The 284868-nt window shown below is 43.7% G+C and overlaps 9 protein-coding genes, 1 long non-coding RNA gene, 1 other non-coding gene and 2 pseudogenes across 30 annotated transcripts; 9 read left to right on the forward strand and 4 right to left on the reverse strand.

Annotated features, from left to right (window-relative positions):
- Positions 1 to 1403: 1403 nt before the first annotated feature.
- On the forward strand, positions 1404 to 2123 carry LOC136322816 (POU domain, class 5, transcription factor 1 pseudogene; annotated as a pseudogene).
- A 1182-nt stretch (positions 2124 to 3305) lies between these two features.
- On the reverse strand, positions 3306 to 34095 carry LOC136322818 (uncharacterized). Of its 2 annotated transcripts, none has more exons than XR_010728864.1 (3): positions 33986 to 34095; positions 33482 to 33569; positions 3306 to 3495 (listed from the first exon to the last, which is right to left on the reverse strand). It is a non-coding gene; the product is annotated as an uncharacterized lncRNA (long non-coding RNA). The 2 variants fall into 2 exon arrangements; XR_010728865.1 differs by lacking the exon at positions 3306 to 3495 and adding an exon at positions 28274 to 28384.
- LOC136322817 (NADH dehydrogenase [ubiquinone] 1 beta subcomplex subunit 8, mitochondrial pseudogene) lies at positions 19491 to 20166 on the forward strand (annotated as a pseudogene).
- Positions 34096 to 34245: 150 nt separating the features above from the next.
- On the forward strand, positions 34246 to 46835 carry ATOSB (atos homolog B). 6 transcript variants are annotated; one of them, XM_066256842.1, is made up of 9 exons: positions 34246 to 34264; positions 41840 to 41983; positions 42821 to 43790; positions 44288 to 44346; positions 44540 to 44645; positions 44765 to 44923; positions 45142 to 45210; positions 45294 to 45469; positions 45586 to 46835. In XM_066256842.1, the coding sequence occupies exons 3-9, from the start codon at positions 42897 to 42899 to the stop codon at positions 45737 to 45739; spliced, it is 1617 nt and encodes a 538-aa protein (XP_066112939.1). In that variant the 5' UTR covers positions 34246 to 34264; positions 41840 to 41983; positions 42821 to 42896; the 3' UTR covers positions 45740 to 46835. The 6 variants fall into 6 exon arrangements, with proteins under 6 accessions (XP_066112939.1, XP_066112936.1, XP_066112938.1 ...); XM_066256839.1 differs by lacking the exon at positions 34246 to 34264 and adding an exon at positions 34598 to 34710; XM_066256841.1 differs by lacking the exon at positions 34246 to 34264 and adding an exon at positions 34650 to 34683.
- A 949-nt stretch (positions 46836 to 47784) lies between these two features.
- STOML2 (stomatin like 2) lies at positions 47785 to 51144 on the forward strand. Its single transcript, XM_066256846.1, has 10 exons — positions 47785 to 47919; positions 48175 to 48312; positions 48778 to 48877; positions 49018 to 49076; positions 49168 to 49269; positions 49424 to 49558; positions 49692 to 49836; positions 49959 to 50038; positions 50280 to 50408; positions 50824 to 51144. The coding sequence occupies exons 1-10, from the start codon at positions 47875 to 47877 to the stop codon at positions 50959 to 50961; spliced, it is 1071 nt and encodes a 356-aa protein (XP_066112943.1). The 5' UTR covers positions 47785 to 47874; the 3' UTR covers positions 50962 to 51144.
- Positions 51145 to 54758: 3614 nt separating this feature from the next.
- PIGO (phosphatidylinositol glycan anchor biosynthesis class O) lies at positions 54759 to 62617 on the forward strand. Of its 2 annotated transcripts, none has more exons than XM_066256845.1 (11): positions 54759 to 54870; positions 55620 to 56160; positions 56701 to 56844; positions 57032 to 57155; positions 57424 to 57583; positions 57791 to 57970; positions 58227 to 59754; positions 60759 to 60965; positions 61182 to 61396; positions 62001 to 62071; positions 62226 to 62617. In XM_066256845.1, exons 2-11 carry the CDS (start codon positions 55650 to 55652, stop codon positions 62353 to 62355), a joined length of 3270 nt encoding a protein of 1089 aa, XP_066112942.1. In that variant the 5' UTR covers positions 54759 to 54870; positions 55620 to 55649; the 3' UTR covers positions 62356 to 62617. The 2 variants fall into 2 exon arrangements, with proteins under 2 accessions (XP_066112942.1, XP_066112941.1); XM_066256844.1 differs by having other exon boundaries at positions 54818 to 55482.
- Positions 62618 to 72404: 9787 nt separating this feature from the next.
- Positions 72405 to 79905, forward strand: FANCG (FA complementation group G). Of its 5 annotated transcripts, none has more exons than XR_010729061.1 (15): positions 72405 to 72726; positions 72847 to 72967; positions 73172 to 73262; positions 73669 to 73800; positions 74042 to 74244; positions 74962 to 75097; positions 75948 to 76078; positions 76183 to 76329; positions 76458 to 76609; positions 77364 to 77430; positions 77696 to 77979; positions 78132 to 78178; positions 78373 to 78528; positions 79434 to 79525; positions 79677 to 79905. XR_010729061.1 is itself a non-coding variant. In XM_066256849.1 (15 exons), the coding sequence occupies exons 2-15, from the start codon at positions 72872 to 72874 to the stop codon at positions 79783 to 79785; spliced, it is 1875 nt and encodes a 624-aa protein (XP_066112946.1). In that variant the 5' UTR covers positions 72405 to 72761; positions 72847 to 72871; the 3' UTR covers positions 79786 to 79905. The 5 variants fall into 5 exon arrangements, 4 of the variants coding, with proteins under 4 accessions (XP_066112946.1, XP_066112945.1, XP_066112947.1 ...); XM_066256849.1 differs by having other exon boundaries at positions 72405 to 72761; positions 79402 to 79525; XM_066256848.1 differs by having other exon boundaries at positions 79402 to 79525.
- A 1502-nt stretch (positions 79906 to 81407) lies between these two features.
- VCP (valosin containing protein) lies at positions 81408 to 98131 on the forward strand. The gene is made up of 17 exons (XM_066256847.1): positions 81408 to 81706; positions 86441 to 86552; positions 86724 to 86896; positions 88318 to 88460; positions 89037 to 89167; positions 89682 to 89813; positions 90856 to 90958; positions 91790 to 91923; positions 92003 to 92138; positions 92493 to 92605; positions 93015 to 93179; positions 93271 to 93393; positions 93657 to 93869; positions 94603 to 94911; positions 95237 to 95392; positions 97149 to 97303; positions 97459 to 98131. The coding sequence occupies exons 1-17, from the start codon at positions 81690 to 81692 to the stop codon at positions 97562 to 97564; spliced, it is 2421 nt and encodes an 806-aa protein (XP_066112944.1). The 5' UTR covers positions 81408 to 81689; the 3' UTR covers positions 97565 to 98131.
- Positions 98132 to 107948: 9817 nt separating this feature from the next.
- Positions 107949 to 111716, reverse strand: SPATA31G1 (SPATA31 subfamily G member 1). Its single transcript, XM_066254343.1, has 3 exons — positions 111486 to 111716; positions 110420 to 111116; positions 107949 to 109972 (listed from the first exon to the last, which is right to left on the reverse strand). Exons 1-3 carry the CDS (start codon positions 111714 to 111716, stop codon positions 107949 to 107951), a joined length of 2952 nt encoding a protein of 983 aa, XP_066110440.1.
- Positions 111717 to 133370: 21654 nt separating this feature from the next.
- Positions 133371 to 140999, reverse strand: DNAJB5 (DnaJ heat shock protein family (Hsp40) member B5). 7 transcript variants are annotated; one of them, XM_066256853.1, is made up of 6 exons: positions 140874 to 140986; positions 140099 to 140290; positions 139898 to 140025; positions 137260 to 137504; positions 133824 to 134425; positions 133371 to 133690 (listed from the first exon to the last, which is right to left on the reverse strand). In XM_066256853.1, the coding sequence occupies exons 3-6, from the start codon at positions 139963 to 139965 to the stop codon at positions 133457 to 133459; spliced, it is 1149 nt and encodes a 382-aa protein (XP_066112950.1). In that variant the 5' UTR covers positions 139966 to 140025; positions 140099 to 140290; positions 140874 to 140986; the 3' UTR covers positions 133371 to 133456. The 7 variants fall into 7 exon arrangements, with proteins under 7 accessions (XP_066112950.1, XP_066112956.1, XP_066112954.1 ...); XM_066256859.1 differs by lacking the exon at positions 139898 to 140025; XM_066256857.1 differs by lacking the exon at positions 140099 to 140290 and having other exon boundaries at positions 140874 to 140983.
- A 5347-nt stretch (positions 141000 to 146346) lies between these two features.
- LOC136327942 (U6 spliceosomal RNA) lies at positions 146347 to 146457 on the forward strand. The gene has a single exon (XR_010729995.1). It is a non-coding gene; the product is annotated as a U6 spliceosomal RNA (small nuclear RNA).
- Positions 146458 to 148576: 2119 nt separating this feature from the next.
- Positions 148577 to 173125, reverse strand: PHF24 (PHD finger protein 24). Of its 3 annotated transcripts, none has more exons than XM_066256861.1 (8): positions 173003 to 173125; positions 157817 to 158192; positions 156974 to 157159; positions 154786 to 154864; positions 154277 to 154482; positions 153773 to 153933; positions 153370 to 153462; positions 148577 to 153036 (listed from the first exon to the last, which is right to left on the reverse strand). In XM_066256861.1, exons 2-8 carry the CDS (start codon positions 158186 to 158188, stop codon positions 152940 to 152942), a joined length of 1194 nt encoding a protein of 397 aa, XP_066112958.1. In that variant the 5' UTR covers positions 158189 to 158192; positions 173003 to 173125; the 3' UTR covers positions 148577 to 152939. The 3 variants fall into 3 exon arrangements, with proteins under 3 accessions (XP_066112958.1, XP_066112959.1, XP_066112957.1); XM_066256862.1 differs by lacking the exon at positions 173003 to 173125 and adding an exon at positions 172885 to 172906; XM_066256860.1 differs by lacking the exon at positions 173003 to 173125 and adding an exon at positions 172355 to 172507.
- Positions 173126 to 267597: 94472 nt separating this feature from the next.
- Positions 267598 to 275872, forward strand: SPATA31F3 (SPATA31 subfamily F member 3). Its single transcript, XM_066256863.1, has 5 exons — positions 267598 to 267741; positions 268249 to 268294; positions 269120 to 269180; positions 270857 to 271344; positions 275047 to 275872. The coding sequence occupies exons 1-5, from the start codon at positions 267598 to 267600 to the stop codon at positions 275292 to 275294; spliced, it is 987 nt and encodes a 328-aa protein (XP_066112960.1). The 3' UTR covers positions 275295 to 275872.
- Positions 275873 to 284868: the final 8996 nt, after the last annotated feature.

The raw sequence follows: 284868 nt of genomic DNA on the forward strand, positions 1-284868 counted from the left end.
CAATCTACCAGAGTTCAAAACACTGGTTATAAGGTTGCTCAAGGAACTTAGAACTTCAACAGAGAAATATACGCACTAAAAAATGACATAGATCAGCGGTAGAGCGTCAGCCTAGCGTGCGGAGGACCCGGGTTCGATTCCCGGCCAGGGCACACAGGAGAAGCGCCCATTTGCTTCTCCACCCCTCCACCGCACCTTCCTCTCTGTCTCTCTCTTCCCCTCCCGCAGCCAAGGCTCCATTGGAGCAAAGATGGCCCGGGCGCTGGGGATGGCTCCTTGGCCTCTGCCTCAGGCGCTAGAGTGGCTCTGGTCGCAACATGGCGACGCCCAGGATGGGCAGAGCATCGCCCCCTGGTGGGCAGAGCGTCACCCCTGGTGGGCGTGCCAGGTGGATCCTGGTCGGGCGCATGCGGGAGTCTGTCTGACTGTCTCTCCCTGTTTCCAGCTTCAGAAAAATGCAAAAAAAAAAAATATATATATATATATATAAAAAAAAAAAAAGACATAGAAACCATAAAAAAGAACCAGTCATACATAAAGGATACACTAACTGAAATAAAGAATAATTTACAGGGAATTGCCTGACCAGGAAGTGGTGCAGTGGGTAAAGCATCGAACTGGGACGCAGAGGACCCAGGTTTGAAACCCAGAGGTGGCTGGCTTGAGCACAAGCTCATCTGGCTTGAAGCCGGGTTGCTGGCTTGAGCATGGGATCATAGACATGACCCATGGTTGCTGGCTTGAGCCCAAAGGTCACTGGCTTGAAGCCCAAGGTCAATGGCTTGAGCAAGGGGTCACTCACTCTGCTATAGCCCCTGGTCAAGACACATATGAGAAAGCAATCAATGAACAACTAAGGTGTCACAACAAAGAATTGATGCTTCTCGTCTGTCCCTATCCCTATCTGTCCCCCTCTCTGTCTCTCTTTCTGTCTCTGTCACAAAAAAATTAAAAATTAAATAAAATAAAAGAATAATTTACAGGGAACTGGCAGTAGAGTAGATCAAGCCAGGAATCAAGTCAGCAATTTGGAATATGAGGAAGCAAAAAACAATCAGAATAGCAAAAAAATAAAAAAAATTTAAAATCCAAAAATATGAAAATAGTATAAGGAGCCTCTAGGACAACTTCAGACATACCAACAGTCACATCATGAGAGTGACAGAAAGAGAAGAGTGAGATCAAGTAATTGAAAACTTACTTGAAAAAATAATGACAGTAGACATGTTTTCTTTGAATATATGTACCCTGATTTATTAATGTCATCCCATTACCATTAATAAAAATTTATTAAAAAAAAAAAAAAAGAAAAAATAATGACAGAAAATTTCCTAACTTGGTGAAGGAAATAGACATACAAGTCCAGGAAGCACAGAGACCCACACCAAGATACATCATAATTAGAATGCAAAAGGTTAAAGGTAAAGAATCTTAAAAGCAGCAAGAGTGGGCCCTGGCCAGGTGGTTCAGTGGGTAAAGCATCATCCTGGTGCCTGAGGTCATGGGTTCAATCCCTGCTCACGGCTCCTGAAGCAGAAGTGGATCACTCTGGGTATTCCCAGGCCAATGTGGGGCTCACCTTGAGGGTTCTTTTTGGGACAATGTTCAGCCAAATGACCATCTGCTGCTTTGAGGCTCTGCAGCTCAGTTTGAAGAACATGTATAAGATGTAGTCCCTGCTGCAAAAGTGAGTGGAGGAAGCTGACAACACGGAGAATCTCCAGGAGATATGCAAAGCAGAGACCTGTGTGCAGCCCCGAAAGAAAAAGTGAACAAGTATCAAGAACTGAGTAAGAGACAACTTGGAGAACATGTTTCTGCAGTGCCTGAAGCCCACCCTGCAGCAAATGAGTCCTTTTGCCCAGCAGCTCAAGGTGGAAAAGGACATGGTCTAAGTGTGGTCACCAAAAGGGCAAACTATCAAGCAGTGACTATTCTCAACAAGAAGATTTTGAGGCTTCTGGGACTTCTTCCTTAGGGAGACTATTATCCCTTCCTCTGGCATCAGGGACCCATTTTTGTACCCCAAGTTATACAGTCCCTCACTTTGCTGCGTTATACTCCTTGGTCCCTTTCCCTCTGAGTCTGTCACCACTCTGAGCTCTCCCATGTATTCAAACTGAGGTTCCTGCCCTTCCCAGAAAATGGGATAGCTGGGGAAAGAACCTTGAGAATTGGTCAGGGCTTTGGGATTAAGTTCTTCCTTCAATACAAAATTGGGAACACAAATGGTATGGTGTGTGGGCACAGAGTTTGGGGAACTGGTTGGAGGGAAAGTGAAGTTCAATGATGCTCTTGATTTTAATCCCCACACCACCTATCACTTTGATCTTAAAGAAGCCGGGGAGGGGCACAAAGAAAACCAGATAGAAGGGGACAGAAGACAATTTGACTTTGGGTGATGGGTATGCAACATAATCAAATGTCAAAATAACCTGCAGATGTTTTCTTTGAACATATGTACCCCGATTTATCAATGCCACCCCATTAAAATAATGATTTTTTTAAAAAAAAAAGAAGCCTTGGACACAGAAATAAATTCTATTAGATTTTACTCTTGATACTTGTTCAAAAATTGTAATAAAACTCTATCACTGCTAAGCCATCATATTGCTATGTGGTAGGGCAAATCAAGATATCCAGCTTACATTTCTGACAAAAACAAAATAAAACATGGAACTGATGATGGTTAGGTTTATGAGAATGGATAAAGTTAATTGTTGGCATTATTAGTTTAATAACACATGATAAATTCAAATATTTTCTGCAATCAATAAACATGGACTTTTAACACATTACATTTTCACAGGCCTTGTAAGTTTGTTGAACTAAGCCTTTTCTCTGTTCCACATATTTTTACCACCATCAGTTGTAACACATCCTAGCAGATTCCACTTCAGGTTGTACTGAATTAGCATTTTCTCCACTTCCTTGAAAACATTCTTACCCGTAATTGTTTCATGCAGACTATTCATAGAGGCTAATTCTTCAGTCACTTCAAATTCAGCATTGACTTGACAAATAAACAATAACTGAACAATATTTGTAAAATGGACTCACCAAGAGCTAAGAAAAACCTCTTGAAAGCATTTGTTTTGTTTTTTAATTGGCTACTGCATCACTCTTTTTTTTTTTATTCTTTTATTTATTTATTTTTTACAGAGACAGAGAGTGAGTCAGAGAGAGGGATAGACAGGGATAGACAGAGAGGAACGGAGAGAGATGAGAAGCATCAATCATTAGTTTTTCATTGCGCATTGCAACACCTTAGTTGTTCATTGATTGCTTTCTCATACGTGCCTTGACCACGGGCCTTCAGCAGACTGAGTAACCCCTTGCTGGAGCCAGCAACCTTGGGTCCAAGCTGGTGGGATTTTGTTCAAACCAGATGAGCCCGCGCTCAAGCTGGCGACCTCGGGGTCTCGAACCTGGGTCCTCTGCATCCCAGTCCGACACTCTATCCACTGCACCACCGCCTGGTCAGGCTGCATCACCCTTGTTAGGGAAATAAAAACAAAATAAAAACAATCCTGCCGGCAAAACGGCCCCTCCCTGCCAATATAGAAGAGCTTAAAAAAATGCTTTATTATTAAGTAAGCACTAACAGATTATATGCATGTAGAGGGAGACTAAAAATGTCTGCAAAACTAGGACAAAATCTGACATAATTTATGGCAAAGTAGAAGACAACAATATCTTCTCTTATTTACATGTCTAGAGGTCATTTTGTCCACAACCTTGGAAATATCTCTATATTATAAAAACTGGAGACTGTGCTTAATCCTCAGAGAAATTTATCTTTATTCCAAAGGTTAGCACCAGATTTACTATGTCTCCAGGAAAATTCTCTAAGAAAAGGAGAGAAGATAAGTGGTCTCTTTGTCGTTTATATATAGAGAAAATCAATTTTCATTTACTCTTTTTTTTAATAAAATTTTATTAATTGATTTTAGAGAGAGAAAAGAAAGAGAAAGGCGGGGGGGTGCATTAACCCATAATAGTTGCTTCTAGTATGTGTTTTGACCAGGCAAGCCCAGTAATTTGGACTGGTGACCTCAGCATTCCAAGTTAACACTCTATCCTCTGCACCACCACAGGTCAGGCTCGTTTACTTTTCTTTTTTTCTTTCTCTTTTTTCCATTTCTTTTTTTTTTTTAATTATTTTTTATTTTTTAATTTTTATTTTTTACAGGGAAAGAGAGAGAATCAGAGAGAGGAATAGTTAGGGACAGACAGACAGGAATGGAGAGAGATGAGAAGCATCAATCATCAGTCTTTCATTGCGACACCTTAGTTGTTCACTGATTGCTTTCTCATATGTGCCTTGACCAGGGGCCTTCAGCAGACCGAATAACTCCTTGCTGGAGCCAGCGACCTGGGGTCCAAGCCGGCGAGATTTTTGCTCAAGCCAGATGAGCCTGCACTCAAGCTGGCGACCTCGGGGTCTCGAACCTGGGTCCTTCCGCATCCCAGTCCAACGCTCCATCCACTGTGCCACCGCCTGGTCAGGCCCATTTCTTTTTTTTAAAGGGAGGCAGAGAGAGAGAGAGAGAGAGAGACTGGAACATCGAGCTGCTCCTGTATGTGCACTAACCAAGGAATCGAACCAGCAACCTCCACACTTTGGGAAAACACTTTAACCAACCGAGCTATCTGGCCAGGATTTAGGCTGTTCATTTACATTTCAAATTCCAATGTCCTCAACTCTCCAAGCAAGAATTATCACCAAAAGGTGAATAGTCTTATGCAAGTTTATTTTCTTTGGACATATTTCTTCAGCTGCTACAATTAAACATTTCTTTGCAGCTGAGTGTACCAGGAAACTCTGAGGAAATCTTTTTTAATAGTTTTTTTAAAATTATAACATTATATTAGTTTCAGATATACAACATAGTGAGTATACATTTATATAACTTACAAAGTGATTACCCTAGTAAGTCTAGTATCATCTAACACCATACATAGTTATTAAATATTAACTATATTCCCTATGCTCTACTTTACAACCCCCCTGGCTGTTTTTTATAACTGGCAATTTCTATGTCTTAATCCATTCCCCTTTTTCACCCATCCTTCCTATCTGGCAACCATCAAAATGTTCTCTGTATCTACAGGTTTGTTTCTGTTTCGTTTGTTCATTTATTTTCTCTTTCAGATTCCACAAAAAGTGAAATCATATACTATTTGTCTTTCTCTACTGACTTATTTCACTTAGTATAATTCTTTTTAGGTCAATCTCTGTTGTCATAAATGTCAAGATTTCATTCTTTTTTATGCCTAAGTAATATTCCATTGTATATCTATACCACTATTTTTATCCATTTATCTATCAATGGATACTTCTATATCTCAGCTATTGTAAATAATGCTGAAATGAACATAGGGGTGCATATGCCTTTTCAAATTAGTGACTTGGATTTCTTCATGTAAATATCCAGAAGTGAAATTGCTGGGTCACATGGTAGTTCTATTTTTAAGTTTCTGAGGAACCTCCATACTGTTTCCCATAGTGGCTGCATCAATTTACAATCCCTCCAACAGTGATGAGGGTTCCTTTTTCTCCACATTGTTGCCAACACTTCTTGTTTGTTGATTTATTTATGATAGCCATTCTGACAGGTGTGAGGTTACATCTCATTGTGGTTTTAATTTTCATTTCCCTGATGATTAGTAATATTGAGTATTTTTTTCATGTCTATTGACAGAGAAATGCCAGTTCAGGACTTCTTCCCATTTTATTTATTTATTTATTTATTTATTTATTTATTTATTTATTTATATTTGTGTGTGTGTGTGTGTGTGTGTGACACAGACAGAGACAGAGAGAGGAACAGATTGAGACAGATAGACAGGAAGGGAGAGAGATAAGATGCATCAGTTCTTTGTTGCAGCACCTTAGTGCTGCATTGATTGCTTTCTCATATGTAACTTTACTGGAAGGCTACAGCAGAGCAAGTGTTCCCTTGCTCAAGCCAGTGACCTTGGGCTCAAGCCAGCGACCTTGGGCTTCAAGTCAGCGACCTTTGGGCTCAAGCCAGCGACCATGGGGTCATTCTTATGATCTCACGCTCAAGCCAGTGATCCCGCGCCCACGTTGGTGAGACACATGCTCAAGCCAGGTGAGCCTGCACTTAAGTTGGCGACCTCGGGGTTTCAAACCTGAGTCCTCTGTGTCCCAGTCTGATGCTCTATCAATTGCACCACTGCCTGGTCAGGCTAAATTGAATTGTTAGTTTTTGGGGTTTGTTTGGTTTTTTTGGTGTTAAGTTGCATGAGTTCCTTATATATTCTGGATATGTGCCCTGACTAAGGAATCGAACCAGCAACCTCTACACTGAATATCTTCTTCCAGTTAGTAGGTTGTCTTTTGGGTTTTTTCTTTTATGGGTTCCTTCACTGTGCAGAAAGTCTTTAGTTTTTGTTTTGTTTTGTTCATCTGTTTTTATTTTATTTACTTTAGAGAGAAAAAAGAGAAAATGGGGGAGGAGCAGGAAGCGTCAACTCCCATATGTACTTTGATCAGGCAAGCCCAGGGTCTTGAAGCAGCAACTTCAGCATTCCAGGTCAATGCTTTATCCACTGAACCACCACAGGTCAGACCTTTAGTTTTATTTAGGCCCATTTGTTTATTGTTCTTTTGTTTCCCTAGCCTGAGGAAACATCACCACCCAAAATTACTAAGAGTGATATCAAAGAGTTTACTGCCTATGTTTTCTTCTCAGAGCTTTACGGTTTGAGTCTTACATTTAATACTCCATTAGGCTCTGGCCGGTAGCTAAGAGGATATAACCTTGGACTGCCATATGGGCATCCTGGATTCAATTCCCTGTCAGAGTACATGAGAAGTGACCAATTGCTTCTTTCTCCCTCCCTATCCCCATTCTCTCCATCTTCTCCTCTCATAGCCAGTAGCTTGATTTGGTTCAGCATTGGCCCAGTTGCTGAGGATGGCTCAGTTGGTCCGAGTGCATCAGCCCCAGGCACTAAATATAAATCAGTTGATTTGAGCATTGGCCCCAGATAGGGGTTTACAGGTGGATCCTGGTCGGGGTGCATGTGGGAGTCTGTCTCACTATTTCCCAGACTCTTACTTAAAAAAAAAATAAGACTCCATTTATCCATTTTGAATTTATTCTTGTATATGGTATAAGAAATTGATCCAGTTTCATTCTTTTGCATGTGTTTATCCAGTTATCCCAACACCATTTATTGAATGTCTTTACTCCATTATATATTCTTGCCTTCTTTGTCATAGATTAGTTGATTATATAGGTGTGGTTTTATTTCTGGGCTATTTTGTTCCATTGGTCTATATATCTGTTTCTATGCCAGTATATGTAATGCTTTTTGGTTACTATAGCCTCATAGTATAGTTTGTTATTAGGTAGTCATCTCTAACTTTGTTCTTCTTTCTCAAGATTATTGTGGCTGTTTGGGGCCTTTTGTGGTTCCATATAAATTTTTGGATTATTTATTCTAGTTCTGTGAAAAATGCCAATGGTATTTTTATTAGGATTGCATTGAATCTATAGATTGTTTTGGGTAGTATGGACATTCTTAGGATGTTAATTTTTCCTATGCATGAGTACTGTGTATCCTTTCATTTATTTATACCTTCTTCAATTTTTTTTTCTGTTTGAGTATGTCTTCTACATTTAGGAGAGTAGATGATAAATAGGCTATTTTTTTATTAAAAAATAGGGAAAAAGATTAGTGAAATTATATATACATAACACAGCATTATAGAGAGCAGGATAGAAAATCCTGGAGGGAAGGGGGAAGCTGTTGGGGGGAGAGGGGCAAGGGAGATGTTGAGGGGAACACGGGGGTTGGGGGCTATATTTGGGGAGACACTTGAATCTATGTAAACACAATAAATTAAAATCAATAAAAATTTTTAAAAAGAATATATATTCTGCTGCTTTGAAGTAAAGTATTCTAAAAATATTATTAAATTCATTTGCTCTAATTTGACATTCATAGCTGCTGTTTCCTTTGTTATTTTTGGTCTGAATGATCTGTGAGAAATTTTTTGAACTTCCTAATCCATTCTATGTCTTAAATTAGTGTTTCCTGAGGTTTGAAGGCAAATGACCTCTAAAAGAAAATGCCTGCAGCCTGGTCCTTGCAAGCAAGTAGCCTATAATTCCAAATCAGAGGAGTGAGCAGCATGGCAAATGTCAGGTATTCTCATGCCATTTGTAATCTCTCCTGAGGCAAAATTGAGGTCTCCTTAGTTACATACACTTATAATTCTCCCACTTCGTTTGAGACACTATTCTTTAACAGAAAGGTAAAAAGTAAGTCAGCATTATCTCAAAACAAAAGACTTTAAACAATTGATTTGTAAATATAAAATGTCCTTTTTCATTATTGTAATATACAGCTTATCTTCTGGGAAATGGGCACACAGATTTTCTTTTTTTAAGATTTTATTTATTGATTTTAGAGAGAGGCAAGAGAGAGAAAGCAGGGGGGAGGGAGGAACAGAAAGCATCAGCTTGCAGTTGCTTCTCATATGCGCCTTGACTGGGCAAGCCCAGGGTCTCAAACTCACCAACCTCAGCATTCCAGATCTATACCTCATCTACTGTGCCATCACAGGTCATGTTAGTCACACAGATTTTAATGTAAATTGTTTTAAAATCATAATACTCCAGTCATCTCCTAATTTACTTCCCTTACAAAAAAAGAGAACACATCTTTTTGGGGTCAGAGGACCCAGGACCCATAAAGAGGTTTTCTTTAAGGATTTTGTCCTCTACAACAATGAGCCTTTTGATATGCAGATATAATCTCCTAGAGGAGATGGACATGGAGAAATTGCTTGGCTTGATAAAGTATTAGAAATAGATGTGGGTGGGTATCATGAGAGAAGGTAAAAAAATCGTGTGTGAGCCTGACCAGATGGTGGCACAGTAAATATAGCGTTAGATTGGAGGACCCAGAGGATGCAAGTTTAAAACCCCGAGGTCACTGGCTTGAGCACAGGCACATCCGGTTTAAGCATGGGCTCACCAGCATGAGCATGGGGTCACTCGCTTGAGTGTATGATCATAGACATGACTCCATGGTCACTGGCTTGAGCCCAAGGTCACTGGCTTGAGCAAGGGTCACTCACTCTGCTGTAGCTTATCCCCCCCTACCCCCCCACCCCCGGTCAAGGCATATATGAGAAAGCAATCAATGAACAACCAAGAAGCTGAAGTGACATCAGAGAAATGGCAGCATGAGAGATAATCCTGATCTCTCCCCTTGAAATTTCAACTAATTCTATAACTATATGCAGAGAAAAAAAAAACCAGATAAACCTGAAATGTACACACACCAGATGGACAAAGGTATGACGGCGTAAGAAGGCAGGCCAAAGCATGGAAGAAAAATAAAATACTGGAGGACTGAGTCTTTCTCACAGACCTGAGGAAGGGAGGCATTGTTGCTGCAGGCTTTGTCTCAGACCTGGAGCTGGGAAAAAAGACTGTCTGGGGGAAGGAGCTGAGATAGGGGTGGCGACCAAGAACGGAGAGTGGGCTGTCTCCCGGTGTCTGCCTCACCCGTGACTGCAGGGCTGGGCGATTGCGGGTACTGGGCAAACACAAAGCTGGTGGCACACTCCCAAGAACTGCCAGTGAATAGCTTGTGGAGATATACCCATGGGGCACTGGGGCATGCATGATCTGGCAGCTGTTCAGCCTTGTGATGCCAGATACCCCTGATCTGGGAGCTCTACCACAACTGCTGCTGAAGCTTGGACATTGGCTTGTGGTGCGCAGCCCCTGCCCTGCCCAGGGCTGTGCTTTGAGTGCTTAGAGTGGTATTGGAGGAGGGACTGGACTGTGTCACCCCAGTCTCCTAGTCCCTCATTGCTTCCCTTGCTGTGAGAACAGCAGTGGTAGCAGACCCCCCTCCACTAGGTCTCTGGGCTGCTCTCTCCTGTGAGAGGTGGGGGCACCCAGACTTGATTCTCTGCTCTTTTGGGACATGGGGGAGGGCCCTGGAGGACTCCTGATCTGCCATTCCTAGAGCCATAGAATTGCAAAGCCTTAACAACGAGCCCCTCCTACCAACACAACAGCCCTGCCTGCATCACTATGAAGGCAAGGTGACAGCAGAACACAAAGAATCTCACAGAGGCAAATCTTATACTACAGTGCCCCCTGCCAAAAAAAAAAAGGAATAATTGTCTCTTGTTGGGATTATTAACAATACCACTTGCAAATGCCATCAAAGAAAAAAAAAATCAAATATGGATATACAAGACAGAGATGTAGCTCAGATAGATGATGAAAAATCTCCAGGAAAAATTCTCAATTACATGGAAACTTTGGAGCTTAATGACAGAAAATTCAAAATTGAAACTCTAAAAATACTCAATAAAATACAAGAAAACACTGAAAGGCAATTTAGTGAGCTCAAAAAACAACTTAATGAACAAAAAGAGTACTTCACTAAGGAAATTGAAACTATAAAAAAGAACCAAACAGAGATGAGAAACTCAATACACAAACTGAAAAATGAGGTAACAAGCTTAGCCAATAGAACAGGCCAGATAAAGGAGAGAATCAGTGACATTGAATACAGGCAACTAGAGATACTACAGAGAGAATAAGAGTGAGACTCATGAATTTAAAAAAATGAGAAAGCCCTACAAGAATTGTCTGACTCCATCAGGAAGAGCAATATAAGAATAATGGATATATTAGAAGAGGAGAGGGAAAAGGGAATGGAGAACATATTGAAACAATCGATGAGAACTTCCCAAGCCTGTGGAAAGAGAGCCTCGAATCCAAGAAGCAAACAGAATGCTGAGTTACCTCAACCCAAACAGACCTACTCCAAGGCACATCATAATGAAATTATCACAAATCAGTGACAAAGAAAGAACCCTCAAGGCAGCTAGAGAGAAAAAGAATATAACATATAAAGGAAGGCCCATTAGGCTATCATCAGATTTTTCAGCAGAAACTCTACAAACCAGAAGAAACTGGACCCCAACATTTAAAGTACCAAAAGAGAGGAACTTCCAGCCAAGAATATTATATCCATCAAAGCAATCCTTCAAATATGAAGGGGAAATGAAAACATTTACAAACATAAATAAGCTGAGGGAATTTATCACCAGGAAACCCCCACTACAGGAAATACTAACGGGCATTATCGAACCAGATACAAAGAACAAAACAAAACAAAATTACAGTAAAAATTTTTGACAAAACCACAATAAAAATAAAGATAATCTGTGACAACAATAACATAAAAGGGGAGTGGATAAAGATCAGCAGTAACAAAGGAGGATGGAGTGCAGAAGCACTCATGAGATAATGGACTCTAATAAATATGATAATTTTTATTTTAATAACCTAATGGTAACCACCCCTGAAAATGTCACTGTTGAAACACATAGCTTAAAAAAAGAAGAAACAGAAAATAGAAGTATGAAATACCACCAAACAAAAACAAATGACAGAAAAACAAAAAAGATGAACCAAACAAGATACAAAGCTATCAGAAAGCAGTATATAAAATGGCAATAGGAAATCCTCAAGTGTCAATAATTACACTAAATGTAAATGGACTGAACTCACCAATAAAGAGGCACAGAGTAGCAGATTGGATCAAGAAGTAAAACCCAACAGTATGCTGCCTTCAAGAGACACATCTAAGCTACAAGGACAAAAACAGATTCAAAGTAAAAGATTAGAAAACGATTCTCCAAGCAAATAATATCCAAAGAAAAGCAGAAGTAGCTATATTCATATCTGACAATGCTGACTACAGGACAACAAAGGTAATCAGAGACAAGGATGGAGACTTCATAATGGCAAAGGGGACACTTAATATATATGCACCAAACCAGGAAGCACCAAAATATATAAGACAACTACTAACTGATCTAAAAGTACAAACTGAAGAAAATATAACCATACTTGGAGACCTCAATACACCATTAATGGCTTTATTTTTTATTTATTATTTTTTTTTTTTCATTTTTCTGAAGCTGGAAACAGGGAGAGATAGTCAGACAGACTCCCGCATGCGCCCAACCGGGATCCACCCGGCACGCCCACCATGGGGCGACGCTCTGCCCACCAGGGGGCGATGCTCTGCCCATCCTGGGTGTCGCCATGTTGCGACCAGAGCCACTCTAGCGCCTGAGGCAGAGGCCACAGAGCCATCCCCAGTGCCCGGGCCATCTTTGCTCCAATGGAGCCTTGGCTGCGGGAGGGGAAGAGAGAGACAGAGAGGAAAGCGCGGCAGAGGGGTGGAGAAGCAAATGGGCGCTTCTCCTATGTGCCCTGGCCGGGAATCGAACCCGGGTCCTCCGCACGCTAGGCCGACGCTCTACCGCTGAGCCAACCGGCCAGGGCCATTAATGGCTTTAAATTGTTCATCCAAACAGAAAATCAATAAAGAAATATTGGCCTTAAATTAAACACTTGAACAAATGGACATAATAGACATCTACAAGACATTTCATCCCAAAATGTCAGTGTATACATTTTTCTCCAGTGTACACGAAACATTCTCAAGAATAGACCATATGGTGGGCCAAAAAACTAACACCACTTGGCCCTGGCCTATTGGCTCAGTGGTAGAGCGTCGCCCTGGTGTGCGGGAGTCCCAGGTTCGATTCCCAGCCAGGGCACACAGGAGAAGCGCCCATCTGCTTCTGCACTCCTCCCCCTCTCCTTCCTTTCTGTCTCTCTCTTCCCCTCCCGCAGCCAAGGCTCCATTGGAGCAAAGTTTGCCCGGGTGCTGAGGATGGCCCGGTAGCCTCTGCCTCAGGCGCTAGAATAGCTCTGATTGCAGCAGAGCAAAGCCCCAGATGGGCGGAGCATCGCCCCCTGGTGGGCATGCCGGGTAGATCCTGGTCGGGCACATGTGAGAGTTTGTCTGACTGCCTTCCCGTTTCCAACTTCAGAAAAATACAAAAAAAAAAAAACAAAAAAAAACAACAACAAAAAACAAAACTAACACCAAAAATTCAGAAAGACTTAAATTATACCAAACATATTTTCTGACCATAAGGCTTTGAAATTAGAATTCAACTGCAAAAAAAAGTAAACACACCCACAAATATGTGGAAATTAAACAACATACTTCTAAAAAATAAATCAGTCAAATAAGAAATAAAAGAAGAGATCAAAAGATATATAGAGACAAATGAAAATGACAGTATGACATATCAGAATCTCTGGGATGCAACAAAAATAGTAATAAGAGGGAAGTTCATATCATTACAGAAAAAACAAGAGAGAGCCCAAGTAAACAACCTAACATCACATCTTAAGGAACTAGAAAAAGAAGAACAAAGGCAACCCAAAACCAGCAGAAGTAAGGAAATAATAAAAATTAGAGCAACCTAATATAGGAGCACCTAAATATATAAAGCAGACTTTGATAGACTTAAAGGGCGAGATCAACAGCAATACTATAATAGTAGGAGATTTCAATACCCCATTAACATCATTAGATAGGTCCTCAAGAAAGAAAATTAACAAAGAAACAGCAGACTTAAAGGACATATTAGATGAACTCGATTTAATAGATATCTTCAGAACCTTTCACCCTAAAAGAGCAGAATATACATTCTTTTCAAGCGCTCATGGGACATTCTCTAGAATAGACCACATGTTAGGGCACAAAAGCGGGCTCAACAAATTTAAGAAGATTGAAATCATATCGAACACTTTCTCTGATCACAATGGCATTAAACTAGAAATCAACCACAATAGAAAAATTGAAAAACATTCAAACACTTGGAAACTAAATAGCGCGTTATTAAACAATGAATGGGTTAACATTGAGATCAAAGAAGAAATTAAAAAATTCCTAGAAACAAACGATAATGAGCATACATCAACTCAAAATTTATGGGACACAGCAAAAGCAGTCCTGAGAGGGAAGTATATAGCATTACAGGCATACCTCAAGAAGCTAGAAAAAGCTCAAATTAACAACTTAACCCTGCATCTAAAAGAACTAGAAAAAGAACAGCAAGTAAAGCCCAGAGCTAGTAGAAGGAAGGAAATAATAAAGATCAGAGCAGAAATAAGTGACATAGAGGCTAAAGAAACAATACAGAGGATCAATGAAACCAGGAGCTGGTTCTTTGAAAAGGTAAACAAGATCGATGAACCTTTAACAAGACTCACCAAGAAAAAAAGAGAGAGGACTCAAATAAATAAAATTAGAAAAGAGAGTGGAGAAATAACAACTGACACAACAGAAATACAAAATATTGTAAGAAAATACTATGAAGAACTGTACGCCAAAAAACTAGACAACCTAGATGAAATGGACAAATTCCTTGAATCATATAATCTTCCAAAAATCAATCTGGAAGAATCAGAAAACCTAAACAGACCAATTACAACAAATGAGATTGAAACAGCTATCAAAAAACTCCCAAAAAAGAAAAGTCCTGGGCCTGATGGCTTCACAAGTGAATTCTACCAAATATTCAAAGAAGAACTAACTCCTATCCTTCTCAAGCTATTTCAAAAAATTCAAGAGGAAGGAAGACTTCCAAACTCCTTTTATGAGGCGAGCATAATTCTGATTCCAAAACCAGGCAAAGACAACACAAAAAAAGAAAATTATAGGCCAATATCCCTGATGAACTTAGATGCAAAAATCCTCAATAAAATATTAGCGAACCGGATCCAGCAATATATGGAAAAAATCATACACCATGATCAAGTAGGATTTATTCTTGGGAGGCAAGGCTGGTACAATATTCGCAAATCAATCAATGTGATTCATCACATAAACAAAAGAAAGGAGAAAAACCACATGATAATTTCAATAGATGCAGAAAAAGCATTTGATAAAGTCCAGCACCCATTCATGATCAAAACTCTCAGCAAAGTGGGAATACAGGGAACATACCTCAACATGATAAAGGCCATCTATGACAAACCCATAGCCAACATAATACTCAATGGGCAAAAATTAAAAGCTATCCCCTTAAGATCAGGAACAAGGCAGGGTTGCCCCCTTTCACCACTCTTATTCAACATAGTTCTGGAAGTCCTCGCCACAGCAATCAGACAAGAAAAAGAAATAAAAGGCATCCAAATTGGAAAAGAAGAAGTAAAACTATCATTATTTGCAGATGACATGATATTGTATATAGAAAACCCTAAAGTTTCAGTCAAAAAACTACTAGACCTGATAAAAGAATTTGGCAAGGTGGCAGGATATAAAATCAATACTCAGAAATCAGAGGCATTTTTATACACTAATAATGAACTCTCAGAAAGAGAAATCAGGGAATCAATCCCCTTTACCATTGCAACCAAAAAAATAAAGTACCTAGGAATAAATCTAACCAAGGAGATTAAAGACTTGTACTCAGAAAATTATAAAACATTGATAAAAGAAATCAGGGAAGATACGAATAAGTGGAGGCATATACCGTGCTCATGGTTAGGAAGAATAAACATCATTAAAATGTCTATATTACCCAAAGCAATTTATAAATTCAATGCAATACCAATGAAAATACCAATGACTTACTTCAAAGACATAGAACACATATTCCAAAAATTTATATGGAACCAAAAAAGAACACGAATAGCCTCAGCAATACTGAAAAGGAAGAAAAAAGCGGGAGGTATCACACTTCCAGATATCAAGTTATATTATAAGGCCATTGTACTCAAAACAGCATGGTACTGGCATAAGAACAGGCACATAGATCAATGGAACAGAACAGAGAACTCAGAAATAAACCCACAGCTCTATGGACAACTGATATTTGACAAAGGAGGTAAGACAATACAATGGAGTAAAGACAGCATCTTCAACAAATGGTGTTGGGAAAACTGGACAGCTACCTGCAAAAAAATGAAACTAGACCACCAACTTACACCACTCACAAAAATAAACTCAAAATGGATAAAAGACTTGAATGTAAGCCATGAAACCATAAGCATTTTAGAAGAAAACATAGGCAGTAAGCTCTCTGACATCTCTCGCAGCAATATATTTGCTGATTTGTCTCCACAGGCAAGTGAAATAAAAGACAGGATAAACAAATGGGACTTTATCAAACTAAAAAGCTTCTGCACAGCTAAAGACAATAAGAACAGAATAAAAAGACAAACTACACAATGGGAGAATATATTTGACATAGCGTCTGATAAGGGGTTAATAACCAAAATTTATAAAGAACTTGTAAAACTTAATACCAGGAAGACAAACAATCCAATCCAAAAATGGGCAAAAGAAATGAATAGACATTTCTCCAAAGAGGACACACAGATGGCCAATAGGCATATGAAAAAATGTTCAACATCATTAATGATTAGAGAAATGCAAATTAAAACCACAATGAGATATCACCTCACACCAGTCAGAATGGCTCTCATCAATAAAACAACACAGAATAAGTGCTGGCGAGGATGTGGAGAAAAGGGAACCCTCCTGCACTGCTGGTGGGAATGCAGACTGGTGCAGCCACTGTGGAAAACAGTATGGAGATACCTCAAGAAATTAAAAATCGAACTGCCTTTTGACCCAGCTATACCACTGTTAGGAATATACCCCAAGAACACCATAGCACTGTTTGAAAAGAAGAAATGCACCCCCATGTTTATGGCAGCATTGTTCACAATAGCAAAGATTTGGAAACAGCCCAAGTGTCCATCAGAGGATGAGTGGATTAAAAAGCTTTGGTATATATATACTATGGAATACTACTCAGCCATAAGAAATGATGACATAGGATCTTTTACAACAACATGGATGGGCCTTGATAACATTATACTGAGTGAAAGAAGTAAATCAGAAAAAACTAAGAACTATATGTTTCCACACATAGGTGGGACATAAAGATGAGACTCAGAGACATGAACAACAGTGTTGGGGTTACAGGGTGGGGGGAGGAGAGGGAGGGGGTTGGGGGAGGGGTGGGGCACAAAGATCATGGCTTTTCAGCATTGGCCATATTCCCCCCTTAATCTATAGACAGACAGCAAATATTTACGTATGGTGTTCCCACTATGAAGACTGCTATCTTAGGGACAAATGCTGACAAACTATTTCAGCAGTTCCTCCTTCTTCAAAGACTTATATGTAAACATAGAGCTCCATGTTTCATAGGACATACTCAAGCTCACTCCATGCTTCCTGGTGCTTTAGCACAAGGGAATGCCCCCCCCCCTTTTTTTTTTTTTTTTTTTTTTTTTGTATTTTTTCTTTTATTTATTTATTTTTTGTATATTTCTGAGGATGGGGATGGGGAGGCAAGCAGACAGACTCCTGCATGCGCCTGACTGGGATCCACCTGGCATGCCTACCGGGGGGAATGCTCTGCCCATCTGGGATGTTGCTCTGTTACGACCGGAGTCATTCTAGCAACTGGGGCGGAGGCCATGGGGCCATCCTTAGTGCCCAGGGTGGATTTGCTCCGGTGGAGCCTTGGCTGTGGGCGGGAGGAGAGGGACCAGGAGGGGGGAGAGGGGGAGGTGTGGAGAGGTAGATGGGCGCTTCTCCTGTGTGCTCTGGCTGGGAATCGAACCCGGAATCCTGCACACCAGGCCAATGACTCCAATGGGTCTACCATATCATGCTTTTTACTTAAAAAAAAAAAAATTTACATTTCTTTTGAAAGCTGATGAACAGGAGACACCAAATCTACCTTCTTTATTAGATCTAGCTAATAACACTGTTCTGTCTTTTTTCCAAATAGCTCCAGATATATGGAAAAGATTTATATAGGCGGATGGGGATCCTCAAACCCCTCAGCGAGATCTTCTGAGAATGGCTTTTAAGATACCTAGAGGCAGAAAAAGCCCAATAGAGATCAGGGGGAACTACCAGCTTTTAGGATACACCCTTAAAGGCTCCAGCACCACAAAGGGGTCTCATAGGATGCCATCTGGGTCCTGCTTCAATAGTGGAAAGGAAGGTCATTGAGCTAAAGCCTGCCAGGCTTACACACCTCTACTGTGAGGAAACAGGGACACTGGAAGGTGGGCTTCCCCCTCACTCCTCTAAGGGAGGGTTCAGTCTCTTCCAGGCCTGCTCCAGCCACCTATGACCTAACCTTGCCCAGAATGCTGGGGTTTGCCACTGAAGGCTGAAGGTGCCCAGGGCCGTCGACCCCATCTACGACACTGTGGACGAGCCTAGGGTATTTCTTCCAAGAAGCAGGTAAACTGATCTCATTTGCACAAGGGCCACTTAACTATGTTTTGCCTGAATAGTCAGGTTCTTTATTCTTCCCTCAAAGATCTCTGTTGTGGGTGTTGATAGTCCTATTTTCTGCTGCTTTGCTTAATATATAGTGTTTCCTTTATTCCTCCTACCTCAACGCCCCACTCATATTTCAGGCTGGGACCTACTCTTAATTTAGAGCTCTCTTTCCTCCTTTTGCCAACTTGTATTATGAATTTACCTTTGCCACCCAGCTTAGTGTATCCCAAGGTTCTCTTTACCAGGCCACAGTCACAGAGCTCCAGGGAAAAGCAACCTGGTCTCAACTCTCCAGGCAGAGGAGAACAGAAGCTCCATATCCACGCATGCTGCAAATGGCTTTTTCCAGTCTACCTGAATCATTACCAGCTAGAAGCAGCGGTCATTGGGACTTGGACATGAGCTGCAAAGTATAGAATGGTGACAACAATTCCAGTGCCATACGGACTTTTCCTGTGGGGAACGTTCCTGGACTCCTGCTCCCTGTGACAGCTCCTAACAGACTGAACTGTGGTTGGGTTGCATTTTTCAGGGATCTGGCATGGTGAGGGGGCCAACTTGGACTTGGGGAACATGTTAAGGACACTACTCATTTATGGATTCTTGCTGTATTGGCCAAGAGTTTGCTTAAAGGCTTTTAATCACTGTAAAAAAAATAGAGGACTAGATGAAGAAGATGGGGCACATATACACCATGGTATATTATTCAGCTAGGAGAAATGGTGACATTGGATCACTTATAGCGGAATGGTGGAGTCTTGGTAGCATTGTGCGGAGTGAAATAAGCGAATCAGAAAAAAACAGGAACTGCAGGATTCCATACATTAGTGGGACATAAAAGCGAGACTGAGAGGCATGAACAGGAGTGTGGTGGCTATGGGGGGTGGGGGGAGGGAAGGAGGGAGAGGGGGAGGGGAGGGGGAGGGGTACAGAGAGAACTGGATGGAGGGTGGCAGAGGACGATCTCTCTTTGGGTGATGGGTATGCAACATAACTAAATGACAAGATAACCTGGAAATGTTTTCTTTGAATGTATGTACCCTGATTTATTGATGTCACCCCATTAAAATAAAAATTTATTTATAAAAAAAAAAAAAAAAAAAAAAAAAAAATTAGAGCAGAAATAAATGAAATAGAGAACAGAAAAACTATAGAAAAAATTAGTACAACAAAGAGCTGGTTCTTTAAAAAGATCAATAAAATCAACAAACCTCTGGAAAGACTCACTAAGGAAAAAAGAAAGGACTCATACAAACAAAATCGAAAATGAAAGAGGGGAGAAAAAAAAAGGTCAAGATGGCGGCGGCCGGGGCAGGGGTCCAGGGAGTCCGAATGCTGCAAAGGGCAGCCCGGAACATGGTGCCGCTGGGTGCACGGGCAGCCTCCCACATTACCAAGGACATGCTCCCGGGGCCCTATCCCAGGTCCCCAGAAGAAAGGGCTGCTGCCGCCAAGAAGTATAATATGCGAGTGGAAGACTACGAGCCGTACCCGGATGATGGCATGGGGTATGGTGACTACCCAAAGCTCCCTGACCGCTCACAGCATGAGAGGGATCCATGGTATGACTGGGACCACCCAGACCTGAGATTAAACTTTGGTGAACTGATTCACTGGGACCTAGATATGTATATCAGGAACCGTGTGGACACATCCCCCACGCCTGTTTCTTGGACTGTCATGTGTAAGCACCTCTTCGGCTTCGTGGCCTTCATGGTGTTCATGTTTTGGGTAGGGGAGACTTATCCCTCCTACCAGCCCGTGGGGCCAAAGCAGTATCCTTATAATGATCTCTACCTGGAACGAGGCGGTGATCCGTCCAAAGAACCTGAGCCTGTGGTTCACTATGAAATCTGAGGCTTCGTGGGCTCTGTGCCCCCTAACTGACTCCCTCATTCCTAGAGACTTAACCTTAAAGAAATCCCTAATAAAACTTAGTGCTGTGGTAAAAAAAAAAAAAAAAAGAAAAAAGAAAATGAAAGAGGAGAAATTACCACAGATATCAAGATATACAAAGGAGCCTGACCTGTGGTGGCGCAGTGGATAAAGCGTTGACCTGGAAATGCTGAGGTCGCCGGTTCAAAACCCTGGGCTTGCCTGGCCAAGGCACATATGGGAGTTGATGCTTCCTGCTCCTCCCTTCTCTCTCTCTCTCTCATTCTCTCTCTCTCTCTCTCCTGTCTAAAATGAATAAATAAAGTCTTTTAAAAAAAAGATATACAAAGGATTATTGCAGAATACTTGAAAAATTTATGCCACCAAATTAAACAATCTAGAAGAAATGGATAAATTCCTAGAATACAATCTGCCTAGGCTGAATCACAAAGAACTAGAAAGCCTAAATAGACTGATAAGCAGGAAGAAATAGAAACTATCAAAAACTTCCCCCAAAATAAAAGTCTGGGGCCAGATGGCTATACTAGTGACTTCTACCAAATATTCAAAGAAGAGTTGGTTCCTGTCCTTCTCAAAGTCTTCCAAAAAATTGAAGAAGAAGCAATACTTCCAAACACATTTTATGAGGCCAACATAACTCTCATACCAAAACTTGGTAAGAACAACACAGAAAAAGAAAACACAGACCAGTATCTCTAATGAACACAGATGCAAAAATCCTAAACAAAATACTAGCAAATCAAATACAACAACACATCAAAAAAATAATTCATCATGATCAAGTGGGATTAATCCCAGAAACACTAGGATGGTTCAACATACATAAAACAATTAACGTAATACACCATATCAGCAAAACAAAGAACAAAAAACATATGATCCTATCAATAGATGCAGAAAAAGCACTCGATAAAATACAACATTCTTTTATGTTTAAAACACTCAACAAAATGGGTAAAGAAGTAAAATACTTCAATATGATAAAGGCCATTTATGACAAACCATCAGCTAACATCATACTAAATGGTAAAAAACTGAAAACTTTCCCTCTAAAATCAGGAACAAGACAAGGTTGCCCACTCTCTCCACTCTTATTCAACATAGTGCTGAAAGTTTTTGCCAGAGCAATCAGACAAGAGAAAGAAATAAAAGGCATTCATATTGGGAAAGAAGTAGTAATGGTTTCACTTTTTGCAGATGATATGATCCTGTATATAGAAAACCCAAAAGACTCCACAGAAAGGCTATTAGAAACAATAAACCGCCAGACCAGGCGGTGGCGCAGTGGATAGAGCGTCGGACTGGGATGTGGAAGGACCCAGGTTCGAGATCCTGGGTTTGCCAGCTTAAGCACGGGCTCATCTGGCTTGAGCAAAAAGCTCACTAGGATGGACCCAAGGTCACTGGCTCAAGCGGGGGTTACTCAGTCTGCTGAAGGCCCACGGTCATGGCACATATGAGAAAGCAATCAATGAACAACTACAGTGTCGCAACGAAAAACTGATGATTGATGCTTCTCATCTCTGTTCCTGTCTGTCTGTCCCTATCTATCCCTCTATCTGACTCTCTCTCTGTCCCTGTAAAAAAAAAAAAAAAGAAAGAAAAAAAGAAAGAAAGAAAGAAACAATAAACCAATACAGTAAGGTCACAGGATACAAAATTAATATACAGAAATCTATTGCTTTCTTATATGCCAACAACCTCAGAAAAAGAACTAAACCTCCCCCCCAAAAAAAACCCTTTTACAGTTGCAATGAAAAAAAAAAATACCTAGGAATAAATATAACAAAGATTGTAAAGGACCTATATACTAAAAACCACAAGCATTATTAAAGGAAATTGAAAAAGACACAATGAAATGGAAAAATATTCATTCCTTGTTAGTGGATAGGAAGAATAAATATAGTTAAAATGGCCATATTACCCAAAGCAATATACAATTTAATGCAATTCCCGTCAAAATTCCAATGTCATTTTTTAAAGAAATGGAACAAAAAAATCATCAGTTTTATATGGAACCACATAAAACCTCGAATAACCAAAGTAATCCTAAGGAAAAAAATGAAGCTGGAGGCATTACAATATCTGACTTCAACTATACTACACAGCCATGATAATCAAAACAGCATGGTATGGAAATGCTGAGGTCGCCGGTTCGAAACCCTGGGCTTGCCTGGTCAAGACACATATAGGAGTTGATGCTTCCAGCTCCTCCCCCCTTCTCTCTCTCTGTCTCTCTCCCCCTCTCTGTCTCTCTCTCCTCTCTAAAAATGAATAAATAAAGAAAAGGAAAAAAAAACACCTAAAACAGCATGGTACTGGCAGAAAAATAGGCAAACAAACCAATGGAATAGAATAGAGAGCTCAGAAATAAAACCACATATATATGGTCAAATCATCTTTGATAAAGGAGCAAAAAACACAAAATGGAGAAAAGAAAGCCTCTTCAATAAACGGTGCTGGGAAAATTGGAAAGCCACATGCAAAAGAATGAAACTTGACTACACTTTATCTACTTGCACAAAAATTAATTCAAAATAGATCAAAGACCTAAATATAAGATCTGAAACAATAAATTACATAGAAGAAAACATTGGTACTAAACTCATGGACCTTGGCCATAAAGAACATTTTATGAATTTGATCCCAAAGGAAAGGGAAATAAAGGCAAAGATAAATGAATGGGACCACACCAAACTAAGAAGCTTCTGCACAGCAAAAGAAACTATCAACAAAATAAATAGACAGCCAACTAAATGGGAGATGATATTTTCAAACAACAGCTCAGATAAGGGGCTAACATACAAAATATATAAAGAATTCACAAAACTCAGCAATAAACAACCAAACAAACAATCCAATAACAAAATGGGAAAAGGACATGAACAGACACTTCTCCCAAGAAGAAATATAAATGGCCAACAGATATATGAAAAATGCTCATCTTCACTAGCTATTTGAGAAATGCAAATAAAAACTGCAATGAGATACCACCTCATTCCTGTTAAATTAGCTATTATCAACAAGACAGGTAATAACAAGTGCTGGAGAGGCTGTGGAGAAAAAGGAACCCTCATTCAATGTTGGTGGAAATGTAAATTAGTATAACCATTATGGAAGAAAGTATGGTGGTTCCTCAAAAAATTAAGAATACAATTACCGGCCCTGGCTGGTTGGCTCAGCTGTAGAGCGTCAGCCTGGCGTGCGGGGGACCCGGGTTCAATTCCCGGCCAGGGTACATAGGAGAAGCGCCCATTTGCTTCTCTACCCCCCCTCCTTCTTCTCTGTCTCTCTCTTCCCTTCCCGCAGCAGAGGCTCCATTGGAGCAGGGATAGCCCGGGCGCTGGGGATGGCTCCTTGGCCTCTGCCCCGGGCGCTAGAGTGGCTCTGGTCGGACGCCCCGGAGGGGCAGAGCATCGCCTCCTGGTGGGCAGAGCGTCGCCCCTGGTGGGCGTGCCGGGTCGGGCGCATGCGGGAGTCTGTCTGTCTCTCCCCGTTTCCAGCTTCAGAAAAATACAAAAAAAAAAAAAAAGGAATACAATTACCATATGACCCAGCAATCCCTCTACTAGGTATAAACCCCCAAAACTTGAAAACATGGGTATGTAAAGACATGTGTACCCCCATTTTCATCACAGCATTGTTCATGGGGGCCAAGACATGGAAGCAGCCAAAATGTCCTTCAATAGAGGATTGGATAAAGAAGATGTGATATTTATATATATTTATAATGGAATACTACTCAGCAATAAGAAATGATGACATAGTACCATTTACAACATTGATAGACCTTAATAACATTATACTGAGTGAAATAAGTAAATCAGAAAAAGCTAAGAACTGTATGATTCCATACATAGGTGGGACACAAAATTGAGACTAATGGACATAGATAAAAGTGCAGTGGTTACCAGAGAAAGGGAAGGCTGGAGAGAGAGGGGGTTGAGGGAAAGTGGAGGGGCTTAAAGAGGCAAAATATAGGGTGACAGAAGATGATTTGACTTTGGGTGATGGGTATACAGCATAATCGATTGTCCAAATGATGTGGATATGTTATCTCTAAATCTATGTACTCCAGTTGACAAATGTTACCCTGATAAATTTAATTGTCTAAATAAAAATAAATAAATAGCCCTAACCCTAACCAAAACAAGTAACACTATCCCTAACCCTAACCCTAATCTGAAACCTAAATGTAACCCGAATCTGAACCCTAACACTAACCCTAACCTGAAACAAACCCTAACCGTAACGCTAAAATCTAACCCTACCCCAAACCCTAACCCTAACCTCTAACCCTAACCCTAACCCTAATCCAAACACTAAACCTAATGGAACCCATAACCCTAACCCTAGCACGAATACTAATATTAACACCTAACCCTATCCCTAACCCAACTCTAACCCTAACTCCTAACCCTAACCCTAACCTTAACCCCTAAAACTACTATAACCCTAACCATAACCCTAATGCCTAACCCTAACCCTAACTCTAACCCCTAACCCTAACCATAACCCTAACACCTAACCCAAACGCTAACTCTAGCAAAACCCTAACCCTAAACCAACCCTAACCCTAACCCTAACCCTCACAATAACCCTAAACCCAAATCCTAACCCTAACCCTAACCATAACCATAACCCCTAAACCTAACCCAAACCCAAACCTAACCCCTAACCCTAATGCTAACCCTAATGCTAACCCAGATATTAACCCTAACACTAAATTCTAACCCTAACCCTAATCCTAACACTAAATCTAAACCTAACCCCTAAGCCTAACCCTAACCCTAACCTTAACCCCTAATACTACCCCTAACCCAATCTTAACCCTAAACCTAACCCTAACCCTAAACCCTAACCCCTTACACTAACACTAACCCTAACCCTAACACTAACCCTAATCCAAAACCTTAACCTTAATCCGAACAGTAACCCTAAAACCTAACCCTATCCTTAACCCTAACCCTAACCCCAACCCTAGCCCTAACCCTAAAATCTAACTCTAACCCTAACCCTTACCCTAACTCTAAACCTAAAACAAAAACAAACAAAATACCAAAAACAAACAACTAAGGAGACTAAGGAGCTGCAACGAAAAATGCTTCTCATCTCTCTCCCTTCCTGCCTGTCTGTCCCTGTCTTTCCCTCTGTCTGTCAAAAACAAAACAAAACAAAACAAAAAAATAGTGTGTGATAGTTGAAAATTTTCAGAATATTTAAGGAAATGTCCAAATATTCAATTTTAAGATGTTTGTGTACATAGATCCATACCCTTTACCCCCAGAGCTTCAGTAAAACCTGTCACTTATAAATGTCTCCCATGAAAAGTTTTAAGGGAAAATAAAGAATTTCATGTCTAGGTTTGAAAAAAATCTAGCAGGGAGGTTGGTTGGGATGGAGGGGTATGGGGACAGGGCGTGGTAGGGAGAAGGAACTCAGGACAGATATAGCCCTTCCTAGAGGTCAAGTCACCAGGAGGAGCTCTCTGGCACACACCAAACCCTGCCTTCACCCCCAACACACATACATACAAGAACTGGGGCCCCCTTCCTCCTTAATCAACTTCAGGTTCATTTTCCTCCTCAAATTACTTACCATAGATGTGAAGTAGAGCCCCAAGTTTCTGTATACCTCTTTTTTTCTTCCTTTACAAACTCTAAACCTTGCCCACAGATACATGCTATCCATGTATATCAATAGTTTTCAAATCTATAGCTTTAGTTCAGACTGTCTTTTCATCTGCAGACCCATATATCCAATAACCTGCTCATTTTTTTCCCCCTGAATATTTCTCTGGTAACTCAAACTCATTATGTAAAAAGTTAAAACTGTTACCAGATGGAGACCAGGTCTGAGTGGGTCTGCCTCAGGCTGGCTGGTGGTATGTAAGGTACTAGAAAGATTTCACAACATAAGACCGGGTGATTTTGAAAGTCTAGTTATTAAACCTGGGGGCAGTGAAACAAAAAAGGGTTTAGGATAGAAGAAGCAACGAGAGAGAGCATATGTAGGGTTGCTTTGGTTCTCTAGAAATGTTATTGAAAAGATACAAGCTAAGGTGGAGGTGCTGTTGGCTCACTAAAAGGACAGAGAGAAGGGACCTTGCATACAGGTTCAGGGATTTTGCTGCCCATTGTCTTCTAGTTACAAGACCTATGCCCCGCCCTCAGAGTTTAAAAAATAGTATGAGCCTCCGAGAAGGGTATGGGAGCTCTCCAAGGAGATTGCAGCCCCATCCTCTGAGGGTTTTTATCTGTCTTCTGCAGGTAGGAATCTTAGAAGAGGTTTCCGGACAGGGTCTCAGTAGAATCTTCATCAACTTTCCAGGTGAGTTCCTTAATACGTTGATGTACCAAAATGAATGCATAGAGGGACTGGGGTCATTTTCTGGTCAGTTTTACCTTCAAAGAATGTTACTAAAGAAGAACTGAGGCCCTGGCCGGTTGGCTCAGTGGTAGAGCGTCGGCCTGGCGTGCAGAAGTCCCGGGTTCAATTCCCAGCCAGGGCACACAGGAGAAGCGCCCATCTGCTTCTCCACCACTCCCTCTCCTTCCTCTCTGTCTCTCTCTTCCCCTCCCGCAGCGAGGCTCCATTGGAGCAAAGATGGCCCGGGCGCTGGGGATGGCTCCTTGGCCTCTGCCCCAGGCACTAGAGTGGCTCTGGTCACAACAGAGCGATGCCCCAGAGGGGCAAAGCATCGCCCCCTGGTGAGCAGAGCGTCCCCCCTGGTGGGCGTGCCGGGTGGATCCTGGTCGGGCGCATGCGGGAGTCTGTCTGACTGTCTCTTCCGGTTTCCAGCTTCAGAAAAAAAAAAAAAAAAAAAAAAAAAGAACTGGCCCTGGTTGGGTAGCTCAGTTGCTTAGTTTGTAGGTTTAGCTTGCCAGCTACAAATTTTGGGATGTCAGCTTCCATAATCCTGTGAGCCAATCCTGCTTATAATAAAATCTCTCGTCTGATCTGCAGTGGCACAGTGGATAAAGCATCAGCCTGGAATGCTGAGGTCACAGTTCAAAACCCTGAGCTTGACCAGTCAAGGCACATATGAGAAGTATCTGCTATGAGTTGATGCTTCCCACTACCCACACCTTGCACCTTTCTTTCTTTCTCTCAAATAAATAAATAAATAAATAAATAAATTTTTTAAAAAAATAAAGAAAAAGAAAAATATTTCTCTCTTTGTACCTATATATATCCCCAAACTCTAACTAATATAATATCTAATTTCCCAAATGTTCATTGAACATGCTTTTTACCATCCTGCTTATTCCTCTTTTAATTAAAGAAATCTTTGACATGAGTTCATTTTATATTCTTATAACAATCTTGCTTTTTAACATTTTTGAAATTGTACTTTGACAGTGTTTTCAATAAAAGGTGCTGGAACAGGGCCTGACCTGTGGCGGCGCAGTGGATAAAGCGTCAACCTGGAACACTGAGGTCACCAGTTCAAAACCCTAGTCAAGGCACATATGGGAGTTGATGCTTCCTGTTCCTCTCCCCTTTCTCACTCTCTTGCTCTCTTTCACTCTCTCTCTCCTCTCTAAAATGAATTTAAAAAAAATTTTTTTTTAAAGGTGCTGGAACAGTTGAGTAACTATATTGGGGGGGGATGAATATTGACTCCTTCCTCACACCATACACAAAATATATTCCAGATGGTTACTGAAAGATAAAATAGTAAAGCTTATAGACAATAGCATGAGGATACACTTATTATCTTGATGTAGGCAAAAACGTTTTTTGTGACAAAGACAGAGAGAGACAGAGAGGGACAGATAGGGACAGACAGACAGGAAGGGAGAGAGATGAGAGGCATCAATTCTTTGTTGCAGCACTTTAGTTGTTCATTGATTGCTTTCTCATATGTGCCTTGATTGGGGGGCTACAGCAGATCGAGTGACCCCTTGCTCAAGCCAGTGACCATGGGCTCAAGCTGGTGAACCTTGCTCAAACCAGATGAGCCCGCACTCAAGCCGGAGACCTCAGGGTTTCGAGTCTGGGGTTCTCCGCGTCCCAGTCCGATGCTCTATTCACTGTGCCACTGCCGGGTCAGGCAGCAAAAACTTCTTTTTTAAAAATATTTTTGTTGATTGATTTTACAGAGTAGGTAGGGAGCAAGAAGTATCAAGTCATAGTTGCTTCACTCTATTTGTTTATTACTTGCCTGTTGCTTGTAGTATGTGCCTTCACCAGGCAAGCTCAGTGTTTGGAACTGGTGACCGCAGTATTCCAGGTTGATGCTCTACCCACTGTGCCACTACAGGCCAGGTGGCCAAAATTTCTTAAACAGAGCATAAAATACATTAATCATTAACTGAAACTGAATAAAGGAAACCTCATTTAAAATGGAGTGCACGGCCAGGGCACACAGGAGAAGCGCCCATCTGCTTCTCCACCCCTCCCCCTTTCCTTCCTCTCTCTCTCTTCCCCTCCCGCAGCCAAGGCTCCATTGGAGCAAAGTTGGCCCTGGCACTGGGGATGGCTCTATGGCCTCTGCCTCAGGCGCTAGAATGGCTCTGGTTGCAACAGAGCAACGCCCCAGATGAGCAGAGCATCGCCCCCTGGTGGGCGTGCCTGGTGGACCCTGGTCAGGTGCATGCAGGAGTCTGTCTGACTGCCTCCCAATTTCCAACTTCAGAAAAATACAAATAAAAAAAATTTTTTTTTTAAAGTTCTTTAAAATGGAGTGCAGGGGCTAGAAGGTAGATCTCTTGCATACTACCACTTGATGTCAATTATACACCCCAGAAGGAAGAGAGCCAATGAAAAGCCATTACCACCCTGAACTCTGCCTTTATCCACTGGACTTTCTTTCAAAGCACCTCCTCCCAACTTCCTTCTTTTCCTCTATAAAGTCATGTTCCTCTCCTTTGTTTGCTTGGACTTACCTATATATTTTGCTATAGCATGCTTTATCTAAATTACAATTCTCTGCTATTCCTGAATAAACCTATTTTTTGCTGGTAAAAACAATTGGATGGCCCTGGCCAGTTGACTTAGTGGTAGAGCGTCAGCAGGGCATGTGGAAGTCCTGGGTTCAATTCCTGGTAAGGGCACACAGGAGAAGCGTCCATCTGCTTCTCCATTCATCTCCCTCCTCTTTCTCTCTCTCTTCCCTTCCCACAACCATGGCTCAAATGGTTCGAGCAAGTTGGCCCCAGGCACTGAGAATGGCTCAATGGCCTCACCTCAGGCACTAAAATAGCTTAGTTGTTGAGCAATGGAGCAGCAGCCCCAGGTGGGCAGAGCATCACCCTGTAGGGAGCTTGCCAGATGGATCCCCATATGCATGTGGGAGTCTGTCTCTCTGCCTTCCTGCCTCTCAATACAAAAAACAAAACAAGCCTGACCAGGCAGTGGCACAGTGGATAGAGTGTCCGACTGGGATGCAGAGGACCCAGATTCGAGATCCCAAGGTAGCCAACTTGAGCGTGGGCTCATCTGGTTTGAGCAAAAGCTCACCAGCTTCAACCCAAGGTCGCTGGCTTGAGCAAGGGGTTACTCAGTCTGCTGAAGACCCACGGTCAAGGCACACATGAGAAAGCAATCAATGAACAACTAAGGTGTTGCAATGTACAACGAAAAACTAATGATTGATGCTTCTCATCTCTCCGTTCCTGTCTGTCCCTGTCTATCCCTCTCTCTGACTCTCTCTCTGTCTCTGTAAAGAAAGAAAGAAAGAAAGAAAGAAAGAAAGAAAGAAAGAAAGAAAGAAAGAAAGAAAGAAAGAAAGAAAGAACCAACAACAAAAAAAACTGGATTTTTATTTTTTAAGGACATTACAAAAAGAAATTGGATTATATTAAAGTTAAGAACTTTTGTTTACTGAAAGACACCATTAAGAGAATAAAAGGGCAAGCTACACAGGGGGAAAAGTATTTACATTAGATTTCTTTTTAAAAAATATTTTATAAGACTTTATTCATTTTAGAGAGGAGAGAGAGAGAAGGGGAGACAAGCAGGAAGCATCAACTCCCATATGTGCCTTGACCAGGCAAGCCCAGGGTTTCAAACCAGGGACCTCAGCATTCCAGGCGGATGCTCTATACACTGCACCACCACAGGTCTTGCTACGTTGGATTTCTTTAACAAAAGAATCATAACCAGAATATACAAAGAACTACAGATAGCAAAAAGCCAGATAACTATATGAAAAGATGGGACAATGACTTCATCAGGCAGGCAGGTCACAAAAGAAGGTAACCAATAGATATATAAAAAAGTACCTGGGGCCCTGGCCAGTTGGCTCAGTGGTAGGGTGTCAGCCCAGCTTGTGGATGTCCCTGGTTCGATTCCCAGTCAGGGCACACAGGAGAGGCGCCCATCTGCTTCTCCACACCTCCTCCTTTCACTTCTCTCTCTCTCTCTCTTCACCTCCTACAGCCAAGATTGATTGGAGCAAGCTGGCCCCAGGGCACTGAGAATGGCTCCATGGTCTCCACCTCAAGTGCTAAGAAAGACTCCGTGCTGAGTAATGGAGCAACACCTTATCACCCCTAGGGGGCTTGCTGGGAGGATCCTGGTCAGGGCACATGTGGGAGTCTGTCTCTGCCACCCCACTTCTCACCGAAAATAAATAAATAAATAAATAAATAAATAAATAAATAAATAAATAAATGTACCTGGACTTTCCTAGCTATCAGGAAAATGCAAATTAAAGCCACAATGAGATATCACTACCTATATACAAGAACAGCTGAAATTAAAAAGGGTGACAACATCAAGTGTTGCCAAGGAAGTGGAGAAACTAGATCTCTCATATATTGTTGTGGGAACGGGAACTGCTACAATCCCTTTGGAAAATATACTGGGAACATGTATCTACTAAGGCTGAACAAATACATGTCCCATGACTCAGCAATTCTGCTGCTAAGTATCTACCCAATAGAAATACATGTACATCAGTCACTAAATTTATTTTTTAAATGCAAAGAAAAGAGCCTGACCAGGCGGTGGCACAGTGGATAGAGCATCAGACTGAAACACAGAGCACCCAGGTTGGAAACCCTGAGGTCGCTGACTTGAACATGTTCATCCAGCTTGACAAGGGTCTCACCAGCTTGAGCGCAGGTCGCTGGCTTGAGCCCAAAAGTTGCTGGCTTGAAGCCCAAAGTTGCTGGCTTGAGCCCAAAGGTCACTGACTTAAAACCTAAGGTTGCTGGCTTGAGCCCAAGGTTGCTGGCTTGAGTAAGGGTTCACTTGATCTGCTGTAGCTCCCCCTACCTCAGTCAAGGCACATATGAGAAAGCAATCAATGAACAACTAAGGTGTTGCAACGAAAAATTAATGATTGATGCTCCTCATCTCTCCCCCTTCCTGTCTATCTGTCCCTATCTGTCCCTTTCTCTGTCTCTCTCTCTGTCTCTGTCACACACACAAAAATAATGCAAAGGAAAGATAACCAGTTCAGGATAGTGGTTAGTTCTGGGGAGAGAAAGTAAAGAAAGAGGGAGAGAAGGGAATGAGATTAAGGAGTATATAAAAGTTTCAACTTAATCTGAAATACTGATTTCCTTAAAAGAGAATTTGAAGTAAATGTAAAACATTAAGATTTGATAAAGCTGTAGGAGAATAATGGGATGTTTGTTATAGTATTCTTTATAACTTTGTATGTGCTGAAAATTTTTCATGAAGAAAAAATTTAAATCTTATAGAAGAGTAAAGACTCAGAATGTTTAGGAGCCATTGATTTTTAAAAAAGATTATAATACAGATATACAGTATAATGGCAATATTGTGTATGTAAACATACCACATATACATATACAGAGATTGATATGATGGGATACTCTGGCACTTGATCTCTGTGGTATTCCATTCCAAAATGCATAACCACAGTTTAATCATGAGAAAAACACTAGACAAATACCAACTGAATTGCGTTCTACAAAATACCTGACCAATGCTCCACAAAACTATCAAAATCATTAAACACAAGGAAGTCTGAAAAACTGTTACAGCCAGAGGAGCTTAAGGAGACATGACAACTAAATGTAATACGTAACCCGAGATAGGATCCTGGAATAGAAAAAGGACATAAGATAAAAAAAAAATCTAAGGAAATATGAGCCTGACCAAGCAATGGTGCAGTGGATAGAGCATCAGACTGGGTTCAAAACATCCCAGGTTCAAAACCCCGAGGTCACCGGCTTCAGTGCGGGTTCAACTGGCTTGAGCGCGGGCTCGCTGGCTTGACCATGGGGTAGCTGGCTTGAGCGCGGGATCATAGATATGACCCTATGGTTGCTGGCTTGAAGCCCAAGGTCACTGGCTTGAGCAAGGGGTCACTCACTCTGCTGTAGCCCCCTGGCCAAGGCACATATGAGAAAGTAATCAATGAACAACTAAAGTGCAGCAATGAAGAACTGATGCTTCTCATCTTTCTCCCTTCCTGTCTGTCCGTCCCTATCTGTCCCTCTCTCTGACTCTTTGTCTATCTTTGTAAAAAAAAAAAAAAAAGAATAAAGTATAGGCTTTAGTTAATATATTAATATTGGTCCATTAATTGTAACAAATGAGCCATACTAATGTAAGATGTTAATAATAAGGGAAATTGGGCCTGACCTGTGGTAGTGTAGTGGATAAAGCACTGATCTGGAACACTGAGGTTGCTGGTTCAAAACCTGGGGCTTACCTGTTCCAGGCACATACAGGAGTTGATTCTTCCTGCTCCTGCCCTCCCTCCCCTCAAAAATGGATAAATAAAAAACCGTTTATTTTTTTTAATTTTTTTATTTTATTTATTCATTTTAGAGAGGAGAGAGAGGGGGAGAGAGAGAGAGAGAGACAGAGAGAGAGGAGAGAGACAGGGGGGAGGAGCTGGAAGCATCAACTCCCATATGTGCCTTGACCAGGCAAGCCCAGGGTTTCGAACTGGCGACCTCAGCATTTCCAGGTCGACGCTTTATCCACTGCGCCACCACAGGTCAGGCAAATAAAAAACCTTTTAAAAAAAAGTTTACATATATTATAAAAAGGAAAATTGCATATGGGGTATATGGAAACTGCACTATCTTCACAAATTTTCTACAATCTAAAAGTGTTTTAAAATTAAAAGTTTATTTCTAAAAAAATCAAGTAATTTACCCAAACTCATACATCTAGTAACTGCCCAATACCCAAAGTTCAAGACCAACCCAAATTACTTCAAATTTGGGTTTTTCCAATCCACTACACAATGCCCTTTCAACTTTATTCGCTTTGGGATTACATAGGTATTTGTATGACTATCTAAAACAAGTTTCTTAAGGACAGAGGAAAAAACAATTCCCGTATACACCATTAGTGTCCAGTAAACTATCATAAGTTAACTAACTACTCATCGAAAGTCACAGAGACCTAAAGTTTACAATCAGAGATTTGATCAGGTCCGACCTACCACAAAGCCATCGGTTCACTCAATTCCGCAAGAGTCCTTTGCTGCCATCTACCGGTAGCTAATACGCGTCGACCTCCTCTGCTTTTACCTCGGGAACCAGGGGAATTAGGGGAGTTGGGAGAGAAGATTCAAAGCTAATTAAATTACAGAACATATGTGTTTCCAAGTTCACTCAATAACTGTTCCAGGCAAAGGCTCTATTTTTCTTCAGAGATTTTTCTGCTATCTCCGTTTTAAAACATAGGCTTCTAAAATTCACAGACTTCCTCTCTGACTCACCTCCCCATCTCCGAGAACTCAGAATCTGCCGCACCATGTTGGCTGCAGAAACCCGTCAACCTCACAAACTTGAGACACCACCTCCCAGATTTCCCCATTTTCACCATCCCTGAGACTCCTTGCATACTACTTCGCAAACAACACAGACCTCCTCCATTAGGGCAAATGCGCTTGCTACCCCAGACTGCTCCACAAAGAGGTTCAAATTCCTCCTGCAGCTCATACCAACGCCAAAGCCTGGGGAGAGCCCAGGTCAGGTTCGGAGCTCTCAGGCTAGCGCTCTGGCTCTAGTTCTTGCTCGTACCCCCGCCAGGATCGGGTCAGCCTAGATCCACAGCCAGCAGTGTGAGGCCCCGCCCCTCTAGACCTGTCATCACAGAAGCCGCACGTGGCCGGGGTGGGACCTCAGGCGACCTGCAGCAATCACTTTGTCTCCCAGCCATCCATTGCGGCCGCTACCGCCAATCAGAGCCAGCGGACCCAGGCTGGAGCGCGAATGCTTGGGTGATGCGAGCAGGAGAAGGGGTGGGGGGAGGAGAGGTTCTGACAAGGGAGGGGGCTAGATTTGGAAGGCGAGCTGGCACTGGTTCTGCCAGGCTGGAATTCTAGGGGGCGGATCCTCGTGAAAGGCGGAGAGACCAAAAGTGGGCAGGGCCAGGGACACGCGGAGGATCCTGCAGAGACGTAGAGCAGACGAGGAGGGGCGGAGCCTGAGAGGGGCGTGGTTTGGGTTACAGGGGTGGACCCCGAGGAATTAAAGAAACTAGGGAAGGGGACGAACCCCGGGAAGGTGGGAGGTGGGACAAGGGAGAGGGTGGGTCCGGGAGTTGCGGGGGCGGGGCTCTGACCTAAGGGGCGAGGTTTGCAGGCCGAGGCTGCAGCTAGGGCCGCTTGGTAACTACACCAGTCCACTACCTTCTCAGGTGCAACGGAATTTCACGGAACTACAGGTGTGGGGCAGGGTGTCGGTGGAAGAACGGACAAGGACGGGGGTGCGCTTGCGCATACATGAGGAGGTGGGGGACAAGTTAGGGGAAAAGTGGATCTGGGAGGAGGAAGACAGTTGGGAGACGAATTTGGGGCTCAATGTGTGGGCAAGGAGATGCACTGTTCAGGATCTCTTGTGGGGTGGGGACGGGAGTACTTTGTGGGGGTGGAAGATACTATGTGAAGGGGAGAGGTCTGTCTGAAGTGGAGGTTTGAGGCGATACTTGAGGGGGTGGGGATCCGAAGGTTCTTTGGTGGAACAGGATGCTGTGTGGTTATGGGCTGATGGTCAGAGTGTGGGAACGACAGGGACTGGAAAAAGAAGGTATAGGGCTCTGGGAACTGTATGAGGGGAAGGGGTTGTAGGCCCCAATTGGTGGGGGAGAACCTTTAGTGTTTTGAGAAAGTAATAGTCTGGGGCGTTGTAGAGACTCTAGGAATATGTGTACTGTGAATGAGGGTGATGGAATTAGAGGGGTGAGAAATACAGTCTCTATTGCTCCTGACTCCTCAGCTCCTAACTCCACCTTCTGGCCTGAGCAGTCTTTGAGAGGACCCAGGCCCTGCTTGCTACCAGGGCTTGTGTGACTCTCCTCAGTCTGTTTTGGTTCTGTATGGCTGAGACTGGGGTTTCTTTCCCTAGCTGGTGCCCTTAGAGACCCTTCCCCCATTCGGTTCCTGTTAACCCCCCCATTCTAGTTCCTGTTCCTCCCAGGAGCTTGCCTTGGTCCCTGTCTTTCCCCTCCCCCCCCCCCACCCCTTGCCCTGCCCTTATGCTCTGGGTGTGCTCATTTCCCACTTCCTTCCTCACCCTGGGGCCTGGCCTGCTCCTTGCCCGTGTAGGAGCTGTGCCCTGCATCAGACTTTGTACTCAATGGCCAGAGACCCTAATAACCAGCAGCAAAGCCTAAACCCCATTCATCAATACTATCAAAGTCTCTCTCAACAGCCCCCCCCCCCCCCAATGACTGGTAGCCATATTTTTACCACTTGCCACAAACTGATTTTCTCCACCTTTTCCCTTCTCCTGGGTGAGAAGCCCTAGGGCCCTCAAAAATTTGAGGAAGAACATAGTGAGGAGTATTGAAGGTATTTGACCTGTTTTGAGAGGTGGGCCACAATTGTAGGCTGAACTAGGAATGGGATGTGAGATTGCAGCTTCAACTGGGTGAGAAAGAGGGAATGGCTTCCCACACTCCTGGCTTGGGAGCTGACTGTCAGAACTGAGACTAGAGCCTAGCCCTCTTGGGGGCTCCTCTAGTTTCCTGAGGGGACTTGATGTAGTGCCAGAGTTCTTTTTACCTCTGAGCTACTAGGAGACGGTGGGAAAGGCCTGCCTTCCACACAGTGGCTGAATGAGTGTGACAGTGTTGTTGAAAGGGGCCCCAAGCCAGCCTCTGCTAGCTGAGAGACTGGCTGGGGAGAGAGGGGGTGCTGAGGCCAGACAAAGCCGTAGGGTAGGGTGGGGTAAAAAAGGGCAGGCTGATGCCTTTTGAGGAGGAGCTGATTGCTATGGCAACACAGCTTTCTAGACTGTCTGTCAGAGAGGCGGGCCTAGGGCAGACTCACTCCAGCTTCCTCAGGATTGAGGCATTTGTGTGAGTGGGTGGGGCATGAAGAGAAAGGGCATTTGGTTTTCTGTGCTGAGACTGTAGTATATAGCCTTTCTGCTTCTGTACAAGCAGCAGGGCATTCAGCTGCTCAGACCCATCTTCTGAAAATGGATATAAGTGAACAATAGCCGTTGGAATTATAACAGTATAAAGCTAGACTTGTAGAGGTCTTCAGTGGTCATCAATTATGCAGATCTCTCTTTTTACAGATTTGGAAATTTACCATCAAAGAGAATGATTTTCTCGGGTTTCAAAGTAAAAGGAGCAGGAGTTAGGACCCAGATCTCCTGATTTCTGTTCACTCAGTCCAGGGCTTATTGCTTCCGTCAGCTGATGTTTATTGAGCACCTATTATATGCCAGGTACTGATGTTGATTCTGGGAATACCAGCATGAACAAAACAAAGTTACTGCTCTCAATGGAGGTTCCATTATAGTAGGAGGAAAAAGTGTGTGTGTGTGTGTGAGAGAGAGAGAGAGAGAGAGAGAGAGAGAGAGAGGTCAGCTGTTTATAATGACTATGAAGAAAATAAAGCAGGGAAATAGGGCAGCTAGGTAAGGCTTCTTAATTGTACCATGCTGCTTTTCCCGGGCACACTGAGGCTTAGAACATCTTTGATCTTTTCCTCTGAATTACTGAGGCCCGACCTTTGCAGGTTACCAGGCCTAGGCCTATGGTAGCGGTACTAAGAGAGAACAAGGAAGGGTCACCAAGGGAATAATTTTTTAATACAGCACTTTGTGTCTACTAGCAAGCTTTTACTAAGGCAAGAAGAGTCTTACATTGGTACTCTGCAATTTTGTCCAGGGCGCTGAAAATTTATTTACTCTTGTTTCTTACTAATAGGGAACCAGCAAGGAAGTCATTCCATGGCAACTGGGTTCTTTGTCAGTTACTTGCTTGTCCTTCATAAGTCTAGGGCACCAGGAGGAAGTAGGGAGAGGGAACATCTTTTTACTATCCAGTGACAACTTCAGGGCCCTTGGAGCCCACAGCACAGGCATGGTAGAAACAAGGACCTTGGGCCTTTTGTGGCCTCTGAACTAGAGAACAGACTCCCCCACTTCTGGAGGCACAACCAGGGAGCTTCTCTGACTGATGTTAATTCTCCAGGGCCTTAGTTTGGGTTTTGCCTCCTGCTTCTGTGGAAGACTTGGAGAAAAAGCCTCCTGAATTTCCAACTGTTTGATTTGCTGACAAGTGCAGACAGGAAGGTAGACAGCGCTATTTTTTTAGCTTTCTCCTAGCACAGCCCCTCTGAAAAGTTTCTTATAATGTCTAATCTTTAGAGAGGTTTCCATCCTGGTCATTTAAAGAATAGAAGGACAAGAATTAGGAATGCTGTTTCTGTTGCCACTTAATTCAGCTGGGTCTGGGCTAGGCCTGGGGCCCAGTGACTCAGGGGCAGGGTGGGGAGTTTCAAAGGAGCTGTGAGTCATAGGGGTGAGCTTCATCACAAGAGTTGGGTATATTTCCCCCACTCTGCCCACTCTGGACAGAATCCTTCCTATCCCACTTCCCATGGATGTCCTGCCTCCTTGAGCAGGAGCCTCTGAATAGAAAGAGTACTAGCAGAAGGGATGAAGAAGACTAATCTCAGAATGGGAGTTCAGAGACACAAAGAATGATGTTTAGATCTCTGAATTAAAATGTAACCCTTTCTGCCTGACCAGGCAGTGGCGCAGTGGATAGAGCATCGGACTCGGATGTGGAGGACCCAGGTTCGAGACCCCGAGGTCGCCAGCTTGAGCACGGACTCATCTGGCTTGAGCAAGAAAAGCTCACCAGCTTGGACCCAAGGTCACTGGCTTGAGGAAGGGGTTACTTGGTCTGCTGAAGGCCCGCGGTCAGGGCACATATGGGAGAGCAATCAATGGACAACTAAGGTGTCGTAACAAAAAGCTGATGATAGATGCTTCTCATCTCTCTCCGTCCCTGTCTGTCTGTCCCTGTCTATCCCTCTCTCTGACTCTCTCTCTGTCTCTGTAAAAAAAAAAAAAAAAAAAAAGGTAAAATGTAACCCTTTCTCAGGAGTTCTTGAGGTCCCTCTAATGAAGGCAGAAGAACATCAATATAGAGTAAGAGAAGAAAGAATACCATTTCTCAATGTTAGGATAGTACCTCACTTCAGGACTTTTTCATCTGCTCTGGCATGAAGGAAACTTCCAGGCTCCAACAGTTTTCTGGTCTCTGGAGCTCTGGTTTGCAACGTGGGGAAAGATAAATGGGAGTGAAGATATTGGGGTCTGGTGTGGGAAAAGCAGACGGATTTTGGAGGTTGTCCAGTTGTGTCTAGGAAAGCCCTGGGGCATCTTATTAACTAGTCTCTGAAGAGGAAGGGCAAGGGTGGGAGGGAAGGTCTATGCCTTTGAAAGGGTTAAATGGCTGGGCAGAGAGATGGTTTGGACTCCAGCAGATGAGGGGTTAAGGAGGTGGGCGGGGCGACCCTGGTAGGCCTGCCCCTATGTGGACCAATAGGCGTGCACCTCTTGAAGGGGGCGTGCTTCACACTTGAGGTCGTGGGAGGCTGGCCTCCTATGGGCCAATGTGCATGGTCGCTGCCATGGAAGGCGTGGTTTAAGGGGGGCGTGGCGGCCGCTGCAGCTGCGGTGGGGGTGTTGGGACGCTGGGCGGGGCGGGGAGCCCCATCAGCTGGTAGGAAATGGCCTGTGAGTCAGAGGGGCAGCAGAGTAGGCAGTGCGGAGCCCGGGCGGCCACGGGGAGGGACAGTCGCGGGGAGGGGCGCAGCAGCGGCTGGGGGGCTGCGGGCGCCAGGGCCCGCTAGTGTTGTACACGAAGCTGAACAGAAAAGAGCCTAGCAGAGCAAGGCTCAGCCTGAGCCACCCTTTGTCTGGGTTGGGGGCCCGTGTCGGGGATTACTGGGGATTCGAGGGGAGGGACGGGACGAAGGGGCCCGGAGCAGCGACCGCCGTGGCGGAGCCAATTTGGGAGCGGGGTGAGTGTGTACTAGGGGGAAAGAGCAAATCTACGAAGCTCCAGCAGGGAATGGGGCCTGTCCCAGGCTGTGGGGAGAAAGGGGTAAGAAAGGACCTGGGAGGCTAAGCAGGGGTTGGGGGTGGGAGGATCTTACAGAATAAGGAGTCCAGGAACAGGGGTGAGTTTGCCAGGTTCAGTTTGGAGGAGGTGCTGAGATCTGCTCCCTCTCCACTGAAGGTTAAGGGTTCTAGGCCATTGGCCAAAAGGGTGGTGAGAGAGCAGTGGTTGACCTTCCTACCCACAGTGATGGTGTATAGAAAAAAGCCCCCTAGTTTGTGTGCATGTGTCTAAGGACTAAATGTAGAGCAGCTGACAGCAGTTTTCTGAACAGGAGGAGGGTGGTAAACACATGGAGAGGAATTCTCCTTCCTCTCCCTTTTGTTCAGAGTAGAAATGGATATTTTTAATACTGAAGGGAAGGGGAGAGTGAGCCTGGGAGCTTGTGCCTATACCAACACCCACCTACCCCCACCTCCCAGGCCTAGCAGGTGTCTTAAGGGTACAGACCCCATGGTATTCTGGGACTTGTTGTTTTTGCTGGCCTTGCTCCCATGGCATGTTGGGAGCTGTAGTCTTTGCCAGCCAAAGCCCGACACAACTGTTTGACGCCAGCTGCTGCCCACCCCCTACACAGAAAGGAGGTTTGGCCTACCCTACCCCTGCAGTCCTGCCCCATGAGTCAGCTTGAAGCCATGGTAGAGCCAGACTGGCTGAGTGGCAGTGAAGTGAGTCTCAGAGTTTCTCATTGAAAAGACAGGAACTGAGAAGGCTCTGGGGTAATAAGTAGGTGCCAGGCATGCTGGGGTCAAGTAGGGCATCATGTCATCACCTAGCTTCCTGAGGGCAAGGGCTGAAGAAGCTGACTGGGATGATCTGGAGGTAGAAGTACTAAGGAAAAGGCCCTCCCTGATTCTGTATGGCTTGGGTAGAGAGAGTACAGGTTATACCATCTGACAACACAGCCATTGGCATTCTGCCCTTTCTTGCCATCCCACTCACCACAGGGAACTAGAATTTTCTAAGAGATCCCAGTTCTAATGAGAACTTGATGATCTAGGATAGTGTGGGGTAGAATGATGGGAACTTAGTGTAAGAGAGCTTATCAGTCCCTGGGTACAAATCTCCTCTTTCTCTCAGTCCACCACCCTCACCTCTGTTCTTGCTGATTCTCCTTCTCCCTGTACAATTAAGCTCTGCTTCTCTCATCCTGGAAGTTTTTCTGTGCATTGTCAGGACTGCTGCCCAGATCTCTGGGGCTTGCATACCATTTTTTTTGAGCCCTGCTATGTGCTTAGCCCTGTGCTTGGAGTTGGACAGAGTAGAGCAGCATAGACCTATCCTCAAGAACCCTACGGACTCTAGAAGGTGTCTTACCCACAGAGTAAGCAGAACTGTCACTGGATTATAGGACATAGTGACCCTGCCATAGGTGAGGTCTCAGAGGAGAGATAGGGATCCGTGATCTGGTGTGGCAGAGTAGGCTTTCTGGAGGGGATGACATTTGGCCAAGCCGAAGAGGAAAGGTAGGTCTTGAGTAGACAAACAGGAGGCATTTTTTGAAGTGGAAAGGGCATTTTGGATATCAGACAGCAAAGGCTAGTGCCCACAAAAGAAGTATTTCCTTCTATAAAGGAAAATGATCTTCATTTTGACATTTCCCTCACCCAGTATGGCTTCCTTAGGGTGGACTAATTGATGAAAACCATCTTGTGTTCTGGCAGAAAAGCAGTGGTTTGGGTTTTTGGGTATTGCATATGTGTTGGATGTGTTGGAGAGGAGTAGAAAGGTAGTTGTTTCCAGCTGTCTGACTGCCACGGTCTTATCTCTAGTTTGCAGGGCCCAGGGGGAGGAGTAGTGCCTCTGGCAGTATCACCCCTCCCCCCCATACTTGTTTATGGTGTGATTTGTTGCCTCCTGTTAAAGGGACAGACTGTTGGGGTCCACTGGTAGTTTTAAGTCTGAAGGGCCCACTTTGAGCTGACCTGAGGTTTGTACCTTGGAGGAGTGCTGATGGGGGGAGAGTTTCTGTAAGATCTCTGCTCTTAGGGCTCTGGGGTGGCACTTGTCTCTTTGGAGATAGACATGTGGGAAGGAGTTGTGCAACTTGTCTAGGAGAGTTAAATTCTTGTCCTAGCCACCTCTCAGCTGGCATAGTCTCTTGGATCTTGGGGTATCTTATCCCTCCTCCCACCCCACCCCCATACAGGGCATGCGTCCCCAAGGTGTTAGCCTTGACAAGTGGTCATCCCGCCTCAATTTATCAGATTCTTATTATATTAAGCCAAGACCTACCTCTCTGTGATTCCTTAGGTAGCCCAGCTTACCCTCGGGGGCCTGAATCCCAAGACTGCCCCCTCTGTTTTTGAAGAGCTCCTCATAAGGGGGAGGATGTCCTGGGGTATACTCTATTAACCCATAATTGGAGAAGAGTCTTACCACTGACTGTAGGCATCCTGGCTTATGTATGTTTTTCTCTCTTCAGGGTCCAGCTGAGCCCAGGAGCTGCACGGAATGGTGGCAGTCACCTTGCCAGTGCAGCAGGCATGGACCAGACTGCAAGCTAGGAGAACAAGGCATCAGTCAGGAAGAGGGAACACTCAGCTAGGCTTAAGGCCTCTTCATCGGGGTGAGTGCCAGGGAGAGGGAGGGCAAGCAAGCCCAGTAAGAAATCTGAGCTAGCGTGTTCTTCCTCTTGGGAACATGCCTGTGCCTTTTCCATCCCCATTTTCTTCCCCCCAGACTGCATTACCTTTACCTTTCTCTCTCCTAAGCTCCAAGGGCTCTTCTTTTGCCTCTGTAACTTTCTTTTTTTTTTTTTAGAGATTTTTTTTTACATTTATTTAAAAACATTTAGAGATTTTATTTTTTCATTTTTCCGAAGCTGGAAACGGGGAGGCAGTCAGACAGACTCCCACATGCACCCAACCGGGATCCACCTGGCACGCCCACCAGGGGGCGATGCTCTGCCCCTCTGGGGCGTCGTTCTGTTGCATCCAGAGCCATTCTAGCGCCTGAGGCAGAGGCCACAGAGCCATCCTCAGCGCCCAGGCCATCTTTGCTCCAATGGAGCCTCAGCTGCGGGAGGGGAAGAGAGAGACAGAGAGGAAGGAAGGGGGAGGGGTGAAGAAGCAGATAGGTGCTTCTCCTGTGTGCCCTGGCCGGGAATTGAACCGGGACTCCTGCACGCCAGGCCGATGCTCTACCGCTGAGCCAGCCGGCCAGGGCCCATGCCTCTTTAACTTTCTAAATAAACTTTCTCTTATAAAAAAGGAAGGGAGGGAGGAGGGAAGGAAGGAAGGAAGGACCCTGAATATTCTGTTAATACATCTGGGCATAAAGACAGTATATTCCCATGAACCCTGCAAGATTACCTCTTCAGGCCAGGGAAGGATCTGAAACTCAGCAGAGAGGGAGAAAACAAATTGATTCCTCTGACCACCTCTTCTTCTCTTCTTTTGCACAGATGTCCCCAGGCCCCCCAGCCCAGGCCCAGCATAAAGGCTGTGAGGGGGGCCCCCCCTGATCCAAGGGGGGACTTCATGCGCCACGTGCAGGCGGAGCCATCTCCATCCTCAGAGCCAGAGGCTGGCCCTTCGCAGCCTGCAGTCAGGCAGGGGGCCCTCCAGGGTGGCCTGCTCATGGGCTACAGCCCAGCAGGAGGGGCGACATCCCCCGGGGTCTACCAGGTATCCATCTTTTCCTCTCCAGCTGGTGCCTCCGAGCCTCATAGGGCCCTGAAACGGCCATCCCCACTTACTGAGGGTCCCCGGGAGCTGAAAAGAGGCCCTGGCCTGGGGGCCAGAGAGGGACAACCCCCTGAAGAACCATCTACTGTGGGACTGTTAGGCCCAGAGGGGCTGGGGCTGGGGCTGGGTGTGGCCAGCCAGCATTTCTGCCATCATGGCCTGTGTGTTGTAGAACAGGGAGGTAGCTCCACCTCACCTTGGACTTCAGGGGCCCAGAGTTCCCCCTGGCTCTCATCAAATGCTTCCTGCAATACTTTGCACACCAGAGACTGGGCTTCCCAAGATCCAGGGGGACAGGGGTCCCTGGGGGAGTCCCCAGGGCAAGCCCCTCCAGGCCAGCTGTACACACTTGACACTGATTTGCACAGTCTTGCACAAATAGGGGGTAAGAGCCCAGTGGCTGGGGTGGGTAATGGGGGCAGCCCCTGGCCTAGGGAGTCCCCTGGCACTGCCAATGGGCACAGTCCCGAGCACACTCCCCCTGGCCCTGGACCTCCAGGCCCCTGCCACACCAAGCGAAGGCTGCTTCCTGCTGGAGAAGCCCTGGATGTCAGCTCTGAAGATGAGGGGCCAGCCCCTCAGAGGCGCCGGGGAACCCTGGGTCACCTTCCTGCTGCCAACAGTTCTGATGCCAAAGCCACACCCTTCTGGCGCCACCTGCTGCCTGGGCCTAAGGAGCCTGTACTGGTAAGCCAGGAGAAGAGGTGGTCTGCTGTTTTTTAAAATTATAATTGAAAAAAATAAAAATAAATAAAATTATAATTGACAGGGGGATGCAATCAGGGCAACACTAGGATCTATGTAGACAATAAATTAAATAAAAATAAATTATAATTGACATGCAATATTATATTAGCTTTAGGTGTACAACATAGTGATTCAATGTTTATATATCTTAGAAAGTAATCACCATAATAAGTCTAGTAATCATCTGTCACTGTATTAAAGTTACAGTATTATATTATTGACTCTATTGTCAATGCTGTACCTTATATTCTGTAATTTATTTTATAACTGGAAGTTTGTATTTTGTAATACCCCTCCCATTTTGTGCCCAACCCCTCCTTTATGGGAAAAGGTGAAGGCTTGGGAGGATGGTCCTACAAGAGCTTGTAATGAACCCCTGCATCCCCCAAAATTCCTGGCCTTTACCCAATTTTCCCCCCAATCTTTTCTCTACATAGGACCCCACAGATTGCAGTCCTATGGGGCGGAGGCTGAAAGGTGCCCGTCGCCTGAAGCTGTAAGTGACTAGCTTCTTCCTCTGCCCTGTCCCTGGAAAATGGGGAGAGAAGTCTGTAATCCTCTTTCTCACCCCAGGGTAGGGGACCCCAGGGCAGGAGCCCTGGGTAATGGAAAAGGGTGGAGTCTGCAGACATGAGTAGGCATTTCAGAAAACCTCAAGCCAACCCACTGTATGTCCCCTGCCCCACCAGGAGCTCCTTTCGAAGCCTCCGGAAGGGCCCAGGCCTGCTGAGCCCCCCCAGTGCCTCCCCTGTTCCTACCCCTGCCATCAGCCGTACCCTGTTGGGCAACTTTGAGGTAGTTACCCTTGGATTCCATGACTGGGAATTCTTGGGGGAAGTGGGATAGTGGATTGTGGCTTGGATGGATAAGGAAAAGAGCTGGTATCTCTTTCATAGTGTGTTTTCCCACCCTAGGAATCATTGCTTCGAGGACGCTTTGCAGCATCTGGCCACATTGAGGGCTTCACCGCAGAGATTGGAGCTAGTGGATCCTACTGTCCCCAGCATGTCACCCTGCCTGTCACTGTCACCTTCTTTGATGTTTCTGAGCAAAATGCCCCGGCCCCCTTTCTGGTATGATCTAATGTCAACCCAAAATCAGCTCCTGGAAAGGATGAGGATTGGGGGCAGGAGATATTCTTTAGGTGTTCCTCACCTAGAAGAGAATCAGAGCGGGGGAGGGGGGAGAGAACTCTAGTGGGGGCCAGGGCCCAGGTCACAGAGTAGAGATAGATGAGTATTCAGGGCTCTTCCAGTGCCCTCCTTGGCTGATGGCTTCATGGCCTTCCCAGGGCGTCGTGGACCTGAACCCCCTGGGGAGGAAGGGTTACAGCGTGCCCAAGGTGGGCACCATCCAAGTGGTGAGTTTTCTCTGAGGGAGAGTGGGAGACGGGAGAGGAAAACAGCCCCTACACCTTACCAACCTTTCCTGTCCTGCCCCCAGACCTTATTTAACCCCAACCAGACTGTGGTGAAAATGTTCCTTGTGACCTTTGACTTCTCGGACATACCTGCTGCCCACATGACTTTCTTGCGCCATCGTCTCTTTTTGGTGCCTGTGGGTGAGGAGGGAAATGCTAGCCCCACCCGCCGCCTCCTCTGCTACTTGCTGCACCTCAGGTGAGGACAGGGCCCAGAGACAGCTGGGGAAGCCCAGGTATCCTTTCCCCAACCCAGGATCTCTCTTTGCTTCTCTACTGTCTGGATCTTTATTTTGATCATCCTCTCCTCCTCAGGTTCCGGAGTTCCCGCTCAGGCCGCTTAAGCCTGCATGGAGACATCCGCCTGCTTTTTTCCCGCCGGAGCCTGGAACTGGACACAGGGCTCCCCTACAAACTGCAGGCTGTGACTGAGGCCCCTCACAATCCACGTTATTCACCTTTGCCCTAATTGCCAGTGCCCTGAACCCATGTGGGCCAAAGACCAGCCCATCCTGCTTCATTCTGGACAAAGCAAACACATGGAGAGTTGGCGAGAGACCTTTCAGGCTTGAATTAAAACCCTCGCCATGCTTATGCCCAAATTGATTATTTGGGTATTTAAAGCTTCTGATCCTTACCATAATCTGTCCTACTCTGGGTTCTCCACGTGCCTGCCCCCTTCCTTAAAATTCCCAGGCCAGCTTAGGTAGTGGGGAGGAACTGGAGTTATCCTGATGTTGCCCCAAGTTCCCAGGCAAGTCATGCCAGCGTTGCCTCCCTGTCCTGGGCAGGGGCCACTTATTATTTTATTTATTTTTAATTTATAATTTATTCAGATTGGATGCCTTGGTAACCTCCCAAACCTGATAATTGGCATTGCTCTTCCTCCTTTCCCACTTCAGATATTGCTCCAACTTCAGGAGTTCAAGATGTTGATGAAGAAACTGAGGGAGAACTGAGGCAGAGAGGTTATCCCAGAAGGACTGAGTCACTAGCCAAACACTCAACTTCTCTTGTCCTTCCCTATTTTTTTCACTTCCCCTACTCTCTGACGCCTCTCTGAAAGCCAACTTATATATATATGTGAGTGGATGTATACAAGCTTGTGTGTGTGGTATGTGTGTGAGAAAGAGAGCGTGCATGCATGTGCACATACATGGGGGTTAACCACCCCTCATCTAGGGCTCCAGACTCCAGTTTCCCTCTTCTGCTTGTGTCTCCTTGCTTTGGGGTCCTGACTGAGAAAGGTGTTCAGGGTGCAGCGTCAGGGCCAAGGACTGGGGTGCTTCCTCTCACCTGGCCAGATTCTGACCCACCTACCTCAGTTGGGGTGAGGGGCACCCCTCAAACTATATCATGTGGTTCCCAACTTCCCCATGTTCCACTCTAGACTCTGACCCAGCCTTAGACGTGACTCCTGGGGCTGGGCTGAGGGGAACAAGCATTTGCTGAAACTTGAAAAAAGAAAAAAACACAGGAAAAAAAAATTGTACCTGGTACTTTTTTTTTTTAGAAAAAAAAAATGAAAATGAAAAGAAAGAAAATAAATTCTTGTTTGGAAATGAGCTAAGCCCTACTTTTTCTGTTGGGGAGAGCCTGGGAATAGAGATGGAGGGCCTAATTGGAGCTGGGACTCTGCCATTTCTTTCAAAAAGGAGGCCTGAGGCCATGAGGTCTTAGGCGAAGTCCTGCTGAGTCTCAGAGTCTGGGTTTTCCTCTTTTCAGATAATGGGGTTGGTGGTGGGGAAGGTTCAACCATAAAAGCTGAACACCCTGTGGACATGAATTCTTATACTAGTTCTGTTGTTAATGAGTTTAGTCCCACTGAGCTTCAATGCCCTAATATGGAAAATGAGGGTGAATATATAAGTCTTTTATTAAAGGATTTGCCAGAGCATCAGGGATGTGTGAAGGGTGACACCCTCCAAAGCTGACCTTTGGGACTGTCGGACTCGGCAAGGGTACCAGACCTGATAGGCCCTGACTGGGAAGAGATAGAGAAAGCTATGCTGTCTTGGGAAAATGGGGAGGGGGCAATCTCAGTCCCATCACAGGACAATATTAGTTAGGCTCAGTCACCATGGCAACGGGAATGGGGTCAGTCCCCAGTAGGAGGATTGGGTATAACAGCAGGACTGCCAGAGAATGTCACTATGGCAACCGTGGCTCTGAATCAGCTCCAATCCCCTGGTCGCTATGGTGATAGATGGGTGCGGTTATAGGCTCAGTAAACTGAGTCTCTCGTGTGGGGCAAAGAACTCAGTGGGGGGTATTTCTAGGCGATCTGTACACGGAAAACAGCCTCCATTTTGTCACCATGTCCAGGATCTTGAGCTTGATCAGCGAGCTCCGAAACAAACTCTACCGTTGGGCCCTCTCTAGAAGGTCTGCGTTTCTCAGGGAACAATTTGATGCTCGCTTCTGACAAGTAACGCTGATTGGCTGAGTGTGAAATGAGTGGAGCGAGAGAAGAGACAGCCGGAAGCATCGTACATCCGGGGGGAGTGGAAATATAGGAGGAAAAACAAGTTCAGGTCCAGACCGCTAGAGCGACCGCTCTGCTCCGCGTCTCGTTGGTTCCGGAGGTCACTGCGGCTGTGGGAAATGCTGGCGCGCGCGGCGCGGGGCACTGGGGCCCTTTTGCTGAGGGTAAGAGCAAGGCAGACTTTTCCAAGGGTCGGGCCAGACATCAGTTTGGTCCTCGGCTTGGAAGGAGAAGGATTCTAAGTTTTGGTAGAGAACTAGGGTCAGAGACCGTGCTACCCACGTGAGCACCTCTCCGTGGACTTTTTAGGGGGAGATATAGGAAGGTGCCTCTGGGACATGCTCCTGTCCCAGAGGCACCTTAGAGGGGCGGGGTGCCCCGCCGGCTGGGATCTCTGCTAACCCTCGTTTTCCCTTCAGAGCTCCGTGCAGGCTTCTGGCCAGGCTCCGCGCCGCGCCTCCTCAGGATTGCCCCGAAACACGGTGGTACTCTTTGTGCCGCAGCAGGAGGCCTGGGTGGTGGAGCGCATGGGCCGATTTCACCGGATCCTGGAGCCTGTGAGAACCTCTTCTGCTCACCCGAGGCCAGCCTGAGCCCCAATTTCTTCACGACATGGGGTTGGAAGGGAGTATGAGGGTATCTCTCTGGGGCCTGCCCTCACCTTTGGCTTGCAATTGCCTAGGCCAGACCCGCAGGGCCCAGGCCATGTTCTCATACCCATGTCCTCACCTTTTCCTGTTGCCCTAGCATCCCACATGCCCCATTCTTCCCTACCCACTCTCAGGTCCACCTGTCTTCATGGAGAAAGACACTCTGTTGGCTCCCATTCGCCTGATTCTTCCCTCCATTCAGAGGCCCAGCCTCACATTCCTATTTTCTTGGGTTTCTTTACCATTGATAGCCCCAGCCTTCTGCTTTTCTGGGCATGTTTCATATGTTGATTTTCTACCCACTCCAGGCCTAGCTTGGATACCAACCTTATAGCCCCCATCCTTCTGAAGACCAATGACTCTTCTTCCCAGGGCTTGAATATTCTCATCCCTGTGTTAGACCGGATCCGATACGTGCAGAGTCTCAAGGAAATTGTCATCAACGTGCCTGAGCAATCAGCTGTGACTCTCGGTGAGAGGTACAGGGTGATTTGGGTGCTCCGAGGCCATTAGGATGTGGTTGCTGGAGATCCAGAACTTAGGAGGAGAAAGAGCTGATTGGGACCTGGAGATCTGACCTTCCTCCTTTTCTCTTCTGCTTCTGCATTGCAGACAATGTAACTCTGCAAATTGATGGAGTTCTTTACCTGCGCATCATGGATCCTTACAAGGTATCTGTCTTCTGCTTTTTTCAGATCCTGAGTTGCTCTCCTCACTGAAGTCCTGCACCCAATTTTCCTATACTAACCATGCTCCTTTCAGGCAAGCTATGGTGTGGAGGACCCTGAATATGCTGTCACCCAGCTAGCTCAGACAACCATGAGATCAGAGCTCGGCAAACTCTCTCTGGACAAAGTCTTCCGGGTAAGGGGCTCTGAGCCAGGGTTAGGGTTTGCAGACACAGGCTTGGCACTCTAGTCCTTTCTGGGGGTCAAGATCAGTCGTAGGTCCTTCTCAGTTTAGACCTTTGATGAGATGGTTGGAGCTTAACACCTGTTTTACATCTCTCTTCCTCCAGGAGCGAGAGTCCCTGAATGCTAGCATTGTGGATGCCATCAACCAGGCTGCCGACTGCTGGGGCATCCGCTGCCTCCGTTATGAGATCAAGGATATCCATGTGCCGCCCCGTGTGAAAGAGTCTATGCAGATGCAGGTGGGGGCTAGGGAGGACTTCCAATGCTCTAGTTGCATGGGAACTTGGACTCTCTTACTGTGATGGGTACAGTTGCAGGTCTGTATAAGAGTTTACTCTGATTTCTTGTTGACTGGGGTTGCTGGGCTTCCAGGTGGAGGCAGAGCGGCGGAAACGGGCCACAGTTTTAGAGTCTGAGGGGACCCGTGAGTCAGCTATCAACGTGGCAGAAGGGAAGAAACAGGCACAGATCCTGGCCTCTGAGGCAGAAAAGGCTGAACAAATAAATCAGGCAGCAGGTCAGCAGCAGAGAGTAGAGCCTGAGGGAGGAGCAGGGCATGAGTCTTTGAGGGTTGGTGCTGGGATATGAGCTTGGTGGTAGCCTGACCTCATGGGTCATGTTCTGTCTCCTTTCTTCCAGGGGAAGCCAGTGCAGTTCTGGCCAAAGCCAAGGCTAAAGCTGAAGCTATTCGCATCCTGGCTGCAGCTCTGACACAACACGTGAGAGGCCTCTGGGTGGGAGTGGGGGACAGAAATTGGCAGTGGAAGAGGTTCTATTATCTACCCTTGGGAGAAGTTCCTACCTTTGTGGGTTCCACTGAGGCAGATTACATGATCTCCTGTATTGTGATCTGTATATCCTCTTTCTGGGAACCTAACTTTTCCTCTCTAATCCCCCAGCCCACCCCAACCACTTCTCTTAAGTCTGTGATCTCTGATTTTATTCCTTTTTTGGTCACAGAATGGAGATGCAGCAGCCTCACTGACTGTGGCTGAGCAGTATGTCAGCGCGTTCTCCAAACTGGCCAAGGATTCCAACACTATCCTGTTGCCCTCCAACCCCGGTGATGTCACCAGTATGGTGGCTCAGGTTAGAGTGCCCTGAGGATCTAGCACAAAGCACCAGTGCCAGAGACTAAGACCCTACCAGCACCAGCACCACTTATACACCATAGAGGCTTTCAGAATGAGATCTAGACCTCCCTTCATTCCTGGTAAAGCATGAATCTGTAAGGACAAGACACCCACATACATTCCCTAGAGATAGGGAAGCTTTTGAGACTTTTTTTTTTTTTGTAGATACCTGTATTCTGAGAATGGCTCTGCTTTGTCAGTTTGTAAGATTCCTCGAACTTGACTCCAAAGCTTATAAGACTGACGTTTGTTTGAGAGAGAGAGAAAGGAAAAACAAGTTGACTGACTGCAGCCCCACCTTCTTTTTGCCACTGGGGGACTGTACTACATCTGCCATATATCCTCATGGCTCCCTCTGTTCCTCTCCTCAGGCCATGGGTGTGTATGGGGCCCTCACCAAAGCCCCAGTGCCAGGGGCCCAGGACTCAGTCTCCAGTGGGAACAGCAGAGATGTCCAGGGCACAGATGCAAGTCTTAATGAGGAACTTGATCGAGTCAAGCTGAGCTGATGGAGCTGGGCTTGGCCAGAGAGGCTGGGGCCAGAGAAGCAGCACTCCTAAACTCTGGCTCTAGCCTCCCTGCTGAGATTTTGGTTATTATTTTTTTATTTGACTTTTAATCATGTAATAAACTTGCCAGTGGCAAACCAGAAACTGTCCTCTCTGATTGGGAAATGAAGTTGAGAAAATCATTGTTTTCCCGGGATGTTCATTTCCACCCCCTAGTCCTCTCAGGTCTTGGGAGCTAATCTTCTGTAAGAATGAAGCTTATGTAGTATAAAATCATCCTTTTGTTTTCAGGAGAAGCTGTGGAATGGGATGGAAGGATTAAGCCACATGTCCACTGAACTGCCAGCTGGGTAGGGTAGTACCTTCCTGCTAAGTGTTGGGCTGTGAATTTGAGCAGGTGTTTGGCTCTTTTGGCAAAGAAGTGTGCCTTGGCAGGGTAGTACTGCTGAATGCTTAAAGTGTCTTCAGGGAGACTGACACTCATTCATTTATTCAAAAACATTTATTTAATGGTGTTTCTCATGTGCCAAGCTCAAACTGGGTTACAAAAACAACTGAGACTCAGTAGTCCCTGCTTTCACAGAATACTAAGTCAGGGAGGGGAGACAAACAAGAAAGCTGACGGAGATAGAAAGTGATGAGTGCTGTGAGGGAGGAAAATTCTGGCCGAGGGATACTGGAAGGAGAAGCATATCAGCTTGGGGCAGCACTCAGTCATTGAGCTCAGGCTGAAAAAAATGCATTTGCCAAGCTAGGGTTTGAGGCTAGAATATATAGAGGCCAACAGCTCTAGAGAAATTGGAACATCCAGAGCTATTTGCCATGGCTGAATGGTGGGGTATTAAGGGGGTGTGGCTATATGGCAGGGGCCAAATCACAGAGTCCTGAAGAGTTTGTCCTTAAGGTAGGGAGGGGGAAATCTCTGAAGGTTTTTCTTGCCATGAGGATTTTAAGATTAAGGTAACTACATTAGTGATCTAGATACAGCTGTTCTGCTGCAATGTGGACGGGGTTTGAAGGAGAAATGGGAGACTGGAAGGACAGAAAGGCTGCTTCAGTGATCCCTGAGAAAGTAATGAGGCCTAAAGTAAGCTAAGGGGCCATTGGGATGGAGGTGGAGGAATAATTCAACATATTTCTGAATTAGTTTATTCATTTATCCATTTGATTAACTATTGAACCCCAACTATATACCAGACACCAAAGATATAACAAAGAAAAATTTCCTGCTCTCCATGAGTTTACATTCTATTTGGAAGGGACAAACCATTAATAAGATGCACAGTAGTTCAGGGGCTGATAATCGTGCTAAGGAAAGGAAGGAAGATGGGCAATTGGTGGTGGTGGTGGGGGTCTATTCAAGTAGAGGGTTCCAAGAAGCCTCGCTGATGTTAGATACGGAGATGAGGGGAATCTGGGAGTAAATTAGGAGTAAATTTGGGCATCTGGGAGTAAAGCTGATAGAAGAGATTGCAAATGCAAAGGCCCTGAGGCAGAGCATGTCTGTCATAACTGGAAGAGCAAAGGCGCTGTTGTGAATAGAACAGAATTAAGAAAGCAAAGAAGTGGCAGATGAGTTAGGGAAGTGGGCAGCTGGTACACAGACCTGTAAGGCTATGAAGGGCCACTACCAGAACTTAGACTTGACTCTAGTATGAAAAAAACGGGGAGGAGCTGTTTTGTTTTGTTTTTTTTTTTGTTTTTGTTTTTTTTTTTTTTTCTTAAGCTGGAAACAGGGAGAGACAGACAGACTCCCGCATGCGCCCGACCGGGATCCACCCGGCACGCCCACCAGGGGCGACGCTCTGCCCACCAGGGGGCGATGCTCTGCCCATCCTGGGCGTCGCCATGTTGCGACCAGAGCCACTCTAGCGCCTGGGGCAGAGGCCAAGGAGCCATCCCCAGCACCCGGGCCATCTTTGCTCCAATGGAGCCTTGGCTGCGGGAGGGGAAGAGAGAGACAGAGAGGAAAGTGCGGCGGAGGGGTGGAGAAGCAAATGGGCGCTTCTCCTGTGTGCCCTGGCCGGGAATCAAACCCGGGTCCTCCGCACGCCAGGCCGACGCTCTACCGCTGAGCCAACCGGCCAGGGCTGGGGAGCTGTTTTTTAACAGCTTGACTGAGAAGTAATTCACATACAATATAATTTACCCACTCAAAGTATAAATTCAGTCATTTGCAGTATATTCAGAGTTGTGCAACCATCACAATTTTAAAACATTTTCATCATTGCCTCCCACTCTGCCACAAAAACCTTGTACCCATTAGCAGTCACTCCCTTCTCCCCTAGCCCTAGGCAACCACTAAGTCACTTTCTGTCTTTTTAGATTTATGTATTCATATAAATGGAATAATATGTGCTATTTTGTGATTGGCTTCTTTCAGCATAATGTTTTATAAATTTTTTATTTATTCATTTTAGAGAGGAGAGGGAGAGACAGAGAGAGAGAAGGGGGGAGGAGCTGGAAGCATCAACTTCCATATGTGCCTTGACCAGGCAAGCCCAGGGTTTCAAACCGGCGACCTCGGCATTTCCAGGTCAACGCTTTATCCACTACGCCACCACAGGTCAGGCTCAGCATAATGTTTTTTTTTTGGTTTTTTTTTCTTTTTTCATTTTTTCTGAAGCTGGAAACAGGGAGAGATAGTCAGACGGACTCCCGCATGCGCCCGACCGCGATCCACCTGGCACGCCCACCAGGGGCGAAGCTCTGCCCACCAGGGGGCGATGCTCTGCCCATCCTGGGCATCGCCATATTGCGACCAGAGCCACTCTAGCGCCTGAGGCAGAGGCCAAGGAGCCATCCCCAGCGCCCGGGCCATCCTTGCTCCAGTGGAGCCCTGACTGTGGGAGGGGAAGAGAGAGACAGAGAGGAAGGAGAGGGGGAGGGGTGGAGAAGCAAATGGGCGCTTCTCCTGTGTGCCCTGGCCGGGAATCGAACCCGGGTCCTCCGCACGCTAGGCCAACGCTCTACCGCTGAGCCAACCGGCCAGGGCCTCAGCATAATGTTTTAAAGATTCATCCACATAGTGGCGTTCCTTTTTATGGCTGAACAATATTCCATTGTATAGATACACCATATTTTGTTTATCCATTCATCAGTAAAGGCCATATGGATATGTTCCACCTTTTGTTTATTATGGATAATGCTACTGTTCTCTTAGGTATATACCTAGCAGTGGAACTGCTAGATCACATGATAACTCTACGTTTAACCTTCTGAAGAAATGCCAGACTGTTTTCCAAAACTGCTGCACCATTTTACAGTCCCAACAACAGTATATGAAGGTTCAAATTTTGCCACATCCACGCCAATACTTGTTATTCGTCTTTTTTATTATAAGCATCCTAGTGGGTTTGAAATAGTATCTCCAGTACTTCCCTGATGGCTAATGTTGAACATCTTTCATGTGTTTGGTCATTTATATATCTTTGGAGAAATGTGTATTCAGATCCTTTGTCCATTTTTAGATTGGATTATTTTTGCCTTTTATTATTGAGTTGTAAGATTAAGTGAGAGACTTGGAGTGGAGGAATAATAAAACCTATCAGTTGGAATCAGCTAAGGGAAAAGGGGAAAACAAATTTTATCCTTATTTTACAGATGAGGTAATACCCAATAATGGCAGTGAGTGGCGGGTCTAGGATTCAAGCGGTTTGATTCCAGAGACCTAGCTCTTAGTCCTAACCAAGAATGGACAGTAGTTCCCTTAATTTGTCTCCTAACTTTGCCTCTCAATTCTCCTAAATTACTAGAATCTGTTCAACTACCTCTCGCCAGCCCTGCGCTCCTTGCCGAACTTCCTGGGAGGTGCCGACAGGTGGCGATGTGACCCCGGCGTGCTGTTCTTTTCGGCGCGCGCACGTCTGTGATGTCAGGCCGTCGATGCACTTCCGGGCGCCGTTCAAGGTGAGCTAGGGTCTCAGAAAAACCCTCGTAAAACTCCTCTCCTTTAAGTAAGGGAACTTCTCCGCGTCAGCTCGCAGCCTACATGTCCAGCACTGGGGTTAGGGTGGCCGGGCGGAGGCCGAATAGCCACCAGACGGGGCAGAGCCGTTCGGACGATTGGATTCTGGCGAGGCCCAACTGGCTGCAGACCCCTATACCTCTGCCCTGCTGCGCAGAGGAGGTCGTGTCTCGAGTCTCCTGGTGATCCAAGCCCTCTGGAAGCACTGTGACTGCTCTTCTTTGTCCCCTCGGTCCTCGCCAGGCGGCGCGTCAGCCCGCCCCGCAGGGTTGCCCTAGGGCTGCGAGCCCTGGCCACTCCTGGGGTGTTGAGATTGGCACGGAGAGGTGAAGAAACGGGCCGTCAGAGAGCAGTCTACCACTTGGAATAAGTTTCCCTCGTGGACTGTGTCTTTCGTCATTATGATCACCTGGAGTACATCTGTGAATTCCTTTGCTCCACTCCCAAAGAAACTTATTCAGTAGATGTGGAGTGGGGCCTGGAAAACAGCATTTTAAATAACTACTCCAGGTTGCTGCCTACGTAGTCTACGGATCTCACCTTCAGAAACACTGGTATAACTGGTGGGGAGGAACATTGCATTGGGTTGGCTATGAAACTGTTTATCTTCAGGAAGGTTTCCAAGAGGAAATGATTCTAGGTGGGCTTGGTATTGAAGCACCAGAATACCCACTGGTTCTTTGCCCCACAGTGATGAATTCTCTACCCGGCCCCCACCAGGATGCAGAAGATTTCAGTGCTGCTCCTCCTAGTCTGGGTCTGCTTCCTGTTCTACGCTGGCATTGCCCTCTTCACTAGTGGTTTCCTGCTCACCCGTTTGGAGCTCACCAACCATAGCAGTTGCCAAGAGCCCCCAGGCCCTGGGCCCCTGCCATGGAGAAGCCAAGGGGAGCCTGGGGCCTGCTGGATGGCTTCTCGATTTTCCCGGGTTGTACTGGTGCTGATAGATGCTCTGCGATTTGACTTTGCCCAGCCGCAGCGCTCACACATTCCTGAGGAGCCTTCTGACTCCCTGCCCTTCCTGGGCAAATTGGGTTCCTTGCAGAAGATCTTGGAGATTCAACCCCACCATGCCAGGCTCTACCAATCTAAAGCTGATCCTCCCACCACCACGATGCAGCGCCTCAAGGCCCTCACCACTGGCTCTCTGCCTACCTTTATCGATGTTGGCAGTAACTTCGCTAGCTATGCCATAGTGGAAGACAATCTCATTAAGCAGTTTGCCAGTGCAGGTTAGTCTGTGCCTCTACTGGAGACTTAAAGTACTTGGGCAAGTTTCTTCTTTAGGAAACTTTGGGGTGTCCAGCTGCATGCTTGACTATGCTGTGGGAAGACAGGAGGAGAAAGAGACCAGGTCTTTGCATCCTGGGAGCACATGTCCAGCTTTGTCCTAGAGTTTCTAATCTGCAAGGGGTGTTATTTTTACTTTTGGGACACTCAGTAAAAGAAGGAGAGAGACAAAGAGAAGAAGATGTAGGTCTAGATACCATCACAAGTGTCAGAGAGCAGAGGGTCAGGACCTGTCCACTCATTGACTTGAAAAAAAGCAAGATGCACCCAGGAAAAACAGCAGCTTAGATAGCCAGAGACTGAGAACTGGCAGAGCCTTTTGTAGGAACAAAGAAGGAGAGGTCTGGGATGGGTATGGTTATTAGGAAAAGCTTCCTGGCAGAAAATTTGGGATTTCCAGTGTATCTTTCAAGGGCCTCCTCTCCTCTTTTCTGCTGCTCTGACTCTTGCTCAGGCTATAACCCATTCTCATGTCCCTCTAGGAAGGCGTGTGGTCTTCATGGGAGATGATACCTGGAAAGGACTTTTTCCTGAAGCCTTCTCCCAAGCTTTCTTCTTCCCTTCCTTCAATGTCAGAGACCTGCACACAGTGGACAATGGCATCCTGGAACACCTCTACCCAACCAGTGAGCATGGGGCCAGAGGCAAGCCTAACTAAGACTGGGGGATGGGAGGGCTGCTTCAGTCCATAAATTCTGATCCTCCAGTGAGTCAATGGCCGGGGCTTGCATCCCAGGACAGAGGAGCATCAGAGTGTGGCTGTGTTTGAGGAATGGGCCTTAGTCACTGTGCTCAGTGTTCTCCCCTTCACAGTGGACAGTGGTGAATGGGATGTGCTGATTGCTCACTTCCTGGGTGTGGATCACTGTGGTCACAAGCATGGCCCTCATCACCCTGAAATGGCCAAGAAACTTAGTCAGATGGACCAGATGATCCAGTGAGTGTGGGATATTGGCTGGGGGATTGGGTTTGGGTCTAAGAATCTCAGAATATATGGTCCCAAGAGAAAAAGTCCTTGCCTTGGAGCCTCTTCCCTGTCTCCAGAGTCCAAGTTCAGTGTATGGCTTTGGGCAGTAGGGTTATTACTGACGCAGTATCTCTCTGCCAAAGGCCTGGGCCCTAAAAATGGAAGTTATGGCTGAGGATGATGGGCCTCTGAGAAAACTTTATCCATCCTCACCCCTTGACACATTCTTGGCCCCCAGGGGAGTTATTGAACGTCTGGAGAATGACACACTGCTGGTGGTGATTGGGGACCATGGGATGACCAAGAATGGGGACCATGGAGGGGACAGTGAGCTGGAGGTCTCAGCTGCACTTTTTCTGTACAGCCCCACAGCCCTCTTCTCCAGGGCCCCACCAGAGGTGAGGCCTGCGGTGTGCTTTGGTTCCCAAGTATTCAGCCCATATCATGATCTCAGCATCCTGTGGATCCCTTTATATTAGGCCCTCAAGTTCATGACCTCTGGGCATCCCCCATTCTCATTTTCTACCTATCCCCCTACGTTTGCCATCCCAATCACTGACTTCAGCTTTTTGGTGAACCTATTGACCCCTGTCCTTGTCCTCTAGGAGCCAGAGGTAGTTCCTCAAATCAGCCTTGTTCCTACGCTGGCCCTGCTGTTGGGCCTGCCCATCCCATTTGGGAACATCGGGGAGGTAATGGCTGAGCTATTCTCAGAGGTTGAAGACTCCCAGCCTCACTCTTCTGCCTTGGCCCAAGCTTCAGCTCTCTATCTCAATGCCCAGCAGGTAGGTAATGGGCTGGACTTTCAGGTGGAAAAGTTAGGGTGGACAAGGGAGAAGCATAATGACTCACTCTGTTGTCCTTTGTTCAATCTTAATCTCACCTTCCATGGCCATGTCCTCCTTTCATTATCTCTCCCTTCCCCGCTGTCCTGGACAGAGTTTGTGTCCCTGATTTCCAGATACCCCCTTTGGTAATCTTATCCTTGCCTCCGTCCCAGTGTCTGACCTGTTCCCCCTGCTCTCTAACATTTTCTGCCAGGTGTCCCGATTTCTTCACACCTACTCAGCTGCTGCTCAGGACCTCCAATTTAAGGAGCTTCATCGGCTGCATAACCTCTTCTCCAAGGCCTCTGCTGACTACCATCGACTTCTGCAGAGCCCCCAGGGGGCCGAGGCAGCACTACAAACAGTGATTACTGAGCTGCAGCAGTTCCTGCGGGGAGTTCGGGCCATGTGCATTGAGTCTTGGGCTCATTTCTCTTTAGTGCGCATGGCAGGAGGTGCTGCTCTCTTGGCTGCTGCGTGCTTTCTCTGCCTGCTGATATCCCAATGGGCAACATCCCCAGACTTTTGCCTCCGCCCTCTCCTCCTAATACCTGTGGCTTGGGGCCTGGCTGGGGTTGTAGGGTGTGCTGGCCTCCTGGCAACTACTGGGCTGAAACTGGATCCTGTGGTTCTAGGGGCTGTGGCTGCCTCAGGTTCAATTCTGCATTTTCTGTGGAAAGCCTGGGCTGGTTGGGGGTCCAAGAGGCCCCTGGCAGCCCTGCTTTCCATCCCTAGGCCTGTCCTAATACTCCTACTTATACGCTTTGCTGCTTTCTTCTCTGATAGCTTTGTTGTAGCTGAGGCCAGGGCCACCCGCTTCCTTTTGGGCTCACTCATCTTGCTCCTGATTGCTCAGCTTCACTGGGAGGGCAAGCTGCTGCCACCTAAGCTACTTGCAATGCCCCGTCTTAGCTTTTCCGCCCCAGTGGGCCCCACACGGCACAAGGGAACACATGCCCTGGGGCTTGGAGTTGGGTTGCTTTTATGTATAAGGCTAGCTGGACTTTTTCATCGCTGTCCTGAAGAGACACCTGCTTGCCACTCCTCTCCCTGGTTGAGTCCCCTGGCGTCAATGGTGGGTGGTCGAGCCAAGAATTTGTGGTATGGAGCTTGTGTGGGGGCCCTGGTGACCTTGTTAGCTGCTGTGCGCCTATGGCTTAGCCGCTACGGTAATCTCAAGAGTCCTGAGCCCCCTGTGCTCTTTGTACGCTGGGGGCTACCCCTAATGGTACTGAGCACTGCTGCCTACTGGGCATTGGCATCAGGGGCAGATGAAGCACCCCCACGTCTCCGGGCCCTGGTCGCTGGTGCATCAGTTGTGCTGCCTAGGGCTGTGGTAGGGTTGGCTGCTTCAGGGCTCTTGCTGTTGCTCTGGAGGCCTGTGACAGTGCTGGCAAAGACTACAATGGGTGCTTCAAGGACCAGGACAGTTCTCACTCCCTTCTCAGGGCCCCCCACTTCTCAGGCTGACCTGGATTATGTGGTTCCTCAAATCTACCGACATATGCAGGAGGAGTTCCGGGGCCGGATGGAGAGAACCAAATCTCAGGGTCCCCTCATCGTGGCTGCCTCTCAGTTGGGGAGTGTCTACTCAGCTGCTATAGTCGTGGCCATCACCCTCTTGGCCTTCCCACTTCTGCTGTTGCACACAGAGCGCGTTAGCCTTGTGTTCCTGCTTCTGTTTCTGCAGAGCTTCCTTCTCCTGCACCTGCTTGCAGCTGGAGTACCCATCAGCACCTCTGGTAAATATATACAGTTCGATGCCCTGATTTCTCCAAGGACAGCAGGGATGCGTGTTCAGTCTTTTTTTCAGGATGGTGTTGCTCCTCAGGTTCTTTAGCGTGACACAGGGTCTCATGCTCCATATCGCTGGGACAGTATTTGTGATATCCTCTCTTTTTTTTTTTTTTTTTTTTTTTTTTTTTTTTTTCATTTTTCTGAAGTTGGAAACAGGGAGAGACAGTCAGACAGACTCCCGCATGCGCCCGACCGGGATCCACCCGGCACGCCCACCATGGGGCGACGCTCTGCCCACCAGGGGGCGACGCTCTGCCCACCCTGGGCGTCGCCATATTGCGGCCAGAGCCACTCTAGCGCCTGAGGCAGAGGCCACAGAGCCATCCCCAGCGCCCGGGCCATCTTTGCTCCAATGGAGCCTTGGCTGCGGGAGGGGAAGAGAGAGACAGAGAGGAAAGCGCGGCGGAGGGGTGGAGAAGCAAATGGGCGCTTCTCCTATGTGCCCTGGCCGGGAATCGAACCCGGGTCCTCTGCACGCTAGGCCGACGCTCTACCGCTGAGCCAACCAGCCAGGGCTGTGATATCCTCTCTTATCTGCTATAGCCAAACTAATCGATCCCTCCCATTGGCTCTCAAGGCCAGCAGGGTTCATGAAGGAGGGAGACAAGGAATACTCCAAGACTCCTTCTTAAGGAAATGCTGCATGCTCATGAGTGCATTTTCTGATTTTCCAATCATGGAAGTGGTGAATTATCAGTATATAATGTCAGTGAACTATGTGTATATGTGAGGAAGAGATTGATCACAGTGGGGTTCAGATTAAAGTAATGGGGCTTTGTGCCTTAGAGGGAATTAGAATAACAGAGTATTGACTGTTGGAGGTTGGGGAAATGGGTATATTGTGTATATGAGAATTAGCATTGAAGTAGTAGAGTATATGATAATGGGGCATTTGGCTAAGGATGAGGGAGTGGGATATGACTGGAAAGAGGAATGATTTTTTCCCTAGGTCCTTTTACTGTGCCCTGGCAGGCTGTCTCTGCTTGGGCCCTCATGGCCACACAGACCTTCTACTCCACGGGTCACCAGCCTGTTTTTCCAACCATCCATTGGCATGCAGCCTTCGTGGGATTCCCAGAGGGTCATGGCTCCTCCACCTGGCTGCCTGCTTTGCTGGTGGGAGCCAACACCTTTGCCTCCCACCTCCTCTTTGCAGGTACCTCCTCATTCCTCCTTTGCTTTCATTTTTACTCTGGTTTTGTAGAAGGAAAGGAACTCCCTGGATTTGAGTGGGGAGATAAAATTTTGTTGGATCTCTGTCATCCCTTGGCTTCTGTTAATTGAAGGCTAAGCAAGGTAGGGTGGTTGAGGGCCGAGCTGGCCTGGACCCTGGGTCCTCCACTGATTCTAGCCCTGCCTTCCTTTGAGGCAGTAGGTTGCCCATTGCTTCTACTCTGGCCCTTCTTGTGTGAGAGTCTGGGGTCCCAGAAGAGGCAGCAGCCCCCAGGGAAAGAAGCTGAGGCCAGAGTCAGGCCTGAGGAAGAGGAGGAACCACTGATGGAGATGCGGCTCCGGGATGCACCTCACCACTTCAATGTAGCACTCCTGCAGCTGGGCCTCAAGTACCTCTTTGTCCTTGGTATTCAGGTGGGTGCGGGGGAGAGATCATGGAGTTAGTGACCTCTTCTCATGTGTATACAGCACATTCTTTCTTTCATACTTTGCCAAAACCCTGAGAGAGATCCTTGACTAAGGTACAAAAAGCTAACTGGTGGCCTCAAATGGCAGTATTGAATCAACTTGAACCTGTATCTTGATCCTAGACTTAGATTGTTTCCTCTCTACAAGCTAGATTTGGCCCCTGTTGGTTGCATTTGGGGATTACTCCATTGGTTTTCAGCCTGGAAAAGCTGAAGTAATAGCCAGGATTCTTTCCCAAACTGTGGTCATGGATCCTCCTCAATTCATTCAGAGGCAGAGGGTATGACTATGACATCTTCCTCCACCCTGGGAGAGCCTGAGTGTTAGCAGCACAAATGGATAGTGCTTGCACAAGATCACTCAGTGTGTCATGGTGAGGCCAGGAAAAAAATTAGGTCTCTTAAGTGTTTACCCAAGCCCAGGGTTTTTTCCATTGACACACACTACTTTCCTACTATTTTCATTCTTCACAAAGCCTACAGCAACTCTCTCTCTGACCGTCTTCCTCCTCCCCTTCCAAAGTAACTTTACTCCTTCTCTCCTCCCTTAGATTCTGGCCTGTGCTTTGGCAGCCTCCATCCTCCGCAGGCATCTCATGGTCTGGAAAGTATTCGCCCCCAAGTGAGTGGATTTTGCTTGAGAAGTAGAGGTGTCGGGGAGGGTGAAGCTGGGAACAAAGAATGAACATCCAGGGGGGACAAGGTTTTGCCTCAGCAGGGAAAAAGCTCTAGACCTACTCTGAGTGTCCTCTGATATTCTCCACCTTTCTTTACAGGTTCATTTTTGAAGCCATGGGCTTCATTGTGAGCAGCGTGGGACTTTTCCTGGGCCTAGCTTTGGTGATGCGAGTGGATGTTGCTGTGAGCTCCTGGTTCCAGCAGCTAGTTCTGGCCCAGAAGAGGTAGCCTAGGATGTGAGTTTTGGCTCCTGGCCACAGGAAGAACTGGTGAACAGTCTAGTCTGTCCTGTACGGGTGCTGGATATCTGCAAAAGAGGCTCAGCCATACCTTTTACCACCATGCAGCCAGGAGCTATTGACATCTGGGACTTTATTTAATTTTATTATTAAGAATCCAGATGGGGCCTGATACTTAACTCCTACTTTGGATGCATCTGAGGGACTGGGAGGGGTGGTCTCCAAAATGTAATAAAATAATAATGTAAATATGTGCGTCTGAGATGTGGGGAAACCCCCACTGTCCTATAGGGGCTAGCGGGAGGGTCATTCTCCCTTTTCACCAGGCACTGATGGGATCAGTTCTGCAGAACTGCTGTGCCTCAGAACATTTGGGAAATGGTTGGAGTAGTGTGAATTGACTTTCCCCAATACTTTCCAAATTACTCCTACTATCCCACCAGCTCTTTTCCTTTGCCATGCAGCTTATTTCATTACCACATTTCCCCATGTATAAGATGCACCTTAATTTTGGGGCACGAAATTTGAAAAAGTTATTGAACTCAAGTTTTATTCATCATAGAATTCATACAGTTCCTCATCACTGTCACAATTCCCATCCATTAGTTTGTCCTCACCTGTGTCTGATGACAAATCACTGTCTTCATTTGTTGCCTCGTCCTCAGTTCCATCTATGGCATTTGAAATGCCACAACCACTGTATAAGACGCACCCAGTTTTTAGACCCCAAATTTTTTGAAAAAGGATCAAAAGACCCTGACTTGATGCCAAAACTGTATGAATCTAATGCTCCTCATGCATGTCTCCTGTGTCCTCTGTCCACCTTACTACTTCTGTGTCATGTGGAAGTGCTGATATTTAATCCCTGTGGAAATGGCCATCAAAGAGTGGGGAATAGCCTCCAAAGAGAAGAGTCAGGGTGGGGGGGTTGGGGTTTGAATGCCCAGGGCAAGAAGAAATGTGACCACTAAAAGAAAAGAATACATGTTAGAATTATGGGATAGCACCTACCTTTCCTTGGCAGGGTAAGAAGAGAAGCTGAGTAACAGTGATTGTGCAGTATAAGCATTCACTGCTGTGGTAGCTAAAGGAAGAATTATAATTATTAATGACATAGTGCTATAGAGGTCCAATAGGAAGATGATTAAAAGTGCATACTGTTTCAGGCAATTAAAGGATAGAACATTGGATTCTGGCAGGGATAGGTTTAATATTACAAAGAGAGAAGTTAGGCCCCAGATAGCCTGTAAAATGAATTAGAAAAAAAATGCCTTCCCCTCCCTTAATCTGGTGGACATAATTCCCCAGCATCATTTAGTGAGCAGACCATGCCTTTGTGAAAAGAAATGAAGACCTTTTCTCCATCCCTAGGAATCAGACCATTCCCATTACCTCACTTTGTCCTCAGGAACCCTTCCCTGCTCCTTCCTGCTTTTTCTTTGCAAGGAGCTCCTTTCCTCGGAGCCGAAGGATAGTCTGATCTGTAACCTACTGTTCCCTTTTCTCCTGACCTAGCTACAAGATTCTTTTAGAAAAAGATATGTTAGCACATTGATTTACACTATTAATAATTCTTATTTCTGCCTTTTTTTTTTTTTTTTTTTGTATTTTTCTGAAGCTGGAAACGGGGAGAAACGGTCAGACAGACTCCCGCATGCGCCCGACCGGGATCCACCCGGCACGCCCACCAGGGGGCGACGCTCTGCCCACCAGGGGGTATGCTCTGCCCCTCCAGGGGCGTCGCTCTGTCACGACCAGAGCCACTCCAGCGCCTGGGGCAGCGGCCAAGGAGCCATCCCCAGCGCCCAGGCCATCTTTGCTCCAATGGAGCCTCGCTGAGGGAGGGGAAGAGAGAGACAGAGAGGAAGGAGAGGGGGAGGGGTGGAGAGGCAGATGGGCGCCTCTCCTGTGTGCCCTGGCGGGGAATTGAACCCGGGACTTCTGCACGCCAGGCCAACGCTCTACCACTGAGCCAACTGGCCAGGGCCTTATTTCTGCCTTTTACTTGACATCAAAAAGTCTACTTCACACTAACTCATTGTTTCTTTTATATTTATTTTTTAATTGAGAATTTTTTTTAAAGATTTTATTTTATTCATTTTAGAGAGGGGAAAGAGAGAGAGAAGGGGGAGGAGGAGGAAGCATCATCTCCCATACATGCCTTGACCAGGCAAGCCCGGGGTTTTGAACCAATGACCTCAGTGTTCCAGGTTGATGCTTTATCCTCTGCACCACCATAGGTCAGGCTCATTGTTTCTTTTTTAAAAAAGAGCTTTATTGAGGTACAGTGTACTATAAAATTTACCCATTTAAAGTACACAATTTAATGATTTTTAGTATATTTACAGAGTTGTATAGCCATCACCACAATTAATCACAGAACATTTCATCAACCCACACAGGAACTCTTTCCTATCATCCTCCATTTTTCCCTATCTGCGCTCCTATTCCTAGGCAACCACTGTTCTGGACATTTAAAAGAAATGGGATTGGCCTGACCTGTGGTGGCGCAGTGGATAAAGCATCGACCTGGAAATGCTGAGGTCGCTGGTTCGAAACCCTGGGCTTGCCTGGTCAAGGCACATATGGGAGTTGATGCTTCCGGCTCCTCCCCCCCTTCTCTCTCTCTGTCTTTCTCTCCTCTCTCTCGGTCTCTCTCTCTTCTCTCTAAAAATGAATAAATAAAAAAAAAATGAAAAAAATTAAAAACAAACAAACAAACAATAAAAGAAATGGGATCATATAAGATGTGGCCCTTGGTGAATGGCTTCTTTCACTCAGCATAATGTTTTCAAGGTTCATCCATATAGTAGCATGTATCAGTTTATTTTCTCTTTTTAAATTGAGGTAAAATTTATATAACATAAAATTAACTATTTAAAAGTGTACAATTCAGTGGCCCTCAGTACATTTACAATGTGCTACCATCCTTACTATTTCCAGAACATTTCCATCACCCCCAAAAGAGGTCACATGCATTAGCATTCATTTCCAATCTCCTATGTTCCCAGCCTCTGACAACCACTAATTTGTTTACTGGTTTTTTTTGTTTGGTTGGTTTTTATTTTTCATAAGTGAGAAGCAGGGAGGCGGAGAGACAGACTCCTGCATGTACTCTGACCAGAATCCACTCTGCAAGCCCCCTATGGGGCAATTCTCTGCCCACCGTGGGTCGTTGCTCCATTGCTCAGCAACTAAGCTATTTTAGTGCCTGGGGTGAGGCCATGGAGCCATCCTCAGTGCCTGGGGTCAACTTGTGCCAGTGGAGCCATGGCTGCAGGAGGGGAAGAGAGTGATAGAGAGGAGAGGGGGAGGGGTGGAGAAGCAGATAGTTGCTTCTCCTGTGTGCCCTGACTGGGAATTGAACCCAGGACATCCACACAGCAGGCCAGTGCTCTACCACTGAGCAAACCAGCCAGGGCCTGTTTTCTGGGTTTTTTTTTTTTTTTTTTTGGATTTGCCTATTCTGGATATTTCATATGTGGCCCTTTCTGTCAGACTTCTTTCAGTCAGCCTAATGTTTTCAAGGTTCATGTTGCAGAATATATCAGTACTTTGTTTCTTTTTATGGCCAAATAATATTCCACTGTATGGATATATCACGTTTTGTTCATTTATTCATCTGTTAATGGACATTTGGGTTGTTCACACCTTTTGGTTATTAATACTGCTATGAATATTCAGACACAAGTTTTTGTTTGGACATTAAAATACACGTCAGTTCTTAAATATTTATTTATTCATTCATTTTAGAGGGGAGGGAGAGAGGGAGAGAGAGAGAGAGAGAGAGAGAGAGAGAGAGACAAGTGGGGAAGTGGGGAGGAGCAGAAAGCATCAACTCCCATATGTGCCTTGACCAGGCAAACCCAGGGTTTCAAACCGGTGACCTCAGCAGTCCAGGTCGACGCTTTATCCACTGCGCCACCACAGGTCAGGCTACACGTCAGTTCTTTGGGGCTATATACCTACCTAATGGTATATTGTGAAATTGCTAGGTCACATGGTAATTATGGTTAACTTTTTGAGGAGTTGTCACCTGACTGTGGTGGCACAGTGGATTGAGCATCTACCTGGAATGCTGAGGTCACCAGTTTGAAAACTCAGGCTTGCCAGGTCAAGGCACATACAAGAAACAACTACAATGAGTTGATGCTTTCCACTACCCCCCTTCTCTCTTTATATTCTGTCTCTAAAATCAATAAATATAATCTTTAAAAGAAAAGTTAAAAGTTGTTTTAAAATGTTAAACTGTACATTTAATTTTTTTTTAAGATTTTATTTATTCATTATAGAGGGGGAGAGAGAGAGAGAGAGAGAAGGGAGGAGGAGCAGGAAGCATCAACTCCCATATGTGCCTTGACCAGGCAAGCCCAGGGTTTTGAACCAGCAACCTCAGCATTTCCAGGCTGACGCTTTATCCACTGCACCACCACAAGTCGGGCACATTTAACTTTTTGAAAAGCTACCATTGTTTTCCAAAGCTGCTCCACCATTTTATATTCCCACCAGCAGTGTATGCGAGTACCAATTTCTACACATCTATGCCAATACTTATTTTTTTTATCCATCTTGTTTCTAACCATCCTGGTGGGTGTGAAGTGGTATCTCATTATGAGTTTTTTTTGGTTTGTTTTTTACAAAAGAGACAGACATGAAGGGAGAGAGATGAGAGGCATCAACTTGTAGTTGTAGCACTTTTAGTTGTTCATTTATTGCTTCTCTTATGTGCCTTGGCCGGGGGGGGGGGGGCTCCAGCTGAACCAGTGACCCCTTGCTGAAGCCAGTGACCTGAGGCTCAAGCTGTGTTCAGTTGGATGAGCCCATGTTCAAGCCGGTGACCTCGAGGTTTTGAACCTGGATCCTCCCAGGTCAACGATCTATCCACTGTGCCATTACCTGGTCAGGCTCATTGTGGTTTTAGTTTACATATCCTTGATGATTAATGATGTTGAGTATTTTTTTGTGCTTATTGTAGAACTGTCCATTCAAATCCTTTGTTTTTTAAATGGGTTATCTTTTTATAGAGTTATTAGCATTGTTTATGTATTCTACATACAAGTCCCTTATTACGTAGTATTTGATTTAAAAATAATCCTTGCCTGCCTGACCTGTGGTGGCGCAGTGGATAAAGCATGTATCTAGAAAGCTGAGGTTGCCGGTTCAACACCCTGGGCTTGCCTGACCAGGCGGTGGCGCAGTGGATAGAGCGTCGGACTGGGATGCGGAAGTACCCAGGTTCGAGACTCCGAGGTCGCGCGCGGGCTCATCTGGCTTGAGCAAAGAGCTCGCCAGCTTGGACCCAAGGTCGCTGGCTCCAGCAAGGGGTTACTCGGTCTGCTGAAGGCCCACGGTCAAGGCACATGTGAGAAAGCAATCAATGAACAACTAAGAAGTCGCAGTGCGCAACGAGAAACTGATAATTGATGCTTCTCATCTCTCTCTGTTCCTGTCTGTCTGTCCCTGTCTATCTCTGCCTCTGTAAAAAAAAAAAAAAAAAAACCAAAAAACCCTGGGCTTGCCGGGTCAAGGCACATATGGGATTTGATGCTTCCTGTTCCTTCCCCCTTCTGTCTTCTCTCTCTCTCTCTCTCTCTCTCCCCTGTCTCAAATGAATAAATAAAATCTTAAAAAAAAAAAAATCCTTGCCTGACCCGTGGTGGTGCAGTGGATAAAGCATTGACCCACAATGCTGTTGGCTTGAGTGGGGGATCATCCACATGATCCCAGTGCTCATCAGCTTGAGCCCAAGAGTCACTGGCATGGAAAGTCCGAGGTCACTGTCTTGAGCAGGGATACACTGGCACAGCCCCGGTCAAGGCACTCAAGGGAAGTTCAATGTATAACTGGAGTGAGGACTACTACAGGTTGATGGTTCTCATCTCTCACTCTCGGAAGCAATCAATGCACAGCTAGAGTGAAGGCAGCTGTGGGTTGATGCTTCTAACCCTCTATCTCCCTTCCTGTCTCTCTCAATCAATAAATAAATAAATAAAATATAAAAATCTATCCATTCAGCCTGACCAGGCAGTGGCACAGTGGATAGAGCATCTGACTGGGACGCGGAGGATCCAGGTTCAAAACCCCGAGGTCACTGGTTTGAGCATGGGCTCACCAGCTTGAGTGCAGGGTCACTGGCTTAAGCATGGGATCATAGACATGACCCCATGGTTGCTGGCTTGAAGCCCAAGATCGCTGGCTTGAGCAAGGGGTCGTTCAGTCTGCTGTAGCTCCTGCCCACGCCCCACTCTCATCAAGTCTCATAGAAAGCAATCGATGAACAACTAAGGTGCCTCAACAAAGAATTGATGCTTCTCAACTCTCCCTTCCCAACTGTCCTTATTTGTCCCTCTCTCTGTCTCTGTCAAAAACAAAACAAAACTATCCATTCTGTGTGTTATCTTTTCATTTTCTTGACAGTATCTTTTGAAGCACAAAAATTTTGTGGGTTTTTTTTTGTTTGTTTGAAGGAGACTGGCAGCATTAATATTTACTTATACTGCTAATTAACCTTCAATTATTTTATTTATTTTTTGAGAGAGAGAGGGTGAGAAGCATCAACTCGTAGTTAGTTGCTTTAGTTGTACTTTGACTGCTTCTCAGATGTGCCTTGACCAGGGTGAGCCTGTGTCTCCTTGCTCAAGCTAGAAACCTTGGGCTTTTCCATGCCAGCGACCTTTTGGGCTCAAGTGGGCAAGCTTTGGGATCATGTGGACAATCCCCTGACCAAGCCAGTGACCCTGTACTGATGAGCCTTTGCTCAGAGCCAGCGACCTCAGCATTCCGGGTAGAAGCTTTACCACTGTGCCACCACTGGTCAGGTAATGTTCAACTATTTGTATAGCACATAACAAAATTTTTTTTTCTTTTTTTTTTTTTTTCATTTTTCTGAAGCTGGAAACAGGGAGAGACAGTCAGACAGACTCCTGCATGCACCCGACCGGGATCCACCCGGCACGCCCACCAGGGGCGATGCTCTGCCCACCAGGGGGCGATGCCTTGCCCATCCTGGGTGTCGCCATGTTGCGACCAGAGCCACTCTAGCGCCTGAGGCAGAGGCCACAGAGCCATCCCCAGCGCCCGGGCCATCTTTGCTCCAATGGAGCCTTGGCTGCGGGAGGGGAAGAGAGAGACAGAGAGGAAAGCGCAGCGGAGGGGTGGAGAAGCAAATGGGCGCTTCTCCTGTGTGCCCTGGCCGGGAATCGAACCCGGGTCCTCTGCACGCTAGGCTGACACTCTACCGCTGAGCCAACCGGCCAGGGCTCATAACAAAATTTTTAAGATGAAATTCATCCTATTTTTCTTTTGCCGTTTGTTCTTTTTATAGAATGCGTAAGAAACTGTTAGCAAGTGCAACAACTTAGTTTTAGAAAATTTTCAGGCACTGGCTGGTGGTTCAGTGGATAGAGTGTTGGCCCCGAATATGGACATCCCAGGTTTGATTCCCGGTCAGGGCACACAGGAGAAGTGACCATCTGCTTCTCCCCACCTTCACCTCCCCCCTTCTCTCCCTATTCCCCTTCCATAGCCAGTGGTTCAGTTGGTTCGAGTGTGGCCTGGAGCATTGAGGATAGCTCCATTGGAGCGCATCAGCCTCAGGTGCTAAAAATAGCTCGGTACTCAAGCATCAGTCTCAGAAGGGGTTGCCATGGTCAGGGCACATGCAGGAGTCTGCCTTACTATTTACCCTCCTCTCACCTAAAATAAAGAAAAAATTTTCATCACTCCCATAAATTTCCTGTACTTTATTTACAGTCAATTCCCAGCCTCAACCCAGGCCACTGATCATTTTTTGTCTCTTTTTTTCTCTCTCTACTGATTTGAGAGAGAAGAGAGGAGAAGCGTTAACTTATAGTTGCTTCACTTTAGTTGTTCATTGATTGCTTCCTGCATGTGCTAGACTAGGGGGCCCAAGCCCAGCCAGTGACCCCTGGCTCAATCTAGCAACCTTGGAATCATGTCGATAATTCCATGCTCAAGCAAGTGACCCCATGCTCAAGCTGGCAACCCTGAGCTCAATGTAGCAAACCCATGCTCAAGCTGACAAGCCTGCATTCAAGCCAGTGACCTTGGGGTTTCAAACTGACGACCTCAACCTCAGTGTTCCAAGTCAACACTCTATCCACTTTGCCATCACTGGTCAGCCTTTTTTTTTTTTTTTTTGTCTTTATAATTTATCTTTTATGGACACTTCATATTTCTAGAATCATGCAATATGTGGCTCCTTTTTTTTTTTTTTTTTTCTGAAGCTGGAAATGGGGATAGACAGTCAGACAGACTCCCGCATGTGCCCGACCGGGATCCACCCGGCATGCCCACCAGGGAGCGACGCTTTGCCCCTCCGGGGCATCGCTCTGTCGTGACCAGAGCCACTCTAGCGCCTGGGGCAGAGGCCAAGGAGCCATCCCCAGCGCCCAGGCCATCTTTGCTCAATGGAGCCTTGGCTGCGGGAGGGGAAGAGAGAGACAGAGAGGAAAGAGAGGGGGAGGGGTGGAGAAGCAGATGGGCGCTTCTCCTGTGTGCCCTGGCCGGGGAATCGAACCCGGGACTTCTGCACGCCAGGCCAACGCTCTACCACTGAGCCAACCGGCCAGGGCAATATGTGGCTCCTTTGACTTAGAATAAGGTTTGTGAGATTCCTCCATGTTGGTGCATGTATCATTTTTGCCCCCCTTTTTTTAAAATTTTTTTATTTATTCATTTTAGAAAGGAGAGAGAGAGACAGAGAAGGGGGGAGGAGCAGGAAGCATCAACTCCCATATGTGCCTTGACCAGGCAAGCCCAGGGTTTTAAACCGGCGACCTCAGCATTTCCAGGTCGACGCTTTATCCACTGCGCCACCACAGGTCAGGCTAAACAATTAAAAAAAATTTTTTTTTCATTTTAGAGAGGAGAGGGAGAGACGGGGGGGGGGGGGGGGAAGAGGAGCTGGAAGCATCAACTCCCATATGTGCCTTGACCAGGCAAGCCCAGGGTTTCGAACCAGCAACCTCAGAATTTCCAGGTCGACGCTTTATCCACTGAGCCACCACAGGTCAGGCTTTTGCCCCTTTTTATTGCTTAGTCATTCATATATTCCAATCCAAAGCATGGTTATGATCAACTTGATGGACATTTGGATTATTTCCAGTTTTCAGCTATTGTGAATATATGTATTTTTTCACTGCTATGGGCATTTGCATACAAGACTTGGTGTAAACATATGTTTTCATTTCTCTTGGGAGAATTCCTTGGAGTGAAATTCCTGGATCATATGAAAATTTTTGATTAACTTTTAAAGAAACTGCCAAACTTTTCCAAAGTAATGGTAGCATTTTGTATTCCTGCCAATAATGTATGAAGTTTCCAGTATCTCCACATCCTCACCAGGAGTTGGCATTATCTGTATTTTTTTTTATTGTGACCATTCTATGTGTGTATGTGCATAGTAGTATCTTATGGTTGCAATTTGTATTTCCCTAATGGTCAGTGATGTTGAGCATCTTTTTGTGTGGCTATTCTTTTGTGTGGCTGAGAATAGCCACACAAATGGCTAAGAATAGCTATTCATGTATCTTTTTGGTAAAAGTGTCTAATATTTTTTCTACCTGCCTTAAAATGGTTCAAATAAGTCTGTATTATTGAGCTTTGAGAGTTACGTTATGAATACAAGTCCATTAAATTTTCTTGATGGTGTCTTTGTAGCATAAGAGTTCATAGTCCCCCCCCCCTCCCCTTTTGTTTTTGCATACGAATATCGAATTCCCCTAGCTCCATTTGCTGAAAGGATTGGGCAGGTACCAGGGAGCAGTGCAGGCGGCACAAACACAGGGCTATGCTACCAGCAGTCAGTCCGTATGCAGTTGAGCGGACTGCGGGTGAGCTGCTGATGCTCCACGGTGAGCAAAGGAAGGATGGCCCAATTATGATACTAAGGACTTTGGTCTATCCGTTCCTTTCGGAGATTCTTCCGGGCCGGACTTTTCAAGCTGCTCTAACCCGTACTACAACTCCCAGCATGCATCGCACGGGCTAGCCCTCCGAGGAAGGGAAATTCAGCAAACCTGCAAGGGAAGGGCTGAGCCACGGGCTCTGGTTTCTATGTTGATTTCTCAAGGCCACGGCGAGGGCTGAGCAGGTGGAACGGCGAGTGGTAACGACCTTCTCCATCAGACACACCTTCGGCCCCCCACGGCCTCGGCCTTCCTTGCTGGTCTGGCTGGACTCGTTTCTTTTTCGAGTTTCCCGCTGGGAAATACCTTGAAGACGACCAACCGCTGCCAAGAGTTTTGCTGGTTCCGCCAATCAGAGGCGAGGGTGAGAGAGCCCCGCCAGGCAGCGAGGAGAGAGTTCTTTTCTCCTGGGGAGTAGCAGAGGAGACGCGGTAGGACCCCGAGGGAGCGGAGGAGACGCGGCAGGGTGCGGAAGTGCTCGGGCCCTTCCCGCTCGGGTGGGGGCTTTGGCGGGGCGGGGAACAGGCTTACCCTTTCGCAACCCTCTTCAGGTGTCCCGGCCCAGGCTTGGCCACCATGTCCCACCAGACCCGTCTGGCCTCGTCAGTGCCACAAGCCAACTGCCTGGACTTGTGGAGGGAAAAGAATGACTGGCTAGTACGACAGGCCAAGGTAACGCGGCTGCTCGGACTCTGGCTTTGCAGCCCCAAAATACCAGTAAGAGGGTTTGCTGTGGATTTATCCCAGCGAATGGGGTGGGGCTGAGCTTGACCTCTCCGGAAAGCCAGTAATGACTGGAAAATGACTTTTCATGCCACTGCTGCAGGGGAGAGGAAAGGACTTATTCTCAGTGACACTATACTTCATGTTTGGCAGGTGGCTCAGGACTCCAGTCTTTCTCTGAGGCGACAACATTTGGCTCAAGATGTGCTAGAGGGGCTCAGGGGACTCCTCCATAGTCTGCAGGGTAAGCAGGGTCCTCCCCAGGATGGTCAGTCTTCCCTCCATCCCAGCACACCGCACCCCACCCCCTCCACAGCCAGAGACCAGTTCCTCTTTTCCACTTCTGAGATTAAGGCAGTTACTCAGGGGACAGGAAATCCTGTTTAAGGCACAGACAAGACTGGAGTGCATCGACTTTGTACAGGTGAATCTCCTTGTTATACACATATACCCACACGGAGCAGCATTTGAAGAAGTGGTTTTCAGAATGGTCTGATCTGGAGAACTTTCTGCTTTTTCCAAACTCTATCCAAAGGGTGTGTTCTTTATTGAAGCCATTTGGTTGAGGTGGGATGATATCTGGTTTGGGATCTTATTCAGGGAATCTTTCATGGGGGAGCAGACTGTGAGACTAGCCTTTGTTGCTTTAGGGCTCCCTGCAGCTGTTCTTCTTCTCCCCTTGGAATTGACTGTCATCTGCAACTTCACTACCCTGAGGGCCAGCCTGGCCCAGGGTTTCACTGAGGACCAGGCACAGGATATCCAACGGGGCCTAGAGAGAGGTGAGGGTCAGAGATTGTTTCTCATGTTTCCTGCCAGCCTCAGTCTGGGTTTAAGTCTTTGCATGGGGGGGAGGGGGATGGGACAGGGAGGGGGACATAATCTCACCTTTGAAGAGAAAGATGCCCTTCTCTGATCCTCCATGTGCTCCTCAGACCAGGAGTACTTTTGTGGTCTTTGGGCTCCTGCAAAAAAGAAAAGCTAGAGTTGAGGTTCTGTCTCAGCTGTGTGTATACTCTACAGTGATGGAGACCCAGAAGCAGCTGGGGCCCAGGCTGGAACATGGGTGCAGGGGGCTGTGGAACTCGGTCCTTCGAGCTTCCTCCCTTCCGCCAGAGCTGCTCCCTGCCCTTCACCACCTGGCTGGCCTGCAGGCTGCCCTCTGGCTGAGCACGGACCATCTTGGGGACCTGACCTTCCTGCTGCAGACCCTGAATGGCAGCCAGGTAATTTGAGAAGTAACTTGTATCTAAGGGTCTTTTCCCTCCTCCCATCCCTTCCAGCTGCAGTAGCATCATTGTGTGCTGGAAAGGCTGCTGGGTTGGTGGTCAGAAGACCTGGATTCTCTCAAGGAACCTTAGGTAGCCTTGCTGTGGTTGGTCCCTCCTTTGAGGGTTCTCTTGGGAGCATTTTTAAAATAGCTTAAACATTTGGGGTGAGGTTAGAACTGTCATGACCTTGCTGGAGTCACTTCCCAGTCTCATTCTTTTCATCAGTAACTCAAACATGGTCCTTGCCCTGTGTCCTCATGGATTTATCCTCAGTGAGGAAGTACACTAGAATAGCTTATCATTGTCCCAAGTTTTTCTTTCTTTTAATTTAAAATTTTTATTTTTAGAGAGAGAGGAAGGGAGGGGGAGAGAAACATCAATTTGTTGTTTTACTTATTTATGTATTCATTGATTGATTCCTGTATGTACCCTGACTGGAGATCGAACCTGCAACTTTGGTATATGGGGATGATGCTCTAACCAACTGAGCTACTCAGCCAGGGTCTGTCCCAGGTTTTTCTTCCTCCCTTTATCCTTTCCCCACAGCTATCTATCCCTTAGTATTGGGGGAGCAGGAATCAGGAGGACCTGAATTCAAGGTCTAGCCAGGGTGGACAGATAGGAGAAGAAATAGCTACCAGCTTGGATCCTCTGATGTCCTTCTCTCCCCAGAGTGGGGCCTCTGAGGATCTGCTTCTCCTTCTAAAAACTTGGAGCCCCCCAGCTAAGGCGTCAGATGACCCGTTGACCCTACAGGATGCCCAGGGCTTGAAGGATGTCCTTCTTACAGCATTGGCCTGTCGCCAAGGTCAGTTAGCAGTCTGATTCATTCCTTCTTCCTCATTCCCCATCTTAAGGAGCCTCTAGGCCAGGGGTCCCCAAACATTTTACACAGGGGGCCAGTTCACTGTCCCTTAGACTGTTGGAGGGCTGGACTATAAAAAAAACTATGAACAAATCCCTGTGCACACTGCACATATCTTATTTTAAAGTAAAAAAACAAAATGGGTCGGCCTAGCGTGTGGAGGACCCGGGTTCGATTCCCGGCCAGGGCACACAGGAGAAGCGCCCATTTGCTTCTCTACCCCTCCGCTGCGCTTTCCTCTCTGTCTCTCTCTTCCCCTCCCGCAGCCAAGGCTCCATTGGAGCAAAGATGGCCCGGCGCTGGGGATGGCTCTGTGGCCTCTGCCTCAGGCGCTAGAGTGGCTCTGGTCGCAACATGGCGACGCCCAGGATGGGCAGAGCATCGCCCCCTGGTGGGCAGAGCTTCGCCTCTGGTGGGCGTGCCGGGTGGATCCCGGTCGGGCGCATGCGGGAGTCTGTCTGACTGTCTCTCCCTGTTTCCAGCTTCAGAAAAATGAAAACAAACAAAAAAAAAATGGGAACAAATACAATATTTAAAATAAAGAACAAGTAAATTTAAATCAACAAACTGACCAGTATATCAATGGGAACTATGCTCCTCTCACTGACCACCAATGAAAGAGGTGCCCCTTCCAGAAGTGTGGCGGGGGCTGGATAAATGGCCTCAGAGGGCCACATGTGGCCTGCAGGCCATAGTTTGGGGACCCCTGCTCTAGGCTCATGACTTTCCTGTCATGTCTTATTTAATTTATGCCCTATGGGCCTCTTTAAGCTCATACCCTGATTGATCTCAGGTCTCCAGGAGCTGAACACAGGGAATCTTCCCAGGGCACTGAGCAACCTGCACGAAGCAGCCTCAGGTCTGTGCCCACGGCCTGTGTTGGTCCATGTGTACACAGCGTTGGGGACCTGTCTCCGGAAGATGGTAAAGACAGTGCCTGCATGGGTTGGAGAAACCATGAATGTTATGGACAGCTTTTTTCTTTGTGAGGGTAGCTACCTGAGGCCTGTGTCCTCTTACCCCTCTAGGGCAATCCACAGAGAGCTCTGCTCTACTTGGTTGCAGCCCTGCAAGGGGGATCAATCTGTGGTCCGCCGCTTCTGGAAGCCTCCAGGCTATATCAGCAACTAGGCAACACAGTGGCAGAGTTGGAGAGTCTGGAGCTTCTGGTTGAGGTAAGGAACTATGCCAGTGGAAGATTTGGGGATTGCTGAGGTGCTTGTGTTGAAGCATCTAGTCAAGGTATAAGCAGAAGGAAGTATGGCTCCCAAAGATTGTTATTTTCTTCTTTTGTCCTTTTTAGGCCTTAAGTGTTACTCCTAGCTCCGAAGTCCCCCATTTTCTTATTGAAGTAGAGTTGCTACTCCCACAACCTGACCCAGCCTCACCCCTTTGCTGTGGCACACTGAGCCAGATCAAACACCTGCTAGCAAGCCGATGCCTACAGACAGGAAGGTGAGGTTCTGCCTTGCTCACGTGAACTCCTCTTTTCACTTCTGATGCCTCCCCTGTGACTGTTCCTGTTCTTGTGAGTCAGGGGGGTAGACAAGTCAGTGGCAGGACATAGGTCTCAACTCCTTCTCCTGCCTTGCCACTAGACCTGAACTGAGAACTCTTCCTCCAGAGACTACCTTGTATCTCTTTAAAACTCTGAAGTCTCCTGCCTGACCAGGCGGTGGTGCAGTGGATAGAGTGTCGGACTGGGATGTGAAAGACCGAGGTTCGAAACCCCAATGTCTCTGGCTTGAGTGCGGGCTCATCCGGCTTGATAGTGGGCTCATCCAGCTTGAGCATGGGGTCACAGACATGACCCCATGGTCGCTGGCTTGAGCCCATAGGTTGCTGGCTTGAGCAAGGGGTCACTGGCTTAGCTGGAGCCCCCCCCCCCCCCATCAAGGCACATATGAGAAAGCAATCAATGAAAAACTAAGGTGCAGCAATGAAGAATTGATGCTTCTCATCTCTTTCCCTTCCTGCCAGCCTGTTCTTGTCTGTCCCCCCCCCCCTTTCTCTTTCATTAAAAAAACAAAACAAAAACTTTGACATCTCCTCCCAAATCCATTCTGTAAGTAGGGTATAGCCATACTGAGCCAAGATCAAAGCCCAAACACCCACTACCCAGGGCCCTTGAGCATCCCTCCCTTAGCTAAGAGCCCTTGGAAGGCACTGCAAGGATCTAATTTAAGGCTCATGGGCTATAACTCCTCAGGGCAGAAGACGCTGTAGAGCATTACTTGGACTTACTGGCCCTGTTGCTGGATGATTCAGAGCCAAAGGTGGGTATATCTTCAAGGTTTTTCGCAGTTGGGGTGGGAAAGGGTTGGAGTTTCCTTTGGAGCAGAGCTCATGCTGTTTTCTGGTTTTTCCTCTGCTCTTCTGTCTGGCCAATCTGACTAGGCAAGACCAGGAAGGCTTCCCAGAGCAAGGGGTTTAGGGATACAAGTAACAGGTGGTTTTTTTCCATAAGGTACCAGAGCCTTGTGAAGAGGTTAGGGATGGTGGCTTATGTTTGTTCAAGACTGCATCTTTTCCCCACCCCAGTTCTCCCCACCCCCCACAGGGCCCTGCATGCCTGAGGTGTTCTTGGAGGCAGCAGCAGCACTGATCCAGGCAGGCCGAGCTCAGGATGCTTTGACCGTATGTGAGGAGCTGCTGAGCCGCACAGCATCTCTGATCCCTAAGAAGCCCCGGCTGTTCACAGATGCCAGAAAAGGAACCAAGGAGCCACCACACTGCCCACCCTGGATCTCTGCCACCTACCTGCTTCAGGGCCAAGCCTGGGTACAACTAGGGGCCCCAAAACAGGCAATTAGTGAATTTAGCCGGTGAGCCCAGGAAGCCAATCAGGGTCCTAGGGGAAATGTGGAGGGGTACTTTTCTGACTGGGACCTGAACTGGTGAGCTCCATTTTTTAACTGTTCACCCCAGAGTTTCTGAGCTTGACTCCTTTTTGCCCCTGCTCTATGTCCCACTTCAGGTGCCTTGAGCTGCTCTTCCAGGCCACACCTAAGGACAAAGAACAAGGTGATCTAGACTCTCACTTTTCCTCTTCCCTCCTGGATGTGGTGGTGGTGGATATCAGTTCCCTTTTCATGTGGCCCAGCCAAACAGGAGATTTAAGAGAAAGGGACTCCAGACACAAGAGATAGAGGGAAACTTGGGGTTTTGGTGACTATGTGGTTGGGAACACACTTCTTGACTTTGGGGGTGGTCCCTAGGACCTGCTTCCAACTGTGAGAAGGGGTGTACATCAGATGTGGCACTACAGCAGCTTCGAGCAGCTGCCCTGATTAGTCGTGGACTAGAATGGATGGCTAGTGGCCAGGATACCAAAGCGCTACAGGACTTCCTCCTCGGTGTGCAGGTGTGCCCAGGTATGTATACTTACATGATGTCAGCTAAGCAGAGATGCACAAGGACAAAGAGGCCCATGGAGGGAGGGAGGTACTGAATGATGTTCCTAGATAGGAGGGATGAATGGGTTTGTGCTACATATACCTAGGGAAATACCCAGGTGTACAGACACACAAGACATAAACAAATGTGTACGAAGGCCTCTCAGGAGTTCCCCAGTCTTCCCAATGTCCTCAGACACAAAGACAATGACTTGTGTTGGGAGTGTGTTGGGCAGGAGCAGAATTAGCTGAGCCCTTTGTCCTGAGCAGGCAGTGCTTAGTGCTAGGAATGGTTGGGAATGTCATGGTTCAGTGTGTAACTGTAGGCAAGATAGTTTCCTGCTTTATGCTTCAGTTTCCCCTTTTGTTTATTTTTACTGATTTATTTTTCTTTTTAGTGAGAAAGAGAGGCAGACAGGGACAGACAGATAGGAAGGGAGAGAGATGAGACTCATCAACTCATAGTTGTGGCACTTTAGTCATTCATTGTTTCTCATATATGCCTTGACCAGGGGCTTTCAGCTGAGTCAGTGACCCCTTGCTTAAGCCATTGACCTTCGGCTCAAGCCAGTAACCTTTGGGTTCAAGCTAGCAACCATGGGCTCATATCTATGATTCCAAGCTCAAGCTGGCAACCCTTGGTGATCCTGCACTCAAAGCCAGATGAGCTTGTGTTCAATTCAGCGACCCAAATTGACCCAAGTTCAATTTGGGGTTTTGAACTTGAGTCCTCAGTGTCCCAGGTCAGCGCTCTATCCACTGTACCACCACCTGGTTAGGCTAGTTTCCCCCTTTATAAAATGCTTCAGACTGGGTCAAGTTCTAAGACTGTACTCTGGGGTGGGGCTACAGGTTATGGAGACGCTTCCTTTCACTTGATTCAGACTCTAAGGAGGCTGGATCGGAGGGATGAGGCCACTGCTCTTTGGCAAAGGCTGGAGGTCCAAACTAAGTTGCCCCAGGAGAATGCTACATGGTGAGGCCTGCTGACTTGGGTTTGAGGAACAGTTGATGTCCTGGAATCCTTGGGTCTGTTGGGGTGGGTGGTGATGAATGAAAGGGAAAGAATGGCTGCCCAACCTTCTGCCTATGCTTTATTCTTAGGTCTCACCCTTATTGCTCTCCAGGTCTCTCCCCCTGTACCTTGAAACCTATTTGAGCTGGATCCGTCCTCCTGACCGTGAAACCCTTCTGGAAGAGTTTCAGACATCTCTGCTGGAGCCTTGTGACCTATAGCTGCCAAGTTTTGAAAAGTCTGAGCTGGGGCCCATTGGGCCATCTTTATATGGGGAGGGCTTTCTGTTTTACCATCCTTGGAGAATGTGTCTGGAGCTGACCATTCCTATATTAGTTTGGCTTTGGAGAGATTGGTGGCAAAATTTGTTGGCCTGGTTACTTCCACCTAGTTCCAGAGGACTCCCTTCCCCCAGCACCACCAACAAGGCATTGACTGCTCCTGCTGACTTTTTTTCTTGTTTCCCCTTTTCTGGTGTTGAGTAAAATCTCATATCTCGTCTGCCTACTACATATGACTTGAGTGGAGTGGCTCATAGCTGTCTGATTTAGTTGAGTACCGGTTGTGTAAGGTGCTCTATCCCATCATCTACCTATTGACTGGAGGTCGGTAGAAGAACGGGTTACAAGAATCCTTACACAGAAAGCAATGACCAGCCTGCCCTGCAGTGGTGCAATGGATAGAATGTCAACCAGGAATGCTGAGGTCGCCAGTTTGAAATCCCCGGGCGTGTCCTGTCAAGGCACATATGAGAAGCAGCTACTATAGGTTGATGCTTCCTGCTCCTCCCTCTCCTCTTTACTCTCTCTAAAATCAATAAATGAAAAAAAAAAAAAAAAAAAAAGCAATGACTTGAGTCCTTCCCATTGTCTAGAGGCAGAGGCCCAAAGCCTAAGATCCTGTATGAAGTGACTGAGTGGAGGTAGGCCTGCCCTGGTAGGTGGTCCAGGCAGGTCTCTTAGACAAAATCAGGTATTTGACTTTTAGAGGGGAGATACAAGCAGATTTGAGTCTCACAGTGACTTCCCACCCCCTCCTTAATCCCAAATTCTATAAATTTGAAATTTGACTGCCTCAGTCAAATGTGTCTGTGTGGATCGGGATGAAGGATGCTGCCTATTGAATATAGACAGGGTTAGCTGGCATTTTGAGCCCAGACTTCAACTCAGCATGCAGTTTTCCTGCTGCTTTGGGCTGTATTGAATCCGCTGTGTGTTCCGTGGTAGCCTTCTGACTCCTCTCTGGACTTGAGTGCCCTCCTTCCGCAAATCATTAATACCCAGTGGTAGGAGGACGCCTGTACTTCCAACCGGAGGAACTGTAAAGCCTTGAGTGATTAGGGTTAACCAGGGAATCGGAGGTGCAATGATTATAGGATAGCGTGGATTAAGATCTGGAGTACTAGTCAAACGGTCCAAAGTAGGAGTGGCTTGAGCCAGCTTTTTTATGGTGAATCCTCAAGTTCTGGAAGAAGATAGGTGTGGGTTATAAATGCAACAGTGCTAGATTAATAAAAGGATTCAATCTATTGTGCCAGATTTTTCCAGCAGAATAAACTCAGGAGCCAATGAACTGAAGCCAAGTGGGAGAGCCCGCCTCCAAGGGTTTAACACTCCTTTCGCTAGTCGATCTGCCCCACTCCTTTCGTTGGTTGGTGGAGAATCCCAATCCGTCCAGGAAGCGTAGCGTTGCGGCCAATTGACGTGGCGTTGCATCCCTGAGGCGGGAGCCAGGCCAAAACGAATTTCCTGATTGGCTGTGGTCCGCGGGTTGCTGGGGAGAGGCACCGAGAGGCGGGCGGGAGTACCTAGAGCAGGCGCTGATTGGTTGAGGTGAGAGCACCTCTTCTTCCGATGATTCGGCTCTTCTCAGCTCAGTTTCTGAAGCGTCTGCAGCTGTCGTTGGAGTCGTCGCTGCTACCCGTTCGCAGATCGGGAGCCAACGACTCCTGCCCGCCCACCGCACGGGTGCCGCTTGGAGGAAGCGAGAGGGAGGCTGCCTGTGATTTGTCAACGCCGCTCGCCACTCGCTCGGGAGAGCCGAGCCCCGATCCAGTCGGTCGCCAGCCACCCCTCGTAGCCGTTACCCGCGGGCCGCCACATCCGCCGGCTGAGAGGCGCGCGCCATGGCCTCCGGAGCCGAGTGAGTGTGTGTGTGTTTGCGTGTGTGTGTATTTATGTGCGCGCGCGCTCGCTGCGGGTGCACGCACCGGGGACACTTCGGCGCTGGGTAGGCCCGGTGGGGCCTGGCCGTGGGCGCTAAGATGTGGATACTGGGAATGAAGGGGATATGCAACTAGAGGAGAGGAAGGGAATGAAGGAGGGGCTGTGGGCCCTGCTGGGCTGGCTACGCACCCGCGCGCCCCCTAGGCGGGGTTTGCGCTGGGCCCGGGTCGGGGCCTGGGCCGGATCGTGCTGTGTCATGCAGGCCCCAGCCAGTCTGATTGGCTCACCTGGGACGGGCCGTACCGGCCTAGTGAGGTCTGCGAGCCCACATCGCCGGCGCGGGGCCGCGGGGCCTGGGGGCGCCCCCTGCGATTCGGCCCACCACCCGCTGAAGGCCTTTGGTTCCCGGAGAGAGCAGGCCCCGACGCCCTAACCGGGCACGGTGGGCGTGGACTTGGGGCCACGTGAAGGCCTTCGGAGCCCAGAGACACAGGCGGAGGCCGGAGCCGGGGAAGGCCCGGCGAGCTCAGGGAAACTGACCATGGCACTTTCGGAGCCGGATCCGCCTGGCTCTTGGTTGGTTCGTGTGCTACCTGAGTAGTGAGGGAGACAGTGCGCCCTGCTTTTCGCTTCTGGTCTTCTTCCTATTTTAGGTTAGTTATTCGAACGAGTGAATTTTAGTCAGTTTTCCAGGATGTTATGAAGTAGGTGCAGGGAGAAAGGCACTTTTCCTTTCTCTATTATTTTAGGTTCTTGGCTATATCGTTCGAATCTGAGTACCTATTTTCTGGGCCTTCCTAGATTTCAGCCTTCGTGGTGTGAAGGTTAGAGTTGCCCTAACTCTTCCAACACACACGTTTTTTCCCCTCGAGCTTCTATGTTGAGAACTTCTGGGCCCTCCAGTCCTGAGGAAAGCATCAGATAAAACCTGACCACTTCTGTCCACTGAATTTAGAATCAAGAGCTTTACAAACTGAGAGGGAAAAAAAAAAGGACAGCCATCCTATGGAAACTTTTATGCAAATCATCTTCCTGATTTAAAGAAAATTTGTTTTTTTGGTGTGTTCCTTTTTTTTTCAAGTTTCTGAATCGAAGTGAAGTATCACTTAGTCACCTATTTAAAAGGACCACTTATTAGTACTTAAAATATTACCTTGGGTTTTCCAGTCAGTCTTTTGTTTTCAAAACTAAAACTACAAATCCATAATAGATGGTTTCTAACCTTATGTCATCTTGATAACTCTTACCTGAACTCCCTCCAAGTCAAGTCCCCTATGGGGTTCTGGCCCATTGGGGTTCTGGAAAGGGCCTGACTCATGCTGAAGACAATGCAAGAGCATCCAGGACTGCTGGTGGGTCATGATTAGACTGAATTCCTCTTTTAGAGGTTCCTTGCTTTGATCTCAGTAGGTAGATGTGGCACTAAAGGACTTTGTCGTAAGGAAAGAGCAATACCACTCACCTTCATTGCTAGGGTCAGGACTGGTAGGCAGATTGGAGGTTTTCCTAGAATGCAGCTTTGGGGTTAAAATACAAATTATGATGATTAGAGGCAACAACGATTTTATTTTTCTTCAGTGCCAGTTCTATAGATTAAGCAGGAAAATAGGCAGCGCTTGGAGGGTATTTTGAGGTGTGAGGAAGAGGGAGAATTGATGGGTTTAAATTACTTTCAGCGATCGCCTTGACCATGGTTGCCCTCCAGGGTGTTGATAAGCCCCCCCACCCCCCGAATATTTGTCTGCTCTGTTGCATTATGCCCAAAGTGCCACACTTTTGGGTTGGGAGAGGCAAGTTTAAGCCTAGGGGACTCCACACTTGGAAACTAGTTTAAAGGTGATAACTAAAGATGCAACCTATGTGAGAGGGTCAGCAGTAAGTTTATAATTTTATTATGTGAATGGGATTTGTCTTTCTGTTTGTATATCAGGACCAAAAGATATATAAACCCTGTAACTCCATAGCAGGTATTCTCTTTTTCTTGCAAGTTGTGAAGCTGTTTCTAACAGGAATACTATTTTGTCTTGTTTTGTTAACTAATGTACTCCTGGATCCCAGAACAGTGCCTGGAATATAATATATATATATATATATATATATATATATATATATACACACACACACACACACACACACACACACACACACTTGTTAATTTGTTGAATGAAGAAATAATTCATGGAAGACATTCTTTTTTAAAATTTTTTATTTTTTACCGAGACAGAGAGTCAGAGAGAGGGATAGATAGGGACAGACACACAGGAAAGGAGAGAGATGAGAAGCATCAATCATCAGTTTTTTGTTGTGACACCTTAGTTGTTCATTGATTGCTTTCTCATATGTGCCTTGACCGCGGGCCTTCAGCAGACCGAGTAACCCCTTGCTCAAGCCAGCAACCTTGGGTCCAAGCTGGTGAGCTTTGCTCAAACTAGATGAGCCCGCGGTCAAGCTGGCGACCTTGGGGTCTCGAACCTGGGTCCTCTTTATCTCAGTCCAATGCTCTATCCACTGCGCCACTGTATGGTCAGGCAAAGAAGACATTCTTTATTATTTTTTAAAATTTTATTTTATTCATTATAGAGAGGGGAGAAAGAGAGAGAGAGAAGGGGGGAGGAGCAGAAAGCATCAACTCCCATATGTGCCTTGACCAGGCAAGCCCAGGGATTTGAACCGGCAACCTCAGCGTTTCCAGGTTGACACTTGATCCACTGCGCCACCACAGGTCAGGCTCGACATTCTTTTTTATTTATTACTTTGCTTTCTTCATTGTCTGGCCTCCTTGTTGTGGTTAATGCACATGTTTTTTTGACCTTACTAAGAGGAGGTAGCTCTTCAAAGGGAGAGCCCACTGAGTTTAGTTAGTGAAGGCTGGAGATAAGCTAGATAAGAAGTTGGTGTTGGGTAAATGATCTTTTCTTGTAGGAAATAATTGAAACTGGATAGTTTAAACCAAGTGTAAATTCAGGCAACCTTGGTTTGGGTGAGATGAATTTGAATTTGCCCCATATCTCAGTATTTCTTGGTTTTGATCCTTTGAGCCAACTCCATGGAGTTGTGTGTCTTTACAGAGCTTGACCCTTTTTCTGGAGATTGCAGATCTGTTAGTGTTTTTAAATATGATGGTCTTTTTTTTTTTTTTTAACTTTATTTACTTATTTATATTTTACAGAGACAGTGAGTCAGAGAGAGGGATAGACAGGGACAGACAGACAGGAACGGAGAGAGATGAGAAGCATCAATCATTCGTTTTTTGTTGCGTGTTGCAACATCGTTGTTCATTGATTGTTTTCTCATATGCGCCTTGACCGAGGGCCTTCAGCAGACTGAGTAACCTCTTGCTGGAGCCAGTGACCTTGGGTTCAAGCTGGTGGACTTTTGTTCAAACCAGACGAGCCCGCGCTCAAGCTGGCGACCTCGGGGTCTTGAACCTGGGTCCTTTGCATCCCAGTCCAATGCTCTATCCACTGCGCCACCGCCTGGTCAGGCTAAATATGATGGTCTTTATGCTTGGCATTTCTGTGGCTTATGGAAAACCCTGGCATTCAGCAGTGTAGCCAGTTGAAAGGGAGGTAGTGATAATTTTGCTTCATAGTCCCCAGTCTTGCGTGATGGGATTTGGGTCCTCCCTGAGCCCTACAAAGTTGTCTTGATAAACTTCATTCTGCACAAAGGTTAGCAAAGAAAGAACTTGTGCTAATTAATCACACTGACTGTTATTACCGTATGCCAGGCATTGTGTTGAACATTTTGCATTCATTACTCTTACTTAGGGCAATGCTACATATTCTCACTCATTTTACAGATTAGGATGTCAATTTCCAGAGAGGTTAAATAACTTGCCCAAGATCACAGTTAGGTAATGGCAGGGTTGGGATTCAGACCCCTTTTCTTATTCACTGTTATATCCTATCTAAGATTATTTTCATTTCTCTAATTGTGCTTAGTCTCCACTTCATCTTTTTAAGCTATAGTTTTCTTTCATTTATTTACCATTTTATTTATTTATTTTTGAGAAAGAGGAAGGGAGAGAGAGACAAAAAAAAGAGACACTGATCTTTCTGCCAGGGCTAGGCCATAGTGTTCTGACCCTTAGGCTTTACAGCTAGGCTACTAGTACTCAGAATACTGAGAGCTACTGGAATGGGAATTGTAATATGTGTTATTACTCTTCATGACCTTGGCCGAATTTCCTTTATCTGAGCTCTCTGATATAGGGACAGCTTCATCTATTTGTTATTTTTTTTTTTTCTTTGAAGCTGGAAATGGGGAGAGACAGCCAGACAGACTCCCGCATGCGCCCGACCCGGATCCACCCGGCACGCCCACCAGGGGTGACGCTCTGCCCACCAGGGGGCAATGCTCTGCTCCTCTGGGGGGGTCGCTCTGCCATGACCAGAGCCACTCTAGCGCCTGGGGCAGAGGCCAAGGAGCCATCCCCAGCGCCCGGGCCATCTTTGCTCCAATGGAGCCTTGGCTGCGGGAGGGGAAGAGAGAGACAGAGAGGAAGGAGGGGGTGGGGGGTGGAGAAGCAAATGGGCGCTTCTCCTATGTGCCCTGGCCGGGAATCAAACCCGGGTCCCCCACACGCCAGGCCGACGCTCTACCGCTGAGCCAACCGGCCAGGGCGTTATTTCTTTTCTAAGTGTGAATTTTTTAAATTAGTGGGGTCCCTGGAGTATATTGGGACTGACTTTTTTTTTTCTCTTTTTAGTTCAAAGGGTGATGACTTATCCACAGCCATTCTTAAACAGAAGAATCGTCCCAATCGGTTAATTGTCGATGAAGCCATCAATGAGGACAACAGTGTAGTGTCCTTGTCTCAGGTAAGTTAGGTCCACAGTTCAGTCATTTCTTATTGCACTTAATCTGAAGGATTTCCCCATTTTTCTTGCAGTGCCCACAGATACAGTGGGATTTACTGGGAATCCCAACCTCCAGGGCTGCTGCTTACCCCCTGGCTCAGTGACCCAAAGGCCTTAACCTTCTTTCCTCAGCCCAAGATGGATGAGCTGCAGTTGTTCCGAGGTGATACAGTGTTGCTGAAAGGAAAGAAGAGGCGGGAAGCTGTGTGCATTGTGCTTTCTGATGACACATGTTCTGATGAGAAGATTCGAATGAATAGAGTTGTTCGGAATAACCTTCGTGTACGCCTAGGGGATGTCATCAGGTGTGTGTGGGGTTCTTGGCCCCTCAGGGATGGGAGGCAAGAGACAGCCTGCATTATGGTCAGGACCCCTATGAAGGCCTTGGCATCTGCAGGTATAAGAAGCCTCCTAACTATGGGAAGACTTATGTATCAGGGTTGTCTTGAGATTTTGGTTCTGTCTCCTTAGGACTTTAAAATCTGCTTCTGCTTGACCTTTGGGACAAAGGCATTTCTACAACTTTCTTGATGCTTTTTTTCTTTTTACTACAAGAGGTATAACTACCACACCTTAGACCCTGGTTTAAGATGCCATTTTAGGGCGTGTATCTGCCAAATAACCTCATTATTGTGTTAGGACTAGAATAAGGTGGGAGTGTTGGATATGGAAGGTGGATTCCTAGCAGGTCTTTTTTTTTTTTTTTTACAGAGACGGGGAGAGTCAGAGAGAGAGAGAGATAGGGACAGACAGGAACAGAGAGTGATGAGAAGCATCAATCATTAGTTTTTCGTTGCGACACCTTAGTTGTTCATTGATTGTCTTCTCATATGTTCCTTGACTGTGGGGCTATAGCAGTCCAAGTAACCCCTTGCTCAAGCCAGCAACCTTGGGTCCAAGCTGGTGAGCTTTGCTCAAACAAGAGGAGCCCACGCTCAAGCTGGCGACCTCGGGGGTCTTGAACCTGGGTCCTTCGCATCCCAGTCTGACGCTCTATCCACTGCACCACCGCCTAGTCAGGCCCTAGCAGGTCTTTTTAAGGATCCAAATTAATCTAGGAGAGAGGCATAGTTTGAGTCAGACCCAGGATAGCTGAAGTCTGAGTGATTTTGGACTTTAGGCTAGAAACTTTCCCATTTTGTAGTCATCTCTAGCTACTGCTACCCAACCACCTGTCACCTGGCCAGGAATATCTTAGGCTTTTGATTGTTTTTTATAGATTCTGGGTTTCGTGTAGCCTTTTTGGAGGTGCTTAGTCAGTGTTCTCAAGGTGCTTTGACCACCTGGCTGAGATTATTTTTTCATTTCTATTTCTCTGACCGTGACGTTTAACAGACTAAGGCTTCCCTTTGTAATATTGGGTCACCAGCATTAGCCAGAACGGGTCATCGTTGGATATCTCTCACTGAAAGGGTTCCAGATTTGTCTTCTTTGTAGGGGTTCCAGATGTGTGGGTCTTCCTTTGGTTCACTGATTGGGAGTGGGCAGCCCCAGAAGCTTCTTCTAATAGCTTTTATGACCCCCTCCCTGAGTGTGACTGTCTTAGTTCTGCCTGGCTGTTCCTTTTTCTTTGCTTCTACCCTATCCTCCTGCCTCTCTTCACCTAAAGCCGTCCCTGCCTTTTCTCTTTCACTTGCCATCAGCTCTCTGTGCCAGGCCCTTTCGGACACCCAGTGCTTGGGGCCGCAATGTGGCTGGTAACGTGGAGTCTGCTTGTCATTCTCAGCATCCAGCCATGCCCTGATGTGAAGTATGGCAAACGTATCCACGTGTTACCCATTGATGACACAGTGGAAGGCATCACTGGCAATCTTTTTGAGGTGTACCTTAAGCCGTACTTCCTGGAAGCTTATCGACCCATTCGTAAAGGTGAGAGATAATTCTAGGAACTGAGATTAAGGATGGTTGTTAGGGATACTTGGTAGTAAACCTTGGAATATCTGTCTTAGTCTCATATATATGTATACATGTGTACTCTCTTCTTTCCCCACCACCCTTGCCTCCTTCCCCCCATTCCCCCGTTACGCCATTATCTCATTACCCCATTACCATTCTCTGCTCCAGGAGAGTAAGCTACCTTTTCTTAAATCTCTGAAGGGGGAGGTGGGCCATTTTGGCTGTATCACAGTCCAAAGTGTATTTAATATTCAGCACAGCTTTACCATTGGTGATTGTTATAAAAGCTTGGGTTGCTTATACCCAGAAGTCAAAACCTGATGGGCTTCTGGCACATCAGATTGTTCACTGTCCTCTTGAGAGGTAGAGGAACATTTCACAGGTTAGCCTTCTCCTTTTGCCTGATGCTTATCAAGATCATGGGGGTGGGGAGAGAAGAGGGCAGTATCTAGTGAACTTGGCATTCTAGACCCCAGAATCTGATGAGTAATTTTCACTTGGTCTTGTAGTTGACACCTCTAATTGCTCTTGTGTTGATTGCTCCCATAGGAGACATTTTCCTTGTCCGAGGTGGAATGCGTGCTGTGGAGTTCAAAGTAGTGGAAACAGACCCCAGCCCTTATTGCATTGTTGCTCCAGACACGGTTATCCACTGTGAAGGGGAGCCTATCAAACGAGAGGTGAGTTCTTTCTCTGATCCTGATACCTGACTACATGGTTACTCAGTGTGACGCAGTCATGTAACTAGCAAGATGGGGTGCTCTGTGGAACTAAGCTGCTTTGTAGAGGTGGGAAACCTCCCAGGTATTCATTTCTGGGCCTAGGTGTTTCTTAGAAGTATCTGATACCAGCAATTTTTAGAATCTAGATTGAACCAAAATGATCTAAGTGGTTGGACTAATTTTTGAAGAAATAATGATGGTGGGGCTGGAAGCCCATTTACCAGAATTTCCAGCTTCAGATCTTAGGAGAGCCCTTCTCAGTAAGACTAAGGACAGTGTGAGAGGGAAAAAGCTATGCTAGAAATCTCTGCTTTGGGGCTTTGAGTTGTTCTTTGAGGCATGGTCCCTTTAGAGGAGAGTCTTTAATACAGCAGATATTTTCACTCCAGATTGTGTAAGGATTTAAAGAAATTCAGCGATTGCTGATAGTAGTGTTCTGCCTTCTCCTTTTCTTTGTCTTCTCCATATTCAGGATGAGGAAGAGTCTTTGAATGAAGTAGGCTATGATGACATTGGTGGCTGCAGGAAACAGCTAGCTCAGATAAAAGAGATGGTGGAGCTGCCCCTGAGACATCCTGCCCTATTTAAGGCAATTGGTGTGAAGGTAAGCATCTTGGGCTTTGGGATATAGTGTAGGGTGGTGATTAACAACTGCTTGGTGTCTAATCCTGGGACCTATTTTTATATATGTTTCAATATTTTCTTTGATTAGAGAGGCAATAATAAATTCTTTGAGTTTATTGAGGGCTCTAAATTTATTAAAGCTACACAATGATCTAGAATAGAGTGGGCCAATGAAGTTCTCTGCCGTGTGTGTGTGTGTGTGTGTGTGTGTGTGTGTGTGTGTGTAAACCCTTTAAAAACACAAAGCCATTCTCATGGACCCTGTATAAACAAATCTCACCATAGCTTGCCAGCCTGTCTAGAAGAGTTCTGCTCAATAAAAGTGAAAATTAGGAAATTTGCAGAGCGTTAAGGGTCCTGAGTCTAAAACATTTGAGAACTGCTGGTCTAGATCGTAGCTTCCCAACCATTTCCATGTCATGGGATGCACTAAGATGAAATTATTACTCTTCTCCTAGTATGCATCGTATAAATAATTTGACCTTCTATGTGGGCACTGCCCATGTGCTGCCTGTGAAGGCCATACAAAAGATAACTTCAAAGAGAAAAACTTGTGGTTGGCGGTAAGGAAAAGCATTCAAACATGATAAATCTTGATGAGTTGTGATTCTTGGAATGAATGAGTCTTTGGCAAAACTCTTAAATGACTAAGCTAGTCCCTGGCTCTTGGTCTATCTGGAGTCAAGCCCTTGGCTTAATGGCCTCTTGCTTTTGCCTAATTGCAGTGTCTTCAGACTCACGATAGTTTCTTAGGGCAGTTTCTCTGCTCTTATTCTGCTGTGCAAGTTTTAATCATAAATGTCAGCCTTCTATCAGTATTTTCTCTGCTAAGAGGAGTGAGTGTAGCCTGAAGTAAGCTGTGTTCCTAGTACCTGTGGTTGAGGACTTATTCATACTGGTGTCAGGGATGAGCTGTGCTTCTCACCCTCCCTAGATAGAGCCCTATTCAAGCCATTTTAGGGTGGATGGGATTGAGAGAAGGTGGGAGTTTGTACCTAATCATACTCTGTACTGGTCCTCAGCCTCCTCGGGGAATCCTGCTCTATGGACCTCCTGGAACTGGGAAGACCCTAATTGCTCGAGCTGTGGCAAATGAGACTGGAGCTTTCTTCTTTTTGATCAACGGTAGGGAGACTTGTTTCACCTTGTGTTTGGACCCATTTCTGAGCTAAGCGTGACCCAGTCTCCTGAACTGGATAAATCATGGACACATTTGCACACATATCCTTGTGTACACTTTAGCATTTTTTTTTTGCTGGGATACATTATAGCTAAGTAAGAAACAAGGGGAAGATATTTTACTCTTGTGCCCCTGTCCTATCCCCCTTTGGGAAAGATTAAAGACAGGCTGAAAACATTTAGGGGTAGCAAGTTAGGATGGGAAATCAAAAAAGTCTATGCTAGTTTGTTGTAGAAGGTTTGGCGGAAAGTTACCTGGCTCTTTAAAATGATTATTTAACCCAAGGGGTTACTCGGTCTGCTGTAGCCCCATGGTCAGTGCACATATGAGAAAGCAATCAATGAACAACTAAGATGTTGCAGCAAAAAACTGATGATTGATGCTTCTCATCTCTCCGTTCCTGTCTGTCTGTCCGTATCTATCCCTTTCTCTGACTCTCTGTCTCTGTTAAAAAAAAAAAAGAATCATTATTTAGCTGTTAGAGGTCCAACTTTGTGCTGCTGCTTCTTCTCTGGCAAGAAGTCCCATAGCATCTTCTGTCTTCACACTTTTAGCTCCACTGTGAGATAAATATACTGAGTCCTTGGCTTTTCTTCAGCCTGGCCTGGTGGCTGTCTTGGGATGGTGGCTAAATAGAGGTTGTGGAAAAAAAGTAGGCAGAGGTTCCCTGTCACCTCACCAAGGACCTGTCTCTGGGCTGGGCAAATAAAATCTGATTATTTTGGGAATGAGGAAGGATGTAGTTTTGTCATTGCCTGTATTCTGTGTCCGCTCAGGTCCTGAGATCATGAGCAAATTGGCTGGCGAGTCTGAGAGCAACCTTCGTAAAGCCTTTGAGGAGGCTGAGAAGAATGCTCCTGCTATCATCTTCATTGATGAGCTGGATGCCATTGCTCCCAAAAGAGAAAAAGTAGGACCTTAACCCGAGGGATTAGTGGGGGGCTGAAAGATTCTGACTTCACTTCTGACCAGATATCTTGTCCTGGCAGACCCATGGGGAGGTAGAACGGCGTATAGTATCACAGTTGTTGACCCTTATGGATGGCCTAAAGCAGAGAGCACATGTGATTGTCATGGCAGCAACCAACAGACCCAACAGCATTGATCCAGCCCTACGACGATTTGGTAAGGATCTTAAATTCCTTTATGCTCTGTCCTTGTTTACAGGGAGATTATAACTCTATTGGGCTTAATCTCTTGAATCTCGTATCTGTCCTTTAGCTAAGTCATCTAATCCTGTGCATTTCTTGAAGTTTTTTGTAGTGATGGGGCTCGAAGATCTTTTTCCTTATCACATGCCCTAAGGTGACCATCCATCTTGTTTTGCCTGAGACTCAAGGGTTTCCCAGGACATGGGACTTTGAGTGCTGACATCAGAACCATCCTGGGCAGATTGGGATGGTTGGTCACGTTAGGCCTATCCCTTCTCCCCTCTGGACCAGAAATGAGCCCTTTTATGTTTATGCACCTTTCCCACAGGTCGCTTTGACAGAGAGGTAGATATTGGAATTCCTGATGCTACAGGACGCTTGGAAATTCTTCAGATCCATACCAAGAACATGAAACTGGCAGATGATGTGGACCTGGAACAGGTGGAGTAGTGATGAGGGCTGGCCAGGAGTTTTAGGATATCTATTTCTAATCAGTTGAAGGGAACTGGCTAGGAATATATATTGAACATGTGAAGAGACTGATTCTGATTCCTGGTCAGGAAAAAGGAAGTGATTTGAGATTAAATTCCAAAAACTGGAGTTGACATGTTTCTTGGTTGACACTGTATTAGAGTAAACCAGAATTTTGGGGGCAGCTTTGTTTGTAAGCCCCAAGCCCAGGCTTAAATACTTAAATTCTAGCCAGTGAAAGGATTGCTAGTATATGTTCAGATAAATGGGAGGACTCAGACATAGAAGTCAAGGGAAGAGGTCAGGATTTTGTTCTCTTTGACCTCCTGAGGCAGCTAGGTGTAAGAGACAGGATAATAAGCAGATCTTCTCTTTGCAGGTAGCCAATGAGACTCACGGGCATGTGGGTGCTGACTTAGCAGCCTTGTGCTCAGAGGCCGCTCTGCAGGCCATTCGCAAGAAGATGGACCTCATTGACCTAGAGGATGAAACCATTGATGCTGAAGTCATGAACTCCTTGGCAGTTACTATGGATGACTTCCGGGTAAGGACTGCACTCCCATCTTAGATCTGCACACATGCACTTTGACTCATTCTCTGGCAAGTTTCATCCCCATGTTTTTTTCCCTTTTTAGTGGGCCCTGAGCCAGAGCAATCCATCAGCACTGCGGGAAACTGTGGTGGAGGTGCCACAGGTAACCTGGGAAGACATTGGGGGCCTGGAGGATGTCAAACGTGAGCTTCAGGAACTGGTCCAGGTAGGGTAGCTTGGTTCAGGGTGAGTCACAATTTCAGCATTTGTAATTGAGTTGGTTAGTCTTTGGGTGTTGGCACATTCGTTGCAGGAATTGTGAGAGAATAATTCAGGAACCTGCTATTCTCATGTTTGAGGCACTAAGGACCCTGCTCCTAGGGAACCTGGATTTTAACACCACGGAATGGTGGGGGGTTGGCACCTGCTTGGTTAGGTTTCTTTCAGACTTTATAGGTATCCCTGAATTCTCTTTTGTTTTCCTCCTAGTATCCTGTGGAGCACCCCGACAAATTCCTCAAGTTTGGTATGACACCCTCCAAAGGAGTACTGTTCTATGGACCTCCTGGCTGTGGGAAAACCTTGCTGGCCAAAGCCATTGCTAATGAATGCCAGGCCAACTTCATCTCCATCAAGGGTCCTGAGCTGCTCACCATGTGGTTTGGGGAGTCTGAGGCCAATGTCAGAGAAATCTTTGACAAGGTGAGCTGTAAGTAGCTGGGTTGTCGCCTGACTAGGCAATGGTGCAGTGGATAGAGCGTCGGATTAGGATGCGGAGACCTGAGGTCGCCGGCTTGAGCGCAGGTTCGTCCGGTTTGACCAAAGCTCACCAGCTTGGCCTGACCTGTGGTGGCGCAATGGATAAAGCCTCGACCTGGAATGCTGAGGTCGCCGGTTCAAAACCCTGAGCCTGCCTGGTCAAGGCACATATGGGAGTTGATGCTTCCTGCTCCTCCCCGCCTTTCTCTCTCTCTCTCTCCTCTAAAATGAATAAATAAAAATTAAAAAAAATAAAAATAAAAAAAATAAAAAAAAATAATAAAAGCTCACCAGCTTGGACCCAAGGTCGCTGGCTTGAGCAAGGGGTTACTCAATCTGCTATAGCCCCATGGTCAAGGCACATACGAGAAAGCAATCAGTGAACAACTAAAGTGCCACAAAGAAAAATTGATTCTCATCTCTCTCCCTTCCTGTCTGTCCCTATTTATCCTTCTCTCTGACTCTCTCTGTCTCTGTCAAAAAATAAATAAAAAAAGAATCTAGGCTGTCTATTCACTTGATTGGAGACAAGGTAGAGATAGAGGCTGTTTCTTTGGGAGAGTTAAAAACATCTCATTCTGTCAGCTCAGCTGGGGCAGTGAAGGTCACTTTATTTTTCTTCTCAGGTCTGAGAGACCCGTTTGTGCTAATGCTTGAGTCTGCCTCTCTCCCACAGGCCCGCCAAGCTGCCCCCTGTGTACTCTTCTTCGATGAGCTGGATTCAATTGCCAAGGCCCGTGGTGGTAACATTGGAGATGGTGGTGGGGCTGCTGACCGAGTTATCAACCAGATTCTAACAGAAATGGATGGCATGTCCACAAAAAAGAATGTTTTTATCATTGGCGCTACCAACCGGCCTGACATTATTGATCCGGCCATCCTACGACCTGGCCGCCTTGATCAGCTCATCTACATCCCGCTCCCTGATGAGAAGTCTCGTGTTGCCATCCTCAAGGCCAACCTGCGCAAGTCCCCAGTAGCCAAGGCAGGTGCAAGATCTTGAATCCTCAAGCCAGTGTAAAGTGCTATTTGGTTCCCAGACAAAATTTCGTTGGGATTTCTGGGGTTAAGGTTGTAAAGGGAAGATTTAACCCTTTGAGTATTGAGTTTTTTGTTTACTCTTTGAGTGAGGGCGTACATGAACATTTGTACTACTCAAATTAAGAGTATAAGGATAATCTAGAATTGGGTATAAAACAGTGGTGAAAGATGGGACAAATTGGAATCGGAAGTGATAGAGTGGCTCAGAGGTATTTATGTGTCACAAGAGTAGAGACTAAATGCTAAGATACTCTGTTTACTTCTTTTAGGATGTGGATTTGGAGTTCCTGGCTAAGATGACTAATGGCTTCTCTGGAGCTGACCTGACAGAGATTTGCCAACGTGCCTGTAAGCTTGCCATTCGTGAATCCATTGAGAGTGAGATTAGGCGAGACCGCGAGAGGCAGACCAACCCATCAGCTATGGTGAGTTTGAATCCTTACCCCAAATATGCCAGTCATAGGGAGCCAGGGGACAATCTCCACCATGCCCTAGAGTGTAAGGTTTTTGGAAAGATGATCTAACTGAGGTATTCAGTAGGGTATTGAAGAGAAAGAATAACGGTTTACTCCTTCATTCTGGAATTATGAAGACTGAGAAGAGTTGGACAGGCTGTACATTCAGTGTGAAATAGGCTCCATGAGGAAAATCAAAGCATGATCGTACAGATAAACAAATAAAGCAGAGCTTAGAACCTTGGATCCATGGACCTTTCTTTCATTGTTGGTCTCATGGACCTCCTGAAACTAAATGTAGATTTGACATTTGAATGTAAGGTCTATATTATCTCGCTTGTTTCTCACTGTATTGTGGCACCATGTTAGAGAATAAATGAATGGATGGTTTTCTCTAACTCTTGGAGAGGGTCTGTAACATTCCTCTTGTCTCTCATAAAAGTATAAAAACTGATAAACTAATTCCAAGGAGCAGCCTCATTAGTCACAACAATTGGTATGGCTTATTAATGGAAGAGATAGGGTTTGAACTGGAGTGTTGAAGGGATACTTGAATTTGGATAAAGAAAATATGCAGCCCAAATAAACTGCTGTGAAGTAGAATTACAGAAATTGAGAAAACCTGGGTAGGTTTAAGATGGCATGTATTAAGGAAAGTAAGGCCACAAGGTAAGGTGTAATTCAGATGTAAACACCAAGAGCCATTGATATTTTTTCTTTTTTTTAATTTAAGACTTTATTGATTTTTAGAGAGAGATGAGAGAGAGAGAAAGTGAGGTAGAGAGGAATAAAGAAATTTCTGTCATTCCAAAAAGTTCCCTTGGGTCACTTGAGTTGGTTTTTTGTTTGTTTGTTTGGGGGGGTTGTATTTTTCTGAAGCTGGAAACAGGGAGGCAGTCAGATAGACTCCCGCATGCTCCTGACCGGGATCCACCTGGCATGCCCACCAGGGGGTGATGCTCTGCCCATCTGAGGCTTCGCTCTGTCGCAATCAGAGCCATTCTAGTGCCCGAAGCAGAGGCCACAGAGCCATCCTCAGTGCCCAGGCCAACTTTGCTCCAATGGAGCCCTGGCTGCGGGAGGGGAAGAGAGAGACAGAGAGGAAGGAGGGGGAGGAGGGGGGAGAAGCAGATGGGCGCCTCTCCTGTGTGCCCTGGCCGGGAATCGAACCCGGGACTCCTGCACGCCAGGCCGAAGCTCTACCACTGAGCCAGCCGGCCAGGGCTGAGTTGTTTTTTCTTTTACCATCCTAAGCCCGTGGCAACCACTGATTCTGTTTTGCCTTTTTCACAATGTTTTTAAGCAGGGCAGGTTTTTAAGCAGGACAGTGACTCAATTTTAGAGAAAATGACCTAGTGACTTACTTGACTTAGGAGTGGCAGGAAGGCCAGGTAAGGGATCTAGGCTTGGCCTCAATACTCCCTGGTGGTCTGTTTTTTTGTTTTTGTTTTTTTTTTTATAAGAGAGACAGACAGGAGGGGAGAGTGATGAGAAGCATCAATTCTTCATTGCGGCACTTTAGTTGTTCCTTGGTTGCTTTCGCATACATGCCTTGACATGGGGGCTACAGCCAAGCCAGTGACCCTGCACTCAAGCCAGCTAGCCTGCGCTCAGGCCGGCAACTTCAAGATTTTGAACCTAGGTCCTTTGTGTCCCGGATTGACACTTGATCCACTGTGCCACAGTCTGGTCAGGCCCTGATGGTCTGTTTTTACCAACCCTGCAGGAGGTAGAAGAGGATGATCCAGTGCCCGAGATCCGCCGAGATCACTTTGAAGAAGCCATGCGCTTTGCCCGTCGTTCTGTCAGTGACAATGATATTCGAAAATACGAAATGTTTGCTCAGACTCTTCAGCAGAGTCGGGGCTTTGGCAGTTTCAGGTAAGTAAGATGCAGTGGGAAATGCTTAAATTGTCTTGGGGAACTACACAACCAAGGTCCTGGGAGTCCAAAGTAGGCTAGAGGGGTAGTTGTGAAACTCCTACGTGGGCCCTGTCCTAACCTTTTTATTTTTTGCTCTGTTTTTGTGCACACAGATTCCCTTCAGGAAACCAGGGTGGAGCTGGCCCCAGTCAGGGCAGTGGAGGTGGCACAGGTGGCAGTGTATACACAGAAGACAATGATGATGACCTGTATGGCTAAGTGGTGGTGGCCAGTGTGCTGCGAGCTGGCCTGGCTGAACCTTGTTCCCTGAGGGTAGGGGCGCTTGCCCAGGAGGGACCAGGGCTGCGCCCACGGCCTGCTTCATTCCTCTGTCTGAACAGTTCAGCTACAGTCAGACTCTGGACAGGGGGTTTCTGTTGCAAAAAAAACACAAAAAACACAGCAAAACAAAAGCGATAAAATAAAAGTGATTTTCATTTGGGAGGCAGAAAGTGAATTACCAACAGAGAATTGGGCCTTGGGCCTACATCGTTTCTGTTGTAGTTTGGGACAGTGCAGGGGTCCTGTGGGTTGAACCAAAGCACTACTGCTACTCCCTACAGGAAAGCATCTGCAATTCACTCAATGTTTCCCGAGCCCTCTCTTCTTCCCCTTACCCAACCTGGGTCGGAGGGTGAAGGGCCACAGTTGCTGGGTGTTTATATAGAGAGTAGGTTGATTTTATTTTACATGCTTTTGAGTTAATATTGGAAAACTAATCACAAGCAGTTTCTAAACCAAAAATGACATGTTGTAAAAGGACAATAAACATTGAATCAAAATGGAGCCTGAGTCCTAGCACTTGTGCCTGTTTCTTTTTCTGGGAAGGGCCTTAGGCTACACCTCACTGCCAAGGCATTCTTTCAAATGTGAAATCCTGTAAGATTGTTCTCCCCCCTCCTGATTAACATTGGTATGATACTGTTGCCCAGCCCCATGTCTGGTGTAGTACTGGATAGGACTGTGGTAGATGGGGGATAGCCTCATAGAGTTCCAGATATGGACAATGTGGCATCCTCTACCTGTATTTGATGTGGATGGTAAGACTAGGCTTGCAGAGACTCCCATTACCTGACCCAGGACTGGATTGGGATGCCCTCCAAAAATACTAGGGTTGCAGAATGATAGAATCTCTTTCTGGAGGTTGATGTTCTTTTGTTGTATCAGAAAATCCCAAACATTCGAGCTCTGATTGAGGATCACTTACAATTGTGTTATCTTTACTTTATGTAATTTGCATTATAAAAAATAGCTTTTCCTAATATAAAATTGTAGCATTGGATGTGGTTTTTTTCTAAAACATCCTTATTCTTTTTCAGATGATTGCTTGCATAGTTTCGTCTAGGTACAGAGTATCCTCTTTTTCAACAGCTACTACCATCATAATCCATTTAGTATTTCTCGGGTCAGTACTAAAGAAAAGTATATGGTGCAGAGAAAATTATTTAGAGTCAAATTTGTGTTGGTTGTCCTCAGAAAATTATTCAGTCAAATTTGTGTTGCTTATCCTATACCAGGCTCTTTATCTGGTCTCAATAGGTTATCTTCAGAGACACAAGATAATGATGTTGGCTGCTCTGATTAAACTGGGGTACCTTGAACTCAGGTGCTATGAAATAGTATTTTTGCACTTTGGGGAATTGAATGGTCTGCCCCTTTTCTATGACACTATTTTAGCCTTCAGTGTTCCCACTCTGAACATTGTTATTCTGTCTCATCCCTGTGGGTTGGCTAACCTCAGGGCTAAAGACAAGATCTTTTAGGGAAAAACATTTAATACTTCTGCATCAAGCTATGGGGAGTGTAACAGAAGGCAAGTTGTATTCTCACACAAAATATGTAGAGATGCTAGTTGATAAGTGATGGAAATTTGTGTTGGAACAATTGCTTTTTTATCTTTTGTCACACAATGTGTGTATTGGGAAAATAGTTGGAGCTCTATAGACTTCAGGAAAAACCACACCAGAGGCCTGGTTCTAGTGCTGGTGCTTGAGCTTATAGCTGTGTAGCTTTCTGATAAAATGGTTAACTGACAGTGTTTTGTAAACTATAGGAAGCAGTGAGGGATTGTTTGTCAGCTTTCATCTGCAGAGGCCTGCATACTTAAGAGGTAAGTTGTATCAGCAGTCAGTCTTTTCCCCCATAGTGTTCTCAGAAAGAAATTGGAATGCGGTCTTCCTTTTTTTTTTTTTTTTTTCATTTTTCTGAAGCTGGAAACAGGGAGAGACAGCCAGACAGACTCCTGTATGCGCCCGACCAGGATCCACCCGGCACGCCCACCAGGGGCGACGCTCTGCCCACCAGGGGGCGATGCTCTGCCCATCCTGGGCGTCGCCATGTTGCGACCAGAGCCACTCTAGCGCCTGGGGCAGAGGCCACAGAGCCATCCCCAGCGCCCAGGCCATCTTTGCTCCAATGGAGCCTTTGGCTGCGGGAGGGGAAGAGAGAGACAGAGAGGGAAAGCGCAGCGGAGGGGTGGAGAAGCAAATGGGCGCTTCTCCTGTGTGCCCTGGCCGGGAATCGAACCCGGGTCCTCCTCACGCTAGACCGACGCTCTACCGCTGAGCCAACCGGCCAGGGCTTTTTTTTTTTTTTTTTGGTGACCGGGAACCCATAGGTACAGACAGGCAGGAAGGGAGATGAGAAGCATCAATTCTTCATTGCAGCATCTTAATTGTTCATCGATTGCTTTCTCATATGTGCCTTGATGGGGGGCTACAGCAGAATGAGTGACCCCTTACTCAAGCCAGCGACCTTGGGCTCAAGCTGGTGACCCTTGCTCAAGTCAGATGAGCCCACACTCAAGCTGGTGATCTCAGGGTTTTGAACCTGGGTCCTCTGCATCCCAGTCCAACACTCTATCCACTGCACCACCACCTGGTAAGGCTGGACCGGGTTAACTGCAGCTAATCATAGGGTCTGTGCTGTGATTAAAAGATGGATTTTTTGCCTGACCAGGCAGTGGCACAGTGGATAGAGCATTGGACTGGGATGCGGAGGACCCAGGTTCAAGACCCCGAGGTCGCCAGCTTGAGCACGGGCTCATCTGGTTCTAGCAAAGCTCACCAGCTGGGACCCAAGGTCGCTGGATTGAGCAAGGGGTTACTCGGTCTGCTGAAGGCCCACGGTCAAGGCACATACCAGAAAGCAATCAATAAACAACTAAGGTGTTGCAACGAAAAACTGATGATTGATGCTTCCCATCTCTCTTCGTTTCTGTCTGTCCCTATCCCTCTCTCTGACTCTGTCTCTAAAAAAAAAAAAAAAGATGGACTTTTAACTGAATATGGCATAAAATAGATCATAGAGGACTAATAGTATGCCACAGGTGGAACTAGAAGTCTTAACATCTTGAGATACATTTGGATCCAAGATATTGATCCTACAGATTGCCTAGAGAGTCTAGTAGTCACACAGTGCCCATGAGGAACATTGTTCCACCAGTCATAAATTTGGCCTGCCAATCATTACTTTGAGTGAACTGTGGCAAACATTAAATGGCTTGTTACTCTTGCCAGCTCTACAACCTACTGAGTCCTTACAAAGACTTGGACTTTTCTAAAGCTATCCAGAGATGCATAGATTTATTAAACGACCTGGTGTCAAGCAGAAATTCATGCATTGTCTTGGAGACTAGGGTGTGCTGATGTGTAGGGGGAGAAAGGTAGGGAGAAGGAGAGTACCTTCAGTTCCACCTTTAGTCAGCAGGTGGTGAGTTTTGGACTCAGACCCTCAGGTTTGGGCTATAAATAACAAATAGAATCTGATATTAGTGAGAGATGGCAGAAGTACATGTATTTTCTTACTGTTTTGGTTTTTTTTTTAAGGGGGAATATTTTTAAATGGAAAGAGCACTGAGTTGGGAATGTGGACTTGACCTCATAGAATCTTACTTTTTTTTTTTTTTTTTGTATTTTTCTGAAGCTGGAAACGGGAAGAGACAGTCAGACAGACTCCCGCATGCGCCCGACCAGGATCCACCCGGCACGCCCACCAGGGGCAACGCTCTGCCCACCAGGGGGCGATGCTCTGCCCCTCCAGGGCGTCGCTCTGCCGTGGCCAGAGCCACTCCAGCGCCTGGGGCAGAGGCCAAGGAGCCATCCCCAGCGCCCGGGCCATCTTTGCTCCAATGGAGCCTTGGCTGCGGGAGGGGAAGAGAGAGACAGAGAGGAAGGGGGGGTGGAGAAGCAAATGGGCGCTTCTCCTATGTGCCCTGGCCGGGAATCGAACCCGGGTCCTCCGCATGCCAGGCCGACGCTTAACCGCTGAGCCAACCGGCCAGGGCGAATCTTACTTTCTTTGAAGGGCTTAATTGTCACATGTTCAGGAAATGTGCTATCAACAAGGAACAAATTGTTAGGAGCCTGCAAGAAGGGGTAAACCACACAGAAAGAATTAGAAGGCTCTGGAAGTAGTTAAAGCTGGACATTGAAGGTGGGAGACCTGACATGGAGAAGTGTAGGAGAGCAATTAGCAGAAAGCTCAGAGGTAAGAAAATATTTACCTAACTACCAAGTTGTATAGCATAGGCAATTCACTTAAAATTTTTATTTCTTATTTTTAGAAGATTATTGATTTTAGAGAGAAAGAAAGTCAGTGGGGAGGAGCTGGAAGCATCAACTCATAGTAGTTGCTTCTTGCATGTGCCTTCACCTGGCAAGCCCAGGGTTTCAAACCCGCAACCTCAGCATTTTTCTTTTTCAAGTGAGAGGAGACAGACTCCTGCATGCATTCTGACTGGGAATTGAACCCAGGTTGTCCACATACTGAGCCGTTACTTAACACTGAGCCAACTGGCCAGGGCCAAAAATAACCTTTTATTTTTATGGACGCAGTAATGTACATTATAGAAATTTAGAAAAATATAAACAAAAATTTAAAAATATTACCAATAACCAGGGATTGCCATCTTAACTTTGTTCATGTTTCTGAGTCTTTCTGTGTGTACATGTATTTTAAATCAAAATGAGATCATCCTGCTTTATAACTTAAAAAAAAATCATTTTAGAGAGGGGGGAGAGAGAGACAGAAGTGGGGGAGGAGCAGGAAGCATCAACTCCCATATGTGCCTTGACCAGTCAAGCCAGGGATTTCAAACCAGCAATCTCAGCATTCCAGATCAATACTTTATCCACTGTGCCATCACAGGTCAGGTGTAACTTTTTTAAGTGAGAGGAGGGGAGATAATGAGACATTCCCATGTGCCCCAACTGGGATCCACCTGGCAACCCCGTCTGGGGCTGATGCTTAAATCAACCAAGCTATTTTTAGTGCCTGAGGCTGCTGCATGCTCTCCAAACTATCCTCAGTGCCGAGGGCTGACACTTGAACCAATCTAACCACTGGCTGCGGGAGGGGTTAAGGAAGGGAGAGAGAGACGGTTGCTTCTCTTGTGTACCTTGACTGGGAATTGAACCCAGAATGTCCATATGCTGGGTTGATGCTCTATCCACTGAGCAAACCAGTCATGGGTGCTTTATAACTTTTTAACATTAATATCCACCTTTGCCTTTCTTTAAGTTTTTATTTAAACCTCGTGTCATAGTCACAGTTTCCCAAGTGTCCCAAATAAGTCATTCACAACACAACTATTTTGACCAAGCCAATTTCCAGTCTAGGACCACAGGTTGCATCTGTTATGTTTCTTTACTCAAACTTTTTTCCTTAGTATTTTTCTCTCTATGTGTTTATGTAATTTAAAAAACTTTATTGTACTCAAACTTTTATGACATTTGTTTAAGAGTTTGGGTCAGTTGACCTCCAGAGAATTATTGCTATTTGGAGGATGGATTAGAAGGAATGAGCTGCTTAATTTGGTGAGAAATGATTACTGAACTGACAGTGATGAAGGTGGAGGTAAAAAATGGGTTTGAAATACACACTATAGGTATAACTAGTAGCATTTGATGATGAATTAGGGTGGGGAGTGAGAGGAAGGGAGGAGTTGGGGATGACAGGCTTCTGACTTTGGTACTGGGGTAGATGTGGTACCCTTCAATAGGAATTGGCACATTGGAGGTAAAGGTTACAGGTAAAATGAGTAAGTTTTAGACAAGTTGAACGTGAAATGATGTCTAATAGGCTGTTGGATATGTGGAGCTAAAGCCTAAAGTTGCTTAAAAGCTTACCCATGTTTTGAAATATGGCACTTAATGGAATGGGTTTAAGACATTCTATACTTTAATGGTACTGGTAAAACGACATCTTTTGGGGGGGAGGGGAGTTAGATTTTCACACACTATACTCAAAAATTGTGTTAATCTAAACATGAATGTATAAAACTATAAAAGTGCCGCTTTACATTACAACCATTATGGAAGAAAGTATGGTGGTTCCTCAAAAAATTAAAAATAGAACTACCATATGACCTAGCAATCCCTCTACTGGGTATATACCCCCAAAACTCAAAATCATTGGTATGTAAAGACACATGCAGCCCCATGTTCATTGCAGCATTGTTCACAGGGGCCAAGACATGGAAACAACCAAAAAGCCCTTCAATAGAAGACTGGATAAAGAAGATGTGTGTGTGTATATATATATATATATATACACACACACATACATATACACACACATATATACTATGGAATACTACTCAGCCATAAGAAATGATGACATCGGGTCATTTACAACAACATGGATGGACCTTGATAACATTATACTGAGTGAAATAAATCAGAAAAAACTAAGAACTGTATGATTTCATATATAGATGGGACACAAAATTGAGACTCATGGACATGGACAAGAGTGAGGTGGTTACCAGGGAGAGGGGAAGGGAGGAGAAAGAGGGGGTGGGGGAGGGGAGGAGCACAAAGAAAACCAAATAGAAGGTGATGGAAGACAATTTGACTTTGGGCGATGGGTATACAACATAATCAAATGCCAAAATAACCTGGAGATGTTTTCTCTGAATCTATGTACTCTAATTGATCAATGTCACCCCGTTAAAATTAAATGTCTAAATAATAATAAAAAAAAACTACAAAAGTGCCAGAATAAAATACTTTACAAGCTATGAAGGAAAATGTTGGTAGATTTGGTTACATAAAAGTGTTAAACTTTGGGCCTGACCAGGTGGTGGCACAGTGGATAGAGCGTCAGACTGGGATGCGGAAGACCCAGGTTCGAGACCCTGAAGTTGCCAGCTTGATTGCGGGCTCATCTGGTTTGAGCAAAAGCTCACCAGCTTGGACCAGAGATCTCTGGCTTGAGCAAGGGGTTAATTGGTCTGCCGAAGGCCCACTGTCAAGGCACATATGAGAAAGCAATCAATGAACAACTAAGGTTGCAATGCACAACAAAAAACTAATGATTGATGCTTCTCATCTCTCCGTCCCTGTCTATCCCTCTCTCTGACTCTGTAAAAAAAAAAAAAAAAAAAGTTAAACTTTGGTACAGTAAAAATTACCTTAAACAAAATTAGAAAATAAGCCATAGATTGGGAGAAAATACCTGTAACATACATAGCATGTTAATACCTATGTTAGGCAGAGTAATGGCTCCCCCAATATGTCCATGTCCTAATCCCTGGAACCTGTAAATGTTATTTTACATGGAAAAGGGAATTAAGGCTATAAGTGGAATTAAAGTTGTTAACCAATGGACTTTAAGATAGGAATAGTATCTTGGATTATTCAGGTGAGCCCAATGTATTTACAAGTGTCCTTAAAAGTGGAAAAGACAGCCTGACTGGGTGGTGGTGCAGTGGATAGAGCGCCAGACTGGGATGCAGAGGACCCAGGTTCGAGACCCCCAAGGTCGCCAGCTTGAGCGTGGGCTCATCTGGTTTCAGCACAGCTTCACCAGTTTGGACCCAAGGTCACTGGCTTGAGCAAGGGGTTACTTGGTCTGCTGAAGGCCCACGGTCAAGGCACATATGAGAAAGCAATCAATGAGGAAGACAAGATGGCGCTGGAGTAGGCGGACGTACCAACATCTACCTCCCAGAACCAAAGTGGAATACAAACTAATTTTAAGAACTATCATCTGGAAAAACCAACTTTGGACTAAACTAAGAGGACTCTTCAACCAAGGAACACTGAAGAAGCCACACCGAGACTGGTAGGAAAAGCGGAAACACGGAGAGGGCTGCCCAGCTCCCCGGAGTGAACGGCAACAGGGAGAGACTCGCGTGGCGGGAACTTAGTGTATCCCAAGGTTCTCTTTACCATGCCACAGTCGCAGAGCTCCAGGGAAAAGCTACCTAGTCTCATCTCTCCAGGCAGAGGAGAACAGAAGCTCCATATCCACGCATGCTGCAAATGGCTTCTCCAGTCTACCTGAATCATTACCAGCTAGAAGCAGCGGTCACTGGGACTTGGACATGAGCTGCAAAGTATAGAATGGTGACAATTCCAGTGCCATGCGGACTTTTCCTGGATGTGGACTTTTCCTGGACTCCTGCTCCCTGTGACAGATCCTAACAGACTGAACTGTGGTTGGGTTGCATTTTTCAGGGATTTGGCATGGTGATGGGGCCAACTTGGACTTGGTGAACATGTTAAGGACACTACTCTTTTATGGATTCTTGCTGTATTGGCCAAGAGTTTGCTTAAAGGCTTTTAATCACTGTAAAAAAAAAAAAAAAAGAAGGCTGGATAAAGAAGATGGGGCACATATACACCATGGTATACTATTCAGCTAGAAGAAATGATGACATCGGATCACTTACAGCAGATTGGTGGAATCTTGATAACATTATGCGGAGTGAAATAAGCGAATCAGAAAAAAACAAGAACTGCAGGATTCCATACATTGGTGGGACATAAAAGTGAGACTAAGAGACATGGACAGGAATGTGGTGGTTACGGGGGGTGGGAGGAGGGAAGGAGGGAGGGGGGGAGGGGGAGGGGTACAAAGAAAACAGGATAGAGGGTGACGGAGGATGATCTCTCTTTGGGTGATGGGTATGCAACAGAACTAAATGACAAAATAACCTGGAAATGTTTTCTTTGAATATATATACCCTGATTTATTGATGTCACCCCATTTAAATAAAAATTTATTTATTGAAAAAAAAAAGAAAGCAATCAATGAACAACTAAGGTGCTGCAACAGAAACTGATGATTGATGCTTCTCATCTCTCTCCGTTCCTGTCTGTCTGTCCCTATCTATCCCTCTTTCTGACTCTCTGTCACTGTAGAAGAAAAAAAAAAAAGTGGAAGAGGGAAGCAGTAGAAAGTACAGTGTGTTTGTAAAGTCATGGTGCACTTTTGACCGGTCACAGGAAAGCAACAAAAGACGACAGAAATGTGAAATCTGCACCAAATAAAAGGAAAACTCTCCCAGTTTCATACCTATTCAGTGCAGTTTGATGTGGGCTCATGCATAGATTTTTTAGAGCTCCTTAGGTAGCTATCCCGTATAGCCTCTACAGACTCGTCACTGACTGATGGCCTACCAGAACTGGGTTTCTCCTCCAAACTGCTGGTTTCCTTCAACTGCTTATCCCATCGAGTAATGTTATTCCTGTGTGATGGCGCTTCGTTATAAACGTGCCGATATTCACGCTGCACTTTGGTCACGGATTTGGATTTAGCGAGCCACAGAACACACTGAACTTTCCTCTGTATCGTCCACATCTCGATTGGCATGGCCGTGGGCTGCTCTGCTGTATACACGGTGTTACGTGATCATCTGCGCATGCGCACATGCTGCCACATCATCCTACAGAAACTGGGAGGGTTTTCCTTTTATTTGGTGCAGATTTCACATTTCTATCGTCTTTTGTTGCTTTCCTGTGACTGGTCAAAAGTGCACCATGACTTTATGGACACACTGTAGAGTGATGTGATACGAGAACTTGCGTTTGCTAGCTTGAAGATAGAGAAAGAAGGCCAGTAGCCAAGGAGTGTGGGCAGCCCCTAGAACCCAGGAAAGACAAGGAATGAATCATACCCTGTGCCTACAGAGAGGAATGCAGCCCTGTCAACTTCTTTATTTTTCTGACAAATTTGTGTTGTTTTGTAGTAAAATTTGTTATGACAGCAATAGAAAACCAATATAACATCCAACAAACAGTGCAGTAGAAAAATGGGTAAAGGATATGAACATGCAATTCTAGAAGAAATCCAGATGACCATTAAACATGAAAAGGTTTTTGTACCTTTGGGAATGAATGGTTGTTGAGCTGACCCAAAGAGTGAAAAGATCAGAGGCTGAGAAGAAATGATTGGAAAGATATGTGGATAACTTGTGGGTCAAGTGGGTGAAGAAGGGAACAGGCTATAGCCAGGTATTCCTTGAGTCTGCTGAGATACAGACCAGTTGTGCTCATGTGAATAGATATATTTTTCTTCCGTTCACTTGCTGTGAAGTTTTTTTCAAGGGCAGCACTGGATGGTGCTCCCCTGCCCTTTCAGCCTCACCCTGTAGATTAGGGAAGTGTGGATCCCAGATTGATCATCTATGAAGGGCTTGAAAGGAAAGTTAAACTTGCAGAATCCTGAGCTCTCTGGGGAGCTAACTCTGAGGGAATACAGCTGCTGCAGAAGTTAATAGGGAACTGACATTCCCAGTACCCCAGACTCCAAAGAAGACATAAGCTAAGATCTGTCTAGTTCAGCTAGTTTATTAAAACTTCCTCTGCTTGTCTCCCTAGCCCTTAGGCACCAGTAATACCGGCTTTTTCTCATTCTGACTGGATTTGGTGGGCAGGGGTCCATGGGTACCGATAATCTTGGCTAACACCTTTTGGAGAACCCTGGTAAGGGGAGCCGGCGGTGTGGGGGAAGAGAGAGGCTTCTCCATGTGGGCCAAAGTGCAGTGTTTACAGTGCCGAGGAACCAGGGTATCACCAGCTCTCAGTCCTGCTCCTCGCTGATTTTGAGGACCTGTAGCCTTGAAGCGAAGCTGCTGGTGGAGAGCACTGTGTAGAGAGCTCTGGCTCCTGTGCTGAGACCTTTGGGAAAGGCTTACAGGAGCCTCCACTAACCTTCCAGCCTGCGCTGGGTGACTCTTTCCTGTAACTGTGAATGACCCCAAACTTGCATCCCCTCCTCTGTGGTCTCCTGCTTTGGGTTTCCTGGGGTTTTCTCTCTTTTTAGCTGACGGTAAAGTTGAAGCCTTGTCCAGTCTCTTACCTGAAGCTGGAATCTCAGGGTTTGAGGGCTCTTTCAAGTCTGGGAAGCTCTCATCAGCCTTCATGTGAATACATGATCTCTGAAGTGAAACCTGGGCCATCATCTTTGCCTTCATTCTTTCCTCTCTCTGAGAACTATGTTCTGCCCTACCAGACCCTTGTGGCTGTGGATAGGAAGAGGAGAGGGAGTGATAACAGTGGGAGACCTGGACAGGCTGAGTTTCTGTGCTGTCAACTTTGGGGGTATGACAGCTTGAAGAGTGGGGGCACAGATTCCAGGAATGAGACTGCTGTGAAGGGCAGAAAGAGAGTCTCCAAGTGCCTGGAGTTGTGGAGCTCAGGGCAGGGGAACTGCCAAATGGTTGACTTGGGCCAGGGTATCTGGAAGCAGGACTTGGCTGCAGTTTCTTCAGGTTGAGTTCTAATTCTCTACTCCAGTGCCAGGCCTGGATCCCAGAGTGGGTGGATACCTCTGGGACAGCTTCTCTCTGGGAGGGTGGGATCTCTGCCTTAGCTCCTGGGAACAGCTCTTCCCTAGGTAGGCCAGGCTGGTTGGACTCAGTCTTCAGAGCTTCAGCTAGTGGGGGAGCCCAGGGTATTGGCTGCAGGTGGTCCACTGCTAGAGGACTGGGGCCCTGGGGGATCTCTCTTTGTTGCACATTCTTCCACACAAACTCAAGGTCAATGTGTGGATCTGGTAGAGGAGTAGAGTGTGTGTTGGGAGTTGCGGCTGGGAGCTCAGTGGTCCAGCTGTTCTCTCTCAGCTCTACTGCTTCCCCCTCGGGCTTACAGTTGCTTTGGTCTCCAAAAGGCTCATTTAAGTGAGACTTTGACATGGAGTTTGGAGGCGGGCTGGGGCCCCAGAATGGGGACACAGGACTATAACAGATTTCTTTCTGCTTCATGTTTCCACCAACAGGGGCTGTAGACTCCGAGGGCCAGAGATTCTCTATCTGCCCTGTGGTCTCCCACAAAGCCTTGGACTTAGACGGGACTCCCCGGGGGGCCATTCCTAGAGACTCTAGCAGACAAGCTGAGGGAAGGCTGGGAGATGAAACTGAATCTGCAGAGACCCAAAGATTTTTCCTGTTTTGTGTGCCTTTCCGTAGAGTCTCAGATCCTGCTGGGACATTGGCAGGGCTGGTTCCATAGAACCCTGGGTTGAGGTCCAAGGCTGGGAGCTCAAAGGCCTGTAGGTTTCCTGAATTTTCTCTGCATCCCCAATGGGGCTCATATCCAGATGGATCTCTCAGGGGACTGCCTCTCTGGAGTTCTGGCAGGGGGTCTGAGGGAGGACAGGTAGCTGGCACTGAAGACCCAGAGGCCTGAGGCTTCTGTCTGTGCCCCGTGGTCCCCAAGAACTCCTTAGGTGTAGAAGGTCCTCCTTCAGAGTTGATTTTCTGGGGTTCTGACAGAGAATCTTGGGGTTGGTAAGGGGCTGGAATTGGGGGTTGAGAGGCTTGGGGACTCCTTTTATGTCCTGTGATTCTCCACTGAGTCTCACATCCGGGTGGAATTCCCAAAGGTCTAGTTCCTTGAGGCTTTGTTATAGGGGCTACAGATTGGCAAGGCGCCAGGATTGGAGGCTCAGAAATCTGAGGATTCTCTCTTTGGCTTGTGGTTTTCCAGCGGTCCTCAGATCTATACAGGCCTCCTATAGAGCTGATTCCCTGGAGTTCTGGTGGAGCGGCTGGGGTTAGGCTGGGAACTGGCATTGCTGGCTCAGAGGCTTTGGAGTCCTCATTTTGCACCATGGTCCTCCATGGGGACTCAAACCTAGTCAGGACTCCCGGAAGGTTAGAGTGATACAGCAGGGAGGCAGAGAGTGAGTCTGGAATGTGTTGTGGGAGGCCAGGATCCCATGGCATCCCCCACCAGACCTCGGGGAAAGGGGAAAACTTGGAGGGCTTGGTTCTTTGGAGTTCATGCTGTAGGTGCAGGGCTTGATCCTCAGCTATCCAAGGGGCCACTCTCTGCCACAGAAGCCACTGTGTATGTGCCTGAACATCAGAATAGACTCCTTTGTGGTCTGTGGGAAAGGATTTAAGAAGGAGGGGTAGTGATGGGACAGAAGGGGAAGATGGAGGGGGTAATTGCTGAGGATTGGGGGCTATCTCTGTCATACCTTTCATAGTATGGGCTTTACGGGTAGGAAACTGGGTTGGGGAGCAATTCTGAGGAGACAGCAGGTTGGACCTATGCAGGAAGGAAAGCTTGTTGAAGCATACAGAAGTACCAACAAATAACTTCAGGGAAGAGGGGCCACCGGAGTTCAGGATAATGGCATCCAAGGACTCACTATGCAGAGAAGGTAGTCCCCAGAAGAGCTGGCTTTTTCTCTGCTGTAGGTAACTCCCTGGTGCTGTCTTTTGCCTTGCAGGCAGGTTGGTCAGGATCTGAAAGGTAGGGAATGATCTGGAAGGGTTTAGGTTCTGCTTGAGCACTAGCTCTGGTGTCTCTGTGGCCTTGTTGAAGCTCTCAGAATCACAGGGTGGTTGGGATGGGGCTGTGGTGGTTTGCTCTCCAACAGAAGCTTCTTTGGGAAGAGAATGTGGCTTCAATGAATCCAAAGATATTGTCTCTTCATTCTCCTCTTCTTCCCCCTCCTCTTCCTCTTCCTCTTTCTCTGACTTCTGCCTCCACAGATGACCAAGGAATGCCACGCAGTACATAAGTGGTAGGCTCTGGGGAATGGAGAAAGATACTATCATAGCCCTTTCAGAGACACAAGGTATGTCATGAAGCTCTGTCTCTATTCTACATCCAGGGTAAACAGTTACTCTGCTGGCCCCATATCTGTGGTCAACAATCACTTACCCATCCAATGTTAATGGCCATTACCCAGCCCACATGTGGAGGTCAGCATTCCTTGCATAATTCTACATCTGGAGTAAGATATCATTCATCTGGCTTCAAATCAAATGTCAATGGTCAGCTACCCAGCCTCATATTTAAGGCTTATAGTCACTTGGGGTTGCATTCATGTCAATGATTCCTCACCAAAATTCACATGTTATGTCAACATTAGCCCTCTGCACATCTATGTCACTCACCTTGCCTTGCATTATGTCCCCAGAGTACCAGGGCTGGAGATGTCGCCAGCTCCCAAGCTGCCACCACCTCCGGACCTGCCAAACCATGAACAGGAGTAGTGTCACTATATTCCCTGTACTCTGGAGGCAGCTGCTGCCACAGTGTTTGCAGGCCAGGGCATGGGTCAGCTGGCCCCAGAGAAGCCCTGTGTCCTCCTTAGCCTCAAAAAGGCCGTCTAGCAGCCAGTCCATTTTCCTCAGCCTAGTGACAGTTGATCCTGATGTCATCATTGTATCACAGAACATAGAACTCCCATCCCCCACATGCCTAACAGCCTTCTCCCTGAATTTAGGGTCAAAAAGTTGTCTCCACAAGACAATTCATACTTCATACAGTGAAACCTGCATGATCCCCTTTTGTCTTGATTACCTAGGTCAGAATTACACTTCAGGCATTGTGGGGGTAAGGACATGGGTTCTAGCATCAAAACTGCTTCATTCAAATCCTAAATTTGCTACTTCCTACCTGTGAAATCTCAGTCAAGCTTAATCTTATAGTGCCTCATTTTTTTGTGGGCTGTGTGTGTGTGTGTGTGTGTGTGTGTATGCGTGAAAGAGACAGAGAGGGACAGATAGGCACAGACAGGAAGGGAGAGAGATGAGAAGCATCAATTCTTTTTTGAGGCACCTCAATTGTTCACTGATTGCTTTCTCATACGTGCCTTGACCAGGGGGTTAGAGAAGATCAAGTGATTCCTTGCTCAAGCCAGTGACCTTGAGCTCAAGCTGGTAAACCTTGCTCAAACCAGATGAGCCTGCGCTCAAGCCGGCGACCTTGGGGTTTTGAACCTGAGTCCTCTGCATCCCAGTCCGACACTCTATCCACTGCGCCATTGCCTGGTCAGGATAGTGTTTCCTTTATTCACCTGTAAAATGGAGATAAAATTATTACCACATAGAGTTTTTTGAGAATTAAATGAATACATTTATATACTTAGAATAGTGTATACGCTATATTAAACATTTAAAAAAAATTTTTTTTAAAAGATTTATTTATTGATTTTTAGAGAGAGGAGAGACAGAGATGGGGGTGAATGGGGGAGGGGAGTGAGAAGCATCAGCTCATAGTTGCTTCTCGTATGTGCCTTGACCCAGCAAGCCCAGGGTTTTGAACCAGAGACCTCAGCATTCCAGGTCGACATTTGATCCACTGTGCCACCACAGGTCACACAAAATATTTCTTGTATGGTTCCTGATTATAAACCTCAGTCCACCTTTAACAGATGGAGTCTGCTTCCTCTCTTTCTCTCTCTCCCTTTTTTAAATCTCATGTCAGCTGAGAACTGTCTTATTTGACTTTAGGTTGCCTGTGATATTTTTGGTAAACATTCATGTTAAGAATGACAAATAGCCTGACCTGTGGTGGTGCAGTGGATAAAGTGTCAACCTGGAAATGCTGAGGTCGCCGGTTCGAAACCCTGGGCTTGCCTGGTCAAGGCACATATGGGAGTTGATGCTTCCAGCTCCTCCCCACCTTCTCTCTCTGCCTCTCTCTCCTCTCTCTCTCTCCCTCTCTGTCTCTCTCTCTCCCTTTCTCTCTCCTCTCTAAAATGAATAATAAAAAAAAGAATGACAAATAAATGTGCTTTACCATTTTTCATCATTTGCCCCTTTTCCCCCTAAAACCTTCACTCTGTTTCATGTCAACTCTTCAATTTCTGCCTTCTCAGTACAAGTTAATGCCTCTCTTCTCATCTCACCCCAGGTTTGACACTCCAAGGTTGCTGGCTTGAACTCAGGCTCGCCAGCTTGAGTGTGGGGTTGTTAACTTGAGCATGGCGTCATCAATGTGTTCCTATGGTCGCTGTTGTCGCGAACCAGTGCGACTTGTAATTTTGCAGGTCTCCAGTGGTAACAGCGGAGGTTTTGAAAATAAACACAGAAAGAAAATAGATGGAATCAGGAGGCCTCACTGCCAAGCTGATGGCTTGCAAGAGCGAGTCTCCACTCCCAAAACATATTTTTTATAGAGCAGAGAAAAGCAAAGCCATTAGAAAAGCAAAGAGAGCTCAGATACAAACTCACATTTCTGAGGCAAACCAAGAATTCTCCCAAGTGCAGAAAACCCCCCACCATGCATAACCTCTTAACTTTACAAAACAAAGGGTAAAAACAAAACTGCCTCCAGTCTCATTGAGGGACATGGGGGATGGGAGGAGTAGAAACCGTCAGCATTATAGTTAACATGGGGGGGGGGAAGGGCATGTAAATTGCCTTTACCAACTTAATCAAGCAATCAGAAGTTGTGGGGAAGAGCTTAGCCATTTGGCTTAAGCCTTAAACTGTGAGGACTTTTGTCACTTTGCAGTCTCCCACAGCTGTCTTGAGCCCAAGGTTGTTGGCTTGTGCAGCTGGGCTCCCTAGTCAAGACACGTATGAGAAAGCAATCAATGAACAACTAAAGTGCTGCAACTATAGGTTGATGCTACTCATCTCTCTCTCTTCCTGTCTCTGTCTCTCAAATCAATAAATCAATACATCAATCAATAAATAAATAAAACAAAATAGATGTCCAGTATAGCCCTTTCTAACTTTCCCATTCTGTTCTTTTGGCCCAGAGCTATGTCAGTACTCTTTTACGATTTAAGGATATCTTGAAGTATGAATACAGGTCCTCTGAAGGTTGAGAAAGAGTCTGGAATGGGGCCCAGGGGAGAGGTCTTAGAGGGGGAATCTATGGGGAGACCCAAATATCTGTGTGGATAAACCATTCAGTGACCTAGACTTTCAATTCTTTTTTTTTTTTTTTTTTGATGACAGAGAGAGGGACAGATAGGGACAAACAGACAGGAAGGGAGAGAGATGAGAAGTATCAATTCTTCGTTGCAGCACCTTAGTTGTTCGTGCTTTCTCATATGTGCCTTGAATGGGGGGGGGAAGGCTACAGCAGACAGAGTGACCCCTTGCTCAAGCCAGTGACCTTGGGCTTCAAGCCAGCAACCTTTGGGCTCAAGCCAGCAACCCCGCACTCAAGCTAGTGAGCCCGTGCTCAAGGTGGCGACTCTGGGTTTCGTACCTGGGTCCTCTACATTCCAGTATGACTCTCTATCCACTGTGCCACCGCCTGGTCAGGCTAGACTCTCAATTCTTAGATCTTTTCATCTCAAAGTCCTTTACCTCTGCTCCAATCCAGTTATGCTCATAACTGTAACCTCATCATCAGGAACTGCTTTGCCTCTGAAATAATACAGTCTGATATCCCACCCTCTCACTTCAACTTTCAGATTTGTCCTAAAGATGACACTTCTTCAACCTTGTCAGGACATCCATTCCATTGATCCTTCCACTTTCTCCCTGTCCATGAGCAACCTGATGCCTTCATTCCCCCTCTCCACGGTAGACTTCATGGTCAACAACCCAAACGCTTCTCAATTCATTCTCCTTTCATCATATCCACCTGGCAAGATCCCTACTGTCTGTTTCAGCCAGACCTGCTCTGTAGGAAGTGGCTCAGTCTTCTGGAATAAAATCACACATATGAGTAAGTTGGTGAGACCATAAACTCATGGTCTATGACTAATGGTCAGCTCCACCATCACTTGAAAAGCATTTATTCATGAATTTCATTTACCAAGTGCTTTCTGTGTGCTAGGTACTGTTCTAAGTACTACTTGGAATACAGTGGTCCCTCGTCTATTGTGGAGATTAGGTTCCAGAACGCCCCTGCAATAGGTGAAAATCCCCAAAGTAGAGACTTTATATTTATTTTATTATTTATATATGTTTTAAGGCTTTATAAACCCTCTTCACACTCATAAACCTTTCCCACACTGTTACTAACCTTTTCCACACTTATTTGGCTTATTTTACCGCAAAGTAATTAAAATAATAAATATATAAAAATACCTATATACTGCAAAATCCTGCGATATAGCGAAAAATCCACAATACAAAATTAGATATATACAATTTTAAAATCTGCGATACAATGAGACCGCGAAAAGTGAACTGCGATATGGCAAGGGAGGACTGTACATTGGTGATCAAAACAGGCAAAGTTCACTGACTGTGGAGCTTACCTCATTACTTTAAAACTTTCCCTTTCTACTAAAAAAATCAAAGCTTCTTCCCTTTCCCTAACTTCTCTTCCCCCCCCCCCCCCCCAGCTGATGTGTCAGACTTCCACTTTTCAGAGGAATCAGAAGCCATCAGATGGGAACTTCCCATGGTCAAAAATCGCTGCATTCAACCTCCTTCCTTCCTGCTCCAGTGAAAGGTCTCTCCGGGAGGCCTTCCTTCTCCTTCACCCTCCCAAGCTAGGACGGCTGCCCTTATCCTCCCCTCCCCCACTAGCACTTTCCACACTAGATTATAGTTTGTGTCTCAATTATCTGAGGGCTGGGTGGGACCTTGTCGACCTAGTACACTGTTTTAACTCCAGCATCTGGTGTCTAGTATACTGTATCTGGTTACAGCTCAGTGATTTCTGAGTGGAGAATATGAAATGGGCGGGATTTCTGTTGCGGGGCTGGGTCTCAGGACTCTTCTTAGGCTTCCCAGTGGCCACCTCCGGAGGCATCGCCTCGGGACGCCGAGGTCAGCCTCCTTGGGACCAGAGGTGGGTAGTTAAGCTCCGCAGAGATTCAGGCGGGACTTTTCAGACGCCCCAGGACCGTTCTCGCCGCGGGACTTACCCACCTCGGATGGCCGGGCCTGTGGGTGGGGCGGCTGCGCCTGGGACCCGGAGCAGAGCCTCTCAGCGCCCGCGCGCGGCTGCGGTTCTCCCTTTCCCTGCGCTTTCTCTTCCCCTTTCCTTTCTTTCTTCCCTTCCTCCGCCCCCCTCTTGTCTCCCCTTTCCTCTACAAAGGGCCGCCGAGTTAAGGGCTTGGCCAGCGGTCCACCTCCACTTGCCACTTAGGTGCGGTCTTGTCCAGTGCCCCCTGATAGGCCCAGTGTCCTGAAAATGTCAGGACTGGCCAGAGGACAGTGAAACCTCGCGGAACCGCCCGTCTGGGAGGGATCAGTTTCTCAAACTCTCTCTGTGGGGCCAGCTTCCACAGGAGGGGTGAGGCCCACTGTGAGGCTGCGGAAGGCCAGTGGGGATGGTGAGTGGAGGCCGGCCCAGGCCCATTGGGGCAGTGTCCGTGGGCAGAGGCGGGCTGAGTCTTGAGGGGCAGAGGCAGACCTGGATCGCATCTGTGGAGGCTGACAGTGGTGAGGCACAGGCCGCAGCCTTCTAGAAGGGAGGAAAACCCAAGGCAGTTGTCTTCCAATCTTAGGTATTAGTGCTTTAGTGCATTTACTGAGGGACTACTATGTGTCAGATCCTGTGTTTGATAGAAACTCTAGCAAGGTCTCAGAGGTAGGAGAAAATATTGCTCTGTGTGTGTGTGTGTGTTTAACAGTTTTCCTATTATGAAAGTATTATATATTGAATTTATTTATTATTATTATTATTATTATTTTTTTTTTTTACAGGGAGAGAGAGAAAGAGAGAGGGATAGATAAGAACAGACAGACAGAAACGGAGAGAGATGAGAAGAATCAATCATTAGTTTTTCGTTGGACACCTTAGTTGTTCATTGATTGCTTTCTCACATGTGCCTTGACCGCGGGCCTTCAGCAGACCGAGTAACCCCTTGCTCTAGCCAGAGACCGTGGGTCTAAGCTGGTGAGCTTTTTGCTCAAGCCAGATGAGCCTGTCTGTGCTCAAGCTGGCAACTTCGGGTTCTCGAAACTGGGTCCTTCCGCATCCCAGGCCGATGCTCTATCCACTGCACCACGGCCTGGTCAGGCTATATATTGAATTTAGAAGATATGAAAAAATAGAAGGAAGACTCCCATAAACTTTCAATCTCAAAATAATTTTGATAGCATTTTGATACATTTCTTTTCAGACATTGCTATTCATATTTTTACATTGTTTAAATAAATGTAGGTTTTTGTAAGGTAGGAAAGCAGTTAGTATTTGAGCATAAACTTTTTCTATATATTGTAAACTCTTCCTAAACATCATTTTTAATGACTATATTATTTTCTGAAGTAGGATCTCTGAAGTAGTGAGTTAGTTGCTTATATGGTTAGTTATTTCAGCACTGCCTTTATGAACTTATCTCATGAATTCCAATTGTTTGCTAAACATCTCTAAGCTCCATTTCCCACAGGTACCCCAGGCCTAACATCTTCATAACTTGGGCCATTTTCTTATTTTGTTCCAATCTGCCCTTCCTGTTGTATTCTCCAAAACAATTAGTATCACCTAATCACCCAAGCAAGAAACATAGGAGCCATTCTACGCTGCTCTTTCTTCATCTTTCCCATAAGTAGTCAGTCACTAACTTTTGCTAATTTCTTCTGCTGTTTTTCAAATCTGTCTCTTTCCTCCATATATACTGCGACCCCTGGTTGTTCAGCCCCTCCTATTTCTCCCGTAAACTGTTCAGTAGCCTCGTAGCTGATCTCCATTCCTCCAGCTTTGTCTATCTTAAATCCTTTCCCAGCAATACTGTCAAAAAAATCTATCTAAAACAAAAATGACTATGATACTCCCCTTAAAATATTTTAGTGGGGCCATACTTCCTACGTGGTGTAGAAAACCCTCCACCTGCAGATCTATCTTCTTTAGATTCTCTTGCCATTACCTGCTTGTACGTATTTGTTATTCTAGTAACAGAGGAATGCTGTAGTTACCCCCTGAGTCCCTCACGCTGTTTATGCTTCCATATCTTTTTTTTTTTTTTTTGTATTTTTCTGAAGCTGGAAACGGGGAGAGACAGTCAGACAGACTCCCGCATGCGCCCGACCGGGATCCACCCGGCACGTCCACCAGGGGTGACGCTCTGCCCACCAGGGGGCGATGCTCTGCCCCTCTGGGGCGTCACTCTGCCACGACCAGAGCCACTCTAGAGCCTGAGGCAGAGGCCAAGGAGCCATCCCCAGCGCCCGGGCCATCTTTGCTCCAATGGAGCCTTGGCTGCAGGAGGGGAAGAGAGAGACAGAGAGGAAGGAGGGGGTGGGGAGAAGCAAATGGGCGCTTCTCCTGTGTGCCCTGGCTGGGAATCGAACCAGAGTTCCCCACATGCCAGGCCGACGCTCTACCGCTGAGCCAACCAGCCAGGGCCTGCTTCCATATCTTTGCTCATCGTGATTTTGATTTCTCCAGCTGGAATGCCTTCATCACTTTTCTACCTGGTTAATTCTTTTTTTATTCTATTTATTTTTTTTGACAGAGACAGAGAGTCAGAGAGAGGGACAGACAGACAGGAAAGGAGAGAGATGAGAAGCATCAATTCTTTGTTGCAGCATTTTAGTTCATTGATTGCTTTCTCATATGTGCCTTGACTGGGGGGCTACAGCAGACCAAGGGACCCCTTGCTCAAGCCAGTGACCTTGGCTTCAAGCCAGTGACCTAGGGCTTCAAGCCAGCCACCTTTGGGCTCGAGCCAGTGACCATAGGGTCATGTCTATGATCCCATGCTTAAGCCAGCTACCTTGTGCTCCAGCGGGTGACCTTGGGGCTTTGAACCTGGGTCTTCCGTGTCCCAGTTCGATGCTCTATCCACTGCACCACCACCTGGTCAGGCCCATCTGGTTAATTCTTAATTGCCCTCTGTCCAATTAGGGCATCATCTCCTCAGGGAACCTACCCTGAGGAGATCCAGGTTGAGCTAAATGTCCCTTCTTTCTGCTCTTTTCAGTTAAGACATCCTTTAAAACATTTTAAATCTATTTACTTTGTGTACTTTTTAAAAAAATATAAATTTTATTTTCATTTATTTATTTTTATTCAGTGAGAGGAGAGGAGGCAGAGATACCCCCGGATATACCCCGACCAGAATCCACCTGGCAAGCCCACTAGGGGATGATGCCGTGCCCATCTGGGGCCCTTGCTCTGTTGCAACTAGAGCCATTTTTTAGAGCCTGAGGCGGAGGTCATGGAGCCATCCTTAGCACCCAGGGACAACTCGCTGTAATGGAGCCATGGCTGTAGGAGCAGAGGAGGAGAGACAGAGAGAGACAGAGAGAGAGAGAGAGAGAGAGAGAGAGAGAGAGAGAGAGAAAAGCAAGAAGGGGAGGGGTGGAGAAGTAGATGGGCACTTCTCCTATGTACCCTGACCAGGAATTAAACTCAGGACATCCACGCACTGGTCCGACTCTCTACTACTGAGCCAACCGGCCAAGGCCAAACTCTGTGTACTATATCCTATCATTTTAATAACTGCTGTCTGAGTATGTCTTATTTTTCAGTTTGGAGTCTCTCTATACTCTTGTTTATAAAGGTCTGTTTCTTTGTATGCTTAATATATTTTATTAGGAGCTATATATTTGGTTAAAACTTTAACTTTGTGAACCCTGAAGGGCCTGGATTGAGATGATCTGTCTTGGTTTCTCCTGATGCCAGGGGACATTACCCACCTGAAACTGTTTCTACTTATTTCTTGGAGGGGATTTCTCAGACTTTGAGTATGGTTTAAATTCAAATCCTGGGACAGCATGAGACTAGGGCTATGATTATAAATTATGAGGGAACTACTGGGTATATACCCCAAAACCTCAGAAACATTGATACGTGAAGACACATGTAGCCCCATGTTCATTGCAGCACTGTTCACAGTGGCCAAGACATGGAAACAACCAAAAAGCCCTTCAATAGAAGACTAGATAAAGAAGATGTGGCACATATACACTATGGAATACTACTCAGCCATAAGAAATGATGACATCAGATCATTTACAGCAAAATGGTGGGATCTTGATAACATTATAAGGAGTGAAATAAGTAAATCAGAAAAAAACAAGAACTACATGATTCCATACATTGGTGGAACATAAAAATGAGACTAAGAGACATGGACAAGAGTGTGGTGGTTACCAAGGGTGGGGGGGGGGGAGGGAGGACATGGGAGGGAGGGAGGGAAAGAGTTAGGGGGAGGGGGAGGGGCACAGAGAACTAGATAGAGGGTGGCGGAGGACAATCTGACTTTGGGCGAAGGGTTTGCAACATAATTTGATGACAAAATAACCTAGACATGTTTTCTTTGAATATATGTACCCTGATTTATTAATGTCATCCCATTACCATTAATAAAAATTTATTAAAAAAAATAAAATAAATTATGAGGGAAAATTAGTAGTATTAATATTTAGTCTTTCCACTCAGTTTTGGTAATTTTATCTATTTCTCAAATCTGTCTCTCCTCCCCATTCTTAGCGTCACCAGAGACAGATTGGTTTTCTTGTTGATTCTTGTTGCCAGCATGCAGATTTTCTTGTTAACATCTTCAAGATATTGCCCTTTTGGGTGCCTAGCTTTATGTGAAGTTCTTAGATACAAGTCCCCTCCTTTGTCAAGTCTAAATACTATTTCTTGCTGGGGCTCATAGTCAGTAAAGCTTTAGGTTTCTGGGCTGGGCATATTTTTAGGACAGTTCTGGTGTCTGTGCTGGCTTTCCACCTAATTTTGGCTCTAAACTTTCTTTCTTCCTTTTTCCCTCCTTCCCTCCCTCCCTCCCTCTCTCTCCCTTTCTGATATTGAGAGCTTCTCTTACCTTCTTGTGAGATCAGCAATACATTTAAAAATGCATTTGAAAATACATTTAAAAATTCTAATTTATTCAGCATTTAGTTGGTTAGTGCAAGGGTATTTCATAATATCTAGCCTAGTTAAATTTTCAGAGATGGAAATCTTGTAGACTTCATTTTAAAAATTGGATTCTATTTTAGGCTTACTTGTAGATTTTTTTTTTTTTTTTTAATATTTTTTTTTTTTTTAATTTTTATTTATTATTTTTTTTACAGGGACAGAGAGAGAGTCAGAGAGAGGGATAGATAGGGACAGACAGGAACGGAGAGAGATGAGAAGCATCAATCATTAGTTTTTCGTTGTGGCACCTTAGTTGTTCATTGATTGCTTTCTCATATGTGCCTTGACCGTGGGCCTTCAGCAGATTGAGTAACCCCTTGCTCGAGCCACCGACCTTGGGTCCAAGCTGGTGAGCTTTTTTTTTTTGGCTCAAGCCAGATGAGCCCACGCTCAAGCCAGCAACCTCGGGGTCTCAAACCTGGGTCTTTCCGCATCCCAGTCCGACGCTCTATTCACTGCGCCACCACCTGGTCAGGCACTTGTAGATTTTTAAAATGAAATCTCTGTCCCAGACTTGTTTGCTTTTTTCTTAGTTATTATTATTATTATTATTATTATTATTGATTTTACAGAGGTGGGAGGACCAAGAAGTATTAACTCATAGTTGCTTCACTTTAGTTGATCATTGCTTGCTTGTCATATGTGCCCTGACCAGGCAAGCCCAGGGTTTCTAACTGGTGACCTCGGTGTTACAGTCTGACACTCTATCCACAGTGCCACCATGGGCCAGGCTTCTTCGACCACAAGGCCTGCTTAATAGAGGCAACCACTTTAAGTTCTTTAGTATTTTTTTTATTGTTGACCTCCTTATTATAAAAAATATACTTTTACCAATACTTCTTTTTTTTTTAAAGATTTTATTTATTCATTATAGAGAGGGGAGGGGGAGAGGAGCAGGAAGCATCAACTCCCATATGTGCCTTGATCAGGCAAGCCCAGGGTTTTTGAACCGGCAACCTCAGTGTTTCCAGGTTGACGCTTTATCCACTGCACCACCACAGGTCAGGCCTTAAATGATTTTATTTATTGATTTTTACAGAAAGAGGAGAGAGGAGAGAGGGAGTAAGAAGTATCAACTCATAGTTGCTTCACTTTTGTTGTTCACTGATTGCTTGTCATATGTGCCTTGACCGGGCAAGCCCAGTTTTGAACCAGTGCCCTCAGCATTCCAGGTTGATGCACTATCTACTGCACTACCACAAGCCAGGCTATATTTCTTGATATATTAATTTTAGACATTATATATTGATTTTTAACTATGAAAGAGGAAGATTAGGCTTTCACCACCATCCCCACTTTCCTTCCCCCAAACTCATAATTTTTGGTTAAATCATTGTTCAGCATTTAGACTATATGAATATTGTTTATGGTTTTGTGAAACATTATACTCTAATTATGTTTCCTTTTTTATACAACTTTTTTTTCTTTCACAGAGACAGAGAGAGGGACTGACAGACAGGAAGGGAGAGAGATGAGAAACATTAATTCTTCCTTGTGGCACCTTAGTTGTTCATTGATTACTTTTTCATATGTGCCTTGACTGGGAGGCAACAGCAGAGCAAGTGACCCCTTGCTCAAGCCAGCGACTTTGGGCTCAAGCCAGCGACCAGTGACCATGGAGTCATGCCTATGATCCCACCCTTAAGCCAGCACCCCCACTGAAGCCATTGAGCCTGCGCTCAAGCTAGTGACCTCAGGATTTCGAACCTGGGCCTTCAGCGTCCCAGTCTGATGCTACACACTGCACCACTGCCTGGTCAGGCATTATTTTTCCATATAAACTTGTAGTCATTTAAGCCTGTTTACCACATGGTCAAAAATCATCTAATAATCATTTACAATTCTTTGCCCTGCCCCACCCCCACTTTCTGAGTCTGCTGAGGTTTATGGGGTGAATTGGCTTACTTCTCCTGTCCTCTTCTGTAAGTGCTTAACTTGGTAGTTACGTCTGCTCTGTTAAATCAGTTACCATTTCTCCATTTGATTTCCGATACATCTTTTATGTATCCCCTTACATTCTTGTTATCTTCAATAGTTTATTTTATTTTTTCTTTGCTTTTAATGGAACTTTGGGTAAGAGAGGAGATAAGTCTGTTTTATCTACTATGTTTAAGTGGGAACCCAAACACTTAATTTTAAATGTGTGACAATTCTGTATTATAGAGTTGTACTTGTGAAACCTATATAATTTTATTAACCTATGTCACCTCAATATATTCAATTAAAAATTTTTTTAATGTATGACAGGACATGGTTCATTTTCTCATCAATATTTGAAAATATTTATATAGATATCTGAAGTGATTTTTTTTTAATTTATTGATTTTAGTGAGAGAGAAAGGGGGAGAGAGAGTGAGACAAGAACATTGATCTGTTCCTGTATGTGCCCTGACCAGGGATCAAACCAGCAACCTCTGTGCTTTGGATGGATGCTCCAACCAACTAAGCTATCTAGCCAGGGCAAGATCTGAAGTTTTAAACAATATATACAGTTGTTTCTTTATATATTTTAATATAATTATTGTGCCATTATCGTGCTCATAATATTGTGTGTAATATTGTGCACTGAAATTGCCTTTGTCAGATGATTTCCTTTATGTTGTGTGGAGGAAATTCACTTGAATGAGTCCTCAGAGTTGACTATAAAGTGAGGCAGAACTGATGACCATAGTTCAGTGAGGGTTATCACCAATGCAGCATAAATCTGTTGTAAAAAAGTGTGTTTTTTGGTGATAAACACGAAAAGAATGCTCTGCAGCAGAGAAAAATGAAAAAAACTATTGTGTAAAAAATTTTTGGCCCTGGCCATTTGGCTCAGCAATAGCATTGGCCTGGCTTGTAGAAGTCCTGGGTTCAATTCCCAGTCAGGGCACACAGGAGAAGCAACCATCTGCTTCTCCACTCGTTCTCTCTCTGTGTGCCCCTCCTGCAGCCATGGCTCAAATGGTTTGAGCAAGTTGGCCTCAGGCACTGAGAATGACTCCATGGCCTTACCTCAGGTGCTAAAGTAGCTCAGTTGCCAAGTAATGGAGCAGCAGCCCCAGATGGGCAGAGCATTAGCTCCAGATAGAGGTTGCCAGGTGGATCTTCATTGGGGTGCATGTGGGAGTCTGTCTCTCTGTCTCCCTGCCTCTCACTTAATAAAAAAAAATTCCACATATAATAAAACGGACAATGTTAAGAGACATTTTCAGAAAATATATAGCAAATTAGATAAGAAATTTTCTTTCAGCAATCATTTCAACATATGAAGAATATAAACAAATTATTAATGACACATCTTTCATCCTTTTTTGGTATTGTCTTCAAAATCCAGTGTAGCCTGACCAGGTGGTTGCCAGTGGATAGAGCATCGTACTGGGTCTCAGAGGACTCCGGTTCAAAACCCTGAAGTCACCAGCTTGAGCACGGGGTTGCTGGCTTGAGCGTGAGATGATAGACATGACCCCATGGTTGCTGGCTTGAAGCCCAAGGTCGCTAACTTGAGCAGAGGTCACTTGCTCTGCTGTAGCCCGCCCGCCTGCAGTCAAGGCACATATAAGAAAGTGATCAATGAACAACGAAGGTGTCATAATGAAGAATTGCTGCTTCTCCTTTCTCTCCCTTCCTGTCTGTCTGTCCTTGTCTGTCCCTCTCTCTGTCTCTCTGTCTGTCTCTGTCACACACACACAAAAGAATCCAGTGTATATTTTATACTACAACACACCTCAATTTAGACTAGCCACATTTCAAAAATGCTCAACAGCCACATGTGGCTAGTGGCTACCATAAGTGATAACACAATTAAATTATGAAGACAATTCAGGATTCTTGCAGAACACAGTTCCTCAACCCATATTCATCAGTCACGTGTTTCCTTTGTGATTAAGCTGACCTGGAGAGTAATGCTAGAGTCTAAACTTTATACTCAGGGGACAAAATCCTACTGAATGGAGCATATATGTACTTCTTGGTCTGAGGTTATTTTCCCTTTTCAATAAGGACTACTAACCAAAAACCAACTGAGATTCACATACAGAAAACATTTGTTTGAGATTTTTAAAGAAGAAAATATGGAAAACACAATATTCACTTTAAAAATGAATTTCTGGCCTGACCAGGTGGTGGCGCAGTGGATAGAGCGTCGGACTGGGATGCGGAAGGACCCAGGTTCGAGACCCCGAGGGCGCCAGCTTGAGCGCGGGCTCATCTGGCTTAAGCAAAGAGCTCACCAGCTTGGACCCAAGGTCGCTGGCTCCAGCAGGGGGTTACTTGGTCTGCTGAAGGCCCACGGTCAAGGCACATGTGAGAAAGCAATCAATGAACAAATAAGTCGCAACGCGCAACGAGAAACTGATGATTGATGCTTCTCATCTCTCTCCATTCCTATCTGTCTGTCCCTGTCTCTGTAAAAAAAAAAAAAAAAAAAAACTTGAAAGAAAAATGAATTTCTGGGCCCTGGCCGGTTGGCTCAGTGGTAGAGCATCGGCATAGCATGCGGAGGACCCGGGTTCGATTCCCGGCCAGGGCACACAGGAGAAGTGCCCATTTGCTTCTCCACCCCTCCACCGTGCTTTCCTCTCTGTCTCTCTCTTCCCCTCCCGCAGCCAAGGCTCCATTGGAGCAAAGATGGCCCGGGCGCTGGGGATGGCTCCTTGGCCTCTGCCTCAGGCGCTAGAGTGGCTGTGGTCGCAACATGGCATTGCCCCCTGGTGGGCAGAGCATCGCCCCTGGTGGGCGTGCCGGGTGGATCCCGGTCGGGCGCATGCGGGAGTCTGTCTGACTGTCTCTCTCTGTTTCCAGCTTCAGAAAAATGAAAAAAAAATAATGAATTTCTGGGTAAGAACACAGAAATTTATTAATTCAATGTAGAAAATCATAAAGAATGTGTACAACTTGCCTAGAGAGGAGAGAATAAGAATTACCGTATTCTTCGCTCCATAAGATGCACCTGACCATAAGACACACCTAGGGTTTTAGGGAGAAAAATAAGAAAAAAAATATTCTGAACCAAATGTGTGTTAAAATATTTAATAATATGCTATATTTTTTGCTCCATAAGATGCAGGGGCATTTTCCCCTCCACTTTTTTTGGGAAAAAAAGTGCATCTTATGGAGTGAAAAATATGATAATCTAATCCCCTCATTCATTTCTTGTCTTTCAGCATCAGTGCAGAGGGAAGTAAAGGAGCAAAGAAGAAGCATTTGTAGTTAAGCTTCTGCCTATTCAGTTCAAAGTTCTCAAGGGTTAAACTTAATTTCTTCTTTCCATGAGACCCAGGTCCACAGTCTCTGAGGACATCCCTCTTAGAAAACAAAGCTCTCAGCAGGGAAACTCATAGGAAAAAGTCAGAAGCTGGAACACTTCCCAGGTTTTCTGATAGGCTCATCCATGAGAATGAAAGAATGATAGAGCTGGCCAGTGGGTCTTGCCTATTAGGTGGTGGTGTAAGATGCAGTGGAATGAACATCTGAAGGTGGACCTTTGGAACCTGATTTGGGACAAATTGTTTAACTTTTTTTTCTTTTCTTATTTTTCTGAAGTGAGAAGCAGGGAAGCAGAGAGACAGACTTCCACATGCACCTGACCGGGATCCACCTGGCATGCCCACCAGGGGGCGATGCTCTGCCCATCTTGGGCACTGCTTGTTGCAACCAGAGCCATTCTAGCACCTGAGGTGGAAGCCATGGTGCCATCCTCAGCGCCCGGGCCAACTTTGCTCCAATGGAGCCTTGGCTGCGGGAGGGAAAGAGAGAGACAGAGAGGAAGGAGGGGGAGAGGTGGAGAAGCAGATAGGTGCTTCTCCTGTGTGCCCTGACTGGGAATCCAGCCCGGGAATTCCCCATGCTGGGCCTACGCTCTACCACTGAGCTAACCAGCAAGGGCCCAAGTTGTTTAACTTTTTAATGCTTACATTCCTCCTTGAGGTACATTGGCCTGCATCCCTCATGGAATGTTCATGAGGATCAGCCAGGATGAAGTATAAAATGTTATTCCATACTTGAACTTGTCAGTTGTTGTCACTGACTCTTTGACCTTGTGTTCTAATGCTTGGGACTCACAGTTTAGTCTCCCAAAAGCCTCTCCCATAGGACCATTTTACACACACCTTCTTATAAGATCCCTTTGCTCCTACCTTCACCTCATGTGACTGAGTTTCTGGTTTCCTAGCTTGGAGAGCTTACCAGGAAAAAGCTCATGTGACAGGGGAGCTGCTTACTCTTTGTATATATTTTTCTTTATTTATTCATTTTAGAGAGAGGAGAAAGAGAGAGAAGGAAGAGCAGAAAGCATCAACTCCCATATGTGCCTTGACCAGGCAAGCCCATGGTTTTGAACTGGCAACCTCAGTGTTCCAGGTTGACGCTTTATCCACTGCACCACCACAGGTCAGGCTGCTGGTTGCTCTTTGGAAAAGCAGGTGTCGATGAGTCTCTTTTTCTTCTTTCTTGTACCCCTCTTCTTAGCATGCCTAAGCGATTCCAGAGCCCCGGTGCAGCCAAGATTGACATGGGATGGTAAACCTTTAGGGAAGGGCTGTAGAAGCTGACCTACTCATGTTTGGGGAGGTTGGGGAAGGTGTTGTTCTCTGTGTCCCCTTTGGCTTCCACCAGTCCTCTGTCTGAGCTCTCTCTCTCTCTTTGGCTTCTACCTTCTCACCAGATCCCTTTAGAAAACCAGTTCAGAGCCCCTCTGTGTGAGCCCTCTCACACTATCCCTATTTATTGCCCTGTCAATCTGAGGATGCTGTAGAGCTCCATCTTCCCACACTGAACCCCATCTTAGCTTTCTTTATTGTCTTTCTTCTTTTCATTGTACCCCAACTTTCCAGTGGGCTGTAGGCCTACATCACTCTTTTCATTCCCAATCACTGGCCTTCTTTCGGTCATTGGAGGACACTGCTATTTGCCCCCATATTTTCACTGACCTATTTTACTCATCTACTGATAGTTTTATATCCTCCATCTTTGGAGCTCTCCTTGCCATTGGGAGTTCTCTGTGCCTTGTTATTCATTTAAACTTCTTTGACCCCATTATCTTTGTTTCAGGATCTCTGCTAATAGACTTTAGTGCCCCCCAAACTCTCTCCTTTTCACCCTCAAGACTGGGCTTCTCTTTGTTTTTTGTTCTTTTTTTCTTTTTCTTCTTTTTTTTTTTTTTTGCATTTTTCTGAAGCTGGAAACAGGGAGAGACAGTCAGACAGACTCCCGCATGCGCCCGACCGGGATCCACCCGGCACGCCCACCAGGGGGCGACGCTCTGCCCACCAGGGGGCGATGCTCCGCCCATCCTGGGCGTCGCCATGTTGCGACCCTCCTGGGTGTCGCCATGTTGCGACCAGAGCCACTCTAGCGCCTGGGGCAGAGGCCACAGAGCCATCCCCAGCGCCCGGGCCATCTTTGCTCCAATGGAGCCTTGGCTGCGGGAGGGGAAGAGAGAGACAGAGAGGAAGGCGCGGCGGAGGGGTGGAGAAGCAAATGGGCGCTTCTCCTATGTGCCCTGGCCGGGAATCGAACCCGGGTCCTCCGCACGCTAGGCCGACGCTCTACCGCTGAGCCAACCGGCCAGGGCTTTTCTTTTTCTTTTTAAATTTAGTGAGAGGAGGGGAGCCAGAGACAGACTCTTGCATGTGCCTGATCAGGATCCACCTGGCAAGCCCACTAGGGGGTTATGTTCTGCCCCTCTGGGGCCCTTGCTCCGTTGCAACGAAAGCCATTTTTTAGTGCCTGAGGCGGAGGCCCTAGAACCATTACCAGTGCCCGGGCCAACTCGCTCCATGGAGCCATGGCTGCAGGAGGGGAAGAGAAATAAGAGAGAAAAGCAAGAGGGGGAAGGGTGGAGAAGCAGACGGTTGCTTCTCCTCTGTGCCTTGGCTGGGAATCCAACCCAGGACATCCACACTGTGTGCCAACACTCTACCACTGAGCCAGCTGGCCAGGACCTTTTAATTTATTGATTCTAACAAGAGAGAGAGAGAGAGAGAGAGAGCGCCTCAGGCTTATCTTTAATTCTTGCCACCACTCCACTACCTTCTTCTCCACCTCAGATTTGGGCCTTTGGAGTATTCTTTCCTAGGACCTAGCACAAGGACCGTTCACCTCAACTGAAATGTTAATACCTCTTACAGAGGCCGATTGAAAATTTGTGGGTTTTGACTTCTTTTCAGTTCAACCTGGCTTCCCATGTCTTTGTGTCAGTTTCCATTCTTCCTAGAGAATTTCCTGTAAGCGATAATATTTTGAACCCAAAAAGCTGTATTGTTCAGAGTCTTGTCGAGGGTCCTGTCCTATAGGGTCCAAGAGTCTCTGGCCCTGAGGCAGCCTCAGGGCAACTAACAGACAAATCTTAGCTAAATGACAGTCATAGACTTTCAAAGCCTGTTGTGTTTGTGTGCAAAGGAAGCAAGGATCTAAGATTGTATTGTGACACCCAGGAAGTTTCCATGTGAAGGGCTCAGCAAAGTTCCAGTTAGAGAATGACTTAGTGAAAGGGCTGAGGCAGAGCCTGGAAAAAGGCTCCAAGTATAAGCTATTAAGGAATTCAGAAAGCTAGCCAGTAAGGTTTGGGGGCTGATGCTTCAGAGGACATAAAAAGTGACTTTTTGAGTCACGCAGGGAATGGATTAAGAAAAGAGAACCTAGATTTGAAGCAATTGAAAAATACCCCAAACGTTTACTTGTGCAAGAAGCTGGGGCAGATCTGTCAAAGTGGGACCCCTAGAGATGTGTATTGTTCATGGTTTTTTACCAATGGTACATTGCCCCCTTCTGGGAAGTCCTTGGAAATAAGCCACTTGGAAACTGGAAATTTGGTACGCTCAATAAATCAGAAACACTACCTGAATACCCTTGCAAACTTTCCTTCCTTGATCTAGGCATTAGACAAGCACTAGGAAGCCTCGATTATATATGGCTTTGGGTGTGACAGAGATAAGAGTTTACCTTTCAAGGTCCTTGAATACATAAAACTGTTAAGTTGATAGAGTCCCAACCATGGCTCCTTTCCCAGTTCACTTTTCTCTTTCAGTCACTCATGTTTCAGGGATGGCTAAGACAAGTTTGCTTAGCTCTTTGAAAGAAACCTTTAGGCATGTCAGGAGATAATTTGATCATAAAACATTCATTCACACCCTGGATAGTTCTCACCTTTCCCCCTTAGCTTTGAGCAAAAAAGGCCAGAGGGCTCCAAGATGTTGATCATGGTTCATGCAGGACCCTCAGTCCAAGGAGAAGAGTAAACAAACTTTTTAGCTCTTCCCACCCATTAAGATGGATAAATTGTAGCAGAGTAGGACTGTATGGGGAACAAGAAAGGCAGTTCAGATGGCAGGGCGTGACCCAAGGGATGAGAATGGAGTTATGCCCCAACAGACTCCAGACAGAGGAGCAGTGCCCCAGAGGCAGACAACAGGGAGAAGAGCATCTGGAGGGGAGCAGAGCATCTTCTGAGAGTTTCCACTTTAGCTATAGGATGTTAGAGACTAATTTAGGGATTCTTTCAAGGGCCAGAGTCCAGGGATATAGTGAAGTCTAAGAAGATTCCAGCTCCTCAGCCACAACTAGACAATGTTATGAGATCCAGTGAGCTGGGAGATATCTCTCTCTCTCTCTCTCTCTCTCTCTCTCTCTCTCTCTCTCTCTCTCTCACACACACACACACACACACACACACCCTACTACAAAAGGATTCAGGGGCTTGTCAAAGTGAGAAAATCCAATACCAATAAAGACCCCACTTCCCAGGATCTTGCTGAACCAGTCTTTTTCCCCAGTTGTTTTACTATCTTAATTTTTATCTGTGTGTGTGTATGTGTGTGTAGAGTTACATAGGCATTAAAGGACCACAAATCCCCCATGCAACCTTTAAGGAGGATAAGGTTAAAATTGCAGGTAGAGCTACAGAGACAGCTTCATGGCTTTCTCATTGAGGTCCCCTGGCCTCAGATAGCTTAGCTTCTAATGACTCAGAGTCCCATCCCCAGTGTGCTCAGAAGAGACATGACAATTTCCTAGGTCTTATATATTCACACTGAGGCCAGAGGCAGCAGTCTGGCCCAGAAGACCTGGATCCCAGAGCTTCAGGTCTCAGGGAAGAGCTAGGACAAGAATTTAACCCCAAGTAAAGAGGGTCAACCTAGGAGACCTGAAACATAAGAGCATCAAGTAGGGGAAGAAGGACTGGGGCTCTCCCTGCCCAGGCCAGGGGACTAGCAGACACCCTTGTAAGAACCCATGGTTTCTACATTGGAATGAACATGCTCCTTCTGAAAAGGGTAAGGAGCTTTTTTCACTGGCATTGTTTCAGGAAAAAAAGGCAAAGGCAGAAAGGTCCATGTTAAAATCCCAGTCAGTGTCAGCTTTTGTGTGGAGCTCGGCACCATGCAAAGACAGAGCTGTGTTCACGGCACTGGGAATGCTGAAGCTCGGGACGGCATGGTCATCCTGGGCCTGATCCTGGAGAGGAAACAGGGCACAGGCACAGAGGAAAATAAGCACCAGGAGAACTCTAGGCCCAGGCAGAGCCCGCAGATGGGCATTCTTTCAACTATAGGGCTCTTCCCTACCAAGAGCCAAGGAAAGTGACAGGTGCATCATATAGTCAGCACAGCATGCAGGCCCTGAGGACCAGAGCTGTCTCAGCAGAACAGGTGGCTCAGAGAACAGGACATACATCCCCAGAAAATTTTGAGATTTAAGGACCAGCAATGATGTTCATGCCTCCCAAAGAGCCTGTGTTCCCAATCAGACCCCACTAGCATACACCAAAGACCCCAGGTACCTCCAGCTGTCCTCTTTACTGCCCTGTCCTTCGGGACATGTCTCTTCTATTCATCCAAAAAGTCCTTCTCCGTCTCCTCCTAGGAGAGACATTTTTCTCAAAGGAAAATTATAGTCCATGTAGAGAAAGTCTATTTGTTCTCATAATAGCACATCCTTCAGAGGATAGGCTCTGTTTCTCATAACCAAGGATATTTATTCTTTGCAAATATACTTGCTTCTTCTAATTGGTGCTATCTTCTGTCTTTGCTATTTGGGGTAGTATGTCTTGGAAATCCCAGGAGTCTGGGGTTAGAGGAATGAAGGAATCAGCTTCACCTTATATTGAGGTCCTGCTTGTGCTCCTCAGAGGTGATCAGGGCCCTGGAGGAAGGTTGACAGTGGCATTGCACACCCGCCTCCAACCCAGGTTCCTGCTCAGATGCCATATTTTTAAAATATTTTATTTTTTCATAATACTGTCATTACAAAAAAATACAAAAACTACTATAAAAACATTCAAGGGCTTGTCAAAGTGAGAAAACCTAAAGACCCCACCCCAGGCCCTTGCTTAAGCAGTCTTCCCTAGCTCCTGCACTACTGGGTCTTCTTACTGCTGTGGGAATGGGGTGGCGTCACACAGGCATCAAAGGGCTGGAAATTTCCCACGCAGCCTCATGAAGGGTAAGTAAGTAGCTTCACATATCACAAAAATGGTATTTGGAAGTTTGGGGGTGGCAAGGCCCTGAGTTCAGAGGTGTGGGGAGAAGCCTGTGACCCTGAATCTCTTGCTGGAGAATAGCTGCCACCTGACTCCAAAGCCCTGTCCCTTCCTGATGAAGGCTGGGTGATGGACTCTGTCCTCCACCTCTTAGATTTAATACAGCAGGCCCCCTTCCCCTTCCTCCATCCTTGCATACTCCAGAGAGCAGCAGGGAGGACAGAACTTCCAGCTCTGGGATCTGGGCAGGGGAACTGTCAGGGAGCTGCTGAGGGCCCCGTTCACCTCTCTGCCCCAAATGAAAAGTGCCTTATGCTCAATGGCCTGGTTCATAGATTATGGATCTTCCCTTTCCATCTCAGCCCTGGAGAGGCACCGACAGCTCTAGATGAGTGCTTTGTGTGTGTGAATATGTGTGTGATAACCTTGACCATTGTGGACCTGGTGGTGGGGCTGGGGTGAGAAAGCAGTGTCCTTTCTATCCCCTTCCTCCCTACAGGAGAAAACCACAGGGGAGGGGGAGGAGAGGTATTAGCAAAGCTGAGAAGGGAAGAAGGGCATGCTATTTACAGGCAGTGACAGGATTCTCTATATCTTCAAGTAGCACTCAGGTCACTCTCCAGCCACTGGAGTGCGAACTGGATTCAAAGCTAGTGACATGAAAATTGTCCCCTGGCCTGGGCTAGTTCTCCCCACCTCCCTCCCACTCCCCCAAGGCAGCCCAGCTCTGAAAGGGGTCAGGGATAGGAACATTTTCCTGAAAACCAGTGGCTTTTTTTTTTTTGCATTTTAGAAAAGTTGCGAGTGTCCAGTGGACATCAAGTTGGGTGCACATGGGTGGGGTGAGTGTGGGGTATTGCTGTGGTAGACTCTGGGCTGGCCGGGCAGAGCCTAGGAACAGGGCAGGTGCTGCCTAAGGATCTGTCGTGTCTGTGGTGTTAGTCTGTCTGGGAAGCGAACTTTGAATTCGACAATGAGGTCTCCCCGCTGTGTGGGCACTTTAGGGAAGGGCAGGCCCTCCCCACGGAGTCTCTTCACGGTGCCTGGCTTGATGACATCATTGCAGGGCAAAGGGATCACTCGACCATCAATGGTGGGAATGTTCACGGTACAGCCACACAGCGCCTGGGGAAAATCAGGCAGAGAGTGAGGAAGAGATGGGGTAGAGTGACTGGGAAGAGAGAAAAAGGTTAAAGCGGGGAAAGAATGTCCCCTATCATCCCCCCTCATCAAACACACAACCTGACCCAGGCCGCACCTCCTTGAGGCTGATCAGGGCACTGTAGAGCACGTTGGTACCATCTCGGCGGAAGTGTGCATGGGGCTTATCTTTAAGCACAAAGACTATGTCGGCAGGGATGTTGTCAGGTGTGGCATCACCCTCTTTGGGGAAGGTGATCTTGGTGCCTTCCTTCCAGCCACGCTTGATGACAATGTGTAGGATCTTGTCCTCAGTGCGCACAGTTCGCCCATCAGGGTTGAGGCGTCGCCTTGTGATCTTCATACGCTTGGTGGAGCCATGGTAGATCTCTTCCAGGGACACCCTCAGCTCGTGCACCACAGGTGGGTCCTGCACTTTGCGCCGAGAGTACAGTGGTTCTGGAGCTCGCCTCGGACCCCTGCTCAGCCCATTGAAGCCAAAGCGGCCGAAGGCGCCAAATGGGTCCTCATCATCATCCACATCCATGTCATCTGGATCAAAACCACTGAAGGGTCGAGTGGAGCGACTGCTGGCAAAGAAGATATCGAAGGGGTTGGAGCCACCAAAGAAGGAGGCAAAGGTGGCATGGGGGTCCCCATGGAAAGTGTAGTGAAAGGAGCCACTGGAGCCACCTGACGAACCACCGCCGGTCTTCAGGCCTGGAGGGAGGAGAAGTTAGGGACAGTGTGGCTGGTCGGGGCCCCACCCCAGTCTCCTCTCCTTGCCCTCTAGCTCCCAACTCATGGGCCTAGAAAAGAAGAAACCTTTAACTCCAAGAGAGAGGGCTGGCCTGGTACAGTGAGAAAACTCCCTGGCAAGATTATTTTTACTCTTAATTATATGTTTAATAAAGCATATATTGAGGTTCAAAGAAACTGAGTCACCCAATAGGTGGAAAAGCTAAGACTAAAAGTCTCTGAGGATGTGAGTTCCAGTCCTATAATCTCTCCCATGTACTGAGGACCCAAATACCTCTCACATGCTTTGAGTGGCTGCCCTGGCGTCACATTACACATCATATCTGGCTCTGAAATGTTTATCTCCAAAGACACACAGGGAAAGAGGCAATTGGATAAAATTTGACCACACAGGGCTCTAGTAGTGATCTGTCCCAAATAAGGTGGGGATACAGCTCAAGAGGAAGCTCTGCTTCTAGCAGTTTCTTCTTTCCCTGACTTCTGACCAAATGGGAAATAAAGAGGGCCCCCAAAAGCAGGAAAGCTCACTAGCTTGGAGATGAGGAGCTACTTCTCTAGAAAAAGTTTTTAAATGCTTTGTTCCCACATCCAGGGCTCATAGTGTTACACAACTCCAGGGGGCACCATTCACACAGTAGACAGACCTACATTACAATGGGGATGGAGCTCCCTGGAGTTATATAACACCAAGCCCTACGCCTCATACTTAATGTCAGAGCAGCCAAAATGCATGAATGAGCTGGCACGTTGTGGGTGGTGACCCCAGTTGCTCACACTGGCGTCAGGTCCTATCTAAGGGGCCCAGATTCCTGGAGGCAGCCTTAACGGCGGGGTGACAGTGGTGCTGATGGGATAGTAGGGGGCATAGGAAGGAGTGGGGCGGGGGGTTAACCCTGAGATCTAGATCTAGAATATGTAGGCTTAGGGTGGGGCCCAAGCTAGAGGAAGGGACTCTTCTCTTTGAGGCCTTTTACCTAGAATTTCAAGCCTCAGTCTAAATTAGCCTCTGGCAGATTGGGATTTCATTAGAGGGGCCAAGTGGCAGACAGTTCAGAGACTCCTGGCAGCTGCCTTTCACCCTTTCCTTCAGACTCAGGGGCTGTTCTTCCCTTCTGTTGAGGTCTGATGATCAGGTGAGTTCAGGAAGCTTGGCAGAGCTCAGTGAGAGAGGGAGGTTGGACTGATGACGACAGGAAGGGGTAATTTCTCTGTAGGGATTCCTGCTGTACCACTGCCACCCCCATTTCAAGCTGGGAACAACTTGTCCCCAGCCAGGGCTGAGCACAGATTCTATGTACACAACTGTTCTGTCTGGTTGTTGGGGAGGAGGCAGGGCTGAAAGAAATATAACCCACATTTCCAAGGCTGTTTTTCCCTCCTCAGGCTCTGGATGGCCCCTTAAAGTTGTGCTGCATCCTTGGGAGACCTCTTGGGATGTAGATGTACATTAGAACCCAGTGTCTGGGCCTAAGGACGAAGCTTTGCCCTTCACTTAGGCTTGGTCCTTAAGGAAGGGGAAGTTTCCAGGTAGCTCTCTCTCAGCTCCCACCTTCCTAAACAAAGGTGAGGCCAAGTGGAGGAATAAGTGCAATTCCTAGACAGGTCACATGGTGGCACACTGTCTGCACAGCTTCCCTCCCTTCCCACCTCTACTTCCATTCCTCCATCCCAGAGGGGGGAAAAATCTTAGCTGAGAGAAGAGTGGGGATCCCAGGAGACGCCTGGTGTCTCTGGGAGTTGGCAAGTTTAGTAGGTGAGCAGGGGAAAATGGAAGGAACTAGTGGCATGGAAAATCAGAAGAGGGAGCCGGGAGGACTGGGTGCACAGAGGGTAATGTCATGGAACACAAAGCAAGAAGGAGGAGAGGAAAAGAAAACTCCTTTGAGTGCCTACTCTGCATCAGGTACAGTGCATATGGTTAGCCTATCTAATTTGAGGCTAGAGTGGGGAGAATAAGGAGGAGAATGTGAAAGAAAGGTGGATACAGTTAGGGAGGAAGGACAGTTTCTCCTGGGAAGGAGAGTCCTCAGCTGTGACTATGTCTCTTAATATAGCCTGACAGGTGCCTGTGGCTGGCGGGTAGCAGGCGGCCCTGAGGGGTAGGCCCAGAATTAGCAGCTACATCATGCCCGTGGGATGTGCTGGGAGGGGCCGCCCTCTCAGAGGCTTTATTTGGGCCTTTCCTGCCACCCTGTGCATGGCCACCAGCTACCCCAGTGAGGGGGCAAGATGCCAGCAGCAGTTTCCCTTACACCCTTGGATCCCTGCCACTTCCCCTGGGAGGCAAAGTTCCAACTCTGTTCAGATGGCCTGAAGTGGGCAGGGAGGGGGCAGAGAAGGGAACAACCATCTCTCTAACTCAGTGCTCCAGTGGTTAATTCCCAGGTGGCTTATGGGTCAAACTTTTATGCTGATGAATGTAAATACTCTGTCCTCAGAGAGCCACACACTCCCTTTCCCTAGCCTTCCCCATCAGCCAATGAAGCAGTGGGGACTTCAGGAAGGACTAATAAGGCTGAGAGGAAAAAACCGGAGGGGGAAGGCCTCTGGGTCTAGCTTCAGACCTCTCTGCGGCCTGAACTTAAGCAGGGCAAGGGGCAGAGAGAGGTGGGGAGAATTAGGCAAGCCAAGGCCGGGGAATGGGCTGTCTCTCCTCTCCTCTGGGTGTCAGTGTTAGGAACACTTGCCTTCCTTACCCCCTCTCAGTCTTCAGTTCCCTGCTATGAGAACTGGGACCCCCAGGACCCCAAATAAGGACAGTGGTCCAATATCATGCTGGAGCACTGCTCTCTTACCTTCTTCCCCATACTGGTCATACAGGCCCCGTTTCTTAGGGTCACTCAGCACATCATAGGCCTCTGCAATTTCCTTAAACTTCTCCTCAGCGTTGGGTTCTTTGTTCTTGTCTGGGTGGTACTTCAAAGCCATCTTTCGATAGGCTTTCTTGATCTCATCCTCGTTGGCTCCCGATGGGATCCCAAGAATCTTGTAATAATCCTTTCCCATCACAGCCACTGGACCGGCACTGGTCTCCTTGTTTCTGAAAGAAATCCAGGGCCAGTCCTTGATGTCTCTATTCCCTTCTGCCCCAGCCCTGCTCCTGATGATCCTGCAATCCCTAAAAGTCACTGTGTGACTTAAAACAGGTCATGCCTTTCCTGTGGGCCTCTGTCTCCCCATCAGTAAAATGAAAGGTTTGGACTAGATGATCTCTTCCAGCTCTGACATTCTAGGATTCTGTGATTCTCTCCTCAGTTCCTGGGTTTTCCCAGCAGGAAGCTGGGGGCTGTGGCCCACTTTGTGGAGCTAGGCTAAGGCCCACGATCTCGGGCCAGACTGAGGACCCTTCAAAGGCCCTTCTCAGTGAGGTGGCACCATGAACTGACAGATCCACACACAGAAGCTGGCGAAGATCAATGTAGGGGGTGAGGTCACCTGGGCATCATGGTCTCCTATGCCATGCCTCAGGCATGGTGCCCAGGCTAAGGGCAGCTGGGGCAGTGGCCTAGGACTGGGGACAGGCCTAGGTCTTCAGTCAGCTGTCCTGGCCAGCCAGGCTGAGTCAGGGTATGGGTGCCTGGAGTCCTCTTGGCCACTGGAGACCCCAGCCTCCCTGCCCCCAGATCCCCAAACTATGCTAAGCCTCACGTGTGACTCACATCAGAGGATGACTCACAGCCTTTAGAAACTGCAGTTTCTAACTCCCTCATTAGTAGCAGGATGACACTGTCCTTCCCTCAACCAGGGCAACAGTTCCTTTTACTCATTTCCCAGTGTCTACACATAAAACTGTGTGTGAAGACATGTCTGTGCCACCTAAGCATCAATGTTAGTGAACAAAAACATCCTGGCAGTAGGGCCTTTTTAAACCTTAGTTGTTAGGAGACAAATGGGCACTAACTACCATTTCCTTAAAACCTTCCCTACCAATTCCTCCCTCTCATCTGTCCAGTGGTTTAGGATCAGTCCCAGTGCCAGGCCCACACTCCTCTGGTAGTCCCTTCTAAGTTGGATACAGGGGCTTTTGTTATGTGAGGGAGAAACATAAGGCTTTAATTCTTCCATGCTAATCTCCCTTCACCAATGACTCTGGTGAATATGAAGGGGAGGGGACTTTCCTGTATCTAGAGTTATTTGGGAGAATGGCCAGAAGACATTCTCCAGCCCTTCTGAGAGATTTGGCCAACTCCTGCTAAAGCCCAGAGAACCAGAGTCTTTCTAGCAATGTCCTGGGCTGGCAGCCACAGCTGAGACCTGCTTTTCTGCCTGTGACTTCTTCAGCGAGGGGTATAGGTTTCCTGGCAGGAATGAGGGCTGTAATTGGTAGGAGGAGGCCTGAAGGCTCCAGTTAGGTAGGGACAATGGCCCTAGCTCCTGCTCCCACAAAGCCTGTTGCAGGTGGCTGGGTTGACTCATGGTTCTGGGAGTCACCTCACTCTGACAAAAAGAAAGCACCCAAAAGGTCAGTACTCCCCTTCTTCCCCTACAAGCATGTCACGCTTGATGGGGGAGGCTGGGGTTGGAGGAGGCAGAGAAGAAAGAGCATGTGGGGGAGGGCAGCCATTTTCGGAAGCAGCAGTAAAAGCTGTCTGAGAGGGAGCTGGGGGTGGTCTGCCATCTCTGCCTCAGCCCACACCTTCTTCCCCCTGGGAATGGGAAGGAATCCTAGCATACCAACAGGGTGCCTCCAGAGAACTACAGCAGCTTCTAGGCAGAGGGCAAATGAAAGACTTGCCAATTCTTCACCTTTCTCTTGCTGTCCCTGCATTACCTCTTCATCTGGCCAGCTTTCTCCCTGGCCCCCACCTGCTGGCTGCTAGCTGTTCTAGACCTATAATTCTCTTGCCTCCACAGACACAGGGCAATCTCTTTCAGGAATCACCTTTTCCTTCCTTCTTTCTTCCCTCCCTCTCCCTACCCACAAGCCACATGTTGGAATGACAAAGGATACCCAAGGCATGGCACTGCCTTTAATGAAGAATGAAGAGGATGTTAATGCAGAGGCAGGAATAAAAAGCGAGGAGAAATGTCAAGGGGGACTGGTATAGGGCAGGGAGATGGTTGATACGGAAAATGAAGGACTGATGGAGGGGGATGAGGGATGACAAGTGGAAATGGCTGAGGAAAAAAAAATGGGTTACTAGTGTGTTGAGAGAGAGAGAGAGAGAGAGAGAGAGAGATGTAGAGAGTTAAAATCCTGGAGATGTTTGTGGAAAAGGGGTGGATGCCTGAAGGGTTTGGTATAGGAGATGAATGGTAAAGGTACACTTCATTCAAATGTAGAGGCGAGGTAGGAGGCTCTTATATGTAATGGGGATGAGATGGGGATGAGATGAAGATGAGATGGAGGAAGCAAGTAGGCAATGGAGGGGGATGTGACATGGAGAATTTGACTTGATATGGGTATGAGTGCCATTCTCCGGTGGGACTTACCGAAACTTTACAAACCCATTCAGCGTCCACGCTCGAAGTTTTAAGGGCTCCAGCTGAATTTTAAACATCAAGCTGGCTAAGAAGTCTTCTCCCCAGAAGTGTGGGAAGCTCCGGAAAGCTCCTCGAGCCTGTAGTGGGGATGCTGCTGGGGATGGGCAGGAGAGCACTGTGCGCTTAAACATGCCCAGCCCAGCCCCTCACCTCTGATCGCTCCACTGGAGCCTGCTTGGAAAGCTGCAGCTCTGGAAGTCACCTCCTCAGGTTCTGAGGCACTTGCCCAGCAAGGCCTGTCCGGTGCAGCAGGAGCTGGACCTGATCCCCAGGTGTAGAAGTGAAGGGATAGGGTCCAGCGGTCACTTGTTCTCAGGTGCAGGAATGTCTGGTTGTGAACAGCTGTATGACAGTGTGACAGTGAGGCTGGCAGTGCAAGCGTGTGCTGTGAGTGGCAGCGTGTGTACCTTGTGACAGGTGTGATTGTCTGTAAGGGCCTGAGATGCACTGTGTTCTTCTCGCTTCTCTTTCCCGGGAGGACCCGACCCCAATCCCCAAGAACCTACTCAATGAAGTCATTGATGGGGAGTCTCCTCCCTCATAGATGGGCGGGGAGGGGCGGGGCAGAGCTGAGACCTGCCGGGACAAAAGGCGCGGCGAGGAGAGAAAGAGAAGAGAGAGGAGGGGGTTCGGGCGGGGGAGGGTGGTCGGTGATGTCACCGGTGCTGGCTGGCTGGGCCAGCTCAGAAACGCCTCCGCCCCGCGGAACCTAATCCAACCCGGCCCGACCCTCCCCGGCTCAGACGCTGGCTGCCCCCAGCGTAAGAGGATCGCGGACAAGGAGCACCTTGCAGAAACTGAGTCCCCGCACCCCTTTGGCAGAAGAGCCCACGGGCCCTCCGTGTCCCAACCCCTGACGCCAGGACCCCTGGCTTCGCGACGCCCACAATCCCAGGACCCCCGAATCCTAGCTCGGCGCCCTCACCGGTGAGGAGCTGCGGGCGCCTCCGCGGTCCGTCAGATAGCCGCTGCCCCCTCCCCGGGCTCCGGCTCCGACGCCTCCACTCAGGACAGGAGTCGCCTGCCCGCCGGTCTCAGACAGCGGGCCCGGGGACCCGCCCCCACGACTCCGCCTTCGTGCTGCCCATTGCGCTGTCTTCCCGTCACTCAGCTCAATCTCTGTTGTAATTGGATAGTTTTCTACGAGTGGCTTAGTGATAGCCGCCCATTCTCCACCCCTGTCACTTGGCCACACGCGCACACATTCCTGGCAATGATTGGTGGGGGTCTGATTGGTACACTCTGGGATCAGTCAACCACACCTCTTCGCTAACTTGTCGTGTCATTGGTGAAAGGGGCAGAGGGCGGCAACTCTATGCGCCCTTTGATTTTATTGGTTGGTCTGTGGGACTCAGACTCGAGCTGGGAGGTGGGGTGCGCAACTCTATTAGTCCAATCTCCGGTTTGGGAAGGTGGGACGTACTGGCCACCGCTGGAATCCCGGGAGAACCTTCTGGAACTCGTGCAGTGTCAAAGGTAGCCTTAAAGGAAAACTGCGCCTACCAGTTGGCGGTGACTCTGGGCATTCTTTCGCCTCATCATTTAGGATGGTAGGGGAGAAAATAGTGCACTCTGGGAGGTGTGGTGTCTGGACTAGGGTCAAAAGGTCACCCCTTCTTAACCTGTATTCTGTCGAACTGTGAACTGATTTTGACCTGACCTGATTTACTTTTACCTTACCTTGATCCAGAGGTGACCTGACGTGACCTAACAATTTCAAAACAGGCCGGGGTAGACATGGAGAGTTTAAGTGTCCTTTTACTTTCTCCTTTGTAACCTGCTAGTTCTCCCCCTGTTTGACTCCTCCGTGAGATCTGTTCTGAGTCCCCTTTTCATTCTCTGTATAATCTCCACATCTCAGTTCCCCCTTTTCAGCAACCCCCACAATCCCCGTTAAAGTTCTCTCTATACTCTTTCATCCGACTTACCCTTTAACTTTCCTCATTTTAGCCCCCCCCGCCTTTACTTTTCCCTCTTCTTGGCCCCATATAATCTTCAGGCTTTACCCCAAGATCTTTTGGCTTATCGTATTTTTAATCCTTTCTGCTCTCGTGATCTCTCCTATGCTAGGTCCCCCATTTAATCCTTCATCTCAGGTCCACATGATCTCATTTCTTAATACCAGCAGAATCTCCCATCTCAGTCCCACCCCACCCCCACTCCCTATTAAATCTCAACCCAGTGTCCCCGCTGTTCAGAGCAGGCAAGGCTGCGGAGGCGGTCACCAGCAGCGGAAGCCGACGCTTGAGCAGACACGGTGCCTGGCGCCCACGTCACTGTCTCCCAGGCCCATCTGTGCTAAAGGGAACTGGGGGTGGGGTGGGGGTAACCTCGGGGTGAATACGGGGAATGAATTCTTGGAGGATTTGAGGACTAGGACAGAAGCTCTCATTTACCTCTCTTTGACGTTTTTTTCAGATAAAGTTTGTACCTCCGTGAGGTCATACAAACTGGATAGAGCTGGAGACTGAGGCTTGTAGAGAGAGCATCAGTACTTAGGCTACAGAGCAGAGCAGGAGAGAGGCCTAGGGGTCCTGAAGTCAGGACTGCATAGGCTCTACTACCTGTCCTCTTTCTAGTACTCACTATGGGGATCCCAGGTGTAAAGGAGTGTGGGATGTGAAGGAAGGAAAGGAAGTTGGGTAAGAGGAGGATGGAGATGAGGTGGGGTTTGGGGGATGAGGAGAGGAGGGAGGAAAGATGAGATAAAGGGGCTGAGAAGAGGAGGGGAGATAGGGGATAAGGAGGGGAGAAGATGAGAAGGGGAAGTGGGAAGCAAGGAATAGAAGAGAGGGGAGATGGAGTGAGCAGCAAAAGGATGGGAAAGAGATGGGGTGCAGAAGAATGAAGAAGGGCGGGGAAGTGGGGTGATGAAGTAATGGAATAGTGGAGATGGGCAAAGTCGGATAAGGAAGCCCAAGACTGGTACTGACTCCTTAGATCTGGGGGCTCTCACTGCCCTTTCTCCAGACTCATTGGGGCCTGATTAGTGGGTGGCTCTGCTTCCTCCTATTACAGTTGTGTATTTTGCCTCCTCCAACCTTGCCTTTGCCAACAGTGAGGCAGAAAATTTAGTCACTGGCCCTTAACCTGGTCCCTGCAAGTGCTAAAGTGTAGACTTAGAACTTTGAGGGTGCAAGGCTGTTCCTTCTGGTGTTGGTGAGATGGGCTTTCTTCGCTATGTTCGCTATTGCTGTCCTCTGTCCCATTGTCCTGGGCAAAAGCGGATTTAACAGCAGGCACACCAGGTGTGTGCCCTGGGCCCCAACTTCTGAAGGGCTCCACAAAATCCCAATTTTACACTTTTTTCTAATGACACCAAGTTTGGTTTCATATGTCCAATTTTAACATTAATAGTACATAGTATTTTTTATTTATTTAAAAATATGGTTAACATGTATTTTTATTTTCCTTGTCTCTCTCTCTCTCTCTCTTTTTTTACAGAGACAGAGAGAGAGTCAGAGAGAGGGATAGATAGGGACAGATAGACAGGAACGGGGAGAGATGAGAAGCATTAATCATCAGTTTTTTGTTGTGACACCTTAGTTGTTCATTGATTGCTTTCTCATATGTGCCTTGACCGCGGGCCTTCAGCAGACTGAGTAACCCCTTGCTCAAGCCAGCGACCTTGGGTCCAAGCTGGTGAGCTTTGCTCAAACCAGATGAGCTCAAGCTGGCGACCTCGGCATCTCGAACCTGGGTCCTCCGCATCCCAGTCCGATGCTCAGTCCACTGCGCCATTGCCTGGTCAGGCTCTTGCTTTTTTTTTAAGGGGCCCAATATTTTCCTCTGCGTCCAGGGCCTCAACCAACCTTAATCCGCCTCTGGCCCTGGGTGTAAGGTGTGTGTGAGGAATCAGGGTGAAGCATAGGGTAGAAGAATGCAGGCTCTGGAGGTAGACTGTCGATCTTGTAAGGTTACTTGCCACATCTGTGCCTCATTTCCTTTTTTGTAAAATGGGGATAGACAGCAACAGTACCTCATAGGGTTGTTGTGAGGGTTAATTAAAGTAACATGTAATACATCTAGTTCTGAGGTTGGCATATAGTTAATGCTCACAAAATTAAGTTACTTTGAATGTTCATAGATATCTGGGTATGTGAGTGCATGTGTAAATGCTTGAGTCTGATTGAGAGCTATTTGTACTGTTTTATTTGTAATGTAATTTGTAAGTGTATCTGTGTAATTATTTTTGTGTGGTAGTGTGTCTGATTCTGTTATTTGCCGTAGGTGTATGATTTTGTTTTAGTGTACATGTGTAATTAAATGACTGTGCAGGCCTGTGTCTACATGACAAAAGAGTGGATGAAGTGTGGCATCATGGCTCTTGACACACTGACATTGGGTCTGCCAGTGTATGCATGCATCTGTGATCATGTCAGTTCAAACACCCCCTCACGCTCCCTCCCCATGGAGACATCATAATCCTAGGTGTCCCTCATTTCCTCACCCTGAAGGAACCGGAACCTGGGGGCACAAGTAGGGGTGGGTGCCAGGGAGGAGGTGTTTAGACAGGAGCACATGTTCCCTAGCAGACTGTGTATGAAAGGGAGCCCCCCCATTTTGCACTTATCCCGAAGGCTTCAAAGGAAATGCTCCCCTTCAGCCCATTCTCAGTTCCTTGTCTTGTCACCATGGCAGCAGTTGCCAGGGGCTCCCACGGTTGCTAAGATCTTGGTGTGGGAGTTTGCCAGGCACTGTTGCCAGTAGAAACAGAATCCTGGGGGAAAGGAAGACTTACCTCCACAGCTACCAGCTCTCTGCAGTGACAAGACCAGCCCTTTGACCTCTTCTGTCCCCAAATTGCATTTGTGATTTGTATGTGACAGTACTAGGGATGGTGGAGGACTTTAACAGGAAGCTGGATGAAGAATACTGAAATCTGCCTTCTGAGGAGAAAGGGCTGCCTTCTCTAGCCTGCCCATTACCACCATCTTTAAGGTTGGGAGGCCCTTAGAAATTAGTGACTACCTCATTCTGTCCCCCATACCTTATACTTCTCTGACAATATCTCTCCTTGAGTTCTCCCATGGCTGGTGCTTATTACCTGATGCTTCCATCTAGTATAGGAATGCTACATTGACCCCATTACACTAGATGCATACTGATTTCTTCCTGAGTCAGCATCTCACCTGGATACATATTTCTCGTTATTTAGAGATTAAATTTAATGGGTGGATAAATATTTCATGCTGACACTTGAGCCCAGACTTCAGTCCCATGCTGAGTCCCAACTTTGGCCTCAGCATGAGACACTGATCTTAGTCTTATTCCTAAACCAGACAGTTCCCCAAACCCAGACTCAGCTTAAGCCCTCCTCTTAGACATGGATGAACCCTCATCTTGATACAAAGAGGGTCATTTCTTGCCTTGGGGTGAGAGGACAGTGCTAGGAATGACCAGCAGAGGGCGTGCAACATCAGGTTCTAGAGAAGCTTCTTAGAGCCCACCCAGAAAGGGGACATCAGAGTATTGAGACCTTGGATCTTTTCTCTCAGATCAGGACCCACAGCTGCAGACACAACAGTTGTTCTGAAAGGTCAAACTAAATAAAGTTCCTAACCCAGTGATGGTGATGCTTTGGTGGTCATGTGTATTTGTACAATCATGGATCTCCCTATACAGCTCAGCTGGGCTCAGGACTGGGAACTCACCAAAAGGTCCTTAACCACTTATTGGCATCATAGGTCTCAAGAGGATTGGATACTTAGTAAGGCATCCTCCTTCCCCAACTCAATACTTCTGTCATATGTTTATACAGCTTCATACCTTCCCTGGTATCCAGTTACCTTTTAGTCTTATTAAGCAGGAATCTGCCTCTACTCCACCTTTGGTCTTAGCTCTGTGCTTGAGGTCACATAGACCTTGTAGGTACCATCTACCAGGTATCAGCCTCTGCATCCTCTCAAGTCTGCTCCTCTCCAGGGTGAACACCAGGCCTTCATGGATTTCTCTTCTGGTTTGTTCTGTTGCAGACACTAAGACCATGTTCCCCTGGCTGGGTTTCACTTTGTGGAGCCTGATTTAGCTTTTGGATTTTTCTTGGCATGCCCGTGCAGTGTACAAATGAGCCAGCCTGCTCCCTCCTCTGACTCTGAATTTCGTTTTATGTAGCCTCATGTTCCACCAGATTTTGGGTAGTCACCTCATACTGTTTAACCATACCAAGTGAAGACTGCAACCTATTTTTTCTCTGAGCTGCTAAATCACATCTTGTACATTTGTACCTGTTAATGATTTTGAAAGGAGTGTTATATTTGCTTTTAAAACAAAGATACTCAAAATAAATGAAATAAAATAAACATTTTGGTAATACTTTCTGAGTTTCAGAGCAGTCCTTGAACTTGGAAATCTCTGTTCTTGATGCTTATGTAAAGGTGGGGCAAGGAGGGACTTAAGTGCTCACCTTGGCAGCACATGTACTAAGATTGAAACAACACAGAGAAGATAAATTAGCATGGCCCCTGTGTAAGGGTGACATACAAATTTATCAAGTATTCAATATTTTTGTTTTTGATAAATGTTAAAATATAAGATTGTAAGGTGAATGTATATATGAGTAAATTAGTAGTATACTACAGTACAAAACAAAACAAAAAAAAGAGGGACTGAAGATTCCCAACTGACTTGGCTGTGACTTCAGCACTGTGGACAGAGGCCATTGGCAGTGCCCCGGCTAGGCCTGGGAGTTACGTGGGTGGGTGGAAGAGGATATACACACAGCCTTCAGATGGGGCCAGAAATCCAAGCTGCTCACTCAGCTCTTTTCTCTTATCAAAGTTATTCTGTTCTCACTCAACTATCAGCCTAGGAGGCAGACAGAAAAGGGACTATTTTCTAAATTTTTACAGCCGAGGAACAGAATCAGCAAGGTTCAACTTCAAATAACCCTTTGGGTGGGATGGGACAGAGAACACACTACTCCATGTTTAGCAAATTAGCAGCTGCTGTTACCTTTGGGGGAATGACTTTCCCTAGAGATAAAGAGGAGTACACTTAAGCCAAAGCAGGACAGGGTGGGCAGAACACATGGAACCAAGGCTCCATCCAGCCCCAGAAACAAGTGGCAATTGGTAGGAAGAACAGTTCTGAAAGGGTCTAAAGTTCCAGTCAGGACTGCTGGACTGAGGTGGGGAAATCTGTTATTAGTGTCTACAGAGGCCCAGCTTTTATACCTCTTTTTCTGTCCCAATGCTTGGTTTCACTGTGCCTAGAGACAGAGAAGGGACCTGTAGGATGTTACTAAGCTATCCTGAGCCTGATGGACTTCCATGGAGAAACTCCAGGGAGGTGAGGTATGGGAGCCCTGCAAGTGAATGGGGTGAGCTGTGCAGCTGGTAAGAAATCCTGTGACATGGTTATAGGCCTGACTACCTGTGTATGTCTGTTCCAAGAAGGTGGAAAGGGGAGGTGCTAGACCACCCAGTAGCCATTTCCTAGAAGTGTACTTTAGACAGAGGCCATTGGCTGTACTCCCACCTATGCCTGGAACTGTGGGTGGATTAAGAATATAGGTACTAGCCCTGGCCGGTTGGCTCAGCGGTAGAGCGTCGGCCTAGCGTGCGGAGGACCCGGATTCGATTCCCGGCCAGGGCACACAGGAGAAGCGCCCATTTGCTTCTCCACCCCTCTGCCGCGCTTTCCCTCTCTATCTCTTCCCCTCTCGCAGCCAAGGCTCCATTGGAGCAAAGATGGCCCGGGCGCTGGGGATGGCTCTGTGGCCTCTGCCCCAGGCGCTAGAGTGGCTCTGGTCGCAACATGGCGACGCCCAGGATGGGCAGAGCATCGCCCCCTGGTGGGCAGAGCATCGCCCCTGGTGGGCGTGCCGGGTGGATCCCGGTCGGGCGCATGCGGGAGTCTGTCTGACTGTCTCTCCCTGTTTCCAGCTTCAGAAAAATGAAAAAAAAAAAAAAAAAAAAAAAAAAAAAGAATATAGGTACTGAAGCCAGATTACCTGGTTCCCCTGCTTTCTAGCTGTGTGAAACTTTCAGCCTCTCTGTTCCTCACTTTTCTCATCTGTATATAAATCTCATAAGGTTATTTTGAAGATTAATTACTTTATGCAAAGCACTTCCTGTTCTTACCAGGTAAAGGGATGAGTGGAGATTCTATGGTCATCCAAAAGCTTCTCCAGATTGTAGTTTACTCAATCCTATTATATTACATTAAATGTCACATTAAAACTAGCAAAAATGGATAGGACACACTCAGACCAAGTACAGCCCAGAAGAGCAGGAGAAAACAACCAATTACCTTCTCAACTTTGTAGCTCAGCAGGAACTGGGAAAGGCGTCTAAAAAGGGCCCTTCGTGGGGAGGGTGGGGCAATACATAGCAGACAGGCTTAGAGGCTTTACTTCTTCAATGTCTCCAAAAACTCTGGCCTCTTCAGTGCCTCATATCCCCTCTGAGTTGGTGATGGGACTCCTGCCTCCTCCCATCCCCACCCATCACTTGATTCTTGGGAAGGTCAGTACCAGGAAAGCTCTAGAAAGAGAGCTGCAATGTATTGTGTTCTTGGAGGCCACAGCTGCTCCTGTCTTAGACCCAGACTCAGGAATTTGCCAATGACATAAAATCACACAGAAACGTGCCAGATGTCCCAACAACAGGAAACGGGAAGCTGAAATAGCATCACAATTTCTTTATTATGATTTCCACTGTGCCCAGCCTCTGGGAGCATCAGCTCCTTCTTGAGTAAAGGCTGAGCCATAGGGAGGAGCATGCAGCTATAATGATGGGAGGACAGGGCTTGGGGATGTTCCCCTAAGCTTACTGTCAAGTTACCTTCCTCAGAAAAGCACATAAGAAGGGCACGAGGGACCACAGGGCACTGGATCCTTCATTGTTATGTGAGAGCTCTCAGACCCCGCCCCCCCCCCCCCCCCCCAAGCCTGACTTTGGCTGGGACACAGAGCATAGGCCATCTCTTAAAGGAGGGTAAACTTGAAGGCCTGTGTTTCCCCATAGATATGGAAAGGCTTTGCTACTTATACCTTGTTCACATCTGTGGTTACATCAACCCATTTTATACATACTGTGACTGGACTTCTTAGTCCCTGGCCCAGACCAGACCTGATACCCTCTCCATGATCTGGGTCATCAGGGTATGTGGCCCAGAGGGAAGAAGGTTTTCCTTAGTGCTAGTTGGTTCTCGTGGAAATTCTGTAACCTGGTTTTTTGTTTTTCCTTTCAGGGTTACCAAAAGCAGTGGCAGCAGGAAAGCAACAGCAGGAAAATGCCCAGTCCCACCCCACTCCGGGCTGAGCTGTTGGAAACAGGCATGATACATTAATATCCCTCACTCAGGGAGATAGATCTCTGTTGTGGGCTGCAGGCAGGGGCCCAGAGGGAGATCCTGAGAAAATCCAAACTAAGTGGCATGGAGAAAGTAGCAATTTTATTCCACTGTAATAGAGGGGTAAAAAGGGGGTTATGGTTACAGGTGCTGCCAGGATGTCCTGAAATTCTGGCATCAGGGTGGTTCTGTCTTTTAGTGCCAAGTATATATCTCCCTTTACTCTGCTGGGTAGAAGGGAACATGCTTGCAGGGTCACTAGAGCCTGCTACCAGTCCTACCTGGAGGTTACTCATGGCTCTGGGGTAGTCATGGCTAGCCCTGCCAGAAAGTCTTTGCTGAGCTTCCCTCTTGGCTTTAGGACTTCCTGGCACCACTCTTACTAAAGCTGTGAGACACACATGGTTGAGGTTGTGCTTTGGGCTAAGAGGCCTAGGCACAATCCTGGGCTTACCTCCCAGTGAGGTGCCCTCTTCCCAGGCAGTTTGATTCTGTGTTTCCCATGTTGGTGATAGGAATGGGGGAAACCCAGATTTGGCCACTCAAACAAGGCCAGGGTGACATCCCACAGGGAGCACCAGGGCCAGAAAGGCCAGTGTCAGCCCTGCAGCCCTAGTCACTTGGGCTGAGGGCAGGAAGAGGCAATGTGCTCATGGCTTTGGCTGTCCTCAAAGGAAGAAGAGCACTTGAGTGGGTCAGTACCTAGGAGTGAGGGAACTGCTCCAAAAGGGCTGCTGCTCAAAAGTGCAGAGCCTGCATCTGCTGGGGAAGGCTGGTCTTAGGAGAGGAAGCCATGGAGCAGACTTGGAGAGGCCACATGGCCACAGCCACTGCCTCGGCTGACCCTCTGTTGCTGCAGCTTCTCTGTGTCATCCAGATGCCCCTGTACTCAAATTTGAGCATGGGGAAGAGGACTGCTGGGTGGAAAACAGCCTCTCATTTGGGGATGGGATGGGTGGTGCTTGGGAAAAGCACTGATCTCAGTTTTCGGCAGCCAAGAAAAGACTGAAACATTTTCTCCTACCCTTATTAGAGTCATACGCTAATTTCTGTGCTTGGCAAGAATTTCAGAGTCACAGTGATGGAAAGGTTTGAAAAGGAAAGAGAATTGAGTTCACTAGGTTTATAAAAGTTTGAATGTCTCCATACATACTGAAGGACTCCATGGATTAGGCCACTGCAAATGGAGATCACAGACAGAAAGCAATGGAACTCTCCTCTGGTAAGAAGTTAAGATGCCTATAGAGAAGAAGCTGGTTGCTTTTCTCTGCTCTTCTGCTTCCTAGGACTCATGTGGACTGGGGACTCTATCCTTGGCTGGGGGCAGTGTCCCCCTGGGCCCTCTGCAGCATACCCCTACCAAGGAAGCTGGCTGTCCTGAAATAGGGCGAGGTGATGCCAAAGGGGCCTGATTCTATTGTGGAAGAACTCTGAGGCCTGCTTTGCCAGTTCCTGGGATCCAACTAGCCTGATCTGGCCCATGGTCTTTCACCACTCACCCACAGAAAACTAGAAGCTGCAGCTCCAGAGACATAGGCATCACCTTGATCTGTGAAGTCAGGAAATGAGAAGGTGGACTTCTAGTCCTTGTGACTGATGATGAGGCAGGAGAAAAAAAGCTGTTCAGCTCTCAAACTCCAGAGCTTGTCTTTAATCAAAATGCCCTGTCTGTGAGATCAAGGAGCCTAGGGCCACTGATGTAGAAAGTGGTTTGCCAGGATAGTAAGCAAGAGGCCCTGTGCTTAATGTGCTTTAATCTTCTCAGGCCTGGCTGCTTAAGATGCAGTCCTTGGGCCCAAGAGTCATGTGCTTTCTCCTTCTCTCTCTTTTTTCTTTTGGGTTGGACTGAATAATGACTTCTCCTCCTACTGATCAGTCCTGAGAGTATGGCTAAGGAATATTTACAAAAAAGCTATGGGGTTTGAAAAGTTCAGGGTCATATACATGAACCCAGATTTGTCCTCTATTTCATTTCAGACCTAAATAACCCAAACTCAGAGGCTTCTCACCCTGCTTCCAGGTCAGGCAGTTTCTGCAGGAGACCATATACCCCACTTCTGGTTGCAGATACCCCTCCCTCTGAGCATCTCAACACTAAGCTATATGCTGCTTCTTCTGTTAACAACCAATTTAGTACAAGTTACTTGAGCAATGGGGATATGTTAGCTTCTGCATGACTGAGCCAACCCCCTCTCAAATAACTTGTGGTAGTTAGATTGGGCTAAACCTAAGTCATTAGGTTGGAAACAGAAACCTGAACCCAAAGGCCAGGGCTGACCCACAAAATGCACTGATGAGAATTCAGGAAGAATAGCTGGGGCTTAGAGGCCAGGCCTTGATGGTCTGTGGCAGCTTCTGCTTGTCCTCAATGCTCTCCCATTCTAGGCCCAGGGCCTTAGCCTGGTGGGAAGAACACGTGGTGAATAGTGGGAGGAAGTAGCAGCTCAGGCCATATCTCAGCAATGGGGAGAAGGGAAAACTCTCCTGTGAGGCTTTGCTGGGATGTTAACTGCTTAAGAGAGCTGAGATACAAATCTTCCTAGGTCCAGCCTCTTATCTTCATGGTCAAGGTGGATGAAAGGAGTCCCTGCTTGGGGCTTCTCTGGAGCTGCTCTTTCTTGTGCTATGGAAGAGGCTGGCTCTGTTCTCCTTACAATGGCATACTTTTCTAGGTATACAGTGAAGTTGAGCTGGAAGGGCAGAAAAGCATGAACCTTGTCTTCTCTTCCATCTAGAACTTGTCCTCACTGGAGCTCAGGCTTTAGGTCTTTGTGGTAGCTGACTTGGATGAAACATCTAACACAGAGGGCTTTGATTCCTGCCATCATACTTGTTCCATTCAGGCCCCTTGGGCTCTGGGCCATGAGCTTGCATCGGAAAACAAGGGCCAGGATGGCTAACCTTGGTTTTTGACTGTTCTTCAAAAAGACTTTTGGACTTGAATGACCTGAGAGGTTCCTAGACTTCTGGGTCCCTGGGAAGGACTGCCGCCCCCTTTTATAATTAGGATTGCACAGACTAGTTACCTTCTCTGTTACCACAAATTGGGATTTAAATAAATAATGGGCTAAAGGGAAGTGGTGGTTTTTAGCCATTTTTCCACCCCGACACACCTGAAGAACATAGCATACACCTACCAGAACAGTGGCTCACCACAGAAGGGGTTTTCAATAGACAAAATGGAGGCTGTCATCATCCCCAGGACAGCATTTGAGTCTGATATGCCCCCTTATTAAGAATCACTTGGCCAGGGTCTTATCTAATCAAATTGGAACTGGCCAATAGAATGGGGTGAGTCGAGAGCCTCTAATCTCTACCAGTGGCTTAATGAAGGAACTCTGGTCCATATTAAACCAAAATAACCAGGTCTCTGAAGGCATGGACATGTAGGTGTGTATGTGTGTGAGTGTGCATGCATATGCATGTGCAGAGGCGAGTCTAGTCTATTGTGTGAAGGTGGAGGTGTGTGTGTCCAGGACTGGGTCCTGCCACGGCTCCCAGGGCTTCTCCCTGTGGCAGTGCATTTACTGCCTCTGTTGTGATGGTGATTTCAGTGCCATAAAGCTTGGTGACAAATTGAGATGCTGGCAGTGCTCCATCCTTATAAGTCTCAGTATCAGAGGTTGGTGGGGGAAAGGGAGAAAGGAGAAGGAGAGAACGCTACTGTCCCCGAATTGAGCTTCTCTTCTCCACGCTATCCTGGGGGTTTCAGGTGAATGGCTGCACTGTTTGGGCGAGCAGCCAAGATGTAGATGACATTCTCCCGCAGGAAGGTAGGCCAGTCCACAGATCTGGAGCGGAATCAAAGAACATGTTTGTGAGGCTGGTTGCAGAGCCCAAGGGCTCATGAGACCTTATCCTGGTGTCAGCATGGCTTGAATTGGACAAAACTCAGGGAAGCTCTGGACTGTGCCTGACATTGTTATGGCCACTCTATTTCCAAGCTGACGGACCAGCTGGCTGGCCCTATGGATCTGGGGTCAAGTGTACATACACCCTTGGAGCCTAGTTTCTGGGGTGGACACTTGCTTTTTCGAGGGAGCAATGGGTAATGTCCTCTCTTATTTGTGTGTGTTTGGGGGGGGGTCAGGGGAGCAGACAGCAGGTGAGGAGATCCTACTCACCTGGATTCATGCTCTGCGGGCAGCAGGGCCTTGTCCTGACTCTTGCTGCTGCTGGCTGGACTGCTGTCTGCTATGGGACCCACATGGCTGATGCTGTTGGGCACAAGGACATGTAGTTAGGAGTGGGACAATGAAAGGCCTGGCTCCTCCCAAGCCCTTGTGAACCCATGGCTCTAGTTGTGCATGTCTAAGTTTTCTGACATGGGGTAAAGCTTAGAGTTGGAGTAAAGGCTGCCCTATACCTCAGCCAAAAGGAGTCAGTGTCCTCTGTCTAATGCAAACAAGGATCCTCTCCTGGCTGTTGGCAGGAGAAACCAGGAGGTACCTTTCATATTTAGGGCCATTTGGCATGGGAAAAGGAAGAGGGTACATCAGTGAGGGCAGGGACTTGTAGGGAGCGGACCTGACACTGGAGGAAGGACCCTCTGGGAAGTGTTTGCAGAACCAAGAGTGCTGTGCACGGCGGCACTCTGTCTCACTGATGGTGCTCCCGCTGCCCCAGGCCAGGAAGGTAGCTCGAGCTCGCTCCCGCTCCTTGACTGTCAGAAGCCTTAGCAGAGAGTTCTGGGGAAGAAGAGACAAGTTAAGAACTTGGACGTAGAAACACTTTGTAAACTGGCAAGTCACAGAGAATTCTACCTCCATTACCACTTCTGCAACCTCCCTTTGAAGCTGCCCAGAGCCTTTCTCGTTGCACCAACATTTGCAGTGGAATCCAGCGCAACTCAATCTTCCTTGGGCAGTTTCCTCAGCCTAGGCCCTGGGTCACCTGTCCCTGAGTGAAACCTGAGCCCTTTTCTGGCCCCTGCTCAGAGACTACCCAGAGCTCCCCCCACTCTCCCTAACATTCTTCCCAGATGTCTATCACCCAGTATCCCATAGACAACTCATCCCAGCTGGCCCTTACCTGGGGACGCAGTTTCTGCAGAAGTAGGAGGGACTCATGGGACAAGAAGTCAGACCACTCTATGTGTCCTCGATGACTAGGGTCCAGGGCTGCAAACTGGCGGGCTGCCTGTTCCTCTTGCTCCTCACTTAGAACCCTGTCACTGTCCCCCTGCTTTGCTGCTTGGTGGCGGTAGCGCAGGAAGTCCTCCCGCGTCAGGGAGCAATCTATGGGGAGGCACACCACATGCTAGCCATGCTCACTCCTTCCTCAGCCTGTGGGGTTCCTCCACCCACCTCTAGGGTACCCTGCAGAGCCCTTATACCCCCAGCTCTTGTAGATTCTTTGTCTCCCATAACCAGGATAGCTCAGGCTGTGGCTGGGTGTGGGTGCCCCTGCTGGCCACCAATTTGGGAGTAGGGACTTATTTACCAGCTAGCCCCCAATTCCAGGATACTTCTTTCACCCTAGAAAGTATGATGGGGAAATCCGTCTGGCCCCCTCCATCCAGCAGCACCATCCAGCCTTACCTGGGATGACTTTACACTGCTGAAAGGTCTCTGTGAGGCTGTACATTTCCTCTTCAGTAAGCAGCAAGTTGAGGTTGTCCTGAAAACAAACAAACAAAAAAACGAGAAGAGCTGAGTCAGTGGCCACATAGGCCCCTAAGAGAGAAAGGCCAAGATCACGAGAAATGGAACTAGTATTTCAAATGAAAGGCAATTCTGAAATCCTCTGATCCTAGCCTCTCACTCACAGTCAAGGAGACTGAAGACCCAGAAAAGGGAAAGGACTTGCTTAGAGTTGCTCAACCATGGAGCAGAATCTTCCCCACAACCCAGGTATTCTCATTCCAGCCCTTGTACTAAAGTCCCCTATACTAAAATAGTGGGTTTAAAATCATTTTCTGAGATACCCTAGGGCTCCCTTAAAAGTGCATTAGGAAGCTGCTGCAAGGGAGAAAGGGGGCTATTAAGGGGTAGGGTTGTGACTCCCTGGCTCCATCAACCAGAGTGGCTCCATCTTTACCCATTTTATAGTTTTGGCTTCTGTGTTAGACTATGCTCAAAGAGTACTTTAGTTTAAAATAATTTTAATTGTAACTCTGTTCCTAGTGGGTTGTATCACTTTAATTTATTCCAGAGTAGTTTTGAAAGAGATGCTATTATGACAAAGTTTCTAAAATCAAATGAGTTTTTTTTGTGTGTGGTGCCATAGAAGTTTTAATTTCAAAAAAGCACTGATATGTTAATTTGTTAACATTAATTTATCATCTTACAGTCTTTAAAATATCAAAGATTCTTACAAGTAGGATATTTTCCCCCTAAAATATCAGCAAAGAACAGATGTTTCATGAATATTCATTTGTGGATTTCATAAAGAACTCAAACTATTCTTTCAATAAACACTTCTGAGCATTTAGTATACTCTGGGCACAATGTTGTGTAACACTGAGATGTTCACTGTGGTTGGAGCATAGAGTATGTGTGGGGAAAGCAAGAAGGAAGGATAAAAGGGTGGGGAGGCAGGCAGACGTCTGACTGGGAAGTGCCTCAGATGCCCTTTTACTGAGCCCCTTAAATTGAGTTTTTATTCTGAGAGCAAAGAGGAGTCACTGAAGGGTTTTTAAGTGTGGCGTACCATGGTGAGATCTTTGACTGCTGTGTGGAAAATCGATTAGAGGGGGAAATCTGGTGGCTGTTTCGATAGTATAGATAAGAAAAGATGAGTGACTAAACTAAGATGTGAGAAAAGAGAAGAGGGGAGAGATTTGAGAGATATATTAGAAGGTAGAATCAATAGGACCTGTTGACTTACTAGATGTGAGGGATGTAAGAGAGAAATGAATTGGGGTTGGTAACTGGGGGTGGGGCAAGGTAGTATTCACAGAGGTAAGAAATGGAGGAAAAACAGGTTTTGGCCCTGGCCGGTTGGCTCAGTGGTAGAGCATCGGCCTGGCGTGCAGAAGTCCCGGGTTCGATTCCCGGCTGGGGCACACAGGAGAAGCACCCATCTGCTTCTCCACCCCTCCCCCTCTCCTTCCTCTCTGTCTCTCTCTTCCCCTCCTGCAGCGAGGCTCCATTGGAGCAAAGATGGCCCAGGCGCTGGGGATGGCTCCTTGGCCTCTGCCCCAGGCACTAGAGTGGCTCTGGTCGCAACAGAGCGACGCCCCGAAGGGGCAGAGCATCGCCCCCTGGTGGGCAGAGCATCGCCCCTGGTGGGCGTGCCGGGTGGATCCCTGTCGGGCGCATGCGGGAGTCTGACTATCTCTCCCCGTTTCCAGCTTCAGAAAAATACAAAACAACAACAACAACAAAAAAAACCCCAGGTTTTGGGAGAAAGATAAGTTCACTTGGGGGCATACTGAATACAAAATACATGTGAAACATAAAGATGAATATAAGTCCAAGAGACAGAAAATTTAAGTCTATACACACATTTGAGAATCATCAGTGTTTAGATGGGGGCTAGAGGCTAGTGATGTTGCTAAAAATCCTACAATGCACACAACCCCACAACAAAGAATTAATACACAACAAAATGTTAATAGTACTAGGATTGAGAAATCCTGTCTTAGCTCTAGGACACTTATAACTACTATTGAAAAACTCTTTAGGACACTGCCTAGAAACCAGTGTTCTAAGACTGGGCCTTCAGGAAAAGTGCCATGTCCTCTGCGGTACAGCAGCAACACTGTCCCTACAGATCCAGACTCACACAATAGTGGCAGCTCCAGCCGGTTTCTGTGTGTGCCATCTCAGTCACCTCTACTGCACTCTCTCCTTGGATGTAGCCCATGCGACGCAGGCAGCCATCATGAAAAACCCTGGTGCAGACCCTGCATGGGAAGAGGCTCTCTGCTGTCCAGACCTCACAGACATCACACATCTCATCATTGTCAACCTGGGGAAAGATGGCAGGAATGAACAGGGATGTGTAAGTACAGGCAGCAAGGTCCTCTGGCCACTAAGCACAGAGCTACTGACATAGGACTGAGTCTCCCCAGAGCAGCCTAGAGAAACAACTCAAACTGAAGCTAGTGTTAAGGAAGAATCTCCTATCTTGTCTCTCTGGAAGACAAGAACCAGCAGGCTCCTCCATCTGCTCAGGCCTCTGCAACCATGTTTCTGAATAAGAATACTAGTATCAGTTTTAGAAAGAATAATCTGTTGTGAAAGATTGTCCCAGGCATTGCAGGACACTTAGTATCCTGGTTTTCTTGGCACCAAACACCAGTAGCAATTCTCACACTTATTATGACCTCCCCTAACTGCCCCCACTGCACAAATATCCAAATGGTCCCTCCAGGGAGTACTATCCCTTAGGTGGGCAGGCTGGCAGACCTGCCATGGTATCATTCCTTGTCACCTACTGCCTCAAGTCTTTCACTAAGACTAATCCAGAATATACCATTTTAATTTTTGTGGAAGAAACTCAAAATTTGTTGTGGAGTCAACTCCATCTTTCTGGTTTTGAGTCTCACTTTAACCATATCCTGTCCTGCTCCCTGATCCTCAGAAGATCTAAAACTTGAGGAATCTGCCCTAACTGGACACTCACAAGCTCTCTGGGCTCCAAGCAGATATCTGGAGGCTTGTCATCATCCAGCTTCCGGGTGGGGCGGATGAAGGCAGGGGGTGTAAAACGATAGTTCCTGTCAAACTCCTCAGGCTCCACTCCACGCCCGTCTCGGAGCCTTTCCCAGGCTGCACGGTTGATGTTGCTCTCTTGTAGCACTGGGGTACTTGCCTCTGCTTTCTCCTCCTGCACCTCCTGGACAGAGCTCTCTACAGTGCCATCGTGGGACCCCGGAAGTTCACCTGTGCGTCGGATGGAAGGCCTGTCCCGTAGCCCATCCTTGAAGGCAGACACAGCCAGGCTCACCTTCTGCACCTGCTCTACTGTCTGCCGTTTGGACATCAACACCCCCATGGCTCTGTGAATAAAAAGCAGAGGGGCCTAGACTCATCCAGTGGTTGATCATGTTGAACCAGTCAGTTTCAAGTACTTACCTAAGTTCAAGTGCTGTTAAACAGCTTCTCTTTTTCTGGAACTCAGTAGTGGTAGAGTGGAGAGAACAATTTTTAAGAAGTCAGAAGACCTTGGTTCTATTTCTAACTGGCTTGTGACTTTGGTTTTCCCATCTAGGAAATGAAAGCTATCTGCTCAGTGCACTTCGTAGGGCTATCATGAAGATAACATTAGTTCAAGGGTTTATAGTGTCTGGAAAGCACTCTACAAATGTGAAATGGCATTTTGACCTTCCTTCCTGTCCTAAAGCCAATTGGGTCCAGAGGTCCCAGGCCTCTGCTACTTTGAGATAGTTGGAGGCCTCAGAGCCCAACCCTCTCCTCTGCCCCAAGATGACCCAGGGTTTAAAGCAAGACTACAGCAACATATTTTAGACTTCTGATTGAAGAAAAGCTTCTCAAATAAGTGCTGTGCACAATCCATCTAAGGATAATCCACATCAAATGTCTACTTTTTGAGTCAGAGTAAACAAAGTCCTATTTTTAGAGGACTCCTGAATAGGCAGTCAGGAAACCCTATCCTTATCCCTGTCAAGGTCACAAATACTCCCTTGCTCCTCTAATTAGTAGCTATGCCTCTTAATGAATCTATCTATCAGCAGACCCCAAAACAGATGACTGGCCCATTCAAGCTCTAAGGTGCTTCTCAAAATTTTTAAGTCTTCATTAATATCACTCCCACATTTTTCTGCTTTGATTTTCTGAACTGTTCAAGAAAGGTCCATGTCCTTTATAGGTTAAAAAGTAACATCATCCCCACTCTTCCTCTGCAGGGCATAGCATTAGGAAGTGAGGGGTATTGCAAAGCTGTTTGCTGTTTCCTACCCTGAGGGGTATTAGTGGAATTCAGCCAGGGAATGTCTGTTCTATGGAAAGTAGAGCAGAGAGAGTCCATTTTAGTCCTGCTTTCAATCCATTATAATCAAGGCTTATTGAACAGTATTATGTGCAAGGCACTGACCACTCACAATAGGAAATAGGACAGGAGAACAGAGTCTTACCACTCAAGCTACTTAATATCAGAATTCAAAGAGCAAGACAAAGTGCTGGAAGTACTCAAAGGAAGGTGAGCCTACACTACTGGGAGTCAAAGTGGACCTTGAAGGATGGGTATGAAGTTACCCTCTGTTTGTTTGGGGGAAAGGGTGACGGAGGGTAGGAGGAAAGGTTAAGGTGAATTAGAAGGCTACTGTATCAGTCCAGGTAAGATGTAGAGAGTTTAAACTGAAATGATGGCAACAGGAATGATGATGACGGAGTCTATTTGATACCATGGAAACAGAATTAGAGAAATTTAGAAATAAGTGATTGGTCAAAGGTAGAGAGGGAGAGGGCAGTTTTATATAGTTTTCCCCAGCTTTATGTGACATATAACATATACATTTAAGGTGTAAAATGCGATGATTTGATACATGTATATACATTGTGAAATACCACAATAAGGTTAGTTAGCACATCCTTTACCTCACATAATTAACATAGTGTTGTTATGGTGAGAACATTAAAGCTCTACTCTTAAAGCAACTTTCAAGTATACAATACAATATTGCTAACTATAGTCACCATGCTATACCTTAGATCCTGGAACTTATTCATCTTATAACTGAACACTTCTACCCTTTGACCAATATCTCTCCATTTCTTCCACCCCTCATTTCCCACATATAAGTGAGATTATACAGTATTTCATTCAGTCTTTCTCTGTCTGACCTATTTTTCTCAAATAATTTTTATTGAATTTATTGGGGTGACAAAATTACATAGGTTTCAAGTGTACAATTCTATAGTACATCTGTATACTGTATTGTGTGTTTACCACCCAAAGTCAAGTCTCCTTCTGTCACCATTTATTTCCCCTTTACCCTCTTTTACCTCCCCCTACCCCTCTGTCTGACTTACTGAGAGGGCAGTTTGAAATCAACTAACTAGAACAGTAGTGCTATTTACAGAAACTAGAAAATAAGAAAGAGGAACAATGAAATTGGATTTTCGTGCATGTTGAATTAAGGATGTCTCTGGGACATTTAGGTGTTATGTTAGCCCCTGCTTAAAACTTTTCAATGGCTTTCTATAATTTTCAGGATAAAGTCCTCCAAATTAGTCTATCATCAGAGGTGGATTTAACGGTGGGCGCACCAGGTGTGTGCCCTGGGCCCTGACTTCTGAAGGTCCCACAAAACCCCAACTTTACACTTTTTTCTAACGTAAGGGGCCCAATATTTTCTTCTGCGCTCAGGGCCTCAACCGACCTTAATCTGCCTCTGTCTATCATGACCTGTGAGGCTCTGCTTGGTCTGGCCTCTCTTCCTTACTCTGTGTTCCAACCCCACTGGCCTTCTTTATTTGCCATGCTCCCTCTATTTTTTTTTTGGAATTTTGAACATTTCTTTTCACCTGTCTAGTGCCTCTTCATCACTGCTGACTCCCCAGCCACTGTTGACTCCAGGTCGGAGTATTCACAGCACCATGCTCTTCTGCTCTAGAGCACTTATCTTTGTCATTACATATTCAAGAGGATGATTATCTGATCAATGTCCATTTCCCCTATAGATTGTTTTTACACTGCACAGTGCCTGTCTCCACTGCCTAGCAATGTGTCTGGAAGAGAATAGACACTTAATAAACATTTCCCAATTAATTAATTGTGGAGAAGTCCTTTTGATTTTTTAAGAAATTCTTAATGTACATAATATCTGATGACAGCCATATTTTCTTTCCAGAAATAATTCTTGTATGTACGAAGGTGATACAAATTCCTACCCTGCCTGGGTGCTTGCCCTACCATCAGTTGTTACCAAAAGTACTCAATCCATATTTTTAAATTTAAAAACTGACTGAAAAGAGAAGATCCCTTATTCCTATATGTAAAATTTGTTCATAAAATTAAAGTATATGCCTAAGAAATGTTTCTTTGAACGAGTAACTGCGTTTTACAGGGTGGTGGCAAAGGAGATTTATTGATCAAATTCAGGAAATCATTTATCTTTTTTTTATTTTTTTATTGAGAGACAGGGAGGTAGAGTCAGATTCCTGCATGTGCCCCGACTGACCATGACCACCTAGCAAGCCCTTACCAGGCGATGATCTGGCCGGCTGGGCTGAGCAAAATTGAGCTACTTCAGGGCCTGAGGCAAGGCCATGGAGCCATCCTCAGCGCTCCGGGCCAACTTTGCTTGAAACCATTTGAGCCATGGCTGCAGGAGAGGGAGGGGCAGAGAAGCAGATGGTCACTTATCCTGTGTGCCCTGACCAGGAATTGAACCCGGAACTTCCACACGCCAGGCCGACTCTCCACCGCGAAGCCAACCAGCCGGGGCCAAATTCAGGAAATCATTTAAGGTATACATGCCCAGTGTACAATTAATAAATTGTAATTTAAAAATCCTTTTTCCCCAATTGCAAACAAATATTGGACAATAGGGGAATGGTCAAATTATGGTACAATGAAAAAGTGAACTATATGAAAAATATTGAAGTAAAAGTACATTTATTGATGTAGAAAAATGTTCAAAATATATGAACATATTAGTGAAAAAAGCAAGTTACAAAAATGCTTATGTTGGCCCTGGCTGGGTGGCACAGTGTATAGAGTATTGGCCCAGTGTGCTGAGGTTGCTAGTTTGACCCTGGTCAGGGCACATATGAGAAGCAACCAATGAGTGTACAACTAAAATGGAACAGCTAAGTGGAACAAGTTGACGCTCTTTCCCTCCCTCCCCTCTCTCCCCTTTCTCTCTCTCTAAAATCAATAAAAAAAATTTTTTTTAAATGCTCTGTTATGATCTAATTTTTGAAAGAAAGAATACATATATGTTTTTCATCTTTTTGTTAATCTGGATTTTTAAATTTTCTTATATTACACATTAATATAATTTTAAAAATTCAGAATTCGCAACTTGGTGACTTATGTTGGTTCTGGATCTGCTGTTCTGTGACCCAGGCATGTTGTTTTACTGCTTTCAGCTTCAGTTCTTTGTCTACAGTCCCTCGTCTATCGCAGGGTTAGGTTCCAGACCGTCCCTGCCCCCTCCCAGCCCCCCACCACGTGATAGGCGAAAATCTACGAAGTAGCAACCTTATATTTATTTTATTATTTATATATTTTAAGGCTTTATAAACCTTTCCCACCCTGTTATTAACCTTTCCCACACTTATTTTTCTTATTTTACCACAAAATTATTAAAATAATAAATATATAGTTATATATTGTAAAATCCCGCAATATAGCGAAAAATCTGTGATACAAAATTAGATATATATTTATACAATTTAAAAATCTGTGTTACAGTGAGATTGTGAAAAGTGAACCGTGATATGGTGAGGGATGACTGTATTAATGAGTATGTTTGGAGTATGTAGTCTTAAGCATTTAAAATGCTCATGTTCTGGCCCTGGCTGGTTAGCTCGGTGGTAGAGCATTGGCCCAGTGTGTGGATGTCCTGGGTTTGATTCCTGGTCCGGGCACACAGGGGAAGTGACCATCTGCCTCTCCACCCCTCCTCCCTCCTCTTCTTTTCTTCCATGGCTCTATTGGTTCCAGTGCATCCCAGGGGCTCTGAGGATGGCTCCATGGAGCCTCTGCCTCAGGCACTAAAAATAGCTCAGTTGCGAGCATGGCCCCAGATAGGCAGAGTATTGGCCCCAGGCAGGTTTGCCAGGTAATCACAGTCAAGGTGCAGGTAGGAGTCTGTCTCTCTCTCTCTCCTCCTCTCACTTGGAAAAGAAAATAAATAAGTAAATAAAATCTTCATGTTCTTTATATCCTTTAAAAAGTCCATGTAACTTGCCTGACCAGGCGGTTGACGCAGTGGATAGAGCGTCGGACTGGGATGTCGAAGACCCAGGTTCGAGACCCCGAGGTCGCCAGCTTGAGCGTGGGCTCATCTGGTTTGAGCAAAAGCTCACCAGCTTGGACCCAAGGTCGCTGGCTTGAGCAAGGGGTTACTCAATCTGCGAAAGGTCTGCAGTCAAGGTGCAATGAGAAAGCAATCAATGAACAACTAAGGTGTTGCAATGCGCAACGAAAAACTGATGATTGATGCTTCTCATTTCTCCGTCCCTGTCTATCCCTCTCTCAGACTCTCTCTCTGTCTCTGAAAAAAAAAAAATTTATGTAACTTAATGAAGATATCCAGCCTTGGTCGGTTTGGTTTGGGGCTTGGGGTGGAGAGAAGGGTGTGTGTATGTTAGAGCTTTTGTTTGGGGCTATGAACCCAGGGGATTCTTGAAGAGGCAGGGCCTATATTTCCCTGACACTGCCACATGACAAAGCCCACAGCTGTCTGTGCTCTGTGGCTAGGTAGGAAAGCAAGTCTCCAACATGCAGTGAGAGGAACAGAAATATGCAGACCACACCAAAAAGGAGAATGCAAAACTGACACCACCCTTCACTGAGGACTTTCCTTATGATCAATTATTATTTCCAAGGCTACAATGTTTTCCTCAGAAACCTTTTGTGGTATGTTTTTCAAATTTTTTGACTGTGGCCCATAGTAAGAAATATAGTTCACGATGTGACCTTGTACACACATGGTTATAAACACATGTTCATAGATCTGTAACTGAACCCAAAGTTTTGTGAAACAATCCTACTTTTATTAGATATGATTCTCCCTGAGACTTTCTATCTTTTCTATCCTATTTTATTAAAATGATCCTGATAGCCTGGCCAGGCGGTGGCGCAGTGGCTAGAGCACTGGACTGGGATGCCAAGGACCCAGGTTTGAGACCCCGAGGTCGCCAGCTTGAGTGCGGGCTCATCTGGTTAAAGCAAAAAGTCCACCAGCTTGAACCCAAGGTCACTAGCTCCAGCAAGGGGTTACTAGGTCTGCTGAAGGCCTGTGGTCAAGGCACATATGAAAAAGCAATCAATGAACAACTAAGGTGTCGCAATGTGCAACGAAAAACTCATGGTTGATGCTTCTCATCTCTCTTCGTTCCTGTCTGTCCCTGTCTATCCCTCTCTCTGACTCATTCTCTGTCTCTGTAAAAAAATAAACAAATAAAAAAAAAATGATCTTGATAGTGACTCTCTAAAATGATTTCAAGACTTCCTAATGGATTTTGACTTGCAATTTGAAAAACAGAGCCTTAGGATTATTTTACATTTTTGATTAGAAAACTATACTTTTGTATTTTGATTTAAAGATGGTTACTTATAAAAGACACGGACAACATTGTGGTATAAGGCAACTTTCCCTTTTGGCTGAAGTGATATAAGAACAGAATTCTCAAGTTTGTCTTAAGAATCTGTGGTTGGAAGGTCTAGCAGAGACGGACAGCTACTAATATACTTTTGACTGAAGAAAACCCTACTCTATATGAAAAGCTGATACTCTGAGCTGTGTCTATATTTAAAATAATATTTATTGGAGCATTGTTTATAATCATTTAAAGGTGGAAACAAGCTCAACAAGAATCCAAAGTCTGAAGCAATGATTCTTAAATGGTGAACTAGCTGGATCCTGGGCAGGTAGAAGGTGTCTATAAGAAACTCCTGGAAGAGGGAGAGGAATGAGTGGATTTAAAAAGGACAATCAATTATATAGTTGTTTGGAAAACAAATATTAAAAGACATTAACCTCCCTCACCTTTGTAATATAGACTATAACACAGCAGAGCTTTATAGTATCTTCTTGGCTCTTGGTGATACACAAAAGGTACTAGCTCTCTAAATAGTTTGGGGAAGCCCCTGCCAGAAGATTTATCAGAAGTTTAAGAAGCAGTCATAACATTTATATTTATCAGAAAGAAGGTATGGGATGAAATAAAAGAGTCAAAAAACACTTATTTGGAAACCTGGAATAATCATATGAAATTCACTTTTCAAGATTGATTCACTGGACGAAAATCAATGGTACACATTTGGTTCTTATTGGCTTTTTCAGACAAAGTAACAAGAGTTCTGAACTAAGACCAGCCAATGAGGAGGGTTACTCTGTAAATGAATCAACTCATTAAAAGTGTATCAGCAAACAAACCACAGATAACTCACAAATGTAGTCCTGGTACAACCATTATTCTCTGTAAGAATAACAAGAATTACTATTAAGCTATCTCAATTGATTAGTGTGACATTGCAATGGTTTGGGGTTTATCCTTAAAGGAATTTCAATGAAGACTGAAGATGACATCCAACAGCAAAAATAACAAACATAAAAACAAGTAAACGAGCACTTTCCAGTCCTGACCACAGTATCTCAGAGAACTGCTATTCATTTTACCTGAGATGGTTCAATTTTCTAGGCCCATAGTGCAGATAATGCAAAGCAGAAGCATTAAAAAGAAACCATTAAAACCCAAACAAGACACCAAGTCATTTTGAATTGACATGGCTTTAATTCTGAGATAGTCTGTGAGCATGCAACAAAATTAGGCTACGGAGCTGAGGCTAAAATCCTTAATGCTTAATGGAGAGGCTCAAACCTGTATGTAAAAGACACCTTGATTAAAAACAAAAATGTATTGAAATATCCAAGATGTGTACCTTCAGTGTTTGAGTAATTAACAAAATCAGCTCTAATTTCTAGAAAAACAAGTGGTAGTGATTAGCAATGGGTAAAAACGAATTCCTGGTGAGAAAACCTTGGCCTTGCCTGTGCTGGAAGAAGTCCTAGGAGGAAGAGTGAGTTAAAAGGAAATCAAGTTGCAAAGATCCCATAAATTATACCTAATGATTACTTCTTTGGCTGGTAAGTATAACTGGGGTTTTCTGCCTCCCTAACAAGGATAAAAGAGGGATAAAATGACATTGTTCCAATAATGATGTGACTGTCAGAGTATCTGGTATCTAGGGAAGGCCTGGAAAAAAACTCAGGGAACAGGAGCAGGTGGTGCGAATGACAGAGGGACAAGAAGGTAGAAGACAAAATAGGGCGGTCTGACTATTTAATCTGGAGGAAATGAAAATAGATGACAACCAGAATCTTTCTCTGGCTAAGAGAAGTCTGTCTAGATGTATTTGTCAGGCAGTAAGACATATGTGGGCAGCTTGGAATGTATGTGTGCAAGACACACCCATCCTCTGCAGAGCACATGCTTACAACCGCAGTGGGATTGTTTATAAGGGCAAAGTAGTGACAGTAGGAGGAGGAGGGGGTTGTTCCATAGCCAGAGCTGGTGGAGAAATAAGGAAGAGGAAGGCAGCTAGGGGGTTTTTCTTCCAAAGCTCTCCATAAAGATTCATAGTTGTGATGAGCCCGGGGAGCAATCCTCCTAACAGGCAGAAATCTCCACATTTGGCATGCTACTGACTTGCTTTCACCTGATTCTTGATATGGGAATGGCAGCTGTTTGGAAAAGGCTCAAAAGCAACTTAAAGTAATTGTTTGGAGGTTATGATGGCTTCCCTAAACAGGGACATGGCAAAGGACACCTCTGAGTTGGGGTAGTGGGTTGGGCAAGTGGAAAAAGGAATCTTAGTTTTTCACTGAGGCCAAGAGGGAGAAAAATCTAGATGGTTCCTTTTGCCTTCTGTGGAGCATGTGTTCTATAAATCTTTGTTGAATTAATGTTGCAGAGAAGACTGGGCAACATGAGTTTAATTGAGATTATGGTATCAGTAGCCATTCTCTTCCTCAGAGTTGGCCAGAGGGACTGATTAGACCAAATCTTCAAAACTCAGTTCTAAAAACTGAAGTCACCAGCTTATCTTATCTATTCTGCTTCCCCAGAGGTGGACCCTAACTGGTGAGTCAGGGATAGCAGGGATGAGAACAGGTAACCATAGAGTAGTTCTACATATTTCTTTGACAATAAGAGAGAGCTACAGGATTTTTGGAATTTAGTGTCCACAACCACAGTAAGAAAAAAAGAGACTCATACTACCAAACTTAATGGTCCCCTGCATTTGCACTGTATCCAGGAGCATTGTGGCCTGGCCCACAGGAGGACAGCTGCCCTAAGGGCTATCTATGTAGGAAGCTCTCAGGCTTGGTCAGGGCTGGGTTTTGGCTGGAAACATTTAGCATAAGCAGCATCTGCAGATAAGGAGAAAATTTCAAGGTGTTTGACAATTGGTTCCAGGAAGCATGTGTCTGAAAGACTGTCTGAAAGCTTCAAAGAAAGCCATATACCTAACATAGAAGGTGACAAGCCACAAGGGTATTAAAATACAAGCAGAACCAGGGTCTTAAAATGCAGAATGCACATAATATTGCAGATCTTAAGCTCACTATGCGCATTAACATCTCTCTTGAGACTTTAAACAAAAACCATCAAAAACAGTCCCCTTACCTTCTGCTGGGGCTTTGAGGAAATTCAAGCCCAAAATGGTCTGGCTGTTCTCCAGTGACCAGGTGTTGCTTTAGGAATCCAGTGCCTCACCACAGTGCTCTTGCAGCCTGCTCCTAGTCAGTCATTCTGTTGCCTGGCAGTAGCCTACAGACTACTTTTAGTATTCATGTCTATAGACCCTGAAGGTGTCCACCTGGTACCTCTCTGTCCTCCTCCATTTGCCTATGTTTAGTCAGCAGCCTAGGAAGGTATAGTCATCCCAACTGCATAGGGCTCTTTAGGGGTTTCCAAGGAGCAAAAGGGCTGAAGAATGAGTAAAGCTGCCTTCCTGCACTCAGCTCAAGAGAATGAGATGTGAGGGAGGTCCTTCTGTTTAATATTTACTGAAAACCCACACAGCTCTAATATACAGGAGGACAAAATTACAGTATGATCTTTAGCCTCTGGGGACCTGGGATGAGTCTTCATGAAAAGCTATAGTGCTGGCTTCCCACAAAAGCAGAGCAACCGTTAAGGAATAGCACACCATCAGTGACTGGCTGGTGAGATTGCACTTAGCAAAGCAGAGCTTTTCAGCAAGATGACAAGTCACTCCTTGTTCTCTGTTCTGGGGTCCCAAAGCATAGATTCAGCCCTATTTAATACCCTTATTACACCATAGTTATCACGACTTACTTGTTTGTTGATTCTACAGATAGTTGCTGAGTTCAGCCTACTATGTGTTAGGTACAAATCAGGCACTTAACTGTTGGTAGAAAGACAAACGGAACTTCACTCAGTCTGAGCATGCAATGTATGTGCGTGTGTAGGGGTATAAGTGTGGGATTAAAAAAAAAGGTGTTGCTTGAGTTAAATTTTGAAATATAAGTGGGAGTTACCCCCGTGGATAAGGAGGGGGGAAAAAGCATTCCAGGAAGAGGTAAATGCGCATGCCAAGGCAAGGATCTATATGGGGAATCCATCATGGCTTAGATGGTATGAAGCCAGCTGGGCGCTGAATAGAAATAGGCAAGGAAATCTGCCGTCACATAAGAATCAGCCCAGACTGGTTTGAGATAGTATGCTTAAAATATGTTTAAAAGGGAATATAAATTTGGGTTTCAGGGAGAAAAATAAAAACAGAAAATTGGATTTTCTGAGGCCAGGAGGCAGGATAGTCCTGATAAGTCCCAGGGCTGACTAATGATTGCATTGCTTGGCTGTTGGACCCAACAGAAAACTCTTCTTCATAGTCTAAGAGCTGGTAAGAAGTGACTGTAGTGAATCATTGGGGCTTTCCCTCTGGGAGACCCATAAGCCTGATTAGAAGGCAAAATAAATAACCAAATAAATAAATAAAAGGAAGGAAGGAGGAAGGGAGGAAGGAAGGAAGGGAGGAAAGATACAGCCTACACACTGTTGTTTTAGTGGGAAAACCCCAGTAAGATGAAACATTTCTTAAACCAGAGATCATGTATGTAAAAGGACTTTGAGAATTTTAATGTTATTCAAATATAAGGTACTATCATGATTATCCTAAGAAGACAAGTGTGGCCAGTTTACTCAAAGCATATGGGCAAAAGTAATTTGGGTAGGGCAATGGCAGGGGGCTAAGAATGTGGCTGCCAGAGGAGGCACAGAACAGCAGCTGCATTTCAATGATGCCTGGGAAAGGCTACTCTACACTGATTCCTGTGTATACTCTGTAAAGCTGTAATTTCCCTCTTATTTTTCTTACTCATTATAATAAACGATTAAAGAAATACCGGATGGTTCTATGTGAACTCCTCAAGGGCAAGGAACTCTAATATTTATCTAGCACAGTGCCTGTCAAGTAAGTAGCACTTAGTAAATATATGTGGTTCTCTAAGGAGATTGCTGGAAGGGGAAGAAGAATGAAGGGAAATGTTATAATGGAAAAAATAATCATGTCTCCAGCTGGACACTGATGGTCTTGGTTTCTTGGTTCAAAGCTGGTAAGCAATTCCTGTCAGAACTGGTCATTAAGATTGAGGGGTGGAGTGGATAATGATAGTCCCATCAGAGATGAATAAATCAATTTGGGAAATGAGGGTAGCAGAAACCAAGAGCACTACTAAGAAAGCATGTGGGACTGGAAGATAATAGATTCTGTAGCTAAAAGAAACTACTTGCATAAATATGATCCACTTAGGAACAGGTATACTGGGGGGGGGGAAGTACAGGGAGTGTGGGAAATGGTCTGGGGAAGGTTCTACTGTTCACATTTGAGGAAAAGGAAGCACTTTAAAAAAGATGGCAAATGTGGAAGGAAGAAAATCATAAGAATGTGGTCAGAGAACATTTGGAAGATTAAAGGCAGAAAAATCCAGACACATTGATATATACTCAAGTGAAATTGGTTGAGCCATTATCTCTCCTTTTATTTCCCTTTGTAGAGATCGGTTTTTGTTTTGAGAAGATTAAGGTACCTGGTTACATCCTTCACACTCATTCTGGAATGATTTGATTTGCAAGCTCATGCTGTGATTAGGGGATAGTTAGGCAGTATTCTTAGGAGGTAATATGCAAGGACCAATATTTAGGGAGCATCTGGAGGCATCTAAAAAATTTTCAGGGCTATGCACAGGTGCCTTACCAAGAGACCTCAATGAAAAGACCAGTTTAGGAATAAAACCCTAATGACGAATCTGAATTGGGACAAAGATCGTATCAGCAGGCTTGCTTCTTCTCATTTTCTTTAAAAATATATATCCCTCTTTATTTTGGTGTGTTAAACTGATGAGAGGAGTTTGAATTGAAAGGGGATTACAAACAACTCTGTAGTGGGGAGGTGCTAAACTAATATAACCTTTGTCAGTTTACTCCATTGAGCTTTGCAGGAGGTGCCACACCCAGGCTTCAGGCAGCTATCAAGTTAAAAAGAAAAGCTAAAAATTGGCAAATCAGGTTGTTTTGTTTACTCACAGCTTGATTTGCCTTCTCACTATGTAACCCCAGGAGCTCAAGGAAGCCATTTCTATTATAGGAGGATGTCACTATGGCTGGGTAGAAGAGAGGAAGGGGACCGGGAAAGCTGTCTCAGAATGGCCCTGGGATGAATTCCATTGCTTAGCTTCCTCACCACTCCATTTTTTTGGACAAGAAACTATAGAGTTTATCCTTGATTCCAAATTCACACCCTAAGGATTCAGATGGAATGAAAGCACTGCCACAGCAGAGGGGGCAAGATGAGGGCGCGTTACTACGTCAGGTGCAGACCCTTTTCACTCCCCAGACAATGTTAATCCTTCCTTGGTTCTGCTCCTCTCCCACCCTCCTCCTTCTCATGCTGAGGCATCTGTGGGGCAAAAGTGTCCTGAGTGGTATCTGTGGAATGTCTGCTGGTGCATGCAGTCAGATGGCCACAGGACAGTGTGGGCCATGCTTCCTAAAAGTGATCTTGTCTCCCTTCTAGCTCCCTCAAGGATTCTGTAGCAGAAAGAGTTGTCTCAGAAAGCACCATCCTCCAAAGAGTTCCTCTAGTTCTCAAGCAAGTCCTGTCAAAGACCAAACCCAGAGGCCTCTCCCAGACCCAATTAAGTCCAGAGACACCAAGAGGCATCTTTACAGTGAGGCTGCCAGGGAAGGAAGCCACACCCTAAAATCTGGAGATGCAGTGGAAATCAGTTTCTTAGGCAGTCTCATTCTCAATTAAAATGTCCTCATCCACTTATTTAATCATCACATTTACTGAGCATATACTATTGCAAAGCTCTATATCTATATTTGTTACCTGAATGCAACTTATTTAAAAACATACATTCTAGCTCTGCCTCTCCTTGATACTTTTTCCCAAATAAATCTCAAAAAACAGATTTCATGATTCCAAGCTTTGTGACCTTGGGCACATTGCTAAATCTCTTTGAGACTAAAGTACCTAATGTTTAAAGGAGATAATTTCATAAGGCTGTTATATAAGATGTTAAACATCCGGGGTTCAAGAACCCTACATATCCTTTCTTCCCTCCTTCAAAGGACTTTTTCTTTATAGGACCTGCCAGAGTCAATTGCTTCCCCTGAGCTTACTTCTTTTTCCCTCATGGTCAAGCCCAGGGATTCAAATCACCTTTCTTTGCTTCAGAGGCTTCATGGTCCTTCTCTTACTTGAATCCTGTGTCTTTATAGAAGTTCTGACTCCACTAAAATCCATCTGGGCTACCACTGAGAATAAAATTGCTAATGGGGGGCAATGGACAAAGGCAGCAGCCCCACAAGATCCCCACCTCTGGACCACATTTGAGGGGCACAAGTTAGGACACATTGAGTGTGAAGGGAGGTCAAGGCCAAAGTCCTCTGGGCATATGGAAAGTCACTCTTGGCCTGTATGCCATGGCAGGGTCCCCTCCTCCCAGGCAGAGGTTCCTTCCAGACAGCTCTAGGGCACAATCTAAGGTCTTCCTTTATATAGGGCTAGGGGTCCATCCCATTGCACAGGCTCTTGAGGCTTCCTGATGGTCCCCTGTGTTCCCAAATGGTCTTCCACTGTGGCAACTCCAGAGACAACTAGCGTTGCCCTCCCGTAGTTACACAGACCATCTCTTTAGGGACGGTGCCCTCCCACTTGGCGTCCTCATGGCAGCAAAAGCAGAGCGAGCCCCGGAGTCTCCATTCAAAGGGGGGGAGTGGGTGATTCTATGGGGGCGGTTCCCACACACCGCCTCGGGGATTCTCCCAAAGGGCAGAGGCAGCAGATGGTCGGGGTCATCCATTTACACAGGGACCCCCTCAGGGGCGGCTCCCACACAGCACCTCAGAGTCCCCAGAGGGTTGTCCGCGGCCCGAAGACACCCCGTAGGGTGCCTGCCGGGTCCCCTCCGCCCCCGACCCCGCTTACCGGGACTGTCAGGGTGCGGGACGCGGGTCCGGGGCTGGCGGACTACACCGCTGGCCCCACGCCGCCCATGGCTGCTTGGAAGCGGCGTTCTGGGGCCGAGAGCCGGGAGCAGGCGGCGCGGGCGGAGCAGCAAGCTGAGGCGGCCGGGGCGCGCGCCCGGAGCACACCCACCCTACCCGCCCCGCGCGACTGCGGCGCGTGCGCCCGCGCGAGACCACGTCTGGGGCCGGTGGGCGCGCCCCGCCCCGCCCCCTACGCCGGAGGCGCTGCCCTCGCGGATCAGCTGGCGACTTCGCACGGGAGTGTAGCGCTGAGGGAACCACAGGAGAGCGGCGGCCGGCCCCAATAGCCGTCAAGGATGCCAGTGGGCGCCCCCCGCCAGCGCCCGGCTCCGCGGCGCGGGGACTGCGCCAGCCGGCCGCCCGCGGCAAGGTTAGTGTCCTCCGGGAGCAGGCGGCCCGGGAGGGGGCACGGCCAGGGGCTGAGGCCGCTCACAGCTCCCCCGGGGCAAAGCATCCTGCAGCCCGCACCTGGCTAGGGTCGTGAGAATGACGCATCCTCCTGAGGCCTCGGACTGAGCTGTCACCCCTGCCGATCCCGGCTGCTCCTGCAGGCATCCGGCAACGACCCTGGCCTCAGGGCACTCACCTTCGCGTACCCCACTACGGAGCTCCAAATGAGCTGTTACAAAATGCTTGGCTGGCCGAACTCTTCCTCAGGCATTTTCTTAAATTATTGGCCTTTTGTTTCCAACAGCAAAGCAGCACTGTGTGTAATGCAACCTACTTTTTGCTGCAGCAACCTCTTTCCTCAGACTGTGAACAGCCAGCTTATCGGAAGGCTAGCAGTTCTGTAATGCATATAATACGCACTACACCAAACTACATGCTCTGAAGAGGGCGAGAAAAGATAGTCATAAAGCACCTAGCAACTAATTAGAAACAAATAACTAAATATTTGTACATGAAATGCCAAGAACCCTTCTATTTAAATTAATTGCATTTACATTTTTAACATACCTTCATTTTCTGTATCTCAAATACAATTCAGTTTTTGAATATCTAGTATTTGTTATATACTGTTTTAGGTGCTGTAGGGGCAAGAAAAAAAAAAGAACCAGTTTTGTTCTTAACATCATGGAACTGAGAAATACAAGGTAAATATGATACTACATGCTGCTATCACTTTTAAACAAAGTGCCAGCCAGGTACAGTCTAAACACTTTAAATAAATTAGTCATTAATTTTCACACAATACCTTGGAGGGTATGTACTGTTAGTTTCTACATTTTGCTAGTGATGAAAATGAGGCACAGGAAGGTTAAACAACTTGCCTAAGGTCACATAGCTAATGTGTGATGGAGGTGAGATTGAAATCCTGGTATTCTGACTTCTGACTATGAGCTTCTAACCATTTTACTATACTGCCAATGGGAAAGGAGAGGCTGCTAACCATTAATATGCAGTTCTAAAATTAGTATGTACTAATTTCTCAGGAACCACTTTTATTTTTGCTTGTGAAAGTAACACAAAAGAGCAGACAGCTTTCCGTATAGCCTGGAGAACCCTAACATCTTTAGAATTAGTATATCACACCAAGCCCTGGCCAGGTAGCTCAGTTGGTTAGAGCAGTGGTCTCCAACCCCCGGTCCGTGGGCCATTTGGTACCGGTCCTCAGAGAAAAAATAAATAACTTACATTATTTCTGTTTTATTTATATTTAAGTCTGAACGATGTTTTATTTTTTAAAAATGATCAGATTCCCTCTGTTACATCCGTCTAAGACTCACTCTTGACGCTTGTCTCGGTCACGTGATACATTTATCCGTCCCACCCTAAAGGCCGGTCCGTAAAAATATTTTCTGACATTAAACCGGTCCGTGGCCCAAAAAAGGTTGGGGACCACTGGGTTAGAGCATTGTCCCAATATGCCAAGGTTGTGAGCTCTATCCCTGGTCAGGGCACATACAAGAATCAACCAATTAAGGCATAAATAAGTAGAACAACAGACTGATGTTTCTCTCTCTCTCTCTTAATCAATAAAAATTTGAAAAAGGAAGTTCAGGAACTTTCTCAATAGAATTCTTATATCACACCAACAATTTTCACAGATAACATTCTCTGAACTGTTTTCAGTACATGTCTTATTTCTAGGCTGTTTGTCAGGCTTATATGGAAGACAAGGGTGTCATAATATCACCATAGAAATCTCTATAGGAAATAAAAGAAAGAAAGAAAGAAATCTCTGTTGGCCCTGACTGATGGTGGTGCAGTGGATAGAACACTGACCTAGGATGCTGAAGTCCCAGATTCAAAACTCTGAGATTGCTAGCTTGAGAGTAGGCTCACCAGCTTGAGTATGGGATCTCTGGCTTAAGCATGGAATCATCGACATGATCCCATGGTTGCTGGCTTGAGGCCTAAGGTCGCTAGCTTGAGCAAGGGGTCACTGGCTTGTCTGGAATGCCCCCATCCCCTTTACAGGCATGTATGAGAAGCAAATCAACAAACAATTAAAGTGCCACAACTGATACTTCTCATCTCTCTCCCTTCCTCTGTCTCTTGCAAAAAACCAAAAAAACAAAACAAAACAAAACAAAACAAAACTCCGTTGGTTAATTTCTTTCTTCATTCAAAACAATATGTGTATTGTATACCTATAGTATGCCAGGTATTGTGCTGAGAACTAAAGGGTTACAAATAAGACAAAATACTTTTCCTCAAGGAGCTGTCACCTTACAGAGGAAACAAGCATTAGCAGAGAACCATAATACAAAACAGAAAATGAGTTGTGTTCCGTGGAGGAATGAAATGCAATGGAAGTTCCAAGGACGAGAGAGACAGATTACTTCATGAAGGAGGTGCATGGGCTAAGGAAAATGCAAAATTATTTAATTTATTGTTGATTTGTATTACACACAGTATAAAATTTATTAACTTATTTCAGAAAAAGATTACATGCAAAGATCTCATGTTCAGAAAAGATAGCTTTTTACGATGTTATAAGGATTGTTTGGAGTATGGAGAAATTATTAAGCACAAACATTTTTTAAAAAGTTATTTAAAAAATTAACTTTAACAGAGTGACATTGATTGGTAAGAGTACACAGGTTTCAGGTAAACATTTCTGTAGTGTTTGAACTGGTGACTATGTTGTATACCTATCACCCAAAGTCAAATCATTTTTCATCACTTTATATTTATCCCTTTTTGCACCTTTCCCCCCACCCCTCCACCATACTCCTCCCCCACGACTCCCTTCCCCTGGTAACCACTTCACTTTTATCTATGTCCATGAGTGTCAGTTTTACCTGTGTGTAAAATCATACAGTTCTTAGTTTTTTCTGATTTACTATTTCACTCAGTGTAATGTTCTCAAGGTCTATCCATGTTGTCATAAATGTCAGTATGTCATCATTTCTTATGGCTGAGTAGTATTCCATTGTGTATATGTACCACATCTTCTTTATCCAATCCTCTATCGAGGGACACTTTGGTTTTTTCCATATCTTGGTCACTGTGAATAATGCTGTGATGAACATGGAGGTGCATGTGTCTTTACATACCAATGTTTTTGAGTTTTGGGGGTAGATACCCAGTAGAGGGATATAAGCACAAACTTTTTGAGGTAGTTTATTTTATCTCCTCAAGTGGAGGCACAGAATGGAATGATGATGCACAAAATATTATTTTCAAGATTGAAGAAATAGTGAAAGAAAAAAGCAAGGTGGGGGTGAACAGGTAGGTCTAGGGGCAGCCAGGACTCTGACTAGACAGGGTCAGAGATTGCTGGAGAGTAGCCTGTACCACACAGAATTTCCTTTGCAAGATAGACTGTGTTTTTGCTGTATATTTTGGCATACCCTTTAGTTATGGCAAACATATGCCACAGGTATTCTGGGAGGGTTTGCATTCAAGTATTTGCTTATAAATTCTTGTCAATAAGGTTGACAAATATGGTCACCATATGCATATTAGTGTCTAGAAAGTACTCCCCCCCTTTTCCAAGTGAGAGGAGGAGAGATAGAGAGACAGACTTCCACATGCACCCCGACTGAGATCCACCCAGCAACCCCTGTCTGGGGTTGATGCTCTGCCTATCTGGGGCCATACTTGCAACTGAGCTATTTTAGCACCTGAAACAGAGGCTCCATGGAGTCATCCTCAGTGCCCAGGGCCGATGAGCTCAAACCAATCAAGCCATGGCTGCAGGAGGAGAAGAAGGAAGGATTGAGAAGCAGATGGTTGCTTTTGTTGTGTGCCCTGACCAGGAATTGAACCTGGTACATCCACATGCTTGGCCAGTGCTCTGTCACTGAGCCAACAGTCCAGGGCATAGAAAGTAGTTTTATACTCTACAAATGTTAAATAAGGAGTTGGGAAAGGCAGAGCTATTTAATAAGGAACACTAAATACCTAGATGTTTTCATATGGTAGTTTAATAAGGAACCCCTACAAGTTTTTGAGCATGGTAATAGCTTGTTAAAGATCACTCTAAACATTTAACAGTATTATCTTTCAGATAAAGGACTGAATGAGGGTGTGTGTTATCTCTTGTCAGTAGTTTAAACAAAAATTTAAAAATATAAATAAGAATGAGGTTAATTTCTCTTATGCCTTAGACAAATGCTGTTGGGATATTAAAGAGATGTGAGGGGGGGATCATAATGCCACCGAACCCTGTTTTGTCCTTTTCATATCCTGAAATTGCCCTGCAGTGAAAAAGAATCAATGACACTTTTTGATTATACGTCTTTTGAGGCAACTACCCAGCACATAATTTCTCTTCACTATGAGTAGCTCTGCTGCACAGGGACAAGGTCTCAGACTTAGGCAAGTTGCTCTTTGGCTACCTCCAACTGATCTAGAGGTAGACATCCAACTTAAATTGGTATAATCATGGTCTCTCCCAGGAATTTGAAACTTAGAACCAAGCAGCACAGAACTTGGGAATTGCTGGACCTGAGTTAGTGAGAGTGTATCCTGAAGAGAAGACCCACCCACTGCAGCTGCTCTGACCTCAGAGCTTTCCTGGTCCCTGATCTTCCTTCCATTCCTTTTCTTTATGCTTCAGCCAGCCAGCTGAAAGACTTTAGGGCTGTTTCCAGGGGCTTTTTGTGTGTGTGTGTGTGTGTTTTTTTGTTTGTTTGTTTGTTTAGAGAGAGAGAGAGAGAGCCAGGAAAGGAGAGATATAAGAAACATCAACTTGTAGTTGTGTTACTTTAGTTGTTCATTGACTGCTTCTCATACATGCCTTGACCAGGGACCTCAGGCCGATCCAGTGACCCCTTGCTCAAGCCAGTGACCTTAGGGCTCAAGCCAGCGACTATGGGGCCATGTCTATGATCGCACTCTCAAACCGGCAACCCTGTGCTCAAGCTGGCAACCCTGTGCTCAAGCCTGATGAACTCATGCTCAAGTTACCAACCTTGGGGTTTCAAGATCTATTCACTGTGCCACCACCGGTCAGGCAGGGGCTATTTCCAGTTTTTGGGGATTATAAATAAAGTCACTAGAAACATTTACATACAGGTGTTTGTATGGTAAGTTTTTATTTCCCTTGGCTAAATACCTTGGCATATGACAGCAGGGTGGTATGGTAAGTGTATGTTTGACTTTATAAAGAACTTAACTTAGAGTGAGCCTGACTGGTGGTGGTGCAGTGGATAGAGCATGGACCTGGGATGCTGAAGTCCCAGGTTTGAAACCCCCAAGGTCCCCAATTTGAGAAAGAGCTCATCCGGTTTGACCACTGGCTTGAACACGGGGTCACCAGCTTGAGCATGGGATCACTGACACGACCCCATGTTCACGGTTTGAGCCCAAAGGTCACTGGCTTGAAGCCCAAAGTCGCTGGATTGAGCAAGGGGTCACTGGCTCGGCTTGAGCCTCCCTAGTCAAGGCATGTATGAGAAGCAGTCAATGAACAACTAAAGTGACGCAACTACAAGTTGATGCTTCTTGTCATTTTCCTCTCTCTCTCTCTCTCTCTCTCCCTCATGCAAAAATAAATAAATAAGAAAAAAAAAAAGAAAAAGAAAGAACTTTCAATGTGCTTTCCAAAATGGGTGTATCATTTTGCATTTTTATTACTAATGTATGAATGTTTCAGTTTCTCCACATCCTCTCCAGTACTTGATACTGTCAGTTTTTTTGTTTTGTTTTTATCCATTACAACTATGTAATAGTATGTCATTGAGTTTTTTTGGATTTTTATAGTTAGTAATAACATTGAACTTCTTTTCCTGTGTTTCTTTGCCATCCATATAACATTTTTGGTGAAGTATCTGTTCAGATCTTTTGCCTGTTTCAAAAAATTTGGTGTTTGCCTTATTCAGTTTTGAGAGTTCTTTACACATTCTAGACCAGTGGTTCTCAACCTGTGGGTCGCGACCCACAGGTTGAGAACCGCTGTTCTAGACACAAATCTCTTTTCAATTATGTGATTTTCAAAAGTTATCTGCATTTGGTAGCTTGTCTTTTCATTCTCTTGCCACTATATTTTGCAGAGAAGAAATTTTAATTTAATGAAATCTAATTGATCAATTTTATCTTTTATGGGTTATGCTGTTAGTGTTATATCTCAGAACTCTTTGCCTAATCAAATATCAAAAAAGATTTTGTCCTATGTTTTATAGGAAAATAAGTTTTATAGTTTTATTGTTTACACTTAGGTTTATGAGCCACTTAAAATGAACTGTTGTATAAAGTATGAGGTATGGATAGATTCATTATTTTATATATGGATGTCCATTCTAGCACCCTTTGTTAGAAAGACTTGATTGAATTGCCTTTGCACCTTTGTCAAAAATCAATTGGCCATTTTTTTACTTCTTGGGGATGTAATGTCCAGCATAGAGAGTATAGTCAATAATATTGTAATAAATTTGTATGGTGACAGTTGGTTATTAGACTTACTGTGGTAATCACTTTATAAGATATATAAATATCAAATCACTATGTTGTACTCCAGAAACTAATACAATGTTGTATGTCAGCTATACTTTAAGAAAAAATCAATTGGCTATTTTTGTATGGGTCAATTTCTGGACTTTCTATTCTGTTCCATTGATCTATGTCTCTATCCTTTCGCCCATACTGCATTGTCATCTTCATTAGTGTAGCTTTAAGTCTGAAAACTAGGTAGGGTGAATCTTCCAACTTTATTCTGCAGAATGGTTTGGATATTCTAGTTCCTTTGCCTTTCCATGTACATTTTAGAATCAGCTTGTGATTTGTACAAAAAATACTGTCAGCATTTTAATTATAATTGCATTAAATCTTTAGATTAGTTTGAGGAAAATTGTAATCTTTACAACGTTGATTTACAATCTATGAAATGGTATGTCTCTCCATTTATTTAAGTTTCCTCTGATTTGTTTTATTGGTTTTCAGTAGATAGATCCTGCGCATATTTTGCTATATATATATACTTAAGTATTTAATTTTTTATGCAGTTTTCATAATTTCAATTTCTGATTATTCATTGCTAGTCTAGAGGCATACAATTGGCTTTTGTATTGCTTTTGTAATCTGTGACCTTGCTAAACTCATATAGTTTTAGGAGCTTTTATTTTGTAGATTCTTTGAGATTTTTTATGGTAGACTACTTTGTTGTCTGTGAATAGAAATCGTTTTATTTATTACTTCCCAATCTATAGATCTTTTTTTTTCTTTTCTTTTTGCATTGGCTAGGATTTCCAGCATGATGTTGAATAGAGGTGGTGAGAGCAGACATCCTATCTTAGCAGAGAAGCATTGAATTTTTTAACATTAAATATGTTAACTATAGGTTTTTCAGAGATGTTCTTTACCAGTTTAAGAAAGCATCTAAAAACTGAGGATGGCTTCCAGTCAATAGCTAGAAAGAATCCAAGGCCTTCAGTCTTACAGCCATAAGAGATGAGTTCTGCCCCAATCTGAGTGAGCTTGTAAGTGTATTTATTCCTCCTTAGTGATAATTAGTTTTCTATTGCTGCTATAACAGATTTTCATAAACTTAGTGGTTTAAAACAACACAAATTTATCTCATAATTCTGAAGGTCAGAAGTCCAAAATGAGTCTTGCTTAATCAAGGTATCAGCAGGACTGTATTCCTGCTTGAGGTTTTGGGCAAGGATCAATTTCTTGTCTTATCTAGCTTCTACAAGCCACTATGTTCTTTGGCTTGGACCTCTTCCTCTGACTCCAAAGCTAGCAATGGCTAGTCAAATCTTTCTCATATCAGATCAGTCTTAACTTTTTCTTTAATTGTCTCATCTCCTTCTCTGACTCACCTGCCTGCTTCTTTCTCTTATAGGGATCCATGTAATTATATTGGGACTATCCAGATAACCCAGAATAATCTCCCATTTTAAGACTCGTGTTTCTTTAAATTTATTGTGGTATAATTGAGAAACAACATTATGTTAGTTTCAGATGTACAACAATAATTCAATATTTGTATATATTTCAAAATGATCATCATATCATAAGTTTAGTTAATATCATTTTCATGCAGTTACAGAATATTTTTTCTTTTTTTTTTTTTTTTTTTTTTTTTTTTTACAGAGGCAGAGATAGACAGGGACAGACAGACAGGAACAGAGAGAGATGAGAAGCATCAATCATCAGTTTCTCGTTGCGCATTGCGACTTCTTAGTTGTTCATTGATTGCTTTCTCACATGTGCCTTGACCGTGGGCCTTCAGCAGACCGAGTAACCCCTTGCTGGAGCCAGCGACCTTGGGTCCAAGCTGGCGAGCTCTTTGCTCAAGCCAGATGAGCCCGCGCGCGACCTCGGAGTCTCAAACCTGGGTACTTCCGCATCCCAGTCCGACGCTCTATCCACTGCGCCACCGCCTGGTCAGGCAGAATATTTTTTCTTGTGATGAGAACTTTTAAGATTTACTCTCAAGCAACTTTTAAATATGCAATACAATACTATTAACTATAGTCACCATGCTGTACATTAGGTCCTAATGACTTACCATATCTCCCCATGTATAAGATGCACCTTAATTTTGGAGCTTGAAATTTGAAAAAAAAAGTATTACATAAAGTTATTGAACTCAAGTTTTATTCATCATAAAATTCATACAACTCCTCATCACTATCAAAACTCTCATCCATTAGCTTGTCCTCATCTGTGTCTGATGATGAATCACTGTCTTCATATATTGCCTCATCCTCGGTTCCATTTATGGCATTTGAAATGCCATACTTCTTAAATCACTTGACAACAATCTCAATCTTGATATTATCCCAGGATCTTTTCACCCAGGTACAAACTTCTCCTGTAGTTGGTTTCTTTAGTCTTCTTGCTGGTGTCAAATTGTCCCCAGAAGACTTCATCCATTGGTTCCATTCATCTCTCACGGCAGCTTTTTGTTAATGCTGACATTAAGTGATTGGAGCTGGGATGTCAAACCTCCAGGTATAATGGCAAGTTTTGTTTTTTGCACTGAAGCAATCTTCTTTGTGTTTTCTGTTATGTGTGCCCTGAACTGATCAAGCACCAATAGAGCAGGTGTGCATAAGAGCCCCCCTGGTCTCCTTCTCCAAACTTTCTCAAACCAAATTTTCATCCCATCCTGATCCATCCAACCCTTGTCATGAACATGGACAATCACTGCTTGAGGAATGTCTTCTTTTGGCATTGTTTTGCATTTGAAAATCAGCATAGGAGGCAGCTTGGTTCCATCAGCACAACAAGCTCGAACAACTGTATAAATGGCTCTTTTCATGTCCACTTGTCTTCACAGTTACAGTTTTCACCCCCTTCTTATCAACAGTTCTGTTACTTGGGACATCAAACTGAAGGGGGACTTCTTCCATCTTTGCAATCTGTCCCAACTTAAACTGATGTGTCTTCCGACATTAAATGACAAAACAATGAAATTCAAGGACCTTCTGCTCATAGCTTTCAGGCATCTTTTGGGCAAGTCTGGTGCGTGTATGCATACTTAGTCCATTCTGTTTCATGAACCTGAAGCACCTTGAAATCAGTAACTTCCTTTTCATCAACAATTCTTCTTGTCTCATGCTGAACCATCTTTGTGGACACAGGGATTCCCATTGCCTTTTGCTCTTCAATCCATATCTTCAATTCTCTCTCTAAATCAGGCCATTTTGCTGACTTACCTCTCATGGCCTTCTTCTGCCGTGGTGTTTTCAGTAGGGTTTCTTCTTCCCTTAGCCAGTCTCGGATTGATTTCTCAGTTGGAGGAGAACCAAACTTACGTTCAGCAAACGATTTCCATTCACTTTTGCAAACTGGATCACTTTTAAATTGAATTCAGCACTGTACGAAAATCTTTTCTGAGCCATTTCTGGGCAGAATGTGACAAAACGTAACCTACTGTAATATACTGGTAACAAATGTGAAAAATGAACGCAAAGACAACAAGAGCAAAGAAGCGGGAAATGCAAATGAAAAACTACAACCACTGTATAAGACGCACCCAGTTCTTAGACCCCAAAATTTTTGAAAAGGGGTGCATCTTATACATTGGGAGATATGATATTTATTAGGTAACTGGAAGTTGGTACCTTTTGATTCTCTTCACCCATTTCACTCATCCCTGAACCCCCACCTCTGGCAACCACCAATCTGTTCTCTGTATCTATGAGCTTAGTCTTTTTGTTTTTGTTTGGATTCCACAATAAGTGAGAACATACAGTATACAGTGGTACCTTGAGATACGAGATAAATTTGTTCTGTAACCGAGCTCGTAAGTCAGTCAACTCTTATATCAAACAAATTTCTCCCATTTAAAATAACTGAAATAGATTTAATCCGTTCCAACCCTGTAAAACATCCCCAAACCATCCTAAATTGTGAAAAAAGACATGTTTTTAATTAAGAAACACACAGATATACTTTGCCAATGCATAACAAAATATATGAAATAAAAGAAAAAAGTGCTATTTAATACTGTATTCTTACCTTGGAGACAGACGAGTGAGGCCAATGGAGGTGAATGGTGGAGGAGGAGGGAGGGAGGAAGGGATGCTGGCACTGTAGACATGTAAACTAAAACTGCACTTTGTTAACACTAAATGTAAACTAAAACTGCATTTTCTTTACTTTAAACAAAACTAAAACTGCACTTTCTTTACTTAAAATGAACCACAAAAACTTAATTGTAAAAAAATGCACTTTCTTAACTTTAAACTTAACCTAAGCTTAACATTACATATTTTTCATTTTATCATCACCTGTTTTTGCTTTTTGGCTGCACTTTTGGGGCTTTCACTTGCAGGACTTTTGAATAAAAATCTATCCAAAGAGGTTTGTTTTTGCCTGCCTTTTAAAATGTTATGGAAATATGACAAGCAAGTGTCATTAAAAAGTGCTGAAGCACGACCAGTTGAAACTTTTTCTGGGTGTTTCCTTTCAATGAAACCTGAAAGCTTCTCCCACATTGCCAGCATGTCTTTAATTTCACTTGTAGAAATCACTTCCTCCGACTCTGCCTCCTCCTCACTACTAATCTCTTGCAGAAGTTCCATATGTTGCATCATCTGTAGCTCCTTCAACTCCTCAGTTGAGAGTTCTCCCTCATGTTCCTCGACGAGCTTGTTTAAGACACCCTCAACTATCTCCAGACCCATCAACTTTCAGAGGGACACAATCTCCTCCAATGCTTCTACCTCGGTCTCGGTCTCTGGTTCGAATCCTTGGAAGTCCCTGTCTGCAACAATATCAGGCCATAACTTTTTCCATGCCGAGTTCTAGGTTCTTCTTGTAACCTCTTGCCACGCCAAGTCAATAATGCATAAACATATCACGATGTTGTAGTGATCTTTCCAAAACCCTCGAAGGGTTAGATTTGTATTCTCAGACACCTCAAAGCAGCGGCGGAGCAAGTACTTTGTGTAAAGCTTTTTAAAGTTGGAAATGACCTGCTGATCCATAGGTTGCACGATTGAAGTTGTGTTGGGTGGGAGGTAGAGGACTTTCATTTGACCTCATCGAGCATGTCATCTTCAAGACCAGGTGGGTGGGCTGGAGCATTTTCAAGGATTAGTAATACTTTCACCGGGAGTTTATTTTCTTGAAGATATTTCTTCACTGAAGGATCAAAGATGAGATTTACCCATTCAATAAAAAACTGCCACGTAACCTATGCCCCAGCATTGGCACGCCACATGACCTGCAGTTTTTCTTTAAGAATCTTGTGAGTCTTAAAGGCTCAAAGATTTTATAAAAAATAAAATAAAATAAATTAAAGGCTCAAGGATTTTTGGAATGATACACTAGCAGTGGCTTTACTTTACAGTCATCGCTAGCATTTGCACACAATGCAAGGGTCAGACGGTCCTTCATGGGTTTATGGCCTGGCAGTTTCTCCTCTGTGGTGATGAAAGTCCTCTGGGGTATTTTTTTCCAAAACAATCCTGTTTCATCACAGTTGAACACTTGTTGGAGGATGTAGCCTTCCTTTGCGATAAGCACAGCAAAACGTGTGATGTTCTCCTCAGTTGCCTTAACATCAGCGCTCGCAGCTTCACCATGCCTCACCACTGAGTGGATGCCAGATCTCTTCTTGAAATTTTTAAACCAGCCATGACTTGCCTTAAATGTATCTTCTGCTGTCTCTTTTGAGGTTGATGATTCTTTCTTCTTCAAGTTGCCATAAATAATACATACCTTTTTGCATATTAAAGTCTCTGTCACTGTATCTCCTGCCAGCTCTTTCTCTTTCACCCACACCAACAGAAGCTTCTGCATTTATTCATGGATATTTGTCCTTAATTGGGACAGAATTGTAGTTCCTTTCACTGGATTTGTGCTTTTGATGGCATCCTTTTGTTTAAGGATGAAACAAATTGTAGATGTACTGCAGTTGTACAGCCTTGCCAGTTCAATCACTTGTACGCCACGCTCGTTTTTCTATTATTTCTTGCTTTACTTCTATTGACATCATTCTCTTCTTCTCACCACTGTCCTTTATACTCACTTTCTTCAGCCCCATGATAGCACACAAAAAAAGTTAGTAAAAATGATGCAAGAACAAGTACAGCGCATGAGATTCGACTTGATTCTGCGGGTAACACGTGAGAAAGAACGAGATGCTGGTGTTGTGCTGCCGATACTGAACCCATGAGCCAATGCGCCAACTAGCAGCAGCTTCCCGAATTATGACTTGTATCTCGGAATTTCGCTTGGATTTCGAACAAAAATACAGACCAAGTTGCAGCTCATACCTTAAAAAATTCATATGTTGGTCTGCTCGTATCTCAAGGTACCACTGTATGTCTTTCTGTGTCTGATTTATTTCACTTAGCATATTGCCCTCAAGTTCCATCCATGTTGTTACAATGGCATGGTCTCTTTTTTTTTTATGGCTGCATTTATATATGTTTATAAAATATATGTACATAGCCCTGGCCGGTTGGCTCAGCGGTAGAGCGTCGGCCTAGCGTGCGGAGGACTCGGGTTCGATTCCCGGCCAGGGCACACAGGAGAAGCGCCCATTTGCTTCTCCACCCCTCCGCCGCGCTTTCCTCTCTGTCTCTCTCTTCCCCTCCTGCAGCCAAGGCTCCATTGGAGCAAAGATGGCCCGGGCGCTGGGGATGGCTCTGTGGCCTCTGCCTCAGGCGCTAGAGTGGCTCTGGTCACAACATGGCGACACCCAGGATGGGCAGAGCATCGCCCCCTGGTGGCAGAGCGTCGCCCCTGGTGGGCGTGCCAGGTGGATCCCGGTCGGGCGCATGCGGGAGTCTGTCTGACTGTCTCTCCCTGTTTCCAGCTTCAAAAAAAAAAAAAAAAAGAAAAAAAATATATGTACATATATCACATTTTCTTTATCCATTCATCTGCCAATGGACTCTTAAGGTTATTTCCACATCTTGACTATTGTAAATAATACTTCAATGAACATGGGGTGAATTTTTTTTTTTTTTTTTACAGAGACAGAGAGTCAGAGAGAGGGATAGATAGGGACAGACAGACAGGAATGGAGAGAGATGAGAAGAATCAATCATTAGTTTTTCATTGAGACACCTTAGTTGTTCATTGATTGCTTTCTCATATGTGCCTTGACCATGGGCTTTCAGCAGACTGAGTAACCCCTTGCTCGAGCCAGCAACCTTGAGTCCAAGTTGGTGAGCTTTGCTCAAATCAGATGAGCCCACGCTCAAGCTGGCAACCTCAGGGTCTTTAACCTGGGTCTTGCGCATCCCAGTTCGATGCTCTATCCACTGCACCACCGCCTGGTCAGGCTATATCTCTTTAAGTTAGTATTTTTGTTTTCTTCAGACAGACAACCAGAAAGGAATTACTGAGTCATGTTGTAGTTTTATTTTTAATTTTTTGAGGAACCTTCAGACTGTTTTCCATAGTGGTTTCACCAATTTACATTTTTAACAACAGCACACAAGGGTCCCTTTTCTCCACATCCTCATCAATACTTGCCTTTGTTGTTTAATCCTTTTTTATATTTTGTTGATTTAGTTTTCTATTATCTTGCTGAGAATTTTTGTTTATATTTGGGAAGGATACTGGTTTATATATTTTTTCTTTTGGTGTCTTTGTCCAGCATCTGTATCCCAATAATACTGACTTAATAGAATGAGTTGGGAAGTGATCCTTCCTCTGCTATTTTCTGGAAAGTTTGTGAAAGATTGATATTATTTATTCTTTAAATTTTGATATAATTCACCATTGAACATATCTGAGCCTGGGCTTTTATTTATGAAGGGATATTAAATGACTGATTTAATTTCTTGTGATGGGTTATTTCCATTTATTCTTGAGTTAATTTTGGTAATTTGTATTTTTATAGGAACTATATAGAATTATGTTATATAAGTTGTCCTACTTATTGGCATAAAGTTTATATCTTTTTTTATAACCCTCTTAATTTCTATAAGATTGCTAGTGACGTCTCCTCTTTCATTTCTAGTTTAATAATTTATGTCTTCTCTTTTATTTTCTTGGTGAGTCTAGCATAAGTTTAGTCAATTTTATTCTTCTCTAGGAACCAACTTTTGATTTTATTGATTTGCTTCCTTGGTTTTTGTTTTCTATTTCATTGATTACTATTTTCTGTTCTTTGTTATTTCTTTTCTTCTGCTAGCTTTGGGTTTAGTTTGCTCCTATTTTTCTACTTTAAGTTTAAAGCTTAAGGGATTGATTTAGGATTGTTCTTTTTCATGCAGACATTTACATGTGCATTTTCTCTTGATTTTTCATCTCCTTTGAATGTTGCTATAATGCCCCTTTTTAAACTGTCAGCATTGGAACCTTTCTCCTATGGTTTAGGAATCACCAATTCTATGAGTCTTGAAGGTTACCAGTGGGGCAACCACTGACTTGCACTGGACATCCAGAATCCAATACTAGCATCCACTGTCTAGTACCAGCATTTCAGTGTCCAATATAATAGCACTGGCAATTTCAGCTGAATGAGCCATGGTTCAATGACAGCAGCAGCAGCATCTTCATTTGATTGGTTCTCTCATGTGATTTTGACTGTATTTATCATGAGTAGTATCCTTTTGTTCCTGTTTTCTAATCTTGTATGATCTTCAATCTTTCTAGGGATTCTCTGAACTATACAACACTTTCCCAATAAACTCCTTTTCTAATTAAATCAGTCAAAGTTGTTTTCTGTTGATTGATTGGTAACCTGCCTGGTATATACACCTAGCTTACCTTGCCTCATAGTTTTGCTATCTAAAACTTATCTTCTTTTAACACTTAGGTCAGATGTTATTTCCTTCACACCAGGTAGCTTAGTGTCCTTCCTGTGCTTAGTACCCTGGATTTACATAGTGCCCTGTGCTTATCCCTATTATCATTTCTATCATTTTGTAGTATCACTATCTGAATTTCTGTCTCTCTTATCAGACTATGCATTTTTCAAGGGCAGGGACCATGTATTATTCTCAGTGTCTGAGGTTTAGTGAGTACTCAAAGGTATTAACATAAATATTGATATTTGGTGAATATTACTTTTTATGTCCTTCAGTTTTTTAAACTGAGGCCATAGGAACATATGGAAACCATTACTCCTTAGATCTCAGTTGCTTAGATGCCAGAAAATGTAATTTAGCTAATTTCTAGGATGTGTTGCTTGGTTCTAAGATATTGAAAATTCAATTTTTTTCTGTTTGAGTATGTCTTCCACATTTAGGAGAGTAGATAATAAGTAGGCTATTTTTTTATTAAAAAATAGGGAAAGAGATTAATGAAATTATGTATTCATAACAGCATTATAGAGAACAGGACAGCAAATCCTGGAGGGAAGAGGGGAAGGCACTGGGGGGAGGGGGCATGGGGGGAGCTAAGGGGGAATAAAGGGGTGGGGGAGATATATTCAGTGGGACACTTGAATCTATGTAAACATAAATTAAAATCATAAATTAAATTTTTTTTCTATATTTTAAGAACTTATAAATTCTATAGGTAATAAGATAATAATGACTCTATAAAGTAAAAAGTTACAGAATGCAAAAGCACAAATTATTATATCAGTTGAATTAAGTAGAGACCTCAAATGGTAGACTTCAGGGAAAACCCTGAGTGGGATTTGAATTTGTATAAGTTGTATGCACTCTGTGAAGAATTAAACAAAGAAAGCACCCATGTGGGGTAGAAAAAATTTTAAATTTATTTTAGTGAGAGGAGGGGAGGCAGAGACAGACTCCACATGCACCCTGACTGGGATTCACCTGGCAAGCTCACTAGGGGGCGATCCTCTGCCCACCTGGGCCCTTGCTACCTTGCAACTGGAGCCATTTTTTAGTATATAAGGTGGAGGCCATGGAGACATCCTCAGAGCCTGGGGCCAAATCACTCCAATAGAGCCATAGCTGCAGGAAGGGAGGAGAAGAGAGAGAGAGGGAGAGAAGCAAGAGGGAGTGGAGGAGCAGACAGGCACTTCTCCTATCTGCCCTGGTTGGGAATCAAACCTGGGACGTCCACATGCCAGCTGACACTCTACGGAGCTAACCCACCAGGGCCAACTATGCTATATTTTTCTGTAGTTATTTCTAACTTGTGCCAGCAGCATGTGACTTATTGATGAGACTGGTTTAAAGTTCAGCAAAACCCTAGAAAAATAAAAATTTCAGAGCTGTAGAAAAGAGAAGGAAAATAACAATATAGGTAATAAAAATCTGGCTGTGGAAAGATTTGTTTATATGCTCTTTGAGAACTGGGATCATGTTACTTTTTTTTGTATTCCTCACAATAGCTCAAACATAATAAATATACTAATATATAGATATATTTTAAATTTATTTTATACTTTAAGTCCCTTATTACTTTAAATTTATTTTTGATTCTCTGATTTTTAGCAGCTCAGAAAATATTTGAACCAATAGAATATATACTTCTAGAAGATGCAAAGTGATTTTGGACCAAGAAGACTGCAAATTTAGATAGTCTTAAATAAAATCTTATGCAGATTGAGTGAAGAAGCCAGAAAAATCTTTTCTCTAACTCTAGTCTCTGGGTCTGCTCTCTGTGCATGTGACATCCCTGTTGTAAACAATTTTGAAATCCTTTGGTGATTGTTGGGAACACTATTACATATGTCCTTAATCTGATTTAAGAGGTTTTATGACTTATGGGAATAGACTGAAAATTAATTGAAGTATCTGGGAGTCACTGGAGAGGCAGTGAGTGGTCCTTTGAGAGGATTCCTACTTCCAGTAAAGCATGCAAAAATTGGAATGAAGTGTTAGAACTAGTGATCCACTGGTTCAAGAGCAAGTTCCAGGGCATTGTCACTCCTAAGAGAAGTGAATTGTAGCTCCTAGGCAAGATTCTTGTTATGTAGTGGCCCTTCTGGGAAATCAGTAAACAATGATAAAAGTGTCTGAGCTGGGCATGAGTGTGGCTATAGAGTGGGAGTATAGAAATGAAAAGTTCAGAGTTTAGAGGGAAAGACAGGTAAATAGGAATGGACATACCACAAAGTGACCTGCACAAGCTCCTTCCAAGGTCCTGGCCAGGCCCTAGCAATATTAGTAATATTTTTGTCTTTTTCTTTCTTTTTTTTTTTCTGAAGCTGGAAACAGGGAGAGACAGACTCCCGCATGCGCCCGACCGAGATCCACCCAGCACGCCCACCAGGGGCGACGCTCTGCCCACCAGGGGGCGATGCTCTGCCCCTCCGAGGCATCACTCCGCCGCGACCAGAGCCACTCTAGCGCCTGGGGCAGAGGCCAAGGAGCCATCCCCAGCGCCCGAGCCATCTTTGCTCTAATGGAGCCTCGGCTGCGGGAGGGGAAGAGAGAGACAGAGAGGAAGGAGGGGGGAGAGGGTGGAGAAGCAAATGGGCGCTTTTCCTATGTGCCCTGGCCGGGAATCGAATCGGGTCCCCCCGCACGCCAGGCCGACGCTCTACCACTGAGCCAACCGGCCAGGGCCAGTAATATTTTTTTCTTAAAGATGCCCCTCGCATACACAAAACTAAATACCATAAATAAACCTAGATGGCTCATGAAACCTAGGTCTACCCTGCATTCAGTGGTAGGATTCAAATAATTTAACAACCAGTTCTCTGCTCCAATGACTGTTTTAAGGATAAAAAACGGTATACTGAAAGGTAGTTTATTATTTCATGCATTTAATATTTAAGAAAAATAAAAGAGGTACACAAAACTAGATCATGTTATAAGAAATAATTTAAAAATATTAATGAAAAAATATTAAATAATACCTGGCAAAAAACAATAAAACTGTTATTTAAGATATTTCCAATGACAGCTTGTCACCCCCTGGTTGGTTGACACTTTTTCTCTTTACATTATATGTTTGTTTACTGAAGTAACAGATGTGAAGAAATTAAAGTATAGTATTTCATCAAAGGTGTAATGAGTTTTATGAAATGAACAAATAAATATTACAAGCATTGTTCCATCAAATTTTTTTCACCTATGGATAGAATGAACATTATTACTAAGGGCACTTAGAATATGCCATCATGCAGATAAATATTAAAAAAGAGCAAGAAACGTAAATTTGTGATTTCTACATTGGGCAGCTGCCCAGGCGCCCACCTTAGAGAGAACCCTGATTACAAGTGCCATTTTAACAACTAGTTCGCTGAACTCAACAAAAATTTAGGTATTCTTTCTGCTGAAGAAGCGCGAACCAGCTGAATCCCACTACTGAGTAATCCTCACATTTGGTTTTTAGTCTGTGGGGTAAAAGGTATAGTGAGGAAACCTTTGAAACTATTCCTTCACTTTCTTTCCTCTCCCAGCTAAGATAGTAAATAAAAAAAACAATATCACATCCCTGGAGCATGACGGAAGACAATTGCTGGCTTGAACAAGCACTAGCCTTCATAATAGCTACTGTGCCAGATATGGTCTAATAGCTAGAGCAGATTGATAAATCCTCAGGTACATGATATATGGCTATTGATCTGACAAAAGCATTCTTTTCAATTCCAGTTATGAAAGAAGATCAGGAATAGTTTGTATTTACATGGTATGGCCACCAACATTCATTTATAGTTTGGCATCAGGGTTATGTCAACTTTCCTGCCCTCATGACATAGTGTGATGAGATCTCGACTGCCTGGGCTTCCCACAGAACCATTACACTGGTCCATTTCATTGATAGCATGCTGATGTGCTCCGGAGTGTAGAAAGTAAACCCCACAAAGATTCAGGAACCTGCTATTCCAGTGAAGTTTTTAGGAGCCCAGTGGTCAGGTGTATATTGGGATAGCTCTCCAAACAAATTACTGCAATTTGTATCCCCTACCACAAAGATGGAAGCACAGTACCAGCAGTCTTATTTGAGTTCTGGAAGCACTATATTTTCCACCTCTGGCTCATTTACCAGGTGACATGGAAGGAGATGCAAACTTTGAGTGAGACCTGGAAAAGAAAAGGGCTCTGCCAAAAGCATCTGGAGGACCCTATGGTGTTGGAAGTGTTAATGGTAGGAAAAGATGCAGTATGGAGCTTATGAAGACACCTAGAATTCTGGCTACCACTGCCTCTGAATATTCAACCTGTCAGCAGTAAAGACAAATGCTGAGCCATGATGGGGGTTCCTCTTCCTTGAGGAAACCAACCAGCTACTTGGTGACAAGTCAACTACATTGGGCCTCTCCCACAACGGAAAGGCCAGTGGTTCATCCTGACAGGGACAGATGACTTATTTTGGGTATGGATTTGCATTTCCTACCTGTAGTGCCTCAGTCAGCATCACCATTTATAGGGGGCTTGTGGAATGTTTGACCCATAAGCAAGGATTCTCACACAACAAAGTGTCAAAACATGGGACCCACTTCACAGTGAAGGATGTGTGAAGTGGGTTTATGGTTATAGGTCCACTAGTTGTATCATATAACTGCACCATCAGGGGCAGCTGGCCTCAGAAAATGTTGGAATAGCCTTTTAAAGGCACAGGTAACTGCCAGCTTTGTGGCAACACTGTGAAAGGATGGAGCACCATACTTCAGGATGCAGTATACAGGGGTGGGCAAATGTAGGTTTACAGTTGTGAGTACACAAAACACAGTTTATTCTTTATTATTATTGTTGTTGTTATTATTTTTTAATTCAGTGAGAGGAGGGGAGGCAGAGACAGACTTTGACCGGGATCCACCCGGCAAGCCCACTAGGGGGTGATGCTCTGCTCATCTGGGGCGTTGCTCTTTTGCTCAGCAACTGAGCTCTTAGGGCTTGAGGCCCAGGCCATGGGGCCATCTTCAGCGCCCTGGCCAGGCCAACTAGCTCCAATCGAGCCATAGCTGCAGGGTTGAGGAGCGGGGAGAGAAGCAAGAGAGGGGGAGTGGTAAAGAAGCAGATGGACACTTCTTCTGTGTGCCCTGACCAGGACATCTACAGGTGAGGCCAATGCTCAGAGGCAGATTTAAGGGAGGCCGTACCAGGCATGCGCCCTGGGCCCCGACTTCTGAAGGGCCCCGCAAAACCCCAACGTTACACTTTTTTCTAATGACACCAAGTTTGGTTTCATATGTGCAATTTTAACATTAATAGTACATTATTTTTTTAAATTTATTTTAAAATATGGTTAACATGCATTTTTATTTTCTTTCTCTCTCTCTCTCTCTCTTTTTGAAGGGGCTCAATATTTTCTTCTGTGCTGGGGGCCTCAACTGACCTTAATCTGCCTCTGCCAACGCTCACTGCTGAGCCAGCCGGCCAGGGCCTATTCTTGTATTATTACTTATTACTTATTGTATTATTTTCATATGGCCAACTGTAAACCTACTTTTGCCAACCCCATACATAGGACTTTATATGGTGCTAAGCCCCTGACAGTAAGAATACATGGATCTGGAAATCAAGGGGTGCAGGCAGAAGTAACCACTTACTGTTACTCATAATGATCCAATGGTGGATTTTGTACTTCCTGTCCCTGCAATGCTAAGCTTTGCAGAGTTTGAAGTCCTGATCCCCAAAGAAGGTGTACTTTTGCCAGGGAACATAGTAATGATCCCACTAAACTATAAGCTATGGCTGCCACCAGGACTTTTGGACTCCTTGTGTCCAGTGACCAGCCTAGAGAAGAAGATTCACCATTTTGGCAAAGGTAATTGACCCTGATCAGCAGAAGGTAAGGCTACTTTTACACAAGGGGGACAGGGAAGGAAGGCAGGTGTAGAATCTTTGTGATGTATTTGGGCATCTCCTGATATTCCCTATTCCCTTTGAATGGACACATGCAGCAACTCTAGCCTAAGAGGGGTGTGATTACCAGACTTTTCAGGAATGAAGACTTGGGTTACACTACCAGGTAAGCCACTAAGACTAGCCAAGGTGATAGATGACAGTGAGGGGAATTTAGAATGGAGAAGGAAAACTATAGCCTGACCCGCAGTGGTGCAGTGGTAAAGCATCAACCTGGAATGCTGAGGTTGCCAGTTCGAAACCCCAGGTTTGCCTGGTCAAGGCACATATGAGAGTTGATGCTTTCTGCTCCTCCCCTCCCTTCTCTCTCTCTGTCTCCTCTCTCTAAAATGATAAATAAAATCTAAAAAAAAAAAAAAAAAAAGGCAAACTATGAATACCAGCTCTAGGCCTGCAATCAACAGCAGTTATGAGGGCTCTAGTTTGTTTCACCAAACTGGCTCTATCTCAGGAATAGAGGCAGGCCCCTGGGAACCTTGGAGGAGCTGCTCTCCAAACCCCTGTGGAGAAGATGTGTGTGACCATGAGAATGTGCCTCTCACATCTCCTACTGTGGGGAGCAAAATTGGCTGATGCCTACAGCTGCTGTGTTCTAAATGAAACACTGTATTTGCTCTAGGGCCATGTTTCCAGGCAGTGACAGTACACAACGGGATATTATGGCAGGCCCATTCCTGTAAGACAGAGGACTCCTCTGACTGCTGATTTTGGCTCGGGGATTCTGCATTGGTTTTGCAGAAACTTTCTAGAAGTTTCATGGCAGTCTAAGGCTCTTTCTATCCTACCTTCTTTCCCTCTCTCCTTGTCATGGGTCAGATGTGCATTACTGTCTGACAGATCTTGGCCTTCTCCAGCTCCCTCCCCATTTTCTTTCACAGGCATTTCCCCCAAATTCTTGCATTGTAATCTGATCTTGCTGCCTACTTCTTGGAGGATCTGAACTAACATAAGTAGGTGTAAGTTTACCCATTTTACAGATGAAGACACGATGCTTCAGAGAGGTTAATTGACCTGCACAAGATTATACTGGCAATATGTGGCAGAATCAGAGTTTAAATCCAGGATTATCTGCCTTCAATCAGTGTGCCTAGATTTCATTTTCCTGTTTTCCTGCTTCTGTAGTTTTTGTTTGCTTCATTCTCCTCTTAGTCTCCTGGAAAGACTTCTGAATATTCTAGTCTTGTATTTATCCTGCCAAAGCAAGAGGAGTTTTTGACTATACTTATAGCATAATGTAAAAGGAAGAACAATGTACTCCTGGAGTCTGTAAAGGTTCTTGAGGTAAGAGTTCCCCTGGGGCAAGAGAAACTGGGGGACAGTGTTGGGGCAGATTTGCTGAGCCCCTTTCTGCCTGAAAAGTCTTCCAGGAGAGTTAAACTGTGAAAGTTCAGAGTTTTGTTTTATAAGAGAAATCATATGCCATTATACCCATTATCTTATTAGAACATATCCCTCAACACAAAAGCTTCCTTGACTTTGTAAGTTTTCCTCTTCTTAATTAAATAAAACAAAATTTCTAATGTTGACACTGGAATAAAAATCAAGGGCTGACTGGGCTTTGTGACGCAGGCACTACCTGTGGAATTAATTCCCTTTTCCTGATCACTGTTTCCCTTACCGCACTGGCCTCCAGGAGACAATGCTCTTTTTTATTTTATTTTATTTTTTTCACAAACCCTTGTGTCAAGGGCTGACTTTCAAGACAATGCTCTTTTTAACATTCTGAATCTTTTTTTTTTAACATTCTGAATCTTATGTGGACACATGGGTTTGTGTGATTCTCACTAAAAAGCTGGAATATCTGAATGAGACATTAGTAAATGATAATAAAAAGAAAACCAATCTAGAGAATGCCATGAATCTTCTAGGCGTTATGGCTTGCAAGTCAGCTGTATTTTCAGAGCCTACAGGATGTGTTTCTATAGGTTTTCTGCCTGTAGAAACTGAACTGCTCCTTTTTAAAGTTCTTATCTCGTATTTCTTATTGTATTGGAGTGCACCAGGTCTGAGGCCTCAGCCTATCAGGGGTTGGCAAACTACTAATATAAAGGGCCAGACAGTAAATATTTTCAGTTTTGGGGACATATGGTGTTTGTAACAATTACTCAAGAAGCCATAGACATAAATGAATGTTTTGAACTGATCATTATCATTAGTGCCTATTATGAACCTCATATTGCTAAATAAACAATAATTCATCAGCCTGGTATTTCAGCATAGTTATCTGAACATAACTGGAACTCAGAGAAGGAACAAAAAAATATCCTTCCTGTGTAGCAGAGGGAGGGGAATTCTGTTTTGAAATGCCTTTACATTTCTTCTTTGTGCCCAATTTTGTTTGAAATTCTGGAATTTTGAAAGACTCAAAGCTCAGTCTGATTTTTTTCTTATTAATGTCAGCATTCAGTCTTTGTTGATCAACTGGAGGGAAATATGGAGGGAGTGGGGGCAGGGGAGGAAGGGAAGAACTTCAGCACTGGGGGTGTGGGGTTAAGGGACAGCTTCTTAGTAGGGTCCGTGAAAGAGGGAGGTTGCTTTATTTGTTGAGATGGGGTGATTCAACTCCCAAAGAGAATTTTGTGAGACAGCTGCACACAGAGAAGAGATGGTGATTAGAATTAATTACTGTTGTTGTAGATGTTTTGCATTTCTACAGCACTCTATTTACAAAGAATTCTGTAATCATTTATTAACTCTCCCCCACCAGAAACTTGCAACATGGGCAACATCACTACAAATGTTTGTATTTGTCTCCTGGCAAGAAATCTGAGCTGCTTTGGATGCATACTAGGATTAAGGAATCAAAATCCTTATTGTAGTTCTTTTTACTCACTGACTCACTGTGTACTTTGAGGAGCCAAATAATAACTTGAACATTATCTTACTCTATAACTTTATTATGATGAATAACTCATGAAGATGGTTCAGTGCTCTGCTAAATTAAAAAAGACATTATATATAGGTATATAATAACTAACCCCTCTAAAATTCAGTGTCCTCTAGGTTTTTAAAAAATAAAATTAATAATAGTGTCTATATCATATTTTACAAATCAAATGCTTAGCATTGCCTATTTACTTAATAAATGCTTTATAAATGTTATCCATGATTAATATTGTAATAAGATCCATGTAATATATGCATTCTTATTGCCTCCGCTTGATTGCTGTAAGTCTTCCTATCTTTGGATAAAAATGCAGATGTACATTTTCTTATTCAGCAGTATTTTTGCATGACTGCCATTTATCAGCCATTGTTCTTGGAGCTCGGGATATAGTGGGGAACAAAAAAGAAGGTCCTGCCCTCATGAATTATATATTCTGGCAGCAGGGGGAAGACTCACATTGTCATGGCAGAGGGGCTGACATTCTAGTGGGAGTTAGGCTGGGATAGAAATGACAGAAACATATTTAGGATATATTTAGAAAATGCATGGGGCCTGACCAGGTGGTGGTGCAGTGGATAGAACATCGACCTGGGATACTGAGGACATAGCTTTAAAACCCTGAGGTTGCCAGTTTGAGTGTGAGCTCAACTGGCTTGAGTGTGGCATCATAGTTGGGACCCCACCATGGTCACTAGTTTGAGCTCAAAGGTTGCTGGCATGAAGCCCAAGGTCGCTAGCTTGAGCAAGAGGTCACTGGCTTATCTGAAGCCCCCCAGTCAAGGTACATATTAGAAAACAATCAATGAACAACTAAAGTGCCACAACTAGAAGTTAAATGCTTCTCATCTCTCTCCTTTCCTGTCTGTCTGTCTCTTTTTCTCTCTCTCACTAAAAGAAAAAAAAGAAAATGCATGGGGAAATTTTTTCTGAATTTACATATAACAACAGTATTTTTTAATAAAAATAGGTTAAGTGTATATTTTATTTTATTATTTTATTTTTTTACAGAGACAGAGAGAGAGAGTCAGAGAGAGGGATAGACAGGGACAGACAGGAACAGAGAGAGATGAGAAGCATCAATCATTAGTTTTTCATTGCGCGTTGCAACACCTTAGTTGTTCATTGATTGCTTTCTCATATGTGCTTTGATCACGGGCCTTCAGCAGACCGAGTAACCCTTTGCTGGAGCCAGTGACCTTGGGTTCAAGCTGGTGGGCTCTTTGCTCAAATCAGATGAGCCGGCGCTCAAGCTGGCGACCTTGGGATCTCGAACCTGGGTCCTCTGCATCCCAGTTCGATGCTCTATCCACTGCGCCACCGCCTGGTCAGGTGGTTAAGTATATATTTATAAGCTATTCATTTTCTATCAAAGTATTTAAATATATGCTTGCATATTTTATTTAAAAACATACTTAAGAATTTATAAAATACTTAAATTATTATAAATATTCTAATGCCACTACACTTAAAATGTCTTAAAAATAGAAAAATTATGTACGATTTCATTGCAATATCATTCTTTTTAATTTGCCTTAGTGTATATTTATTTGTCCATGGTTTATTCAGCCCCCATTTACTGAGCATTTCCCCATGGAAAAAATGGGCTCAGTTTCCTGACATTTGGGCATGGCTTGGGGTTGCAGACAGTTCCATGGGATGGCAGCAGTGGGAGAGAATATCACATAAAGGCATTCTGGACTTCCTTAGCCCTAGGCCTGCTTGGAAGAAATGATATAAAGGGAGAAGACATTGGGCATGCTGAAAAGAGCAAGTATAGAACAGTAGACTGAACCAGGATTAAATCCCTGAGATATGTCAGGTGCCTGAAGACCAGAGAGAAGATTCAGAGGCAAAGAGGAGCACCAGGTTCTCATTGTTGCTTTCTTTTGTGTGTGTGTGTGTTTACATGTCCCTAATTTTATTTTTTAATTGAATTTATTAGGGTGACACTACTTAACATGATCATACAGGTTTCAGATTCCCAACTCCACAACACATTACCTCAGATGATTTCTGGGAATAGTGGCCCGTACCACCCCAACATAAAGACTGGTTTATTTTCTGTTAGGATAGTGGGGCTATGGATTGCGATGTAAGTCACAGCCCCTTTCAAGATAATCCTGACACAAATTAATTTTGAGTTCTACAGTCAGTGTGTTTAGCCTTTTGCTCTCTTTTCCAGCTACCACCAATGTCTTCACAGACTGGATTCTTTCTTTCTTTCTTTCTTTCTTTCTTTCTTTCTTTCTTTCTTTCTTTCTTTATTTATTTATTTATTTATTTATTCATTTTAGAGAGGAGAGGGAGAGACAGAGAGAGAGAGAGAGAGAGAGAGAGAGAGAGAGAGAGAGAGAAGGGGGAGGAGCTGGAAGCATCAACTCCCATATGTGCCTTGACCAGGCAAGCCCAGGTTTCGAACCGGCGATCTCAGCATTTCCAGGTCGATGCTTTTATCCACTGCGCCACCACAGGTCAGGCCCGCAGACTGGATTCTTACCTAGATACATCTAACTTGGGATGCAGTTTCCCAATGTATTACTCACCCTTCAGGCACTGAAACAAGTTTACAAATTTTTATTTTATTTATTTTTTTAGTGAGACAGAGACAGACAGACGGACAGGAAAGGAGAGAGATGAGAAGTATTAACTTGTAGTTGTTGCATTTTAGTTGTTCATTGATTGCTTCTCATACGTGCCTTAACTTGGGGGGCTCTAGCCGAACCAGTGACCCCTTGCTTAAGCCAACGACCTTGAGCTTCAAGCCAGCAACCTTCAGGCTCAAGACAGTGACCATGGGGTCATGTCTAAGCCGGCAACCTTGGGTTTTGAACCTGGGTTCTCAGCATCCCAGGCTGACACTCTATCCACTACACCACCACCTGGTCAGGCAATTTTTAGATATTTAAGGTTAGAATTAAACAATTGAAAAAGATGTCAGAAAGGTCATCTGGGAGCTTCTTCTCCATGTCCCTGACTCTGTCTGAAAAGTTTGTCCTGCTTAAAATGTTAGTTTCCTGATGGCAAGATTCCATAAAGTAATAACAGTCATTCAGTCACTAATGGGTCTCTTTTGCTTCCTTCTAGTCCCTTTCCTGATATAATTGCTTGATTCTGCACTAGTCCCAAACCCTCAAGCTTTTTTTATTCTGGACACTACGCCCACAGCATTCCTGGCACTTCCTTTAATGGGGAGGCCTCTACATTCTACCTTTCTTTTGGGAAATCCTATAAGAGTAAGAAACAAGAGATGTTAAATTATTTCAGGAGGAAACTCCCAGAGTGTGTCTCTGATCTTAGATTCCTTCTTCCTTCTGTTTTATCAAAGGAAAATTCAACCAGGTCATCCTCTGATACGAAGATACCCAAGTATGTCAACAGCAGCACTTAAGTACACTGAGAAACCTGCACAAATAGCTCATTTCAAATACTGAGACCTTAGACTTCAGGTTTGGATTAAGTCTCTAGAGCAGCAATTTCCAACCTTTTTTTTTTTTTATCTCATGGCATACATAAACTAATTACTAAAATTCTGCAGAACACCAGAAAATATATTTTTTGTCAATCTGACAAAAAAATAGGTATACTTTTGATTCATTTACACTGGATAGCTATTGTTGTGTTTGCTGTTGCCTTTTTTTTATTGACAGTGTAAGTGAAAAGAGGTCAATGCCCCTGACTAAATAGTCAGGTATTGCATGTTTTAAAATTTTCTGTAGCACATCAGTTGAAAAATCACTGCTCTAGATACATTGAGGAGACTACCAGAAATTTTTCTATTTTACATGGAAATGCTAATTTCACTTGCAAAAGAGAAGTACTGAAATAGTGTTATGATTATAACAGTAGAAATACAGGAATATAAAATTTGTAATATTATAAGCAAATTAAACATCAAATGCAAATATCATATTGGAGTGGGCTGGGTATCCAGATCTCAGCTGAAAATTCTCTGAAAAGGTTTTAGGGTAACTAAAGGGCCTCAGTGTTAGGAAAAGAGAGGATAGAGAGAAGGGAAGGCAGTCTTAGGCTTGTGATGTCTCCTCAGCTTTTCTTATGGTTTTGAAATTTTACAGTTGTGAATTTTCCCTTTGCAGTAAGTATACCTGAGAGTTAATGAAAGCTGCTTATGATGATTGTGATTGCTTAAAGATTGTTTTAGTATGTTTTGGCGTCTATAACAAAATACCATAGACTGGGTGGCTTACAAACAGAAATTTATTTTTCACAATTCTGGAGGCTAAGAGGTTCAAGATCAAGGTCACATATTTAATGTTGGGTGAGGACCCATTTTCTGGTTCATAGCTGTCTTTATGATGTAACCTCTGACAAAAAGCAGAGAGGGGGGAGCAAGTTCTCACATGACTCTTGTAGGAACACTAACCTCTTTTATGAAGGCTCTACCCTCAAGACCCTGTCTAATCTTAATTACCTCCCAACGGCTTCACATCCTAATACCATCACATTGGCGTTAGGGTTTCAACACATGAATTTGGGAGGCAGGAGCCTCCCAAACATTCAGCCCATAACAAAGATATTTAATAACCTGCGAATCTGATAGCTTCTATTCTCTGCTCAAAACCTTCCTTTGGATCCCAGTGTCAGTAGCACAAATCACTTGTATATTGGTTTGCTCATATTATTTCTTCATTTTTTCCATAAATATTAAGTAACAGTTTCTGTGCTAAATGCTGGAGATTGGCAGTATTGAAAACAGACAAAGGAGTCTCACCCCTCTTGGATCTTGTACCTTGTGGCAGAGACACCACAATATTTAAATAATTTAAATGAAGATGATATTTTGGCAATAAACTAATGTAGATTTTTAAAGATAAATCCTAACTCCAATCATGTTTCCCAAATCCAATCCACCATATCCAATCTCCCCTGTAACCATTCCACCTATCTAGAAGGAATATATGATGGGAAACTCTCTCCAGAGAAGATGACATAAAAGGAAGAACTTTTGTTAAGAGGAGGGATATGGAGCTGGGGGGATGCAATTTTACAGAGAGAGGAAGGGAGAAGGGAGCGAGCAATATCAACTCATAGTTGCTTCACTTTAGTTGTTCATTGATCACTTGTTCTATATGCCTTGACTGGGTAAGCCCAGGGTTTTTTTTTTTTTACTCTTTTTTTTGTATTTTTCTGAAGCTGGAATCGGGGAGAGACAGTCAGACAGACTCCCGCATGCGCCCGACCAGGATTCACCCGGCACGCCCACCAGGGGCGACGCTCTGCCCACCAGGGGGCGATGCTCTGCCCCTCCGGGGCGTCACTCTGCCGCAACCAGAGCCACTCTAGCGCCTGGGGCAGAGGCCAAGGAGCCATCCCCAGCACCCGGGCCATCTTTGCTCCAATGGAGCCTTGGCTGCGGGAGGGGAAGAGAGAGACAGAGAGGAAGGAGGGGGGGCTGGAGAAGCAAATGGGCGCTTCTCCTATGTGCCCTGGCCAGGAATCGAACCTGGGTCCCCCTCATGCCAGGCCGACGCTCTACCGCTGAGCCAACTGGCCAGGGCCAAGCCCAGGGTTTTGAACCAGTGACCTCAGCATTCCAGGTTGATATTTATCCACTGTGCAACCACAGGCCAGGTGAGTCTGGTGGCAGGTACAAACCTAGGAGAAGTTCTATGTTTGACATGAGGATGGGAGAGGGGAGAGTGGGTACTAGGGGAGCATCTGGGAAGATAAGTATCTAGGTAGAACTCCTGAAATAATGCAGCTGGTTCCTAGTGGTCTGTATCTAGAATGCAGAGATTCAGAAGTACTGTGAGGACAAGACTAAGGGACTCCTGGGAAATTGAGATGATGGCAGTAATGGAGGTTGGTGGCCCCAGAGACCTGGTGGTAGCATTTCTTTGTCCCAACTAGATTCCAGAAGGACAGAAGCTGACAGACAGGGATAGATTAGAAATAAGCAGATGAAATAGCTCAATTGAAGGCCATCAGAAAAGAACATGGAGATAACTGTATCATCATGTTTCCAGGGAAGTGTAGTAAACTCTCCCTTACACCAGGACACTGCTTGAGAAGAAGGGAGAAGAGAACATTTCTATGAGGGCTGAATTTTCAAACTGACTTAACACTTACTAGAAAGAGACCATTACACATAAAATGATTAAGAGGCAAAGGAGAGAATGAAAAGAAGGTTGAACTAATAGAAAAGGTTAAACTCATGAGAGTCTTTTTGCCATAAAGCAGAAGCATAATATTTGTTGATTGATTAATGTTTTCAAACACAAATTTTATGATGCCACATCTCTGCTTAAATTCTTTAATAGTTTTCCATTGCATTTAGAATGAATCCTGAATCCTTAACAGGGCCTGAAACCCTCCATGATTGTGGTCCTGCCTACTTCCTCAATACCTTCTAGCACCATTTCATTCGAATCTCACCAGCCATAATAATAATAAGCTAATACTTATAAAACAATTGCAATCCTTCTAGACACTCTATGGGGTAGGTATAAATAAAGAAACCAGAGTGCAGAGAAGTTATGTAACTTGTTCAAGGTCACACAACAAGCAGGAGTCATGGCTAGGATTCAAATCCAGGCCATTTGACTTTGGAACTTGGGTTGTTCACCACCATTCTTCTGCCTGTTTCAGATCCTCATAATGCTAGCTCTTTCCCATTTCAGTACATTTGTATATGTAATTCCCTCTGTCTAAAATGCTCTTCTCCAAATTAACACACTTTTTCAATTTCAGCCTAAATGTCACTTCCTCCATGAAGCTTTCCTTGACAGCCATATCCTCAAGGTTAAGCTATATTCCAGTGCTATACACCAGGGGTCCCCAAACTACGGCCCGCGGGCCACATGCAGCCCCTTGAGGCCATTTATCCGGCCCCTGCCGCACTTCTGGAGGGGCACCTCTTTCATTGGTGGTCAGTGAGAGGAGCATAGTTCCCATTTAAATACTGGTCAGTTTGTTGATTTAAATTTACTTGTTCTTTATTTTAAATATTGTATTTGTTCCCTTTTTTTTTTTTTTTTTTTACTTTAAAATAAGATATGTGCAGTGTGCATAGGGATTTGTTCATAGTTTTTTTTATAGTCCGGCCCTCCAATGGTCTGAGGGACAGTGAACTGGCCCCCTGTGTAAAAAGTTTGGGGACCCCTGCTATATACACAGTACCCTACTTTTTCCTAAGTAGCACTTACTCCCCCCCTTTTTTTTTTTTTGTATTTTTCTGAAGTTAGAAGCAGGGAGGCAGTCAGACTCCTGCATGTGCCCGACCAGGATCCACCCGGCATGCCTACCAGGGGGCGATGCTTGGCCCCTCTGGGGAGTTGCTCCATGGCATTCAGAGCCATTCTAGTGCCTGAGGCAAAGGTCATGGAGCCATCCTCAGTTCCTTGGCCAACTTTGCTCCACTGGAGCCTTGGCTGCAGAGGGGAAGAGAGAGAAAGAAAGGAGAGGGGGAAGGGTGGAGAAGCAGATGAGTGCTTCTCCTGTGTGCCCTGACCGGGAATCAAACTTGAGACTTTGACATGCCAGGCTGATGCTCTACCGCTGAACCAACCGGCCAGGGCCTTACTCACTATTTTATATTTATTTGTATGATAATAATGCTGATGGAAGGTTTGGTCAAAAAATTTAAATTTGGGCCCTGGCCAGTTGGCTCAGCGGTAGAGCGTCAGCCTGGCGTGAGGGGGACCCGAGTTTGATTCCCGGCCAGGGCACAGAGGAGAAGCGCCCATTTGCTTCTCCATGCCCCTCTCCTTCCTCTCTGTCTCTCTCTTCCCCTCCCGCAGCGAAGGCTCCATTGGAGCAAAGATGGCCCGGGCGCTGGGGATGGCTCCTTGGCCTCTGCCCCAGGTGCTAGAGTGGCTCTGGTCACGGCAGAGTGACCCCCTGGAGGGGCAGATCATCGCCCCCTGGTGGGCAGAGTCTCGCCTCTGGTGGGCATGCCGGGTGGATCTTGGTCGGGCGCATGCAGGAGTCTGTCAGACTGTCTCTCCCCATTTCCAGCTTCAGAAAAATACAAAAAAAAAAAAAAAAATTAAATTTGGGAGTGACGTCAGAGAAATGGCGCTGTAAGGAGTGATACCGATAAATTTCCCCCCAAATTCAACAAGATCTTCAACCAGAGACAGAAAAATCTATCCTTGGAGCCTCCAGAAGTTCAACACTAAACATGAAGGTATGATTGAGTGAAAAATTGACTAAATATATAATCAACCCTGAAGGAAATAAGGAGGAATAAACAATCTGCCTTCCTCACTAACCTAAATAAGGGCTGCTTTCACTGGGAACTGAGAGTATAGGAACTAAGGCGGGCATAGGCTGTGACTAGAACCAGACTGTGGCCCAAACGTCTGAACCAGGCTGTGGCATGAACATCCAAGCCGAGGAAAAACTGTGCTTGTGGCAACCCAGTCAACACAAGCTAACGCTCACGCCAAATCCAGACAAAGAAAGGCACTTGGGACAGCCATCCACCCTGGCGCGCACAGATAGTGGGCGAGAGATTCCTCCTAGAGCCCCAGGAGTGGGCGCCTGTGTTACCGGACAGAGGGGCAGAGTCAGAGGCCTTTGTGTGGGCCAAAACTGGAGTCTTGAGGTCGCCCCTGCGCCCGAAAAGCAGTATGCGGGGAGTGAGTGGGAGTGAAATTTCCTATGCTCATACTTTTCTGTGCGGGCAGGGCACCTCACTCGGAGTGAGAGGCTGCCGGCCTGATATCCTGGTCGGCGAGCGCAGATAGTGGGCAAGAGATTCCCCCAGGAGTGGGTGCCTATGTTACTGGACAGAGGGGCAGAGTCAGAGGCCTTTCTGTGGGCCGAAACGGAGTCTTGAGGTTGCCCCTGCACCCCAAAAAGCAGCGCGTGGGGAGTGAGTGGGAGCGAAATTCCCTACGCTCAAACTTTTCCATGTAGGCAGGGTGCCTCACTCGGAGTGAGAGGTGGCTGGCCAGATATCCTGGTTGGCGAGCGCAGATAGTGGGCGAGAGATTCCCCCGGGAGTGGGCACCCATGTTCCTGAACAGAGGGGCAGAGTCAGAGGTCTTTGTTGTGGGCTGAAGCCCCTCCTGATTATACTAGTGGCTCTGACTGATTGAGCCTTACCCAGAGCCCTGTGCTGAGTGGGAATAGAGTAGGGATTTGCCAGCTCTTTGAGCCTCTTACTCTCCAGGCAGAGGCAGCAGCAACCCCATAGCTGGATCATCAGGCTACTAATTCAGGAAGGGAAGACTAGGAGAGAGGCTCTGGGAATACGGACTCTCTCATTGGCAGAGCCTGCAAATGCTAATGAGCCTCGACTGCCAACGAGACTGAAGCCCAATATATGACATCGCCATAGAGACTTATCAACTGCAAACCTCTACCTAAGCGTGCCACAGGGGCAGAACCCGGGGTACAGAGTCACTGACCAGGAAGAGGAAGAGAAAAGAAAAAGCAAGAAGATAACCTCTCAAAATTAAGAATAATCCACAGACTATAACCTATTCCACTTTATTATATTTGTTCTATTGTTTCTCTTATCTTCTTGTCTTGATTATTTTCTTCCTCTTCCAATTTGATTGTTTAATTCTCTGCTGGTCTTACTCTCTCCTCTCCTTGAACTACACTACCCATAAGTGTTACATCTCCTATTATCTTTTCTTTCTTCTTCCTTTCTCTCTATGAGGGTTGCACTCCAAAACCCTTAACTCTCTCTCTCTCTCCTTTTCTTCTTTTTTCTTCTTTTTGTGTTTTCCTTTTTCTTTTTTCTTTTTTTTCTCTCCCTTTATATTAGTTTCTTCTTTTCTCCTTTACTTTTCTTCACATTCAATCCTCAATCACGAACAAATTATTTTGTCTGGGACTCAAATTTTTCTTTGTGGCACTTTGGGGGTTTTTAACTTCACTTTTTTAACTCACTAGCAGTGCTCCCAACCCTGGATCTCCATTTAATCTAGTTCTTGCTCCACTAAATACAATAGTAATTTGTAATATTTCCCCTTTTTCCTGTTTCCTCTTATTCCTCTCATCATATCTCTTAGTCAACCATCACCTAAAAGCAAATCATTTTATTCTTGACCCAAAGTTTTTCCTTTTTTGCATTTTGTGGGTCCATACCCCGTTTTTTGGCCCTTTATCACTTCTCCCCAACTCAGACCCTCCATTAAAGGTAGTTTTTGTTCTATTTAGCACAATATAATTCACAGTTCATCACAAGATTTTCTTAAGAAGGAGGGGAGAGGAGAGGAGAGGAAAAAAAAGGGGGAGGAAATAATAATTTTTTTATTCATTTTTATTTTTTAACTTTTTATTCTTTATTAATTCTCATTAATACTATCAAAAAACCACCCTCAGATGCTATTAAGTAAAAGGAAATCAAATATCATGGATACAAAAGACAGAAAGGTAGCACAGATAGATGAGGAAAAATCTATGGAGAAAAAATTTAATATATTGGAAACCTTGGAGCTAAATGACAGAGAATTTAAAATAGAAATTCTAAAAATACTCAGAGATATACAAGAAAACACAGAAAGGCAATTTAGGGAGCTCAGAAAACAACTCAATGAACACAAAGAATATATTACCAAGGAAATTGAAACTATAAAAACAAATCAAACAGAAATGAAAAACTCAATTCACGAGCTGAAAAACAAGGTAATAAGCTTAGCTAATAGAACAGGCCAGATAGAAGGTAGGATTAGTGAAATAGAAGACAAGCAACTTGAGGCACAACAGAGAGAAGAAGAAAGAGACTCAAAAATTTAAAAAAAATGAGAAAGCCCTAAAGGAATTGTCTGACTCCATCAAAAAGAATAACATAAGAATAATAGGTATATCAGAGGGAGAAGAGAGAGAAAATGGAATGGAGAACATATTCAAACAAATAATACATGAGATCTTCCCAAGAAGATCTAAAGCCTCAAATTCAAGAAGCAAACAGAACTCCGAGTTTTCTTAACCCCAACAAACCTACTCCAAGGCACATCATAATGAAGATGGCACAAACCAACGACAAAGAAAAAATTCTCAAGGCAGCCAGGGAAAAGAAGAATACAACATATAAAGGAAGGCCCATTAGATTATCATCAGATTTCTCAACAGAAACTACAAGCTAGAAGAGAGTGGACCCCAATATTTAAAGCCCTGAAAGAGAAGAACTTTCAGCCACGAATACTATACCCATCAAAGCTATCCTTCAAATATGAAGGAGAAATAAAAACATTCACAGATAGAGAAAAGATGAGGGAATTTATCATCAGAAAACCCCCACTCCAGGAATTATTAAAGGGGGTTTTCCAACCAGATAAAAAAGAACAAAACAAAACAAAACCACAAGTAAAAGCTCCACCAAGAACACAATAAAACCAAATTTAAACTGTGACAACAACAAAAAAAAGGGGAGAGGATGGAGATTAACAGTAGCAAAAGACGATGGAGTGCAAAAGTACTCACAAGATAGTGCACTACAGCCTGACCGGGTGGTGGCGCAGTGGATAGAGTGTTGGACTGGGATGCGGAAGGACCCAGGTTCGAGACCCCGAGGTCGCCAGCTTGAGTGCGGGCTCATCTGGCTTGAGCAAAGAGCTCACCAGCTTGGACCCAAGGTCGCTGGCTCAAGCAGGGGGTTACTCGGTCTGCTGAAGGCCCGCGGTCAAGGCACATGTGAGAAAGCAATCAATGAACAACTAAGTTGCAATGCGCAACGAGAAACTGGTGATTGATGCTTCTCATCTCTCTCTGTTCCTGTCTGTCTGTCCCTGTCTATCTCTGCCTCTGTTAAAAAAAAAAAAAAAAAAAGATAGTGCACTACAGTGAACAGGGTACGAACCCTTCTCATTACTTAATGGTAACCACCATTGAAAAAACCACCACAGAAGCACATGATTTAAAAAAGATAGCAACAGAGGAAAGATGTATGGAATACAACCAAACAGAAACAAAAGATAGAAAAATGAAAGAGAAGAATCAAACAAGACACAAAACTAGCAGAAAGCAATGTATAAAATGGCAATAGGGAACTCACAAGTGTCAATAATTACACTAAATATAAATGGATTAAACTCACCAATAAAAAGGCACAGAGTAGCAGAATGGATTAAAAAAGAAAATCCAACTGTATGCTGCCTACAAGAAACTCATCTAAGCAACAAGGATAAAAACAAATGCAAAGTGAAAGGCTGGAAAACAATACTCCAAGCAAATAACATCCAAAAAAAAAGAATGCTGACTATAAGACAGCAAAAGTACTCAAAGACAAAAATGGTCATTTCATAATGATTAAGGGGACGCTGAATCAAGAAGACATAACAATTCTTAATATATATGCACCAAACTAAGGGGCACCAAAATATATAAGACAGCTACTTATTGACCTTAAAACAAAAACTGACAAAGATACAATCATACTTGGAGACCTCAATACACCACTGACGGCTCTAGATCAGTCATCCAAACAGAGAATCAATAAAGATATATTGGCCTTAAACAAAACTCTAGAGCACCTGGATATGATAGACATCTATAGGATATTTCATCCCAAAGTGACAGAGTATACATTTTTCTCCAGTGTACATGGATTATTCTCAAGAATTGACCATATGTTGAGCCACAAAAACAACATCAGCAAATTCAGAAAAATCGAAGTTGTACCAAGCATATTTTTTGATCACAAAGCCTTGAAACTAGAATTCAACTGCAAAAAAGAGGAAAAAAAACCCCACAAAAATGTGGAAACTAAACAATATACTTTTAAAAAATGAATGGGTCAAAGAAGAAATAAGCACAGAGATAAAAAGATATATACAGACAAATGAAAACGACAATACGACATATCAGAATCTATGGGATGAAGCAAAAGCAGTGATAAGAGGGAAGTTCATATCACTTCAGGCCTATATGAACAAACAAAAGAGAGCCCAAGTGAACCACTTAACTTCACAACTTAAGGAACTGGAAAAAGAAGAACAAAGACAACCCAAAACCAGATGAAGAAAGGAGATAATAAAAATCAGAGCAAAAATAAGTGAAATAGAGAACAGAAAAACTATAGAAAAAATTAATAAAACAAGGAGCTGGTTCTTTGAAAAGATCAACAAAATTGACAAACCCTTGGCAAGACTTACCAAGGAAAAAAGAGAAAGAACTCATATAAACAAAATCCAAAATGAAAGAGGAGAAATCACCACGGACACCGTAGATATACAAAGAATTATTGTAGAATACTATGAAAAACTTTATGCCACTAAATTCAACAACCTAGAAGAAATGGATAAATTCCTAGAACAATACCACCTTCCCAGACTAAGTCAAGAAGAAGCAGAAAACCTAAACAGACCAATTAGTAGAGAAGAAATAGAAAAAACTATTAAAAACCTCCCCCAAAATAAAAGTCCAGGCCCAGATGGTTATACTAGTGAATACTATCAAACATTCAAAGAAGACTTGGTTCCTATTCTACTCAAAGTCTTCCAAAATATTGCCTGACCAGGTGGTGGCGCAGTGGATAGAGCGTCGGACTGGGATGCGGAAGGACCGAGGTTCGAGACCCCGAGGTCGCCAGCTTGAGCGCGGGCTCATCTGGCTTGAGCAACAGAGCTCACCAGCTTGGACCCAAGGTTGCTGGCTCCAGTGGGGGGTTACTCAGTCTGCTGAAGGCCCACGGTCAAGGCACATGTGAGAAAGCAATCAATGAACAACTAAGAAGTAGCAACGCGCAGCAAGAAACTGATGATTGATGCTTCTCATCTCTCTCTGTTCCTGTCTGTCTGTCCCTGTCTATCTCTGCCTCTGTAAAAAAACAACCAAAAAAAAAAAAAACCCAAAAAACAAACAAACAAAAAGTCTTCCAAAAAATTGAAGAGGAAGCAATACTTCCAAACACATTTTATGAGGCCAACATAACACTCATACCAAAACCTAGCAAGGACAGCACAAAAAAAGAAAACTACAGACCAATATCTCTAAGGAATACAGATGCTAAAATACTAAACAAAATACTAGCAAATCGAATACAACAACATATTGAAAAAATAATACATCATGATCAAGTGAGATTCGTCCCAGAATCTCAAGGATGGTTCAACATACGTACAATGGTTAACGTGATACACCATATCAACAAAACAAAGAACAAAAACCACATGATCTTATCAATAGACGCAGAAAAGGCATTCGATAAAATACAACACAGTTTTATGTTTAAGACTCTCAACAAAATGGGTATAGAAGGAAAATATCTCAACATGATAAAGGCCATATATGATAAACCATCAGCTAACATCATATTAAATGGCACAAAATTGAAGGCTTTCCCCCTTAAATCAGGAACAAGACAGGGTTGTCCACTCTCTCCACTCTTATTTAATGTGGTACTAGAGGTTCTAGCCAGAGCAATCAGAAAAGACAAAGAAATAAAAGGCATCCATATTGGAAAAGAAGAAGTAAAGGTATCACTTTTTGCAGATGATATGATCCTATACATTGAAAACCCCAAAGAATCTACAAAAAGACTACTAGAAACAATAAGCCAATACAGTAAGGTCGCAGGATATAAAATTAACATACAAAAGTCCATAGCCTTTCTATATGCCAACAATGAAACATTTGAGAACAAACTCAAAAAAATAATCCCCTTCATGATTGCAACAAAAAAACACAAAACCTAGGAATAAACATAACAAAGAATGTAAAGGACTTATATAAGGAAAATTACAAACCATTGTTAAGGGAAATCAAAAAAGATACAATGAGATGGAAGAATATTCCTTGCTCTTGGATAGGAAGAATAAATATAATCAAGATGGCCATATTACCGAAAGCAATATACAAATTTAATGCAATTCCCATCAACATTCCAATGACATTTTTTTAAAAAATGGAACAAAAAATCATCAGATTTATATGGAACTATAAAAAAAACCTGAATAGCCAAAGCAATCCTAAAGAAAAAGAATGAAGCTGGGGGCATTACAATACCTGACTTTAAACTATATTATAGAGCCACGACAATCAAAACAGCATGGTATTGGCAGAAAAATAGACAGACTAATGGAACAGAATAGAAAGTCCAGAAATAAAACCATATATATATGGTCAAATAATTTTTGATAAAGGGGCCAATAACACACAATGGAGAAAAGAAAGCCTCTTCAACAAAAGGTGCTGGGAAAACTGGAAAGCCACATGCAAAAGAATGAAACTCAACTACAATTTGTCCCTTGTACTAAAATTAACTCAAAACGGATCAAAGACCTGAATACAAGACCTGAAACAATAAAGTACATAGAGGAAGACATAGGTTCTAAACTCATGGACCTCGGTTTTAAAGAGCATTTTATGAATTTGACTCCAAAGGCAAGGGAAGTGAAGGCAAAAATAAATGAATGGGACTACATCAGACTAAGAAGTTTTTGCTCAGCAAGAGAAACTGACAACAAAATAAACAGACAGCCAACTAAATGGGAAATGATATTTTCAAACAACAGCTCAGATAAGGGCCTAATATCCAAAATATACAAAGAACTCATAAAACTCAACAACAAACAAACAATCCAATAAAAAATGGGAAGACATGAACAGACACTTCTCTCAGGAAGAAATACAAATGGTCAACAGATATATGAAAAGATGCTCATCTTCATTAGTTATTAGAGAAATGCAAATCAAAACTGCAATGAGATACCACCTCACACCTGTTAGATTAGTTATTATTGGAGAGGCTGTGGAGAAAAAGGAACCCTCATTCACTGTTGGTGGGAATGTAAAGTAGTACAACCATTATGGAAGAAAGTATGGTGGTTCCTCAAAAAACTGAAAAGAGAACTACCTTATGACCCAGCAATCCCTCTACTGGGTATATATCCCCAAAACTCAGAAACATTGATATGTAAAGACACATGCAGCCCCATGTTCATTGCAGCATTGTTCACAGTGGCCAGGACATGGAAACAACCAAAAAGCCCGTCAATAGATGACTGGATAAAGAAGATGTGGCACATATACACTATGGAATACTACTCAGCCATAAGAAATGATGACATCGGATCATTTACAGCAAAATGGTGGGATCTTGATAACATTATACGGAGTGAAATAAGTAAATCAGAAAAAACCAGGAACTGCATTATTCCATACGTAGGTGGGATATAAAAGTGAGACTAAGAGACATTGATAAGAGTGTGGTGGTTACTGGTGGGTGGGGGAAGGGAGAGGAAAAGGGGGAGGGGGAGGGGCACAAAGAAAACTAGATAGAAGGTGACGGAGGACAATCTGACTTTGGGTGATGGGTATGCAACATAATTGATTGACAAGATAACCTGGACATGTTTTCTTTGAACATATGTACCCTGATTTATTGATGTCACCCTAGTAAAATTAATAAAAAAATAATAATTTTAAATTTGAGCACATATATCGAAAAAGTTATCTTCTAAAAAAATGTATCTAATTTTAATTTTCATTTTCAGACCTTGTCCCCTTGTTTGTATTTCTGGCTTTTGTTTTGAACAGCATTGGAAAAAGCCTTACATATATAGATAAGTAGTTGTAAACTATAGCAATTTATTTTTATCTACTATCTTAAAATTTCAGGATTTCCTTCAGTTAAACAGAGATATTAGTGTAGAAGCTTTATTCCAATTTTTATAAAACTTTGTAATTTGGTAGTTCCCAATGTGATAAAATTAGTAAAGGAACTGTTAAGAGAGTATGTGCTATTGTGTATTCATTTAAAGAAAATATTGTAGTTAATATGTGATATAAATAGTACTTTACCTGTGTCATTTTCCTCCCCAAATCCCATACCCTCAGCCTAATCATTAAAAATAAACAAAAATCAAAAAACAGATTCCAATCAAGAGGACATCTTTCTTTTTTTTTTTTTTTTAATAAATTTTTATTAATGGTAATGGGATGACATTAATAAATCAGGGTACATATATTCAAAGAAAACATGTCTAGGTTATTTTGTCATCAAATTATGTTGCAAACCCCTCGCCCAAAGTCAGATTGTCCTCCGTCACCCTCTATCTAGTTCTCTGTGCCCCTCCCCCTCCCCCTAACTCTCTCCCTCCCTCCCTCCCTCCCATGTCCTCCCTCCCCCCCCACCCTTGGTAAACACCACACTCTTGTCCATGTCTCTTAGTCTCATTTTTATGTTCCACCAATGTATGGAATCATGTAGTTCTTGTTTTTTTCTGATTTGCTTATTTCACTCCTTATAATGTTATCAAGATCCCACCATTTTGCTGTAAATGATCTGATGTCATCATTTCTTATGGCTGAGTAGTATTCCATAGTGTATATGTGCCACATCTTCTTTATCCAGTCTTCTATTGAAGGGCTTTTTGGTTGTTTCCATGTCTTGGCCACTGTGAACAGTGCTGCAATGAACATGGGGCTACATGTGTCTTCACGTATCAATGTTTCTGAGGTTTTGGGGTATATACCCAGTAGAGGGATTGCTGGGTCATAAGGTAGTTCTATTTGCAGTTTTTTGAGGAACCACCATACTTTCCTCCATAATGGTTGTACTACTTTACAGTCCCACCAACAGTGAATGAGGGTTCCTTTTTCTCCACAGCCTCTCCAACATTTGCTATTACCCGTCTTGTTGATAATAGCTAATCTAACAGGGCTGAGGTGGTATCTCATTGTAGTTTTGATTTGCATTTCTCTAATAACTAATGAAGCTGAGCATCTTTTCATATATCTGTTGGCCATTTGTATCTCTTCCTGGGAGAAGTGTCTGTTCATGTCCTCTTCCCATTTTTTTATTGGATTGTTTGTTTGTTTGTTGTTGAGTTTTATAAGTTCTTTGTAAATTTTGGATATTAGGCCCTTATCTGAGCTGTCGTTTGAAAATATCAGTTCCCATATAGTTGGCTGTCTGTTTATTTTGATATCAGTTTCTCTTGCTGAGCAAAAACTTTTAATTCTGATGTAGTCCCATTCATTTATCTTTGCCTTCACTTCTCTTGCCATTGGAGTCAAGTTCATAAAATGTTCTTTAAAACCCAGGTCCATGATTTTAGTACCTATGTCTTCTTCTATGTACTTTATTGTTTCAGGTCTTATATTTAGGTCTTTGATCCATTTTGAATTAATTTTAGTACATGGGGACAGGCTGTAGTCGAGTTTCATTCTTTTGCATGTGGCTTTCCAGTTTTCCCAACACCATTTGTTGAAGAGGCTTTCTTTTCTCCATTGTGTGTTGTTGGCCCCTTTATCAAAGATTAGTTGACCATATATATGTGGTTTTATTTCTGGGCTTTCTATTCTGTTCCATTGGTCTGAGTGTCTATTTTTTTGCCAATACCATGCTGTTTTGATTATCGTGGCCCTATAATATAGTTTAAAGTCAGGTATTGTAATGCCCCCAGCTTCATTCTTTTTCCTTAGGATTGTTTTGGCTATTCGGGGTTTTTTATAGTTCCATATAAATCTGATGATTTTTTGTTCCATTTCTTTAAAAAATCTCATAGGGATTTTGATGGGAATTGCATTAAATTTGTATATTACTTTGGGTAATATGGCCATTTTGATTATATTTATTCTTCCTATCCAAGAACAAGGAATATTTTTCCATCTCATTGTATCTTTTTCGATTTCCCTTAACAATGCTTTGTAATTTTCATTATATAGGTCCTTTACGTTCTTTGTTATGTTTATTCCTAGGTATTTTATTTTTTTTGTTGCAATCGTGAAGGGGATTATTTTTTTGAGTTCGTTTTCTAATATTTCATTGTTGGCATATAGAAAGGCTATGGACTTTTGTATGTTAATTTTGTATCCTGCGACCTTACTGTATTGGTTTATTGTTTCTAATAATCTTTTTGTGGAGTCCTTCGGGTTTTCGATGTATAGGATCATATCATCAGCAAAAAGTGATACCTTTACTTCTTCTTTTCCGATATGGATGCTTTTTATTTCTTTGTCTTGTCTGATTGCTCTGGCCAGAACTTCTAGCACCACGTTAAATAAGAGTGGAGAGAGTGGACAACCCTGTCTTGTTCCTGATTTAAGGTAGAAAGTCCTCAGTTTTATGCCGTTTAATAGGATGTTGGCTGATGGTTTATCATATATGGCCTTTATCATGTTGAGATATTTTCCTTCTATACCCATTTTGTTGAGAGTCTTAAACATAAAATTGTGTTGTATTTTATCAAAAGCCTTTTCTGCATCTATTGATAAGATCATGTGGTTTTTTTCTTTGTTTTGCTGATATGGTGTATTACGTTAACCGTTTTGCGTATGTTGAACCATCCTTGAGATTCTGGGATGAATCCCACTTGATCATGATGTATTATTTTTTTAATATGTTGTTGTATTCGGTTTGCCAGTATTTTGTTTAGTATTTTAGCATCTGTATTCATTAGAGATATTGGTCTGTAGTTTTCTTTCTTTGTGCCATCCTTGCCAAGTTTTGGTATGAAGGTTATGTTGGCCTCATAAAATGTGTTTGGAAGTATTGCTTCTTCTTCAATTTTTTGGAAGACTTTGAGTAGAATAGGAACCAAGTCTTCTTTGAATGTTTGATAGAATTCACTAGTATAACCGTCTGGGCCTGGACTTTTATTTTTGGGGAGGTTTTTAATAGTTTTTTCTATTTCCTCCCTGCTGATTGGTCTGTTTAGGCTTTCTGCTTCTTCATGACTCAGTCTAGGAAGGTTGTATTGTTCTAGGAATTTATCCATTTCTTCTGGATTGTTGTATTTGGTGGCATATAATTTTTCATAGTATTCTACAATAATTCTTTGTATATCTATGATGTCTGTGGTGATCTCTCCTCTTTCATTTTGGATTTTATTTATTTGAGTCCTGTGTCTTTTTTCCTTGGTGAGTCTTGCCAAAGGTTTGTCAATTTTGTTGATCTTTTCAAAGAACCAGCTCCTTGTTTTATTGATTTTTTCTATAGTTTTTCTGTTCTCTATTTCATTTATTTCTGCTCTGATTTTTATTATCTCCTTTCTTTGGCTAGTTTTGGGTTGTCTTTGTTCTTCTTTTTCTAGTTCCTTAAGGTGTGAAGTTAAGTGGTTTACTTCGGCTCTCTCTTGTTTGTTCATATAGGCCTGAAGTGATATGAACTTTCCTCTTATTACTGCTTTTGCTGCATCCCAGAGATTCTGATATGTCGTATTTTCATTTTCATTTGTCTGTATATATCTTTTTATCTCTGCGCTTATTTCTTCTTTGACCCATTCATTTTTTAGAAGTATGTTGTTTAGTTTCCACATTTTTGTGGGTTTTTCCCCCTCTTTTTTGCAGTTGAATTCTAGTTTCAAGGCTTTATGATCAGAAAATATGCTTGGTACAATTTCAATTTTTCTAAATTTGCTGATATTGTCTTTGTGGCCCAATATATGGTCAATTCTTGAGAATGTTCCATGTACACTAGAGAAAAATGTATACTCTGTCGCTTTGGGATGAAGTGTCCTGTAGATGTCTATCATATCCAGGTGTTCTAGTATTTCGTTTAAGGCCACTATATCTTTATTGATTCTCTGTTTGGATGACCGATCTAGAGCCGTCAGCGGTGTATTGAGGTCTCCAAGTATGATTGTATTTTTGTTAGTTTTTGTTTTAAGGGCAATAAGTAGCTGTCTTATATATTTTGGTGCTCCTTGGTTTGGTGCATATATATTAAGGATTGTTATGTCTTCTTGATTCAACTTCCCCTTAATCATTATGAAATGACCATTTTTGTCTCTGAGTACTTTTTCTGTCTTGTAGTCAGCATTATTAGATATGAGTATTGCTACACCTGCTTTTTTTTGGGTGTTGTTTGCTTGGAGTATTGTTTTCCAGCCTTTCACTTTGAATTTGTTTTTATCCTTGTTGCTTAGATGTGTTTCTTGTAGGCAGCATATAGTTGGATTTTCTTTTTTAATCCATTCTGCTACTCTGTGTCTTTTTATTGGTAAGTTTAATCCATTTACATTTAGTGTAATTATTGACACTTGTGGGTTCCCTACTGCCATTTTATAAATTGCTTTCTGTTAGTTTTGTATCTAGTTTGATTCTTCTCTTTTGTTTTTCTATCATTTGTTTTTGTTTGTTTGTGTTCCATACTTCTTTCCTCTGTTGCTACCTTTTTTAAGTCAAGTGTTTTTGTGGTGGTTTTTTTAAGGGTGGTTACCATTAAGTAATGAAAAGGGTACCTACCATATTCATTGTAGTACCCTATCTTATAAGTATTTCTGCACTTCATCGTCCTTTGCTACTGTTAATCTCCATCCTCTCCCCCCTTTTTTTCCTTTGTTGTCACAGTTTAAGTTTGGTTTTATTGTGTTCTTGGTGGAGTTGTTACTTGTGGTGTTGTTTTCTTTTGTTCTTTGAATCTGGTTGGAAAACCCCCCTTAGTATTTCCTGGAGTGGGGGCTTTCTGTTGATAAATTCTCTCATCTTTTCTGTATTTGTGAATGTTTTTATATCTCCTTCATACTTGAAGGATAGCTTTGATGGGTATAGTATTCTTGGCTGAAAGTTCCTCTCTTTCAGGGCTTTAAATATTGGGGTCCACTCTCTTCTAGCTTGTAGAGTTTCTGCTGAGAAATCTGATGATAATCTAATAGGCCTTCCTTTATATGTTGTACTCTTCTTTTCCCTGGCTGCCTTGAGAATTTTTTCTTTGTCATTGGTTTGTGTCATCTTTATTATGATGTGCTTTGGAGTGGGTTTGTTGGGGTTAAGAAAACTTGGTGTTCTGTTTGCTTCTTGAATTTGAGGCTTTAGTTCCTTCCACAGGCTTGGGAAGTTCTCATCTATTATTTGTTTGAGTATATTCTCCATTCCATTTTCTTTCTCTTCTCCCTCTGATATACCTATTATTCTTATGTTATTCTTTCTGATGGAGTCAGACAATTCCTGTAGGGCTTTCTCGTTTTTTATTATTTTTGAGTCTCTTTCTTCTTCTCTCTGTTGTGCCTCAAGTTGTTTGTCTTCTATTTCACTAATCCTATCTTCTATCTGGGCTGTTCTGTTAGCTAAGCTTGTTACCTCGTTTTTCAGCTCGTGAATTGAGTTTTTCATTTCTGTTTGATTTGTTTTTATAGTTTCAATTTCCTTGGTAATATATTCTTTGTGTTCATTGAGTTGTTTTCTGATCTCCCTATATTGCCTTTCTGTGTTTTCTTGTATATCTCTGAGTATTTTTAAGATTTCTATTTTAAATTCTCTGTCATTTAGCTCCAAGGCTTCCAATATGTTAAGTCTTTTCTCCATAGATTTTTCCACATCTATTTGTGTTACCTCTCTTTCTTTTGTATCCATAATATTCGATTTCCTCTTTCTTATTGGCATCTGAGGGTGGTCTTATTGATAGCACTAATTAGAATTAATAAAGAGTAAAAAGAAAAAAAAAAAGGGTAAAACACCCCACAAAAAAAAAAAACAGTAATAATTTATTATTTCCCCCTTTTTTTCTCTCTTCTCTTTCCCTCCTCTCCCCTCCTCAGGGAAATATCGTGCCTATAATGGAGGGCCTGATTTGGGGTGAAGAGTTCAAGGGGCAAAAAAAGGGAGTAGGGACCTACTAAATGCAAAAAAAAAAAAAAAAAAAAAAAGGAAGAAAATCTTAGACAAGCATAAGATGATTTGCTTGTAAGTGATGGTCAACTAAGAGATATAATGAGAGGGATAAGAGGGAATCAGAAAAAAGGACCAAAAAAGAATAATAAAGAAGAAAAAATAAAAATAATAAGTAAAAATCTGTTGTATTAAGTGGAGCGAAGACTAAATACAATGGAGACCTTGGGTTGGGAGGACCCAAAATGCCACAAAAATAAACAAACAAGAGAAAAAAAAAAAAAAACAAAAGCGAAAAAGAGAAATAAAGCCAAAAAAAAGCCTTGAGTCCCAAATTAACTAATTTGTTCGTGATTGAGGATTATATGGGAGGAAAGTAAAATGAGAAAAGAAAAAACGAATAGAAAGGAAAAAATAAGAAAAAGAGAAAAACGAAGGAAGAAATAAAATAGGAGGAGAAAAAAACAAAATAAAGCAAGACAAAAAAAAAACAACAAAAGAGGAGAGAGTGAGAGTTAAGTGTTTTGGAGTATAACCTTAAAGGAGGGTGAGGATGAAGAAGAAATATAAAATGCAACACTCATGGGTAGTGTAGTTCAAGAAAGGGGAAGCATAAGATGGGCAGAGAATAGAAGGACCGAGGTGGAGGAAATAAAGGCAAAAAGATAGAAGAAACAAACAACAACAACAACAACAACAAAAATTAGTGGATCAAGTTGTAAAGTCTGTGGGTTTTTCTTGATTTTGAGAGGTTAACTTCTTCCTTTTTCTTTTCTCTCCCTCTTCCTAGTCGGTGACTCTGTACCCCAGGCTCTGCCCCTGTGTCACTCTTAGGTAGGGATTTGTAGTTGATGGGATTCTATGGCAATGTCATATAATTGGCTTTAGTCTTGCTGGAAGTAAAGGCTTGTTGGCGTTTGCAGGGTCCAACGATGAGAGAGTTTGCTTTCCTGGATTCTCTCTCCTAGTCCCCCCTTTCTGAATTAGCAGCCTGGTGATCCAGCTATAAGGCTGCAACTGCTTCTGCCTGGGGAGTAAGAGGCTCAAAGAGCTGGGAAATCCCCACTCTATCCCCACTCAGTGCAAGGCTTTGGGAAAGGCTCTGACAGTCAGGGCCTCCAGTTTAATCAGGCGGGGGTGGGAGTCAATTGTTGTCAAGGTGACTGTTCAGCGCCTATCATTTAGTTGGACCTCTCACCCCGGGCTTTCCACACTTTGTAGCCTGTTTTTGCAGGGAAGAAGAGGCACTAGTCTCTGCTTGCGACTAGTGTAGTATTGACCTTATTATCTGCCAAGTCCTTCTTGTTAGCGTTTATCCCTGAATATGGAGGCTCTATCAATCAGAAGTTGCCCCCGCCCCTTTAGCGAGAGGCACTAAAAAATATCATGCCTCTTGTCTTGGATCGCTGAACTGAGAGAGATCTTATCAATTAGAACCGAGGGTGCGCAGATTTCATGGGTTAAGCTAATTTCAGTGATTGGGTCGCAGCTGTGTTTCTGAAGGTATTTTAGGCTGCCTGCGCGCGCCCCTCCCCCAACGCTTGATTGTTAGCTTGAATGGCTGGGTGAGGTGCCCCGCCCACGGAGAGAATCTCCCAAGCCTCTCCCGCTCGCCCCGCCGCTGGCAGCTGGACCGCACCAGGCGCAGGATAATGGATCCCCCTGGGAGTGCGGGCCAGTAGGGCGCCCTGGGCGCGTGGAATGCCCAAGGCACGCGCGCGAATGGGGCGCTCCGGGCACCGGTGGCCGGCGACCCCCACTCGCAGTGTGTGGGCCGCTGGGAACGTCAGCGGTGCTCAACTGGACCGGGCGCGCGCACGGCGGCTCGTGGCGGCCGCTCGCGGTGGAGGTTCGCGGGGGTTCGCGGCAGCTCGCGGGGGCTCGCGGCGGCTTGCGGTTCCCAAGTATATGGGCTGACTCACCGCAGGCGCACTCCCTGGCGGCTTGAATGAGCGTCGCTGCGGTAGCTTCCTCCACACCCTCGTCTCTCAGATTCAAGTGATAACAGTCCTTTTGCTTTCAGTTTGTGTGGAACTCCGGAATGCTCCGAGGATAAATTTTTCTGTTTCTAGTTGATAAATTTGTTGTGATTTAGGGGAGAGCTGTCGGACGCGCTTCTCACGGCGCCATTTCCGTGACGTCACTCCAAGAGGACATCTTTCAATATACCTGACTAGTACTCCTCCAATCTCAAGGTCATCAAAAAGTAAAAAGTCTGAGAAACTCCCAGTTTCTCTTAACAATAAGAGAAACTATAGGAGGGAGAAAAGGAGGATAAATGGGAACTTTCAGCACTGTCTGCTCAATTTTTCTATATATCTAAAACTTTAAAAAAATAGTCTATTAATTAAAAAAATAAACTACATTTTAAAAATGAAATTAAAACCAGACATTGAGAGCACATGAAACTACTGGTCTAATCAATAGAAAATGATTCTTAAGATATTCAGTTTCCAGCACAGATAGTTGTTATGTTACAGGGAAGTCAGTGTGTAACCATAAAAAGGACTGTGCAAAACTGAAACCATGCAAAATTATCTTAATTTTTATTTATTTATTTTAATGAGTAGAGAGAGAGAGAGAAAGAATGGGGGAAGGAGCAGGAAGCATCAACTCCCATATGTGCCTTGACGAGGCAAGCCCAGAGTTTTAAACTGGAGACCTAAGCTTTCCAGGTTGACGCTTTATCAACTGTGCCACCACAGGTCAGGCTGAAAAGCGATCTTAATAATCAATGGGAGAGTGACGTCACGGAAATGGCGCCGTGAGCAGCGCGTCCGACAGATCTCCCCTAAATCACAACAAATTTATCAACTAGAAACAGAAAAATTTATCCTCGGAGCATTCCGGAGTTCCACACAAACTGAAAGCGAAAGGACTGTTATCACTTGAATCTGAGAGAGAGGGTGTGGAGGAAGCTACCACAGGGACGTTCATTCAAGCCGCGAGGGAGTGCGCCTGTGGTGAGTCAGCCCACACTCGGGAGCTGTGAGCAGCCGCGGGCGCGCGCCGGGTACGGTTGCAGAGTGAGCACCGCCCACACTCGGGAGCCGCGAGCAGCCACAGGCACGCGCCCGGTCCGGTTGCAGAGCGAGCACCGCCCACACTCCGGAGCGGCGAGCAGCCGCCGGCGCGCACCCGGTCCCGTTGCAGAGCGAGCACCGCCCACACTCGGGAGCCGCGAGCAGCCGCCAGCGCGCGCCCGGTCCGGTTGCAGAGCAAGCACTGCTAACGTTCCCAGCGGCCCGCGCACTGCGAGTGAGAGTCGCCAGCCACCGGTGCCCGGAGCACCCCATTCGCGCGCGTGCCCTGGGCATTCCACACGCCCAGAGCGCCCTACTGGCCCGCACACCCAGGGTGCCCCATTATCCTGTGCCTGGTGCGATCCAGCCGCCAGCGGCAGGGCTAGCGGGAGAGGCACCAGGGTGGTCTTCTACTTGGGAGATTCTCTCCGTGGGCGGGGCACCTCACCCAGCCATTCAAGCTAACAATCAAGCGTTGGGGGAGGGGCGTGTGCCGGCAGCCTAAAATACCTTCGGGAGCACAGCTGCGACCCAATCACTGAAATTAGCTTAACCCATGAAATCTGCGCACCCTCGGTTCTAATTGATAAGATCTCTCTCAGTTCAGCGATCCAAGACAAGAGGCGTGATATTTTTTAGTGCCTCTCGCTAAAGGGGCGGGGGCAACTTCTGATTGATAGAGCCTCCATATTCAGGGATAAACGCTAACAAGAAGGACTTGGCAGATAATAAGATCTATACTACACTAGTCGCAAGCAGAGACTAGTGCTTCTTCTTCCCAGCCAAAACAGGCTACAAAGTGTGGAAAGCCTGGGTTGAGAGGTCCAACTGAATGGTAGGCGCTGAACAGTCACCTTGACAACAATTGACTCCCACCCCCGCCTGATTAAACTGGAGGCCCTGACTGCCAGAGCCTTTCCCAAAGCCTTGCACTGAGTGGAGATAGAGTGGGGATTTCCCAGCTTTTTGAGCCTCTTACTCCCCAGGCAGAAGCAGTTGCAGCCTTATAGCTGGATCACCAGGCTGCTAATTCAGGAAGGGGGGACTAGGAGAGAGAATCCAGGAAAGCAAACTCTCATCGTTGGACCCTGCAAACGCCAACAAGCCTTGTCTACCAGCAAGACTAAAGCCAATTATATGACATTGCCATAGAATCCCATCAACTGCAAATCCCTACCTAAGTGTGACACAGGGGCAGAGCCTGGGGTACAGAGTCACCTACCAGGAAGAGGGAGAGAAAAGAAAAAGGAAGAAGTTAACCTCTCAAAATCAAGAAAAATCCACAGACTTTACAACTTGTTCCACTAATTTTTTTGTTGTTGTTGTTTGTTTCTTCTATCTTATTGCCTTTATTTCCTCCACCTCGGTCCTTCTATTCTCTGCCCATCTTATGCTTCCCTTTTCTTGAACTACACTACCCATGAGTGTTACATTTTATTTCTCTTCTTCATCCTCACCCTCCTTTAAGGTTATACTCCAAAACTCTTAACTTTCACTCTCTCCTCTTGTTTTTTTTTGATTTGCTTTAGTTTTTTTCTCTTCCTTTTTTATTTCTTCCTTCGTTTTTCTCTTTTTCTTATTTTTTCCTTTCTATTCGTTTTTTCTTTTCTCGTTTTACTTTCCTCCCATTTAATCCTCAATCACGAACAAATTAGTTAATTTGGGACTCAAGGCTTTTTTTGGCTTTATTTTTCTTTTTTGCTTTTGTTTTTGTTTTTTTCTTGTTTGTTTATTTTTGTGGCATTTTGGGTCCTCCCAACCCAAGGTCTCCATTGTATTTAGTCTTCGCTCCACTTAATACAACAGATTTTTACTTATTATTTTTATTTTTTTCTTCTTTATTATTCTTTTTTTGGTCCTTTTTTCTGGTTCCCTCTTATCCCTCTCATTATATCTCTTAGATGACCATCACTTATAAGCAAATCATCTTATGCTTGTCTAAAATTTTCTTCCTTATTTTTTTTTTTTTTGCATTTAGTAGGTCCCTACTCTCTTTTTTTGCCCCTTGAACTCTTCACCCCAAATCAGGCCCTCCATTATAGGCACGATATTTCCCTGAGGAGGGGAGAGGAGGGAAAGAGAAGAAAGAAAAAAAGGGGGAAATAATAAATTATTACTGTTTTCTTTTGTGGGGTGTTTTATCCTTTTTTTTTTTTTTTTACTTTTTACTCTTTATTAATTCTAATTAGTGCTATCAACAAGACCACCCTCAGATGCCAATAAGAAAGAGGAAATCGAATATTATGGATACAAAAGAAAGAGAGGTAACACAAATAGATGTGGAAAAATCTATGGAGAAAAGACTTAACATATTGGAAGCCTTGGAGCTAAATGACAGAGAATTTAAAATAGAAATCTTAAAAATACTCAGAGATATACAAGAAAACACAGAAAGGCAATATAGGGAGATCTGAAAACAACTCAATGAACACAAAGAATATATTACCAAGGAAATTGAAACTATAAAAACAAATCAAACAGAAATGAAAAACTCAATTCACGAGCTGAAAAACGAGGTAACAAGCTTAGCTAACAGAACAGCCCAGATAGAAGATAGGATTAGTGAAATAGAAGACAAACAACTTGAGGCACAACAGAGAGAAGAAGAAAGAGACTCAAAAATAATAAAAAACGAGAAAGCCCTACAGGAATTGTCTGACTCCATCAGAAAGAATAACATAAGAATAATAGGTATATCAGAGGGAGAAGAGAAAGAAAATGGAATGGAGAATATACTCAAACAAATAATAGATGAGAACTTCCCAAGCCTGTGGAAGGAACTAAAGCCTCAAATTCAAGAAGCAAACAGAACACCAAGTTTTCTTAACCCCAACAAACCCACTCCAAAGCACATCATAATAAAGATGACACAAACCAATGACAAAGAAAAAATTCTCAAGGCAGCCAGGGAAAAGAAGAGTACAACATATAAAGGAAGGCCTATTAGATTATCATCAGATTTCTCAGCAGAAACTCTACAAGCTAGAAGAGAGTGGACCCCAATATTTAAAGCCCTGAAAGAGAGGAACTTTCAGCCAAGAATACTATACCCATCAAAGCTATCCTTCAAGTATGAAGGAGATATAAAAACATTCACAAATACAGAAAAGATGAGAGAATTTATCAACAGAAAGCCCCCACTCCAGGAAATACTAAGGGGGGTTTTCCAACCAGATTCAAAGAACAAAAGAAAACAACACCACAAGTAACAGCTCCACCAAGAACACAATAAAACCAAACTTAAACTGTGACAACAAAGGAAAAAAAGGGGGGAGAGGATGGAGATTAACAGTAGCAAAGGACGATGAAGTGCAGAAATACTTATAAGATAGGGTACTACAATGAATATGGTAGGTACCCTTTTCATTACTTAATGGTAACCACCCTTAAAAAAACCACCACAAAAACACTTGACTTAAAAAAGGTAGCAACAGAGGAAAGAAGTATGGAACACAAACAAACAAAAACAAATGATAGAAAAACAAAAGAGAAGAATCAAACTAGATACAAAACTAACAGAAAGCAATTTATAAAATGGCAGTAGGGAACCCACAAGTGTCAATAATTACACTAAATGTAAATGGATTAAACTTACCAATAAAAAGACACAGAGTAGCAGAATGGATTAAAAAAGAAAATCCAACTATATGCTGCCTACAAGAAACACATCTAAGCAACAAGGATAAAAACAAATTCAAAGTGAAAGGCTGGAAAACAATACTCCAAGCAAACAACACCCAAAAAAAAGCAGGTGTAGCAATACTCATATCTAATAATGCTGACTACAAGACAGAAAAAGTACTCAGAGACAAAAATGGTCATTTCATAATGATTAAGGGGAAGTTGAATCAAGAAGACATAACAATCCTTAATATATATGCACCAAACCAAGGAGCACCAAAATATATAAGACAGCTACTTATTGACCTTAAAACAAAAACTAACAAAAATACAATCATACTTGGAGACCTCAATACACCGCTGACGGCTCTAGATCGGTCATCCAAACAGAGAATCAATAAAGATATAGTGGCCTTAAACGAAATACTAGAACACCTGGATATGATAGACATCTACAGGACACTTCATCCCAAAGCGACAGAGTATACATTTTTCTCTAGTGTACATGGAACATTCTCAAGAATTGACCATATGTTGGGCCACAAAGACAATATCAGCAAATTTAGAAAAATTGAAATTGTACCAAGCATATTTTCTGATCATAAAGCCTTGAAACTAGAATTCAACTGTAAAAAAGAGGGGGAAAAACCCACAAAAATGTGGAAACTAAACAACATACTTCTAAAAAATGAATGGGTCAAAGAAGAAATAAGCGCAGAGATCAAAAGATATATACAGACAAATGAAAATGAAAATACGACATATCAGAATCTCTGGGATGCAGCAAAAGCAGTAATAAGAGGAAAGTTCATATCACTTAAGGCCTATATGAACAAACAAGAGAGAGCCGAAGTAAACCACTTAACTTCACACCTTACGGAACTAGAAAAAGAAGAACAAAGACAACCCAAAACCAGCCGAAGAAAGGAGATAATAAAAATCAGTGCAGAAATAAATGAAATAGAGAACAGAAAAACTATAGAAAAAATCAATAAAACAAGGAGCTGGTTCTTTGAAAAGATCAACAAAATTGACAAACCTTGGGCAAGACTCACCAAGGAAAAAAGACACAGGACTCAAATAAATAAAATCCAAAATGAAAGAGGAGAGATCACCACAGACATCATAGATATACAAAGAATTATTGTAGAATACTATGAAAAATTATATGCCACCAAATACAACAATCTAGAAGAAATGGATAAATTCCTAGAACAAAACAACCTTCCTAAACTGAGTCGTGAAGAAGCAGAAAGCCTAAATAGACCAATCAGCAGGGAGGAAATAGAAAAAACTATTAAAAACCTCCCCAAAAATAAAAGTCCAGGCCCAGACAGTTATACTAGTGAATTCTATCAAACATTCAAAGAAGACTTGGTTCCTATTCTACTCAAAGTCTTCCAAGAAATTGAAGAAGAAGCAATACTTCCAAACACATTTTATGAGGCCAACATAACCTTCATACCAAAACTTGGCAAGGATGGCACAAAGAAAGAAAACTACAGACCAATATCTCTAATGAATACAGATGCTAAAATACTAAACAAAATACTGGCAAACCGAATACAACAACATATTAAAAAAATAATACATCATGATCAAGTGGGATTCACCCCAGAATCTCAAGGATGGTGCAACATACGTAAAACGGTTAACATAATACACCATATCAACAAAATAAAGAAAAAAACCACATGATCTTATCAATAGATGCAGAAAGGGCTTTCGATAAAATGCAACACAATTTTATGTTTAAGACTCTCAACAAAATGGATATAAAAGGAAAATATCTCAACATGATAAAGGCCATATATGAGAAACCATCAGCCAATATCATATTAAATGGCATAAAACTGAGGACTTTCCACCTTAAATCAGGAACAAGACAGGGTTGTCCACTCTCTCCACTCTTATTTAACGTGGTGCTAGAAGTTCTGGCCAGAGCAATCAGACAAGACAAAGAAATAAAAAGCATCCATATCGGAAAAGAAGAAGTAAAGGTATCACTTTTTGCTGATGATATGATCCTATACATCGAAAACCCGAAGGACTCCACAAAAAGATTATTAGAAACAATAAACCAATACAGTAAGGTCGCAGGATACAAAATTAACATACAAAAGTCCATAGCCTTTCTATATGCCAACAATGAAATATTAGAAAACGAACTCAAAAAAATAATCCCCTTCACGATTGCAACAAAAAAAATAAAATACCTAGGAATAAACATAACAAAGAACGTAAAGGACCTATATAATGAAAATTACAAAGCATTGTTAAGGGAAATCGAAAAAGATACAATGAGATGGAAAAATATTCCTTGTTCTTGGATAGGAAGAATAAATATAATCAAAATGGCCATATTACCCAAAGCAATATACAAATTTAATGCAATTCCCATCAAAATCCCTATGAGATTTTTTAAAGAAATGGAACAAAAAATCATCAGATTTATATGGAACTATAAAAAACCCCGAATAGCCAAAACAATCCTAAGGAAAAAGAATGAAGCTGGGGGCATTACAATACCTGACTTTAAACTATATTATAGGGCCACTATAATCAAAACAGCATGGTATTGGCAGAAAAATGGACACTCAGACCAATGGAACAGAATAGAAAGCCCAGAAATAAAACCACATATATATGGTCAACTAATCTTTGATAAAGGGGCCAACAACATACAATGGAGAAAAGAAAGCCTCTTCAACAAATGGTGTTGGGAAAACTGGAAAGCCACATGCAAAAGAATGAAACTCGATTACAGCCTGTCCCCGTGTACTAAAATTAATTCAAAATGGATCAAAGACCTAAATATAAGACCTGAAACAATAAAGTACATAGAAGAAGACATAGGTACTAAAATCATGGACCTGGGTTTTAAAGAACATTTTATGAACTTGACTCCAATGGCAAGAGAAGTGAAGGCAAAGATAAATGAATGGGACTACATCAGAATTAAAAGTTTTTGCTCAGCAAGAGAAACTGATATAAAAATAAACAGACAGCCAACTAAATGGGAAATGATATTTTCAAACAACAGCTCAGATAAGGGCCTAATATCCAAAATATACAAAGAACTCATAAAACTCAACAACAAACAAACAATCCCATAAAAAAATGGGAAGAGGACATGAACAGACACTTCTCCCAGGAAGAGATACAAATGGCCAACAGATATATGAAAAGATGCTCAGCTTCATTAGTTATTAGAGAAATGCAAATCAAAACTACAATGAGATACCACCTCACCCCTGTTAGATTAGCTATTATCAACAAGACGGGTAATAGCAAATGTTGGAGAGGCTGTGGAGAAAAAGGAACCCTCATTCACTGTTGGTGGGACTGTAAAGTAGTACAACCATTATGGAGGAAAGTATGGTGGTTCCTCAAAAAACTGCAAATAGAACTACGTTATGACCCAGCAATCCCTCTACTGGGTATATACCCCAAAACCTCAGAAACATTGATACGTGAAGACACATGTAGCCCCATGTTCATTGCAGCACTGTTCACAGTGGCCAAGACATGGAAACAACCAAAAAGCCCTTCAATAGAAGACTGGATAAAGAAGATGTGGCACATATACACTATGGAATACTACTCAGCCATAAGAAATGATGACATCAGATCATTTACAGCAAAATGGTGGGATCTTGATAACATTATAAGGAGTGAAATAAGTAAATCAGAAAAAAACAAGAACTACATGATTCCATACATTGGTGGAACATAAAAATGAGACTAAGAGACATGGACAAGAGTGTGGTGTTTACCAAGGGTGGGGGGGGAGGGAGGACATGGGAGGGAGGGAGGGAGAGAGTTAGGGGGAGGGGGAGGGGCACAGAGAACTAGATAGAGGGTGGCGGAGGACAATCTGACTTTGGGCGAGGGGTACGCAACATAATTTAATGACAAAATAACCTAGACATGTTTTCTTTGAATATATGTACCCTGATTTATTAATGTCATCCCATTACCATTAATAAAAATTTATTTAAAAAAAAATAATCAATGGGAAAATTTATAATTATTTAGTAACCTTAAATTCTTTTGGTCAAAATATTAAAATTTTTCTTACTGTCAGTAATAATGAGTAGGGAAAAGAATAAAGTTTAAAACTAATATTTACTGTAATTAGAAAAATTGGATGTAAAGTGTTTTGCTTTGTTTTGTAAGAAAACTCACCAATCACTATAGATTTTTCTTTTCTTTGTCTCTAAATTCTGAACTAATATCTGAAGGCATACAGATTGGCCTTCCCTACTCACAGGAGACATTTTGGAGGGTGTATTTTATATCTTTTTTTTTTCTTTTCTTTTTTTTATTTAAAATTTATTCACCAGGGGCATACACAAGAAAAGGTGACTCTCTCAGAGGGTGGAGACAGAAAGGCGTGCGGTTGGGGAGGATAAGACTGAAAGGCTAAGGGATGGGGCTGTGGGTTGGGTGGAAGGGAGGCTGAAATAACCAAAGGTCAAGGCAGCTCATATGGCCACGCTGTTTTCCACCAGGCTGGGTCTCAGGTACTCATAGGGCAGGTCCAGCTTTGCATTCCAGATCTCAATTTCTTTATCCAGGGTAGCCAGCTCCTTCCTGAACTTGTTCAGCACAGCTTTATGCTCAGGGCCCCCAAAATACTCCTCCTCATGCTGGCCCAGAGCCACCATAATTGGCTGGTGTCTGCCCAGCTGCCAAGTGATGGACATCTGGAGAGAAGCCTGATAAACGTTGAGCAGTGTTGCCATGACCGTCTCCAGTGTCGCATCCTTGGTGGTGGTGGTGGGGGCAGTCGCATCGTACAGGGTGCGTTAGGGACCCAAGAATACCAATCCAGCTGGCCCATGTGGACAGAGGAGTGCTGGCCAGTGCAAGTGAAGATGCACATGGTGACAAAGTGGCAGAGCTGGTCCCGGGACTGTAAGGAGATGGGAAACCCAAGAGATGACTTCCCAGAGCCGCAGGGCATCGTGGGCATAGAAGGAAGACTTGACTCCCAGGATCCCCCGGTCAGCCAAGTCCTCTATCTTTTTTTTTAACACTGAAGAATTTTATAGGTGTAAGCACTTCTATAACTTCATTAAATGAAAAATCCCCGATAATTTTTGTTTGACTACTCTAGTATACAAAATCTTTTGAGTTTTTAATCCAACTATTCAGTAATATTGAAAACTTTTCAAAGTTATAATTTATGATATATAAGAAAATAAGAAGCTTCTTTTTGTAACATTATTGTTCATGTACATGGAAAATGTGTATTTCTCTTTGAAAAACTATCCTTTTAAGAAAATTGCACAGTACAGCAGTGGAGATAATGTTCTCATATACTCTCTGAATTGTGTGGTAAAATTGAGTAAAACATTTTCTACCAGAAAAAACTTATCAAAAATGGTTTGAAAAAAAATGGTTTGGTCTGACCTGTGGTGGTGCAGTGGATAAAGCATCAACCTGGAAATGCTGAGGTTGCCGGTTCAAAACCCTGGGCTTGCTTGGTCAAGGCACATATGGGAGTTGATGCTTTCTGCTCCTCCCCCCTTCTCTCTCTCTCTCTCTCTCTCTCTCTCTCTCTCTCTCTCCCCTCTCTATAATGAATAAATAAAATCTTTAAAAAGATAAAAAAATGGTTTGAATAGTGTTTGCCTTCTTATAATATAACAGGGTGGGGAGTGAACATTTTTTGTATGCCTTTGCAAATAATCACATTCCTTTATAAGTTTGCATTCGCTTCCAACATTTTATCTTTTTTTTTTATCACTTCCTCTGATCATCCTTTCCTCATTTATGTTCACATGTTCATCTTGACTACATTCCTTGCTGCATATCTAGGGTCTCTCTGATGGTGAGAGTATCATCCATGGTTAACTATTTCTTCTGTAACTCCATTTATCTTTGATTCTAATTTCAATTTGGAGAGTTCTTTTTATATTCTGGATGTAAGTCCTTTGTCAAATATCTGATTTGCAAGTGTTATTTCTAGTCTGTGGTTTATCTTTCCGTTCTCTTAACAATGTCTTTTAAAGGGTAGAAGTTAGGATTTTGATGAAGTCTAATTTTTCAATGTGTTCTTTTAAGGATCTTGTTTGGATGGTGTAGCTAAAAACTCTGCCTATCTTAAAGTTACAAAAATTTATTTGTGTTTTCTTTTAAGAGTTTTATAGTTTTACATTTTTCACTTAGATCTGTGATACATTTTTAGTTCATTTGGAGTGTGTGAGGTATAGGTTAAGATTCAGGGGTTTTTTTTGAGGGAGAGGGTGGCAAATAGACACACCCAATTATTCTGGCACCATTTGTTAGAAAGACTATAATTTCTCCATTGATTTGCTTTTTTACTTTGATCAAAAATCATTTGGCCATTTGTGTTGTGTCTATTTCTGGACTCTCTATTTCATAAATTGATATTTTTTCCTTTAAAGATTGTAAATATACGAGGTACTTCGGGCCATAGATAATATATAAACAAATGGGCATGACTGTGCTAAACTGTATTTACAAAATAGACAGTGGGTCATATTTGGCCTATAGGCCACAGTTTGCCAACCTCTGCTCTATTTTGTTTCATTGGTTTTTGTGTTTCTCTTCTCCAGAACCACATTATGTTAGTTACTATAGCTTTATAGTAAGTCCTGAAATCAGGTAATGTGAGTCTTCTATTCTCTTCTTTTCCTCAATTGTTTTGGGAAACAATTCTTTGTTTTCCCATATAAATTTATTTAAAAATCCTACTTGAAATATACAGATTAATTTTTGGGGAAATTGAAATGTTAGCAATATTAATTTTTCCAATCATTGAACTTAATATATCTCTCTATTTAGGTCTTGTTTGATTTCTTTCATCAGCATTTTGTAATTTCCAGGTATTTGGGAATTTTCCAGATATAATTCTAGTTATTAAATTATGACTTCTAGTTTAATTCTGTTATGCTCAAACAATACACTTTGTATAATTTCAATTTTTAAAAATTTGTTAGTTTGTTTTATGGCCCAGAATATGGTCATATGGTCTATCTTTATTAATACTCCATGTGCATTTGAAATAAATTTGTATTTTGCTCTTGTTGGGTGGAGTGCTCTATAAACGTCAGTATGGTCAAGTTGGTTGATAATATTATTCATGTGTCCTATATCTTTGCTAATTTTCTACCTGTTAGAGAAAGAAGAGAGTTGAAGGCTTCGTGGATTTGTCTCTATTGTTTTTCAATTTCATCACTTTTGCTTTATGTTTTACAGTGCTCTGTTCTTAGATGCATATACATTGAAAAATAATTGTTATCTAGGATACTTGCCCCATTCATCACTATATAATTTTCCTCTTTACTGTTGTTAATTTTCCTTGTTCTGAACTCTACTTTTTCTGATATTGAAAGAGCCAATTCAACTTTTTTTTTCTGACTAGTGTTTGTATGGTATATCTTTCCCCCCCCAGCATATATATATCATATATATATATAATATAATAATATTTGTAGTAGGTGTCTTGAAAGCAGCATATAGTTACATAGTTTGGTCTTTTTAAAATTGAATCTGAGAATTTTAATTGATAAGTAGAGACCATTTACATTTACTACGGTAATTGAAATGATTGGATGAAGTGTACTATATTATTTTCCTGTTTGTCTTCTCTGTTTCTTGCTCCTCTTCCCCTCTTGCCTGGATTCTTTTGGAATGTTAGCATATTTATTAGTATTCTATTTTAATTTATCCATTGTTTTTTATTTTTTGTTTGGGTTTTTTTTGGCTATGTTTTTAGTGGTTGCTCCAGTGATTATCACAATAGGCATACCTAGCTCTCATGGTCTACTTAAATTGAACATTTTATCACTTCAAGTGAAACACAGAAGCCTTAAAACTGCTAAATTTCCTTTATCTTCTCCCTCTATAAAATGTCTTATGTATTACACCTGTAAACACAGTTTTATAACTGTTACTTTCAACATTCATATATATTTTAAAGTAGTTAAGAGTAGGAAAATAGGCCCTGGCCAGTGACTCAGTAGATAGAGTGTCGGCCTGGTATATGGATGTCTGGGGTTCAATTGCTGGTCAGGGCAAAAAGGAGAAGCAACCATCTGCTTCTCCTCCCCCTCTTTCTCCCTATTCTCTCCCTTTTGCCATCCCACAGCCAGTGGCTTGATTGGTTCGAGCATGGCCCCCAGGCGCTGAGGTAGTTCCATCGGAGTGCATCAGCCACAGGTGCTAAAAATAGCTTGGTACCTGAGAATTGGCCCCAAATGGGGTTGCTGGGTAGATTCCAGGAGAGGCTCAAGTGGGAGTCTGCCTTACTATCTCCCCTCTTCTCACCTAAAAAAAAAAAAGGTAGGAAAATAGTCTATTTGCCCTCATATTTATCCTTTCTGTTGTTCTTCCTTAATTCCTAAGTTCTAAGTTTCCTTCTGGGATCATGTCCTGGGATTAGCCTGAAGAACTTCCTTAAACATTTCTTTTAGAGCTTGTCTGCTGGTGACAAATTCTCTTAGTTTTTTGTTTGTTTGTTTTTTTCATATGAGAATGCCTCTAGTTCTTCACTTTTGAAGGACATTTTAGCTGGATGTACATTGTAGGTTACAGCTATTTTTTAAAACACTTAAAGATCTTGTTACACTGTCTTCTGGTCTATATAGTTTTTGATGAGAAATCCACAGTCATTTGAACTGTAATGTATTGCTTTTCTCTGTTGGTTTTTAAAATTCCTTTATCTTTGGTTTTAAGAAGCTTGATTATGATGTGTATAGGCATGATTTTCTTTTAGTTTATTATTTTGGGGGTTCATTGAGCTTTTTGAAATTGTAAAATGATTATTTTCATTAAATATGGGCAATTTTTAGCCATTATTCTTTAAGTATATTTTCTGTACCAATTGTGTGTGTGTTAGAATAAATGAAATGGTAATAATGGATATCTTTTCAAAAGGGTTTAATTCAATGAAAGTCTTACAATTCTGGAACTCACAGGATATAATAGCTAAAATTATATTCCAGAACTTTAACTAACTTTAAGAGCTTAATTGTTAAACAAATGATTCATTAATAAACAATATTTGGATGCCTGCACTATTTCTAAGAAACAGATGCAATAGAAACAGACTCATAGATACAGAGAACATTTTGATGATTGCCAGGTGGGAGTGGGTGAAAATGGTGAAGGGATTAAGAAGTTCAAACTGGTAGTTACAGAATAGTCATGGGGATGTAATGTATAGCATAGGGAATATAGTCAATAATATTATAAGAACTATGTGTTGTGTCAGATGGCTACTAGTTTTATCAGGGTTATCACTTCATAAGTTATATAAATGTTTAATCACTGGGTTGTACACCTGAAACTAATAGTATAATATTGTACCTCAATTATAATTGAAAAGTGAAAAATTATTTTAAAAAAAGAAAGTGCAGAAATATTTCTTACTAAATATAATTTTGAGTCTGACCAGGTGGTTGCACAGTGGATAGAGCATCAGACTAGCATGCAGAAGACCCAGGTTCGAAATCCTGAGGTCACTGGCTTGAGCACGGGCTCATTCAGCTCTTGAGCATGGGCTCACTAGTTTGAGCCCAAGGTTTCTGGCTTGAACAAGGGGTTACTCATTTTTTGTAGCCCCCAAGTCAAGGCACATATGAGAAATCAGTCAATGAACAATTAAGGTGCCACAACAAAGAATTGATGCATCTCATCTCTCTCCCTTCCTGTCTGTCTGTCCCTATCTGTCCCCCTCTCTGTCTCTGTCAAAAAAATTCTTTTTTATTTACCTTCATTTCTTTAGAATGCTATAGATGCCCATGAAAAAAGTAGCTAAATCACTCTTATTTTTCTTCTAGTTTTATGGCTGGAAGAAAAAAGTAAGTTAATTTATTTAAAAAAAGATACTTAATATGATTGGTTGACTATGCTAGGTAATTTTTCTCTTTATCCAATAACTGGAACAATGCCTTTAACATATACAAAAACACCCAATCAAAATTTGTTGAATCAATGAATGAATTGATTGTTGCAGTGACAATGAAGACAAAAGTCTAAGATTGAGCCTAAAATATCTTTATTACAAGAGGTATCATCTTTCCCAATTTAAAGAAAGGAAAACTTGCAGAAAGAAAACTCTGAGGAAGAAAAGAATAGAACTGGAAGGATAAGAAAAGAAAGGAAAAAAAACTTAAAGGAAAAGTCCAGGGCCTGGGGACTGGAAGTGCCTGTGGCAGCTGCACTGAGATTAGAGCATCAGTATGTGTGCGGTCTGTGCTGGTGGCAACTTGCATGGGAGCTGGACCATAACCTGGTACAAATGATTAAACTCTATAGAAGAATGCAATCAAGTGATGGCTTTTTCTTTAGAATTTGAATATGGAGGCCACAGGAACAGAAGAAGTAGACAAGCTAAAAACTAAATTTATATCTGCTTGGAACAACATGAAATATATGGCCAGATACAGAGAGCATCAGTTCAGGACCTAACAACCCTTGTTAGAGTGGTATCTGAAGGGAGGGCTCCTCACACCTGACCCAGCTAAGACATAGAAAATGCCAAATAGCAAAAAGAACAGTGACAGCAGACAAGTAGCCCACAGCAGATAACAAACAACAGCTGATGCCAACCCAAGAAGAACTAGAAACAACACAACTGAAAATTGGAGGCAGACAATACCAACCCTAGACTCAGCTGCACAAACAATACACCCAAAGGAGAAGTCTATGCACAGACAAAATGGGAAGACAGATAAATGCAATTCAAATGAATCAACAAGAGAAATCCCCAGAAAAATAACTGAATGAAATGGAAATAACCAAATTACTGGATGCAGAGTTTAAAATAATGATTGTTAGGATGCTCAAAGATCTTAGAGCAACAATAGATGAACATAATGAGCACCTAAATAAAGATATAGCAATTATCAAAAAAGACATTGAAATCATAAAAAAGAACCAGTCAGAAATGACAAATAACTTGACCAGGGGGTGGCACAGTGGATAGAGCATCGGACTGGGATATAGAGGACCCAGGTTTGAGACCCTGAGGTTGCCAGCTTGAGCGCGGGCTCATCTGGTTTGAACAAGGCTCACCAGCTTGAGCCCAAGGTCGCTGGTTTGAGCAAGGGGTCACTCGATCTGCTATAGCCCCCCAGTCAAGGCTCATATGAAAAAGCAATCAATGAACAACTAAGGAGCCACAACAAAGAATTGATGTTTCTCATCTCCCTTTCTTCCTGTCTGTCTGTCTCTATCTGTCCCTCTCTCTGACTCTGTCTCTACCACAAAAAAAAAAAATTTACAGAAATGACAAATACAATATCAGAAATGAAGACTACACTAGAAGGAATTAAAAGTAGGCTGAATGAAGCAGAGGATTGAATCAGTGATCTAGAGGACAAGATAAATGAAAGCACAGAAGCAGAGCAGCAAAAACAAAAGAGGCTGAAAAAGTCTGAGGAAACTCTAAGAGAGCTCTGTGACAATATGAAGAGAAGCAACATCCATATCAAAGGGGTACCTGAAGGAGAAGAGAACGAACAAGGGATCAAGAATCTGATTAAAGAAATTGCAGCTGAAAACTTTCCTAAGTTGATGAAGGAAAAAGTCAAACAAGTTCAAGAAGCACAGAGAGTCCCATTAAACAGGAACCCAAAGAGGCCTACACCAAGACACATTATAATTAAAATGCCAAAATTAAGGGATAAAGAGAGAATACTAAAAGCTGCAAGAGAAAAGCAGTCAATTACCTACAGAGGAGCCCCCATAAGGATAACATCCTACTTCTCAACAGAAACACTAGAGGTCAGAAGGGATAGGTGAGAAATATTCAAAGTAATGCAAAACAAGAGCCTACAACCAAGACTTCTTTATCCAGCAAGGCCCTCATTTAAAATTGGAGGAGAAATAAAAAGCTTCCCAGATAAAAAGACTCAAGGAATTCATTATAACCAAACCAATACTGCAAGAAATTAACAGAGCCTGTTGTAACAGAACAAAGGGGGGGGAATATAGAAAAAGAAGAATGTAGACTTAAAGAATAAAATAACAATAACCAACTACATATCAATAATAATTTTAAGTGTAAATGGATTAAATGCTCCAATCAAAAGACATAGGGTAGCTGTGTGGATAAGAAAACAGGACCCATACATATGCTGTCTACAAGAGACCCACGTCGAAACAAAAGAGACACACAGACTAAAAGTGAAGGATTGAAAAAAATATATTTCATGCAAATGGAAATGAAAAAAAAGCTGGGGTAGCAATACTTATATCTGACAAAATGGACTTTAAAACAAAGGCTATAGTAAGAGATAAAGAAGATCACTACATAATGATAAAGGGAGCAATCCAACAGAAAGATATAACTATTATAAATATCTATGTGCTTAATATAGGAGCTCCTAAATTTATAAAGCAGATTTTGATGGACATAAAGGGCGAGATCAACAGCAATACTATAATAGTAGAGGATTTTAATACCCCACTAACATCAATGGATAGATCCTCAAGAAAGAAAATTAACAAAGAAACAGCAGCCTTAAAGGACACACTAAATCAACTCAATTTAATAGATATCTTCAGAACTTTTCACCCCAAAGCAGCAGAATATATATTCTTTTTAAGTGCTCATGGTACATTCTCTCGGATAGACCATGTGCTAGGACACAAAACGAGTCTCAATAAATTTAAGAAGATTGAAATCATATCAAGCATCTTCTCTGATCACAATGGCATGAAACTAGAAATCAACTACAATAGAAAAACATTCAAACACTTAGAGACTAAACAGCATGTTATTAAATAATGAATGGGTTAACAATGAGATCAAAGAAGAAATAAAAAATTTCCTTGAAACAAATGAAAATGAACCTTGAACAACTCAAAATTTATGGGACCCAGCAAAAGTAGTCCTGGGGGAAGTTCATAGCATTACAGGAATACCTTAAGAAGCAAGAAAAAGCCCAAATAAACAACCTAACCCTACATCTAAAAGAACTAGAAAAAGAACAACAAACAGCCCAGAGGAAGTAGAAAAAGGAAATAATAAAGATCAGAGTGGAAATAAATGACATAGAGGCAAAAAAAAAAAAAAATACAGAAGATTAATGAAACCAAGAGCTGGTTCTTTGAAAAGGTAAACAAGATTGATGAACCTTTAACCAGACTAAGAAAAAAAGAGAGAGGACTCAAATAAATAAAATTAGAAATGAGAGTGGAGAAGTAACAACTGACACAGCAGAAATACAAAGGATTGTAAGAAAATACTATGAAGAACTGTATGCCAAGAAATTGGGCAACCTAGGTGAAATGGACAAATTCCTTGAAACATATAATCTTTTCAAAAATCAATCTAGAAGAATCAGAAAACCTAAATAGACTAATTTCATCAAATGAGATTGAAACAGTTATCAAAAACTCCCAACAAACAAAAGTCCTGGGCCTGATGGCTTCACAGGTAAATTTTACCAAATATTCAAAGAAGAGCTATCTCCTATCCTTCTCAAGCTATTTCAAAAAATTCAAGAGGAGGAAATACTTCTAAGCTCCTTTTCTGAGGTGAGCATAGTCTTCATTCTAAAACTAGGCAAAGACACTACAAAGAAAGAAAACTACAGGCCAATAGTCCTGATGAATTTAGATGCTAAAATTCTCAACAAAATATTAGCAAACTGGATCCAGCAATACATGAAAAAAATCATCCATCATGATCAAGTGGGATTTATTCTGGGGAGGCAGGGCTGGTACAATATTCGCAACTCAATGTGATTCATCACATAAACAAAAAGGAAGGAGAAAAATTACATGATAATATCAATAGATGCAGAAAAAGCATTTGATAAAATCCAGCACCCATTCATGATCAAAACTCTCAGAAAAGTGGGAATTCAGGGAACATACCTCAACATGATAAAGACCATCTATGACAAACCCATGGCCAACATCATACTCAAGGGGCAAAAATGAAAAGCAATCCCCTTAAGATCAGGAACAAGACAGGGGTGCCCCCTTTCACCACTCTTATTCAACATAGTTCTGGACGTCCTAGCCACAGCAATCAGACAAGAAGAAGAAATAAAAGGCATCTAAATTGGAAAAGAAGAAGTAAAACTATCATTATTTGCTGGTGACATGATATTGTACATAGAAAACCCTAAAATCTCAGTCAAAAAACTACTGGACCTGATAAATGAATTCAGCAAGGTGGCAGGATATCAAATTAATATTCAAAAATCAGTGGCATTTTTATATACCAACAATAAACTGTCTGAAAGAGAAATTAAGAAAATCCCCTTTACTACTGCAACAACAACAAAAAAATAAAGTACCTAGGAGTTAATTTAACCAAAGAGGTTAAAGACTTGTACTTGGAAAACTATAAAACATTGATAAAAGAAATCAAGAAAGATACAAACAAGTGAAAGCATATAATACAATGTTCATGGATAGGAAGAATAAACATAATTAAAATGTCTATATTACCCAAAGCAGTCTATAAATACAATGCAATTCCTATTAAAATACCAATGGCATACTTCAAAGATATAGAACAAATATTCCAAAAATTTATATGGAACCAAAAAAGAACATGAATAGCCTCAGCAATCTTGAAAAACAATAATAAAGTGGGTGGTATCACACTTCCTGATATAAAGTTATACTACAAAGTCATTGTAGTCAAAATAGTTTGGTACTGGCATAAGAACAGGCATACAGATCAATGGAAAAGAACAGAGAACCTAGAAATAAACGCACACCTATATGGACAATTGATATTTGACAACGGAGGTAAAAGCATACAGTGGAATAAAGACAGTCTCTTTAACAAATGGTGTTGGGAAAATTGGACAGATACTCACAAGAAAATGAAACTAGACCACCAACTTACACCATACACAAAAATAAACTCAAAATGGATAAAAGATTTAAATGTAAGTTGTGAAACCATAGTCACTTTGGAAGAAAACAGGCAGTAAGCTCTCCGACATCTCTTGCAGCAATATACAGTGTGTCTGTAAAGTCATGGTGCACTTTTGACCGGTCACAGGAAAGCAACAAAAAACAATAGAAATGTGAAATCTGCACCAAATAAAAGGAAAACCCTCCCAGTTTCTGTAGGATGATGTGGCAGCATGTGCGCATGCGCAGATGATGCGTAACACCATGTATACAGCGGAGCAGCCCACAGTCATGCCAGTCGAGATGTGGACGGTACAGAGGAAAGTTCAGTGTGTTCTGTGGCTCACTAAATTCGAATCTGTGACCAAACTGCATCGTGAATATCGGCGCGTTTATAACGAAGCACCACAACATTAATCACATAAAACAGAGAATCATAGATGTTATTCACTCTGTTACACTAGACGTTCTTAGCAGTGTGTGGCAAGAACTTCACTGTCGTTTGGATGTGTGTAGGGCAACAAATGGAGCCCACATCGAACTGCACTGAATAGGTATGAAACGGAGAGTTTTCCTTTTATTTGGTGCAGATTTCACATTTCTTTTCGTCTTTTGTTGCTTTCCTATGACCGGTCAAAAGTGCACCATGACTTTATGGACACACTGTATTTGTTGATTTATCTCCACAAGCAAGTGAAATAAAGGACAGTATGAACAAATGGGGCTATATCAAGCTAAAAAGCTTTTACACAGCTAAAGACAATATGAACATAATAAAAAGACAAACCACACAATGGGAGAACATATTCAACAATAAGTCTGATAAGGGGTTAATAATCAAAATGTATAAAGAACTTCTAAAACTCAACACCAGGAAAGTAAACAACCCAATCAAAAAATGGGCAAAAGAGCCGAATAGACACTTCTCCAAAGAGGACATACAGATGGCCAATAGGCATATGAAAAAATGTTCAACATCACTAATCATTAGAGAAATGTAAATTAAAACCACAATGAGATACCACCTCACACCTGTCAGAATGACGCTCATTAACAAAACAACACAGAATAAGTGCTGGCGAGGATGTGGGGAAAAGGGAACCCTCCTGCACTGCTGGTGGGAATGCAGACTGGTGCAGCCACTGTGGAAAACAGTATGGAGATTCCTCAAAAAATTAAAAATGGAAATGCCTTTTGACCCAGCCACCCCACTTTTAGGAATATATCCTAAGAATACCAAATCACTGATTCAAAAGAAGAAATGCACCCCCATGTTTATTGCAATATTGTTTACAATAGCCAAGACCTGGAAACAGCCCAAGTGTCCATCAGTGGGTGTGTGGATTAAAAAGCTGTGATACATATACACAATTGAATACTATGTGACCATGAAAAAGAAGGAAATCTTACCTTTTGCGACAACATGGATGGACCTTGAGACTATTATGCTAAGTGAAATAAGCCAGGCAGAGAAAGAAAAATATCATATGACCTCACTCATATGAGGAATTTAATGAACAATGTGAACTGAGGAATGGAATAGAGGTAGAGGTGGGATCAAAGGGACCAGAAGGAAAGCGGTCAGAGCGAAAGGTGAGGAGAGGATGGGATCAGAGAAGGGAAAGAGATTAGTGAAATTATATGTACATAACACAGCGTTATAGAGAGCAGGACAGCAAATCCTGAAGGGAAAGGGGGAGAGCATTGGGGGAGGGGTCAAAGGGGGTATCAAGGGGAACATGGGGGGTGCAGAGGAGGGAGATATATTCGGTGGGACACTTGAATATATGTAAGCACAATAAATTAAAATCAATAAAAATTTTAAAAAGAAAAAAAATCCAAAGGATTAAATTGGATGAAAGAAAGACAAATGAAAAGAGATAGAATGTGATGAATAAAAGATGGCATTTTGAAACACTAGCCTTTTACCAATAAATGTTGCATTATTAGAAAAAGAACTTCTACCCTGGCTGGTTGGTTCAGTGGATAGAGCGTCAGCCTGCTGTTGGCCTGCTGTGTGGACATCCCGGGTTTGATCTCCAATCCCTGGTCAGGGCACACATAAGAAATGACCCTCTGCCTCTCTCCCCCTTTCTCTCCCCCTTCTCTCTCTTTTCCTCTCCCACAGCCAGTGGCTCTATTGGTCTGAGCTCCGGCCCTGGGTGCTGAGGATAGCTTGATTAATTTGAGCATCACATCAGCTCTAGATGGGGGTTGCTGGGTGGATCCCGGGCCGCATGCAGGAATCTGTTTATCTCCCCTACTCTCACTTAAAAAAAAAAAAAAAAAGAACTTCCAAGGTCAATGGAACAATCAATTATCAAACACTGAAAGTGCTAACGATGTGTAGTCATTTCACATTTGGGCTTCAGATTTTCCCCTCAACAACTTCTCACTCCTTTTCCTCACCTTCCTTCTCCTCCTCCGCCCTAATTCTTCCCCTCTCTTCCCTTTCCATCCCCTCAAGACCACACGTGCACACACACACACCAAGACCAAGAAAATCTGTAGAGAAATGCACCCACACAGCCATTTATATCTAGAAACACATATGGGCATATTCAGGAGACCCATCTCCACAGTTCATGTCCACATGATGCAGAAAAATACGCCCACAAGGAGATGCACAATCACAATTTCTACACAAAGGCAAAATGAAATTTAAACTTCATTTCATTGAGATTGAATATATATAAAATAAAATGTACCCAGAGTAAAATATTTCAGGAATCCTTCTGTTACCCCCATATATTGTTACACAGACACACCAGCAGCTTTATGTGTGCTGATTCCTGCATTTGGATCACTCTCTCTTCTTTTTGGATTACTCTCTCTTCTAATTACATATATTAAAATCCTGTCTTTGCTTTCAAGCCCCAGTTTAAATGGCATTTTCTACATGAAGACTCCCAGGTCACCTCAGCCAAAAATAATCTCTCTCCTCTTTATAAAAGATTTATATAGCAATTTATCTGTACCAGGCACACTCTGAGTTATTATGAGTACTTCTGTGTAACTTTTGTTTTCTACTTTTAAGTTATCAGGATTCACTTCTAGATAACATGTATACCCCCCTCTCAGCTTTGTTCAATAAATAAATATATTACTTTCTCCTAATGGGTGAAAACTAAGACACATAAAAGGAAGGCAGAAGGCAGCTTCCTAAGAAATAGTGGCACCCACTCTCCTATGTAAGGAGAAGGGATTGTGATTATTGCAGCAGCCTAATGCTTTGGATTGCTCTCCCTGTCTCTGCCACTGGTCAGGAGGGTGGAGACTAACTGGAAGGAACAGAAAGGAAGAGAACTAGGAGACAGTATTCCCCAGCTTTACAAGTGGAAGGATTCAACCATTCTCTGAGCCAATGTTTTTTTCAGCATGGACCAACTATAATTAAATTGAAGAGTCTGCAGCATAAATCATAATGATAATTTGCTAATTATACTGGAAATATGATGTAATCCCAATGGAACTGGCACACTCCCACTTGCTAGCCAGGGCAGTATCTTCTTATAGGTCTATTTACATGGAAAGTTACATTCTAATCAGAATGATGAGCCTGTAATTTAGCCAGGAGTGTGAATGGGACAATCTCAGGTGCTAATGTCACTGGGCTGTGACAGCCTGATGCCTGTTGCAGCTAGAGACACACCTGATGAGAGGAAGGGAAGAAGTAGTTATGTACCTGGATGACATTGGAGAACTCTGGACCCAGCCGTGCTCTTTGGATCCTGTTTTAGATTCCTTTTATTATTGTGGTCCTTTTTTTTCAAAAACTACTGGATGTGTGAGCAGTCTGAAATTTTTTTTGGGGGGGGGTATTTTTTTCTGAAGCTGGAAACGGGGAGGCAGACACTCCCGCATGCACCTGACTGGGATCCACCTGCCACGTCCAGAAGGGGGCGATGCTCTGCCCATCTGGGGCGTCGCTCTGTTGCAACCAGAGCCATTCTAGTGCCTGAGGCCACAGAGCCATCCTCAGTGCCTGGGCCAACTCATTCCAATTGAGCTATGGCTGCAGGAGGGAGAGAGAGAGAGAGAGAAGCGAGAAGGGGAGGGGTGGAGAAGCATATGGGCGCTTCTCCTGTGTGCCCTGACCAGGAATTGAACCCGGGACAGCCACACACTGGGCTGATGCTCTACCACTGAGCCAACCTGCCAAGGCTGGTAATAGCCAGTCTAACAGGTGTGAGGTGCTATCTCCTTATAGTTTTGATTTGCATTTCTCTAATAACTAGCAAAGCTGAGCATCTTTTCATATATCTGTTGGCCATTTGTATGTAGAGGCATTTCTTTAAATGAGAAAGAATATATAGATCCTGAAAGCATGAGTGAAATAACACATTTTATATAAGAGTAAAAATTTGCCTGACCAGGCAGTGGTGCAGTGGATAGAGCGTCAGACTGGGATGCGGAGAACGTTTGAGACCCTGAGGTCGCCAGCTTGAGCACGGACTCATCTGGCTTGAGCAAGGCTCACCAGCTTGAGCCCAAGGTTGCTGGTTCTAGCAAGGGGTCATGCGGTCTACTGTAGACCCCCCCCCATCAAGGCACATATGATGAAAAGTAATCAATGAACAACTAAGGTGCTGCAACGAAGAATTGATACTTCTCATCTCTCTCCATTCCTGTCTGTCTGTCCCTATCTGTCCCTGATTCTGACTCTCTTTGTCTCTGTCACAAAAGAAAAAGAATAAAAATTCATTTTAGTAATCATAGTAACAAATGCTATCTGTAAGACATGACTAAAATTTAATTATGTAGCCTGACCTGTGGTGGCGCAGTGGGATAAAGCGTCGACCTGGAAATGCTGAGGTCGCTGGTTCGAAACCCTGGGCTTGCCTGGTCAAGGCACATATGGGAGTTGATGCTTCCAGCTCCTCCCCCCCTTCTCTCTCTCTGTCTCTCCTCTCTCTCTCTCTCCCTCTCCTCTCTAAAAAAAAAAAATAATAATAATAATAAAATAAAATATAAAAAAAAAAGATAAAAAAAATTTAATTATGTAGATTATAAAAAGCTTTATGTGTATATTCAAAATAATTTTTACACATGTTTATATTTATTTATTTACACATGTCTGGTCTTATGACAGTAGTTAGTTGTTAGTATTTTAAAGCATTTTATTTTGGAAGATTCTGTTCTTATCCTTTCATTAAGGAAACTGCAAACGTATTACAATCATTAAAAGAATAGCTTACCTTCATGGACTTGTCACCCAATTTCAATAATTAACATTTATGGGGGCATAAATTGTTTCTAATGTAGTCCCATGCCCTTTCAACCCCTTTATTTTGAAGTAAATTCTAGACATCAGGCAGTTATTTTAGTAAAGATTTCAGTATGTATCTAAAAATATACAAACTTTAAAAACTTACCACTATCATTATCAACTTAGAAGTTCACAATAATTTCTTAGGGTGATCAAATATCCAATCAGTGTTTAAATTCACTCAATTGGTTCAAAAATGTTATTTTTATTTTTACAGTTTGTTTGTTGGAATTAGAGTTACAAATGCAGTCCATAAAGGGTAATTAGTTGAAATGTCCCTTAAATCTCTTTTAATACTTAAGTTCTGTTCCATTGTTCTTTTTTTCTTTCATTTTAACATTTTGGTTGAAGAATCTAGATCAATTGTCTTTTTTAAAAAAAATAATTTAGAGCAATTAACTTTAGTCTTGATTCTGATGATTGCATCCCTATAGTTTAGCATGTTTCTTTGGGCTCTGTATTTCCTATTAATTGGTGGTTAGATTCAGAGGTTTGATCAGATTTAAGTTCAATTCCTTTTGGCAAGAAAACTTCAAAGGTGATGTGTTATATTTTCTTTAGAAAACATAGTTTTTGATTATCTGTTTAGGATGTCAGTAATGTTTGATGATTAATGACTAGATTCATTAGAATTTTCCCAAAACTCTAACATAGATAATATTGTAGAAATAAATTGTAAATACTGTCTCTTATTCTGATATACTGTATAAGTCTTAGCACAATAATAGCCACAGATTTTGTTTGTAAAGATTTTTTTCTAATTTTTAAATTTTATTTAGAAAATTAACTTTAACAGGGTGACATTGATCAATAAGAGTACATAGGTTTCAGATGAAGATTTCTATAACATTTGAACTACTGATTATGTTGTATACCCATAACCCAAAGTCAAATCATTTTCTGTCACCTTATATTTGTCCCTCTTTACACTCTTCCCTCACCCTTCCTTTTGACCCCTCCCCCACATCCCCTTCCCTCTGGTAATCATTTTACTTTTATCTATGTCCACGAGTCTCAGTTTTATATTCCACCTATGTGTAAAATCATACAGTTCTTGGCTTTTTCTGATTTACTTATTTCACTCAGTATAATGTTCTCAAGGTCCATCCATGTTGTTGTAAATGTCACTATATCATCATTTCTTCTGAGTAGTATTCCATTGTATATATCCAATGCTCTATCAAGGGACACTGGTTGTTTCCATGTCTTGACTTCTGTGAATAATGCTGCGATGAACTTGAGGGTGCATGTGTCTTTATGTACCAATGTTTTTAAGTTTTGGGGGTAAGTACCCAGTAGAGGGGTTTCTGGGTCATATGGTAATTCTATTCTTAATTTTTTGAGCAACCACCATACCTTCTTCCATAATTTTTTTTTTTTTTCTGAAGCTGGAAACGGGGAGAGACAGTCAGACAGACTCCCGCATGCGCCCGACCAGGATCCACCCAGCATGCCCAGCAGGGGCAACGCTCTGCCCACCAGGGGGCGATGCTCTGCCCCTCGGGGGGTCGCTCTGCTGTGACCAGAGCCACTCTAGCACCTGGGGCAGAGGCCAAGGAGCCATCCCCAGCGCCCGGGCCATCTTTGCTCCAATGGAGCCTTGGCTGCGGGAGGGGAAGAGAGAGACAGAGAGGAAGGGGGGGGTGGAGAAGCAAATGGGCGCCTCTCCTATGTGCCCTGGCCGGGAATCGAACCCGGGTCCCCCGCACGCCAGGCTGACGCTCTACCGCTGAGCCAACCAGCCAGGGCCTCTTCCATAATTTTTGTACTAATTTGCATTCCCACCAGCAGTGACTGAGAGTTCCTTTTTCTCTACAGTCTCTCCAACACTTGTTATTACCTGTCCTGTTGATAATAGCCAATCTAACAGATGTGAGGTAGTATTTCATTATAGTTTTGATTTGCATTTCTCAAATAGCTAGTGAAGATGAGCATCTTTTCATATATTTTTTGGCCATTTGTATGTCCTCTTGGGAGAAGTGTCTCTTCAGGTCCTCTCCACATGTTTTAATTGGATTGTTTGCTTGTTTGTTGCTGAGCTTTGTGAGTTCTTTATATATAATATTTTAGATATTAACCCCTTATCAGGGCTGTTGTTTGCAAATATCATCTCCCATTTAGTTGGCTGTCTGTTTGTTTTGTTGTCAGTTACTTTTGCTGTGCCAAAACTTTTTAGTTTGGTATAGTCCCATTCATTTATTTTTGCCTTTACTTCCCTTTCCTCGGGTCAAATTCATAAATTGTTCTCTACGGCCAAGGTCCATGAGGTTAGTACCTATGTTTTCTTCTAAGGTGTTCAATTTCTTCTTCCTTGATGGCATTTGAGGGCAGTATTGTTAAGAACCCTAACAACAACAACAATAAAAACAACTAAAAAAATACAATAAAAAATTAAAAAATTAGGACAAGTAAAGATGAAAAACCACAGGAAAAAAGATTGAAAGCAAACAATAAAGTCAAATACAAAACACCCACAAAAAAATAAGAATAAAAGTATAAAAATTAAAGAAAATGAAATTCAAAAATAAAAGAGAGGAAAAAAGAATAAGAAGGAAAAAGGCAGGAAAAAAAGAAAAAATGGATTTTGGTTTTGAGAGGTTTCTTCCAGTAGGAGTCGCTGTATTACAATTTTTAGCTCTGTGAAATTCCTGGGCTGTCCACTGAGATGTTGCTGTCCCAATGATGTAGGCGGACTGCAGTCATGTTGGTGGTTGGGGCATATTGTGAGGACTTTACAGCTTCGGTCTTAGGCTTTGGCTTTATGGCTTCAGCTTTCCAGCTTTACGGCGATCTCAGGCTTCCAGGTGCTACTTCCTCTCAACAGACATGGGGACTGGACATAGAGCACCTCTGTTCTTCAGGGGAGAGAGTAGCTCTGGAGAGCTAGCCATGGGATTTGTCTCTGCCATTTTCTGTACTGCAAGGTGAGGGAAGCAGGATCTGGGAGGCTGGAGGCCATACTTTAGTTTTCTCTGTCTCTGCCGAGTGCGGGCTACAGGCAGACCACAGGAATACCAGCCATGACCTTATGCTCTGGCCGCTTTTGTTTATCTCCCCCTGTGCCCCTCTGTCTCACTGCTCCTCCCAGCAGAAAGAGACCCAGTCAATCTGAGTTTCCCTCTCCATACCTCTCAGACAAAATCCAGAAAGCATGAGCTTCCCTCCTCCCCATAGTCCAGCAGAGGAAAAAAAACCCAACCCAGTCACTCCAGGCTTTTCTCCTCTCCTCTCCAAAGCCCATTCACTGCTAGCGTGTTTTATCTTCCACCCCCCTTTACCCATCCCACCTTTAGTCTATTCGGTGTGTGGATCTTTCAGGCACTCCTGCTAGCCCAGCTGGGGTTCCTTTGCTGTGTTATAGTTGTTCAATTTGTCAAAATTTCAAGAGGAGAGATCAAGAGTAGCTCTCACACTGCCATTACTCTGACATGTAAAGACTTTGCCTCACAGTTGAATGCCTATCATTTTTCTTCGTGTTAAAAGGTATATAATAAATTTACTATTTTAACCATTTTTAGCATGCAGTTCAGTGGCATTAAGCACATTTGCACTGTTGTGTCTCCATTTAAGTTAATATTTGTATGTGGTTAGAGGAGTGTATATAAATGAGTTGCTTTTGCGTATTGATATTGTTTTATAGCAATTTTTTGAAAAGACTATTCTTTTCCTACTGAATTGCTTTTGCACCATTCTAAAAAATCATTTTCTATATATGTGTGTGTCTATTTATTGACTCATTGTTCTGGTCTACTGATCTACTTATTAATCTTTGTCAGTACCACACTGTGTTGATTAATCTAGCTTTCTAAGAAATCTTTAAGTTAGTTGATATTTTCCTTCTGTATTTGTCAGGGTTTTCCAGAGAAAATGAACCAATAGAATATTTTTTTTCTTTTCTTTTCTTTTCTTTTTTTTTTGTATTTTTCCGAAGCTAGAAACTGGGAGAGACAGTCAGACAGACTCCCACATGCGCCTGACCGGGATCCACCCAGCACGCCCACCAGGGGGCGACGCTCTGCCCACTAGGGAGCGATGCTCTGCCCCTCTGGGGCGTCGCTCTGCCGCGACCAGAGCCACTCTAGCGCCCGGGGCAGAGGCCAAGGAGCCATCCCCAGTGCCCAGGCCATCTTTATCCAATAGAGCCTCAGCTGCGGGAGGGGAAGAAAGAGACAGAGAGGAAGGAGAGGGGGAGGGGTGGAGAAGCAGATGGGCGCTTCTCCTGTGTGCCCTGGCCGGGAATCGAACCCGGGACCTCCGCATGCCAGGCCGACGCTCTACCACTGAGCCAACCGGCCAGGGCCTACCAATAGAATATTAAAAAAAACAGAAATTGTCCTGACCTGTGGTGGTGCAGTGGATAAAGCATCGACCTGGAAATGCTGAGGTCGCCGGTTCGAAACCCTGGGCTTGCCTGGTCAAGGCACATATGGGAGTTGATGCTTCCAGCTCCTCCCCCTTCTCTCTCTCTGTCTCTCCCTCTCCTCTCTAAAAAAAATGAATAAAAAAACAAAAAAACAACAAAAAAAACAAACCAGAAATTTATTATAAGAAATTGTGTGATCTAATAATGAGAGCTGAGAAGTCCCACAGTCTGTCATCTACAAGCTGAAGACTCAGAAGAGCTGGTTGTGCAGTTTCATTCTGAGTGCAGAAGACTGATATCCCAGCTTGAAAACAGGCAGAAGGCAAATTCTCACCTGACTCTTATTTTATTCAGGCCTCCAGTGAATTGGATGAGGTTCACCCACATTGGGGAGGGAAACCTACTTTACTCAGTCTACATATTCAGATGTTAATCTATCCAGAAACACTCTTGTAGACAAATCCTGAATAATGTTTAACCAAATGTCTGGGTACCCCGTGTCCCAGTCAAGTAGACATATAAAATTGATAGCCATATCCTCCAACTTAATTCTTTTTCAAAGTTGATTTTGTGATTCAAGGGCCTTTGTGTTACAATATAAATTATAGAATCAGGTTATCAGTTTCTAAAAAAAAGAACCTGTTGGGATTGCATTGAATCTGTAGATCAATTTAGGGAGAAATGATACAACATTAAGTCTTCTGATCCATGAACAAGGTATATTTTTCTCCATTATAGGGTCTTTAAATTTTTTCAGAAGTATTTTGTAGTTTGCAGCATGTAAGTCTCTCATATCAGGTAGAGTCATCCCTCATTTTATTATATTTTTGGTGTTAATGTAAATGGTATTTCTAAAAATTTCAATTTCTGATTGTTGCCAAGTACATAAAAAACCAATTTTTTGTAAGCATTCTTGTGTCCTTCAACCTTGCTTAACTTACTTATTAATATGAGTAACTTTTTTTACATTTTATTTATTGATTTTTACAGAGAGGAGAGAGAGAAAGAGGGGGGAGAAGCAGGAAACATCAACTCATAGTAGTTGTTTCCTGTATGTACCTTGACCAGGCAAGACCAGGGTTTTGAACCAGCGACTTCAGCATACCAGGTTAATGCTATATCCACTGTGCCAACACAGGTCAGGAAATACTAGTAACTTTTCAACAGAGTCTACAACATTCTCTACATAATTAATCGTGTATTTGCAAATTAAGGCAGTTTTACTTGTTTTTCAATATGGGTATGGCTGAGGTTGCCGGTTCAAAACCCTGGGCTTGCCTGGTCAAGGCACATATGGGAGTTGATGCTTCAATATGGGTATGACTTATTTCTTTTCTTGCCTGATTAACCTGGCCAGAGCTTCCAGTGCAATGTTGAAAAGAATTATTGAAATCAGACCTCCTTGCCTTGTCTCTGTTCTTGAAGCAAAAAGCATTCAATCTTTGGCCATTAGTAGTTAAGTTTTTTATAGGTGTTCTTAATCAGGAAATTCCTTTCTGTTTCAAATTTGCCAGCAGTTTCTATGGGGAATGGATGTTGAATTTTGTCAAATTTTTCTGCATTTAGTGAGCAGATAACATGGTTTTCCTTTTTAGTTTGTTAACATGGTAAATTTTTATGATCAATATTTTAGGTTTGAATCAACCCTGTATTCCTGGAATAAAGTACTTTGTCATTTTGTATTGTTCGTTTTCTATATTGTTGGATTCAATTTGCTAAAATCATGTTAAATTTTTTGCATATGTGTTTATGAAGAATATTGGCCTGCAGCTTCCTATTTTTGTAGTCTTTGGATTTGGTTTCAAGGCAATGCTGGCCTCAATGAATTGGGAAGTATTCCCATCTCTTCACAGTTTTGGAAGAACTTGTGTATAATGGCATCATTTCTTTCTTAAGTGTTTGATAGACTACACCAGCAAAGAAATATGGACCTGAAGTTTAAACCTGAAGTTTACTTTGTGACAAATTATTTTGTGGTAAGATTTTAACTACAAACACTCATTAACTATACATGGCTATTCAGGTTATCTATTTCTTCTTCAGTAGGTTTTGATGGTTTGTGTCTTTCAAAGAATTGTCTATTTTATCTAAATTGTCAATTTATATACATTAAAATAGTCACATACTAATTTATTATCCTCAAAATATTTGTAGAATTTGTAGTGAGTTACTTCTTTTAGTCCCGGTATTATTTGTGTTTTCTCTGGGTTTTTTTCTTATTTTTCTATAACTTCTCAGAATTTGAAGGACTCTGGCCTTACTGAAGGCCACTATCTCTCCCTCTCTCTCTTCTTAAAAATTTTTTTAAATGATTTGGGGAGTGGGGAGAGAAAGGCAGAGAGGGAGAAAACCCATCAATTTGTTGTTCCACTTATTGTGCATTCATTGGTTGATTCTTGTAGGTGCCCTGATCAGGGATCAAATGCACAACCTTGGTGTAGGGGGATGATGCTTTAACCAACTGAGCTACCTGGCTAGGGCTCTTTTTTTTTTTTTTTTAAGAATCCTGATGATTTTTTTCTTTTTTCCAAGTGAAAGGAAGGGAGGTAGACAGACTCCTGCATGCACCCCAACCAGGATCCACCTGGCAACTCTCATCTGGGGCTGATGGTCTGCCCATCTGGGGTCATGCTCACAAGGGAGCTATTTTTATCACCTGAGGCGGAGGTTCCACAAGCCGTCCTCAGCACCTGGGGCCAATGCTCTCAAACCAATTGAGTTATGAATGCAGGAGGGGAAGAGAGAGAAAGAGAGAGAGAGAGAGAGAAAGGAGAGGGGGAGGATGGAGAAGCAGATGGTTGCTTCTCCTGTGTGCCCTGAACAGGAATTGAACCTGGGACATCCACATGCTAGGCTGAGCTCTACCACTGAACCAATCGGCCAGGACAATCCTGATTATTTTTATTAAGCTAGATATCCAATAAATTTGCAATCTAAAACAATAGCACTCTCTTCAGTACTTTGTTTTGGAAAATATAGTTATTTTTTATAAAATATGCTATGATTAACATGTAACGAGTTTATTTTTAAAATAAATTAACAGGTAAATTGAAATTTTGTTTTTAGCTTTAATTTTTTGATATAATCTTTTAAAATTATTTCTATTATGGTTTAATTCAGTATTAGTTTATATCCATTTCAGGTGTACAGCTAGAGGCCAGATAATTATATACATAGTTATTACAATATTATTGACTATATTCCCAACTATGTATTTTATATCCCTGTGACTATTTGTAACTACCAATTTCTACTTCTTCATCCCTTCATCATTTTCACCCATTCCAGGTTTCCTTCCCCTCTAGCCATCTTCATCAGTCTGATCTCTGTATCTATGAGTCTGTTTCTATTTTATTTGTGTTTATTTTGCCTTTAGATTTTCACATAAGTGAAACCTTATAGTGTTTATCTTTCTCTGCTTGACTTATTTCACTTAGTATAATACCTTTTAAGTCTATCCATTCTGTTGCAAGTGGTAACATTTCATTTTTTATGGCCAAGTAATACTCCATTGTGTATAGGTACCACCACTTTTTTATTCATTTGTCTACTGATGGCACTTGGGTTGCTTCCAAATGCTGCAGTGAACATAGGGGCGCGTATATTCTTTCAAATTAGTGTTTTGTGTTTCTATGGCTATACCTCTGAAAGTGGAATTGCTGGGTCATAAGGCAGTTCCATTTTTAAGTTTTTGATGAACCTCCATACTGTTTTCCGTAGTGGCTTTACCAATCTGCATCCCCACCAACAGTACATGATGGTTCCCTTTTCTCCACATCCTCACAAACACTTGTTTGTTGATTTATTGATGAGCCATTCTGACAGGTGTGAGGTGGTATCTCATTGTAGTTTTAATTCATATTTCTCTGATGATTACCACTGAGTACCTTTTCATATGTCCATAGACCATTTATATATCCTTTTTCGAAAAGTGTCTATTCAGGTTCTCTGCCCATTATTTAATTGAATTTTTTTGGTGTTAAGTTATATGAGTTATTTATAAATTTTGGATATTAACCCCTTATTGTATGTATCATTGAAAAACATCTTCCCTCATTCAGTAGGTTATCTTTTCATTTCATTGATGGTTTCCTTTGCTGTGCAAAAACGTTTTAGTTTGATTTAGTCCCATTTGTTTATTTTTTTTCTTTTGTTTCTTTTGCCAGAGGAGATATACAAGAAAAAATATTGCTACGATAAATGTCAGAGATTTTACTGCCTATGTTTTCTTCTAGGAGTTTTATGATTTCGTGTCCTATATTTAAGCCTTTAACCTATTTCAAATTTGTTCTTGTATATGGTGTAAAAAAGATGATCTAGTTTTATTTTTTTACATGTATCTGTCCAATTTTCCCAACATCATTTATTGAATAGACTGTCTTTACCCCATCATATGTTTTTGCCTCCTTTGCCATATATTAACTGACCATATAGGTGTAGGTTTATTCTTATGCTCTCTATTTGGTTCCATCAATTCAGTCACATTGATCTACGTATCTATTTATATGCTGGTACCATGATGGGTTTTTTGGTTGGGTTTTTTTTTGTGTGTGTGTATTTTTCCAAAGTGAGAAGCGGGGTAGGGGCGGGGGGGGGGGGCAGACAGACAGACTCCCACACTCACCCGACTGGGAACCACCCGGCATGCCCACCAAGGGGAAATGCTAGGCTCCTCTGGGGCGTTACTCCACTGCAATCGGAGCCATTCTAGCACCTGAGGCAGAGGTCATGGAGCCATCTTCAGTGCCCAGGCCAATTTTGCTCCAGTGTAGCCTTGGCTGCAGGAGGGGAAGAGAGAGATAGAGAGAAAGGAGAGGGGAAAGGGTGGAGAAGCAGATGGGCGCTTCTCCTGTGTGCCCTGGCCAGGAATCGAACCTGGGACTTCCACACACCAGGCCAATGCTCTACTGCTGAGCCAATCAGCCAAGGCCCATGCTGTTTTGATTACTATAGCCTTGTAGTATAATTTTGATATCAGGTAGCATATTATATCCCACTTTATTCTTCTTTCTTCAGATTGCTGTGGCTATTTGGAGTCCTTAGTGGTTCCATATAAATTTTTGGATTATTTGTTCTAGTTCTGTGAAAAATGTCATTGGTATTTTGATAGGAATTGCATTGAACCTATAGATTGTTGGGGTACTATGGACATTTAAATTATGTTACTTCGGCCCTGGCTGGTTGGCTCAGTGGTAGAGCGTGGGCCTGGCATGCAGGGGTCCCGGGTTCGATTCCTGGCCAGGGCACACAGGAGAAGCGCCCATCTGCTTCTCCACCCCTCCCCCTCTCCTTCCTCTCTGTCTCTCTCTTCCCCTCCCGCAGCCGAGGCTCCATTGGAGCAAAGATGGCCCGGGCGCTGGGGATGGCTCCTTGGCCTCTGCCCCAGGTGCTAGAGTGACTCTGGTCGCGACAGAGCGACGCCCCGGAGGGGCAGAGCATCGCCCCCTGGTGGGCAGAGCGTAGCCCCCTGGTGGGCGTGCTGGGTGGATCCCGGTCGGGCGCATGCGGGAGTCTGTCTGTCTCTCCCCGTTTCCAGCTTCAGAAAAATAAATTATGTTAATTCTTCCTATTCATGAACATGGTATGGTATATGCTCCCACTTATTTGTATCCTCTTTAATTTCTTCCTTTAATGTCTTATACTTTCCTGAGTACAACTCTTTTACCTCCTTGATAAAATTTATTCCTAGGTATTTTTTGATGCAATTGGAAATGGATTATTCTCTTAGTTTCCCTTTCTGAAAGTTCATTATTGGTATATAAAAATGCAACTGATTTCTGAATATTTATTTTGTATCCTGCTACTTAGCTGACCTCATTTATCAGGTCCAGTAGTTCTTTTGATGGAATCTTTAGAGTTCTCTATATTAGTATCATGTCATATGCAAATAATGAGTTTTACTACTTCCTTTTCAATTTGGATGCCCTTTATTTTTTCTTCTTGCCTGATTGCTGTGGCTAGAATTTCCAGTACTATGTTGAATGAGTGGTGAAAGTGGACATTCCTGTCTTGTTTCTGATCTTGAGGGGAAACACTTTTACTTTTTCCCCATTGAGTATGATGTTAGCTGTGGTTTTGTCATATATAGCCTGTATTATGTTGAGGTATGTTCCATCTATTCCCACTTTGCTGAGAGTTTTTTATCATAAATGGGTGCTGGATTATGTCAAGTGCTTTTTCTGCATCTATTGATATGATCATATGATTTCTATCCTTCATTTTGTTTATGTGGTGTATCATGTTAATTGATTTATGGATATTGTATCAACCCTGCATACCAGGAATAAAAACCACTTGATCATGGTGTATAATCTTTTTATTATTATTATTAATTTTTATGGGGTGACATAGATCAATCAGGGTACATAGGTTCAGAGAAAACATCTCCAGGTTATTTTGATATTTGATTATGTTGCATACCCATCACCCAAAGTCAAATTGTCTTCTGTCACCTTCTATCTGATTTTCTTTGTGCCCTTCTCCTACCCCTGTGTATGACCTTTTAAATGGATTGCTGGATCCAGTTTGCTAATATTTTGTTAAGGATTTTAACATCTATGTTCATCAGGAATATTGGCCTATAATTTTCTTTCTTTCTTGAGTCTTTATCTTGTTTTAGAATTAGGAAAATGTTGGCCTTGTAAAATGAGTTTGTTAGTGTTCCCTCTTGAATTTTCTGGAATAGTTTTGAGAAAGATAGGAGTTAGTCCTTCTTTGAATGTTTGGCAAAATTCACTGTGAAGCCATCTGTCAGGACTTTGTTGGGAGATTTTTTTTTTATTATTGCTTCTATTTTGTTGTTTTTAATTAGTTTGATTAGATTTTTTGTTTCTTCTTTATACAGTCTTGGAAGAGTGTATGTTTCTAGAAATATATTCATTTCTTCCAGATTGTCCAATTTGTTTGCATATCGTTGTTCACATTTTTTTTATAATTCTTTGTATTTCTGTGCTGGTCAGTTGTTACTTCTCTTTTCTTTCTGCTTTTATTTGGGTCCTCTCTCTTTTTTTCTTGATGAGTCTGATTAAATGTTAATCAATCTTGTTTATCTTTCAAAGAACCAGCTCTTGGTTTTATTGAGCTTTTGTATTGCTCAATAATTTTAGTTTCTATTTTATTTATTTCTGCTCTTACCTTTACTATTTCCTCCCTTCTACTCACTTTGGACTTTGTTGTTCTTTTTCTAGTTTTTTTAAAGTATAAAGTAAGATTTTTTATTTGAGATTTTTCTTGTTTCTTGAGGTAGGCCTGTATTGCTATGAATTTCCCTAAGGACTGCTTTCACTGTGTCCCATAGGTTTTGGGTTGTTGTGTTTTCATTTTCATTTGTCTCAAGGTATCTTTTTATTTCTTTCTTTGATCTCATTGTTAACATTTATTGTTTAGTAAAATGTTATTTAGCCTCCATGTATTTGTGTATTTTCAGCTTTTTTCTCATAATTGATTTCTAGTTTCATATCATTATGGTCAGAGAAGATAGTTTATATAATTTCAGTCTTTTAAAATTTATTGAGACTTGTTTTGTGGCCTAATATGTAGTCTATCCTAGAAAATGTTCCATGTGCACTTGAAAAGAATATATGCTCTGCTGCTTTTGAGTAAAATGCTATGAAAATATCAATTATATCCATCTGGTTGAGTGTGTCAGTTAAGGGTACTGTTTCCTTGTTGACTTTTTGTCTGGAATATCTATCTGTTGATCTTAATAGGGTTTTAAAGTCTCCTACTATAGCCTGACCTGTTGTAGTGCAGTGGATAAAGTGTTGACCTGGAACACTGAGGTCGCCAGTTCAAAACCCTGGGCTTGCCTGGTCAAGGCATATATGGGAGTTGATGCTTCCTGTTCCTCCCCCATTCTCTCTCTCTTCTCTAAAATGAATAAATAAATAAAAAAAATTTAAAAAAGTCTCCTACTATGACTGTACTACTGTCAATATCTCCCTTTTTGTCTTTCAATATTTGCTTTATATACAGATGTGGGCAAAAATAAGTTTACAGTTGTGAGTACATGAAGCAGAGTTTATTCTTATATTGTTATTTTTTATTATTGTATTATTAATTATTATTATTATAAACCTACTTTTGCCCATGTCTGTATTTAGGTGCTCCTCTATTGGCTGCATAAATATTTGCAAGGGTTATATCCTCTTGTTGGATCGATACCTTTATCATTATGTAATATCCTTTGTCTCTTATTATAGTCTTTGTTTTAAAGTCTATTCTGTCTGATATAAGTATTGGTGCCCCAGCTTTTCTTTTTTTCATTTCCATTTGCATGAAAAAATTTTTTTCATTCCTTTACTGTTTCAGTCTGTGTGTTTCCTCTGACCTGAAGTAAATCTCTTATAGACAGGATATAGACTCTTGTTTTTTTTTGGGGGGGGGGTTTGAGAGAGAGAGGGCAGGGAGGGGGGGGGAACATTAACTCTTTGTTCCACTTAGTTGTGCAACTATTGATTGCTGCTTGTATATGCTCTGACAGGGTCTCCAACAGGCAACTTCGGGGTCAAGCTTGCTCTCTTGGGATTAAGCTGGCACCCCCAGGATCGAACTGGAAACCTCAGCACTCCAGACGACACTCTATCCACTATGCCACCAGCCAGGGCAGGGTTTTGTTTTCTTATCCATTCAGCTATCCTATGTCTTTTGACTGAAGCATATAATCCATTTACATTTAAAATGATTATTGGTAGGTATATATTTACTGCCATCTTTTTTTTTCTCCTCTTATTTTCATTCCTTCCCTCTTTCCTTCTTTTTTCTTTCCTTCCTTCTTTCCTTTCTTCCTTCCTTCCTTCCTTTATTTTTTTCTTTCTTTCTTTTCAAAGAAGTCCCTTTATTTCTCCTTCAGCTTTAAGTGATAGCCGTATTTTGTAGAGTAGTCTTGGTTGTAGGTCCTTGCTTTTTATCACTTCAAATATTGCATGTCAATCCCTTCCTGCCTAAAACATTTCTGTTGAGAAACTTGAGTCTTTTGGGATCTCCCCTGTAGGTAGCTAACTGTTTTTCTCTTGCTACTGTTAAGATTCTCTCTTTGTCTTTAACTTTTACCATTTTAATGATGATGTGTCTTGGTGTGGGCCTCTTTGGGTTCATCTTCTTTGGGACACTCTGCCTTTCCTGGACTTCTGTGTCTTTCTTCTTCACCAGGTTAGAGAAGTTTTGTGTCATTATTTCTTCAAATAGGTTTTCAATCCCTTGTTCCCTCTCTTCTCCAAAAGGTAACTCATATAATTCAGCTGTTATTATAGTTGATGTTGTTCCAGAGGCTCTTTAACTTATCCTCATTTTTAAAAATTATTTTTTCTGCTCTGATTGTTTTTTGCTATCTTGTCTTTTAAATCACTGATTTGATCCTCTGCTTCATCTTATCTGCTGTTGATTCCTTCTAGTGTATTTTTCATTTCAGATATTCTATTCTTTATTTCTGACTGGTTTGTTTTTATGGTTTCTATGTCCTTTTTTAATGCTGTTGAAATCCTCAGTAAGTTTTTGTGCATCCTTCTAACTATTGTTTTGAACTCTGTATCTGGTAGATTGCTTGCCTCCATTTCATTTTATTCTTTTTCTGGAAATTTCTCCTGTTCTTTCATTTGGGGCATGTTTCTTTGTCTTCCCATTTTAGCTACCTCTCTGTATTTGTTTCTGTGTATTAGGTAGGTCTGTTATAACCCTAGTCTTGGTAGGGTGACTTTATGTAGTAGATATCTTGTGGGGCTCAGTGGTGCAGTCTCCCTGATAACCTCAGTTAGATGCTTCAGAAATGTCCCTTGTGTGGGTTATGTGAGCCTTTCTGTTGTAGTTGAGTTGTGATTGCTATTGGCCCATCCAAGGATGGGGTTGACCCTTAGTCTGACTGACTGTGAGGATTGACCTCAACTACAGTGTATGAGCTTCTATTTTGGAGCTGACCCCACAAAGTGAAATTCGTTTCAGCAGGGTCTAGTGTCTGCTGAGATCTCCCTTTGTTTAGGTGTGTCACTTGTGGAGCTAATTGGATCATGCTTTGATGTGGTCTGAAGCCATGCACTAGGTGTGTTAGTTCTGGGGCCTCTTGGGAGACTCTCTGGTGCAGGTCAATGTCAGATGTTGCTTGTGACCAGCCCTCTACCCGTTAGGTGCTACAAAGCAATCAACAGTTGGTGTCTGCCTCCACTGGGCCTGCACATGGGAGGGGCCAAGCTGCATTCTGAGGCTGGCTTCCACCAGTACTGCACCTGAGGAAGGTCAGCAAAAGGCCCAAGGCGCCCTGAGATCTAGCTCCCTGTTAGGCTTAGCCACTGAAAGAACCTCTTGGCAAATGTGAGTTGCATGATACAGGTTCTGAGTCACCAGATAGGAGTGAGTGGTAAAGATTCAAACTCAGCTCCAGTGCTGGATCTGTGGCCACTCAGAAAAATATCTCAGGGTACACTAAGGCTAGCTGCCATCTACCTGGGGACTGTAGACCTTTGTGGTGGGTCGGGCTCTTAGGTAGTGATCAGGGTGAGGTCAGTAGGGTCCATCAGGCTAAAACAGATGAAGATTTGGTGTGTGGAGGGAGAGTGGTGGCACTAATTGGGTGCACAGTAGAAAAAATGACTCTTGCCCCAGAGCCACACAACTTGGTTTCTTCCTGTGCATATCTGACAGTCCCTGAGTCTGTCTGGACATCCTTGAGAGTCTTCCAAGACATACTGCAGTAGGCTCAGGCTAGGATCCTTGTCTTTGAGCTATGGTCTTTGGCTTGGCCCAAACTATATTCAAGTTTCTTAACCAGCTTCCTGGTGTTCCCTACCATGTCTGTAAGTGAAGTCCATAAGCTCCTGAAATTGAATCACATTTTGAGTGTGAGGGACACAGAGTCTCACAAAGGTCTATATAACAATATAAGAATGGTTGTTCTGGCATAAACAGACACATAGGTCAATGGGACAGAATAGAGAACCCAGAAATAAACTGATGCATATGTGATCAATTAATATATGACAAAGAAGCCAAAAATATACAGTGGGAATGAACAATCAACTCAACAAATGGTATTAGGAAAACTGGACAGCCACATGCAAAACAAAACAAAAAAGTATATCTTTATCTTACACTCTATACAAATATCAACTTAAAATGGATTGTAGACTCAACCATAGACCTCAAACTATAAAACTTCTAGAAGAAAGCATAGAGGGTAAGCTCTTTGACATTGGTTTTTGCAATGATTTTTTGTATTTGACATAAAAAGCAAAGACAACAAAAGCAAAATTAAAAATGGGACTACATCAAACTAAAAAGCTTCTGCACACTAAAGGAAACCATCAGCAAAAAGAAAAGGCACCCTACTGAATGGGAGAAAATATATATTTGTAAACTATTGATATATATTTGATAAGGGGTTAATATTCAAAATATATAAAGAACTCATATACCACTCAATAGCAAAAAAAAAAAAAATCTGAAATAAGAAACAGGCATACGAACTCAATATACACTTATACAAAGAAGCTGTACATATGGCCAGCAGGTATATGAAAAGATGCTCACTATAACATCATCAGGGACATACAAATCAAAACCACAATGAGATATCACCTCACACCTTTTAGAATGGCTGTCATCAAAAAGACAAGAGAGGTCCTGGCCAGTGAGTGGTGCAGTAGATAGAGTGTTATCCCAGAGTGCCGAGATCACCTTGCTAAATCCTGGAGTCACCAGTTGGAGCTTTAGGGCACATATGAGGTGCAATCAGTGGGTGCACAACTAAATGAAACAATGAGTTGATGCTTCTCTCTCTCTCTTCCACTCTCTCTCTCACCCTCTCAGTCTCTCTCTCTCTCTCAAAAAAGAAAAAAAAAAAAGCTAGGAGAGAAAAATAAAGACAAAAGTGGGTGTAGCTATGGCAGGTAACAACTACTAACCTGTCGCAACTGCTCCTGCCTGTAGAGCTGGTGGACAAGTGTATAGGATTAATAATGGTGAAGAGTGATAAGGAAATTATTGGCAAGCTTCTAGGATTTGAAGACTTTGTCAAAACTTCATAAGAGAAGTTTCAGCTTCTCTTATGAAGATCAGTCCTAGTGATTGTGGATCTTAGGCCACTCAGTCCACTCTGTTGCCTTTGGGGAAGAATTGAAATCATAACCAGAGGAAGAAAGATGACCAAATTAGGCCAGATTTGCTAAATGGGAATAATATAACAACGCTAGAGAGAAGGATCTGAAGTATGGACTTCCTTGACTTGTGCTAGATTCTGTTTTGTCTCATAATGACAACAAAATATAACAATTTTTAAAACTTAATATCTGGATCAAAGGCAGTGCTTTGAAAAAGCATTGTAAATGTCATTTTTGTAAGTTAATTGTGACTGTCTTGGGAAAAACTACAGCATGATCTTTGAAGATTAAAATAAAGGTGATTTTACTTTAAAAAATAAAAAAAAGACAAGAGACAGCCACTGCTGGCAAAGACGTGAAGAAAAGGTAACATTTGCGCACTGTTGATGGGAATGTAAATTGGTGCAGCCATTATGGAAAAAAGGATGGAGGTATTTTAAAAAACAAAAAATAGAAGAACTTGATAATCCAGCAACTCTACTTGTAGGTATATATCTGAAAGAAACAAAATCACTCTCTGGAAGTGATATCTTAACCTTCCTTTTATGACAACATGGATGAAACTTGAGGGCATTATGTTAAGTGAAGTAAGACACAGAAGGACAGCCTGACTGGGTAGTGGCGCAGTGGATGGAGTGTCGGACTGGGATGCGGAGGACCCAAGTTCGAAACCCCGAGGTTGGCACCTTGAGGGTGGGCTCATCTGGTTTGAGTAAGGCTAGCCAGCTTGAGCCCGAGGTCGCTGGCTTGAGCAAGGGGTCACTTGGTCTGCTGTGGACCCCGGTCAGGGCACATATGAGGAAGCAGTCGGTGAACAATTGAGGTTCTGCAAAGAAGAATCGATGCTTCTCACCTCTCTCCCTTCCTGTCTGTCTGTCCCTATCTGTCTCTCTCTGTTTCTGTCACAAAAAAATAAATTAAAAAAAAAAAAAGACACAGAATGACAAATACTGTATTCACTTATATGCGGAATCTAAAAAAAATCTGAACTCATAAAAACAACAGATTGGTGGCTGCCAGCAGCAGGGGATGAGGGAGCGGGGAAAGGGGTGAATCAAAAGGTTAAAACTCCCAGTTATAAGATTAATAAATTCTGGAGATCTAACAGCATGGTAACTATGGTTAATAATACTGTATTGTATACTTGAAAGTTGCTAAGAGAATAGTTCTCATGACAAAAAAAATGTAACATATGAGGTAATGGATGTTAACTAAACTTATTTGGTAATTATTTCCCAGTATATACATATATTAAACCATTTTGTTATATACCTTAAACTAATGCAATATTATATGTCAATTATATCTCAATAAAACTGGGCAGGCTGGTGAACTATTGCTCTTTGGAGGCCCATTGCTTCCAAATATACATCTAGAGCCTAGCACTTTACTGTTTGAGGATTAATTTTGATTCTTCCTTAATATATAGATTGCTGGACCTTCCCATAGAGATTCTGATCTATTAAATCTGGGGTAAGGCCAGGAAATCTATACTTTTACAGTCCTCCCGGTGATTCTGATGCAAGGCCAGGATGGCAAGCCCCTGGAGCAGATGACCTGTTCTTATCACTGAGTCCTCAGGACTCAGAGCATTGAGTGGGCATGTGCTGCCCTCTAGTGTATCTAGCTGCTTGCTACACTTCTGCATGGTGTAGTAATCCACTGCATGAGCGCTGGTGGTCTTGCACTCTGGGGCCTCCTGTCCAACACACTGGAAATCTTAGATCTTGGGCATTAATAAAAATGCTCATGTATGTTTCTATGACCAACCACCTTGGTATAACTAAGGTGTTCCATGATACTTTCTGAGAATGAGACACAGCAAAACTTTGTAAGGCTTGTCTGGAAGAACAACTCCCATCAGTGGTTTGTCTATATGACCCATGGTACATATGAATCAGTAACTGTGAACAGTTTCCTGAGGAAATTCTACTATGACAATAAATATGGTACTGTAGCATTATAATGAAAGCAGGGTCTAGCTTTATACGTTTTCTAGGAACAAATGAATGAGTCCTTTAGAGTTAGGTAGTCTTCCAGAGTTCACAGAAGTTTTTTCTATATTTTATCTCCCTTGTTTGCTGTTAACTATAAAACCATGAGTCAGGAAGGCAAAATCTGATGATCCATGCATACATCATTTAAAATAACAGACAGTGTTAGCACTGGCTGGTTGGCTCAGTGGTAGAGCATTGGCCCAGCTTGTGGGTGTCCCAGGTTCGATTCCTGATTAGGGTGCACAAAAGAAGTGATCATCTGCTTCTCCACCCCTCCACCTCCACCTTTCTCTCTCTCTTCTCCTCTCATAGCTCAATTGGTTCGAGAGCATTGGCCCCCAATGCTGAGGATGGCTCTGTAGAGCCTCAGCCTCAGGCGCTAAAAATAGCTTGGTTGAGAGTGTGGCCCCAGATGGATACAGTTTCAGGCCCCAGCATGGGTTGCCCGTAGAATCCTAGTTGGGGCACATGTGGGAGTCTGTCTATCTACTCTCCTCTCATTTGAAAAAGAAAAAAAAATCTATCTTCATGAATAGGCAGGATGCTCTAAGATCTGTAGAGACCATTCTGAAAAATATTTGTGTGCTTTCATGAAAGGTAGTTTACAGTCTCTTCCTGCCCATCTTTAGTTTGACCATGCAGACTGGAAGGAGTCCTTTTTAAATAACTTAGGAAGTTATTTAAAAGGGCAGCAGTTGTATCTTTTTCTTGACATATCAGACACGGTCCTCTTCCTGAACCTCTCCATACTATTTATTGCCTGTGACATCAAAACCCTCACTGTCCAAGACTTAATAAGACATTGCATGTGTGCCCTATCCTCATGTGTGTTTTTTAATGATCGTCCCACTACAGGTGATATAAACTGCTCACAAAAAATAGGGAATCAGGGAACATACAGATACTCCGGTACTTTCAATCTATACAAAGTGCATTTTCACCAATGAAATAAAAGTTAGTTTTGCATCTCATTTGTGTAATTGAACAACTTTCTTTGACTTGTCATTTGCTTTTCTGATGTTCTTGTTTAATAAAAAAAAATCAAATGCTTCTTTTTTTATCACTTCATATTCATTATGAAATATCCCTTAATTTTTTTGAGCAGTATAGTTTATGGAGTTCCTCTGACCCACCCACTATCTCTCTTACAGGGTATGAAGTATATATATAAAGATTCAGTTGTCTGACCAGGCCGTGGCACAGTGGATAGAGTGTAAGATTGGGATGTGGACTACCCAAGTTCAAAACCCCAAAGTCACTGGCTTGAGCATGGATTCATCCGGCTTGAGCATGGGCTCACCAGCTTGAGCGTGAGCCCGTGCTCAAGGCACATATGAGAAAGCAATCATTGAACAACTAAGATGCCGCGACAAAGAATCGATGCTTCTCTTCTCTCTCCACCCTGTCTGTCTCTATCTATCCCTCCTCTCTCTCTCTGTCTGTGTCAAAAGAAAAAAAGAAAAAAGACTCAGTTACCTGGGGATATATGCCCAATTACTATCTTAAGGAGAGAGCTGAGCCATCAGGCTATAGCATGAAAAGGTATGCTGCCCATGACCTTGACACCTTTAGGCCTAGTCCCTGAACAACCATACAGACAACCAATTACTCTCATCTGAACACTGAATCACATGAGCTTCTCCTAGATGAGCAATCTTCAACCAGTGTGCTGCAAGAATTTTTAAAACATGCAGTACCTGACTATTTATATAGTCAGGGGCACTGACCTCTTTTCTCTTAGAGCAGCGGTTCTCAACCTGTGGGTCGCGATCCCGGCGGGGGTCGAACGACCAAAACACAGGAGTCGCCTAAAGCCATCGGAAATACATATTTTTACATATTTTATTTAAAAATGTATTGTATAATAAATATGTATTTTCCGATGGCTTTAGGCGACCCCTGTGTTTTGGTCGTTCGACCGCCGGGATCGTGACCCATAGGTTGAGAACCGCTGCCTTAGATGTTAAGTAAAAAAATGGCAACAGCCACCTGACCAGGTGGTGACGCAGTGGATAGAGCATGGGATTGGGATGCGAAGGACCCAGGTTCAAAACCCCGAGGTTGCCAGCTTGAGCACAGGCTCATCTGGTTTGAGCGAGGCTCACCAGCTTAAGCCCAAGGTCGCTGGCTCAAGCAAGGGGTTACTCAGTCTGTTGTAGCCCCATGGTCAAGGCACATATGAGAAAGCAATCAATGAACAACTAAGGTGTCACAACAAAAAACTAATGATTTATGCTTCTCATCTCTCTCCGTTCCTGTCTGTCTGTCCCTACCTATCCCTCTGACTCGCTGTCTCTGTAAAAAAAAAAAAAAAAAAAAAAAGGCAACAGCCATCACAACAGTAGCCATCCAGTGTGTGAATCAAAATTATACCTATTTTTTTTTTTTTTGTATTTTTCTGAGGCTGGAAACGGGGAGAGACAGTCAGACAGACTCCCGCATGCGCCTGACTGGGGTCCACCCGGCAGGCCCACCAGGGGCGATGCTCTGCCCCTCCGAGTCGTCGCTCCGCTGCGACCAGAGCCACTCTAGCGCCTGGGGCAGAGGCCAAGGAGCCATCCCCAGCGCCCGGGCCATCTTTGCTCCAATGGAGCCTTGGCTGCAGGAGGGGAAGAGAGAGACAGAGAGGAAGGAGAGGGGGAGGGGTGGAGAAGCAGATGGGTGCTTCTCCTGTGTGCCCTGGCCGGGAATCGAACCCGGGTCCCCCGCATGCCAGGCCGACGCTCTACCGCTGAGCCAACCGACCAGGCCCCTATTTTTTTTCAGATCAGAAAAAATTATATTTTTTGGTGTGCTGAAGTAATTAGTTTATGTGTGGCACGAGATGAAAAAGGTTGAAAATCACTGTCCTAGACAGATAAAGGTCTGTGATGCCCTGTATGCTTTGTGAAACAGAAGGGCTTTGTGATGCAGTCTGGTGGTCTGGTGGATGCTGTCTGGTGATCTGGTTGCATCATCTGTAAGGCAGAGATGACTAGGTCTAAAAATATGGGGGCATTAGGTTTCAAGACCTTGAAAGCCTAGGAAGAGAATGGCTAGTGAGATTTAAATTATGTTGAGCCCTACATTTGTTCTGTGGGATATTGGATTTCCCTTATATACTTATGGCTCCATCATCATTATTTCATTAATTATTTGGCAAGCAAAAAAGAACCACCAACAATTGAAGTTGCAACATAACAGGAGCTGTTGCCGGGTAGGGAAACACAATGACCATGACTGAACTGATTAAGCTTCGAAAAAGATTTTATCTCTTTATTTCTCTTGTTACTCTTACTCCTTGCTTTTTTGTGTGTGGAGGTATCCTCACTGGATCCCAGGACAGCTCCAAATTTGGGTGATTCTTCTAGTTGACAGACATTTAGACACTTGGATTGCTAAAGTCTTTGGCTACTAGACCACCCATCTTTTAGTCTGTTCCACTTTTTCTTCTGTCCCAGTCTAATCTCTCCACAGAACTTGTTCAGGGAATAGGGGTGGAAGTATGGAATATGGAAGTGCCTCAAAATGAATCAAGAATAAGAAGAGGAAGAAAATGATGGGGTGGAAACGGTAGAGGAGGGAAAAGAAAGGTAGAAGAATGTATAAAATTGTTATACAGAAGAACATTGGGAAATATTTGCAGATTTTGTCTTATTTTAGACATGAAAAGTGAAGCGTGCTCCAGCTTCATACTCTAATTTTTTTCTTTTTTTGTCTTTAGCATCAACAGAGAGTCAAACAAAGGGCTAAGGATAGAACATCAAGAGGTAAAGTCCTAGTCACTTCTCTGACTCCCCTACACTGTGGGCAAGGCTCCCATGGATCATCTTTCCATCACCTCTGGTGTCAGGAGCCAGGTGCTCTAACCAATCCCCCAAGTTGACAAATTCTCCCAGAAGACTCTTTTGGGTGGGAAATTGGAGCCTGGGAATGTCCCAAAATCTTCCACCTTACCCTAAGGAATGAAGAATGAGGAAGTAGGGTGGAAAAGTCCTTAGCTGTGTCGCTTACTTCAGTGGTCCCCAATCCCCGGGCCACGAACTGGTACCGGTCCGTGGGCCATTTGGTACCAGTCCACAGAGAAAGAATAAATAACTTACATTATTTCCATTTTATTTATATTTAAGTCTGAATGATGTTTTATTTTTAAAAAAATGACCAGATTCCTTCTGTTACATCCGTCTAAGACTCACTCTTGACGCTTGTCTTGGTCACGTGATACATTTATCCGTCCCATCCTAAAGGCCAGTCCGTGGAAATATTTTCTGACATTAAACTGGTCCATGGCCCAAAAAAGGTTGGGGACCACTGGCTTACTTGTTTTATGACCCTGTGGAAGTTGCCTTATCTCTCAGTGTTTTATCCATGAAATGGGCATCTGAAGGTCCTGCCTCACTCACAGTGTGGTTATGAAGCTCTAATGAGATTGAGGTCCAGGACAAGCACATCATATCTGGTTAAGTTGTACAAGGACATGCCTTGCATTGACTGTTGGGGTTTTCAGTGTCTTGTCATTCAAAGGCCTTCAGCTTCCTATAGGATGTCCCTGAATCCTCTCCCATTCCATGTAACACTGTCGCCTGGTTTCTCAGCTAGGAGACGGTCCTGGAAAGAAGCTGAGAAGCCATGGGAGCTGCTCTCTATCATGAAAAGGTGATCACTTGCTTTTTATAGTCTCCCAACTCCAGTCTGGACTGTGAGGAGTTCTCTGCTTGGCCTGGGACAGGAATGAGGAGGGGCAGAGTGGCTGGAAGAGAGTCAGACATAGTGGAGCTGGAGCACTGGTGCAGAGGGTTGCCAGGGCAAAGTGGGCTCAGATGTCTCAGGAGGGAGGAGTCTCTAGTTCTGTTCTGGGCTAAGGTTATGGTACTCCTGGAATTCAGAATTTGACTTATTCTTAATTCATAAAAGACTCTACATGGGTTTGTTCTCAACCATGACACAAGTTATCCAATCAAGAGAGTGAGTAAATAAATCATCATTGTCCCATTCTCTTTATAGCTACACCCTTTCAAGGGCAGACTCCTGAACACAGCTGACATTACCCCCTTTGGTTCTGTCTTCAGGAGCCCTGTTCCTGGGACAACCCTCAGGCAGAAGCCAGTTATCTCATCCTCTTCTTAAGAATTCTAGAGAATGGGATTGGCTCCCGGGAGATGTATACACCTGACAGTACTCTGGAAGCAGAGTTCCCACAAGGACCTCATTTTCCACTGCTTGGAAATATTAAATACTAGACTGTGCCTTTCTTAGCCCCAAATGAGACTGAGTCCAGGTTCTACCTGGTGATGGCCCTGGTGAGACCTCATCAGCTAACTGTTGGCTCCCCCATCCTTTGATCCCATTAACCTGTTAAGCTTCTCAGCACAGGTCAGCAGAGAACTCACTCAACTCTGTCTTTTGTGGCCCTGTGCTTGGGTTGTGTGACACCTTGCCCAACAAGCCCTAGACCCTCAGCCCAGCACACCATAACTTTCCAAGTGTCATTTTTCTGGGAAGAAAAGTAGAGGAGTAAACACTAGGGTGAGGGGTAGAGGCCCTAGGGCAGGGGTCAGGAAACTTTTTAGCTGAGAGAGCCATGAATGCCACATATTTTAAAATGTAGTTCCACGAGAGCCATACAACGACCCATGTACCTTACGCCAGGGGTCCCCAAACTACGGCCCGCGGGCCACATGTGGCCCCCTGAGGCCATTTATCCAGCCCCCGCCGCACTTCCAGAAGGAGCACCTCTTTCATTGGTGGTCAGTGAGAGGAGCATAGTTCCCATTGAAATACTGGTCAGTTTGTTGATTTAAATTTACTTGTTCTTTATTTTAAATATTGTATTTGTTCCTGTTTTGTTTTGTTTTTGTTTTTTTACTTTAAAATAAGATATGTGCAGTGTGCATAGGGATTTGTTCATAGTTTTTTTTTATAGTTCGGCCTTCCAATGGTCTGAGGGACAGTGAACTGGCCCCCTGTGTAAAAAGTTTGGGGACCCCTGCCTTACGCATTATCCAATAAAAATTTGGTGTTGTCCGGAGGACAGCTGTGATTGGCTCCAGCCACCTGCAACCATGAACATGAGCGGTAGGAATTGAATGGATTGTAATACATGAAAATGTTTTATATTTTTAACGTTATTATTATTTTTTTTATTAAAGATTTGTCTGCAAGCCAAATGCAGCCATCAAAGGAGCCACATCTGGCTCGTGAGCCATAGGTTCCCAACCTCTGCCCTAGGGCATACAGGACTAAGAAGGGCAGGGCCAATCTCCAAGACGCACACACTTCTAAAGGGGTAGAGGTTACTCTATCAATAATGCTTGCCATGTTTCCTCTTCCAGCCAGAACTGGTTTCCTCAGGAGGGAAGTGTGCGGAGGCTCCTGTGTGCAGATCCCTCCTGTGCCATCTGCAATGCCATGGCTCTGGAGATCCAGCAGATGCTGGCAAGTGAGAACACCCTGATCTCTCCCACTTCACTGGGGCCATCACAGAGATCCTCTTGCCTAGAGATGTTGTCCATGTCTAGTTTGTCTTTTGATCAGAATCAGGTTTCCCAGCACTCCAAAGAACTTCCATTTCCATCCACAACCCCCTCAATGTCACAACTAATGGATCTGAAAGCCTTAACGCAGTTAGCTGCCCAGTCAACCAGTGCAGTCAGCATCCAAGAACACCGGGCTGACCACCAGCTAAAGCAGGGATTTCAAGCACCAGATGCGTCCTGGGATGCAGGAGCTCTGTCTTCTTCAAGTGTTGAGGAGAGTAGAATTCCTGTGAACCAGCAGGACAACAAGAAGAGTAACACTGAATGTGTCTGGAAGAAACAAGGTCAGCAGCCCTGGAATACTCTTTCTTTCCCTGAACCCAAGGCTGATAAATCTAAAACACCCTATGGCCTTGCATTCCCTTTACCTCTTGTTCCTGTGTCACAGAAGCTGTGAGGTTTGTTGGTTTGTTTGTTTGTTTATTTATTTATTTATTTATTTATTAAGTGAGAGGTGGGGAGGCAGAAAGACAGACTCCTGCATTCACCCTGACAGACTCCCGCATGCGCCCTGACTGGATCCACCCGGCAAGCCCCCTACCAGGCAATGCTCTGCCCATCTGGGGCCACTGCTCTGTTGCTCAGCACCTGAGCTATTTTAGCACCTGAAGCAAGGCCATGGAGCCATCCTCAGGACCCGGAGCCAACTTGTTTGAACCATTTGAGCCATAGCTATGGGTGGGGGGGGGAGGGAGGGAGAGAGAGAGAGAGAGAGAGAAAAGGAGAAGGAGGAGGAGGGGTGGAAAAGCAGAAGGTCACTTTTCCTGTGTACCCTGATTAGGAATTGAACCTGGGACTTCCACATGCTGGGTTGATGCTCTACTGCTAAGCCAGCCAGGGCCTGTGAGGTATCTTTAAATATAGATATATAAATTCATGTATTTCTATACCTAAGAGAGTCCAAAATCAGTGGAAGAGTTCCTGTAGCAGCTTATATCACACTGCCCCAACTATTTTCCAAGCATAGAGAAAAAAAAAACTACCATTTCTTTCAGCATAATGCCCGTAAGGCCTCCATTGAAAAGATAGGCTTTTATATCCCTGACCTGGGATCATGCGAAGTCAACCAGTCCACCCAAACTTTCTGGATTTTTGAAGGACCCCTATGAACCCAGAGCAAATATCACTGTAAGCAAATCCCAAACTCCATGATTTCAGCTCTACCCTCTACCACCTTTTGGTTACTAAATGGTCTCTGTCCATTGCCTAGGGTCATACTTAGGACTCAGTGTGTCATATGCAGCATAAACACAGCTATTTTTTTATGGTTTCTCTTTTCTGCACAGCCCCTGGTCCACCCCTAGAGATTTCTCACAAAAGGGGAGTCCCCAGGCCCTTTTTCTTCAATGATTTCTTCTTAATCTCTGCACTGTCTGTTAGCTCCACCTTCCTCCCACATTTCTGAATTTGGGCTTCTCCCTCTGACAATCAATCAGCCCATATTGATGTCCCATTTCCAACTCTGGCCAAGTGTGAAGTCTTGGAGTGGCACCTGCTGCAGAGGCAGGTCCAGCTTCAGTGGGGCTTGCCAGCTGTTGCCCAGAGATCTGTAGATGCACAGAATCTTACAACATAAGCCCTGAGACATATTAAGCAAACCATCCCCTGAGATCCAGGGGCCTCCCCATTTGGAGAAGCCTATTTCAGTCCTGAAGAGGAAGGTAGTATTTTCCTGGAGCATGTCCAGAGCTGCTGGAGTTCCACCTTCAGAAGTGGTCAGTTTAGCAGGTTGATTCACAATTGCTAGGGCCTGCTCCAAAAAATCCAGCAGTCTGTCCAGTTTCTTCTGTCCCCTGATGACCAGCAGCCCCTTCCCTGGAGCAGCACACTGACCAGTGTGAGTGTCCCCTAGAGGCCAGTGGGGATAAGGACCTGTTCTGATCCATTGTGGAGGCAGGAACAGTCCACCGTCGCTTGTCCTGGCCAAGACAATGTTGCAGAGCCATACTGACTACAAATGGGGAAGATCAGGTATTGTCCCTACTCATCCCTGAACTGGTAGGACTGCAAATCACTGGGTCTGCAGCATTTCAGCAGCCCTGGAAGCAACTTGGTTCCCTTACACTGCTGAAAGTAAGCCCCTACGTAGAGGTAGCAATCAGCTCTTACATGAATCAAGAAGTGGCACCCTGAATACTGACTGAATACTTGTTGACCAGCAGCCTCCCAAGATGCTGTCACTGATCACCCTGATCAACACCTGCCTGGGTACTCCTCTCAGAGAGGCAATGATAAACTGACTTATTGAGACAAGTTTTTGCTTTTCTGTCAGGTCTGCTGTCTCTTTACTATGTGGCTGTCTCTAAGGCATGGCCCCAGCAATCACAAGCCAATCAACAATCACAGAGATGGTGCCTGGGCCTGTTGGAGGTACAACAGAGCCTCTGGCTCAATCTCATATAAACAGCAATACACAAGTACTGAGCCATGCTTTTAAGATGCCAATAACATGTGCAGACAGTGCTCAAGCATTCCAGATTGCAATACAGGTGAATGGAGATGGTGCCTTCAGATAGATCCTGGTAGCAACTCAATACATCTATTGGCCAAACTAACTTTTTATTTGACAAAGAAATTCCTGAAGAAACATTTGGGATGTCTCATAAAGACAAAGGGGTCCAGGGAAGAAACTGTGGCTATCCCATGGAATATCTGCGCCTAGAAGTCCTTTAAAAGTCTAAACAACCAAGGAGAAACATTGCCCCAGGAACCCTTCATCCCACCTGCCATCCCATGTGTCCCAGAATAGTGCACCTTAAAGAAGTTTGCAATTAAACTATGGTGGTGCAGCAGAACCAAAAGCAAGCTAATTCCAGAGCAGTCCTTATGGTTCTGCCCACTGGGTCTTTAAGATCTCACAACCCAGTGGGAACAGGACAGAAGCTCCAGTGCTCTGTGTTCAGCTGGAGGCCAGTGTGAACAACTCCATCCTGGAGGATCCCTGAGCTCCTTAGCCCCAGGCCTCTACAAAGGTAAAAACAACTCCCTACTCCACCAGAGAAAATACAGGACCCAGAGACACTCAAAAGAGCAGAGAATTATGGAGATGGTGGTATAGTATTGAGGCTTTCTTTCTTCTTTCTTTCTTCTTTCTTTCTTTCTTTCTTTCTTTCTTTCTTTCTTTCTCTCTCTCTCTCTCTCTCTCTCTCTCTTTCTCTCTTTCTCTCTTTCTCTCTTTCTCTCTTTCTTTCTTTCTTTCTTTCTTTCTTTCTTTCTTTCTTTCTTTCTTTCTTTCTTCTTCTTCTTTTTTTAGTGAGGAGAGAGAGAGAGAGAGAAGAGGGAAGGAGTAGGAAGCATCAACTCTCCTATGTGCTTTGAACAGGCAAGCCCAGGGTTTCAAAACGATGACCTCAGCATTGCAGGTCTATGCTTTATCCACTGCGCCACCACAAGTCAGGCAATTGAGGCTTTTCCCAGCCAGAGAGAACATCTACTCTGCTGAGAGTCAGAGACCAGTAAGACACTTCTAAGTTGGACTTCCAGAGCCTCTGGCTTCTCAAATGTATCTTCAGGATATATCTCAGGATTTTAGTTTGACCAAAATGGTCGCCTTGAATGAGTAGGGACTAGCAAAGATGTGTTTTGTGTCTGGATCTATAGAGCCACCATCTCCATACTCTCAGCTTACTGCTCCCTGTCAGCAGCATCTCCCTCACCTTGAGTTCCTAGAACATCCTTCAGGATCCCTTGGGCCTAAATATCCAGATAAGAATGGTCTGCAGGGCTGTTAGAGAGAGCTGAATGACCTTATCCAAATAAGGATTTCTGAGAATGCCAAATCTGGAGTGCCCAGAGCTTAAAATGGTCTGACCTTATAGGATCAATTTACTGGGCCACCATTCACTAGCTAGATTTTGAAAGTCTAGCATTTGAAGGGGACACATTTTTCATATTCAAACTTTTCAGGGACAAATTTATAGGGCCACACTCTTTGGGGGCAAAGCTGGTAAAGGCAGCTCATACTCACAAGAGCCCTACCTTTCCAGAAGCTGCAGGAGCTGGCTTGGGAAATAAGATGAAGCATTGTTTACACTGGACTGACCCCGACGTGAAAGATCAAGGGCATAAGGAATCCATTCTACTCCCTAAGGATGAGACAGTGGCCAAAACCATGACAAAAATGGTTGAGAAGAGTCTACCCTCCACCAAAGACCCTGTGAGGCTAGCTAAATCAGAGAAGACAACAGAAGACATGAATATCACCTTCTTTGATGCCCACGAGTGTCTACAGTGAACTCCAGCAACACCCCTTCAGTCCAGCCACACCTAGTTCCAGTCCTTTCCCCAAAACAGCTCTATGTACTTTCCTCAGCTGACTTGTGACACTCAACCAAAAATCCACCCAAGGTCTCAACTCTCACCTTAGCAGGAGGCACTGGTCTATGCAAGGAGAATACCTACTCTAGAAAAAAAGAAGTTCAAAGTTTCCCAAACCCTCTGTATCTCTTTGAAAAAGGCAGTCATCATTTCCATTCATGTGCAGGTGAGGAAGCACCTTTCCAAATATACTCTATAACTCTAAGCAAAAATCCACCTGTTTTTGCCTGATTTTCAATGGTATTTGATGAAGAGAGTAGAAAAGGTAGATAGTACTTCCTAAATAGTATAAGAGCTTAAACCCATATTTCAGATGGGTCAGCATTTTATACAACTCTTTCAACTCCACCCTGGACTGCAGATAAAAGGGACTTGAGCATAAAAGGAAGACCCTTCTCTAAGATGCATTGAAGGGAAAGATCAGGCTTGAATTCTTCCCATGGTGTCTTTGGGCCGCAGAAGAGCAATGTAGACATTAGGATAGTACAAGAAGTAATGCAGGAATCCAGTGCATTTTTGGCCCATCGGCACAATTCATGGATAACCTATGTATATGCCCACAATCTGGAGGTAAGGTTTTTATTTATTTTTAAAATATTTTATTTATTGTAAAATCATTTACAGAGAGAGGAGAGGGGTTGAGGAGGAACCAGAAGTATCAACTCATAGTTGCTTCACTTTAGTTGTTCACTGATTGTTTGTCGTACGTGCCTTGACTGGGCAAGCCCATGGTTTTGAACCAGCAACCTCATCATTTCAGATCAATGCTATATTCACTGCACCACCACAAGCCAGGTTGGAGGGAAGGTTTTTGGAGGAGTGTGCACCATCCTTGAGGAAGTTCTTTGTGTTTATCAAAAGCACAAAGCTAACGTGACAGATGTCAAAGGCAAATGCTAGCATCTCTTTTCTCTGCACTCTGTTGTTACTGATCAGCTTTTTAAGAGATAAGCCATTTGGGAACCTGTGTAGCCCTATTGCCAGTTCAACCCTCATTGCCTTTCAGCTGCATGGATTGAATGCCTCCTAAAATGAAGACCTGTTGATGCAAAGGTCTCCAAAAGCGTCACAATAAAAATGACTTTGATCTGAGTTTTACATTCAACAATTCAAATATCTGAGTAATTTATATGCTAAATACTATACAAGACCCTGGGGACATAACAATGAAGAGCACACAGGCCCTTCTCTCATGGAACTCATGGAATCATGGAGTAGACAGTTCAATAAAAAGCCACTAAAAGCAATGTGCTAAAAATAGGTTAGAAGAGCCTGACCAGGACAGCACGTGGATAGAGCTTTGACTGGGACACGGAGGACCCAGGTTTGAAGCCCTGACATCACTGGCTTGAGCCCGGGCTCATCCAGCTTGAGTACAGGGTTGCTGGCTTGAACCCAAGGTTGCTGGCTTGAACAAGGAGTCACTCACTCTGCTGTAGCCCCCCGTCCCCCGTCAAGGCACATATGAGAAAGCAATCATTGAACAACTAAGGTGCCACAATGAAGAATTGATGCTTCTCATCTCTCTCCCTTCCTGTATGTCTGTCCCTATCTGTCCCTCTCTCTGACTCTCTCTCTGTCTCTGTCCAAAAAAAAAAAAAGAAAAGGTTAGAAGAAATAAGTGACATGGAGATGTAAAGTACAGCATAGGGAAGATAGTCAATAATATTGTAATCACTAGGTATGGTGTTACACGAGTACTACATTTATTGGGGTGATTACTTAGTAAGTTATATAATGTCTAATCACTGTGTTATACACCTGAACTAGTATAATATTGTATGTCAACTGTAATTGAAAAATAAAAATAATTTTTATAAAAAAGAAATAAGTGACAGACATAGAAGGGCACTTAACCTAGTTTTACAGGATATTCATGGAAATTTTCCTGGAAGACATGACATGTAGACTTACTTAGTTTCAAAGATGAGTAGAAGTTAGCCATCAAGGAGATGGGAGCAGAGACGTTTCCCCAGGTTGAGAGTACAACATAAGCAAAGGCACAGTGTCAAATCGATGGGCACACCATGTCAGAGAACAATGACTTGCTGGACCTGTAATTATCAAAAAAATATATTAAAATGTTTGATGGTTTAAAATGAGGTTGCCAAGCTGGAGAATGGGTGGCATTCACTCATCCATTTTTTTTTCATTTCTTTTACTAATATCGAGAGCCTACTCTATACCAAGCATTTGTATAGGCACTGGTAATACAACAGTGAACAAAAGAGGAAAAACTCTGTCTCTAGTGAGCTTACATTGATGGTGCACTAGAGAGGGACATACAAGACACATAAGTAAAAAATACAATATATAGAAGGTGACCAAATATATGCCAAAAATGAGAGTAAGAGTCTTGTGAGAGACGTAAGGGATTCAGGGCAGATGTCACTAAAACATTAACGTGTGAACATGGACTAGAGGGAGAAGAAAGTAAAACCACATGGATAACTGAGCAAGAGCATTTCATTCAGAAAGTATAGCTAATGCACATGTCTGGAGGCTGGAGCATGGCTGGCCAAGGAACAAGGACAGTGTGCTGGAAGCAGAATAACCAAGGAATAAAGTACTAGAGGCTGAGGTCAGAGCAGCCAAGGGGGCAAATGAGGTAAGGCCAGGAAGGCCGTTGCAAAGATGTTAACCCTGAAAAAATGGGGGAGCTATCAGAAGATCTGCTTAGATGTGATTTGTATTTTAAAAGGATCACTTAGGCTGTGGTGCTAATAGAGGATTGGGGCTATGGACTTGGGTAGAAGAAGGGGAATTAGTTATGAGGTTACTCCAGTAATGGCAGCAGCAGAGGAGATTGGAAGTGTTCAGATGCTGGATTCTTTTTGAAGGTAGAGAAAACAGAATTTACTGATAAATTAGATATGGAAAGTTAAAGAAGAAGAAGAAGAAGAAAAAAAGAAGAAGGATGACACCAATGGTTTTGACCAAAACAACTAGCAAGATGGAGTTGCCATTAACTGATGTAAGAAATACTATGATTGGAGCAGGGCAGCAATTTTCTGCCGTGGTGCCTCAAGAATTTTTAAAACGTAATACTGACTATTTAGCCAGGGCACTGACCTCTTTTCCTTTAGATTGTCAAAGAAATGACACAACCAACACAATAGCTATCCAATTTGAATGAATCAAAATTGCCTGACCTGTGGTGGCGCAGTGGATAGAGCGTCGACCTGGATTGCTGATGTCGCCAGTTTGAAACCCTGGGTTTACCTCGTCAAGGCACATATAGGAGTTGATGCTTCCTGCTCCACCCCCTTCTCTCCCTCCCTCTCTCTCTTCACTGAAATAAATTTTAAAAAATGGAATAAATCAAAATTATACCTTTTTTTGTCACATTGGCAAAAAGTAAATTTTTTGGTGTGCTGCAGAATTTTTGTAATTAGTTTATGTGTGCCATGAGATAAAGAAGGTTGAAAATCACTGGAATAGGGCAATATGTGTGATTAGATGTGTGAGGGGTTGGGTAATTAGGAGTTCAGTTTTGTATAGTTTGAGATGCATATTGGATATTCAAGTGTATATGTTGGTTAGACAATTTGGGCATAGGACCCTGGAGTTCAAGGAACAGCCCAGACTTTAGACAGGCAGGCAGGCAGGCAGGCAGGCAGAAAGCCAGATAAATAGATGTACATAAGTGATGAAAGATAGATGGATAGATAGATGACAGATAGATAGATGAATGAATGAATTTAAAACCATAAACCATGAGACTGGACTGAGGAGGCAGATCAATTATTACATCAATGTGATGAGTGCTATGGTGTGTAGGGTCCTACCACAGGAGGAAGTATTCAGCTGATGAGGAGAACCCTCAAGTCACTTAAAGGGATCACCTTTAAAATGACCTTAAGAAGCACCTTGCATTCAACAATTAAAATATATTTTAAATTTTTTCTTTTTTTTTCTTTTTATTTTTTATTAATTTTAATTTATTGTATTAATATGGATTCAAGTGTCCCACTCAATATAACACCCTCACCACCCCCCATCCATGTGCCCCTTTATCCCCCTCCTCATACTCCCTCCTCCCTTCCCTCTGGAATTTGCTGTCCTGTTATCTGTATCTATGTGTTATGTATATGTAATTTCACTAGTCCTTCACCTTCTCTGATCCCGCCCCTCATCCCCCTTCCCTCTGACTGCTGTCCCTCTGCTCCCTGTCACCCTGCCTCTGCCTCTTCCATTCCTCAGTTCTCCTTGTTCATTAGATTCCACATATAAGTGAGATCATATGATATTTTTCTGTCTCTGCCTGGCTTATTTCACTTAGCATAATAATCTCCAGATCTATCCATGCCATTATAAAAGGTCAGATTTCCTTCTTTTTCACAGCCACGTAGTATTCCATTGTGTATATGTACCACAGCTTTTTAATCCACTCGTCCACTGATGGACACTTGGGCTGTTTCCAGATCTTGGCTATTGTAAACAATGCTGCAATAAACATGGGGGTGCTTATCTTTTTTTGAATCAGTGTTTTGGGATTCTTAGGATATATACCTAAAAGTTGGGTAGCTGGGTCAAAAGGCAGTTCCATTTTTAATTTTTTGAGTAAATGCCATACTGTTTTCCACTGTGGCTGCATAAGTCTGATTCCCACAAGCAGTGCAGGAAGGTTCCCTTTATATCCTTGCCAGCACTTGTTATGTTTTGATTTGTTAATGAGCACCATTCTGACAGGTGGGGGGTGGTATCTAATTGCGGTTTTAATTTGCATTTTTCTGATGATTAGTGATGTTGAACATTTTTTCATATGCCTATTGGCCATCTGTATGTCCTCTTTGGAGAAATGTCTATTCAATTCCTTTACTCATTTTTTAAATTGAATTGTTTACCTTCCTGGTGTTGAGTTTTAGAAGTTCTTTATAAATTCTGGTTATTAACCCCTTATCAGATGTATTGGCAAATATGTTCTCCCATTGTCTGGATTGTCTTTTTATTTTGTTAATGGTGTCTTTTGCTGTGCAAAAGCTTTTTAGTTTGATATAGTCCCATTTGTTTATTTTATCCCTTTATTTCCCTTTCCCATGGACATATATGAACAAAAATATTGCTACAAGAGGTATTGGAGAGTTTACTGCCTATGTTTTCTTCTAAGATGTTTATGGTTTTGCAACTTACATTTAAGTCTTTTATCCGTTTTGAGTTTATTTTTGTGAATGATGTAAGTTGGTGGTCTAGTTTCATTTCTTTGCATGTACCTGTCCAATTTTCTCAACACCATTTATTAAAGAGACTGTTTTTACTCCATTGTATGCTCTTACCTCCTTTGTCAAATATCAATTGACTATAAAGGCATGAGTTTATTTCTGTGTTCTCTGTTCTGTTCCATTAATCTGCATGCCTATTCTTATGCCAGTACCAAGCTGTTTTGATTACAATGGCCTTGTAGTATAACTTGATATCAGGAAGTGTGATACCTCCCACTTTATTCTTTGTTTTCAAGATTGCTAAGGCTATTCAGGTTCTTTTTTGGTTCCATATAAATTTTTGGAATATCCTATATCTTTGAAGTATGCCATTGGTATTTTAATAGGAATTACATTGAATTTATAGATTGCTTTGGGTAGTATAGACATTTTAATGACATTTATTCTTTCTATCCATGAACACAATATATGCTTCCACTTGTTTGTATCTTCCTTGATTTCTTTTTTCTTTTCTTTTTTATAAAATTTTTATTAATTTTAATTTATTGTGTTAACATAGATTTAAGTGTCCCACTCACTATAATTTTCCGGGTACAAGTCTTTTGCCTCCTTGGTTAAATTTACTCCTAGGTACCTTTTTTTTTTTTTTTTTGCAATAATGAAGGGCATTGTTTCCTTAATTTCTCTTCAGACAGTTTATTGTTGGTGTATAAAAATGCCACCGATTTCTGAATATTAATTTTATGTCCTGCCACCTTGCCGAATTCATTTATCGGTCTACTTGTTTTTTGACTGAGACTTTAGGGTTTTCTATGTACAATATCATGTCACCAGCAAATAATGATAGTTTTACTTCTTCTCTTCCAATTAGGATGCCTTTTATTTCTTCTTCTTGTCTGATTGCTGTGGCTAGGACTTCCAGAACTATGTTGGATAAGAGTGGTGAAAGGGGGTACTTCTGTCTTGTTCCTGATCTTAGGAAGATTGCTTTTAGTTTTTGCTCATTGAGTATGATGTTGGCTGTGGGTTTGTCATAGGTGGCCTTTATCATGTTGAGGTATGTTCCCTGTATTCCCACTTTGCTGAGAGTTTTGATCATAAATGGGTGCTGGATTTTATCAAATGCTTTTTTGCATATATTTATATAATCATGTGATTTTTGTCCTTCCTTTTGTTTATGTGACAAATTCCATTTACTGATTTGTGAATATTGTACCAGCCTTGCCTCCCCAGAATAAAACCCACTTGATCATGATGTATGATCTTTTTTATGTATTGCTGGATCTGGTTTGCTACTATTTTGTTGAGAATTTTAGCATCTATGTTCATCAGGGATATTGGCCTATAATTTCTTTCTTTGTAATGTCTTTACCTGGTTTTGGAATGAGGATAATGTTTGCCTCATAAAAGGAGCTTGGAATTCTTCCCTCCACTTGAATTTTTTGAAATAGCTTGGGAAGGATAGTTGTTAATTCTTCTTTGTATGTTTGGTAAAATTAGCCTGTGAAGCCATCCAGTCTAGGACTTTTGTTTGCTGGGAGTTTTTTGATAACTGTTTCAATTTCTTTTGTTGTAATTTGTCTGTTTAGGTTTTCTGATTCTTCCCAATTGAGTTTGGAAGATTATATGTTTTTAGGAATTTATCCATTTTGCTTAGATCAGTGGTCGGCAACTCATTAGTCAACAGAGCCAAATATCAACAGTACAATTGAAATTTCTTTTGAGAGCCAAATTTTTTAAACTTAAACTAATAGGTGGACACAAGTGGTATTATGTGGAAGAGCCACACTCAAGGGGTCAAAGAGCCACATGTGGCTCGCGAGCTGCAGTTTGCCAACCACTGGCCTTGGTTGTCCAATTTTTTGGCATATACCATATTTCCTCATGTATAAGACACACCTTAATTTTGGGGCCTGAAATTTGAAAAAAATGTATTACATATAGTTATTGAACTCAAGTTTTATTCATCGTAAAATTCATACAACTCTTCATCACTGTCAAAACTCCCATCCATTAGCTTGTCCTCATCTGTGTCTGATGATGAATCACTGTCTTCATATATGCTTCATCCACAGTTCTATCTATGGCATTTGAAATGCCACACTTCTTAAATGCCTTGACAACAATCTCAATCTTGATATTATCTCAGGATCTTTTCACCCAGGTACAAACTTCTCCTATAGGTGGTTTCTTTAGTCTTCTTGCTGGTATCAAACTTGTCCCCAGAAGATTTTATCCATTGGTTCCATTTGTCTTTCATGGCAGCTCTGAAGGATTTGTTAATGCTGATATCAAGTGGTTGGAGCTGGGATGTCAAACCTCCAGGTAGGATGGCAGGTTTTATATTTTGCTCTGCAGCAATCTTCTTTGTGTTTTTTGTTATGTGTGCCCCGAACTGATCAAGCACCAACACAACAGGTTTGTGTAAGAGTCCCCCTGGTCTCCTTCTCCAAACTTTCTCAAACCAGATCTTCATCCCATCCTGATCCATCCAACCCTTGTCACGAACGTGGACAATCCTCAAGGAATGTCTTCTTTCGGCATTGTTTTGCATTTGAAAATCACAGTAGGAGGCAGCTTGGTTCTGTTGGTATAATAAGCTAGAATGTACAATGGCTCTTTTCATGTCCACTTGTCTTCACAGTTACAGTTTTCACCCCCTTCTTATCAACAGTTCTGTTACTTGGGACATCAAACTGAAGGGGAACTTTGTCCATCTTTGCAATCTGTCCCAATTCAAACTGATGAGTTTTCTGACATTGAATGACAAAACGATGAAATTCAAGGACTTTCTGCACATAGCTTTCAGACACCTTTTGGACAAGTTCGGTGCATGTACACATGCTTAGTGCTTTCCGGTTCATGAACCTGAAGCATCAATTGTGTCCTCCTTTGAAATCAGTAACTTCTTTTTCATCAGCAATTCTTCTTGTCTCATGCTGAACCATCTTTGTGAAGATGGTTCCAATTGCCCTTTGCTCTTCAATCCATATCTTCAATTTCCTCTCTAAATCAGGCCACTTTGCTGACTTGCCTCTCATGGCCTTCTTCTGCCATGGTGTTTTCAGTAGGGTTTCTTCTTCCCATAGCCAATCTCAGATTGATGTTTCATTTGGAGGAGACCAAACTTATGTTCAACAACATGATTTCCATTCACTTTTGCAAACTGGATCACTTTTAACTTGAATTCAGCACTGTACGAAAATCTTTTCTGAGCCAATTCTAGGCAGAACATGGCAAAACGTAACCTACTATAATATACCGATAAGTGTGAAACAGCGCAAAGATAAGTGTGAAAAAGCAGGAAATGCAAGTAAAATAATCTACAACCACTATATAAGACGCACCCAGTTTTTAGACCCCAAATTTTTAGAAAAACTGTGCGTCTTTACACATAGGGAAATACCTTCATAGTATATTCTTCCAACCCTTTGTATTTCTGTAACAACTGAAAGTGTCAGTTGTTACTTCTCGTCTTTCATTTCTAATTTTATTTATGAGTCCTTTTTTTCTTGATGAGTTTGGTTAAAGGTTCATCAATTTTGTTTACCTTTTCAAAGAATAAGCTCTTGGTTTCATTAATCTTTGTATTACTTTTTTAGCCTCTATGTCATTTATTTCTGCTCTAATCTTTATTATTTTCTTCCTTCCACTTTCTCTGACTTTATTGTTCTTTTTCTAGTACTTTTAGGTGCAGTGTTAAGTTGTTTACTTGAGCTTTTTCTAGCTTCTTAAGGTATGCTTGTAATGCTATAAACTTCCCTGTCAGGACTGCTTTTGTTGTGTCCCATAGATTTTGAGTTTTTGTATGTTCATTTTCATTTGTTTCAAGGAAATGTTTTATTTCTTCCTTGATTATATTGTTAACCCATTTGTTATTTAATAACATGCTATTTAGCCTCCAAGTGTTCGAATGTTTTTCAGTTTTCCTATTGTAGTTGATTTCTAGTTTCATGTCATTGTGATCAGAGAAGATAGTTGATATAACTTCAATCTTCTTAAATTTATTGAGACTTTTCTTGTGTCCTATCATGCAGTCAGTCCTAGAGAATGTACCATGAACACTTGAAAAGAATGTATATTCTGCTGCTTTGGAGTGAAAGGTTCTGAAGATTTCTATTAAATCCAGTTGATCCATCATGTCATTTCAGGCTGCTGTTTCTTTCTTAATTTTCTGTCTGGAGGATCTATTCATTGATATTAGTACGGTATTAAAATCCCCTACTATTATAGTATTGCTGTTGATCTCGCCCTTTATGTCCATCAAAATCTGCATTATATATTTAGGTGCTCCTATATTAGGTGCATAAATATTTACAGTGGTTATAT

Source organism: Saccopteryx bilineata, chromosome 2 (assembly GCF_036850765.1).
Source record: "Saccopteryx bilineata isolate mSacBil1 chromosome 2, mSacBil1_pri_phased_curated, whole genome shotgun sequence".
NCBI classification, from domain to species: Eukaryota; Metazoa; Chordata; class Mammalia; order Chiroptera; family Emballonuridae; genus Saccopteryx; species Saccopteryx bilineata.

Coding starts and splice junctions, on each gene's coding strand:
- ATOSB (XM_066256842.1), top strand. CDS start 42,897: ATGCGCCACGTGCAGGCGGAGCCATCTCCATCCTCAGAGCCAGAGGCT. Junction 44,924..45,141: donor ATGCCCCGGCCCCCTTTCTG/GTATGATCTAAT, acceptor TGGCCTTCCCAG/GGCGTCGTGGACCTGAACCC. Junction 45,470..45,585: donor TGCTACTTGCTGCACCTCAG/GTGAGGACAGGG, acceptor TCTCCTCCTCAG/GTTCCGGAGTTCCCGCTCAG.
- STOML2 (XM_066256846.1), top strand. CDS start 47,875: ATGCTGGCGCGCGCGGCGCGGGGCACTGGGGCCCTTTTGCTGAGG. Junction 49,270..49,423: donor CTCTGGACAAAGTCTTCCGG/GTAAGGGGCTCT, acceptor CTCTTCCTCCAG/GAGCGAGAGTCCCTGAATGC. Junction 49,837..49,958: donor ACAAATAAATCAGGCAGCAG/GTCAGCAGCAGA, acceptor CCTTTCTTCCAG/GGGAAGCCAGTGCAGTTCTG.
- PIGO (XM_066256845.1), top strand. CDS start 55,650: ATGCAGAAGATTTCAGTGCTGCTCCTCCTAGTCTGGGTCTGCTTCCTG. Junction 57,971..58,226: donor TCTATCTCAATGCCCAGCAG/GTAGGTAATGGG, acceptor ATTTTCTGCCAG/GTGTCCCGATTTCTTCACAC. Junction 59,755..60,758: donor AGTACCCATCAGCACCTCTG/GTAAATATATAC, acceptor TTTTTTCCCTAG/GTCCTTTTACTGTGCCCTGG.
- FANCG (XM_066256849.1), top strand. CDS start 72,872: ATGTCCCACCAGACCCGTCTGGCCTCGTCAGTGCCACAAGCCAACTGC. Junction 76,079..76,182: donor GGACCTGTCTCCGGAAGATG/GTAAAGACAGTG, acceptor TTACCCCTCTAG/GGCAATCCACAGAGAGCTCT. Junction 79,526..79,676: donor CCCCAGGAGAATGCTACATG/GTGAGGCCTGCT, acceptor ATTGCTCTCCAG/GTCTCTCCCCCTGTACCTTG.
- VCP (XM_066256847.1), top strand. Junction 90,959..91,789: donor TTTCTTCTTTTTGATCAACG/GTAGGGAGACTT, acceptor GTGTCCGCTCAG/GTCCTGAGATCATGAGCAAA. Junction 93,870..94,602: donor TCAGAGAAATCTTTGACAAG/GTGAGCTGTAAG, acceptor TCTCTCCCACAG/GCCCGCCAAGCTGCCCCCTG.
- SPATA31G1 (XM_066254343.1), bottom strand. CDS start 111,716: ATGGACTGGCTGCTAGACGGCCTTTTTGAGGCTAAGGAGGACACAGGG. Junction 111,117..111,485: donor GGGACATAATGCAAGGCAAG/GTGAGTGACATA, acceptor TCCATTCCCCAG/AGCCTACCACTTATGTACTG. Junction 109,973..110,419: donor TGTTCAGGCACATACACAGT/GGCTTCTGTGGC, acceptor CTATAACAAAGC/CTCAAGGAACTAGACCTTTG.
- DNAJB5 (XM_066256852.1), bottom strand. CDS start 140,079: ATGTTTAAGCGCACAGTGCTCTCCTGCCCATCCCCAGCAGCATCCCCA. Junction 137,505..139,897: donor AATGGGTTTGTAAAGTTTCG/GTAAGTCCCACC, acceptor GATTTCTTTCAG/AAACAAGGAGACCAGTGCCG. Junction 133,691..133,823: donor CCCTGATCAGCCTCAAGGAG/GTGCGGCCTGGG, acceptor GATTTTCCCCAG/GCGCTGTGTGGCTGTACCGT.
- PHF24 (XM_066256861.1), bottom strand. CDS start 158,188: ATGGGGGTGTTGATGTCCAAACGGCAGACAGTAGAGCAGGTGCAGAAG. Junction 157,160..157,816: donor GCTTGGAGCCCAGAGAGCTT/GTGAGTGTCCAG, acceptor ATCTTTCCCCAG/GTTGACAATGATGAGATGTG. Junction 153,934..154,276: donor TGCAGAAACTGCGTCCCCAG/GTAAGGGCCAGC, acceptor CTTCTTCCCCAG/AACTCTCTGCTAAGGCTTCT.
- SPATA31F3 (XM_066256863.1), top strand. CDS start 267,598: ATGTTGAGCCCTACATTTGTTCTGTGGGATATTGGATTTCCCTTATAT. Junction 269,181..270,856: donor CTGCTCTCTATCATGAAAAG/GTGATCACTTGC, acceptor TTCCTCTTCCAG/CCAGAACTGGTTTCCTCAGG. Junction 271,345..275,046: donor ATGTGTCTGGAAGAAACAAG/GTCAGCAGCCCT, acceptor CTACCTTTCCAG/AAGCTGCAGGAGCTGGCTTG.